Source organism: Arvicola amphibius, chromosome 7, assembly GCF_903992535.2.
Source record: "Arvicola amphibius chromosome 7, mArvAmp1.2, whole genome shotgun sequence".
NCBI classification, from domain to species: Eukaryota; Metazoa; Chordata; class Mammalia; order Rodentia; family Cricetidae; genus Arvicola; species Arvicola amphibius.
Genome location: NC_052053.1, coordinates 68,915,580 through 69,160,158, shown reverse-complemented (window position 1 = coordinate 69,160,158; position 244,579 = coordinate 68,915,580). Strand labels below are relative to the sequence as shown.

The 244,579-nt window shown below is 48.4% G+C and overlaps 4 protein-coding genes and 1 pseudogene across 7 annotated transcripts; 3 read left to right on the top strand and 2 right to left on the bottom strand.

Moving 5' to 3' along the window:
* Positions 1-1,781: 1,781 nt before the first annotated feature.
* Tdrd9 (tudor domain containing 9) lies at positions 1,782-121,467 on the top strand. Its single transcript, XM_038337787.1, has 36 exons — positions 1,782-2,008; positions 17,992-18,098; positions 37,866-37,963; positions 39,171-39,392; positions 39,865-39,987; positions 52,528-52,608; positions 53,154-53,318; positions 57,846-57,949; positions 65,949-66,013; positions 71,947-72,001; positions 72,133-72,217; positions 73,113-73,170; positions 76,527-76,631; positions 78,625-78,722; positions 80,029-80,160; positions 80,903-81,068; positions 81,147-81,210; positions 81,284-81,347; positions 81,637-81,681; positions 82,336-82,389; positions 91,924-92,040; positions 93,449-93,556; positions 95,682-95,782; positions 96,996-97,169; positions 99,481-99,592; positions 100,663-100,875; positions 101,477-101,566; positions 102,792-103,052; positions 105,648-105,803; positions 107,010-107,080; positions 108,299-108,408; positions 109,149-109,245; positions 112,268-112,406; positions 115,255-115,373; positions 119,844-119,916; positions 121,366-121,467. The coding sequence occupies exons 1-36, from the start codon at positions 1,782-1,784 to the stop codon at positions 121,465-121,467; spliced, it is 4,161 nt and encodes a 1,386-aa protein (XP_038193715.1).
* Positions 7,588-8,531, bottom strand: Rd3l (RD3 like). The gene is given in 3 exon segments (XM_038337788.1): positions 7,588-7,882; positions 8,232-8,368; positions 8,370-8,531. Coding segments are annotated over 3 exon segments (594 nt in total).
* Positions 121,468-140,594: 19,127 nt separating the features above from the next.
* On the bottom strand, positions 140,595-141,001 carry LOC119819652 (annotated as a pseudogene).
* Positions 141,002-158,454: 17,453 nt separating this feature from the next.
* On the top strand, positions 158,455-179,646 carry Aspg (asparaginase). Of its 3 annotated transcripts, none has more exons than XM_038335899.2 (15): positions 158,455-158,755; positions 163,989-164,097; positions 164,868-164,979; positions 166,218-166,343; positions 167,763-167,846; positions 168,586-168,712; positions 172,133-172,245; positions 173,026-173,208; positions 173,322-173,435; positions 173,982-174,104; positions 175,253-175,348; positions 175,591-175,754; positions 177,081-177,167; positions 178,605-178,704; positions 178,946-179,646. In XM_038335899.2, exons 1-15 carry the CDS (start codon positions 158,674-158,676, stop codon positions 179,027-179,029), a joined length of 1,704 nt encoding a protein of 567 aa, XP_038191827.1. In that variant the 5' UTR covers positions 158,455-158,673; the 3' UTR covers positions 179,030-179,646. The 3 variants fall into 3 exon arrangements, with proteins under 3 accessions (XP_038191827.1, XP_038191828.1, XP_038191829.1); XM_038335900.2 differs by lacking the exon at positions 158,455-158,755 and adding an exon at positions 159,099-159,285; XM_038335901.2 differs by lacking the exon at positions 158,455-158,755 and adding an exon at positions 162,121-162,581.
* A 17,943-nt stretch (positions 179,647-197,589) lies between these two features.
* Kif26a (kinesin family member 26A) lies at positions 197,590-232,946 on the top strand. 2 transcript variants are annotated; one of them, XM_038337256.1, is made up of 16 exons: positions 197,590-197,631; positions 197,948-198,190; positions 208,984-209,409; positions 214,909-215,099; positions 220,397-220,586; positions 224,561-224,773; positions 225,332-225,425; positions 225,740-226,002; positions 226,111-226,294; positions 226,418-226,580; positions 226,843-227,005; positions 227,540-230,447; positions 231,132-231,337; positions 231,457-231,477; positions 231,937-232,087; positions 232,298-232,946. In XM_038337256.1, the coding sequence occupies exons 1-16, from the start codon at positions 197,590-197,592 to the stop codon at positions 232,477-232,479; spliced, it is 5,640 nt and encodes a 1,879-aa protein (XP_038193184.1). In that variant the 3' UTR covers positions 232,480-232,946. The 2 variants fall into 2 exon arrangements, with proteins under 2 accessions (XP_038193184.1, XP_038193185.1); XM_038337257.1 differs by lacking the exon at positions 231,457-231,477.
* The last annotated feature ends 11,633 nt before the right edge of the window (positions 232,947-244,579 follow it).

The window sequence follows — 244,579 nt, the reverse complement described above, 5'->3', positions numbered from 1 at the left end:
CACACATATATGTAAATAAAAATAAAATAAAATTTAAAAATGTGTCAATCTTATATATGAGCTTTTGGGAAAATAGTGATTTTCATAAATAATATTGCTTGACATTAAATGAGTTTTAATTGTTCTTTTAAATTAATAATGTTTTGATTTCTGTTCCTGCAATAAAACATTCCAACTCAAGCAATTTGGGGAGGAAAGGGTTTATTTCAGATTGCACTTAAAAGTCACAGTCTAACCTTGAGGGAAGACAAAGGCGGGAATTTAAGCAAAGCAGAGGCAGGAACCATGGAGAAAGGCAGCTTACTGGCTTACGTTCAGTTCCACCTGCCTAGGAATGGTGTTATCTACAGCGGGCTGGGCCCTCACACATCATTCATCAATCAAGACAATCCCATCTGAGTAGTCCCTCAACTAAGATGCCTCAGTAGGCTGTGCCGAACTGAAGATCATTTGGACAAGGGCATATAACCTTCCTTGGTTGTAATCCTCCATAGACAGATAGATATAAACCATAAGCAAAAGCTCTTTAGGGTCTCAAGTCACTATTAGGAGTGCAAAGAGGGTCTTGGGACCTGAATCAGGTTTAAGATATAGTTCAAGAAAGAATATATATATATATATATTTTTATATATATATATATATATATATTTATATATATATATATATATATATATATATATATATTTTTTTTTTTTTTTTTTTTTTTTTTGAGATAAACTCTTACGCTGTTGCCCCGGCCGGCAAACGCCCAGCAATTCTGTCTCTGTCTCTGAAGTGCTAGGATTAAGGATTACCGTTATGAGCTAACAGGAAGAGCATCATAGCTCTTTGAAGACAAAGCTTCAAACCAGACAGCAGGCCTTTAATGTAATTTCAAGTCCAAAACACTGTATCACATTTTCAAACGTTTGAACATGTTTACGGGTGATTCCAGCAGTCATTCAAAACGCCTAATGCTGTGTGCGTTCTGAGGCTAAAAGGCGAATGAACTTAAACAGTTTACTTCTGTTTCATGGAGAGTGCTGCTAATAGAGCCTTCGTGGCTAAATGCTGTCACCTGTTTGCATCCCTGTTCTGCAGACCCTCAAGCTCTTCTGTGAATAAGCCAAATCTGCCTCAAAGGCCAAGGCCATAAGCTGCTCAGTCTTCACACGAGATCGGATGATCTAGAGCCTACAAGCCCTTTAAGAATCGCCTGATACCAAGTGGTCCTTGTTCGCTTTGATCTTTGAGTCATGTGAGAAGGGAACACCAAAAACTATCCCACCTAGTTAGGGCCAATGAGATCCTTGTTCAACCACCGTTCTGGTGCCCCTGGAGCAGAAAACTATAATTTCTTTTAATATCTGAGGTTTGTGGCCCCGCTCAGGCTGAGGTCAGTCCTTCCTTGGAGGGCTCCAGGCCGAGTTAGCGGCAGGAGTGCTGTAAATATTATCAGCATCCCCTGGAACTGTGCAGACGCCATAGTCAGAACCACTTAAAGGCGGTCTCAGTTAATTACTTGCCTGTCCAGGTCACCTGACTCCAACTATCCCAGAAGGCCTTGCGGGGAGGCACTGGCTGCTCACAGATCCCACGTGTGGTAGTGGCGTGGGCCTGCACGTGCAGGGCCTGCCCCACTCTCATGCGTAGCACAGCCTGATTGGATGGCCTCAGCGAGGGAGGGGGGAGGGGCGGCCTTCTAGAACGGTCGGTCGTTGTGGCGCTGGGCAGGGAGCTTCACTTGAGGCTTTTGCCATCTTTGGAGCTGGACAGTTGAGGCAGCTCCTGGGTGTCGAGGATGTTGCGCAAGCTCACAGTCGACCAAATCAACGACTGGTTCACCATAGGCAAGACTGTGACCAATGTGGAGCTGCTGGGCTTGCCGCCCGCCTTCCCTGCCGAGGCAGCCCGGGAGGAGGTGCAGCGCCCAGCTGCAGCCCCCAGCGAGGCCCCTGCCATCCAGGCCCAGGATCCAGGTCCAGCTGTGGCCACAGCACCGGCCCGGCCATCTTCCACCTTTGGGAGGTAGGGAGCCTGGGAGAGGTTGGGGTGGGCCCTCAAGCCTGTGACTGTAGCGCAGCCCTCAGCAAATAGGTGCCATCCCAGGTTTTCCTGCAAGAAGCTGAGCCTCCCAAGAATTTGGTGGCTTGTTTGTTTAATTCCCTGCCTATTGTTTTAAAATAGGGTCTTATTTAGACCATCCTGGCTTCAACTTACTATGCCTCCATGGACAACCTTGGATTTCTCAATTCTCTGCCCTCCACCTCCCCAAGTCTTGAGATTTACAAGTCTTGTATTTCTCCAGCCCCAAGTTCATAGACTGCTTTAAATTTTTCATTGCAAGGATTCACTGCGGGTGAGAACGTGTGTGTGTGTGTGTGTGTGTATGTATACTTGTGCCAGGATACCTTGTTAGAGTAGGTCCTCCTGTATTGGCTCCTGGGGATTGAATTCTGGTCGCTGGGATTGCTGGCAGGTGCCCTTATCCAGGTGAGGCGTCTCACTGCCCCAGATGCTGTCTACCTTCCTTCCTGAAGGGTTATCTTATATTTGTTTGTTTGGTTTTTCGAGACAGGGTTTCTCTATAGCTTTGGAGCCTGTCCTGGAGCTCATTCTTTAGGCAAGGCTGGTCTCGAACTCACAGAGATCCACCTGCCTCTGCCTCCTGGGATTAAAGGCGTGAGGCCATTGTGAGCCCCCTGACCTGCCTGGGTGCTGGGAATGAAACTCAGGTCTTCTGCAAAACCATTCTATACTTTTAATTTCTGGTTCCTCTCTCTAGAGTCTCCAGACACTGGTTTTGAAGTTGGTTGCCCGTTTCTAGAAACCTTGTGCAGAGTTACCCAAATGACCGCTTCCCTTCTGTGCTTCCCACTGTTGTTTGTTAATGCACACACACTGGTGTGGCGAAGGATAATTTTCCAGACTCCTCAAGTGACGCTTGAGTTTTTTTTTTTTTTTTTTTTTTTTTTTTTTTTGTGGTGTTGCAAACACAGCGTGGCTTTGGATTCATGATGTTGCACATCCCGATATCATTAGGAGTAAAAATCAACGTGGTCCACCCGGTTTTACTGCTCCTTAACCTTTGACAACTAAGGATTTTTTGTTTGTTTGTTTGTTTCCATGTTTTTCTTCTGCAGAATGCTGTGTCGTTGAAACACACAATCTCAGCCCTCTGAGACTGGCTGCTTTCACTTAGTAATTGCATTATTTATCTATGGACATATTTATCTATGGACACACGTCTTGGTTGTTTCCCAGTTCTGGAAGTTACGAATGAAGCTGTTTGTGCATTTGTGCCGGTTTCTATAGAGACATAAATTTTCAGTGCATTTGTACATTTCAGTAGGTAACTAGCAAAGAGTTTGATGCTAACTCCTTGTTCAATTTTACTTTATTATTTTAAATTTTGTGTCATAGTGGATGTATGGAATATGAGTCCAGGTGCCTGTAGAGGCCAGAAGAGGGTGTCAGATCCCTGGAATCGGGAGTGGCAGGCAGTTCTAAACTACTTAATGTGGGTGCTGGGAACTGAACTCTGGTTCTTTGGAAGAGCAGCAAGTGCTTTTACCCACAAGGCCATCTCTCCAGTTCTTGTTCGGTTTCACTAACCTTTCACCTCTCATCACTACCCTTGGTTTGGGTTAAGTGTCTGCCTCGAGTGACGGGTGGATGTGGTGGGAGTCAGGCAGAAGGACACCTCTGTTTAGGAGAGACTGGAGGTAGCAAGTAGAAGCCAGCATGGTAGTACCCTAGCATGGTACCTCTGTTACTCTCACCCGAAACCCAGCACTCTTGGCAGTTGTTGAGAACTGTTTGTTAATGAGAAGATATTTCAAGACAGTGTTTTACTATTTTGCCCAATTTAATCTTGAAACTGAGCATAAGTGGTCCTCCTGCCTTAATCTCCAAGGCATTGGGATTACAGGTATGCACCACCAACTCTAATGTCTCTTTAATTTTTAAAAATTAATTTGTTATTCTGTGCTTCTGGGCTGTATTGATATGTGTGCTTGCTTGGGCAGCATGTATACTAAAACTGGAAAAATACAGGGAAGATACAGGGTGTGTGTATAAGCATATACACAAGTTAGGGTCTGCTTGTGGAGGTCGGAGGGCAGCTTTCAGGAGCGCTTCTTGTCTGTTCCCTTGTTGGGTCGGGGTTTCTCTTGACTGTGTTTTCTCCCTGTCTGCTGCCCACCTCAACACAGGAGTGCTGGGTTCTAAGGACTGAACTCAAGTCATCAGGCTTGTGTGGCAGCGTCCTTACTTGCTGAGCCGTCTTGCTGGCAGTGTTTTAGTTTTTAAAAGTGATTCTTATTAGCACTGCTTCCGTCCATTGTAGAGTCAAGTACAACCTTTAGATCTTTGGTAAGTTTGTTTTTTAGAGGAACCCCGGGGACATAGAGTGGCTAATTTGTTTGATTTTTCAGACTTTATTTCCTGGAATTATTGTGGTCATGATTTTGTGTCAGAGCCCCACTTCAGGCTCTGCAACTGCCTTAGGCTTCCCTGGAGGAATATAATGTTTTCATTCATTTATTTTGATATTGGAACTAGAATTTATTGACCTTGTCAGAAACTAAAAGTATAGATTCATTTGTCATTTTAATTTCTAAGGAGCAATTTTTAAACTCTCCAAGTCTTTATGGACTGAGACTTGTTAATCAAAGGTGCATCTGCAGAGCAGCGAAATGACAGAAGGTGAGTGTGCCATTAAAAAACTAGGTTGGCGTGCATTTCATTTCTTTGTCCGCTTTCCAGACCACTTTAACTTGCCGGCTTGGTGAGTTACTGGTGATGCTTTTCTGAATAGTGCTAATGGAGATGGCATTTCTCTGCGGTGCCTTCCTGGACTCTGAACACATCTGTACATCCAGTGTAGCATCCTAGTGTGTAGTAAGCACTCAGACTGACTGCAGCTACGTTAGTTAATCCTTACACCAACACTTTGACATTATTGGATTGAGTAAGGAGAGATTTTTTTGTAGGGGGGGGGGCGGGGAAGGATCAAGGGAAGCCATGGAGTGAGAGATTGGGGTGGGAGTCAGAGGGGGTGGAAGGATCAAGGGAGGCCATGGAGTGGGGACGCCTGAACAGAAGGGGCTCACTCAACACCCTGCTTATGCATCTCTTTGCACATTTTTGGAGTTGTGTTGCTTCACACAGAATACCTTACTGATTGTGGAAATTGTCACAGAATTCCTGCTAGTTACTGCAGCCGCTGATATACAGTAGACACTCGGGTATTTGAATGCAATGTCTAGATCCAGTTGTCAAGTGGGTATTCTACGCCTGCTCTTTATTCTGGACAGGAGAGCTGCTCCTCTGTATAAAGAGGGGACATGGCCACTCCCAGGTATGTTTGAGGAAGAAGGTTTATATTGTAGAGATGAGGGAAAGTATAGCCAGAGGCATCTGGAAGAGCCCTGGAAGAGGCAGGAAGAGAAAGTAGTAGACTACACATGGCCAGCAGATTGGACCAGGCCATGAGAGAAAGGGGGGGGGGGGAGAGAGAGCGCCAAGAGAAGCATGTGGCTGAATCGGCAGGGTTACATAGGGAGAAGCTGGGACAGGGGAAGCCCAGGATCTGGAGAGGTTTAGGGTAGGGGTTGAGTGAGAAGAGCCACTGGCACTCAGTGAGCCTGGAGGCTAGCCTGCACTTCGATGTGCTAATAGAAATAGATAGCTATTTGTCCCTCTGACAGTGATGAGTGATGACTCTCTTGGTAGGGGGGAATGGGTGCCAGAATGGGGAGTAGAGTTTGCTTTGTACCTCACGGCTTTCTGACTCGCAAGATGTCTGATTTCCCTGAAGGATGGTTTTGAGGATATTTATTGATGGCAACTGCACCATATATATTTCCAGAGTAAGAGAGTGACTCACTGTTCACACATGACCAGCCTGGAAGAAAGCATGTCTCTTGCTGTGTCACTGTAAGCACCTCCCATCTTTGTGCTGGCTTTTCATGGTTTTCTGCTACAGCACCAAGAGAATGTCTGGCATGAGGCCAATGCTCAGTTACCATTTACAGAAGGAACAGGCTTGCACCAACACTTGCACCTAAGGCTGAGTATGGGAGTGACTTTTTGTGGGAATATTGCTTTTGGATACAATTTGAATTCTTTTGTTTTTTGTTTTGTTTTTGAGACAGGGTTTCTTTGTAGCTTTGGAGCCTGTCCTGGAACTTGCTCTGTAGTAGAGAGGCTGGCCTAAACTCACAGAGATCCACCTGCCTCTGCCTCAATTTGAATTCTTAATTGTGGCCTTCAGAGCATCACTCCATCCTTTAGGAAACAAACAAACCTGCTGAGACTTTGGTTTTGAGCATGTGGACTTGATGCTTCCTTTCTTGAGCATCCAAGAGGAGGTGTCCACAGGCGGCTGTTATTTGTGTCTGGACTGCAGAAAGCAGCTTGGGGCTGGGGTGGGACAGGCTGAGTGTGATTCCAGCTCTGCTAGTTACATTGAACTTGGCACTGAACTTGTCTGAGCTGTTCCTTTGTCAAGTGAGAATAACATCTCAGATGTGCAAGGTTTGGATTAAATGAGAAATTGTGCAGTGCCCAGAATGTAGAATTTCTTAGGCATTGCTAAACAGATTGATCAGGCTAGTATGACAACTTACTAGTCTGTTGTGTGAATACTGTACAACTGGTTTTCTGCAGATGAATTCATTTTATCTATTCCTTAGCTAAAAATTTTAGCTATTGTGCCCATATAATTTTCAATAAAATGTACATGAAGCACCCCAGGCATCCTAAATACTTAATACACAGATGCATACACACACATGTGCACAGATTTAACCTTAATTCCATCACCAGATTTAAGTAAATAGCTTGAAGTATAAAAACCTGGCTCTGTTAATCATGATTAAAAATCAGATAGCAGTCCCCATGAGCTGCTGTGAGGTTCTGCTGGATCTGAGTCAGAACTCAGAAAGGGAGTGATATTTTCTTTCTCCTTGCTTTTGGATGCTAGTCAGAATCTAAGTATACCTTTCTTGGTTCTCTGGGCCTCTTTGTCCCCTTTTGTCATGCAGCATCTTGCCTGTGTCATGGCTGACCTCCATGCCTAGCTCAAATGACGTGATTTTGCTGTCTCAAGCTCCTACCAGTGATTATAGTGAACTCCTCTCAGAAACAGGGAAAGCTGTGCTTTTAGATTGAATATTGTGCTTCCATGCTCATGGCCCCTTCCTCTTGTTCCCATGGAGGGTGACATCATGTAATGAATCTGACTTCATTTCAGTATTGCAGTGTAAGAAGTTCATATTAATCATTTATTCTACACATGGGCTCTCAGAATAAAAGTCAAGGTTAAGTTTCACAAAAAATATGTCAAACCATATTAAATTTGCTTAGTTCTATGACATTTGAGGTGTAAGAAAATACTTCAAACATTTAGACAACGTTTTAGTTAAAAGCATACTAATCAATGAAAATATTGAATATTTAGAGTGGTTAAAAACAATGCTGCTAAAACAGGTTGGTGACATGAATTTTAACTTCTGACCTTGTAACAAAGAAACTTGGGGCCACAACACTGTTTGTTCTGGCTAGTGCTCTGAGCTGCGATGTTAAGGTGCCCACGGCGCTCTTTAACTTGATGGGTAGTAGTGCGGCCGGTTCCACACTGTGTGTGAACATGATGGAAGCCTGCTGTTGGCGTTTCTGTCTACATAACTTGAAATCGTGGGTATTTCGTCTTTGTGGGACCTCTGGGAGCTTTCGCCTGAGAGCACAGGGGCTGGGGAACAGCTGGCGGCAGAGTCCCACAGGCCAGCGTGCCGACCACCTCTGTCAGGACTGCTGAGGAAGTCTTTCAGAACTTGCTTGAAGATGTAGACTATTTCCCAGGGAAGTACATCATTTTCTGCCAGAAGTTCTCGAAATCTAAGGGGGATGCAGGGATGACTGTTTAGAAATTTCTCTTGTACTCCATCCGCCTCCCAATGCAGCTTACATAATATATTGTGTACTAGGTACTTACCTTTTGAATAACCAGGAAAGCTTTGTAGTTAAAGCTTCCAGTGAAGAAATTTTGATTGTAATTGTAATAAATTTCTACCAGTAAGCTATCCAGAGGTCTATAGGGTTTTGCAGACAGGTATCTAGTGTGTGTGATTAAAGCACTGACGGAATGGGGCAGTTTCTAGTCTTAAGGTGGAACAGTTCACACACACACACACACACACACACACACACACACACACACACACACGACAAGAATGCAGCACATTACCTGCTGAGAATAGTTCCGGTTTGACAAGGGTGCACTTGGGAACAAAGAACTTCAAGCTGTCTTTGTTCGGTAGCTGGGATGGTTGCCTGAGGATTCTGGTAGTTTCTCAGCCAGTTGTAATCCACACCTGTTTTTTTTCACTTTTTGTTCATTTTCGATCTCTTGTATTAATCTCTCACGCTCTTTTAGATGCCATTTTAATTCCCGAAGCAGGGTCTTTGTCACCGTATCTGAACCAGCATAGTGTGTCTGCTTGTAGGAATTATTTCTCGGCCACTTCATCCAGCTGAAAAGTGGCATTTTTAGGCTGTGGAGATATTAAATGTTTACTTGCACAAAATTTTTATGATTTTTCCATGAGTGATTTTTAAAAAATTTAATATTGCCATAAAAATTCATGAGTCTTTCACTGGTTAGACATGTAGGTCAAAATAAGATTAGAACATGGATTAAAGTCTTTCAATTTCTAACTAGGTCAGTGCTAAACCCAAGCTTTGAAAATACTTAGATATAACTAAGCAGAAATTAAATAAAACCAAAGATAATAATACAAACAACAATTTTTGAAAATAACTCTTGTTATTAGAAGTTCTTGGGAGGCTTTAAAATATCAAAGTCTTGAAAATGTAGACTTTGACGTGCTCTCCATACACAAAGTGTAAAGGCTTACCTGCTGAGTGATCTGTTGTGGGAATGTTGCCAGAGACTTTGCTGGAGCTGGAGATGAAGCTGTGTTTCACTCAGGCGGGTACCATTCTCTTGGAGGAGTCCTCCGGTAAAGAACGTGTCTCCTCATTTACCCACTGGAGCTGTGTTTGAAACAAACAACTTTCTGTGTTAGGAATGAAGTTCTGTTTTCATTTCGAGAGAGTGCTCACGAATACACCTTGTCTCTAAGCTAAGAGAAATATATTTACACCTTTCATCTTCACAAATTATATAATTGTCTACCTTTTGAGCGTAGCTTATTTTGTTTGCAAAAGGTGCCGGCAGCTATGGATGCTGGTCCCAGATGCATGCTGCAGTGTCTCTAGAAATGGAGTGAAGAGCAGGCGTGTGAGGCACTACAGATGCTCTCCCAGAGAGGCGAAGATTGTCGCATGATGTGCTGCTTTGCTGTGCATAGCCGTGGGTCACAGCTCCATGCTGTATTTTTATGCCTGTAGAGCTCTAAAAATAACCACACTGCTTTTATTCTTCAGCTTAACTTTCAGGCCATTTGGAAGCCAGGTCACTGTCCCTTCTAATGAAAGCATGAAAAATAGATCAGACTTGACTATATATGCACGACAGTGCTCCGTGAAAGCTTATTGTGACTGAGTAAAGTGGGCAGAGCGTGAGGACATCAGTGTGTAAGGCACGAGCAAATGCGACATCATGTATCATGTGTAAAATAGCAAGTCTGTGTATTGAAGTTGAAATGCTAGAGGACACTAGAGCACATGGGTAGATATAATCCCTGTGTTCACGGTGGTGAGGCATGAACATCTACAAACTTCGGTAGAATTATACATGGTGTGGTGTGGCTTATTGGGGAAAGTGCTTCCCTGGCACATGTGACCCCTGAGGTCCGTCTCTAGCACCATGTAAAGTCAGGTGGTAGTATTACATGCCAGGAATCTTACGCTTGGGATATGGAGGAAGGAGTATCAGGAGTTGAAGGTCACACATGGCTGTATGTAGAGGTCAAGTTTCAGAGCTTTGATAACCAAAACATTGATAACCACTGCTTATGCGAACACTGGTGTGCTTTGGGCTTTGTTGTGCATTTTTGGTTTAGGTGCTTGCCCAGTGAAACAGTGACTAGAGTATAAAGGTCTAACCTTCTTTGCTTTCTGTCAAGTGATGACATTGTAGCTTTCTTCTTATAATTTTTATTTCTTCTGTTGCTTTTCTTCCCAGTGAACCAAGAATAATAGGCGTTGTTCAAATCAGATCTCTGTGACATGTGATCAAGGGTGACATGTGTGGTCATGCTACAGTTCCTGTTATGTCTGGAAAGGCCAGGTGTCAGGGTTCATTGTCCTCAATGAGAAGCTTTCACATCACATTGCCTGTGACAGCAGGAGAGGGAAAGGAGGGAAGTGGGCGGTGACAAAATGTCCTTCCAAATTAAAAGCCAAAACTGTACCAAATCATGCAACTTTGAAACTTCATTATTCTTTAAAAATTTCCTTCCTCTGGAAGGGAGGGGAATGAAGAAAAATGTATAGCCCAGTAAAATCAAAATTAAAAAATTTCCCTCCTCTGAAGTGCTAACAAAAATGTAACAGATACTGGTGAAGGAGAACAAACCTGATTTCTCCTCAGGTCCTTTTGAGTATTCCATCCCTGCCCCTACCCAGCTTCCCCACTGACCACTCCAGTGCTGACCACACCTGTCCTACACTGCCTGCTACCCAGCTTCCCCGCTGACCACTCCAGTGCTGACCACACCTGTGCATCACTGCCCCTACCCAGCTTCCCTGCTGACCACTCCAGTGCTGACCACACCTGTCCTACACTGCCTGCTACCCAGCTTCCCCGCTGACCACTCCAGTGCTGACCACACCTGTGCATCACTGCCCCTACCCAGCTTCCCCGCTGACCACTCCAGTGCTGACCACACCTGTCCTACACTGCCCGCTACCCAGCTTCCCCACTGACCACTCCAGTGCTGACCACACCTGTCCTACACTGCCCCTACCCAGCTTCCCCGCTGACCACTCCAGTGCTGACCACACCTGTGCATCGCTGCATTCTCCTTTCCTGCCTCTCATTTTTGTGTGTGTTTGCTGGTTTTGAGACAGTCTCACTATGTAGTCCTGACTGCCGTGAACTCACTATGTAGATTAGACTGATGTCAAATTCGTAGAGATCTACCTGCCTCTGCCTCCTGAGTGCTGGGATTAAAGACATGAATCACCACACTGCCCCCCAGATTTAGATACGTCAACTTCTCAAAGCTTTCTTTGTTATTTGTAGCTGCTATCCAATTCTGTTCAACTCACTTTTTTTTCTTTAACATTTTTTCCTTGGTTTTACCCTTCTTTGAACTTATTCTAATTTTCCCTTTTATTTCCAATTTTTAAATGCTTTCTTATGAAATTCTGTTCCCTGTATTTGCTGGGGTTCAGTTGTGCAACAGATATTGGTGCCTCTTATGGTCTGGAGGGTTAGGACCTAGTTCACTACATGGGTCTAGTTCCTGCTTTCATCAGGTGGCCCTTCTAAGGGAGAGACACGTGTGTGGGTAAGGTAGTATGGGTTGTCTGTGTTGTTTAACGTTTTTGCAGTGATCCCCTCAGTTAAATGATGGGGCCAAGGAAGGACTTTCTGCTTGGGATAGTTTTAAAAATTATTTATTTTTTAAGATTTATTTGCATTCGTGTCTATCCTGCCTATGTGAGGGTGTCAGATACCTTGGAACTAGAATTACAGACACTTGTGAGTGGCCATGTGGGTGCTGGAAATCGAACCTGGGTCCTCTGGAAGAGCAGCCAGTGCTCTTACCCACTGAGCCATCTCTCCATCCTGGGGGGATAATTCCTTTGAACAGGGATTTATTTATTGATTCCTGAACCAGGTTCTCTTTGAAGCTGACCTCAGATTCCACTGTACTGCTGCTTCAGCCTCTTAAACAGATTACTGGCATAAGCCGCAACACTTGCTCTTTGAACAGAGACTAAAATAACCTTGGAGAACTCTTTGTTAGCCATCTTTCTTCTCTGCCTGGCTTACTGGGCATCTATCCAGACATTACTCATGTCTGATCTTCACAGAACTTTAATTACCTCCTCAGGTCACACCAAGTACTTATTCCTTTGAACTTACTTGTTCAAAACATATTTTCTAGTATTTAGTTTGTGCCACTTATATTGTACTAAGTTTAATTTTCCTCCTTTCTGATGAAGTTGTTAAGATTGAAACAGAGACCAAGTACCATTCTCTATAATATCTCTCCTACTCCCATGCAGTTAGAGAACATATTTGTAGGCAAGATAAGGTAATTCCCTTTTAAAAATTATTTTTTCTGTTAATCAGGGTAAAAACAGATTAGCGTGAGAGTTTATCAACTATGTTGTAAGTTCATAAATGTTTCACTTATGCATGAGAACATTATTAAGCTATTTTATATGGAAGACATGCAACAGTTGAGTCATTTTCTGTTTGATGATTGTCTTATTTGCTTGTTTTTTTAATTTTTATTTTACGTGGATGGACATTTGCCTGCTTTTATGTTTGTGCAGATATGTGCAGTGCCTGCAAAGGCCAGAAGAGGGCATCAGATCTTCTGGAACTGGAGTCACAAATGGTTTTAGCCACCATGTGGGTGCTGGGAATCAAACCCTGATCCTCTGGAAGAACAGCCAGTGCTGTTAACTGCTGAGCCACCTCTCCAGCCCTACTTATCTTGGTTTTTCTAGGCTAGATCTGATTAAATAGTTCAAAGTCTTCAATGACTTGAAATGGTGCCGTGTTGTTCCCAGTATGTACATCTGTACAACTCTAGTTGCATGACAAAGTACACAAAAAGAGAAGTCTAGAAAGAGAATCAGGGGACCTCGAAAGGCTGGCTAAGGGACAGGATGCCTTTGTCACATTACTCTTGAGGCCGCTGGGTGTGGGTAACAGCATTAGGTTGCAATTACAAATTTTTTCCTTATGGGAAAGTTAATATTTTGTTTTAATTCTTTTGCTGTGAAGTTAAAAATCAGGGTTAATGGTTCATTTTATTAAAGTTAAAAATCGCAGTTCTATAAACATGTTTAAATATTAAAAATAATTGACAAATTACAAGCAGGGGTAAAGTGTTGCTCTGATAAATGCCTCTATAAAAGTCCTCTACTGACCTGGGCAAAGTAAGGACCCCATTTTCCCACTTGTATTCTATGGTATTAAAAGTCCTACCCAGAGCAATTAGGGAAGAAAAATCAGAAAAGTTGTCAGTACCAAGATGGAGTCACTGTTAAACTCAACAGAACAGAATCAGGCTGTTGTGCAGGGAGGATGAAGCGCCTCAACAGGGTAACTATTGAGAAGCATTGCAAGCATTGCCAGAGGGCATCACATGCACAAGCCTGCAACAACTCTCACTAGGTCTTTCCAAACCTCAGTTGTTCAGATTCTGCGAATCCAAGAGAGCGAGACACCTGCCTGGACAGTCTCTGTTGGTTCACTCAGTAGTTATGGTCAGGCTTGATGGGCAGTCCGTGCCGAGTACCTCGGGAGTCCACCACCCCACAGATGCCAACCTCTCCCAGCCACAGTGTCGCTTGTGTGTCAGGGTGTGAATGATGAAAGAGAAAGTGGTTGATTTGTGGCTCCCTGGCTGCTCTTAAGGCAGAGCTGGTTCCCATGCCTAGCCCTAGCACTGGGATGAGATGTGGTTGGAGATGGTAGAAGAAATAAAAGGAAAATCTTGGCTTGGTGTGCCTTGTGTCTTGGCATTCTCACCAGCCTGCCTCCTCCTGTGTGTCTCAGAGTCCTCAGATCCTTACCTGTGTGCTCTGGCTGCACCCCAGGGTGCTTCCCTCATCTGCCCACAGTGCATGCTGCTCAGTGTGTCCACAGTGCTCACTGCTGCTTACTGTGCTGCTCATGCCCGTGGCTCAGCCGCTCTGGGCTCATGCTGCTCATGCCCGTGGCTCAGCCGCTCTGGCCCTGTGCTGCTCATGCCCGTGGCTCAGCTGCTCCTGCCTTGGGGATGCTGATCTGGTAACGTGGTCTCCAGGCTCCTGCTGGGCTTACTCCCTTTCCCTTGTCACTGTTCAAACGGTGTCTGGTGTTAAACATTTTTCTTTTTCTGACCAAAACCCATCTTACTCAGGTCAGCAGTTTTTTCCTGTCTCACCTCAACCCCATCTCCTCCTGCCCGAAGCCCCAGGTACATTCTGGGACCTCAGAACCATTTTTGGACTGCCTTCCTCCTAAATGTCTAACATGGATATTCTATCTTCTTCAGACCTTTCCCCAAATGTCATCAATGACCTTGGCTAACAATGTAACTGTCATTGCCCCATATTCTTTGACATTGTTTCCCCATGCTCTTATCTAATGCACCTTATTTCACTCATTAAAAAAAAGGTTAAACAATTTTACATGTGTGCATTTGAGTGTCTGCATGGTATGTACACTATGCTTGGTGCCGTGAGGCTAGATCTCCTGAAACTGGAGTTAGTCAGTTGTGAACCATCATATGGGGGCTGGGAACTGAACCCAGGTCCTCTCTAGTGAGTGGCAAGTGCTCTTAATCATCCTCTCACCCATTTCACTCATTTAATTCTCTTTCCCTACCTTTGAGGACAGTCTGCAGTGGGGACTGCTCCCTCCTGGATGTCCAGAAGATGCCGCATGTGGAACTGGACCTCTGTTATTTGTGAGTGAGCATCAGGAACGGAAGAATGCGGATAGCTTTGTATCAAGCAGAAGTAGACCAGCACAGCTCACAGCTCACTAGAGTGTGCTAGTGTTTTCCAGAGAAGCGAGCAGGGGGAGGATGACTAGGAAGCTGAATTTCCCGTGGGCCACGGAGTCCCACGACATACGCGTCACATTAGGGAACCAGGTGTAATGTAATTCACAGTGCAAAGGCTTGAGAACCTAGGGTGGGAGCTGATGGGGTGACTACTGGGACCCAAATATAGAACCAAGTGCCTCAAATATCTGAGGTCAGGAAAATGATATTCCAGGTCAGCAAGTGAGAGAGACCCCTTGTCTCCCTAGTCACTCTTACTGGGTAGGCTTTCAGTGGGACGGTGCCATTCTGCCCACACTTGGAAGAGTGGGATGTCTTTACACTGTCTATTTGCTCCAAAACTGTCTTCTGAAAACAGCTGGAGATAAGTTCTCCCTTTTTGTCATCTTACATTATAATGGCTTGGAAAATTTTTATTGTGGCATAAGTATATACAACTCAAAAATTGCCATTTTAACCATACAGTTAATTGGTATGAGTTACATTTACAATATTTTGTCACCATGGACTCTGTTGCTTAAGCCTTTAAAAAAATCATCTTTAATAGAAATTCTTAACCATTAAACAATGACTCATTTTCTTCTTGCCCCATTCGTGAAGAAAATCTATCCTTTCCGTTTCAGTGAAATTGCCTGTCTAGATAATTCACAAAATTGGAATCGTCCAAGAATTATCCTGTGGTGCTTGGCTTATTTAAACTAGGATAATGTTTTCAAACTTCATCATGGTGTAGTATACATCAATACTTCATTCCGTTTTAGGGCTAAATAGACTATTTATAAGACACTGTTGACTCATCTTTTGATAGTCACTTAGGTTATTTTTACTTTGCTCAGGGTTTTGACATGAAAACAGCTGCTAGGGGTAATTTCAGATCCAGAGGATTGCTCGCTCAGAAGGGTGACCTACCATTTATGTTAAAGGATGTGCTCTAAGTTCTCATACCAGAGAAACTTAGATATTGGAGAGAAAGAGCTGGATAAGGCAGTGTATTCTGGGACTTTCAGTTCACCAGACATCTCTCCCACTATTAACTGCTAATCGGAAGGTTCTGAGAGAATCAAACTGCTGCCTCGGATCCTCAGTGTGGTGTTCCCCTGAAGAGAGGGTGCAGAGAGCCCTGACTGTAGAGATGATTGTCCCCCGACATAGCAGCTCTGTAAAGAGGGCCATGCTGTCTGAACAGCTGAGGCTTTCTGCTGCCTGTGAAGTCTCAGAGATAAACTGAAGAAGTTGACTTTGGGGTTCAGGTGTCGGGTGAGCATGAATATGGCTCCGTTTGCTAGAACCAGCACATGCTGGCCAATTCCCCTGTTCCAGGGAATCCCAGGCTCTCATAATAAGCTTCTTGGGTGATGTATGCATCTTGGTAGTCCTTCCCCAGGGTCCTGGACTAAATATCAGCATATTGTTGTACAGTGAGGGCCTCGGCACTGAAGCCCACGGCCTTGCCCACAAACTCCTCTGGAGAAGTTAAAAGGCTCAGTCAGCAGCAGAGATGCTTGCCATGGTCCATCCCACGGGCAGTGCTGAGGTGCAGTGGCCCTCACAGTGTCCATTGGCTTCCACAAGGTGAACGTTTTCACATGAGCCAACAGATGCTGGTCCTGGGAGCACCTGTGGACTGGGAATACTTGTCCAGCTTGCCCCTTCCTGTCGAAGTCCTTGCCTCCACTCAGCTGTTGAGCCTTCTCCAGGTGCTTTGTGAGAGAGGTCACCAGCTTTCCCTGACACACTTCCTCCTTTTTATTGAGATGGTCCCAGAAGTTGTTCACCACAAAAGTTCTGAAGCCCCCTATGAAACTTGTTCCTAGGCTGTGCTATCATTTGTGTTATCTGACCACCTCACTGCCAAGGACCTGAGCACTGGGGCATTGCCAGTCACAGACCTGGTCAGTGCTCTCATTGAAAATGTTTTTCAGGAATGGTCCTGGTCACAGCCACCTGGAGCCCCAGCTGTGCACAAGCTCCCGCTCTTTTCCTGGGCTCTCCAGAAAATGCATGCCAGTTCCTCTGCCAAAACCTCCCAGTGACTCCTCTTTCAGGGGAAATAATTCCTTGCCACTACTCCATACCCCTACTCTGATTTTTCTTTTCTGAGACAGGCTTCCACTATGTAGCCCTGGTTGGCCTGTGTAGACTAGGCCGACCTTGAATTTACCCAGCTAGAGATATTTTACGGGTATTAAGTATGAATTTTATGAAAAGTTACCCTTTTATCAAGGAATTATTTTACTTTTGGATTTAAAAAGTACTTTTATTATGCTTTTAATTATACACGTGTGTGGGTGTGTGCACCTGAGTGCCCGTGCCTGAGGAGGACGGAGGCTCAGATGCACCCGAGTTGGAGTCACAGGCGGTTGTGTGCTGCCCAGAGGGGATGCTGGCAGCTGCACCTGGTCCATTGCCTGTGAGAACCATCTCTTCAGCCCTGGGATTTTTATTTCTTTTGAGACAGTGTCTTATTGTGTTCATTGGAATGGAGCTCACTGTGTGGCCCAAGCTGGCTTGAACTTGTAGCAGTCATCCTCCCTTAGCTTCTTGAATTCTGAAACCACAGAATTCCCTGGAATTCTTTGCTCTGTGTCCCTCAGCGGGGCATATGTTTTGTTTACTGGAATGGCGTTTTCACAAGGGCAAGGACTTAGCTTGGCTTGTGCTGTCTCCACTGTCTAAGACAGTGTAGCAGTGCTCCATCAATGTTTATCCATGCATGCTTGCACATGTGACTTTGTTTACATGTGCAGAGTTGCATGGCCCTGGGGAAGATGGTGAGACTATAGGAGAAACGTGCTTTCGGTCTTGGTATGTCTGCAGATTGTCATTATGGACAGTCAGATCACACATCTCCTCCTCAGTATTCTGAGATGATTTATATTTTTGTCAGCTTAGTTGAAAATATTGAAAAATATCTATCTTATTACTTTTTAATTTTAATTTGTATGTATATGGACGTTTTGCTTATATGTATTTCTGTGCACCACTTTTCCTGCCTTGTGTCTGTGGAAGCCATAAGAGGCCATCAGATCCCATGGAACTGGAGTTACACAGATACTTGAGAGCTACCGTGTGGGGGCTGGGAACTGAACCCAGGTCCTCTGGGAGAACAGCCAGGTCTCTTAACTGCTGTGCCATCTCTCCAGCACCACATTTATGATTTTCATGCCTTTATTTGATAGCAGAATTTGAGCATTTAAAATTGTTTATTGACTATTTGCACTTTCTCATGATTTACATAAAACAATTCAATAACTCCCTCTGGCATACTCCAATGGTGACTTTTTTTAAAACTGTCCTTTGCAGGTCTCTCAACCAGAGGAGCTCAGAAATGGAATATATTAACAAATACAGACAACTTGAAGCACAAGAACTTGATATGTATGGCAAGGACCAACCACCCAGTGGGCCAGGTAAGCAAGTGCCCTTAAATATCTTATGTATGATGCGTGGATAATTAATGCATTAAAACATCATCTTCCCAGAAGTTTAAGGAATACAGTATTTTGGTCAAAGTAATAAAAAACTTAATATGACTTCTTAATTTAAGTTTTGGCAGGATGAATGTATTGTATATTATAAAGTATTATTTTTTTGATTAAATATAGAACCTAAATAACCCATTCTTTGGAAGGTTAAAGAATGGTCCTTTACCTATTTAATTAAGAATAAAATTAAAATATTTCTTTAGTGGCAGTGCTCACCTTTAATCTCAGCACTTGTGAGGCTGAGGCAAATGGATCTCTTTTGACTCTGAGGGCAGCCTGGTCTGCAGATGGAGTTCCTGGTCAGCCAGGGCTGCACAGTGAGATTCCCATCTCTAAAGTGAACCAACATATCTGAAGGGGAGCTAGGAGATGGTTCAGCTGGCAAAGTACCTGCTGCAAAGCATGAAGACCTGAGCTGGGATCTCAGGCGCCCATATCAAAGCTTGGATGGTGGTGTGCTCTTGTGGGAGTGCAGGGGTGGGCAGGTCCCTGCAGCCCACAGCCCAGCGAATAGATGAGCTCCAGCCTCTCTGAGAGGCTCTATCTCAAAAACAAAGGTGGGGAGTGATTGATGGAGGCACCTGTTCGTGATCTCTGGCCTCCACATGCATGTGAACACTTGAACATGAGCACTCATGATCATACGTGAACACACCCACAAGAACAGATGGATGTAAATATAGCACACACATATACAAAGACTGGCGTTTTTAATAGTAAACATTAAAACAGAATTTTAAAGAGTAGGAATATATGAAATAAAAAGCAAAATATCTTTTTTTTTACTTTTTTTTGAGATGGGGTCTCAAAATAGCTATGTTGCCCTGGCTGGCCTGAAACTCTCTGTGCAGTCAGACTGTCTTGGAGTCACAGGTCCACTCACTCCGGAGTGAGTGTAGACTGAAGATGTGCTGGCGCATGCCTGCTAGAAGTGTTCTTAACTTCCCTTGGCAGGTGCGCTGGTGAGAATATGGGCTCAGTTGCTCCAGCTGCTTTAGTTATTAGCGCTGTGCCCTGTTTGTGACAGTCTCCTCTGAGAGCTTTGCCTTGGATCCAGCTAGCCAAGAAGTTGTTTCCTGCTCCTGTTCTGATGACCTGTGCTCTCACGAAGGGTGTGACTGAGTTATGGGAACACTTCACCCTTCACTTTAGCCTCTGACATAGTCAGCATGTACAGTTCACACCCAATCTTAGCATTTATATGGGCTTCTGGATAATACAGATTGGTATGTTCTATTACCTTTTCTTTCACTTAGTTTTGTGTTTTTAACTATTTTTGGTCACTGTGACGTGCATACATACACGTGTGTGTGTGTGTGTGTGTGTGTGTGTGTGTGTGTATGTGTATTCTTATTTACCTCAAGGCAGAAACAGCCTTTAGTGCTTTGCTTTTTTCTCTGAGTTCTTGCTTCAGTAGCGTCGTCTGCCTGTGTTCTGCTCTTGAGAGCCTTTGAGATGCTGTCCAGCAGTTGGGTGCTGCTCTTGAGAGCCTTTGAGATGCTGTCTAGCAGTTGGGTGCTGCTCTTGAAAGCCTTTGAGATGCTGCCCAGCAGTTGGGTTCTGTAGATGGAGTGGCGGGTTGTGTCCCGCCACCCGGCTAGCTTTACCCAAAATAATTACATGGAAACTGTATTCATTTAAACACTGCCTGGCCCATTTGTTTCAGCCTCTTATTATCTAATTCTCACATCTTGCTTTAACCCATATTTAGTAATGTGTGTAGCACCACAAGGGGTGGCTTACCAGGAGAGATCTTAACCTGCGTCCATCTCGGAGAGGAGAGGCATGGCGACTGCCTATGGCAATTGCCTTCTCTCTCCCAGCATCCTGTTCTGTCTACTCCACCCACCTATGTTCTGACCTATTGGGCCAAGCAGTTTCTTTATTAATTAACCAATGAAAGTCCTCCATCATTTCCCCTTTTTCTGTTTAAACAAAAAAGAAAGGCTTTAACATAGCAAAATTACATATAAAAAACAGTTATCAAGCAAGAATTACAGTTACAATATTTAGATATATTTTATCTTTTATCATAACTAAGGAAAGTTATAACTATCTATTTATTCTTCAACTCCATCAAAGACTCCAGAAGGATATAATACTACCTAAGTAAACAAGGAATATGCAACTTTCAAACTCTAGAAATGACAGAGACAACTTGCTGCCTGGATAGTCACCCAAAGTTCCTCTGTACCGTTGGGCATCCATCTTTGGCCTTCAGGCCCATAGTATCCAGCAGACATTTCCATGAAGCAGGAAATTCCAAAGACAGTTCAGTCACTTTCTGCTGTGTCCTGCAGAATGTCTCGCAGACTCTTTCACGAATCAGGGACCCCGAAAGACCATCTCACCTTTAGGCAAGTTCAGCAGTCCTCTCTCTGTGGGTTCTTTGTGTCCAGTTTCTGCAACAGTCCAGGCAAGAGCAGTTTCTTGCCCAAATGGCTAACCAACTCCATAAGGAGCCTCTTCGATGCCCATCTTCCTCTTGAAGTAGCTTGGTGCTGCCAGGAGCAGACGTGTCTCATTGTCATGAAGAATCCTGTTATTAAATCATAAAATGCCATATTCTGCAGTCTTTGAAAGATATGAAGAATGCCTATCTGAAATATATCTATGCACATCTAGAAAATCTAACATGACTACAAGCTTGACTATTATCAATGATTAGTCATTAACAACCTATATTTCCTAATTATACATTATATTCTTAAATGAACTACACAATCACAATACCCTAATCAATATTAGAAATACATATATATATATATAACAAAATTGACCTTAAAATCCATACCAATGTAAATTATTCGTATTTATATCATATCCCCCTTTAAATGTAAAAGAACATTTATAAACAATATTTGGGAATATGGGCGCAGTTTCTTCTCTCCAAACTGCTTCCTGCTGAATGGGGGCACTGTTATTTAAGTCTTTCATGGTATAACCTGTCTGCTAGGTTCATCTCAGTCGGCAGTTGAGTGAAGTAATTTTTTTTTATCTTTTTTTTTTTTCTCATGGTTTATTTTTTTTTATATTTAAAAATTTCCATCTTCCCTCCTCCTCCCCCCTCCCTCCGCTCCTCCTCCCCCTTCCCTCCCCTCCTTCTCCCCCTTCCCTCCCCTTCCCTCCACCCATACCTCCCCTCCCTCCCTCTCAAGGCCAAGGAGCCATCAGGGCTCCCCACTCTATGCTAAGTCCAAGGTCCTCCCAACTCCCCCCAGGTCCAGGAAGGTGATCGACCAAGCTGAGAAGGCTCCCACAGAGCCCGTCCATGCAAAAGAATCAGAGCCCAGCGCCAATGTCCTTTGCTTCTCAGTCAGCCCCCACTGTTGGCCACATTCAGAGAGACGGGTTTGGTCACATGATCCATCAGTCCCATTCCAACTGGAGTTGGTGATCTCCCTTTAGTTCTGTCCCACCGTCTCCATGAGTGAACGCACCCCTCACGTTCCTGACTTTCTCCCTCATGTTCTCGCTCCTTCTGCTCCTCATCAGGACCTTGGGAGCTCAGTCCAGTGCTCCAATGTGGGGCTCAGTCACCTTCCCCATCTGTCACCAGCTGGAGGTTCCCTCACAGTCCTGACTTTCTTTCTCATGTTCTCTCTCCTTCTGCTCCTCATCAGGACCTTGGGAGCTCAGTCCGGTGCTCCAATGTGGGGCTCTGTCATTTTCTTCATCTATCGTCAGGTGGAGGTTCTATGGTGATATGAAAGAAATTCTTCAGTATGGCTATAGGAACTGGCCTTTTCAGGCTCCCTCTCCTCAGCTGCCCAAGGAACTAACTGGGGGCGTCTCCCTGGAAACCTGGGAACCCCTCTAGGGTCAAGTCTCTTGACAACCCTCAGGTAGCTCCTTAAATTAAGATATATGCTTCCCTGCTCCCATATCCACCCTTCCTATATCCCAAGCACCCCATTCCTCCGAGCTCCCCCCATTCTCCCCTTCACACTTTTCTCTCCCCATCTTCCCTTGGCCCAGTCTCGCCCAACCCTCAAGTTCCCAATTTTGCCTGGCGATCGTGTCTACTTCCAATATCCAGGAGGATTACTATATCTTTTTTTGGGAGTTCACCTTCTTATTATCTTCTCAAGGATCCCAAATTTATAGGCTCGATGTCCTTTAATTATGGCTAGAAACCGATTATGAGTGAGTACATCCCATGTTCATCTTTTTGGGTCTGGGTTACCTCACTCAGAATAGTGTTTTCTATTTCCATCCATTTGCCTGCAAAATTCAAGATGTCATTGTTTTTACCGCTGAGTAGTATTCTAGCATGTATATATTCCACAGTTTCTTCATCCATTCTTCCACTGAAGGGCATCTAGGTTGTTTCCAGGATCTGGCTATTACAAATAATGCTGCTATGAACATAGATGAGCATATGCTTTTGTTGTATGATTGGGCATCTCTTGGGTAGATTCCCAATAGTGGAATTGCTGGGTCCTGGGGTAGGTTGATCCCGAATTTCCTGAGAAACCGCCACACTGCTTTCCAAAGTGGTTGCACAAGTGTGCATTCCCACCAGCAATGGATGAGTGTACCCCTTACCCCACAACCTCTCCAGCAAAGGTTATTATTGGTGTTTTGGATTTTAGCCAATCTGACAGGTGTAAGATGATATCTCAAAGTTGTTTTGATTTGCATTTCCCTGATAGCTAGGGAGGTTGAGCATGACCTTAAGTGTCTTTTGGCCATTCGAACTTCTTCTGTTGAGAATTCTCTGTTCAGTTCAGCGCCCCATTTTTTAATTGGGTTAATTGGCACTTTACCGTCTAGTCTCTTGAGTTCCTTATATATTTTAGAGATCAGACCTTTGTCAGTTGCAGGGTTGGTGAAGATCTTTTCCCAGTCAGTAGGCTGCCTTTGTGTCTTAGTGACAATGTCCTTTGCTTTACAGAAGCTGCTCAACTTCAGGAGGTCCCATTTATTCAATGTTGCCCTTAATGTCTGTGCAGCTGGGGTTATGCGCAGGAAACGGTTCCCTGTGCCCATTTGTTGTAGAGTACTTCCCACTTTCTCCTCTATCAAGCTCAGTGTGTTCAGATTAATATTGAGGTCTTTAATCCATTTGGACTTGAGTTTTGTGCATGGTGATAGATATGGATCTACTTTCATTCTTCTACAGGTTGACATCCAGTTATGCCAGCACCATTTGTTGAAGATGCCCTCTTTCTTCCATTGTGTACTTTTGGCTCCTTTATCAAAAATCAGGTGTTCGTAGGTTTGTGGTTTAAGATCCGGGTCTTCTATACGATTCCATTGGTCAACTTCTCTGTTTTTATGCCAATACCAAGCTGTTTTGAATACTGTAGCTTTGTAATAGAGTTTGAAGTCAGGGATGGTAATGCCTCCAGAAGTACCTTTATTGTATAAGATTTTTTTGGCTATCCTGGGTTTCTTGTTTTTCCATATAAAGTTGATTATTGTCCTCTCAATCTCTGTGAAGAATTTTAATGGGACCTTGATTGGGATTGCATTGAATCTATAGATTGCTTTTGGTAGAATTGCCATTTTTACTATGTTGATCCTCCCAATCCACGAGCAGGGGAGATCCTTCCATTTTCTGGTATCCTCTTCAATTTCTTTCTTCAAAGACTTAAAGTTCTTGTCAAATAAATCCTTCACTTCCTTGGTTAGAGATACTCCCAGATATCTTATGCTATTTGTGGCTATTGTGAAAGGTGATACTTCTCTGATTTCCCTCTCTGCTTCCTTATCCTTTGTGTATAGGAGGGCGACTGATTTTTTGGAGTTGATCTTGTAACCTGCCACGTTACTGAAGGAGTTTATCAGCTGTAGGAGTTCTTTGGTGGAGTTTTTGGGGTCGCTTATGTATACTATCATATCATCTGCAAATAATGAAAGTTTAACTTCTTCCTTTCCAAATTGAATCCCCTTGATTCCCTTATGTTGTCTTATTGCTATTGCTAGAACTTAAAGCACTATATTGAAGAGATAAGGAGAGTGGACAGCCTTGTCGATTTCCTGAATTTAGTGGGATAGCCTTGAGTTTCTCTCCGTTTAATTTGATGTTAGCTGTCGGCTTGCTGTAAATAGCTTTTATTATATTTAGGAATGACCCTTGTATCCCTAATCTCTCCAAAACTTTTATCATAAAAGGGTGCTGAATTTTGTCAAATGCTTTTTCAGCATCTAATGAGACGACCATATGGTTTTTTTCCTTCAGTTTATTTATATGATGGATTACATTGATAGATTTTCGTATGTTGAACCAGCCCTGCATCTCTGGGATGAAGTCTACTTGATCGTAGTGGATAATTTTTCTAATGTGTTCTTGGATTCGGTTTGCCAGTATTTTATTGAGAATTTTTGCGTCAATGTTCATGAGTGAGATTGGCCTGTAATTCTCTTTCTTGGTTGAGTCTTTGTGTGGTTTAGGTATCAGGGTAACTGTAGCTTCATAGAAGGAATTTGGCAGTGACTCTTGTGTTTCTATATTATGAAATACCTTAAGGAGTATAGGTATTAGGTCTTCTTGGAAGTTCTGGTAGAATTCTGCATTGAAACCATCTGGTCCTGGGCTCTTTTTGGTAGGGAGGTTTCTGATAACAGTTTCTAATTCTTCGCGACTAACAGGACGATTTAGAGCATTTACCTGGTCCTGGTTTAACTTTAGTATATGGTATTTATCTAAAAAACTGTCCATTTCTTTTACATTTTCCAATTTTGTGGCATACAGGCTGTTGTAGTAAGATCTAATGATTCTCTGAATTTCCTCTGTGTCTGTGGTTATGTCCCCCTTTTCATTTCTGATCTTATTAATTTGCGTGTTCTCCCTCTGCCGTTTGATTAGTTTGGCTAAGGGTTTGTCAATCTTGTTGATTTTCTCCAAGAACCAGCTTCTTGTTTCATTGATTCTTTGGATTGTTTTCTGTGTTTCTATTTTGTTGATTTCTGCCCTCAGTTTGATTATTTCCAGTCTTCTACTTCTCCTAGGTGAGTCTGCTTCTTTTTTTTTCCAGAGCTTTCAGGTGTGCTGTTAAGTCACCAATGAGTGCTTTCTCCATTTTCTTTAAGTGGGCACTTAGTGCTATGAACTTTCCTCTTAGCACTGCTTTCATTGTGTCCCATAGCTTTGAGTATGTTGTGTCTTTGTTTTCATTAAATTCAAGAAAGACTTTAATTTCTTTATTTCTTCCTTGACCCAGGTATGGGTCAGTAGTTGACTGTTCAGTTTCCATGAGTTTGTGGGCTTTCTGGGGGTAGCATTGTTGTTGAATTCTAATTTTAATCCATGGTGATCCGATAAGACACAGGTGGTTACTAATATTTTTTTGTAACTGTGGAAGTTTGCTTTGTTACCAAGTATATGGTCAATTTTCGAAAAGGTTCCATGAGCCGCAGAGAAGAAGGTATATTCTTTCCTATTTGGGTGGAATGTTCTATAGATGTCTGTTAAGTCCATTTGGTTCATTACCTCCATTAAGTCTTTCAATTCTCTGTTAGGTTTCTGTCTGATTGACCTGTCCATTGGTGAGAGAGGAGTGTTGAAGTCTCCAACTATTAGTGTGTGTGGTTTGATGGCTGCCTTGAGTTCTAGAAGTGTTTCTTTTACATAAGTGGGAGCTTTTATATTAGGGGCATAGATATTCAGGATTGAGACTTCATTCTGATGGATTTTTCCTGTTATGAGTATAAAGTGTCCCTTTCCATCTCTTCTGATTGATTTTAGTTTGAAGTCAACTTTGTTGGAAATTAGTATGGCCACACCCGCTTGTTTCTTAGGGCCATTTGCTTGATAAACCTTTTCCCAACCCTTTACTCTGAGTAGGTGTCTGTCTTTGTGGTTGAGGTGTGTTTCTTGTAAACAGCAAAATGTTGGATTCTGTTTTCGTATCCAATCTCTTAGGCTGTGCCTTTTTTTTTCTCATGGTTTATTGTTTTTTATATTTAAAAATTTCCATCTCCTTCCCTCCTCCTCCCCCCTCCCTCTGCTCCTCCTCCCCCTTCCCTCCCCTCCTTCTCCCCCTTCCCTTCCCTTCCCTCCACCCATACCTCCCCTCCCTCCCTCTCAAGGCCAAGGAGCCATCAGGGTTCCCCACTCTATGCTAAGTCCAAGGTCCTGATGAGGAGCAGAAGGAGCGAGAACATGAGGGAGAAAGTCAGGAACGTGAGGGGTGCGTTCACTCATGGAGACGGTGGGACAGAACTAAAGGGAGATCACCCTTGGAATGGGACTGATGGGTCATGCGACCAAACCCGTCTCTCTGAATGTGGCCAACAGTGGGGGCTGACTGAGAAGCAAAGGACATTGGCGCTGGGCTCTGATTCTTCTGCATGGACAGGCTCTGTGGGAGCCTTCTTAGCCTGTGCCTTTTTATAGGTGAATTGAGTCCATTGATATTAAGTGATATTAATGACCAGTGGTTGTTAACTTCAGTCATTTTTAGTAGTAGAGTTTGTGTGTTTCCCTTCTTCTAGTTGTGCTGGTGAAGGGTCGCTAGATGCCTGAGTTATTGTAGGTGTTGTTGGACTCCTTGGTTTGTGATTTTCCTTCTATTACTTTCTGCAAGGCTGGATTTGTGGCTGCGTATTGTTTAAATCTGATTTTGTCCTGGAATATCTTGTTTTCTCCATCAATGGTGAATGCAAGCTTTGCTGGGTATAGTAGTCTAGGCTTGCATCCATGTTCCCTTAGTGTCTGTAGCACATCTATCCAAGCTCTTCTGGCTTTCATGGTTTCCATTGAGAAATCAGGTGTAATTCTGATAGGTTTCCCTTTATATGTTATTTGACCTTTTTCCTTTGCAGCTCTTAATATCTGTTCATTATTCTGTATGTTTTGTGTTTTGATTATTATATGGCGTGGGGATGCTTTCTTTTGATCCAGTCTATTTGGTGTTCTGTAGGCTTCTTGTACCTTCATAGGAACATCCTTCTTTAGGTTGGGGAAGTTTTCTTCTATAATTTTGTTAAATATGTTTTCTGGGCCTTTGAGTTGTAATTCTTCTCCTTCTTCTACCCCAATTATTCTTAGGTTTGGTCTTTTCATGGTGTCCCAGATTTCCTGAATGTTTTGTGTTAAGAATTTGTTAGATTTGTTTAGTTCTTTAATCTGTGAGTTTATTTCCTCTATAGTATCTTCAGAGTCCGAGATTCTTTCTTCCATCTCTTGTATTCGGTTGGAAATACTTGTCTCTGAAGTTTCTGTTCGTTTACTCAGAGTTTCCATTTCCAGTCGTCCCTCAGATTGTGTTTTCTTCAATACCTCCATTTCATTTATCAGGTCTTGTACTGTTTCCCTTACCTGTTTGATTGCTTTTTCTTGTTTTTCTTGGGTATCTTTGAGAGATTTATTTATTTCGTCTACCTTTTTGTTTGTCATCTCCATTTCTTTATGGCAGTTTTTTACTTCCTGTTTAAGGTCCTCTATTATTTTCATAAAGTACTGTTTAAGGTCGGTTTCTTCTATATCTTCTGGGGTAGGGTGTTCAATTCTTGTTGTTTCGGGATGTCTGGATTGTGGTGATGTCATGTTGCCTTTCATGTTGTTGGAGGAGCTCCTGCATTGGCGCCTGCCCATCTCTTCCTTCAGAAGGAGCCCGGAGGCATTTGGTGTCCTAGACCAATCTTTGCTGTGACTGAAACTGGTTGGATCTCCCCAGTGTCAGAGGAGGACCTATTCCTTGCGTCACAATCTGAAGAAGTCCGCACTCCCTTGCAGGAATCCCCAGACCTGCCTGGAGGCCAGAGTCTGATTCCTCTGGGTGGATGGCCTTAGAACAGGAGCAGGACACCAGTTCAGGTGGAACTGAACTGGTGGAATACCACACAGCGAACCTGGCAGCACAATCTGAAGGAGCCCGCACCCCTCCACAGGAATCCTCAGACCTGCCTGGAGGCCAGAGTCTTACCCCTTTGGGTGGATGGCCTTAGAACTGGAACAGGACACCTGAGAACACTAGGGAAAGCTTGGGAGACACAGGGACGGGAGAAACAGACACAAGCCTGCAGAGGGAAATGGGGGTAGGGGGTCTGTGCTCTCTTCCAGGGCAGGTTGCCCCAGGGTCCGCATTCACCCACCAGTTCAGATGGAATGTCAGTGCACAGGATCAGGGATTCCAGGCAGCCCAGGGTCGCAGCCCAGACAAAAGGGCCAAGGTGGGGGCAGGGCGGGATGGAATACCACACAGCGAACCTGGCAGCACAATCTGAAGGAGCCCGCACCCCTCCGCAGGAATCCTCAGACCTGCCTGGAGGCCAGAGTCTGACCCCTTTGGGTGGATGGCCTTAGAACTGGAGCAGGACACCTGAGAACAACTAAGAAAATATCACTGGTGCTACTGTGTTGAGAGGTCAGCGAGGTATGAAAGTGCATCTCCAGAAGTCGTCATCAGGACTGCAGTGTCCCAAAGAATGATGGATCCTCTGGCAGACTGTCAGGTCCCCTTGCAGGCCAAGCAGCTCTCAGACAAAGGCCTACCTTGCCCCGGGCAGTCAAATGAAGGAGGGGACCTCCCACCGGCCTGGGTGCACTCAATTCCAGGTCCCCAGAGACCAAACAGGGTGAGCTGTGGGATTTTGTGGCCCCAAAGACGGGAGGATGAGGCAGGGGGAGGGGGGGAGGATTCTGGGTGCAAGCTGGGAAGGGATCGAGTGAAGTAATTTTTTGAGGATGTTCATAGCAACCTTTCAGGAGGGCGTGGTCTATCATACCATATTGGGATAGAAGCAATCCACAGGATGCCATCCTCTGTGAAAACAAAAGAAGACCCTCTTTTCCAAAGCATCATGTTCTTAGATCCAAATTCTGAAGTCATACCGTTAAAATGTCTATTCTGGTCTAGCCTGGCAGCCCATATAATGAAATGTCTCTCTGTATTTAGCTCCTTTACAGTCAAAAATTTCAAAGAAAACACAATAAAATACATAATCCAGACTCTCTGTGAATTTTCCATTTTTACACGGCTTATTTTTACTCTATCACTTTACTTTATTCTGTCTCTTTAAAGACTTTACCCTTTTTTTAAAGGCATTAACTTTATATTCTCTATATTTTTTCTTCTTTCTCTCAAGCCTACGTACATTCATCCAACATTGTGACCCATTTAAAGGTCTTTTGTGTCTGAATCTGTCCTATGGTGAATCTGTAATTTTTTTACTGTCGAGAAACGTTTGATTTGCGCCTTTACATCTCTAAGCACTTAAGACTCTAAGCTGTGACATTCCTAGGTCAAAAACAGGTACTGTGTGCTTACCACGCCCAGTCCAACATGGCGGAGCCGCTTGTGACTGAATCAGTTGCTGCTTTGGGCAGCAGAGCTGGGAGCTGTTCTGGATATTGGCTCCACCTCTCTCTAATTTCAAAATGGAGGACTTACCATTTTGTGCTAGCTCTGAGGCCGCCAGATAGGAGATGCACTCAGCACTTTAACTCTTGAGAATGAGCTTTTTATCTCAATTACAGCCTAATCTGCCAGGCAGACCATTGCACAGCCTGGAAATATCTCTGTGTATAGCAGCAGGAGTCCGCCATGCTCTCCCGCTTGTGCACACCTAGTAAACCTGATCCGGCTGTCTGCCCAGGTGCAGGCAGGGAGCGCTGAGCCATTGGCATGGTCTCATAGCACTCTCCTTCCAATCCCAAGCGGGAACACAAACATCCAGTCCCATAAAAGCCATTGAAATACTTTAAAGCCAGAGTTTGCACTGGCAGCACAGCCCCGGAGGCTGCATTTTAAAACTGCATAGCTTTTTTCCTGCTGAGGCTGAGTCAGGAAAATTTCTCTGCAGCACACTCTAGCAAACAGCAAAAAGCTGTGTTAAACTCTCTCTCTCTTTCTCTTTTTTAAAGCTTTCTCAGGTTTTTAAGTGGATTTAGTCCATCACATTGGAGCGCCAATCTGTAGAAGGAACTGCGGGGCTGTGTCCCGCCACCCAGCTAGCTTTACATCCAAAATAATTACATGGAAACTGTATTTATTTAAACACTGCCTGGCCCGTTATCTGTAGCCTCTTATTGGCTAATTCTCATATCTTGCTTTAACCCATATTTAGTAATCTGTGTAGCACCACGAGGTGGTCGCTTATCAGGAGAGACCTTAACTTGCGTCTGTCTTGGAGAGGAGAAGCATGGCGACTGCCTATAGCAACTGCCTGAAGCGTCTGTCTTCTCTCTCCCAGAATTCTGTTCTGTCTATTCCACCTACCTAATTTTATGTCCCATTAAAGGGCCAAGGCAGTTTCTTTATTTTTTATTTTTTTTCCAGTTTATTTTTTATTAAAAATTGCCATCTCCTCCCCTCCTCCTCCCCTTCTCTCCCCTCCCCTCCCCTCCACCCACACCCCCACTCCCTCCCTCTTGAGGCCAAACAGCCATCAGGGTTCTCTACACTATGTTGAGTCCAAGGTCCTCCCAACTCCCCCCAGGTCCAGGAAGGTGAGCAACCGAACTGACAAGGCTCACACAGAGCCCGTTCATGTCGTAGAGACCAAGCCCATCGGCATTGTCCTTGGCTCCTCGGTCAGCCTCCACCATCAGCCACCCTCAGAGAGTCCGATTTGGTCGCATGTTCCATCAGTCCCATTCCAAGTGGACTTGGTGGTCTCCCATTAGTTCTGATCTGCCGTCTCAGTGGGTGAACGCGTCCCTCATGGTTCTGACTTTCTTTCTCATGATCTCTCTCCATCCGCTCCTCATCAGAACTTTGGGAGCTCAGTCCGGTGCTCCAATGTGGGGCTCTGTCTCTATCTCCATCCATCGCCAGGTGAAGGTTAAGGCTCACAGTGAGCCCGTCCATGCTGTAGAGTTCACATTCACTGCCGTTGTCCTTGGTTTCTCAGTCCTCCTCCACCGTCAGCCACATTCAGAGAGCCTGGTTTGGTCCCCTGTTCCATCAGTTCCATTGGCAGTTTCTTTATTAACCAATGAAAGTAACCTCCATCAGGGTGCTGCTCTTGAGAGCCTTTGAGATGCTGTCCAGCAGTTGGGTGCTGCTCTTGAGAGCCTTTGAGATGCTGTCCAGCAGTTGGGTGCTGTCCCAGTTGCACTTCTGTTGCTGTGACAAAACCTTTGCAAAAAAACTACAGGAATGGGAAGGGTTTTGGTCCTTTATTGAGGGTGTAATGGCGGATTGACTTTTCCAGGAAGAACTTGCTTCATGCACTCAGACGGAAAAGGAGGTACCTGCCGAGCACCCAACTGAAACCTCTAGGTCTTGCTCAGGGAGTTGATGGTACAACTAAGAATCCTGTGCAGCTTCTGTAGATTTCTATCCGCCACATTGCGGTTTTGCATGGCTTTCATTTCCAGGTGTCCTGGAGGCCCCCACAGCATGCTGCAGTGAGCAGCTAAGCAGGTGAGACAGAAACAAACTGTAGGCGTGGTTCTCTCTCAGGCACAGAGAACTTTGACATAGACCAGAGCTGCCCCTCTGAGAAGCTCACAGTTAAGGTGATAAGGGGAAGGAATGTCTTAAAAGCAGACATTCCTATGAACAAATTCCAGAAAATACATCTTCAGCAAATCTGCATTCTAATTAGGTTAGAGTTCAACTCCACTTTACAGAACTCATACAGTTCTAGGAAGTCTGGTTAGTATGCTACCTGTTTTAAAGTTCTGTTTGAGGCAGTGCCTTTCAGCTAAATTCTCTCTGTGTAACTTAGTTTTCTAAGCAAGCTTATTGGTAATCTTATCTATAAACTTACCTACAATAATTCTTACCTGTAATATTAGTGTTAAAGTTGATTATTTTACTCAAGGGGAAACAAGGCAGGAACTCAGGAACTAGTTATATCACATCCACTGTTGAGAGCAGTGAGCAGGAATGCACCAGCTGCCTGCTCAGCTAGCTGTCCTCAGAGTCCCAGGCTGCCCACATCAATGTGTGGGTCTTCCACCTCAGTCAACAATCCAGACAACCCCCCACAGACGTGCCCATAGTCAACCTGATCTAGATAGTCTCTTGGGAGACTCCCTCCTCAGGTATTCTAGGTTGTGGTAGGTTGACATTTAGAACTTCCTGTCAAAAATATGATCATTTCTGTGTTCACCAGAGGGGTTGTGCTGCCCTGGAAACCTCACAAGTCAGGTCTATTAGCATGTTCGCTTGCTCAAGAGGAGAGGATGGTGGGCTCACCCTACCCATCATGGAGTTCTCACAAAGCTGTAGGTTGGCTGTGCCCTTCCTGCCTTGGGAGAGAAGATGCTTCTTAGTGGGAAGTCACCTGGCACTTTGCTCCGGAACAAGGTGGAAAGAAGCAGAAACTGAGTGGTGTGGAGAATCCATGGTGCGTGTGGAGACCCTAAAGTGACTGTTTGCCTCCTGTGATTTGATGTGGGCCTTCTTGCTGTGCGGTGGTTGCATCTGAGGTTGAGCTGCAAAACGTCAGGGTAGAATGCCTGCAGGGTGTGGCTGGTGGCTTTCTTCTGAATAGTATGGGATGGCATGTTCCTAGCACTGTGTGGCCTGTTGTTGGGCTTTCCTATCCTGCCCAGTTCCCTGAGAATCCAGGCTCATGGTGGAGGTACTGCCAGAGCCATGTTTATTGCTACAACTCTATGGCATTTCAAGGTCCCTGCCAGTAAGCAAGCTCCAGCAGTGTGCTCACAAACCACATTCAAATGCTCTGTAGTCGGATTGGATCGCCTGCCTGAAAGAGTCAGAGTTTGCCCTTGCAGGATGGCCCAGAAAGCTGACATTTTAAAATAGCTTGGCTTTTTTCCTACTATGGCTGAAAACCAAAAAGCATGCAGTCAGCTTTTCATCAACATCATTTAAGTGTTTTGTGGCAGAACCTCTTAACAGAGCTGCAAGGTTTTACAGCTAAAGCTGAGTCAGGAAGCCTCTCTTAAATGAGAGCGCTTGCCTCTAGCAAGCAGAGCCCACCCAAGAGAATGAAGCTATCAATAAGCCATGCTTAACTCTATGATTTTATGTCTAGAATTAGTTTCCAAGCTCTGTCAGGCTTTATGTGATGCAGTCATCCACATATTGGTTACCAATTTTTGTTGGGGTTTCCTGTCCTGCCCAGTTCCCACAATCATTAAGTCCCAAAGAAATCACACAGAGGTCTACATTAGTTATAAACTGATTGGCCCATTAGCTCAGGCTTCTTATTAACTAATTCTTACATCTTAATTTAACCCATTTCTATTAATCTGTGTATCGCCACATGCCAGTGGCTTACCGGGAAAGAATCAGCATGTCTGACTCTGGCAGCTCCATGGCAGCTCTCTCTCTGCCCTTCTTCCCAGCATTCAGTCTGTCTTCTCCACCTACCTAAGTTCTGCCCTATCAGGCCCAAAGCAGTTTCTTTACTCATTAACAAATGAAAGCAACACATGAACAGAAGAACCTCCTATACTATGGCCCTTGCTGTGGAGGATAAGGCATGCAACTGAGGCTGAGGAACCCTATTTAGAGGAACTTGCTTTCTTAAGGGAGAAATTACAATGGAAACTAGACATTCAGGAAGTATCTTTCATGATGGCCTCTGATTTGGCAGGTAAATTGGATAAAATAGGAAGGAATCAACCCTAGGTATTCATTTAATGGAATGGCCATACTTATGGCTTCTGGGATGAAGGTGAAGGGAAATGGGAGTCTGCATTAGTGTTTAAAAAATAGTTCGGGGTAGTATTTCAAGAATGAAGGCAAGGGAGCAGTGTGGATCTGAGGAGAACATCTAAGTAGAGCTCCCCTGGCCCAGGTGAGACCCTGTGTGGATGCCTAAGTAGGAATGCCTGTGTGATAACACAGCTATTCCTAGTTCAGTGTCTGTTTACAGTGAAATCATGAAATCTCACTGGCACGTCTGTTTCTAGTTTAGGACCACAGATTTTAATATAAATACCATGTTATATCCAGTTATAACTTAATACTTTCTTAAAATACCATTGAGTTTGTTGTGGTATTAATCTTATTTCACTTGTAAGTATAATGAAAGACTCTAAATGCATTTGTAAGCCACCTCAACCCTAAGACATTTTTCTAAAACCTTACACTCACTCTCTCTTGGAAATGGGACAGTCACCCACACACGCACATGTAGGACTGCTCATCCTCCTGTGTCCTTGTGAATAACCACATGCTGGACTGCTCATCCTCCTGTGTCCTTGTGAATAATCTTCAAACAACCTTCAGGTTCCCCCCTTGTGTCTGTGGTTTTTTGCTTTAAAAGATGAACTCTAACAGCTATCTGATGTCCTTCATATTCCAAACCTGAAGGGCCCTGTCATGACAGAATAAAAATCTTCTTGCTTTTGCATCAATTGTGCCTGTGTGAGTGGTGTCTGGAGTGACTCCTCCCTGATGTTTGGACTTCTAGTCCAACATTCAAAAACTTGTTCCTATGTAGAAATTCAATACAGAGTTCCATATATTACATTAGAATAATTCTTCATATTTAAAAGTAAATTTCTAAAGATGGAAACTGAATAGGTAGGTGGGGTCTTTTCTGACAGGGTGGGCCTGACTTCAGGTTGTGGACTTTTCATGGTCTTTGCTTTTACACGGCCATATTCAGATGTCCTAGATGGTACCTTTGGGTAGTCGACAAAAGCCACAGTGATCTCTTGTTATTAATGTGGAAGTATTTAAAACATGTTTAATGTTATTTTACAGTGTGTGTATCTCTCTGTGTGTCTGTTGTGTGAGTATATACACATGAGTGCCAGTGTCCATGGAGACCAGAGGTGTCAGGTCCTCTGAAGCTGGAGTTATAGGTGGTTGTGAGCTACCCATTGTGGATACTGGGAACTGAATTGGGGTCCTCTGCAGGAGCAGTGTACACTCTTAACCACTGAGCTGCCTTTCTAGCTTGTAGTGTGAGGATTTTTTCATGGTTGTTTCATACACTATAAGCTTTTCTTCTGACCCTGTAAGAGAGTTAGTTTTGTGGAGTGCTGAGGAGGAGATGCATGAGAATGAGCCTCCTTTTGCTATCTTAGTTTGAATATAAAACATTACTCCATCCTTGGAGAAAGCAATGTATTATTAATTATTTTGAAGATTTAATTTTCTAGTTAAGTATAAGTCCAATTAAGCTTTTTTGTATGGATAGTATCAAGTGGTTTTTTTTTTTTTTGGTGGGGGGTTGTTTTAAGAGAACATCTCACCATGTAATCGGCTATCCTGAACTCACTATATAGATCAGGTTGCCTCAAACTCATAAAGACCCACTTGTCTTGTCTCCCAGTGTACCACCACACCTGGCTGGATAGTGTCTGAACTCTCATTGTCAGCCAGGTGACGCTGATGCTTGCTGTGGAAGTCCATTCGTTAGACCTTGTGAACCTCTGGGTTTCTGTTAGAGTTTAGATTTGTTTGATGATATAATTAGGCAGATAAATGAAAAGAACAGCAGTTTTAATGGTTTTTGTATTTACCACTTTCTATAAAAATATTTAAAATATTTTAATGACTTAGAATAAAGAAAAACGGAAAAATGAGAACAGCCTACTTTGAAGTTGTAGTATTTCCCGTCTACTTCCAGACTTCAGTTTGTCACATGTAATTTGTTGGCTTTCCTTAAATTATCATTGATGTATTTCTTTTTACTTTGTTTATACAAAGCCAACAGCCACATGGCTGTGAACATTTCTGCTCCCTGGTTTCCTGTCCACCCTGGGGGATGTCAGTGAAGGAAAGGCTTGATCTGTGTTGGGTCTGCTTCAGCCAGTGACCTAAAAATGTCAGGTGACATCTTGTGCTGCATGGATAAGGGTTGCAGTTAGTGTGGCAAGGGCTTTTGTTTTTTCTTATAAATGTCCTGTCTTTAAGTAACAACCTTCAGACAGATGCAGTCAAGTGAGCCATGTTGATATCACAAAGGCAGCAAGGTTCTTTTAGTAGCGACATGAACAGGCTCAAGGATTTTTAGCAAAAATATAAAATATAAACTGTGGCCTTTTTATCATCCTAAGAATCATCCTTGCTCTCTGTCCTTGACTAAGTTGTTCCTCAGCCTCATTCTCACCATTCCCAGTGCTTGCCTGTTGCTTTGTCCCTGCTGTGTCTGTCCTCACAGCTGTGGTGGCGTCTCCCTCTCCTTACCACAGGAAAGCAAGAACAACTCCGTCTTAAGCTTCAGGACACGTGGGTGTCCCCCAGAGTGAGGTCAGGGCACGTTGGTGTCCCCAGAGTGGGGTCAGGGCACGTTGGTGTTCCCCAGAGTGGGGTCAGAGCATGTGGGTGTCCCTGAGAGTGGGGTCAGGACATGTGGGTATCCCCCATAGCGGGGTCAGGGCATGTGGGTGTCCCCCAGAGTGGGGTCAGGACACGTGGGTTTCCCTGAGAGTGGGGTGGTGCTTTCCAGCTCAGGTTCCACCAGAACTGGAGGCTGCCTGGGCTGTGAGGATGTCAGGATTCAGTTATCCTTATTTCTCAAATAAAATGGTTTAACATAAAAAAAAGCTTCAGGGAAAAGCTGTGTGTGGAAGTTCATGACTGTAATTCCAGTATTCAGAGGATAGAGGCAGGAGAGTGGGGCTCAAGGTCATCACTGGCTCTATGTAGAGAGTTCAAGGCCAGTTTAGGCTACATGAGATCCAATCTCAAAAAAAAAAAAAAAAAAAATCAAACATACCATCACACAGGCAGGTAGACAGACAGACAGACACACACACACACACACACACACACACACACACACACACACACACACCAACCAAACCAGAAAAGTTGGGAGCCACAGTGAGAGAAAGCAAGACACAACAATGGAGAGCTTCCATTTCAGTGAGCTTGTCAGTGTGGAAGATTGTCAAAGCCTGCAAAGACCAGACTAGGGATTGCTTGGAGAGAGATTCTTTCCCAGGAAGGATTAGTTTTTCCTTGAGAGATTGTAACAGATCTCGATTTGCTGGCTATGAGCTGAAAAGCAACTACCACACAATTGGATCCAGAGCCAGGAAAAGATGGGGCCAGAAAAAAGTGTGGGAGGACCTGGGTTTGATCGTTAATGTCACCCAAAAAAATTTAAATATGTGTCTATATATAAAATAGGGGTTGGAATACAAGGTCTGGGGTTTGACCCTAGCACCACAAAATAAAAAACAATTTAATCACACATTATTAGACTGATTGTGAAAGAAAAGATTGGCCACATATTTTTAAGGTGAGGACAGAAAGGAGCTTGTATATACAGGAAGGGATGAGAGAGGGGGAGAGAAGGAGGACCGTAGAGGGAGAGGGGTTCTCAGGGTGATCTGGGAGAGGGGCAGAAAGGCTCATGAGCTTGTTTTGAAAGTAAAACATGGTTATCTGTGAAAGGTCTATGCATGAACTCCGATGGTTTGTTCTTTGCAGTGGTGACCAGAGGCAGTCCTAGGATTGTAGAACAGCCAGCACAGGTGCACACATTTACCAGACAGACACCAAAGCAAACACACCCATTTAATGGTTCCAATAGCTGTAAATTGTGTTTATCATTTTGTAACAAGGATTGTACACTTCCCATGTTAGTGAGGCACTATTGAATCAGGTGCAGAATGCTGTGTATGTCAGATTTGTTAACTTAGGGGCAGTGTAGGCCAAAGTGTTGGTGACTGGGATGGAAGGTCTCCATCATTACCAGAGGACTCACCAGGGGGAGGACTGTGGATGTGTGTGTCTGTGTTTGCCTGTGTGTGTCTGTGTGTGTGTCCACAAGCCATATACACAGATTAGATAGTTCATTGGCTTGTGTAATTTCTCTTTTCAGCTAAGAAATAACTGTTTTGTGTAAATACAGGTCTCCAGTCATCACTGACTAAGCTAAGCAATGTGACATGCATCATGGAGGCAACTTATAAATATCCTGATTTGCCTATAAATCGGTGCAAAGAAGAGGTAAATTTACTTTTTCCTAATGTGATTTTTGCTGCTTGAAAAAAAATGCCTGAAGCATTACACTCCTGGTACTGTGGGTGGGGGCTCAATGTGCATGGCCAGAAGAAAAGTCAGCAGCGTCCATCACACACCCAGGCCAAGCTTGTCTGTGCCTGCTCACCTGTGATCTGCCACACTGAGAGCCACCAGCACTATCCCCTCACTTCCCTGGTGGAGCTCTTTGATGAAGGCACACACAGCAAGTCTTGCTCTGGAGAAGGAGCATACCCTAGCATCTGCACGGGGGTTTCCTGTGGTCTGCTGCTCCCTTTCCTGTGTACTGGTTGATTTAATCAGACAGGCACATATCCTTCTGTTAGCAGTGCAAGCCACCTTTAGCAGTAGAATGCTTAGGTTTTTGAGTAGTTATATGTTATTAAGCATGGCTAAAATTAAATATATTTGAACCATCATTAGTTATTTTAGTGAAAAAAGAAATTTTAGATAAAATAGGAAATGTCCCAAATTTCATTTTTATTTTGATGAAGATTGAATAATGCTTTATTGAGTAGTTATACTTTATTAATTTTAGATTCTGAAATTCAAATTAATTTGTGCTTGCTTACCATCACTGAGTGTTAGAAAGGATGATTAAGATTTTATGATAATGCTCATACTCTTAAAGGGAAAATGTAGTTAATTGTTTAAAATTCATCTGAAGAAGCCAGGCCATAGTGATGCATGCCTTTAATCCCAGCACCTGGGAGGCAGGCAGATCTTTGAGTTTGAGGCCAGCCTGGTCTACAGAGTGAGTTCCAGGACAGCCAGGCCAGGGTTGCACAGAGAAATCTGTCTCAAAAACAAAACAAACCTCCAACACCTCTTTGAAAAAAAAAAAAAGGAAGAGGAAGAAGACTATACATTAAGAACTACTACTATACTTTGACCTGGGTTCCACAGCTCTCTACAGTATTCACTAGGTGTGGTGGTTCCACTTGTAAGTCTAGTCCTTGGGAGGCAGAGGACACTGGGCTGCATAGTGTGGCCTTGTGTCATAGCCAGCCAGCTAGTTATTGGTCGTAGAACTGATTTGAAAGGTAACCATTTTTAGTACTCTTGTTCTTTTGTGGTGTCGAGGTTGACTGTGCCTTCTTAAGACGGACAGTATTTCATGTTGCTGTCTAACCTGTGCTGATTATGGAAGGTTGTTTTTTTTTTCAAATTACAGGTTATTTCTTTGATAGAAAGCAATTCCGTGGTGATCATTCATGGAGCCACAGGGAGTGGTAAGAGCACTCAGCTCCCACAGTATATCCTGGACCACTATACTCAGCGCTCTGCCTTCTGCAACATAGTGGTCACGCAGCCTCGGAAAATAGGGGCCAGCAGCATTGCCAGGTGGATCAGCAAGGAGCGCTCCTGGACTCTGGGTGGATTGGTAGGCTACCAGGTGAGACAAAGGGAGCAAGGGGACTTTCACTTCTTGTTATTTATTTTACTCTATAAGTTGATGTCAGCGTGTAACTATTTTACTGGAAATTAAAGAGCAGAATTGTATAATTATGAACAGTGAAGGAAAATTCTTAAATTTGAATCTCTTTCCCAGTTGAATAGGAGAAAATGGAGAATTCTCAAAATTATGCTTTTTAATTTTTAATATTTTAATTAGACCTCTATAGTCTGTAAGGTATTGTCACGTGAAAGTATAGGCAGCATCACTGGATAAGCTAATCCCTGCCCAAAGTGGAAGAAAAAAAATCAGTTTGAGAGGATGACTTTCATTTGGACCCTAAATAGCTTCCAAAATACAGTAATTTTTACTCCTTCCTTAGGTACAACAGGTATAACTTGTTTGAGCAGGTAAACAGGAGCCATTGGAATCTGTGCTTCTCTTTCCCTCTCCTTTCCTTCCTTACCTTTAGGTAGGGCTGGAGAAAATAGCAACAGAAGACACTAGGTTAATTTACATGACCACGGGAGTCCTGCTTCAGAAAATCGTGAGTGCCAAGAGTCTGATGGAGTTCACGCATGTCTTCATTGACGAAGTGAGTGCTCCCCCGTTCTGGCGGTCCCTCTTCCCAGAGCAGCGTGGGCAGCCATCCTTCCCTTTATGTGTGTGAATGTGAACAATCTGCTTTATCTTTTCTCTTCGTCTTTGAGACTGTAGGTGGATGTGGAGGACCAGGACAAAGATGGCCTTTTAGAGCATACTGCAGGCAGTGTAGCCGCAGATGAGATCTCACACCTGCTTCTCGTGAATGCGGTTTACTGGAACATTTTCTGTCCCTTTTTCTCGTGGGGTCTGAGTTGCCTCGGCCTGCCTCTCAGGAGAGTGCAGCAGCTGCACTGCTGGCCACACTGGGGAGAGTGCTGGCTTCAGCCCACACATGGAGGTGGACTTTCTGACTAATCAAGGAGGACAGTAGTTTTAAAAAGTTGGGCTGATGGTGTAGTGCAGTGGTAGAGTGCTTACCTAGTGTAGGAGAGGCCCTGATTTAAACCCAGCACTGCAGGAAACCCTTCAATAAAGACATCACATATTAATCTACTCTGAAAAAATGCTTAGTTTTTTTATAGTTATAATAAGGTATTGTGAACTCTTATTTTTGTGCCTGCTTTAGTGTTCTTTTTTTAACTTTAAAATTTGTATTTGTGTGTGTGTGTTCTGCTGTGCCATGTACACAGTTCTAGAAGTTGTTCTCCTTCTATGGGTTCTGAGATGGATCTCGGGTTACCAGGTTGTCACTTCTACCCACACATCATCATCATCATCATTATTATTTAGTTTTTGAGACAGGGACTTTTTAAAATTTTTATTGAGCTATATATTTTTCTCTGTTCTTCTCCCTTCCTCTCCCCTCCCTTTCTGCCCCACTTCCATGATCCCCATGCTCCCAATTTACTCAGAAGATCTTGTCTTTTTCTAATTTCCATGTAGATTAGATCTATGTATGTCTCTCTTACTGTCCTCATTGTTGTCTAGGTTCTCTGGGATTGTGAATTGTAGGCTGGTTTTCTTTGCTTTATGTCTAAAAGCCACTTATGAGTGAGTACGTATTGTATTTGTCTTTCTGGGTCTGGGTTACCTCACTTGATATGATGTTTTCTAGATCCATCCATTTGCCCGCAAATTTCAAGATGTCATTTTTTTCTGCTGTATAGTACTCCATTGTGTAAAAGTACCACATTTTCCTTATCCATTCTCCAGCCGAGGGACATTTAGGTTGTTTCCAGGTTCTGGCTATGACAAATAATGCTGCTATGAATGTAGTTGAGCACATGTCTGTATGGTATGATTGAGCATCCTTTGGGTATATACCAAAAGTGGTATTGCTGGGTCTTGAGGAAGGTTGTTTCCTAATTTTATGAGAAATTCCACACTGATATCCAAAGGGGCTGTACCAGCTTACATTCCCACCAGCAATGCAGGAGTGTTCCATTTATCCCACAACCTCTCTAGCATAAGTTGTCATCAATGTTTTTGATCTTGGCCATTCTTACAGGTGTAAGATGGAATCTTAGAGATGTTTTGATTTGCATTTCTCTGATGACTAAGGATGTTGAACATTTCCTTAACTGTCTTTTAGCCATTTTAGGTTCTTTTGTTGAGAATTCTCTATTTAGGCCTATACTTCATTTTTTATTGGATTATTTGTTCTTTTGATGACCAATTTCTTGAGTTCTTTGTATATTTTGAAGATCAGCCCTTTGCCCGATGTGGGGTTGGTGAAGATCTTTTCCCATTCTGTAGGGTCCCATTTTGTCTTGTTGACCTTGTCCTTTGCTTTACAGAAGCTTCTCAGTTTCAGGAGGTCCCATTTATTAATTTATTATTTATTATTATTTATTAATTTTTATCTCAGTGTCTGTGCTACCGGGGTTATATTTAGGAAGTGGTCTCCTGTACCAATGCATTCAGGTGTACTTCCCACTTTCTCTTCTCTGGGTTGGTTTTGCATCGAGGTCTTTGATCCATTTGGACTTGAGTTTTATGCATGGCAATAGATATAGATCTATTTTCATTCTTCTACATGTTGATATCCAGTTATGCCAGCACCATTTTGATGTAGGTGTGTCTTCTATCTATCTGATGATTTCATTGGTTAATTAATAAAGAAACTAATTGGCCTAATAGGTCAGAACATAGGTGGGTGGAGTAGACAGAACAGGATGCTGGGAGTGAGGCAGACGCCTCGGGCAGTCGCCATGACTCTCCTCTCTGAGATGGATGCAGGCTAGAATCTTCCCGGTAAGCCACCACCTCATGCTGCTACACAGATTACTAAATATGGGTTAATCAAGATGTGAGAGTTAGCCAGTAAGAGGCTAGAGCTAATGGGCCAAGCAGTGTTTAAATGAATACAATTTGTGTGTTGTTATTTCCGGGGCTAAGCTAGCTATGCAGGAACTGGGCGGGATGAAAAGCAGGCCTGCCCACAGCTCCATCTACAGAATGGTGCCCAACGTAGATAACTGAATCCACAGAAAGCCTGAGAAAGCTTGGGAAAGAGTAGAGTAAATCATGTTTTCTTGGTAGCAGCAGTTTCTCGGGTCTGTTGTTTGTTAGAGGCAAGTAAGTGCTCTCATCCAAGAGAGGCTTCCTGACTCAGCTTTATCTGCAAAACCCCGCAGCTCTTTTAAGAGGTCCTGCCACGAAACATTTAAATGTTGTTGATGAAAAGCTGAACGCCTGCTTTTCGGTTTTCAGCCATAGCAGGAAAAACGCTGTGCCATTTTAAAATGCCGGCTTTCTGGGCTGTCCTGCCAGGGCAAACTCTGACTCTTTCAGGCAGGTGGTCCAACTGATTGTGGTCTGTGAGCAGAATGCTGCAGCTTGCTTGCTGGCAAGTACCTTGAAATGCCATAGAGTTGTGGCAATAAAAATTGCTACAGCCAGAACCTCTGCCATGAAGCTGGAAACCTAAGGAATAGACTGGATCCAGCCATCAAAGCCACAGCTTTAATCCTTTCCATAAAGACTCATGTGGTCACAAAAAGAGAGATATACAGTAAAAGAAAGATTCAAAGTCAAAGAAAACGTCTAAATGGTTTACAGTGTGTTAAAAAATATATGTAGGCTAAAGGTTAAAGTTCTTAAAGTTAAAAAAAGGAAAGAAAGAGAGTAGTTGGGTGTGGTGGTACACACCTTTAATCCCAATGCCTGGGAGGCAGAGACAGACGGATCTCTGTGAGTTCGAGGCCAGCCTGGTCTACAAGAGCTAGCTCCAGGACAGGCTCCAAAGCCACAGGGAAACTCTGTCTTGAAAAACCAAATAAAGAAAGAAAGAAAGAAAGAAAGAAAGAAAGAAAGAAAGAAAGAAAGAAAGAAAGAAAGAAAGAAAAAAAAGAAAGAAAGAAAGCCATACAAAGATGGAAAATACACAAAGAATCTTGATACTGTATGCTATTATCCTCTCTTTGAATTGTTTGAATGCTGAGGAAGAAGCAACAGCTGCTAAAAGATACTTGTTTATAAATGCTGCTGAACTAATCCAAGATATATATTTTGAAAATACCTTGACTTCAAAATTTGGATCTAAGGACATGATGCTTTGGAAAGAAGTTTCTTCTGTTTTTACAGAGGATGAGACCCTGTGGTTTGCTTTTATCCCAATATGGTATGATAGACCACGCCTTCCTGAAAGGTAGCTGTGAACACCGTCAAGAAATTACTTTGCTCAACTGCCAACTGAGATGAATCTAGCACACAGGTTACACCATGAAAGATCTGATTAACAGTGCCCCCATTCAGCATGAAGCAGTTTGGAGAGAAAAAACTGCTCCCATATTCCCAAATATTGCTTATGAATGTTCTTTTACATTTAAAGGGGGATATGATATAAATATGAATAATTTGCATTGGTATGGATTTTAAGGTCAATTTTGTTATATGTATATGTATTTCTTCTCTTGATTAAGGTATTGTGATTGTGTAGTTCATTTAAAAACGTAATGTATAATTAGGAAATATAGGTTGTTAATGAATAATCATCAATAATAGTCAAGCTTATAGTCATGTTAGCTAGATTTTCTAGATATATAGAGATATATTTCAGTTAGATAGGCATTCCTAATATCTTTCAAAGACTACAGAATATGGCATTTAAATGTTTTAATAACTTAGGGCTTTTCAGGACGAGACATGTCTGCTCCTGGCAGCACCAAGCTACTTCAAGAGGAAGACGGGCATCAAAGAGGCTCCTTATGGAGTTTGATAGCCATTTGGGCAAGAAACTGCTCTTGCCTGGACTGTTGCATAAACTGGACACAGAGAACCCACAGAGAGAGGACTGCTGAACTTGCCTAAAGGTGAGATGGTCTTTCGGGGTTCCTGATTCATGAAAGAGTCTGCGAGACATTCTGCAGGACACAGCAGATAGTGACTGAACTGACTTTGAAATTTCCTGCTTCATGGAAATGTCTGCTGGAAACTATGGGCCTGAAGGCTGAAGATGGATGCCCCAATGATACAGAGGAACTTTGGGTGACTGTCCAGGCAGCAAGTTGTCTTTGTCATTTCTAGAATTTGGAAGTTGCTTACTTTTTGTTTGCTTAGGTAATATTATATCCTTCTGGAGTCTTTGATGGAGTTGAAGAATGGTTAGTTATAGTTATAGTTTTACTTAGTTATGATAAAAGATAAAATAGATCTAAATATTGTAACTGTAATTCTTGCTTGATAACTGTTTTGTTATATGTAATTTTACTATGTTAAAGTTAAAGCCTTTCTTTTTTGTTTAAACAGAAAAGGGAAATGATTAAGTTTGTCTTCTATCTATCTGATGATTTCATTGGTTAATTAATAAAGAAACTGCTTGGCCTAATAGGTCAGAACATAGGTGGGTGGAGTAGACAGAACAGGATGCTAGGAGTAAGGCAGACGCCTTGGGTAGTTGCCATGACTCTCCTCTCCGAGATGGATGCAGGCTAGAATCTTCCCGGTAAGCCACCACCTTGTGCTGCTACACAGATTACTAAATATGGGTTAATCAAGATGTGAGAGTTAGCCAGTAAAAGGTTAGAGCTAATGGGCCAAGCAGTGTTTAAATGAATACAGTTTGTGTGTGTTGTTATTTCCGGGGCTAAGCTAGCTGTGCGGGAGCTGGACGGAATGCAGCCCACTGCTCCCATCACTACTACACCGCTTGTTGAATGTACTTTCTTTTTTCCGCTTTATATTCTTTTTGATTCTTTGTCAAAAATCAGTTCATAGGTGTGTGGATTGATATCTTGTATCCTGCTACATTACTGAAGGTGTTTATAAGTTGTAGAAGTTCCTTGGTAGAATTTTTGGAATCACTGATGTAAACTATCATATCATCAGCAAATAGTGAGAGTTTGACTTCTTTTTTTCTGACTTGTATCCCCTTGATCTCCTTTTGTTGTTTTATTGCTCTAGCTAGAACCTCAAATACTATATTGAATAGATATGAAGTGGACAACTTTGTCTTGTTCCTGATTTCAGTGGGATTGCTTTGAATTTCTCTCCATTTAGTTTGATGTTGACTGTTGGCTTGCTGTATTTTGCCTTTATTATGTTTAGGTATATTCCTTGTTTCCCTGCTCTCTCTAAGACCATTATCATGAAAAATGCAAATGATGATATATTTTTTTGAAAGCTTTTTCAGCATCTTATGAGATGATCATGTGGGTTTTTTCCCAATTTGTTTATGTGGTTGATTACATTGATAGATTTTTGTATGTTGAACCATTCCTGCATCTCTGGGATCAAGCCTACTTGATCATGGTGGATGGTTTTTCTGACGTGTTCTTGGATTCAGTTTGCCAGTATTTTATTGAGTATATTTGCATCAATGTTCATAGTGAAATTGGTCTTTAATTCTATTTCTTAGTAATGTCTTTGTGCAGTTTGGGTATCGGTAATCGTAGCCTCATAAAAAAAGAGTTTGACAATATACCTTCTGTTTCTATTGTGTGGAACAATTTGAGGAGTATTGGTATTAGTTCTTCTTTGAAAATCTTGTAGAATTCTGTGCTGTAACCATCTGGTCTTGGGCTTTTTTTGGTTGGGAGACTTTTGATGACTGTTTCTATTTCTTCAGCAGTTATAAGTCTGTTTAATTTGCTTATCTGGTCTTGAGTTAATTTTGGTAAGTGATATTTATCCAGAAAATTGTCCATTTCCTTTAAGTTTTCCAATTTTGTGGAGTAAAGGCTTTCAAAATATGACCTTATGATCCTCTGTATTTCCTCTGTGTCTGTTGTTATGTCCCCCTTTTCATTTCTGATTTTGTTAATTTGAATATTCTCTCTCTGCCTTTTGGTTAGTTTGGATAAAGGTTTGTCTATTTTGTTGATTTTCTCAAAGAACCAACTCTTTGTCTCATTGATTCTTTATATTGTTTTCTTTGTTTCTATTTTGTTGATTTCAGCTCTCAATTTGATTATTTCCTGCCATCTAGTCATCCTGGGTGATTTTGCTACTTTTTCTTCTAAAGTTTTCAAATGTTCTGTTAACTCACTAGTGTGTGATTTTTTTCCAACTTCTTTATATAGGCATTTAGTATTATGAACTTTCTCTTAACACTGCTTTCATTGTGTCCCATAAATTTGGGTATATTGTGTGGTCATTTTCATAGAATTTTAGGAAGCCCTTAATTTCTTCCTTGACCCATTGATGATTCAGGTGAACATTGTTTAATTTCAGTGTGTTTGTAGGCTTTCTGAAATTAGTGTTCATGTTGAATTCTAATTTTCAGTCATGGTGATCTGATAAGATACATGGGGTTATTCCAATTTTTTTTGTATCTGTTGAAGTTTGCTTTGTTACTTAGTATGTTATCAATTTTTGAGACAGTTCTATGAGGTGCTGAGAAGAAGGTATATTTTATGTTTGGATGGAATGTTCTATAGATGTCTGTTAAGTCCATTTGAGTCATAATATCTGTTAGTTCTCTTTTTTCTCTGTCAATTTTCTGTCTGGCAGACCTGTGATGAGGGGAGTGTTGAAGTCTCCCACTATTAGCGTGTGTGGTTTAATGTGTGATTTCAGCTTTAGTAGTGTTTCTTTTACATATGAGGGTGTCCTTTATTTGGGGCCTAAATGTTCAGTGTTGAGATTTCCTCTTTATGGATTTTTCCTGTGACTAATGTGAAATGTCCTTCTTTGTTTCTTTTGATTGATTTTAGTTTGAAGCCTATTTTGTTAGATATTAGAATAGCTACACCAGCTTGTTTCTTAGGTCCATTTGATTAGAAATTTTTTTCATAATCCTTTATTTACTCTGAGGCTATGTCTGTCTTTGAGGTTGAGGTGTGTTTCTTGTATGCAACAGAAGTATGGATTCTGTTTTTATATCCCATCTGTTAGCCTGTATCTTCTTATAGGTGAGTTGAGTTTATATTAAGGGATATTAATGACCAGTGATTGCTAGTTCCTGTTATTTTAGTTTTGGTTGTTGGTGATGTTATTGTGTGTGTTTTTCCCTTCTTTGGGATTTGCTGCTGTGAGATCATTTATTGTCTGTGTTTTTGTGGATGTAGCCAACTTCTTGGGTTGGAGTTTTCCTTCTAGTACTTTGTGTATGGCTAGGTATTGGTTAAATCTGGTTCTGTCATGGAATATCTTTTGTCCGTCTATGATGACTGAAAGTTTTGCTGGACATTGTAGTTTGGCCTGGCAACCATGGTCTCTTAATGTCTTCATGATGCTTGACCATGACTTTCTGGCTTTCATTGTCTCCCTTGAGAAGTCAGGTGTAATTCTGATAGGTCTGTGTTTGTATTTTACTTGGCCTTTTTCCTTTGCAGCTCTTAATATTTTTCTTTATTCTGTATGTTTAGTGTTTTGTTTATTATGTGGCAAGGGAACTTTGTTTGATGCAGTCTATTTGGTGTTCTGTAAGCTTCTTGTATTGTCATAGGCATATCTTTCTTTAGGTTGACAAAGTTGTCTTCTATGATTTTTTGTTGAATATATTTTCCGTGCTTTTGAGTTGAACTTCTCCTTTTTCTATACCTATTATTCTAAGATTTGGCCTTTTCATGGTGTCCCATATTTCCTTGATATTTTGTGTTAAGCTTTTGTTAGAGTTAATGTTTTCTTTGTCTGATGAGTCTGTTTCCTCTATTGTATCTTCAGTGCTTGAGAATCTCTCTTCCTTCTCTTGTATTCTACTATTTATGTTTATGCTTGTGGTTCTTGATCATTTTCTCATTTTTTCCATTTCCAGAATTCCCTCAGCTTTTGTTTTCTTTATTGTCTCTATTTTGGTTTTCACATCTTGAATCATTTCTTTCATCTGTTTGATTGCTTTTTCTTGGTTTTCTTCTTTAAGGGATTTGTTGATTTCTTCCAATTTTTTTCTCTTCTTCCATTTCTTTGAGGGAATTTTTCATTTCCTCTTTAAGGACTTCAAACATTTTCCTAAAATTTATTTTTTAGGTCATTTTCTTCTCTTCATCTATATTGGGGTGCTCAAGCCTTGCTGTTGTAGGGCCACTAGTTTTTGTTGGTGTTGTGTTGCACTTTGTGGTGTTAAGTGTGTTCTTACCTTGTCTACTCATCTTTTCCTCTGATTGGTATAGTTGGAGCTGTGTCTTTGGTGATCAATCTTCCAGGTGCCAGTGGATCCAAGGCTCATATGGTTGCTCCTCGTGGTACAGTCAGGGCCATGGTTCCAGTCTCCTGGAGGTGGCTTGGCGCTCCCGGGAATTGCTCTGTAATCCTGGAGGTTGTGCGGGCCTGTTCCCACAGAGGTTGCTTGCTTGGGGCTGCTCCTGCTGAGGTCACTGACTTAGGCCTGTTTTAATCACAGTCCCTGGCTCAGGTTGGTCCCTGGCTCGGGTCTGCTCCCTATGTGGTTGCTTCCTTGTACCTGTTCCTGTGGAGGTTGCTTGCAAGGACCTGTGAGACAGGGACTTGCCTTGTAGCCCAGGCTAGCCTGGAATTCATGATCCTTGTGCCTCAGCTTCCCAAGGTTTGGGATTGCTGGCATGTGTCATGACAAAGGCTTGTCTTAGCTTACCTAATTGTTCCTGATTATCTCCTTCTTTTGCATTTTTTGGATTTGCTTCATTAGGATATATGATTTAAATGATGTTCATCCTCTCTCTCTCTCTTTCTCTCTCTCTTTCTTTCTTGACATTGACATACTATGTATTCCTGGCTGGCCTGGAACTTGTTAGGTAACCAGTCTGGCCCTCAGATCTTGGAGATTAAGGCCATGAACCACTATGATGGGTACACATTTCATATTGTTCATATTTTCAGTGAGTGTTCCTAGATATAGGATGTTCTGTGTTACAGGTTTCTCAGAAGGTTTGGAAATGGCCCATACTGTCCTCCTGCCCCCTCCCCTCATGCTGTCTAAGAAATCTAACTCATTATAGAGGAGTTGGAAAGATGTGAGTGGGGGTGGGATGCTTAGCAGATTCTGAAACCTGTTTTTGAGGGAGAGGTCTTGGCTGGCTCCTGTGCTGTGTGTCCCGGTGGAGCTTTGTGGGTGCATTGTGGCCTCAAACACATTTCCCTGGTTGTGTGGCACTGCAGGGGCTTGAGGGGAGGATAGGAAATGTAATTTCTTCCAACATCATGGACAATGAGGTTCAGAATTTTCTTTATGACTCGACAGTTTAGCAAGTCTTTACGTAGAATTAAAAGTTGGACCTAGTAGGCTGTGTAGCAGAAGACGTTAGTGTTCACAGTGACTGTCACCTGTCGAGCCTGAGCCTGTCACTGTAGTCGGACTACTTTACGTGAAGGAAGCTGAAGCTTCATGCAACTCTGTGGTCAGGCCACCTACCGTGAATGGGATTGCTGCACATGCCAGGGACTGCTGAGCCTGTAGTGCTAATCCCCACTAATCTAATCTGTCTGTTTGGTGATTTGTCTGCTTTGCACATATGTAATTGACAGGCAAACCTACCCATGTCGTATTGTTAACAACTCTCACTCCTAGAAGGTAACAGAAGTGGGTTACTCTGCAAGAACAGACGCCAGGGAGCAATGGGGAACAATATAGTGCCTGCCCTCACTACAGTGCTGTCTGCTCCCCAACCTGGGAGTGAGTGATGGATATACTTGAAGCTTTAGTCTACACACAGTACTAAGTATGTTCTCTGTGATAATTTGAATTTCAGAAGAAACATAAATTTGGAATATTTGAAGTACCCAGACAGTTTGAAATGGGATGATATTATTTCTGGCATCTTGGCTCTTGAAAAAGAATAAGCTAGCTCCGAGCACATCATCCGGTGAACATTTGTTGTAGAAGGCAAGTCCTGGTTTCTCTTCTCAGCCCTCACAGGTCCCAGGAAGCTGGTGTCTGCTGAGCTGTGTGTTTGTGTTAAGGAAAGGCCAGAAGTGATGTGTAAGTGTGCTGGGGCAGTGGACCGAGTCCTACATGCAGAAGGCTAGAAAGAGCTGCCTTGGAGGACCAGAGAAGATGGGTCCAAGCACAGAGGAAAAGCTGCGGTGTTATTACCGTTGTTGTTTGAGACAAGGTCTCATATGGCCCCCACTGTCCTTGATTCCTGATCCTCTTGCCTCTGCCTCTCAAGTGTGTGCCACCATGGTTGGCTAAGTTGTTAACTCTTAAGTTTAGGGTTGGGACCTATTATTTGAGTGTTCAGCTTGGGGGCCCTTCATCAGCAATAGCTTTGATTTTTTTCTAACTAAAGGAGGTGGGGCTTGTGTTGGAGGTGTTCTGGAGTTGGTGATAGGGTGAAATATCTTATTCAAGAAATTTTGTGGTGTTCTGTGAAGATTTCCAGCCATTGTCCATGATGAGTAAATAGCTTCTGGCTTTTGCTTCTGGATTTCTGCTCAGTAGGAAGTGAGGCACAAGACAGCAGGGCCAAGAGGAAAACTGGCTGTAGAATGAAGTCTTGTTCATCCTTCGGATTTAGTGGCTATTTCTCTCTATTTGCAGGGAATTATCTGGAAATAATCTTACTGGTCTTATGTACTGCTCTTTGTAGTTGGTTATTTTTTATTCTTTGGCTCTTTTGGGGGCCCACAACTCAGCTCCTGAATAAATGCAGACAGAGGCTTATTCTTTCTTATGAATGCTTGCTCTTAGCTTGGCTGGTTTCTAGCCAGCCTTTCTAACTTAAATTATCCTGTCTACCTTTTGCCTGTGGGCTTTTATCTTTCTCTATTCTGTATACCTTCTCTCATACTCACTGCATAGTTGGCTGTGTGCCTAGGTGGCTGGCACCTTACCTCCTCCTCGCCTTCTCTTTCCTATTCTCTCTGCCTGCCAGCCCTGCCTATCCTTCCTTCTGCCTCGCTATTGGCTGTTCAGCTCTTTATTAGACCATCAGGTGTTTTGGACAGGCAAAGTAACACAACTTCTGAGTTAAACAAATGTAACATAAAAGAATGCAACACATCTTTGCATCATTAAACAAATGTTCTACAGCATAAATGAATGTAACACACCTTAAAATAAGATTCTACAACAGCTCTCACATAGCCTGACCTAATTGGGCTTCTTTTAGAAAAAGGTCCCTTGTCCCCGCAGCTTTTAGGTGGGGCAGGGTAGTATGGATGGAACAGTTGTGGGTCCCTGAGTAGGACTGGAGTAGTGCTCCCTTGTGATCATGATGAAGTTTTGCCTCCTTGCCCTAGACTCTGACCTTGCGTACCAGCTTCTGACTGGCCTCTCTTTTCCAGGGCCAACCTCCAATCTATCTGTGAACTTCGGTTCTTTTTATCATTGAACACGACTTGCTGCTCCCTGCTCAGCATTAAACTGGAGTATATTCAGCCCCACACTTGTTAGAATAACCAACCACGGCAGAGGGATCAGCAGGGACTGGTCAGGCCGTGTTGCTGGGAAGTGGGCAGGGCCGATGGGGGCTCAACATTGCTCTGCCTTAATCCAGGGGGGTGGAGGGTGACAGTGACCCATGTGCTAGCCTTTGATTGTGGGCAGGTGTTTGTTGCTTACTCTTAGGCAGAATAGGAGTGAGTAACCCGGAAAGCTGTAATGACCTGGTTTAGCTGAACATCTGCCAGGGCAGGAAAGCCCTCTTTACCCTCTCATCAAGTGACATGAGCATCCTTCTGTAAAATTCATTTTCATAGCCGGGCGGCGGTGGCGCACGCCTTTAATCCCAGCACTCGGGAGGCAGAGGCAGGCGGATCTCTGTGAGTTCGAGACCAGCCTGGTCTACAAGAGCTAGTTCCAGGACAGGCTCCAAAGCTACAGAGAAACCCTGTCTCGAAAAACCAAAAAAAAAAAAATTCATTTTCATGTGTGTTATTTGCATGTGTGTATGCATGTTTGCATGTGCTAGCACATGTATGTGTGGGTACATGTGCGTGCTCACTCATATTTGTAATCATTCTTGCCCACTCTCCACCTTGTTCATTGAGACAGGGTCTTTCAGTCAGACCCAGAGCCTGCCTGTATGACTAGCCAGCTTCCTCTGAGGATCTCCACCATCTGATGCTGGGATTATAGGCTTCATGTTTATCTAGTGTTTATCTGGATTCTGGGAATCAGAACTCTGGTTCTCATGCTTGTGCAATAAATTATTTAGCCACTGAGCAGTCTCCCCAGCACTGATGTGTGCATTCCTGATGCCATGGGAGGGTGCCCTCTTTATTTTTTTAGGTGCATGAGCGAACCGAGGAAATGGATTTCCTGCTATTGGTTGTCCGTAAGCTCTTGAGGACAAATTCACGGTTTGTGAAGGTAAATTTTTAGATTTCATTTTGTTTCTCCCATTTTAACAATTTGGTACTATGCTAATTGGTTCTATCAATATTATATAAACCTAGTTATATCTGGCAAAGTGATTCTTAACTGAGAAAATGCCTTTATAAGATTGGCCTGTAGAAAAATCTGTAGGACATTTTTTAAATGATATATGTGGACATATTCTGCCCACTGTGGGAGGTGGCATCCCTCATTTTAATATTTTTAAAAGTTTTGTTATTTATTCTTGTGTATTTTGTGTGACATGTGTGGGGCACGCATGTGGAGGTCAGAGGACAGCTTATAGGAGTTCTCTCTTTCCACTGTGGATTTCAGGGACTGAACAGTTCCTCATTTGAAAAACATAGCTTTAGAGTAACAGTAAAGTCTTGAGTACTCTTTGTACTGTTTTAATTTATATAATACACACAAATCAAGATATTCTGTTTAAAGCTTAGTGGTTTGTAACTGGTGAGAGGATGAGAAGGCGGTCTGGTCTGAGGGGCTTGCGTTACTCACTGACAGGGCTCTCTTCACTCCAGGTGATCCTCATGTCTGCCACCATCAACTGCAAGGAATTTGCAGACTACTTTGCTGTTCCTGTTCAGAACAAGATGAATCCTGCATATGTTTTTGAAGTGGAAGGAAAGCCCCACACTATTGAGGAATATTACCTTAATGATTTGGGGCACATCTATCATAGTGGGGTATGTCGGGTACATTTCTTCTTTTATAGTGAGTGGATTTTGGTTTCCGACTAAACCCTGAATTCCCCTGCTAATTCTAAAAGGGTCATGCGGCCTTCTAGAACCTGTCAGAGCTGACACATGGGAGGGAGGGTGGAGACAAATAAAGGGAGGAAGCTACTGGGCTTTTGTTAAAAGATGGAGCATAGTAAATATTCACATCACACATCCTCATGAAAGTTATTGAGACTTCATGCCTAACTGATATTGAAAAAAAACGTAAGATTTTAGTAATTATAAAATTGTAAATTTACTTGAGATAGAATTCTGGTTAAATGTACATTTCTGGTATAAGGTGAATTGAGTTGAACCTGGAATTGTACTGTGACAGCGAAGACTTGGGCACACATTCTTGTAAGAGGGAGGCTGAGGTAGAGTTCCCTTCACACGCGCGGTACATTTAGAGGTCTCAGAAGTCTAAAGTAGAAGCAGGCATGACACACTTCCTCTCTCATCCTTCTGAGTGTGCTCAGTGAGAAAGTGCTTGTGCAGCTGTGTGAGACTGGTGGCTTCGTTCCCACCTCATGAACAAAATGTCCGAAGGAGTTAAAGATTGCCTTACTCCTCCTGTGTTCTTGTCTGTTCCCCTCAGGATCCTCCTCACACACTTGGGTCTGCTCCTGCAGGGCCCTTAGGATCCTCCTCACACACTTGGGCCTGCTAAGCAAATACGGACCATTTCTTCTCTTTCAGAGATGGTATACTCTCTGCATACAATCTTTGCCTAGATCCCCTTTTTATATCAGCAAATATTTTTTCTGTTTTTCTTTTAGAGGTGTGCACCATTCCTCCATGTAGTCTCTAGTGCCTCTGCTCTTACTGCAGTGGTGCTGCAGTGACTAACGCTGCTGCGTGTTGTCGTGCGCACAGGATAGATAGCATGTTTTGTAGTATGTGGTTTCTCAGCCCCAGGATTACTGGTATTCTGGGCCAGAGAGTTCTGCGTGGCAGGGGACCCTCAGCACTGCAGGATGTTTCTTCTTGCCCTTGATCCAACAGATGCAAGTAGCACACCTCTCTATTATCACAACCGAAAATGTCCCCAAACCATGCCTTCCTGGAGCCCATGAGCCCGGAAGAGACTGTTGTGACAAAGAATATATATGCGTGCAGTTTAGTGGCTGCAGCAGGAGTTGAACTTGTTTCTGTTAAAGATGTCTGCAGTGTTGAACAGTGGGCTCTGCTAGAATGAGGTGCCGGTTAGGTTTCGTCTGACATCAACACAACGCAATTCTTTGTGGAAACATTGAAAAGGGGTAAAGTCAACTGTGGGCATCTTATTCTGTGGGGCCCTGTGGTTGGACCAGGCCAACTTCTAGAAGCTATGGCCCTTTGGCTGACTCTGGGTTGTGTTCAGCTGTTTGAAGGGCACCTAGTTTTAACATTGCTCACCACAGCCTATCCTTGGTGCCTGGAAGGCACATTGTAAATATTTCAGTCCATGGCCAAACAGGAGTAAGCATACAGACTTCACTGCGTACTGATTTGTGTTTGGGCGTTTGGGGAAGGGTGCCAAGGTTGGAATTCAGGCCCTGTCTAGCTAAGCTCTCACCCCCAGATCCTGTCCATACCTATAAGCTATGAAGGCAGTGTTTTGTGTTTATTCTGTTCTACAACTTTCAACACTAGAGGATGCATTTTCAAGTTCAATTTCATCATTATCCGTGTGTTCTCTTAGTGCCGTCTCATGCCGTCCAGTGGGGCCTTCTGTGGAGCTCGGCTCTCTGCCTGTGCTGTCTCTCTTCTTGAAGGCCTTGACCCCCTGTCTGCTGTCTTCACTCACTCTTGGGTCTCCCTCTGTTCATCTTTTCTTACCATGTTTAGCCATAATTGAATATTTCTTCTCTTCAGAAGCACCCCCCCCTCCTTAGTCCCAGGTTTCTCTGCAAACCTTCCCAGCTTCTGTCTGGGTTGGGGGTATGATCTGTGCTTCTCTAGTTCCAAGTTCTCTTGTCTCTTTCCATTGTGACTCTATTGACCCCACCTACCCAAACTGTATTTGCCAGGTTCCTTTTGGTCCAGTCACCATGTAGCAAGGTCAGCCTTAAGCTTACTGGGCTTTTTGAGAATAATGACCCTGTTGATCACGCTGGTCTTTTTTTAATTTTTATTTTTTTAAAAAAACTGGTTTTTCTGATGCCAACTTTAGGTATTGCTTTTCAACGCCCTTAGAAGAATCTTCTTTATCTCTTATTTTCAACTTGTTTTCTTTTACATGAATACCCTTAGGAAAGGTCTATACAGTGTAAATGTACACTCTGATGGAATTGTGTGGCACCCCGCCCTCTGTATGGTACCTTGCCCCAGTACAGACTATGCTGTTATGTTTTGTTTGAGGCAGAACCTCATGTGGCCAGGTTGGTCTCACTCCTGCTGTGTGGGCAGGGATGACCCTGAATGTCTGTTCCATCTGCCTCTCCTTTCTCAAGTGCCAGGATAGTGTGTGCCACTGTGCATGGCTAACAGCCCAATTTTTATACATACTCTTTAGAGTTTTCTTCTCATTTTTAAAAGCCAGGCATGGTAGTTTATTTTTGTAATTCTCAACACTGGGGAGGTGGAGAGAGGTGGGTCCCTAGGGATTCTTGGCCAGTCAGTCTAACCTTCTTAGTGAGCTCCAGGCCACTGGGAGAAAAACATCTCAAAAAAAAGATGGATGGTGTGGGCTGGAGAGAAGATGGCTCAGTGATTAAGAACACTGATTTATCTTCCAGAGGTCTTGAGTTCAATTTCCAGCAACCACATGGTGGCTCACAACCATCTGTCATGAGATCTGGTGCCTGCTTCTGGCATGCAGGCATGCATCCATACATAATAAATAAATCTTTAAAAGGTGGATGGTGACTGAGGAATGATATTTGCAGTTGTCCTCTGGCCTTCACATGACAGAGCACACATGTACATGTTTATGCATTTATGTTCTCAAGCTAGCTATATTTGATATTAGAGAGTACCTGGCACTTGAGCTGACCTTTGGTTAGGTTGCTGGGTTGCCTCTCCTAGCCTTGATGCGGGGAGAGGAACTTGGTTCTGCCTCAACCTGATGTGCCATGCTTTGTTGACACCTGTGGGAAGCCTACCCCTTTCTGTATGGGGAGGAGGAGTGGATGGGGGCTGTAGAGGGAAAGTGGGGTGGGATTTCGGGGGAGGGAACGAGAGGAAAGGAGGGAGGAGAAACTGCAGTTGAATGCAAAATAAATGAAAAAATTAATAACAAAATACCCAAAAGGTCAGGTATTGGTACACACCTGCAATTCCATTCCTCTGGAGGTAGTGGTAAGAAGTATCAAGAGTTCAGAGGCAGCCTAGAATACATAGCAAGTTGAAGGTCAGTCTAGGCTACATGAGACCCTGAATTAAAACACCAGCAACAAGAACAGCAATTTCGAGGGCTTGGGTTCTAGAACTCAGTGGAGTTACTTGTGATTCAATCTCATGCCTTTTCTACACGGTTTGCCAGTAGCAAGCTTCTAGGTGAGTTTGGTGTCACTCTTGGCTTTGTGGAACATGCACGTTTTCCTATTTCTGTTTTGAATAGTCACATTATGGAATATTGGTCACTGTTAGGATAGGGTAAGAAATTAAGTCAGTGATGAATGTATTAGTTGTTCTTCGTTATTAAATGAAAGTAAACTTGCCATAATCAAATTACTAGGATTATAGTAATTTTGGGAAATGGTTTAGACATTATCTGTAACACTTCTATGTGACTAACTTTTGATCACCTGAAGACTCATTTTGGTATGTCCATCACAATATTATTTGTGAGGTACTGTAGATAATAGTTGATCCAATTATTAAACTAACTGCCTCCTTACTCTTGGTGGAAAACAGATAGGATATAACCCAGACTGTGAGAACCATGTTGTGTGGGAAGCTGGAGAACACCAGCCTCGCCACCTGCGGAGCTCTGCCTGCGCACAGGCCCACAGGCCATCCTTCTAGCCTGGAGGACCCCGGGGCGGTTCTAAGTCATTAGGCTCCATTTGAGTTTGTTTTAATGTTCAGTTAAAAGTAGTCTGTCAATCTCTAAGTCTTAGCAGACAACAGCCATGTCACGTGGTATTCTTAGGGCACACTGGGAGATAGATGTGGTTCTACCCTTTGCAGATAGTTGCTGTGTGTAGATGTTGGGGTTCTTAGGAGGTGGGGATTTGATACCCTGGAAGGGCACTCATTTGGAGGTAGGAAACCTCCCAAGTTTCCTAGGCCTTTGATGCAATTTATCCTGTGCCTTAAAGGTAGTCTCCTCTTGGACTCTCTGACTCCATCTGTGTTGGCCCTGACTTTAACACCACGTATCTCCAGCATCCCAGACAGCACTTGCCATCCCAGATCTTCAAGAGTGGCTGTGATGGCGTCACTGTTGTTGTTGTTATTAATATACTTAGGGTGTTGTAGACTGGTGGCTGAAGGGGTGAGCGCATATCTAAACCAGCATTTTTTCCTTTAGCTCCATTTAGAGATTCTATTTTTTATTTTTTTCAGCTCCCTCCCTACCGTTTGGAGGAGCCAGTGATAACAAAGGATGTTTATGAAGTTGCTGTCTCTCTCATTCAGATGTTTGATGACCTGGACATGAACGAGAGTGGGTAAGAACCCCTCCAGCTGCACTTCCGTGTGTGTGTTATACACATGCTTATGTTTTTGCATAGTAAGGTAATAGCTGTAGACACTTGGGCTTGTTTTGAGACAGAGTCTAGGTATCTGATGACAAGGTTGTGGCCTTCTTGCTCTCACGTGCTGGGATTTTGGGTGTGTGCTTCCATACCCAGCTGTAGGGACCTTTTCAGCAGTCAGCAGCTGCTGGTCACTCTGCAGGCTTCTACTTACCAGAGTCAGAGTCGAGCTGAGTGCAGCTTTAGTACTTTTTTTTTTTTTTAAGCTAGCATTGAAGCCAGAAAGTGGGATGAGGATGGCTTTTCCAGACACAGGAATCACATGGCTTCCTCTGCCTGTGCTTTTGTTTCTGAGACATTTCCTGACACTCAGCATGTAATCCAGTTGTTCATTCTTTAAGCTTTTGTTTAAAAAACAATACAAAACTTGAGACTTTTTTCCTTTAAGGACAGTTTAGGTTCTAAGTGCTGGTTTGAGTCTAGAATTTAAAAATACTCAGTTACTGAAACTCTGTGGCTCTAGTTTTATTGTATAACATAAATAGCACTTATTATTTTAGAAACAAATAATGATAATGGATATTCTCCCTCCCTTAGTTAACAAAACTAGATTGCTGGGGTGACTTTTTTTCCTATAGACCTCTGAATTAACCCTTGTTTGTCAAATTTGGACTTCTTTTCTTGGCTTACTTATATTCTTCCCAGATTACAACCTTCAAAGACTTTGTTGGTAAATGTTCTTAACGTTTCTTTGGGTAAAACATTATTTTATTTCAGTTTCATCCTTTGTTTGAAAAAAATCTAAATCAACAGATAAAAAAACTCAAGCTGGGCTCAGTTGGTAAAGTGCGTGGTTTGCAAACATGATGTCCTGTGTTTAGTTAGATTCCTAGAACTACAGGGAAAACCCCAGGCATGGTAGTGTGCGCTTGTAATTCCACTTGGGAAGGTGGAGACAAGACTGGGTCTCAGTGGTCAGCGAGTTTAGCCTAGTGGTAAGATTGAGGCCAGTGAGAGTCCCTGTCTCGAAGAAGATGGGCAGAGTTCTTGAGGATGACACTCAAGGTGACACTGACATTCTTCTATCTCACTGCTCCAACTCCCCCCTCCCTTTCTCATTCCCTTCTTTGCTCCCCGCTTCCTCTCTTCCCTACTTCTGCATGCACAATGTATGCACATATACCCACACCCATGTACACACACACACACACACACACACAAATGAATGAATTAAAAACTCTCATGTCTTTACTGTGACTAGCATGACTTTGGAAGTGTGCAGACAGTGTGGACCGGTTCAGTTTAGTCTGAACTCGCCCTGGCTCACGCCTTTGATGTGTGTACAGTGCTTAAGCGCAGGTTCGACTTCTTGCACCAAAAATGCTTGGAGTCAGAATTGTTTGTTTGTTGGAGCGTTTTCACAGACGTCAGTGGCTGAACCTAAATACTCTAAACTCAAAATCATTTTGAGGCTCAAAGTCAAGTATCAGACTTTGGAGCATTTCAGAGTTTGGATTTTCAGAGTAGAAATTCTCAGCTTGTATGAAATTCTAAATTATTAAATGCTTCTTAAATTTTATTTTTCTAATTTTATATACATAATAACATTGAGATAAGCATTAACAAAATGCATTTTTTAGCACTCTTTCTAAGTTTTGGTTCTATTTTCGTATAATCACCTGGCTTGTGTTGCTAGAGTGATAAAGCTCCTCTTCGTCTCATTGCTCCATGTACATAAATGTATTGCTTCACGCTGGCTAACCTTGAGATATAGTCTTTGTCTCTGATGACCCAGGGCCTCAGAGCTAGGAGTATTTATTTGCTTGTGATTGAGTGGACTTAATTGAGTCTCCACACTAGTACCCGAATGCTGCCCAGCAGCCTTGAATCTATTAGCTTTAATATCCACTGGGCTTCTTGTCTGAGCCCTTAATTATCAATAATTAAGAATGGTTATTGCTCTTGTATATGACCCAGATTCAGTTCCCAGTACACACATGGCTTAAAATTATTTGTAACTATTGAACACAGATGGTGCAATACACATACTCAGGCATGCCCGGCGGTGGTGGCACACGCCTTTAATCCCAGCACTCGGGAGGCAGAGGCAGATGGATCTCTGTGAGTTCGAGGCCACCCTGGTCTACAAGAGCTAGTTCCAGGACAGGCTCCAAAGCCACAGAGAAACCCTGTCTCGAAAAACAAAAAACAACAACAACAACAAAAAAAAACGAACACATACTCAGGCATGTATACACACACATAGAAACATACATTGAATAAATATTTAAATAAAATCAGAAAAAATAATTTTAAAGGCATTTAAGATTTTTGCTTATCTTTTCATGGCTTGGTAGGCCAATTTTTATTGTTGTTTTGAGGCAGCATCTCTCTTGGTAGCCCTGACTTTCTTGGAGCTCACTTTGTTGACCAGGCTGGCCTTGAGCTCACAGAGATCCACCTTCCTTTGGCTCCTAAGTTTGGGATTAAAGGTGTGTGACTAGCAATAAACCAGTTTTTATTTTATGTAATTATAATTTTTTGTGTGTGTGTGTGTAGCAAATGCATGTACGTGTGGCAAATGCATGTGTATGTGGCGAATGCATGTGGTAATTTTTTTTTGTTGTTTTTTGTTTTTCGAGACAGGGTTTCTCTGCAGCTTTAGAGCCTGTCCTGGAACTAGCTCTTGTAGACCAGGCTGGCCTCGAACTCAGAGATCCGCCTGCCTCTGCCTCCCGAGTGCTGGGATTAAAGGCGTGCGCCACCACCGCCCGGCTGCATGTGGTAAATGTATGTGTGTGTGGCGAATGCACATGTGTGCTCACTGTGCGTACACAGTGGACTAGAGACTGATGTTGAATGTCTTTGTTGTTTCCACTGCACAGGGATTATAGGCAATATCTGCCAAGCCTGACTTCTACAGGGGATCTGGACTCAGGTCCTCCTCTTACTTGTTAAGTATTTCATCCACCAAGCTATCTCCTCTGCCCTAACTTTTTAATTACTCAATAGTATTCAATATTTATACTGACTACAGTTATTGACTAAATTATATCTTTATTGTCCTTTAAGTCTCAAACTATGAGTAGAGCTGCTGCAAAACCCTGCATGCAGGTGCATGCAGACACAGACATCCAGTTCATCTGCATGCAGGCATATGCATACACAGACATCCAGTTCACCTGCATGCAGGTGCATGCAGACACAGACATCCAGTTCATCTGCATGCAGGCGTATGCAGACACAGACATCCAGTTCATCTGCATGCAGGCATATGCAGGCACAGACATCCAGTTCATCTGCATGCAGGTGTATGCAGACACAGACATCCAGTTCATCTGCATGCAGGCGTATGCAGACACAGACATCCAGTTCTCCTGCATGCAGGCATAAGCAGACAGACATCCAGTTCATCTGCATGCAGGTGCATGCAGATACAACATCCAGTTCATCTGGATACTTACAAGTAGCACCATTGCTATCTTCTATGGCAAGAGCATGGTTTGTTTTGTAAGGTCCCATTCACTCATTTCCAGCGTAGCTGCACCGTGTTGCAGAGCCACCCACAAGTGGCTGAATTCTGTAGCTTGATGTGCTTTGCTAGCTTTCTGTGTGTCTGTGGTGTGGGTATTGGTTGTCAAAATGGGTATGAATGGTGTCTCACTGTTTCTTCTTTCATGAAGTGCTTGTTCATGTCTTTTGGCAATTTTTTCTTTTTTTCTAATGCTTTTGCATTCCAACTGCAGTTTCCCATCTATCCTCTCCTCCCAGTCCCTCCCCCATTCCTCCCCTGCCCCCGTCCACTCCTCCTCCATTTGTCTTGAGAAAGGGGCAGGCCCCCATGGATTTCAGCCAGCAATGCATGTCAAGTTGCAGTGAGACTAGGCACTTTCTTTCCTATTAAGGCTGGCTGAGGCAACCCCAGTAGGAGGAGAGGGTCTCCAAAGCAGGCAGTAGAGTCAGAGACAGCCCCTGCTTCCACTGTTAGGAGTCCCACATGAAGACCAAGCTACACAACCATAACATATATGCAGAAGGCCTAGGTCAGTCCTATGCAGGCTGTGAGTCCTGTGACCCCAGGTTAGTTGATTCTGTGTGATTCCTTCTGGTGTCCTTGGTCCCTCTGACTCCTATAATTCTTCATTCTTCTCTTCTGGAGGATTCCCTGGGCTCTGCCTAATGTTTGTCTTTTGTCCATTTTTCAGTCTTATTATTCTTCTGTTGTTTTATTTTGTTTGAGACAAGGTGTCACTATAGAACTCTGGTTGGCCTGGAACTTGATATGTAGACTAGGGTGGCCTAGAACTCACAGATCTGCCTGCCTTTGTCTCCTTAGTGCTGAGATTAAAGATGTATGCCACCATACCTGGCTTTTGCATGTATGTATGTGTGTATGTATGTATATGTATGTGTTTGTATGCATATGTGTATATGCTGAATTTAAGTGTTCTTTATGTATTTTGGATAATAGTTCTTTATATCAGAAAAATGCAAATATTTTCTCATTTTTGAAAAATTGATGGATTTTGTTGAAGTATACAGTTAATTTTAGTCAAATTTTTTTTTGCACCCCAGTTGTTCTAAACATAGAGAGCTGGAGCCGCTTTGGGATGACTATTACATCCTTGGGCCTGACTCACCCCTTCCTTGGGCACTTGTTTGATTTCTGGCTTGAGATGTTTTTGGCCATTCACCAGTTCTGACCCTCTCCATACCAGCGACCACCCCGTTCTTCCGGGGAATCGAGCTCTCACAGTGAGCGATACGAGTCTGGCTTGAAGGACACCCAGATCCAGCTCTGCGCTTCACTACTGGTTTGTCACTGTCTGTAGGTGTCTTCAGTGGTCAAAGCTGGAAATGAATGGATGAATGAGTCACATGTACCTTTGTGGCTGGAGGGACATGTATGTATGTGCATGTGATGGGCAACATCCTCAGGGTTGCCATCTGGGTCCGTTGGGGCAGGTTCTCATTGGCCTGGAGCTCACACAGTGGACTAGATTGATTACTTGGCGATGGAGCCTGAGCTGTGTTCCTGTCTCTGCCTCCGCAGAGCTGAATTACGATCATGGGCGTCCAGCATTTTTTACCTAGCTTCTGATGGCTGGACTCAGTTCTTCGTGCTTGTGAGGCACGTGAGCACTTTATCAACTGAACTATCTCCTTGGCCTTTACCTTTTAATTAATAAAAAGTTGTTATTATCGTGTTTGTGTGTGTTCACAGGGTATGTGTGTTCGTGTATCACAGAGCACATGTCACCGTCAGAGGACAGCTTTGAAGAGTTGTCCTACATCTCTCTCCTATGTTTGTGTGTTCCAGGGCTGCTGCCAGGCTTGCATGTCCAGCACCTTTACCCCTGAGCTATCTTGCTGGCCTAAGCCCTTAATTTTTTTTCTTTTCTTTTTGTTTCCTTGTTTTTACATCTGGACAAACTTTCCCTTCCCTCCTAGCCTTCCAGTCCCTCCCCACTCCCTCACACCTTTCACTCTTCCTTCTCCATTTCTCCTTAGAAAAGGGCCAGCCTGCTGTGTGAATCAGCTAGCCATGGCCTATCAGCTTGCCATGGCACTAGTACCTCCTCTTCTATTAAGGCTGGATGAGGCAGCCAAGTAGGGAGGAAGGGTCCCCAAAGCACAAGCCCTTAATTTTTGAAATGGGATTAGACTGATTTTGAACTTCTGGGCTCAATTGATTTTCCTGCCTCAGCTTCCCAGGTATTTGACACTGCAGGTGTATACCACCATATGAGGCTTGGAGATTTTTTATTTTATTTACTTATTTACTTTTAATTATTTTTTCTCTTTGTGTGCGTGTTGTGTGCATGTATCTATGTATGTAAAGGTCAGAGGACGACTTTGTATGCCATTGGGAACATCACTTCCTTTGAAGAAGGGGTCCACCCTGACCTATAGCTTGTCAAATATGCAAGGTCAGGAGTCCTGGGGACCCTTCTGTCTCTGCCTCCCCAGTGCTGTGATTGTACACAGATGACACCACACTTGTGTTTGTGCAAGTGCTGAGGATTGAACTTGGGTCTTCGTGATTGCAAGGCAGGTGCTTTATTGGCTGAACCATCTCCCTAGCTCCTTGGGAATGTAATTTTAGAGCCAGTCTGCCTATTTAGCAGTCTAGTCTTGAACTCCACAAATTTTCACTTGATCACTTTGTGATTGAATCTTCATAAACTTTATATATGCAGTGTTTTTATTACTATTTTTGATAACTCGATTTTTATTTAGCATTTTCTCTTTGATCTGTTAGTGAACCCAGGTCTTTGCACATGCTAAGCATAAGCCTTACCCCACTGTGCTGTACCTCCAGCCCATTTTACACATTGGTATTGATCTTGATCTTGAATCCTGCAACTTGATGAACCTGCTAGAATTCTATCTATCTTGAGGGTGTGAGTGTGTGCGTGCGTGTACGTGCACTTGCGTATATGTTCACGCCTGGGCTAATTGCACACCGTGGGTGTTGTTTCTTGGACACTGTTCACTATTATTTGGAGCAAGGTCTTTTGCTGGGCTAGAAAACTCACTAATTAGGCTAGGCTGGGTAGCCAGCAAGTCCCAGAGATCTGTGTGTCTCTTCCACTACTAGGATGATAAGGACGTGGCACTGTGCCCAGCCTTTCCACGTGGGTTAGCATGTTCCCTTATTCTCCATTGTGGTTGCTATTCTGTAGTGCTTAGCTGTGGGCTGGCTTCCCGCCGCCCTATGCCCCAAAATAATTACACAGAAACTGTATTCTTTTAAACACTGCCTGGCCCATTAATTTCAGCCTCTTACTCACATCTCTTGCTTTAACCCATATCTAATTATCTGTGTAACACCGCGAGTGGTGTCTTACCGGGAAATTTCTAGCGTGCGTCCATCTTGGGCTGGAGCTTCATCACATCTCTCTCTGAGCAGAGGCACGGCAGTCTGTCTAACTTAGGAGAGGTGTAGCATCTGACTGAGCCATCTACCTCACTTCCTTCTTCCTGTTCTGTCTACTCCGCCCACCTAAGGGCTGGCCAATCAAATGGGCCAGGCAGTTTCTTTATTAGCCAATGAGAGTCCTCCATCACTATTCTAGGTGACAGTGTATCTTGTCCTTCTGGGGCTTTTATATGGCTGCCTCCTTCTTGCCCCTTATTGTCTCTCTAAGCAGTCATTTTCTTATGCAGGTTTGCAACTCTTTATGTGTATGTGTGTTTTGCCTGCACATCTGTCTGTATACCATGTGTGTGCCTTGGTATCTTTGGAGGTCAGAATGGGACATCAGATCCCCTGGAACTGGAGTTACAGATTGTTATGAGTAACCATGTTGGTGCTGGAAATTGAACCTGGATCCTCTAGAAGAGCAACCGGCACTTTTAATAGTTGAGCCATCACTCCAGCCCCAGCTTATAACCCTTATCCTGTGTTCATTTGTTTCTTTCAGTCTTATTGCTAAGTTATTATTTCTTCTCTGTTTCTATACTGTGAGTAAGCTCCAGAGCAATGTAGGGCCTTTCTGTCTGTTACTGCTGCCCCTAAACTACATAGAGGAAGGCGTGAAATACAGTGAAGGGCCCACAGGTCTGTGGAAAAACTGGAAATTGTATTTCATAGAGCAAGAGCTGTGGTAGTGAGGGGTGGTTATCTGGGATCCGCATCTTTGTACACACTTTGTAATAATAATCTGGGCTTTAGTGAAGCTTACTTGTAGTTATTCTAAGGTTTATATCTTGGGGTTCTAGATTATAGTGTTTAAATTTCCAGGAAAACTTTTGCAGATAGTGTGTCTTACAAGCAGATGCAATGGAAGGCAAGAGCCCTAGCTTATTGCCTGGCAGGCCTCTCTCTGTATGCTTCTGTCTTGTTTGTCAGAACGGAAGAACATTACCTGACAAAATCTGCAAGAGCTTTCACAGACAAAGCCAGTAGCGTCAGGGTCTCACGCAGCAGGGACCTTGATTCAAACTTGTTCACTTCACATTTTGACAGGAACAAGACCTGGTCGGGTGCCCAGTTTGTGTCGGAGCGGAGCAGCGTGCTGGTGTTTCTGCCAGGTGTGAATGTCATCATTTTGTGACTGGGGTTTTAATGTTCCGGACAGCACATGTGTGACAGTGGGGTTCACGTGGACGACTGTGACTCAGCTTGGCCTGTTCCCATAGCCTTCGCGTTACCACAGAGAGTTCATGTTGATAATGAAGATCTTAACTTTTTAAAGGCTGTCTTGCCAGCTTCACAGTTTCTGGTAGGATGTTTTGCTTTGCTAAGAGCGTCCCTCTGTGTGGTCATGACTGTGAGGTGACTGCCGTCAGTTCACAGCACAGTAGTCCTAATGAGAGCAGAGCAGGAAGCACCGTGGAGTCGTCCTCAGTGCTTCAGAAAACAGGCTCCCACTGCACCTTCTGAAAAGATGCATCGTGTCCAACAGTACTTCGTCAAGATGACTTCTCAAGGAGCTTAGTTTGATCAAATTATAATAAGTCACATATTTGTTGTTGAAAGGTAATATGCAGAGCATATGCATATTTGTGCATGTAGTGATGGGAACAAAAGCACAAAAGAGAAACTTAATTTTGGAATGTAACATGTGAATTCCATATCTGTCACATTTTGTTTACTAAACGGACTCATTTTATGTACAGAAAGAACCATAGGTGTATATATATAGTTCGTATCTGTACGTATTTATCAAATGACTTGTGTGTACATACTATGTAAAGGAAAAGCAACAGCAGAGCTCTGTCACCACTCAATATCTAACATGTGGTAAACACTGTAGCACAATTAATAAAAACCCAGAGACTGATACTGGGGTTCAACCTGAAGACCAGAAAAGCAAAGTAATCAACCACTGGCTCTTACCTTGACCTCACAGAAATGGCAATCCTGCCTCCAGGAATCTCAGAATAAGATTGTCTGAGAGCTGTCTCCTCCCACGTTATATTCCTCTCTAGTGCTGGGATTAAAGACATGTACCGCCCAGTTTTTTATGGCAAACTAGTGTGGCTATTGGGATTAAAGGTGTGTGTTACCACCAGGATGGGTGTTTTACTCTATGACAATCAGGCAAGCTTTATTTATTAAAATACAAATGAAATATCGCTGCAAAACACTACCCCAGAAAGATGTTCACAGGTGATATTTTACCTTCAGGTGTGTGACTTTCTGTTATATGCTAATGTAAATCCAAGTCTGGCATAGTATATGTTTCCATGTCTCATTAATTGACTTATTTTCAAGCAGATCTGCACTAGCTTTTCAGGGCTGTGCTAGTAAGGTACTGTAAATTGGATGTTTTAAACCAAAAGGTGATCTATTTCCCCTCTGTTATGGGAGCTAGGCATTCTAAACAGGTTGTCAGTAGGCACACTCCTTGGCAGGCTCCAGGCTCTTCTAGCTCCATGTGGGTATCAGGCTTTGGGGTTCTTTGTCTTAAAAGTTGCACTCTCGTCTCTGCTGCTGCCATGTGGCCTTCTCTGTGCCTCTGGCTCTCCTCCTCCTCATGATGTTCACGGTGTGCTGGTAGATGACGGTCTCAGAATATTGCCCAGACCTCATCAGAGCTAATTATATGTACAGTAGTGTTTGAGAGACACTATTGAACCTATAAAAGACCCAATACTGATAATTGAGTTGAGGCAGAATGCATATTCACGTGCTGTAAGTCAGCAGACAAGTGTGAACTACTCCAAAGGACCAAGTCTTCTGAAGTGTTGTTACTAGTTTCATGTTGCTTGGGATCGAACCCACTGCCTCTCATGTTATACAGAGCTCTGCTGCTGAGTTACACTCCAGTCCAGTTTTTCTTTTGAGACAGGATGTTAGTGTAGCCCTGGCTGATGTGGAGCTTGCTGTGTAACCCAGTCTACCTTTGAACTGGAGATTACCTTTTACCTCTCAATTGCTGGGATTCCAGACAGGAGTTTCCATATCTGGCTTTACAAATTGTTTTTGATAGGAAACATTTTGTGTGCTCACCAGAGGAAATTTGGAAAACACGAGGGAAGAAAAGAAATTACTTATATAGCCAACACTCATCAGTAGTCACTGCTCTGGCAAGGAAGAGACTGATAGAATGTATATACTCTAAAATAAGTTGTTACTAGTTAGTGTCATGATACATTTGTTTGTAGTTCTGGTACAAAAGGCTAAGGAGTCAAATTGAACTGGCAATGTCATTGAAAAAGTTATCATTTTATCTTGATATAAATCTAATAAACAGACTTGCTTGATGAAAACTTTACAACTCTGAAGAAAGAATATAATAGAAGATGCAAAGGCCTCCCTTGCTCAAGGATTGGTAGGGTTAATATTGTGAGAATGGCCATCCAACCCAAAGCTAGAGTGCAATCCTCATCAAAACTGCAATGTTGTTCTTCACAGAAATTAAATAATTTCAAAGTTCACATGGAAGCACAAAGACCCAGGATAGCAAAAACAATAATAAAATAAATACATTGCTATAGAGCCAGGTGTGGTGGCACATGCCACTAATCCCAGCACTCAGAAGGCAGAGGCAAATGGATCTGAGTTCAAGGCCAGCCTTGTCTACAGAATGAGTTCCAGGACAGCCAGGGATACACAGAGAAACTGTATCTCAAAAAACCATAAAAACCACGTTACTTTAGGAAGCACTATTCCTGATGTTCAGTTATGTTATAGAATCATACTAATAAAAACAGCATATAAAAATGATACACAGAGGACTCACTTACGAACCCACACTCCTACTGCCACCTGGATTTTGACAAGAAGCTAGAAATGCACATTGGAGGGAAGACAGCATCTTCAGTGAGTGGTGCTGGTCAAATTAGATACTCATGTAAAGAGAGAAGTTAGATCTTACCTCCCATCCTGTACACAACTCAATTCCAATGGATCAAGGACCGCAGCATAATATCTGATACCCAGAATTTGATAGAGAAGGCAGGGAATACACTCAGCTTACAGGCATAGGAAGGATTTTCTGAACAGGACCCCAATAGTGCAGGCATTAAGGCCAACAATGACAAATGGGACGCCATTGTTCAAATGAATTACAGAATGGGAAAAAAAATAAATCTGACCAAGGGTTGTTACCTAGAATATATAAAGGATACACACACACACAAAAAGAAAACACCAGTTAAAAACTGGAGCAAGGAACTGCATTCTCAAAGTAAGACAATGGCTGGGAAACATTTTCAGAGTTACTTATTTTTATGTATATAAGTGTTTTGCCTGCATGAGTGTCTGTGCACTATGTGCATTTCCTGGTGCCAGGGGACTAGAGAGGGTGCTAAATGCCATGGAATTGGAGTCACACATGGTTCTAAGTCACTATATTGGTACTGGGTACTGAACTTCTATCATTTGGAAGAGCAGCAAGTGTCTTTAACTGCTGAGCCATCTCTCCAGCCCCAACTGAATAAATATTTTTAAAATTCTGAACATTTTTACTTCTCAGGGAAACTCACATTAAAACTATTTGAGATTTCCTATCACTACAGCCAGAGTGGCTACAATGAACCAACAGTGGCAAGTGCTGGATGGACTTGGGCCAGGGAAAACACTTATTTACTGTTAGTGGGAGTGCAGACTGGTGTGCCCACTGTAGAAATCAGTGTGGCTGTTTCTCAGAAAACTAGGCATGGATCTATCCCATGATGGAGCTATACTGTTCCTGAGAAGATAATCAAAGGACTCTTATCTTATTACAGAGATGCTTGCATCTTTGTTGTTTGACCCAGCAGCTGGTGGACAGTGAAAATGTGTCACAAGCACACCGTGTGATGTTATCCAACTGAAAAGGAAAATGAAATTAGTAAATTTTCTGGTTGAATGGATAGAGTTGGAGACAGCCACTCTTTGTGAGGTGACTGCAGCTAGAAAGACACCCTTCGTGTTCTCTTCCGTGGACGTGAGCCTTGACTCTTTACACGTGTGTGTAGAAAGACACACCCTTCGTGTTCTCTTACGTGGATGTGAGCCTTGACTCTTTACATATGTGTGTAGAAAGACACACCCTTCTTGTTCTCTTACGTGGATGTGAGCCTTGACTCTTTACATATGTGTGTTTGTTTTTGAGAGAAGGTCTCACTATGTAGACCAGGCTGACCTTGAACTCATAGAGCTTCTGCCTCTGCCTTCTGAGTGCTGGGGTTAAAGGCGTGTGTCACCGGTCTGTCTAGATAAATATGTTTAAATTGGAGTACTCACAAAAGTCAAGAACCTTGTAAGGAACCATGGTGGCAGTCAGATTTCAAGAGTAGACAAGTATAGACAAAGCTTGTAGGGGGCAAAGGGGAATAGTGGAGCAGGAAAGGCTAAATAGTGTAGAGGGCAGGGTAAAGAAGTGGGTGTGGCCTAGCTAACACTAAAGACCTTTGGAAATGCCATATAGAAACCTACTACCATAGAAGATTTTTATATATCTATTAAAAGTTTAAATGGAGTTACCCTATAACAGGAGGTTAATGCCTCTTCCTTCTACCATAGGTTGCTGAAAGCTCAGTGCTAGGCATAGGTTACGTCTTTTTGAGTTGTTGGTCAGCGGAAGTTCTAAAGACTCCCAAACATTGCGGGCTATTGCCAATGCTCTGGGTTACCCTCCAGAACTTGGTGGTGAGATCCTATTGCTGAAGATATCACATACTTGACTCATAGGACCGGAGAAATCCAACTGATACAAACCTGGAAGGTTTGTCTCTTACTGGTCAGTTTTAATAGTGTTGGAATGTTGTATACATGCTGCTTGGGAAGAAAAATGATAAACAGTTTATCCAGCTGTGAATTCTGTAAGCTACAGTAATGATCTAGCTGGAAGAATAAGCCTGTTGGTGCAGTAGTGGCACAAATGTTACGAGAGCAGTTGTTTTCCAGTGGGATTAAAAGTCCACTCCATAAAATGGCAGTATTTACCTGGCCAAAACTGGAGACTGATGAGATCGTGGGCCCTTGGAGAGAACCTAATAATAGTATTCTGCCAAATGGACATAAGAAGAAGCTGTTCCTCAAGGTCTTATCTTTACACCTATGGATTAGTGCATCTCTCACCACTCACGAGAGGGGTCTCTGCAGTAGGTGGAGATTTAATACAGATCATTGTGCAGAGCACAAAAGTAAAGAAGGCTCAGCTCTAAATGGGGCACCTGTATCCCACTCCCTACCCCTAGGGCTCAGTGATCATTATGGAAGAGGGGACAAAATTATTGTAAGAGCTGGAGGGATTAGATGTGTGCAGAGAAACAGTATTTGATGGAACATGACAGTACTGTTTCAGACTTGAACTCACAGTGGCTGTGACTGCATGTACTATGACCTGTACAAGAAAGAGTCAGACAAAATCCCAGAATGGACGGGGGAGACTCATGAAGTCCCCCTGGCCCTGTCTAAGAAGTAAGTTATTGACAATTGGTTGCTACTGGGAAGAGGGAAAATCAGTTTTCTCCAGGGATGTGGCTACTCACACTCCAGTAGACAGTCTTCCACCATGCACGAATAGGCAGCACTAAGTGATCTCTGTTTTGTTTTGTTTTGTTTTGAAAGGGTGCACATGAAGGTAGGGGAGAAAAGTGGCAATGGAGGGAGAAATTGGAATAGCAGGAATGTGGGGTAGTTTTTATCAAAACATGAATTCATGAAATTCCCAAATAATTAAAAAAAATCTTCTCACTGAGGACTGTATTGACCAGAGCACTGAAAATCACAGACCGCCTCTGGCTCTGTCCACCTGCTCTGCTCCCCTGTTCTTCACGCTGCCACAGCTAGTAGCCTCTGTAGCATTGGTAAATCTCTTGTTATCTGTACATTTGCTCTAGAACATAAGCTCTTGGGGATCAGGGAACTTGGTTCTGTTGACTGTACATCTGCAGGGCCTGGCATAGTTCATGCAAAAGGCCCTCAAGTACAAAAAGACGTACAGAGTCTCAACAGTAAGTTGTCATTTTAATATAAAGGTTATGTTTTAGCAATAAATTCACATTTGCCTTCTCTGCTTTCTCCCTAGGTCTGGGTGAGATCAATTATATGCATGAACTTCTCACAAACATGATTCACAAAAGGTGTGTTGACTTTTGTTTTGGCTTTTAGAGTGTTGTGTAGCTTATGCCTTACATAATTTTAATTACCTTGCCGAGTAGTTACTGTGTCTGCTGCGTATTGTGTGATATTTTATTTTAGTTCTGTTTCTTAGGTTACAAGTCTATCCACTTCATTCCAGTGTGACTTTAGAAGAACAGAATAACGTATTTTTAAGTCCAGTCCCTGGGTACAGAAAGGTAGGAGGCTGGGAAGATGAAGCGTGAGACATAATTGTTCTTAATGGAGAACTGCGGTGCCTTGGCCCCTTCCCAGTGTGTCCCAGACTGCTGTTAAGTCACTCAGACAAATCGTTTTGATGAGAATTTGTACCCTTTCTTGTTGTATGTTATTTTGTAAATCAGTTTTATGAAAAACTAAGATTCTTTTGTTTGTTTTGAGACAGGGGTATTGCTATGTAGTCAAGGTTGGCCTTGACTTTGAGATCACCTTGTGCCAACCTTTGAAGTTCTAAGGTTATAGGGTATATACTGGCAAACAGTATAACTGTCTATCTATCTATTTATTTATTTTTCTGAATGCAGGGCTGGGGATTTGCTGTCTTAGGAGTGGGGGCGTTGTCAGAAGCTGTGGTCTGAGTCCCCGGGAGGTTGTTGGCTGTTTTGTTTGCTTTTAACCACTACTCCTTACAGCTGCCTGGGATGACCAGGGTCTGAGATTTTAGCTTTTGGCTCAAATCTTAATATTCTTGAGGATGTTTGGATCTTAAAGCAAAGTAGACCCTGAATATAACTCTACAGTGCTCAGGGTGGCAATACTTGCTCTGGATTTAACCTGATTGTGCTTTTGGTTCCTGGCAATTCCACAGCCCTCTGCTGAAGCTCTTAGAATAGACAGCAGATCCTTGGCCATGTCGCGCCTGCCTTTGTAAAGCCCCTCTGTGTTGTGTGTATCTGATTTTCTGTACCTTGGGGCTTCTTGATAGTTGTGACCTGAAAAACTATGAAGATGGCTTATTTCTAATTTAGAACATAGTATTTACCCTAATATTCAAGATGAAGACTTTTTCCTAATTGTTGGACAGTGTCCTGAGCAGAGGGAAAACATCCATCTGTTGTGTTTAATGCTCCACAGATTATTCTGTCCACCAACATTGCAGAGAGTTCCGTCACAGTTCCAGACGTCAAATATGGTAAGGCCTTTCTCTGCTCACGTCCCCATGAGAAAGGTGGCATCCTTAGGCTCTCCTGTGCCACGGGAGTGGTTACTCTGTTTGGGAGACTCATAGAGAGGCTCACAAAGGTCCAGTCCCTTGTATTCTTGGCTCATCACTATTACCTCTGAGCAGACCCTTTCCTTTCCCTCAGGTAGGGCTGCCCTTGGGGATGCCAGGCCATTTTAAGGAATCTGTAGGAAGCAGAATTTGGGGGCTTCCCTGGTGTAGTCCTGTGATAGAAAGGTAGGCAAGTGTTAGGGAGGAGCTGGGAGCTGATTTCTGAAGGTAGCTTAGATGGAAGCCATGGTGGATAGCTCCATTGTACACACACACACACACACACACACACACTTGTACGCTTACTCACTCCTGAGTTTGTTGTGTTCATCAGTCATGTTTGAGGGACCAGTGCATGTAGTCAGGGTACAGTACCATGCCGAGGAGGACTGTGTTATCACAGACAGTTAACAGGTGAACTACAGTTTCATGTAGAGACAGATATGTAGGAAAAGAAACATGGGAAAGAGCTCCAGTTTTGGAGGAAAAGATATTTTAGATAGGGTGTGTCTTAGGCGACTATGGCTGCGATTACACACTGTGACCAAAACCAACTTAGGGAGGTGTGTGAGGTTTTACTATTTAGGCTTTTTGGGGGCCCAACACACAGCTCCCAAATAAATCACATGTGGAAGCTTATTTTTAGTTATGAAATGCCTGGCCTAAGCATGGCTTTTTGGTAGCCATCTTAGCTTATCTTAAATTATCCCCACTACCTTTTGCCTCTGGGCTTTTATCTTTCTTACTTCTGTATATCTTACCTTCATTCTTACTCCATGCCTGCCTGGGTGGCCCCTTGTGTCCTCCTCCCTTGTTCTCTTGTTGTTCCTCGTTCTCCAGCCTCCCAGAGTTCTATTTATACTCTGCCTGCCAGCCCTGCCTATCCTTGCTTCTGCCTCACTATTGGCTGTTCAGGCCTTTATTATACCATCAGGTGTTTTAGACAGGCAAAGAATCACAGCTTCAGTTAATCGAATGCAGCATAAACAAAAGTAATGCTCCTGAAAATAATATTCACCAATAGGGAGGAAAGGTTTTGTGGTGGTGGTGTTTTTTTTGTCTTACACTTACACACTGTAGTCCATCATTGTAGGAAGTCAGGACAGCAACAGGAACCTGGAGGCAGGAGCTGACACAGAGGCCATGGAGGGGTGCTGCTTACTGGCTTGCTCCCCATGGCTTGGTCAGCCTTCCATCTTTTAGAACCCAGGGACCGTCAGCCCTGGAATAGGTCTACCCACAATGAGATGGACCCTCCCCCATTAACCCCTAATTTAGAAAATACCCACTAACCTGATTTATGGAGGTATTTTCTTAATTGAGGGTCCTTCCTGTCATATGACTTTAGCTTGTGTCAAGTTGACATAAAGCTGTCCAGCACAGGGTGGTATTAGTTACTTTTATATTGCTGTGCTCAAACACCATGATGAAAGAAAGGGTGATAGTCCATCACGGTAGACCCGAGATAGCAGGCCGGAGGCAGCTGTAGCAGCAGCTAAGAGCTCACATCTTGAAACACTAGTAGGAAACAGTTTGAGAGAGCACACTGTGGAGAGTGGGAAGCTTTTGAAACCTCAAGCTAACTCCCAGTGACATACCACCTCCAACAAGTCCACACCTCCTCCTATCCTTCCCAAATAGCCTCCAACTGGGGGTCAAATATTCATGCATGCAAGACTTATGGGGGACGTCTCGTTTGGACCACCATAGGATGAAATGGAACTCCTATGAGGAAGTGGTGCTTGAACAAAGGCCTAAACTTAATGAGAAGTGAACTGTGCAAAAATGTAACTCAGACATAGGAATAGAGTTTAGGAGACCAAGAAGGAAAATTGTTTAAGTCAAGGGAAGGGAAGTGAATAGGTGTTTGTTTCTGTGCCAGTAGAAATTGTAGAAAGACAGATACAAGTCTCTGTTTTCATGATGCAGTCAGTTGACTCTTAGAGATAACACAGGAGTCAACAATTTGTAAGCATAAGAAGAAAAGGTCAGGAAAAGACAGGAGAGAAATTTGGGGAGGGGCCATGATGTTTTAGTAGTAGTGGCCAGAAAAGGACATAAAAATCAAATCTAATTCTGGTCATGAAACTGCAGAGGTCAGGGCTTCCAAACCAGTGTCAAATGGAGGAAAGCAGGGAAATCCTGGGCCACAGATGCAGGGCCTCATAGGACCACTTTCTGAGCGAGGTGGAGAAGAGGTATAGACCAAAAGGAGGCAAATGAGAGGATAGGGTGATGAGCTAAGGGGTGAGCGCTGATGGACAGAAGGGGACTGCACCTGAGGAGGTAGACACGTCCAGTTCTGATTTGATCCTGAAGACAGGCATGTTGGAGAGCAGAGATTTGCTGAGGGACCTTACAAGGGGTTGTGATGTGTGGTCTGAACAGAGGTAGCCAGAACAAGGGATGGTGTAGGTTGACCGGAGTAGGCTGGGTAGATGCTAAGACAACCGAAGGTGGTAGGAGTGCAGATCAGAGTTCAGTGAGGATAAAGGTGCTTAGGGTAGAAAGAAGATAGGTGTTTAGTGTCATTTGGATGGAGGAAGGGCTGTGGCCTGACAGGATAGAGGGTGTGGTAATAGGAAGATGTCAAGGTGAAAAGTAAGGTTGAGAGGGAGCGTCAAGACCCTTAGAGGCGAGAATGGTCAGCACTGCTTTTGCTAGACTTGAAGTCACCAAAAGTTGTGTTAGGACTGGTGGTATGAGATGGCTGGGGAGTCAGGTGTGGTGAGAGTTGTCTGTGGTACAGTCTGAGGAGGCACACTCTGCATGGGAGGCAGGGCAGGAGTCTGCCTTCTGTTTCTCCAAAGCACAGGACAGGAGGTGCTTAGTGTGTGGGGTGGGGGGACGGACTGCTGAAGGGTTCCTTTACGTGGGCTTTGATAGATGAACATCTTGAAGCACAGAGAATGTAGGTGGTTTGTTTTGCTAAGTGGTAGACAGACAGATAGGCACAGAGATGGGAACATAGGATCTGAATCTAGGCAACCCAGAACATTAGCCTGCCTCCCCTGTCCCTGGTGTAATGAGGTTTTGGAGTAATTCTAATCTTTTGGGTGCACCCAGGCAGGTCTTTATGATAATCTGTGCCTTACAAAGACCCAAAGACTTCCACTGTGATCTAGAGAGACCTTGGTTTCCCAGGGTAGGAACATGAGTAGTCAGCTCATTTCCAGAAGTTTCTGCAAGCATGCCAACCCCATTATACCCAGGCGCTGTGGGTTGTCATAACCCATGTTAGCATTGGTGCTTATGCTTTTTTTTCCCAATGGCAGTTATAGATTTTTGTCTGACCAGAACTCTGGTTTGTGATGAAGATACAAATTATCAGAGTCTGCGGCTGAGCTGGGCCTCGAAGACCAGCTGTGACCAGAGAAAAGGTAAGGCGTCTGTGGCAGAGTGCACTGAGGCCAGTGGTCACCGTGTTGTCCCAGAGCTTTGCTTTAGCGTTTTTGCTCATGGGGACCTCCTGTGTTGGGACTGGTCTCAGTCACCGTTCCTCCTTGTTTTCCTCCTCAGTGTTTTAGGGTCAGCTCCTAAGGAACAGGTGGCCTTTTATTATCTCAACACTTTGCATTTCCAGTGTGAAATTTTAAGAAAAATAGATTTAGTAGATATGGAAGCCAAGTGGATCATTTTGGTGATTTTTGACTGGCTTCCCTTGGGCCAACTCTACATCCTGCTGTTTCTAGGGTCTTTTTTCCTAGAGAGTTCCACACAGGGATCAAGGTTTGGTGTACCACCCACACACTTCCTGGACAGAGCTGCTGGGCAGGGCCTTTGGCCACAGAAGTGAGTCTGTAACATGCTTAGCCCAGATGTTGCCTTCTGTAGCAGGAGCTGGCTTTAGCGGGACAGCATCTGTGGTGTGTACTGAGAGATGACTCTGTTTTATAGGGACCACCCCCCCACCCCCAGGGAGGTAGGCAGGAGGCCAAAGAATTCCTTCTGGGAAATTACTGCTTCAGAATTGAACATGTTATATGCACAAACAAAGTACATATGCATTTTTACCTTTGTGTAGACCCTGGTTTTGTAATTCTCTTTCTTTCTTAGTCTTTGTAAGAAATGTGAGGTGAGCAGGTTGTGTCCTGAGACTCGGGGACATAGCAATTGCACAAGGTTTTCCTCAGGTAGGGCTTAGATTTGACCCAGAAATCTGACGTCTGGCCCCTTTCTTGACTGCTGTGCTCTTTCCACTTTCCTGAGGTGCCCTTTCTGGAGAGAGCTAGGAGATGTTGAAGGCGCCATTGCAGCCTGGCTGCCAAGAGCTTCATCAGTGTGAAAGGCTTCCCTGGTGGCCATTTTATGCACCTCCACAGTGTTTGAGCCCCTTGCCCCCAACATCCTTGCTAGCAAATGATGTCACCAGGTTTTCATTTCAGCCATCATTGGATGCCTATTCCATCTTGTTTGATTTTTGACTTGCGATTCCATAATCGTTCATGAGGTTAAGTAGCCTTTTTCTTGTTTGCTTGCTATTGCCTGCTCCTCAATGAATGCTTGTGTCCATCTCTTACCTTTTTAGGATTTATTTACATTTATTTGTTTGTTTAATCCATCTTTGAGTCAGGGTCTCTTACCATGTAGCACTGGCTGGCATGGAACTCAAAGTGTAGAACAGGCTGGCTTTGAACTCACAGAGATCTTCCTGGCTTCTGAGTGCTGGGATTAAAGGCATGCACCACCACACTTGGCTTACTTATTTTATTTAGGTTGTGTATCTATTAAGGACCGTCCTCACTCTTTTCTTCCTTGTAAGATTTGCTTTCGCTCCACAAGTAGTAATTGTCACACACAAACGTAGCAGTTTGTCGTCCTCTCGGGGTGACCATGGCTCTGAGCTCTGTGCATGCTCAGTTCTCGCTTATCTAATATGACAAAGCTGAAGAACGCTTGTAGGAATAGTAGGACAGATGGACACACAGAAGCAGGGACAACCTGAGCAGGTGGGACTGCTCCTCAACCCTCTGACAGATCCAGATATTTGCACTAGGTGAGTCACACTTCTGTCGCCAGCTACACGGCTTTTCTGTGATGAGCTCTGTTTTACTAGCACGAGCTAAATCTTCTAGGAAATGTGTCTTTCAAAGTGTTCTGGGTTCTGTTGCATTTCGGCCAACTTGTTTTCTTTCGAAACTTGTACTAGATTTTAAAACATTAAAGGAGCACTTAATCTTAATTTAACTTATTCTGACTTTTTAGGATAATTTTACTTGCAATAGCATTAGAATAAAGATAACTTGTTTTTACTGGCCTAGTGTGGTAGAAGATAAGATTTTTCCTGATCAGTGTTTAGTGGCTGTTTTACAGTCCTCTCCACATTGATGTTAACGTGATCAATGCCACATTGGGTTGAGCATCTTTTTGCAGGCCGGGCTGGACGGGTGTCCAAAGGATACTGTTACAGGCTGATCCACAGGGACTTCTGGGACAGCTCTATTCCGGATCATGTCGTTCCTGAGATGTTGGTAATGAATTTCATTCATTGTTAGTGTCAGCTTTGTGTGTATGTGTTGTTTTATCATCTACTCTGCATTCTGCACTCTGTTCTGGCCCTTATACTACTGATGCTCTTAGTAGGCTAGGGTGGCTGACTAGGAGCCCCAGGGATTTACTTATCTCTGCATGCATGCCAAGAACATGCTACAGTACGTAAGTAAAAATTAGAACAGCTCCGGGAGACTGGGTTTGCACTGTGTAGGTTGGGGTTGCAGTATGGTTATTCGATGGCAGGGCCATTCCCTGTTAAACCAGCTCATGGGACAGCCATGTTTGTGATTATTTTTAAATTAAAAATATTTTTTTATGTGTATGGATGCTTTCCCTGAGTGTATGTCTGTGCACTAGGGCGTGTAGTACCTGTAGAGGTCAGAGGAGGGTGCTGGGCCTCGTGGAGATGGTATTAATTCATTAAATCAGTGCTGGAAACCAAACCCCAATCCTGGGAGAGCAGCTAGTGCTCTTAACCACCAAGCTACCTCTGCAGCCACCCCGTTCTTAATTCACAGTGAGGCGCATGCTGCTTAGTATCTGTTGTCCCTATAATACCATCCCCTGCAGAATGCCAGTGTAGTCTCTTCCTTTTATGAGTAATTATGGATTGATCTCTCCTCTTTTCCGCTTTTCTCTCTCCTTTCTCTTTCTACTCTCTTAACATCCCTCTTTTCCTTTTATGTCTTTTTGCTTCCTTCTTTTTCTTCTACTTTTGGCCTTTCCCCTTTCCCTCTTTTTTTTTTTTTTGGTTTTTCAAGACAGGGTTTCCCTGTAGTTTCTAGAGCCTGTCCTGGAACTAGCTCTTGTAGACCAGGCTGGCCTCGAACTCAGAGATCCGCCTGCCTCTGCCTCCCGAGTGCTGGGATTAAAGGTGTGCGCCACCACCGCCCGGCTCCCTTTCCCTCTTTTTTGAAAAAGAGTTTTGCTGTATAGCCCAGATTGGTTTCAAACTCAGCATCCTTTTGCCTGTTTTTCTAAGTAATGGGATGACAGGCATGTGCCATTGTGCCATGCCCAGCTTCTCTCTCCTTCCCTGCTTTCTGCTCTGTTAGAGTCACTCTTGTACCACTGTTCTTAAACCTTGTTCCTCCTGGCTCTGTCTCCCAGGGGCTGGGATTATAGGTGTGCAGCCAAGCCCAGCTTCCTTCTGCCTTTTCTTCCCCTTCCCTCCTCTGTTGTTCTTCTCTATTCCCATCCTCTCCTTTGGAGCACAAGACATATGAATAGGTTAATTGGTTTAGTTACCTTATCATCTCTGAACTAAAATTCTGTTATTTTCAGCGTTGTCCATTGGGAAGCACAATATTGAAAGTGAAGTTACTTGACATGGGTGAACCAAGAGCTCTGCTGGCAACTGCCCTCTCTCCACCCAGTCTGAGTGACATTGAGCGAACCATTCTTCTGTTAAAGGAGGTGGGACTTGTGGAATTAATTAGTGATGGGAAAGCTAAGACTTTTTCTTTGTGGGGGAGCCCAAATTTCATAATTTTTAAAGTAGCTTAGTTGTTGAAAGTGCTCAGTGTGTGGTGTTTCTGAGGCCCACCACGCACGTCTCCACCCTGTGGCCCCACCCGAGAAGCGTCAGCATCACTGGCCGCTGCTGGTCCATCTGTACTCTCTCTGCGCTCCTTCACCCCAGCCCTCCTGCCCACCCACTGCTGGGCACTTTCTTCCCATTTTCTCTCCTTGGACCACTTTTGACTGAAGCTCTGCTCTTGTGACTTTGCCCCCACTGGCCCCAAAATGAGCTGAAACAGTCCACACACCGTTTCCTGGGGGCCAGGGATATTCTGCTTTTGACCCTTAAAACCTGTGATGCCAATGTCCCCTCAGTAGTGGACTGTTAGAACACCGAGGGCTGTGGTGAGTGGCAGTGCCACTGGACCCTGTTTTTCTCTGTGTGTGCCCTGTTTGTGAAACTTGGGACTAGGTAGACTTGGGGAAGTCTCTAGTGACATGGCGTGCTTTCTAGAAACACTAAAGGGGTGAGTTCAGTGAGCACGTCAGAGCCAGTAGCCCTTACAGTTAGCTGAACTGTCTTCAGAACCTAACTCCTTAGAAGTTGGTATGCATTGCCTGTCTTGCAGTTCTGTAGTAAGGATGTGGGGAGTGGGGCTGTGTCAGCGCTTGTTAATGCACTAACTTCCTTCATAAGGTTGGAGCTCTGGCAGTTAGTGGACAGAGGGAAGATGAGAACCCCCATGATGGCGAATTGACCTTCTTAGGAAGAGTGCTGGCACAGCTCCCTGTCAGTCAGCAGCTGGGTAAACTCATTGTGCTGGGACATGTATTTGGGTGCCTGGATGAGTGTCTTATCATAGGTAAGTGTGGGCTGGTGTGGGGCAAGTGTGTTGTCTTGTGTGGCCAGTCGGTCCTCATCCTCTGGTTTCTCTCTCTAGCGGCAGCTCTTTCTCTGAAGAACTTTTTCACGATGCCTTTTCGGCAGCATCTGGATGGGTATAGGTATTTAACATTCTTACTGTGTAGGGCCACCTTACTAATGGCACCAGATGACACTTCATTTACCTGTTTTCAGGAACAAGGTGCATTTCTCAGGTAGCAGTAAGAGTGACTGCCTGGCCCTCGTGGAGGCATTCAAGGTGAGTCTGTCTCATCCTCCGGAGGCAGAGGTGGCCACACAAGCCACCAATGTGTTTTCACATCCTGCCTATGAGAGTGGAGAGTGCTCTCTTCTGAACATGGTGTTGGTAAGGGCTTCTGATGGCCAGCACAAAGTAACAAGTGCTGGAAGGACCAGTGGACCAGCCAATTTCCCAGAGTTGATTAAAAAGTAATTTGTAGACGTTCTGTGTTCAACCATGTGTTGACATTGGAATTAAATCCAACTAACTAGTAAATTATTCCGAAGCTGTGGTTGTATCATTTTAGGCCTGGCAGGCTTGCAGACAGCGAGGAGAGCTGCGGCATCCCAAGGTTGGTCACATTTCCTTCTTGTCATCTTTCTGATGGCTGACGATGATCAGATTTCCTGCAAGCCTGTCTCAGTTTGGTCACTGCCTGTGCATTGTGGTGGCTGTAAGACCTGAGGTCATTGAAGGTAGTTAATACATGCTGTCCTCTGGGAGGGGCAGGTCAGGACATTAGTGACCAGGTCCTGTTGCAGGCTGCTCAACAGGTGGCTCAGAATTAATGACACTGGCAACACAGGAGCCTATATTTCATCTTTCTTTAGATAAGGCTTTTTATTCTAAAGTAATTAGGCTCCAGAGCCATCGGTAGACATGTCTGTGTGTAGTTTTGCTGTCTCTAATCTTCCCTGTTGCTACAGTGTGACAAGTCTTTTTCAGTTGAATCACTGTGCCTTTGATTTTGGGGACAGGTAAACAAACTCATAAGGAGAGTCATCCCTGTGTAGTGTTTGTGGTTTGGGTCTTGTGGTTTGGGCTTTGGTCTGATGTTGGAAGCTCTTGTAGAGGACGTCCTGTATGTGGTCATTCAAGTACATTGTTGACCATGGCCTAAGCTTAGCCCTTGTTGAGAATCTGGATGAGATGTGTGAATTGTAGGAGCAAGTTAACCTCTGCCTTACTAGCCTCACACTGGATACTGTGCTCTTCTGTGTTTAAGGATGAACTTGACTGGGGACGGCTAAATTATATTCAGATAAAGAGGATCAGAGAGGTAAGCTATAAATTCTTTGACTCAGTTAATGCAAATAAACTAACTTAAAATTTGGTCATGATGCACCAGCAGTGCACAGGGTGTGGGAGCAAATCCTGCCTGTTCCCATCATTAGCAGGAGGCCTTGAGGGTAAAGACACCTGCAGTGATAATTGCTTGGCTCCAGAAATCCTCACCAAGTGTCATATGTAAATGAACACGTGTAAACTTGGCAGCCATCTTTTTCGTATTTCCCAAGATAAGCATGTGATCTTTTCATTATTAACATAAGTAAACACATTATGGGTTTTGTGCTGTTGATCCCAATTTGTATTCTTGCAGTAAGCCTTCTTGATGACATTTTAACATGGCTGCGTTCTGACTGCCAGTGCTTTCTCCAGAAATGCTGCAGTAGCTTTATAGTGAGACTGCTCTGAGGCTTGTGGGTATTTGTGGGAGTGCATGTGCACACACGCTTGTATTAGCCTGTTCTCCAGAGGAACAGAACACAGAGTTAACATACATCTATAGATCTACCTCCATTCCTATCTATAACTGTCTATCTACCTACCTACTTACCTTTATCTATGTATCTACTTACCTACATATCTATGGGATTTATTAGTGTGTGGTCCAGATAATCCAACAATGGCTACCTACAAACAGAAGGTCCAGCAATCCAGTAGTTATTCAATCCACAAGGCTGGATGTCTCAGCTGGTCTTCAGTATACACTGGACTCCTGAAGAAGTGGATTTACTCTAATGCCAGTGAAGGAATAGACTTGCTAATAAGAGAAAGAATGAGCAGGCAAAGAGGGAAAAGCTTCTTTCTTCCATGTTCTTTGTGTGGGCCACCAGCAGATAGCGTGGCCCAGATTAAAGGTAGGTCTTCCCACCTCAAAAAAAAAAAAGTTTGATTAAAGTCTTTCTTCCTAACTCAAAGATCTTGATTAGAAGTGGGTCTTCCCACTTCAAATTATTTAATTAAGAAAAAGCAATCCCTGATAGACATACCCAATTATTTGGGTTTTAGTCAATTCCAGATGTAGTCAAGTTGACCACGAAGAGCAGCCATCACACACGCATGTCGGAGCTTGGCACTAAGTTAGACTGCAGTCGTAGGACGAGCATCCTTCCAGGTCCAGGAAGAGCTTTCGTTTGTTTTTTTGTTTTTTGTTTTTTGTTTTTTCGAGACAGGGTTTCCCTGTAGTTTCTAGAGCCTGTCCTGGAACTAGCTCTTGTAGACCAGGCTGGCCTCGAACTCAGAGATCCGCCTGCCTCTGCCTCCTGAGTGCTGGGATTAAAGGCGTGCGCCACCACCGCCAGGCCAGGAAGAGCTTTCGTAACAGTTTCTTCCTGAATAGAATCTTCTTTGTTTAGCTTTTCTCCTGACCATTGTCCATAACAACTTGTAACAACATTCTAAAGAAAGGCAAACATCCATAATCCATTTTTTGGGAATGTGGGCATAGTTTTTCTAGGCTACTTCCTGCTGATTGGGGGCACTGATAATCTTATGGGGACCTAAAGAAAATTTAGGATTATGGCCAAGTCCTGATTGAAAAATTCTGTGAGGCTTGATATCTCAGCCAGCAGTCTTGAGGAAGCTCCAGCAGAGGTCCTCTGAAGTGTTGGATCATCTGGACCACCTGCTCCTGCTGGGGGTGGGGGGGTTCATCAATCAAACCTGATTTTTCTCAGCCCAGAATAAATCCACAGCCTTTCATTTCCTGTGGAAACAAAAACAAAACCTCTTCTCCAAGGCATTTTCAAAATATATATGTTGGATTAATCCAGCAGCATTTATAATCAAATATGTTTTAGCAGCTTTTGCTCCTTGCTCAGTCATAAAACAATTTAAAGACAACACAATAGCATACAGTATCCAGACTCTGTGTATTTCATCTTTACATGGCTTTATTTTAAACTCTGTTTATTTTTATTTTTAATTTTTGACTTTTTGAGACAGAATTTCTCTGTGTATCTATGGCTGTCCTGGAACTCACTCTGTAGACCAAGTTGTCCTTGAACTCACAGAGATCTGCCTACCTACCTCTACCTCCCAAAGGCTGGGATTAAAGGTTTTTGACGACAGCTTCCATTTCCTTGCAGCTTATAAGTCTATTTAAATTGCTCACCTGGTCTTGATTTAATTTTGGTATATGGTATATATCTAATTTTTTTTAACATTTTCCAATTTTGTGTAGTGTAGGATTTTGTAGTATGACCCAATGATTCTATGGATGTCCTCAGTGTCTGTTGTTTTGTCCCCCTTTTCTGATTTTGTTAGTTTGGGTGTTCTCTCTCTGCCTTTTGGCTAGTGTGGATAAGGGTTTATCTATCTTGTTGATTTTCTCAAAGAATCTGCTCTTATTTTCACTGATTCTTTGTATGGTTTTCTTTGTTTCTATTTTGTTGATTTCAGCCCTCAATTCGATTATTTCCTGTCTTTTACTCAGCCTAGGTGAGTCTTTTTCTTTTTGTTCTAGAGCTTTCAGGTATGCTGTTAAATCACTGGTGTGAGCTTTCTTCATTTTCTTTAATGTGGGCCTTAGTGCTATGAACTTTCCTCTTAGCACTGCTTTTATAGTGTCCTGTAGGTTTGGATATGTTGTGCATTCATTTTCGTTGAATTCAAGGAAGTCTTTAATTTCTATATTTCTTCATTGACCCAGGGGTAGTTCAGTAGTTCACTGTTCAATTTCCATGAGTTTGTAGGTTTTCTGAGTGTAGTATTGTTGTCAAAGTCTAACTTTAATCCATGGTGATCCAATAAGACACGGGGTTACTCCATTTTTTTTTTTTATCTGTAGAGGTTTGCTTTGTTCCCAAGTATGTGATCAATTTTAGAGAAGGTTCCATGAGGTATTGAGAAGAAGGTATGTTCTTTTGTGTTTGGGTAGAATGTTCTATAGATGTCTGTTAAGTCTGTTTGATTCATTACATCTGTTAATTATCTTATTTCTCTGTTAAGTTTCTGTCTGGTTGACCTGTCCATTGATGAGAGTGGAGTGTATAAGTCTCCTACTATTAGTGTGTGGGGTTTGATGTGCGATTTGAGTTTTAGTAATGTTTCTTTTACATTTGTAGGTGCTCTTGTATTAGGGGCATAGATGTTCAGGATTGATACTGCATCTTGATGAATTGTTCTTGTTATGAGTATAAAGTGTCCTTCTCCATCTCTTATGATTGATTTTAGTTTGAAATCAATTTTGTTAGATATTAGGATAGCTACACCTGCTTGTTTCTTAGGTCCATTTGATTGGAAAATCTTTTCCAACCCTTTACTCTGAGGTAGTGTCTGTCTTTGAGGTTGAGTTGCGTTTCTTGTATGCAGTAGAAGGCTGGATTCTGTTTTTGTATGCATTCTCTTAGCCTGTATCTTTTTATAGGTGAATTGAGTCCATTGATATTAAGTGATATTAATGACCAGTGGTTGTTACCTCCAGTTATTATTCAGTAGTAGTGTTTCTGTGTTTCCCTTCTTTGGCTTATGTTGGTGAGAGGTTATCAGATGCCTGTATTTTTATGGGTGCAGTTTGCTTCCTTGGGTTGGGATTTTCCTTCTAGTACTTTCTGTAAGGCTGTGTTTATGGATTCGTAATGTTTAAATCTATTTTTGTCATGGAATATCTTGTTTTCTCCATCTATGGTCAATGAAAGCTTTGCTAAGTATAGTAGTCTGGGATTGCATCTATGATCTCTTAGTGTCTGAAGCACATCTACACATCTATCCAGGACTTTCTGGCTTTTATGGTTTCCATTGAGAAGTCAGTGTAATTCTGATAGGTTTACCTTTTTATGTTACTTGACCTTTTTCCTTTGCAGCTTTTAATGTTCTTTCTTTATTCTGTGTGTTTCGTGTGTTGATTATTATATGGCAAGGGGAATTTTTTTTTGATCCAATCTATTTGGTGTTCTGTAAGCTTCTTACACCTTCATAGGGATATCCTTTTATAGGCTGGGAAAATTTTCTTCTATGATTTTGTCGAATATATTTTCTGTGCCTTTGAGCTGGAATTTTTTTCTCCCTCTTCTACCCCTATTATTCTTAGGTTTGATCTTTTTCATGTTGATCCAGATTTCCTGGATGTTTTGTGTTAAGAATTTGTTGGATGTAATGTTTTCTTTGACCAATGAGTCTATTTCCTCTATAATATCTTCAGTGCCTAAGATTCTTCTATCTCTTGTATTTTGTTGGTTATACTTGTCTCTGTAGTTCCTGTTTATTTACCCAGATTTTCCACATCCAGAATTCCCTTGGTTTGTGTTTTCTTTATTACCTCTATTTCAGTCTTCAAGTCTTGAACTGTTTCCTTCACCTGTTTGATTATTTTTTCTTGGTTTTCTTGGGTTTCTTTCAGGGATTTATTAATTTCTTCCAATTTATTGTTTGTCTTCTCCATTTCTTTAAGGGAGTTTTTCATTTCCTCTCTAAAGATCTTTATTATTTTCATAAAGTTATGTTTAAAATCGTTTTCTACTTCTTCTGGGTTAGGATGATTAAGTCAAACTGTTATGTGACTGCTGGGTTCTGGTATTACCATGTTGCTTTTTAGGTTGTTGGAGGAATTCTTGAATTGGCACCTACCCATCTCTTCCTTCAAATGAGGCCGGCAGCATCTTTGCATCTTGGTCCAATCCTTGCTGTGGCTGTCTGAGTGGGAGTTTTTCTTGGTCTGTTCTGTACTGTAAATGTCTGTCTCAGAAAGCCTCTGAGGTCTCTATATGCCTGCCCTCTTGGTCTTCTCTCCTGGTTTGCTCTCTTGGTCTTCTCTCTTAATCCCCTCAATGTTGTAGCAAGCTCTTAGTCCCTCTTAACTCACCTCAGTATTGGAGCAAGCTGTGTTTCAGAGTTCCACCAAGGTTGCAGGAGGATAGGCAGGTTTGGGGGTAGGGTGTGGCTAGTAGTTTGGATGGTGGCTGGATGGGTTTGGGTTTGGGAGGATCCTAGCCACAGGAAACTCCCAGCTGGCTGGCTAGAAAAGCAGAGGGAGCTGAGGGAGGGATCCGTGGTTTCTAGGGAGGTCCTAGAAAGTGGGGCATCTGGCTGTGTGGCTGTTCACTCACCTCTTAAGCCCCCTCAGTATTGGAGCATGCTGTGTTCTCATAATAGTTTAATAATTGAAAATAGTGTTTATTTGATCTTGATATACTTCACGAATAAAGTCATTTATCATAGTCAGCGATGGTGGCGCACACCTTTAATCCCAGCACTCTAGAGGCAAAGGCAGGCAACATACAGAGGAAGGTCCAGGACAGCCAAGGCTACACAGAGAAACCCTGTCTCAAAAAAAAAAAAAAAAAACCCAAAAAACAAAAAAACAAAAGCAAAACAAAACACAGAAACAGATAATGAAAAACCACTTATCACCAGTGGCTTTGGGGGATTTTTCCTGCATTGCAAGCTCTCCCTATTAGCCTTGGCTAGCCTAGAACTTAGAGTCCCTGAACCTCAGACTCCTATGCCACCATAACCAGTTAAGGGGTGTCTGTGTGTAAATACAAATGTGTATAAATGTGTGTATGTTTGTGTGTGTGTGGTTGTATTGCTTGGTTGTGTGTATGCAGAGGTTGATAGGCAGTGTCTTTCCTCAATTACGTTCTACCTTTATTTTACTTACTTTTTGAGGCAGTGTCTCCTGGAGAATCTAAAGTTCAGTGATCTGGCTAGATTGTCTGATCATTGAACTTCAGAGATCTGCACCTCCTGCCCCTCACTAGGGTTACAAGTACCACTGATGCCAGCTAGGGGTATAGGACTGGGTTCATTTTCTGCACTAGTTAAAGAGTTAAAGAGCAGGAAAGAAATATTACTGGGTATCTTGGGGTGTTTCAGTGGGTCACCATATAATACTGGAAAAAGCAGGATTTTTTGACAAAATCAATAATGAACTTGAGGGGAATTAATTTATTGAGTTTTTAAAAAATTGCATACAATATATCCAAGATCCTCCCTATCTCCCTACCCATCCAACTTCTTGTTCTTTCTCTCTTAAAGGAAAAAAGAGAAAGAGAACAAATAGCAAGCAAACCCCCAAAGACAAAATCCACCAATCACAGTAATAACAACAAGCACACAGAAAAACATGGAGTCTGTTTTTTGTTTGTTTGTTTTTAGATAGGGTTTCTCTGTGTAGCCCTTGCCGGCCAAGAGCTTGCTATGTAGACCAGGCTGGCTTTGAACTCTCAGACCTGCCTGTCTCTGCCTCCCAAGAGCTGAGATTAAAGGGGTAAGCCATCGCACCTGGTTTGTAGTCTGTTTTGTGTTTGTCAACTACTCCTGAGCATGAGGCCTGTCATGTAGTGTGATTGATGTACCCAGTGTTACTCCATTGGAAAATACAGATGTTTTTCCTCTCTCAGCAGGTATCAGTTGCAAATAGTTTCTTGGTTAGGGGTGCAACTTTGAGCCTGCCACCCTTTCTCCATGCTGGGATTTGGTGTGCCTTGCATTTATTTGTGCACGGCATGTGACTGGATACAGCTTCAGCCCTGCTGAGTCTGAAAGACGCCGTTTCCTTAGTCATCCGCCACTTTGGCTCTTAAAAATCTTTCCATCTCCTCTTCCACAACATCCCCTGAAAGACAGCCCATGTAGGACTGAGTGTTCCAAGGTCTCTCACTTTCTGCACCCATCCAGCCGTGGGTCTCTGCTAATCACCATCTACTGCAAGAAGCAGCTTCTCTGATGGGGTTGAGCAAGGCAGTGATATATTGGTATAACCATATGTTATTAGGAGTCATTCTAGGTTCATTTAGCACATTGTTCTCAACCTTCCTAATGCTGCAACCCTTTAATACACTTCCTCGTGTTTTAATAACCCCAACCATAAAATTATTTCATTGCTACTTCATTACTGTAATTTTGCTATTAATGAATATGTGATATGCAGTATATTAGACCTGAGACCCACAGGTTGAGAACCACAGATTTAGGAGAATAATAGTAGTAGGTTTTCTCTTAGGCCCATGACCTGTGTTGTCTCAGGTTCTTGAGCACTAGTGAGTAAGGGTGAAACTTCAGTTAATCACTCTCTCTTATTTCTCCATGTGTCATATTGTGAAGGTAACCAGTAGCCTTAGAAATAGCCTGTGACGATGGGGCTGGAGAGGTGACTCAGTGCTTAGGAGCACCTGCTGCTCTTCAGAGGACCTGGGTTCAATTCTCAGCACCCCATGGCATCTCACAACTGTCTGTAACTCCAGTTCCGGGGGATCTGACATCTTCACAACAATGTATATACAAATAAAGTTAAATAAATCATTTTTCAAAAAAAGAAATAGCCTGTGATGATGGTTTTGGGGGAGGTCTGTGGGACCACTTTGGCCAACGACTAAACAAAATGTCCCGTTCCTTGTCCTGGGGATTTTACTTGATAGCTCATGATGTTTAGTTGCCACATTGTCTCATATGGTAACTCCATTTAAATTCCTTCTATATATTTTCGAGAGCTTCTAGAATAGGAGATTTAGTCACTCCTCCCTTCATTCCCTCTTACCCTGCCCCTCTCTCCATCCTTATTTAATCTCTTGTTCTAGTTTCCCCTTCATCCATTTATGACACTGTGTTCTATTCCATTTCCTTGGAAGGTCTCCTCCTTCCCCTGGTCCTAATGAGGTTCCCAGGGACTGGATGTTCTAGATGAAGCACACATATCTAAAGCTTAAAAGCTTTTAAGACAAAGCATGCAGTGTTGTCTTTCTGGGTCAAGGTTACCTTACTCTGGGTGATTGCTTTTAGCTCTGTCCATCTGCCTGAAAATTTCATTTTTTTAGTTGCTGAATTATATTTTGTTGAATAATAGTCTACTATGTAAATGTACCACATTTTCACTACCCATCAGTTGGCTCCTGGAACTGGAGTTGCAGTGGTTATAAGTTGCTGCGTGTCTGTTGGGAACCGGCATGTGCAAACACTCACACACACTGGCTAGAGATTTAGCTTAGGGGTTTGAACATAGTAAGCACTCACTTAATATGTTAATATGTCTTCCTGTCCCCTTTCAGTTTATCATGGTATTTTATCCTTTGTTATTGCATGATTTTTGCTTTTAAAACTTTATTGAGATAATTTTGTGGTGACTTAAAGTTGTTTGTTTTCATATATATGCATATATTTAAAACACTTTGTATGAAAAACTATTGAGAGAGAACTGTGGTTGGACTTTCTTTGGCTGCCAGCTCCTGAATAATGACATGGAGACTTTTTATTATAAAAGCTTGTCCTTAGCTTAGACTTGTTACTGATTAGCTCTGAAAACTTAGATTAACCCATTTATATTGATCACGTGACTCGTTACCTCTCCTCAGTACTTTACATCCAACTCCCTCTGCATCTGACTGGTGAGAATCCACTTCTCAGATTCTTCCCCCAAGTTCCTCTCTCTCCTTGGAAGTCTCACCTACCCTCTTCTGCTTAGCTACTGGCTGTTCAGCTTTTTATTAAGCCAATCAGAAGGTGCCTTAGGTAAATGAGGTAAAACACAGAGACACATCTTCAGTCTACAAAAAAAAATTATCCCACAACAGAGACCCTCATGTGACTCAGGCTGTGTAGATGAGGCTGGCCTTGAGCTCCTGATCATCCTGGCTCTACCTCCCAGATGCCTCAACTGAAAGGTTTTATTTTAACCTGATGTTTATTTAGGTTTTTTTGGGGGGGAGGGGGACTCTGAAACATACCTTGTTTCTCTTTCTTTGAAAAAAAAGTTTTTGAGACAAGGTCTTACAGTATGAACCACACTGGCCTTGAACGGTGAGTCAGGACTGGTCTTCAGCTTGAGATCTTCCTGTCTCATCTTAATTAATTGGGATTACGGATGTGTGTCATCATGTCTGCACATACTAGATTTCCAGTTACAAAAGCAGACCATGTTCAGGGAAGAAGGTAAAGAGTCTGACAGATATAAGATTGTTGTGATGGAATAGAATATTTGTTTAGCTATGTAAAGATGTGCTGCTGTTTTGCCTTGCCTGCCTAAGGCACCTGATTTATCTAACAAAAAGCTGAATGAACAATAGCAAGGCAGAAGAGGGATAAGTGGGGCTGGAGGGCAGAGAGAAAAGGCCAGACAGCTGGGACCCAGCAAGCCAGAGGCCACCCAGCCAGGCAGGCACGGAGGAAGAAGGACAGAACATAGATGAGGTCAACAAGCCTTGGGGCTGCACATGAATAGAAATTTAAGTTAATTTAAGGTTAAAAAAAGGTAGAAGCAAGTTCAAGCTAAGGCTGAGCATTCATAATTAACAGTAAATCTCTGTGTCATGGATTGGGGGCCGGTGGTCCAAGAATCCAGCTGCAGGTTGTGTTTGCGATTGTTGATTGAATCCCATACATAAGCTGGGGTTATGGGACAGTTGTGCCCTCTGGCCTCTCTGTTGGCACCCTTGTCATTTTCATTCCTCACTAGTGTTGATTGAGATGACTCCTGGTAGTTGTGATGTGTAACCCCGTGGATATGCTAATTTAACCTTCCCCATTGTGTGTGTTTGTTTTCACCGTTCTGAGTATGTCTGTGCTTTGAGACATCAGAGTTCATTGTACACTCTAGGTGGCTGAATTATATGAAGAATTGAAGAATAGAATCTCACAGTTCAACATGTTTGTGGATCCTCGCCATCCTGTCTTGGACCAAGAGTATCCATACAAGCAGCGCTTCATCCTACAGGTGTGTGGACTTCCTTTTAATGCCCCCCCCCACTCTCTTTCGTTCTGAGATAGGATCTTAATATGTAACCTTGGATGACCAGGAACTCACCAGATTGGCCTTGGCTTAACAGAGATCTTCCTGCCTCTGCCTCTGAGTACTGGGATAAAACGTGTGGCCACCATACTAGTGTTGATCTTATTCAGATTGTAGTTGAGATATGCTTGTTCTTTTCTTCTGTTGGTGCCAGCTGTGCCTCTGAGATTTTGATACCATAGTGGTCCTACGTGTTTAACCCAGAGCCATTCTTACCTTCCTTGTTTACACCCCTTCCTGGTGGTAGTATGACCTCAGCTTGCTTCTTTTCCCCAGTGAGCTCTTGCTGTCATGGACCATCAGTGACATGCCTCTTGCTATAAGATCCACACACTGCTGCTCTCTGACATTGAGACATTTGACATTTGAAGTCTGGATCATGAAGCAGTGCCTAGCTGTGGGGTAAAGCCTTCCACGAACCTTATAGAGCTGTGTATCTTGCTCATGAACAATGCTTCTGTCATAGGGTTGGCAATGCATTGCTTTAGTTACTGCCTTATTGCTGTGAAGAGACACCAAGACCAAGGCAACTTATAAAAGAAAGAGATTATTGAGGGCTTATAATTCAGAGGTGAGTCTAGTGACCATCATTCATGGTTGGGAACATGGAAGCAGGAAGAACTGCCAGCATGGTGTCTGAGCAGCAGCTGGGAGCGTACATCTGATCCACAAGTGTGAGACAGAAAGAGTGAATGGTATGGGCCTTTTGAAACCTCAAAGCCCACCCGCATTGACACACTTCCTCTCAGAGGCCACACCTCTTAATCCTTCCCAAAGAGTTCCACCAGCTGGGGCACAAGCATTCAAGTATATGAGCCTATGGAGGCCATTCTCATTCAAACCACCACATGCATTGGAGAAGGGTTTGAGATGGATACGGTGGGAATACTAGTTCTTTTGAGGATGCAAAATTGCCATATGGCCAGGAAGAACCTTCTATGCGTGTGCTTCACATCGGCAGATTCTTACTGGAGAAAGGATTCTGCTGCAGAGTGCCTTTTAGATGTGAACATTAGATGCTAGCTTGCTGCCTAGCTGAAGAGTTCCAGCTGCAGTTATGTCTGTACACCTGGGAGAACGCTTGGCTTTTGGAACTGTTGTTGAGTGAGGGTCGAGAAAGGGCCTAGTGTACTGTTGTTGAGTTCTCATTGCTTCATTCTCTGAAGCAGTCCAGCCATTCTGAGGAGAAGATCCAGGTAGAATGTCTGTCACGGGGAATAACAAGATGTGTGAGGGATACAGCTTTTATGTACTGTGTGTTCCAAGCTGTGCCAGTGCTCTGGTGCGAGATGAGGACACGGTGGGAAGAATTGAATACACGCTTCTTTTCCAGGTTGTACTGGCAGGTGCTTTTTATCCAAATTACTTTACTTTTGGACAACCAGATGAGGAGATGGCAGTGAGGGAATTGGCTGGCAAAGACCCAAAGACAACAGTTGTGGTAGGTAACGTGGGACGCTGTGCAAGAGTGTGAATGTGGGTTTCCAGGTGGACCGCCTATGGCGCGGCCATCCAAGGGCTGCTGTGTCCTAGTAAATGCTGTGTGAATGCTGGGATTGCTTAACCCTTCAGAGACCACTACTTCCTTATCATCAGCTCTTCTTCATTTTTATAGACTCCATTTTACAGAAAGGCCTTGATAAATTATATATTCAGGGTGAGTGCTGATTTGATCATGTGCCATTTCAGTGATTTGAGGCCCTTAAGAGCATTTCATTAATTAACAACAATGGTACACAAAGTAAATGTTACTGGTTGGGGGCTTATTGTTGTGTCTTAAATAGCAGCGGCCCCACCCTGATGCCCAACAGAACTACTTAGAGAATGTTAAGTTCAGATCTGAGGACCCTCGAAGTCTGCACTAGAGGGTATGACCCAGGGATAGCATGTAAGTAGCATGAACCGGGAGGCAGAGTGGGAGGATCTGATGATGAGCCATGGGCACCGATGGCTGGATTTGTAAAGGGGCATTTGTTTACACAGCAATAGCGTGTGACTGCTGGAACTACATACTCTTTAGAACTGGGCTTTCCTTAGACTCCTCGGTTGATTGGGGGGCTTTTTTTTTTTTTTTTTTTGATGAAAAGCACTTGGTAATGTTAGTTCCTAGCTTATAGTAAGTGCTCAACCATTGCTCGCTTTAGTTCTGGATTCTGCTATAACACTACTTTGCAACTGTAGAGAGCCGAAGATTGACAAGGACAGAGCCACAGATTCTAGAACATTTCAAGTGCAAGTCTTTGAAGAGCACAACAAGTGAGAAGGGCGCAGAAGCACAGCTCATGCCCCTCCAAGGCCGCCCTTAGCCACTGTAGCTCTCTGTGGAGAAAGCACTTTGATTAGCTTCTTTTGCAGTCATCCTTCTGGGTCTGTTCTTCAGGTGTGCAGTGGAAAGGCCCACAGGACCCTACTTCAGACACACTACCGGTGCCAACCAGTCTAGTCACCTGACACATGACCATGTGTCATATAAACCAAATCATAGCTAGTTTTGCTTTAGCACTTCTGTGAGAAGCCAGGTGCTTTTAAAATTTATTTTTCTCTGAGCTTCACATTGACCTTTAAAATTAAGCTTACCACCATCCCAGTGTTGTTATTTAGCAACTCCGTGGAACTTGGACTTGGGTGCAGGCTGTTCTCTTACTTCCTGCTCCACCTGCAGCTGGTAGAGACTTTCACTCCTCAGGGACTGGCAGTGTACACCTCAGTGGAACCAGAGCTTAGAACATGGGTGATCATGATGCCTGTGGAGGGAAAAGAGCACTGGCAGTGATGGGGGATTCTCCTCGGTATGCTGTGAATATATTTCATTACCATTGGTTAATAAAGAAGCTGCATCTCCCTATAGCAGGGCAGAACATATAGCCAGGCTGGAAGAGATAGAATAGGTGGAGTCAGAGAGATGAGAAGTAGCTGCCAAAGGAGACAGGTGTCAGAACCCTTACCAATAGGCCACAGCCTTGTGGTGATACACAGATAAATATAAATGGGTTAATTTAAGATGTAAGAGATGGCTAGGAATACGCCTAAGCTATCGACCAAGCAATGTCGATTAATTAATGTAGTTTCTGTGTCATTATTCAGGTCTGGGCAGCGAGGAACAAAAGAGCAGGCACTGCCTACAGGCACTGCTTTGAAGTAGATGGACTTGAGACTGCTGGGTAGGAGCCTGGCTCTTCTGCCATGAGGAGGGAACAGCCTTTGGTGATGAGCAACCATCTTTCATTACTTTCCTGTCACTCTTTATCAGAAGTGTGATGTGTCAGGAAGCTGTAGTTAGTGCGATTATTTTAAAGTAACTGAGCAACTTTTACTGCATTTGACTTTTGAACTATTTTAGCAAGGGAAAAAGCAACCTTTATTTTACATATTTTTTGCTTAAAACTGTGTTATGATTTAAAGACATGCAGTTGTTAGGTAACTGATGGGCTGAGTCTGTTCTGTATTTATATACGCTGAGCTTGCAAAGAAGAGCAGTGAGTAGCCCTTCTGCCGCTGGGTGCCAGCACTGTTCAGGAGTCCTTCCTTGCTAATGGCTCTGACATGTACTGTATCCTGTCTTACAGCTGAAGCACATTCCTCCCTATGGATTTCTTTACTACAAACAACTGCAGTCTCTCTTCAGACAGTGTGGGCAAGTCAAATCCATTGTATTTGATGGCACTAAGTGAGTAGTCAGTGGCAGTCACAGCTCTGTTTTACGTGTGAATGAGGTCTCTTCTTAGGGCTGGGTGTGTGCAGGGTGGCTCTTCCTAGGGGACCGCTGGCCTCTCTCATGGGAAACTTTAGTTTATCGTGTAGTCATTTAGCATTCTTTCCAGCTGGGTGTCCTAAAGGAACTCTGCTGGTGGCCTGTCTGTAACACTGTGACAGGTTCTGCTTCTCCACAGGGGTCTTCTCTTTAGTGCCTATCCCTAGACTTTTATGCCAAATCACTAATCTAGTTCTCTGTAGCCACGGGGGATGCCTCAAAGGACACCGCTTATCTGTGTGCTTTTTTAACACATATTTGTCATGAGTAACTTTAGGAGACACAGAGGGCAGAAATTAATTTGGCCCTGTTTTATTAGCAGGTCAGTAACAAATGGTTAGTTAAAAGAGTCACCAAAAGCTTTTGTTTCCAAAAGGACATGTTTATGTGCATAAGATTACAGTTTTTTAGATTGAATAGAAAAAAAAGTTGTTTTTTGTTTTGTTTCTGTTTTTTCTGAGAGCTGAGGACTGACCCCAGAGCCGTGTGCATTCCCTGTGTTTTTGGCTGTTTAGTCATGATAGAAACTTTACACCAGTATTTCAGGGAAAGCCATTGTGTTCTGTTTGGTTATGCTGGGACAAGTTAGAGACATAAAGCAGCAATCAGAGAATAATGACAGCGTTCCTCCCCCATATAGCAGCCTGCTCTGCAGAAGCTGTGCTGTGCAGGCACAGGCTGCCCCTGGGGAGTGTGGTAAGGGGTGGGATGTTTTGCTGACATTACTAACTAGTAGTTATTTAAAATGGTCTTTCCAAACTCACTGGGCTGTACATCATATGGTATTCTGCATCCATGTTTTAAGTCTTAAAACAGGAAATAGGTCTTGTCCTGGAGTTGTGAAAGCTAAGATTCCCTCACTGAAACTCCCATGTGACTGTGTCCTTTCTGCATTGTGCTATACTGAGGCCTGGCTTCAGTGACTTATTACTGTAAATTATTTCCCTCAGCAAATAATCTGTCTTTAATCCAACTAATATTCCTATTGATTAATTAAAATGAAGAGTTATTAGCGTTTTGAGGAATATTCACTGAGAAATTTCTGCCTAACCTTGAGAGAAATTAGTATGTGATTCTTATTTACTAGATATCTGATAAATTTATGTTTTAATTCATATTTATGGAGCAGAGCCTTTGTGGAGTTTTCACGGAATCCGACAGAGAGATTTAAGACCCTCCCTGCTGTGAACTTGGCAGTCAAGATGTCCCAGTTAAAACTGCCCCTTGAGCTCAGTGTCCATGCCGCGGAGGAGATCGAAGGGAAAGTGCAAGGCGGGTCGGTGTCAAAGCTCAGGAACACAAGGTATTTCACAACATTCTACTGGGACCCTGTATCCAAATAACATTCCCACATGACTGTTGGACTAGGTTTTACTATGTAGCCTTAGCTGGCCTGGAACTTCTTATGTAGTCCAGGCTGGGCTCAGACTCACAGAGATCCCATGCCTAGCTTTATTTATTGCTTTTTCGAAGTCTAATTTATCTCTTCGCCTGTGTAATCTTTGTAAATCTGGAAGGAAGGCACTTGAATGCATATGAGCAGCTGGTGAAGGAGAGGGTGCCTTCATCTAACTACTCTAGGTCCACCCAGTGTGAGGAGTTTTAGGTTTTTGCTTGTTTGGTGTGTGTGGTTATGTGTTGTTAGTGTATGGGTGTTGTTGTAGGGGTTTCTGTCCTGCCCGGTTCCTGCAGTCGTTAAGTCCCAAAGAAATCACACAGAGGTCTATATTAACTATAAACTGATTGGCTCCTTAGCTCAGCTTCCTACTAACTCTTATAACTTATATTAGCCCATTGTTCTTATCTGTGTTAGCCACGTGGCTCTGTACCTTATTCAGCGAGGCAGTCACATCTTGCTTTTTCTGTGATTGAGCAAGGACTGCAGAGGAATGGGCTTCCTCCTTCCCAGATGATTCTCCTGCTCTCATTGACCCGCCTCTACTTCCTGTCTGGTTGTCCCGCCTCTACTTCCTGCCTGGCTACTGGCCAATCAGTGTTTATTTAAAATATAATTGACAGAATATAGACATTTGTCTCACACCAGGGTGTGGAGGACAGAGGGCAGTGAACTGTCTTTTTTTGTTTGAGACAAGGTCACTCAGTGAGGTTGAGGCTCATCCATTTGGCTGGACTGTCTGACCAGTGGACTTCAGGGGCCTGCCTGTCTCTGTGCCTCAACTAATGCTGAGGTTATAGGCGGTACTTCTGGATTTTTACATGGGTTTGGGGATGCATGAGAACTCAGATCCTCATACTTTACCAGCAGAGCCATGCCTGAGCCCGGGTGTAGGTTTCAGATCATTTGGGAGAAGGGTAGGTTTAGTCTTCCAAGATACCTGTATGTCCTTGTCAAAGTCAGATGGCTGACATTTGTGCCTGATGCTAGGTGATGCCAGCCTACTTACCAGAGTAGGGATGCATTGGCTCAGTCTCTCCTGCCATTCTTTCCCTGTAGTTTAGGATAAAAGTGTCAAGAGGAAAATTTTATGTTTATTAAATTTGTTTGTCCTATCCTGTAACATTTGCTGTCTTACTACTCTAAGAGGTGAATGATATTTCTAGAGCTTGTTAGATAATCATGTATTTTATATTAGTATAATATTGAGCCAAGTGTGGGCTCTTTTTAAAGTCAAGCCTAGGCTGGTCTCAAAAACTTCTGTAGCTGAGGATGATCTTGAACTACTTCTGCTCTTTCTGCTTCCACCTTATAAAAACAAACAAACAGTTATGCCTTTTGTTTGTTTTCTGAGACAGAGTTTCTCTGTGTATCCCTGGCTATCCTGGAACTCACTCTGTAGATCAGGCTGGCTTTGAACTCAGGGATCCGCCTGCCTCTGCCTTCTGAGTGCTGGGGTTAAAGGCACGCACCGCCACTGCCTGGCTCACCTAGTGTTTTTAATAATGCGTATTTATGTGTCTGTCTGTGTGTGGGTGCCTGTGAAGACCGGAGCTGGAGTTGTGGCAGTGGTGAGTGCGTCCTCTGGGAGAGCAGCGCTGCTCTCACCCCTTCTTCCGGCTGTGTGTCCTGGGGTCACAGCATGCCCCCCAGTTTTATGCTGTACTGGGGGTACACCCAGGCAAGCAAGCCCTTTACCAACTGAGTTACAAACTTCATTTTCTAGTTAGTTTTCTGAAATGAAAAATGATTGCAGGCCCTAGATTTAGAATTTATGTTTTTGAAAATAAAGTCTATCTTTTAGAATGTATTCCTGAAGAGGAATGGCTACTATTAGGTATGCACGGCTTCCAGGACAACTCAGGAAGTCACCAAAAATTCCCTTTTGAAGTGAGATCAAACTTAATTTTTCTGGTTATGTCAGTTTTCTATTTCAGTGACAAATAGCTGAGATGATAAACTTGCAAGAGGAAAAGTTATTTTGGCTCATGGCTTTGGAACTTTTAGTTCATGGTTGGTTGTTCTTATTAACTGGGGCCTGGACCCTACCTCTCAAAGTTTCTACCACCTGCCAGTAGCCCCACAGGCAGGGCCTTGGGAGGATGAAGAACCAGACTGTAGCCCTGGAAGTGTTAGAGCAGGTCAGGCGGAAATTCACATGTGTAAGTGTTTCTTACAGACTTGATTTCTGTCTTCTTTTTCCCAACTCGTTACTCAGGGTGAATGTGGACTTCCAGAAGCAGACTGTAGATCCCATGCAAGTCTCGTTCAACACCTTGGACAGACCTCGGACAGTTGCCGATCTCCTCCTGACAGTTGATGTCACTGAGGTGGGAGTGCCACTGGGTCCCCAGAGCTCTTCCCGCCCCCACATCTGTAGAAACTGGTCATGAAGCAGGTTCATGTGTGCGCACCTGTGCGCTGACTGGTGGATGCGGCTGCATATGAATGACTGTGCTTGTGAAATTAGAATGTGGACAAAATGGAAGGCAAGAATTTATTCTTGAATCAAAGTTAATTTTTAGAATGTCGAGGTTTAAATAATGCTAAAATAGCCTACTGTGCTGGTACACACCTTTAATCCCAGTACTTAGATGGCAGAGGCAGGTTGCTGTGAAGGCTAGCTTGGTCTTTAGAGAGAGTTCTAAGCAAGCCAGAGCTACACACTGAGACCCTACCTCAATAACAACAACAAACAAAAACCCGAAACATTTGACAAGATAAAACTTAAAAAATTAGTTGACATGATACATGCTGCATAATTGTTTGCATCAACAAAACTAGCATTGAAAGTATTATTTGGGTATTTTTTTATTTCTTTAAAATAAAATGCCTTGTATTGAGCTGGGGATGAATCTCAGAAGTGAAACTCCTGTCTAGCATATATGAGGTCCTGGGTTTAAACTCAAGCACAAAAAATAAGCAAGTATGTACTCTTTCCAGTAAATCTACAGCTGTACTTCTTTGGGAAATCTCATGTAGAAATCTGGAATCCAAGCAGGTGGGAACTGGTAACTGTGGTCCTTATGGTCTGAGGCAGCCATGGGGAAGCTGTCCCAGGGGTGGGGGTCTTGGTGCAGTGTTGGGTTTCTCTCCAGACTCACATGCTATTCTTATTCATGGACTCAGCAGCTCAGAGGGCACCAGAGTCCCTGTGGTATTGACTTATCTGGGCTAAATCCAGACCTCTCAAAGCCTTCAGGACTTGGACCTGCTGAGTCCACCTCCGAGCACAGGGCATGGTGCATGCACTTGTTGCTCTTGATCGCAAGAAGCCCCTCCTTCCTTCATCAAGACTATTGGAAACCTGTGGAGCACAGGTGGATGCAGAGAAGACTCTGCTCAAAGGGCTGTGCAGACCCACTTGGAGCCTATTTCTGTGCATCCTCTTCCCTTCCAGGTGGTAGAAGTCGGGCACTTCTGGGGGTACAGGATCGATGAAAGGAATGCAGAGCTTCTGAAAAAACTGACTGCTGAGATAAACCGGCTAGAACTGGTCCCTCTGCCTGTCCACCCACATCCAGACTTGGTCTGCCTGGCACCTTTTACTGACCACAACAAGAAAAACTACTTTAGAGCTCAAATCCTATATGTTTCTGGACATTCTGCTGAGGTATGTTTTTCTATTAACAGATCACTGAGCAAGTAAGGAAATAAGCCTAGAAATTTATAGAAAATCTTGAGACTGGAGAGATGGCTTAGTGGTTAAGTACACTAGCTGATCTTCCAGAGGGCTCAGGTTCAATTTCCAGCACTCATATGGAGGTTAACAACCATTTATAGCTCCAGACATGGGGATCTAATACCCTCTTCTGGGCTTCATGGGCACTGCATACATGTAGTGCACACACATACTAAAAGTATAAAATCTTTCATTGTTAAAGGTAGGAATGAAATGAAATTATTAACAATTGGTGTGGTGGTTCACACCTTTAAATCCAGCACTTGGGAGGTAGAGGCAGGCCTCTGTGAATTCAAGGCCAGCCTGATCTACATAGTGTGTTCCAAAATAGGCAAGGCTATATACATAGAGATACCCTCTCTTTAAAAAACTAATGAAGAATGGGCTGAAAAGTTCTCCCTTAGTCTGTTGGGCTGAGCACCATCTGTGCGGCTGCAGGAGCAGCGAAGGCCACTGCATTCCCACTGTCCAAAGAGAGCCAGGTTGAGATCCTCTCTGCAGAGTCTGAGTATTCGTTTTCTTTGTCTTGTAGGTGTTCTTTGTAGACTATGGGAATAGGTCTCATGTCGACCTGGATCTGCTGAGGGAGATCCCCTGTCAGTTTCTGGAGCTTCCATTTCAGGTAAGGTAGAGAAGACTGTGGAGTGAGTGGTGAATACCAGAAGAAAACTTGCCAGAGGTCACCTTGGCCGCCACAGCTGCCATCCATAACAGAGAAGGACTGGTTACACTAGCCAAACTTGGCGTCTCCTCTTAAAAACTACAGTGCCAGAGTATTGCTGCCGGTATTAGTCCTGGAGGAAATCAGAATGTATTGAGGCTCTGACTTTGAACAAGAGAAATTTTATAATCAGTGGCGTCGTCTTAGTCACTGTTCCGCTGCTCTGAGACCGTGACCAAGGCCGCTCTTATAAAAGAAATCATGCAAGGGGGCTTGTTGACAGTTTCAGAGGCACGGTCCATTGTCGTCATGGTAGAGAGCGTGGTGGCAGGCAGACTGGAGTCGTAGCTGAGAGCTGTATCCTGATTTGCAAACAGAGCCTGAGACAAAAACCTGGCATGAGGTTTTTAAACCATACTTCCCCCAACAAGGCCGTACAAGATTAGAAATCTTTCTAATCCTCTCAAAAAGTTCCACTTCCTGATGACTAAGCATTCAAATGTATGAACCTATGGGGACCATTCGTACTTAAACCACTGCTGGTGTCTTCTGGTGCTGTTTGCTCAGGCTCTGTTGGCTCTGGTGTAGTAGTTTGGGGACTGGTCTCACATGCTCTTTTCCCAGCAAGAACACACTCAAATTTATTTAAACTAATGCTACGGATAAAAATGTAGCCAGGTGGGGTGTCAGTGGTGGTGTGCGACCTTTATCACAGCACTTGGGAGGCAGAGGCAGGTGGATCTCTGTGAGTTTGAGACCAGCCTGGTCCACAGCATGAGTTCTAGGACAGCCAGACAGAAAATCCCTGTCTCATAAAAAGAAAAAGAAGGAAAGGAAAAGAAAAGAAGAAAAAAGAAAAGAAAAGAAAAGAAAAGTGAAGCCAGCTTGGTGTGCTGACACATACCTTTAATCCTAGTACTAGAGCAACAGAGGTATACGGATCTCTGAGTTCATTATAGCCTGGTCTATATACTGTGTTCCCAGCTAGCCATAGTGAGACTCTCTCCACAATAAAAAATAAAAAAAAATGAAGCAGCCACGTTTACTTAGTGGGAACCCTCAGTCCTCATAGTTTTCAGGACTGTTCTTGGGATGTTGACTAACAGTCACATTTCAATAGACTCTAGTGCTTGCATTCTGTTCACATGTAAAACTGTTTGAGTGTGCTTTTCTCTCTGTTCTATAGGCTTTGGAATTCAAAATCTGCAAAATGCGGCCGTCAGCAAAGTCTCTGATCTGTGGAGAGCACTGGAGTGGCGGGGCCAATGGGCGCTTCACTTCCCTGGTCAGTGGCTGTCCACTCCTGGTGAAGGTGTTCTCCGTTGTGCACAGTGTCCTGCATGTGGACGTGTACCGGTACTCTGGCGCCCAGAATGCTGTCAACATCAGGGACGTTCTCATCAGGGAGGGCCACGCTGAGCTCGCAGAGGAGTCCTATGAGTCAAAAGTAGGCGTCTTTTTTGGTTTTCCGAGACAGGGTTTCTCTGTAGTTTGGGGAGCCTGTCCTGGAACTAGCTCTTGTAGACCAGGCTGGCCTTAAACTCATAGAGATCCACCTGCCTCTGCCTCCCAAGTGCTGGGATTAAAGGCGGGTGCCACTATGGTGGGGTTCTTCTTTGTGAGAGCACAAGTGCATGCTGGGATGCTGGGCAGGTTGGGCGGGAGGGAGTGGGGCACTTTCTTCTTGTCAGCTAGCACTGAGGAATAGAGTAGGTCACAATGGAGGTGCTGGCTGTTGAGTCTCTGGAGTCGTCTAAAGCAGGAGTTCTCAGCCTTCCTAACTTTGTGAACCTTTAATGTCGCTTGTCATGCGGTGACCCCATCCATAAAATTATTTTTATTGTTACTTCATAACTATAATTTTGCTATTTTTATGGATCACAATGTAAATATTTGATAAACAACCCCAAAGGGGTCAAGACCCACTGTTCTAAGTGTCTTCTTCATTTCCTAAGGATTGTGCTATGCTGGATGCATGCTATTCTGGGCAGCTTCCTAATCAATTATTTCTTTTAAAAGTGGAAACTATGCCGGGCGGTGGTGGCGCACGCCTTTAATCCCAGCACTCGGGAGGCAGAGGCAGGCGGATCTCTGAGTTCGAGGCCAGCCTGGTCTACAAGAGCTAGTTCCAGGACAGGCTCTAAAAAAGCTGCAGAGAAACCCTGTCTCGAAAAACCAAAAAAAAAAATAAATAAATAAATAAAAGTGGAAACTAATTTGAAACTATTCTATATTTGAGATTTATTTTTTAAATGGAATCTAAAAATTATTTTCATAATGCAAGTGGTCAATGAGCATCTCATGTATATTAACCATTTCAAATTTTTTTTAACTTTTTAAGATTTTTATTTATAAATCTTCAAAACTTGCAATATAATTACCTCATTTCTTTCCTTCTCCTTGCAGTTCCTCCCCTACTTCCCCCTCCCTCCCTTTCAAATTCACAGCCTCTATCTCTGTTATTGTTACACATGTAATAAATGTGTACACATGTAGATACAACCTGCTTAGTCCATTTAGTGTTGCTTGTGTGTGTGTGTATGTTTGCAGGGCTTGGCTGCTTAGCATTAGATGGTCAGTTAGGGGCTCATCCCCGTGAAGACTAATTTTCCCTCTGGAGTCATTGATTTCCTATCGCTCTTCCTCTAGAGGTGGGGCCTCCCCATTTCCGAGGCAGCATGTCTATTGGTGTGGTTATCGCTCAGGTCTTCAGGCTGCCCAGGCAGTTGTAGTGTTGAGGTTTCATGGTTGTAGCTTCCCTTTCATTTCTAGTAGTGGCTGCCTTGAAGCATATTACAGCTTTGGAGAGATCCACCTGCCTCTGTCTCCCAAGTGCTGGGGTTAAAGGCGTGTGCCACCACCACCAGGCTAGGAGTAGGTTCTTCTCTGATTTATGACCTCAGTAGCCACAGGTACTTACTTGGATAAGTTTCCAGTACCAGGTATAAGTTCCTTCCTGTTGAGTGGGCCTTATATCCAATGAGACAGCTGGTGGTTACCCCCAAGATGTTAGTGCCACTATTGCTCCCTTAGGGATGTCCTGCCATGCTGGTCATTGTGTCTCACGGGCGTCACAGCTGGGCAGGACTAGTGATTGCTCTTCTACCTTGGCAGCTTGTATGGCACCTTCTGGACTATGAAAGCTGCTCCTCGGGGAGGGGATGTTCAGGTCAGATCCAGTTCAGGTCACCTGAGTCCTGTGTCGGAAGTACATGGTGTCTTCAGCAGTGACACTTACCTTCAACTTCTGGGAGGCAACCAAAGGCAACAGCAATAGCTTATATTGTTTTGGGGAGTCCCTTGGACTCCTCTGATCAAAACCTCTGAGATTTCTTATACCTGGTACTGAGGTTTTCGTTAGTCAGTAGCTCTTGAAAGGAGCATTCCCACTCCAGCATAGGGAAGTAAATTTTCTGTAAATAAAGCACACAATAAAAAGTAAAAGAATCTATAAACTGGGCACATGAATCTATAAACAGGCCTCAAATCCCAGCTCTCAAGAGATAGAGACAGAAGGATTCAGAAGTTCAAGGCCATCCTCAACTATATAGTCGTTTGAGGCCACCTTGGGCTATAGGAGATCATCTCTTTAAAAAAAATTATTCTATGCATATGGATGTTTGACCTTCATGTGTGTCTGTATCTCATACATGCCTGGTGTCCACAGAGCCCCTGGGACTGGAGTGACAGATGGTTGTGAGCTGCTTTGAGGGTGCTGGGACTTGAACTCATGTCCTCTGGAATAACAGCTGGTATCTTAACCACTGAGTCATCTCTCCAGCCCATAAATAAATCACTCTTCTTAGGTAGCTGCTTTTAATGTGTGTTCTTTTCTGAAAACTGGTTGTTCCTCTAAAATTCTATCATGTTGGAAATGTAGTTAAAGTTTTTATTTTTGTTTGAATTTAAAAATGAACTTGATAAAAATTATTTCCCTGTATATTCATGGCATTCAAATTAGAATAAGATTATATCTATATGAAATTCATTCTTTTCCTTCAATTTTGCCTTTAATAAAATAAACATTTCTTGTTCCATTCAGCAAAGTTATGAAGTCCTCAAGGGTTTCTTTGCTAAGTCAGTGGAAACCATGCCAGATGCTTCTATGTCTTCTCCAATGAAGGACGACGAGAAGCATCTTATCCGGATTCTGTTGGAGAGCTTTTCTTCCAATCGGCTGGGTGCTCCAAACTGTAAGGTGATTTGTAGGACCTATTTTAAATGTGCTCTTAAAACTTATTCATTCATTTGCCAAGGGTTGGGCTTATACCTATGATGGGTTTTCTTTCTTCCTGTTGTATTTTATTTTATTTTATTTTTTGTTTTGTTTTTAAGACAAAGTTTCTCTGTTTAGCTTTGGAGCCTGTACTGAACTCACTCTGTATACCAGACTGGCCTTGAACTCACAGGGATCCGCCTGCCTCCTGAATGCTGGGATTCAGCATTTATGTGTGCACCACCACTGCCAGGCTCTTTTAATTTTTAATTACATTTTTGGGGGTCTCTTTGTATATATGTGTGGGGTCATACATGTGGCGCGATGTGCCTCTGGAAGTCAGAGGACAACTCGTGGGAATTGGTTCTTTCGTTCCACCATGTGGGGTGTGGGGATTGAACACAGGCTTGGAAGCAAATGTCTTTACCCACTGGACAACTCCCAGCCTTGCTTTTTACTCTTTGAGACAGGGTTTCACTATGTATCCCAGGCTACTTTGCAGTGGTGATCATCTGGCCTCAGTGTCTGAGTGCTGTATCTATCATAAGCTTGTGCCACTGCACCTCATCCTCCTTATTTGGTTTCTATCTTTGTTATCATTGTTGTTATTTGTGTGTGAGAGTCAGTTCTGTCCTCCATGTGGGTGCTGGGACTCAAACTCAGGTCCTTTAGCTTGGCAGCAGGTACCCTCACTAGCTGAGCAGTGCGAGTCTGCTGCTCTTTCTGTGGTCTGAATGCTGTGTTTCCCCAGTGGGACCTGTTTTCCTAGGAAGAAAGATCTCTCCAACCCCTCCTCCTCTTCTTCCTTTTGTCCTTTTCTTCCTGCTCCTCTTCTTCTTTCCCTTTTTCCTCTTTTCTTCCCTTCCTTTCTTCTTCCTCTCCTCCTCCTCCTCCCTTTTTCTTTTTGGTCTTTTGCAGTGCTAGAGAAGCATTCTGCCCCTGAGCCTGTCTCCCCAATGCAAATTACCTTTTCCCTTCTTTCTTCTTTTCTTCTGAGGGAGTTGTGTCAGCTAGCTCAAGTGGGCCTGAACTCATAATCCTCCTGCCTCAGTTTTCTTAGTGCTGAAAATCAGGATTGGTTTGTGCCACCAGACCCTAATTTTGTTAAGTATGAAACAACTTGGGGATTGCCACCAGTTATATTAAGTGGCTTACTGTTTGGTGGTAACATGTATTTTGTATGTGCAGGCTGTTCTCCATGGGCCCTTTAACCCTTATGAGCTGAAATGCCATAGTCTGACCAGAATATCCAAATTCAGGTATGACTTAAATTAATTTTCCTATGAAATATTTTTATTTCTTTATCTGTAGACCTCATCAGGAACGAATTTGACTTTGTATATAAGCTGCAAGAGTGTTTTAGCACATCCCTGATGTCCCTCCTCTGTCAGATCTGAGACATTCTTTCCCTTGGCAATGGAAACAGCTCGACAGTGGAGTTCTGAGTTTCTTCTATTCTGGTCATAGCTGTCACTCAGCAGGTGCCGGGACTGTTGAGTGACCTGTTTTCTGGGCGCATTTTTATCTGGGAAACAGTGGTGAATAAAATCCAGTTGTCATCTTCAATAATACTGTGGATTGAATGGTGACAGAAAACTGGTGACAGTGTATAGGGCCACAGGGGCCTGGCTACACTTTGAAGGCCATACTTGAGGTTTCCCAGAACTTCCTGAATCCCAAAGACTGCAAGGTATTGCTATGATGTAGTATAGGGGGAGAGGGTGAGGGTTGAGGGGTGGTCCTAGTGACAGTGTGTAGACCTAAATTTGAGCATTTGTATTTGTGAGAATTTTGAATGAGTTAAGTACAACCGGAGGGAGAATAGAGAAGGGAGTGCAGACTTGGTGACAGCAAGTTTCATAAGTCTCTTTTCAGATGTATCTGAACAGAGTTGAAGAGCTTAAATGTACATTTTCTGAGGACCGCTCTGGGCAACACTAGCTCCTCTGAGCTCCTCTGAGGACTGGCAGTAGGTTCAGGTGTGCAGGCCCTGTCTCCAGGAGGCCTGCATGCACAGTGAAGGCTGGGAAGAGTAAATTCTTGGCAAGAGCAGGCCTGTGAGCCTGGTCCCCAGTGTAACCTGAAGCAGAGAAGAGGTGTGAACACCAGCAGCTTCACAAGCACTTTCAGAAATGGGACAAAGTTAAAGGCAGTGATGACAGACAAGAAGCTTGATATCTCTTCTCAGAGGAAGTGGGGTGGTGGGGCAGATGGGTGGGCCACACCGTGCCAATTCTGCTGGAAGGCAGGCAGTAACTTCTGCGGCTGCTAATGGAGCAAGGGTACAAAAACAGGTTTGAGAACTCGGGTATGGACGGTACCTAGAGGAAGGGTGAGAACTGGCACAAGGGAGGGGCCCAGGACCTGTGCATGTGGCATTTGCCTGTGCAACCATCTTTTGAGATTCACTTATAGGCTGGCATGCTCCACCACCTGGCCAGTGGGGCAACAGCTTGTGCCCTGCTACTTCTTCTCAGATGTGTGTGGATCGAGAAGGAGAGCATCAACTCTGTCGTCATCAGCGACAGCCCTGCTGACCTGCACCAGAGGATGCTGGTTGCGGCCTCACTCTCAGTTAATGAGACTGGTAACAAGATGCTTTCTGCTGTCTGTGTACTCTCTCCTTTCCTTGGCTTCATTACTTGGAGCAGTTTTACTTGTAATTAGTGGGTGAATTATGCTTATATATTCGCTGTTCAGATATTTTCTAAGAAAAATATTTTGTTTTACTTGTGTGTGTCTATATATAAGTATGTGTATACATATACACAGGAGCCCACAGAAGTCAGAAGAGGCTTCAGATCCCCTGGAACTGGAGTTATAGATGATTGTGAGCCATCTTGTAGGTGCTGGGAATTGAATCTGGGTCCCCTGCCAGAGCTAAGCACTCTTAACCACTGAGCCATATCTTTAACCTCCATTAAACTATTTTCTGAGTGCAATGGCTAATGCAAATTTAATCAATGAAATATTACTTTTTATTTTATACAAGGATGTGGGAATTAAATGATTCTTGTTCCTCCATGTTTTTCTACAAAGTTCTTGGCTGTTGGAAATCCTGATAAGATAGCCTCGCAAGAGAATAAAGAAAGTAGTAACTAAATGAGTTACTCTTTTCAGGGATAAATACCTAAGCATGGCCACGAGTTTATCTGTAGGATGCGTGGGAGCCAAAGGCAGGGCGTATGTTCCTTGGAGGGGACCCAGGTGGCCAGACTCAACAGAAGATGAGCCGGCTGGATTAGGAGGGGTCAGCAGGGGCTCTCCCCATCACACCCTAAGCAGTGCGTGATGCAGGTCTGACACTGGCTGTCTGCTGTGTGTCAGGATCTACCATGCTCCTGAGAGAAACGTCCCTGATGCCTCACATCCCAGGCCTCCCAGCGCTCCTCAGCATGCTGTTCGCGCCCGTGATGGAGTTAAGGTAGGTGTGGACCTCAGCTGGGTCTGTGTGCAGCTTTCACAGCCAGAGTCTAGGTGGGGCAAAGAAAATGACAGCATCTGCGGAGGAATTGGTTTGCAGCCCATCTTGTATAGGTTCAGTTTTCTCTGCTTCCGCGTGATTCTGTCTTGCTATCATTCATGGCCCTTGACTTCAAAGAGTTTGACTTCTTAAGTTTTAGTTTTGTGGTGATACCAAAGTAACACTTGTTTAGGCTCTCTGGTTAGTGATGCCAGCAAGCTCCAGACTGCTGTTGTAGCATGATGGCCAACATGTCAGTGTGCTGTGATATTCAGAAGGCTGAGTGTAAACAATGCATTTTCCACTGGGGGTATTTTTGGCTTGCATGTTGTTCTGGCTTGAGTCTCGGTTGGCACTGTCCTGGGAGACTGTGGAGCCTTTGGGACTTGAGGCCTAGATCACTGGAGCCAGGCTTGGGAAGACATACCAGTTTCTGGTTCTTGCCTGCTTCCTCTGCTTCTAGTTCCTGCTTGCTACAGTGTGAACCAGCAGCTGTCACTCTACCCTGTCTTCCCACCACAGTTGACTGAATCCCCAGACTGAACAAGAGTAAACACCAGCACTTAGACTGCTTCTGTCAGGTGTTATCACGGTGACAAAACTGATTGTTGGGAGGTGGGTCCACTGGAAGGAGAAGGACATCTTGTGTTTTGACTTCTGCAAAGAGCAGCTCAGACGCTTGTCAGGGTGCAGGCAGCATTCCAGGGAACTTAAATTAGACAAAAGAAATTCGACATTGAGTTAGAAACATTGAATAGTAGATAAAAGTGGCATTCGTTTATGTGCTTTTTGGTGGCCGAGTGCCAGTGAGGAATCCTGTGAGCCTCTCTTCCCATGGGAACCAGGGAGAAAAGAAGTGAACTACTAATTAGATCATAGCTCTTGTGCAGATATCCAACATGGATTTCCCACAGAGACTTCAGTCCAGAGCCCTGTGAGATGAGAAAATCACTCTGTTGCTTCATCCATTCTCTGTGTTAACTTTGGCCGCTGTCTTAGTCGGGGTTGCGGTTGCTGTAACTTGGGAAGGAAACGGTTTATTCCGCTTACACTTCACAGTTCACAGGAAGTCAGGGCAGGACCCTGGAGGCAGGAGCTGATGCAAGGCCATGAAGGGTGCTGCTTACCTGCTTGCTTCCTGTGGCTTGCTCAGCCTGCTTTTTATGGAACCCATGACCACCCACCCAGGGATGGCCCCACCCACAATGGGCTGAGCTCTCCCCATTGATCTCTAATTGAGAAAATGCCCTATAGCTGGATCTTAGGGAGGCGTTTTTCTCAGCTGAGGTCCCTTCTTTTGGATGACACTAACACTACCCAGGACAGTCACTATGACAATATGCCTGAGAAAAGCAACTTAGGATAAAAGGTTTGTGTCCATCCACAGGGTCATAGGCTTCAGTACACACGCATGTGACTGTGGTCTGGGGCCTGTAGTAAGGCAGAAAATTAGGATGGGACATGTGGCAGAACAAAGCCACCCAAGGCAGTAAGTAGGGAGAGAGAGAGGAGGGGCCAGGGTCTCAGTACTCTCCAAGGACATCTTTCAGAGACCTAGATTTCTCCTAGACCCCACCTCCTCCCAAAGGACCACAGGCTACAGACTAAAATTTAACAGTGCTCTTTGGGGAGGACCTGAGACTCAGATCACACTGCACTGCTTGCTTGCATTCCTTTACCTATTAAGACATAAATGAAGCAGAACCCAGGTGTGGTGACACGTGCCTGCAAAGCATAGGGGTTGAGAGTGATTGGTGGGGAATGATGGGCTGTAGGTTGAGGGCTGGGTCTGGGCTGCTGGGCCAGACCCTGTCTCAAAAACAAAAAAGAAGATGAGCTGAAATGTATGTGTTCTACATGAGAACAACAGGTGAGGTACCTTGATGATCTAATAAAACTTGTTTCTTATCTCTGTTCTAAAAAGGTTTTAAATTGAAATAATAATAAATTACACTAATAACATAGAAGAATTTAAAGAAACATTTAAATTTTATTGCATTTAAGAAAATACTTTAGATTTATTTATTTTATATTATGTGCATAAGTGTTTTGCATACATGTTCATGTATGTACACCATGTGCATTCCTGGTGCCAGGCGAGGTCAGAATAAGGGGACATTTAAGATTCTCCAGGAACCGGAGTTACAGATTGTTTGAAGTCACCATGTGAGCAATAGGAACAGAACTCAGGTCTTTCGCAAGGGCAGTTGATGGTCTTAACTGCTGCGCCATCTCTCCAGCCCATCTTCTATTTATATATGTTTACATATATTTTGCATGTGTTTGCCACAGTGTGCATGTGGAGGTCAGTGGAGAATTTGCAGGAGTTTGGTTTTGCCCCTGGGATTGAACTTGGGTTGTTGGGTTTGGCAGCAGGTGCCTTATTCCGAGTTACCTGCTGGACCTAAGAAACACTTCTGACGGCTTTACAATGGGATTAACTCAAAACCCAGGCTCTAAGTCTGAACTCTTATTTTTAGTGTCTGTGGTTACTATATGCAGGATCTCCTCTTGCTTTTATTGGCTGATGACAGAGATGTCTTATTACCTCATCTGTTACAAAGAGAATTAAAAACCCAGCATTAAGTACTGGAGAGATCGCTTAGTGAGTAAGAGCACTGACTGCTCTTCCAGAGGTTCCCAGTGCTCACATGGCAGCTCACAACCATCTGTGACTCCAACACCTTCTTCTGACTTCTGAGGGCACTAAACATGAATGTGGTGTACATAATACATGCAGGCAAAACACCCATACACATAACATAAAATTTTGAAAATGTGTATAAGAAACCCAACATTGTGTTAATGCGCATATTTAACTTGTCATCCTCATAGTGATATTTAGTCTGTATTTCTGTGTAAAAACTGAGGAGTCACATGACTTAATTACAGTACTAGTGCTAGGAAACACCAGGCCACTTGAGCAGTCACATGTCCAACCTTGAAACAGTGGCTTAGCTGAACTCCTCTAAATGCCTTTCAGAGTTGACCGTGATGGCAAATGCTATACTGGGGTTCTTTGTGGTTTGGGATGGAATTCAACTACGGAGGCCCCTATACTGCCAGAACACGACATTGAACTGGCCTTTGATGTGTGCTTCAACGTGGAGGACATTGTTGAGGTACGTGTGGCATAGTCGTGGATAGCAATTTTCTGCTGCTTGTTTTTGCACGCATGTGACATAGCATCTGCCACACAACTTTACTTGGAGATGTGCTTGCCTGCTTCCCACGTGGGCTGTACCAGCATGTGCGGCTTCTTGATGTCCTCTGGGCTCTCATTTGCATAGACTCAGTGTGATCCCCTCCTGCTAGTACACACAGGGAGATAAAGAAACCAGCCCTATGGCACCTGGCCTTGGTGCTGCAGGCTGGGTGCCATTTTCCTGGAGAGCAGCTATCAGCGGCTCTGTGGCGCCACCAGACCAACTGGCTGTGCCTGTGCAGCCAGGTTCAGCTTTTAGAGTGTGCCCAGTAAGTGGGTAGATGCCAATGATAAAATGTTTTTCTTTTTTTTCATATTTCCTTATTCTAGTAATTCGTATCTTTTTTGCATTTTACAAAATACCTGAAAACTGACCCTTCTCTAAAATTCATTAAGAAATGCCACTCCAGAGTGCCTTTCCTTCTCAGAAGTGCCCGGTGTAGCTGAGGTCAGGGAAGGAAAGAGCTGCTGGTTCACGCCATCCTGAGTCCTGGAGAGATGGCTCAGGTGTGAGAGCCCTTGAGGCTCTTAAAATGGTTCTTTGATCACAGACTTAATTGGAAAATGAAAAACAAGTATTGTAGAAGCCACATGTGAGTCTGGGTCGGCACAGGTCTGTGGGAGTCCACCAGAGGTGCTGTCTATGAAGGAAAGATGGGTTTTGCAAAAGATCCTGCCAAGACCATGAAGAAAAGTTGCATACTAGGTGAAGATATTTATTACATGCTTGATTGCATCCGCAGCATATTAGCAACTCTTATATTCACTAGTAAAACATGCAACCAAGTAAGATGTGATGGAAATGAACACAGGAGAAGCTGTGCAACCTACGTCATAAGGAAAATGCAGATGGTGAGCCTCACAACCAGACTGCACTCCCCAGCCCTCAGTGCTGACAGTGACAGCGGGGGAGGCAAGGGCCAGCGAGAAGTCTTAGTTCTCTACGTGGACTGCAGAGGGGTTACCCTTTGGAGGTCAGGTCTCTTTACAGATTAAGCTTATGACTGTGCCATTCGACCCAGTAAGTCACTTGAATAAGGAAATATGAAAAGAAAAACAGAAACAAACATTGTTTAAATTTTTATCAGACTCAAAAGCTGAAAGATGTGAAAATGTGTGTCCTCAGAGAGCCTGTGTGAATGTCAGCAGCTTCATTCATAACTGCTGTTGTTAGTGATGTCTTTTGACAGGGGAGTGTATAAGCAAGCTGTGGTAATACAACAGAACAGTATTTGACAGTAGAAAGAAATGAGTGATTCATACAAGAGTATGAATAAAATCATACAAGAGTATGAATAAAATCCTACAAGCATTTACTACAGGAATTGGGGTGCATCTGTGTGGACCTGCTAGGAAGACATCTGTACAAGAAGATGCGTGGTTGCTAGGAGATAGGGAAGTGAATAAATGTACTGGGAGCATCTAGGATCTTGAAGACAAAAGAGATGAAGATAGAGGACACAGCTATGCACTTGCCCACCTCTAGGTGTCTCCAGATAGTGGGCTTTTATTGTATGACACACACCCCACCCAGGGTATCAGGGCTCCCAACATGGGATAGGTCTGTGGAAAGGAACAGCAGGCATAGCTGTGGCAAATGTCACACGTACTTATGTTGAAGGAGTAAAGAGAAAAGGAGCTTGGAAGAAAAAGAGAGAGGAAAAGGAGGCTCCATTTGAACACTGCCCTGTAGTTGGTAGTTTGGGGGATTAGGAAGGCACAAACCAGCGGGTCTAAAGGCGTTTTCCATATTATTGGGGTGACTATATAAGGGAATGGAGCCATGGTTGTTACTAAACAAGACTTAAAAGTGAGCAAGAAAGGCTAGTGTGACTTCTGGGTACTGGGTCAGAGCCAGAGACGCCAGGAACGGCCTCCTGCCCGTGTGTAATGTCCAGCTCCGGGGGGCTGCCTTTGAGGCAAAGAGCATAGCTGACACTCAGCATGTGGTTTCTAATGGGGTTACCCCGTTGGATTTCTCTTTGAAACTTCTTTCTCTAGGAAGGGGAGCAGGAAATGTCGGTGCCCAGAGTATCTTATAGCCCAAGAAGGAAGCATATGAGGCACACAGGGTAGGAACATCCAAGGATAGAGGAGCCAGCGAAAGGGCTGAAACAGTGTTGAGCAACAAAGTACATGTATTGAATTATAACCCGGAATATAAAATAGCCACATGTGTAGGTAGAGTAGACAACTGGGAGAAAAGTAGTTAGCTCTTATAAAGTTACTGGGAGTTGAGGTGGGTCATGTGGCTCTCTGAGGACAGGCAAGCCTGATGAGCCAGGAGTAGGGAAGGAGTATTGTTACAACCAGGAGCCCTGCAGTCTTCAGTGCTGCTGCCTCAGCCACTTCCCTCTGGACAATAACAACCTCAAATCAGGGAGCATGCTACAAAATTCCCAACCAGAATACCTCCAAATTGCTAAAGTCTTATAAAGCAAGAAAAGGTTGGAAAGCCATCCTACACCAGAGAAGACATGGGAAGTTGAGTGTGGTTCTTGGGCCTGGGTCCTGGAGAAGAAGTGGGATGCTAATAGAAAATGGGTCTAATCTACATCCATGGCTGGCATCTCAGCTGTAACAAATGTGGGAGAGACTGGATATGGGCTGATGGGTCCTGTCTGTTCTCTGCTGTTATTTCTGTTGTTTTACCAATCCTCTAAACTTGACTGATGCGAGAACACAGCTTTGAATGCTGTGACCTGTTTACTGTGGGATGAAATACAGCTGTATGTAGCCACATAGTCTGTCACTGTCCTTTACAGATTAACATTCTCAGGGCTGCTATCAACAAACTAGTATGTGATGGGCCAAATGGATCCAAGTACCTTGGGCCTGAAAGAATTGCACAGTTACAGGAGAATGCACGTCAGAAACTTCTAGGGTAAGTTATGTGGTACCATACTGTTAAGGTATACTAGGCAATATACAGCCTGTGTGTGTGTGTGTGTGTGTGTGTGTGTGTGTGTGTGTGTGTGTGTGTGTGTGTGTTGTTTTGTTATGTGGATATTTCGAGTTATTTAGGAGATATGACAGATAAATTACTTAAGTGGGATTCCAGTGCTGAGGCACCTCTGGAGGTACTGGATGTCATGTCTGTGTGTCTGGGACTCAGACAAGGCAGAATAATCATCATCCATGTGACCTTTAAGGAAATCATGGTGAAGAAATTATTTTATGTAGCAGAGCAGGACACAGAGACCACAGAGTGGTGTGATATCCCCATCACTAGTTAAAGATTGGGGCCCAGGGGAGAGAAGTGGAGTCTGTGCCTTGGAGACCAGGTGGTCCTTTGACCATCCCTCCCTTGTACCTTTCATCTCTCCCTGGCAGCTCCATTCACAACCAGAGTTCAGAGGTCAAGGAGTATGTATTAGCGCCCTCAGTGGGCTACCTCTGCCTCCCAAGTGCTGGGATTATAGGAATGTGCCACTGTACCATCTAGTTTTTGTAGTCTCTCTCTCCCCCTCCTCCCTTTCTCCCCCCTCCACTCCCCCCCCCCGTCTGTGTGTGTATGTCAAGCTTGAGTTGAGGTTTTATATACATAAACTACTTATAAATATATGCCCACAGGGACAGCATCCAGGTCATGAACAATGAGTATTGGTGATCTCCTGTGGCTTCCTTATGGCACTGTTACCCACACACAACATGCAGCCTCAGTCTCTGTGAGTTCGTATATGAGCTTTGTCATGTTGTTAAGAGGATGTCCTCCTCCTCCTCTGGCTCTTACACTCTTTCCACATCCTCTTCTGAGGGGATCACTGAGCTCTGAGGGGAGTGATTTGATGGAGACATCTCATTTAGGACTGAAGGTCTCTCACATTTTCTGTGTAGTGTCTGACTGTGGGTCTCTGTATTTGTTCATCTGCTGCAGGAGGAAGCTTCTCTGATGATGGCTGAACAAAGCACTGATCTATGAGTATAGCAGAATCATTTTACCACTACATCCCCCCATTTTTAGGCCAGTATTACTTGGTTTTCCCCTAGGTCCCTGGGTTATCTAGTCTCCAGTTCTTGGTCACCCAAGCAGTGTCAGATAGGGGTTACATCTTTTGGAGTGGGCCTAAGTCAGATAAGTTATTGGTTGGTTCCTCCCACAAGCTTTGTAACACCATTGTCCTAGCGCATCTTGCAGGCAGGACACCATGGTAGATTAAGGGTTTGTGACTGGTTTGTGTTTGTTACTTTTTTGATAGTGTGCGAAGTACCTTTCTGTACCAAAGATGCTGGAACACAGGGTGAAGGTTTTATGTAGGCACCAACTTAACAGCTCCATGTTCAGTATAGATGTTGTGTTCAGCAATGAAGTCTTTTTGTCAGATTGTGGAGAGCAACCTCTAGTCTTGGCAACAGTCTGGATTGTTTGGGGACTCCCATGGGGCCCCTTTGGCCAACAACTCAATTAGATGTAACCCCATTCTGGTATTGGAAACTTCATTGTGTGACAAGAGATGGCCAGTTGGGATGCTGTCTCCTCCATTATTTGGTGATTTTATTTAGATTGGCTTCATATATGTACATATTTTAAGAAGTTTCTACTAAATTAGGTTTCCATACTACCTGTCAAATGCTCCTTGATTTAGCTGTCTCTCATATTCCCTGGTCCTCCCTACTTGATCCTCCTATTCTGGCTCCCCCTTCCAACCATATCTATCTATCTATTTCCCTTTCCTAACAAGATGTGTCTGTCCCCTCCAGTCCCGTACTCTATGCCTTTCCTCTATATTTCTGTGGATTGTTACTTTGTTATCGTTGACTTAACAGCTAATGCCTACATGTAAGCAAGTGCATACCATATTTATCTTTCTGGGTCTGGGATACTCAGGCTGATTTTTTTCTACTTCCATCCACTTGCCTGCAAATTTCATGAGTCTCACTGTCTTGCTGTGGCTACCTAGTAAGTTTGAAACCAGCCATCATTTGTCTTCCCATTCGTGTCCTTTGGCTGTGTCTACTGGCCAGAGTCTTTGCCTCCTATGGCCACATCGGTATCAGTGGTTGGTCAGTCTGCACAGAAAGCCTTGCTAGAATGGGACAGTGTTCTAGTGAATTTGGGAAATTATCATTCGTGTGTGTGTGTGTGTGTGTGTGTTTTCAAGACAGGGTTTCTCTGTGTAGCCCTGCCTGTCCTGGAACTCACTCTGTAGACCAGGCTGGCCTTGAACTCACAGAGATCCTAGTGCTGGGATTAATGGTGTACCCCACCACCACCTGGCAGAAATTTGCCATGTTAATAGTAAAGCAGGACTATTAGATGGTCTTTTATTTCTTTCTTGTATGTGTGCGTGTTCATGTGCATGAGTGTGCCATGGTGTGAGTGGGGCATGGTGTATGTGTGCACTGTGGTGTGCTGTGGAGATCAGAGCATGGCCTCAAGTGTTGGTACTCATCTTCCATCTTGTTGGAGGCAGAATCTCTTGTTGACCCTGGATATGCCAGGCTTGCGTGCTCAGTGTAGGCATGCGAGATTACAGACATGGGCCCATTACATGCAGCGTTATGTATGTCCAGAGGATTTCAAATCCAGTTTGCATGCTTGCATGGCAAGTGCTTTATCAACTGAGGCATCTTCCCTGTCCCTCTTTCCTCTCCTAACTCTGCTTTAGATTTTAGTAACCAAACCCTGGGCTTCTGTATAATTATTTTTAAGTGTGTAAGTTCCTTGATGATACTGTGAATAAAAGTTTTAAGTATGATTTGTTCATTTCTTAAAAGTGATTATACGTGGATCTCTTACTTGCAATCTTCTTAACATGACTGGTTGGTTTTAGTAGGTCTGCAGGATTTTCTATGTGCAAGTTCATTATCATTATTGTGAAATACCTCTTTTTGTCTCCAGCGTTAGTAGTGTTTTAAGGTCTATTTTGTCTGATGCTAATACAGCTACTCTTGCTCCCCTGGGCTGATATTTTCATGGTGTAACTTTCTATTCTACTTGTAACCTAAAATTGCTTTTAAAAAACTTAATCTGTTTTTTAATCAATTAAGTTTCTTCATTGACAGTTTGATAAAATGTATAGTATGTTCTGTTTACCCTCACCCTCTCCTCACACTTATACACCACTGCAGCCATGTCTCCCCACCCCACCCTGGAGCCCATATTTATGCCTCTTTGTTTTGTGACCCAGTGATTTTAATCAGGGCTTTTTGTGTGACTACACATTTGGAACTGTCTGTTGGAGCCTGGTGGGCTCCCCATTGAGTACACAACTGAAAACAGCGGCTGCCCTGGAGATCATGTGAGATTGACTGTTGACAACTTCGTCTTGTGCAGGCCCAGTACAGTCAGCTGCCACTGCTGTGGGATCATGCTGGAGAGCTGTCATGCCCTGGAGATTTCACAGTTCCTCTCCCTGGTTTCCCGCTGATACACGCTTTCTGTTCCCTCTTCCAAGTATTTTCTGAGCCTCAGAAGGAGTGGTATAGATGTGGTGTTTTGGGAAGGCACTCATCTCTGCCTGTTTCTGCTCATGAGGACATTACAGTGCATACCTTTTGTACACAGGCACTGCACGCGGTCTTTGAGCAGTGGCCCATCGTACAGCTACTGCCTTGCTTGTGTGATCATTCTCTTCAGTCTTCTTCCTCACTCTCTCTCAGATTGTATCTTTTCACATCATATTTGATCTTTTAAAAGTAACATCTGGGGAATTTCCATTTCAATTATTTTGCTTATTGCTTATAGAATTTCTACGTTTATATAGTTTTCCATTTTAAGGTTGATGCATTGCTTTTTTCTGTACAGTCTCTATTGTATTGTCATTATGCTTTAAGCCTTTCAGTGTAGTGTGCTGTAATTCTAGGTGTGTATGTCATGCCTGCTTTGAAGTCTTTGTACTGATCCCTCATCTGCATCTGCTCACTGAGCCTCTGTCCCTGCTCCTTCTTCCTGCATAGAGTCACATGATCTTGTCTCCTGATTGGCATGTCTTATCATTTTTGTTTTTGACAATTTGGAAATTTTAGGTAATATATATAATAATCTCCCTAAAGTCTATTGTGTTCTATTTCTTCATTTTTAAATGAACTATACATTAAAATATCATAATTATATACATTTTGACACTTTGAAAGCCTATCACAGTTCTAATTCTGGGATATTTGTAGACTTTAAACACACATACACATTTTTTAAAAAAGATCATCCTGCTATTTTTTAGTGCTAATGAATAATTAAAATAATTTGCTGGATGTGGTGGCACCTACATAACCCAGCTCAGGAGGCTACTGAGGCAGGGGATCAGAAGTTTGAGACCAGCTTGGACTAGATAGTAAATCTGAAACCATCCTTTAGCTACAAAGCAAAATTAGCCAACAGTAAAACCTTTGATTTGCTTTTTAAAAATTGTAGCTTGTTCTGCCGGTTGAAGCCTCGAGAGAAGATTATTCCTAAATGGCATGAAAAACCCTATGAGTGGAACCAGGTATGTGGGCGCTGGGTGCCTGGAGGAACAGCTGCTGCTGGATGAGGGAAAGTGCCTGGGAGGGCGTGGGCTCAGACCCAGGACAAGAATCTCCAGGCAAAGGAGATGGCTGGACAGCTGTTTCTGAGTGCCGTGTCTGCTCAGCCGCTGGAGGAGGAAGCTTGGGAAGGGACCTGCAGTACTTGGTAGTGTTGAAAGTCGCTTTGTCATGCCTGCCATGCAGGGTGACATGGTGGCTGGGTGTTCTGTGTCTGCCAGATGGTTGGAGCAATGCATAGCGGGAGACTGGCTCAGAAACTGACATGCCTCCCGGTTCTGGGGACTGGACTTCTGAGCTGGTGTACCCCAGGGTCGAATCTGGTGCCTCTGTGGGGATAGCTGCCTTGCTGTGTGCCTCCACGGCACAAAGACCCCAGAGAGCTCCGTGGTGTCTTTTACAAGGGTGCTGACCCCAGTGTCCTCTTCCTCTAGCCCTAGCCACTCTAGAGACCCCACCTGTGTCCTGTCACTCTACAGACCAGCACCAGGGCACGAGTCTGCTATGCAGCAGGGTGTGGCCCCTCTTGTCCCTACCATCTCTGCTCTGCAAGCTTTAGAAGGTGGAGTGAGTTGTTTGAGGCTGGGGAGCAGAAGGGTGTTGTCAGCTTCAGCCCTAGGGCCAGGGATGCCTCTGAGAGCTGGGCATGGCTTTCCTTGTCCTTTGGTCACTCTGTGCCCCTCAGGAGATGTTTTGTTTCTACCCTGAGAGCAAGGTTTTCCCATTTCAATACCTTCTGCCTCTCCATGTTCCTCTGAGTGGCTTCTTTGTGACTTCTTCAGGGCTGACACTGCGCCAGCCGCCATTCCAGACTTCTGCGTGCCGCCGCAAGTTTGTCAAGCAGGATCCATCAAGTTGGCACAATAATGGGAAACAATTAAAAGTAGAGTTGTATTTGAAAGTAGTGTGCTTGAGAAAACGTTGTTTTTAGATAAGCGTACCAGTCCCTGCTCCCACAGACACAGAGTGTATGCGAAATTTCTCAGTAAAGGTTTCCTATTTTACCCTGTTATCAATTTAAAAATGTATGATCAGGGCCAAGGGCCAGCAAAATGGTTTAGCTTGATGACCCTTTGAGCCACATGGTGGAAGGAGAGAACCAGCTGTCACAGGTTGTCCGCAGACCTCACACATGCTGTGGCGCATGCATGCATACCTGTGCACTTGTGCATGTATGCACATACACACACACAAATAAATGAGATTTAAAACCCTTGTAGTGCCTATTCGAATGGATGATCAGTGTATGGTGTGAATTATGAAAATGAAGAAGCATCTGCAGATCGTTTTGTAAAGTGGAAAAAACAATTTTGTCTCACATGTCCACATCTGTGTGCACATAATTTTATGAATTTGGTATCTAGGCAGATCTCACCAAGAGCCTAACTTGGTTCTCTTCTCTGTCCTCCCAGGTGGATCCAAAGCTGGTCATGGAGCAGGCTGATAGGGAAGGCAGCCAAGGGAAGAACACTTTCCTGTACCAACTCCACAGGCCTGTCGTGCTCAGTCCCTGACTGGCTGGGGCCTGTGTGCCCTGTGGGCCGTGGCTGAGGTTGGCTAGAGGCTCCCCTGCAGACCCCTCCCCGTTCTGCAACACCCCAGAGGCTTCTCCATATCACCACTTTTGCTCAGAGTGGAGAGTGGGGTTTCTGTTTGGGTGGGGAAAATTGGAAAGTCTAGTCTTTTCTAGAATGGGGTCATGGTATTAAATACTCTGGAAATTCATGGTTCTGAAAGAAGATTTTGTTTTGTGAAAAAGCTGTATCTGCTTAAAATGTATGCGGGTACTTCTGAGTAGGTTCTAGAATGTGCTTGTATGCCTGTCCTGTCACAGGCTTAGCTTGGGGTGCTAGAGAGAGCTGGACTGATGGCCTAACTATGGGGCACCACATGGGTCTCCCCACCCCCAAATACATGTGGATGTGCGTGCGTGCGTGTGTGTGTGTGTGTGTGTGTGTGTGTCTAAAAACCATGTGGCATTTTCTGATTTTTTTTCCTCACGAAAATACGTGGTTTTGGTACAACTTCAGTTTTGTATATTTAGGACTTGTAGTGAAGTTAAGCCTCTGGAAATTAGAGACATGACCTGGCAACTGGCATAGCTGAGGAAACAATAAAAGCATTAGACACTGTTTCTGTTTCTGATAGTTTTTGTCAGAGGACATATTATTTTCTTAGTTGGCATTCTTTTGCTGTGAAGAGACACCGTGACCATGGCAACTCTTATAAGAAAGAAAGCATTTAATTGGGGACTTGCTTACCATTTCAGAGGTTTAGTCAATCATGGAGGGGAGCATGGTGACAGGCATGTTGCTGGAGATGCAGCTGAGAGAGAGCGAGCTACATCCTTATTTGCAGGCAGAGAGAGCAATCTGGGTCCGACTTGGACTTTTGAAACCTCCAAGCCCTCCCCCAGTGGCAGCTTCCTGCAAGGCCACGCCTCCTAACCCTCCAGTCCTTCTCAAGCGGCACCATCCCTGGTGACTCAGCACTCAGCATTCGAATGTGTGCACCTATGGGGGCATTCTTATTCAGACCACCACAATTATGTATTTCAGTCTGAAAAGACCTTAGTTTATAAAACTGGTAAAGAGATCACAGATATCTCTGGGGGGGGGGGGGTGGTGGTGCACGTGTACATTAGAGGCATCTGTTGCCATTTTCTGTAACACAGAAGGAAGTTGAGAGAAGCAGCTGTGATGGCTCATGCTGTAATTGCAGCACGCGGGCCGAGGCAGAAGCAGCTGTGGTGGCTCATGATGTAATGCAGCACACGGGCCGAGGCAGAAGGCAAGACAGACAGGCTTAGTAATGCTTGCCTGAAAACAAAGAGCCAAAATCAACCTACCAAACCGCCAAGAACTACCCAGGGAGGTGAGCCACTTGGGGAATGCTGGTGTTCAGCTGTGCAGGGAAACTTAGAGAACAGTCTGTGGATGGTGTATAAAGATGGTGAGATGGGGTAGCCCATGCCAGTTGCACTGCTTTCATTCCCAGCCACCCAGACCCGAATAATCACACATAAACTATATTAATTACAACACTGTTTACTTACATCTTAAATTAACCCATTTCTATTAATCTGTGTATCACCATGAGGCTGTGGCCTACTAGTAAGGTTCTGGCATCTTTCTCCTTTGGCAGCTACATGGTGTCTGCCTGACTCTGCCTTCTTTCTCCCTGCATTCAGTTTAGTTTTCCCTCCTGGCTCTATTCTGCCCTGCCGTAGGCCAAAGCAGCTTCTTTATTAACCGGTAGTAATAAAGCACATTCACAGCATACAGAGGGGAGTCTCACATCACTGCACAGAACTGCAGTGCAGGTAAAGGGAAGGGCTAGAGTCGAGCAGCACAGGGGTCAGAAGAACAGGATCTGAACAGGAGATCTGGAACCTGCATGGTGCTGCTCAGGGAACCATCCTGACTTCCCGGCACACACTCGCAGCGATGGGCCTGCTGCCTTTGAAGTCAAGGGTGTTTTCTTGTCTCCAGAGAACCTACAGCAAGCATCTGAGCCACCCAGTATCTGCCTTGAGAAACGGTTTGTCGTTCCAGGAGAGCCACTCTGAAGCCTGTGAGAACGTCACGTAGTAGGAGGCCAGCCTGGAACACAAAGTGACACGAAAGCTGCTTCCCTGTGACGGTCGTCAGCTTGGGGAGCTCAGTTGCAGACGGCTACAACTCGGCAGCATCGCACGACGGATGCGCCAGCGACTCCTGAGCCGCAGCACCTGGTGTCAGCCCTGATGCGGGGCACTGGAAAGTCGCCACTGTCTTTGGTTCAGGGTACTCTCGTTGGTTCCCAGCAGATGCCACAGAGCAAAGAGGGAAAAGAAGACAACCACAGCCTGCCTTCTCCCTGCTCGTGCGGAGCTCGGGTGGCTGCACAGTGCCCCGGTGACGTGCCAGCCTCCTTGGTAAGGAAATGTGTCCGCTTTGTTTGCATGTATATACAATTGTTTTCTTCCTTTTACGATCTTTTACATTGTTTTGGGCATGTATGCGCATGTGCCACAAGTGCACACGTGGAGGTCAGTTCCTTCCACCATGTGGCTGCTGGAACTGGAACTCAGCATGTCAGGCTTGACAGCAAGTGCCTGTCCCTGCTGAGCCTGCTGTCGCCTTCTTCCCCTTTTATCCTAGTACTTTTCCATTTCCCTTTTCCTTGTCTGTAACTGAATCTTCCTCATTCCCCCTTTACAATTTTCTATTTGTATTAACATTTCAGTTTATCTAGTTATTTTTGCCCTTTTGTTATATTGTAGTGATTGTATTTGGTGGCTTTTGTATTTATGCATCTTGGTTGGTTGGTTGGTTGGTTGGTTGGTTGGTTGGTTGGTTGGTAGGTATCATGGTTGTTGTTTCTTCGTGAACAGTGCTGGAAGTGAGCCTTGCGCCTCAGGTGTTTTAGACAGATGCTCGCCCACTGAGATGCACTTTCTGACAGGCTGAGAGAACTTGCACAGCCATAACTTGATCCACTCAAACACCGGTAGCTACTTCAACTTGAAGAACAATGAAGAGGAAAGCCGCCATCTCACAGCCTGGCCCCAACAAGGCAAGGCCAGGGGGCCTGAAGTCCTGCTTCTCGCCATCTACCCTCATACAACCATAGAGGAACACTCGTGGTCTCTGCACCTAGACGGACCTCAGCGTGCACAGGCTGCTTCTGGGTCCCTTCAGACCACACATTGCTGACAAGACTAGAAGAATAGCCATGGATGGCAGCCCCCAAATGATCTCACACTTCAAACCTACCTTCATGGATTTTAAAAGGTTCTCCACTTCTGTCGGACCTACGGAGAAAGTGTGTCATGGAGACTTTGTCATGGTATGCATTGTGCCACAACCTAACCACAGTCACGCCCTCGAGAAGACGGCTCCCCAAGAAAGCCCTTCCATAACATTGAGAGAGCTTGCCATCCTGACAAAGACAGATTTCAGGATAGAAACAGGTATGGAAAAGGGCAACATGAATCCTTTGAATATTCATAATTCTCTACCATATGATTGCAAAGATATTAAAATGAAATGCTGGGCAACTATTCAGAAGAAATATTTTATTAAAATTTATTTTTGAATATGATCAAAATAGCTAAATGAGTCAGGGTGGTGGTGGCACAAGCCTTTAATCCCAGCACTCAGGAGTCAGAGGAAGGCAAATCTCTATAAGTTTGGGGGCAGCCTGGTCTACAAAACTAGTTTGAGAACAGCAGAGCTGTTCGTGGCACAGACAACCCCTGTCTCAAAAAATCAAAAAGAAAAAGAAAGAGAAATAGGTAAATGAATTAGGAAGTACAGGATATGAGAGAGCAGTTAAAGAGTCTGGGAAAGACTGTTCATGTTGGCCATGAACAGCTCTGTCAGTGAGAAGACTGTGGAAAGCCAATAGGACAGAGCAGCCAGAAGAATGAGTACCAAGCCCAAAGGCAAGCTGGTGAAGCCTCAATGTTCAGATAGGAATGAACAGCATGCATGGCCCTTGAGACATCACTGAAAGGCTAAGTACACATAGAATAGGAGGGACAAGGAACTATAGGCATAAAGGCATTAGGAAACCCATTTGATAAAATAATAGAAAATTTCCTAAATGTTGGGGAAGATGTGGACACCTCAAATAGACATGTCAAAGACAGAAACAAAAAGCAAAACATTAAAAATTATAATCAACATACAGGCTACTGTATCCAGTAAGGCTATTCTTCAAAATCAAAGGATAAATAATGATCTTCCACGAAAAATATAAGCCAGTGGAATTCACACATTATAAAAGATATTAAAGACTTCTACACCTAGAAGAGAGAGAGCAAGATAAATATAATCATGAGAATATAAGAAAGGATATCACTTAGAAGAGTAGGCAAGCAAACATGGATTAGGAAACCATTAACTCAGTAAATCATCACTAAAGGAGAAAGAAGCATGGCAGGAAACAACCATAGGCAGCAACGTGACAGGAGGTACACTTTCACCCCACTGTGAATGTCTGAATTCTCCACTTAGAAGACCCAGAACCAGTAATGTGCCATTTGAAGGAACCTCACTGGCAAGTGGATGAGATGGCTCCGTGGTGTGTGTGTGTGTGTGTGTGTGTGTGTGTGTGTGTGTGTGTGTGTGTGTGTGTAAGAGTATCTGCCTTGTAAGCCTGATGACCTGAGTTTAATCCCTGGAACCCAGGGTAGAGGGAGAAAACTGACTCCCAAAAACCATCTGACCTCCCCACATGTGCCACGAGGTATGTGCAACTTTACCCACATGGCACACACACAGAATGAGGTTTGTAAAAGAAACCTCACTGCTGACAACATAGACTGAAAGTGAAAGGGTATAAAATGATCTTCCAATCTGAAAACACTCACATCCCATAGACATAGAGGAAATCAGAAGAGGCAAAAGTCACAGAATGATAAATATCAACCAAGAATGTATACCAGGTGTAAATATATATGTATCAAACCCCTGAGAACCAGATTTAATGAAGCAAACTACTGACCAAAAAGGAAGAGATGGGCCCCACAAACAGTAACAGCAGATGACTTCATTACCCCAAGCTCACTAATAGATCCATTATCCACACAATCCAGTTGTAGAGGTCAGGTTACACTGTAGACATCTACACACTGCTTCGTCTAGCAGTTACAGAATATGCATGCTTTTCATAAGATCATGGAGTTTTTCCCCAGTGAGCTAAAGCTAGCATTTAACAGCAACAAATGAGAACTTTCTTTCTGTCGTGGGGCTAGAAAGACGACTCAGTGGTTAAGAGCATACACTGCTGCTGCAGATGACTAGGGTTTAGTGTCTGCTCCCACACTGGATAGCTCACAACTGACTGTAGCTAGCTCCAGGGCACCTGACATTTCCCTGTGGACAGTCCCCCCACAGACACACACAAAAATAGAAGTTTCTCATATCTTACCAGATATAATTTGGTTAAATTAGAAATCAACAGAAAGAGAACCTACAAATTATACAAATACATGGAGATTGAATAGTAGACTTTTGAAAAACTGAGTCATTGAAGAAATTGGGTATGGAGTTGAAAAATTGCTAGAATCAATGAAAATGGAAACATGGTGTGCCGGAAACCTGTGGGATACAGCAAGAGAGGAAAGGGGAGCTGGAGAGAAAGCTCAGTGTGTGAAGGCTCTGGCTGCTAAGGCTGATGGTCTGAGTCCAGTTCCCAGGATCCACCTGTGTTCCATGGCTTGTTGTGTATACACACCGTAACAAAATCCTGGGGCTGGAGAGACTGTTCAAGTCAGCACTGGTTGCTCTCGCAAAAGCCCTTGGTTTGGTTCCCAGCACCCTCTTGGTAGCCAACAACCTCTTTAACTCCAGTTTCAAAGGATCTGACGCCCTCTTCTGACCTCTGTGAACACCAGGCATGAAAGCGGTGCACATACATACATGCAGGCAAAATATTCATACATCTTTTTAAAAAGATGACTCAGTAAGTAAAATTAGAACTGGGGGGTGGGGTGTCATCACAGCAGGTACCACTGAAATCCAGATGAACATTATGGAACATAATGAAAAATATAGAAGAAATACAAATTTCTAAACACATATGACCTACCAAAATTGAACCAAGAGGATATCAATAAAAACATAAGCAGATTGATAACAAGCCGTGAGTTTGAAGCAGTGTGGGAAGTGGATGAAGTTGTATGAACGCGTGTTGTTAACCTGGGCACAAGCATGTCAAGGACCCCAATGCCTCAGACCCATGGGAATAGTGAAATTCAGAAAAACGGCAAAGCCTTCCCTGGGTCCAACTATGAGAGAGAGACCTGTAGCCGTTACCATAGCTTTCCCGGGTTCCCCCACAGAGACTGCTGACACTAGCTGACTCTCCCTCTTGTGCAGCCCTCTACTGGAGCAGGCACAGCCCCTGAGCTGTTCTAGGTCTGTGGTCTCTTCATCCCCAAGTCGCCCCTGCAGGTTCTCAGGACCATGCCGTGCAGGGTGTGGCAAACCAGTACTCAAGTCTCCAGGAAAATCTGGGGTTCACTGGTGAATCTCACACCAGGTTTGAAGAACTAATACCAGTATGCCTTAGATTTTTTTTGTAAACTCAGAAGAACAGAATGAGGGAAGGAAGTCAAACTATTCCTGTGTTGGGATGATTCTGTTTGGAAGATTCCACCATAACACTTAGGACTAATGAGTTCAGCAAAATAGCAGCATACAATGTACAATAGCTTTTGGATCAGTTATCAGCCTGATGAGAAAGAAATGAAAAACCCTATTCACAATAGCCTGAATATAACAAAAGACAACCCCCCCCACAAAAAAAAAAAAACTAGGCCTCTAATCTCAGCATTTAGGAGGCTGAGGACAAGGGGAGTTCAAGGCTAACCTGGCCTCCGTAGTGAGACACTCAAATAAATATCCACCAAAAATAAAACCTTAAAGATAAATCTCATCTTTATCTTAATGAAAATTATAAAATATTGAATAAAACTGTAGGTACAAAAAGATGGAAAGATTTCTATTTCCCATGTTCATGGGTTAAGAAAATAAACATTGTTAACATATTACCAAAAAATATCAGATTGGTTGCAATCTCTATCAATATACCAAAAGCATATAGAGAACTAAGAAAAACATAAAATTTACTTGGAATCACAGAAGACCCCAAATAAGCAAGCACAACAGAAACAGTGCTGGAGGTACATCCTCATAGGGTTTTCAGATAAACTAGAGAGGCACTGTCAGCAAAACAGCATGGTGATGCCATGAGACAGTCCCACAGCAGCTCAGTATTATTGATTATAAAAAGGGTTATTTATTTAAGGGGAAAGACTTACAGATTACCGTCCTAAACAACAGTCCTCTGAGCACAAACAGGAAACAGTTTAGCCGCAGGAACAGGAGCCAGAAGAGAGAGGGCGCACATGCCCAAGTGGGCTGGTATCTTAAAGGCAATTGGCTGAAGGAGCAGAATGTGCTCCCACAGCAGCATGGTATTTTCCATAACAGCAGTCACATAGACCAAATGAAGAAAACAGGGCTCAAAAACCCACTCCTTTTTAGTCACTCAAGTTTTGACAAAGATACCAAAAAAACACACAATGGAGAAGAGATAACTTTTTCAGTAACTGTGGCTGGGAACACTGAATATCCACACAAAAGGATTGAAAATACATAAATCAAGTGGATTAAAGACATTAAAGGAAGACCTGGAAGAAATACCCCAAGATAGTGTAGACAGACTGACTAGGATTCCAGACTTGAGAACGTAAGGAGAATTGGCTGACGGAGCTGCGCAGACTTGAGAGAGAGTGCTGTATAGCAAAGGTATACAGGAGCACTGGCAACAGCTCTTTCTCCCACAGTTAATATGCAGAATATGCAAAGAACTCAGAAAAATTAACCTAATTTGTGGTCACTTCTCAAAAGAGGAAATCTGCTGTCTAAAAATGTCTGTCTTTGCCATCAGCCAAGACCACACTGAAGCAGCAATGCTATGTGTACAAACTGATGCCGTGGCCACAGAAAATTGCCTTGGTGTGGTTAAGGTTCTGTTATAGGTGTGAGAAAGAGAACAGCCATAGGCATCCGGGAAAGTCTGGAGCAGAGAAAGGAAGTAGTGTTCTGTACCTGGGCATGGGAGAAGCGGGGGGGGGGGGGGGGGGGGTGGGGGGGGGGTGGAGACACTGCTGAAACGGGGTTATACGGAGAATGAACAGCTGGGAGAGGAGCAGGAGGCTCCTGAGCTAGGGAAGCTCAGGTCAGGAGGAGGTGAGAAGAGCTAGGAAGATTCCAAGGGAGCTGGGAGGCCAGCGTGTGCTTTGGTATGTTAATAGGCACCACAGGTTGCCATGTGTCCCACCTGCCAGGGAAATGGCTCCTTTTGGTAGAGAGGAAATGGTCTCACCAATTCCCAAGGAATGCTGGCTTTTGTCTAACCTCCAGAATTTGGGGAAGGGAGTTTCAAACCTTAGGGCCCCCAGGCTGTGTGTTTCAGCAAGTGGAAGACTCGAGGAGGAGCTCAAGTCAAGGTCCTTACAGGCATGGTGGCTCACTCCTGGAAACCCAGCATGTGAAAGGCTGAGGCAGGAGGATTGCAACAAGTTCAAGGCTAGCCTAGGCTACGGAATGAAATCCCATCTCCAACAACGATCATACATTGAGATTCCATCTCTATCCAGATTAGCAAACTTTGTAATGATGGTGAGGGATGGAGGACAAGGAGCCCTTGTTAAAAGCAGTGAGACCGCTGTGAAAAACAGATGGATGCTCCTCCAAGGCTGGATGCTGAGCTGTTGGACCCAGCAACACCTCCTGGGTGTGACCCTGAGGAAACCTCACATCCACACCACAGAGAGAGCTGCTCTTGTTTATTGTGACACCGTGCATAATAGCCAAGACAAGGAATCGCGCATGCCTACCTGGCACCAGTGAATGAATGACAAGAAAACTTGGTAGGTATGCACAGTGGCGTTCTAGTCATAAGACTGAAGTCATGTCCTCTGTAGGAAATGAACAGAGCTGGAGAAATTATGTTAAGGCAAAACAAGCCAGACATAGAGACAAGCATTGCATGTTCCTGTATGTGGAGACACAGAAGACAAGCATTGCATGTTCCCGTATGTGGAGACGCAGAGACAAGCATTGCATGTTCCCGTATGTGGAGACATGGGGACAAGCATTGCATGTTCCTGTATGTGGAGACATGGGGACAAGCATTGCATGTTCCCGTATGTGGAGACAAGCATTGCATGTTCCCGTATGTGGAGACTTTGAGTTGAGGACAAAAGCCTGAAAGTAGAAGAGAAATTCAAAGCAGGTAGAAGTGGGGAGGGTGGGAGAGCAAGAAAGTTTTGGGGAAGCTGGATTTGATACAAGCAGGAGAAATGCTACAGTGGAGACCGTCAATATGATTAGAACAAAAAATAAACACTAAGACTGCTTTTTCCAAGCCAGGCAGTGGTGGCACACGGCTTTAATCCCAGTACTTGGGAGGCAGAGGCAGGTGGATCTCTGAGTTCCAGGACAGCCTGGGCTGCACAGAGACCAAATCATTGAGCATCAGGCCACAGGTTAGTGCTCCTGTGCTCCTGCTGGTGCTTATCTGAGGTGAACATCAGGCAGAGGGGCAGTAGGAGCTTGTGAGAAAAGGTGAGAAAGATGCCTGAGTGCTCAGGTATCTGCTGAGTCGGAAATGCTGCATCTGGGTAGCTTTGGCATGGGGCCCCCCTTGCTATCAGAGTCACCCAGGCGCACACCATCTCCCAGGGCTGATTACAGTGAACAGGGATCCTGGGATTTGCTTCCCAGCCATTGGCAGCAGGTGGCAGTCCTGAGCTGGCAACGCACAACCCTTTGCAGCCCTGACCAGTTTTGTTCAGCCTTGACATGAGGAGACCACAGAGACTTGGTTGTGAAGGGCCACCGCTGCTGCCTGAGGCGGATCGCTGAGTGGTGTACATGCTGGCCACCAGGTCAGCAGCACAGGACGCAGTAGACATGAATACCTGCGTGCTTCCTAGTCATGGGTAACTATTGAGTAGTGCCAACAGGCAGCAAACAGTACAGCAAGCGTCCTGCTTCCATCCTGACTGTGGTCGCCACCTGTTCATTCTGTGTCTCCGGGGTTTCCTCCGGGTCACGGCTGAGCAGTAGATATGGCTCCATTCCTCTGTACTCTGTGCCCTTCTTGCCCACCGGTGTCAGCACATCAATCTTTGAGACTAAAAGTGGCTTCTCCTACCCAACAGCATTGATTTTGTAAATACCAATTTCACTTTCTGTAAAAACCAAGTAACACAAAGTTTGATGGCACAGTACACTTGTGACCAATGCAGAAGGTAATTGTTTTTGCTTCACTTGTAAAATTCTGCATTCACATATTTTAAAATAATTGAGACCTTTAGTAGGTACATTTACATGATAGAAGGAACCTTGAAATTGGCCTGTGCTGAAAGCTTGGCTTTCCTTTGTCCTAATTCAATGCTCTTCAGAGGTGGTCCCTGCTCTGTCTGCACATGCCTCCAATGCCTCCAGCAGCACTGGCCGCTTGCTGTGCCCTGGGCAGTGTTGGGGACCCCATAGGTGAGTGCTGAGCAGAGTGCATCCTGTTTGTGCCCTGCGGGAGCTCGCTGTGCTGTGTGCGGGCCCCACAGCAGATGAATCCGGCATGTTGGGGTCAGCAAGCCAGATTGCAGAAGATGGGGGTGGGGGCTTTGGGTCGGGCACGGAGTCCACATTGAGCAGTGCTACACATGTGACTTCCAGGAGATAGCCAGAAGCATAGAGTGAGAAGGAAGCAGGCTGCAACCCCAGAACTAGAGCCTGGTCCTGCAAGGAGGGAGTCACAGGAAAGCCCTTCTGCAGGACAGAGCCCTCACCTGGATCATGTGTGGATGGCCTGGGGAACAGAGGGATGTGGCCAGGTCGGGATTCTGGATGTTCATGAGGGTCCTTTGGGTGGTAGAATGCAGTGGGAACTTGAAGAGCCCAGTGACCTATTGAGAATGCGCTGCTGTGCTGTATCTCTGTACCAACACCCCAGAGGAGGTAGATGCCGGTGCCCGGCAGGAGTGACCAGATAGGCCAGGACAGTCCTCGGTGACACTGCTACAGGGCGCTAAACAGTGTCCCGCACGCATTGCTGTGCCCCCAGTCCCTTTCTTCTCTGTAAATGTGGTGTTTTAGGAAGGGCTGTGCTGATGTGATTGAGGCTCTCTAGGTCATCCTGGGCTCATGGTCTAGCCAGTGACTACTTGTCCTTCTAAGAGACCCGTGAAGATGGAGGTGGGCATGAGCACTGTGAGTGGCCAGAGGCTGTTACAGGCCTTGCTCTATGACACCTTAGCGGGGGACTTTGTACCTCTGGAACCACAAGCTTTGGTTTCAGTGTGTGAGCCCCACAACTTGTAGTGATGTGTGAGGGTCCTAGTGTCCTCTTTTGTTGCTATGGTAAGATACTTTGACAAAGTTTATTTCAGCTCACAGTTCAAAGGACAGTCCATCCTGGCTGGAAAATCAAAGTGGTGGGAGCTTGAAGCAGCTGTCACAGTGTATCCACTACCAGGAAGCAAAAAGGGGATGGCTGCCTGTGGCCTAGCTACGCTTCTCCACTTACAGCCCTGGGTTCCCTGCCTGCCGACAATTAAGAGCAAAATCAAGCTAGTCCCTCACAGCATGTGCAGAGGCCCGTCCCCAGGTAATCCAGTCTCCCTGGCGTTGATAACACTCATTACATTGCCATTGCCCCCATCCCAAAGGGATCTATCAGGATCTTTTGTATCCCCATCGGCAGATGGACATAGGCTGAGCTTATTTTCAAGTGTGGCTGACTGTGTACCATGGTCTCTGCCTTAGTTCTTCCCCTTAACGTGTGCACGTCATCCTCTTGTCCTTCCTAAGTACATCGTTACTGGGAGGTGCCTCGCTGTCCTCTAGGGCCACAGTGGAAAACCTCGTAGGCCTGTGGCTTCGTTTGCATATCATTATCATAGAGGTGGAATCGCTGAACTCCAGTGTGAGTTGCTGGAAACAAGCCAACAGAAACATGTCAGAACTTCTGCCATTTTGTTTTCAGACTCCATTTTAAAGGTAGGGTGAAACAAAGTTCACATTCCCAGGCCCTGGGCGAGCTGAGGATTTTCCAGTAGCCTACCAACTTCCTCCTCAAACAATAATTTTGGTTCCCTAAAACATAATGACTGTTCCTAACCACAAAGAACAACTAGATCTGATTGGTTATATTGCAAAACTTACATTCTGCGTCGGTGATAAAGATGAACCACATCGGGGAAGCTCTTAATCTCTAAATCCTGATTGGTGAAAACTGTAAGTATAGCTGGCACAGATGTTTGTGGTTTTTCTGCTTAAATACTTGCTGAAATGAACGTTCAGGGACAGTCTGCTCCTGAGTCCATGCTGCCGTTCCTGACTGGTCTGTTTCTGCTGTCCATTTCAGTGGGACATTGCTTCGTGGGAACTCTTGTGCCTACTTGGGCTGTTTGCGAGTCTCAGACCCTACAACACTGTAATGAAGTAGCAGCCGGCGGGGGCTGCCAACCCCGTGGAGGTCGTGGTGGTTCACACAAGCTCCCTTTAGCCACTGCCCAACTGTCTAAGACCTGTCTGCATGCTTGAGAAAGGGGTTTCTTTTTTAAACTTCATTTTTTTCATGTAGTTAAGACTTACGCATTCTTTATTTCTTCTCAAAGAGTGTGCCCTAGTTTGAGTTTACTGGAAATCTCTGATGCTTGGTTCTTGTGCTCCCCTGTTCTCTAACTTATAGACTCAGACCCTTCTGCTTCTGCCTCCTGCATTCTGGGCTGTGGGGCACCAGCACACTTGCCCTCCCTGGTTCATTTGTACACTGACCTTTGAGCCTCCATATAAATGCTGGTTGAACTGTAGACTTCTGGGAGGGCAGCTGTTCTTTCTAACCACTGAGCCATCTCTTCAGCACCATGTAAATTGAGGTTATTTAGACAAAATTTACATGTGATAAATGAGACATGAGATACTTTCATTTGTTTGTTTTTGTTTTTGTGTTTTGAGACAGGGTTTCTCTGTAGCTTTGGAATCTGTCCTGGAACTAGCTCTATAGACCAGGCTGGCCTCAAACTCAGAGATCCACCTGCTTCTGCCTCCCGAGTGCTGCCACTACCACCTGGCTAAATGAGACCCTTTCTAAATATTACTTACAGCTTGAATTTTGACAAATGTAGACATTTTGAAACCACAACTGTGGCTAAGATAGCAAATATTCCCATCACGAAGGGAAGTTTCTTGTGTGACCTTGTAGTTACCACTACCTCGGCCTGGGGGACCTGCTGTTTAGAGCTGGGGCTGGGGAGGTGACTAGGATTAGATAAGGCCTTCATCCCATTATTGGATCCTTGTGGCTTTATAAGAAGAGGAAGAGACCAGGATGCTGTGTGTACACATACACAGGTGCCCATGCTTGGTCTCGCTATGTGATAACCTGAACCATCCAGGATGCCGTCACCACACGGGCCCCACCATTCTGACCTCAGACCAGGACAATAAGCCCAAACCTCTTTATCACATATGTAGTGAGAAGCTGCAGGCTGTGTTCCTGCCGCCCTGCTCCCGGCTGCCTGGCTAGCTTATGCCCCGAAATAACAACACACAAACTGTATTCATTTAAACACTACCTAGCCCATTAGCTTCAGCCTCTTACTGGCTAACTCTCACATTTTGATTAACCCATATTTAGTAATGTGTGTAGCACCACAAGGGGAGGCTTACCGGGAAGATTCTAGCCTGCGGCCATCTTGGGTCAGAGCTTCACTGCATCTGCCTCACTTCCCTTTTTCCCAGCATTCTGTTCTGTCTACTCCACCCACCTATGTTCTGACCTATCAGGCCAAGCAATTTCTTTATTAACCAATGAAATCTTCAGATAGAAGACACACCTACATCATTTCCCCTTTTTCTGTTTAAACAAAAAGAAAGGCTTTCACTTTAACATAGTAAAATTGCATATAACAAAACAGTTATCAAGCAAGAATTATAGTTACAATATTTATATCTACTCTATCTTTTATCATAACTAAGGAAAACTATAACTATTTTTCAACTCCATCAAAGAGTCCAGAAGGATATAATATTACGTAAGTAAATGAGAAGTAAGCAACTTACAAAACTCTAGAAATCACAGAGACATCTCGCTGCCTGGACAGTCACACAAAGTTCCTCTGTACTGTTGGGTCATCCATCTTCGACCTACAGGCCCATAGTTTCTAGCAGACATTTCCATGAAGCAGGAAATTTCAAAGGCAGTTCAGTCACTATCTGCTGTGTCCTGCAGAATGTCTCACAGACTCTTTCATGAATCAAGAATCCTGAAAGATCATCTCACCTTTAGGTAAGTTCAGCAGTCCTCTTTCTGCGGGTTCTTTGTGTCCAGTTTATGCCAACAGTCCAGGCACGAGCAGTTTCTTGCCCAAATGGCTATCAAACTCCATAAGAAGCCTCTTCGATGCCCATCTTCCTTTTGAGGTAGATTGGTGCTGCCAGGAGCAGATGTGTCTCATTGTCATGAAAAGCCCTAAGTTATTAAAACATTTAAATGCCATATTCTGTAGTTTTTGAAAGATATTAGGAATGACTATCTTAACTGAAATATATCTCTATATATCCAGAAAGTCTAACTAACATGACTACAAGCTTGACTATTATTGATGATTATTCATTAACAACCTATATTTCCTAATTATACATTACATTTTTAAAATGAACTACACAATCACAATACCTTAATCAAGATCAAAATACATATACATATAACAAAATAGACCTTAAATGTCTATCAATAAGGCAAAATTTATACCAATGTAAATTATTCATATCTATCATCTCCCCCTTTAAATGTAAAAGAAAAGAACGTTTATAAATAATATTTGGGAATACGGGCACAGTTATTTCTCTCCAAACTGCTTCCTGCTAAATAGGGTGCTGTTAATCAGATCTTTCATGATGTAACCTGTGTGCCGGGTTCATCTCAGTCATCAGTTGAGTGAAGTAATTTTCTGAAGGTGTTCACAGCAACCTTTCAGGAGGGCATGGTCTATCATACCATATTGGGATAGAAGCAATCCACAGGGTCTCATTTTCTGTAAAAACAAAAGAAGGACTTTTCCAAAGCATCATAACCTTAAATCCAAACTTTGAAGTCAAGGTATTTTCAAAATATCTATCTTGGATTAGTTCAGCAGCATTTGTAAACAAATATCTTTTAGCAGCTGTTGCTCCTTCCTTGGTATTCAAACAATTCAAAGAGAGCATAATAGCATACAGTATCAAGATTCTCTGTATATTTTCCATCTTTATGTGGCTTTATTTAAACCTTTATTTCTTTTACTTTTACTTTTTGAGACAGGTTCTCTGTATATCTTTGTCCTGGAATAACTCTGTAGACCAGGCTGTCCTTGAACCCTCAGAGATCCATCTGTCTCTGCCTCCAATCCAAGGCATTGGGGATTAAAGGTGTGTGCTGCCACACCTTGAAGTCACAGAGGTCAATCTACCTCTGCCTCCCAAGTGTTGGGATTAAAGGTGTGTACTACCACACCCAACTACTTCCTTTTTTCTTTTTTAGTTTTAAGAACTTTAACCTTTAGCCTGCATATATTTTTAACACATAGTAAACCATTTAGACATTTTCTTCGACTTTGAATCTTTCTTTTACTGTATATCTCTCTCTTTTTGTGACCACATGAGTCTTTAATTTACGAAACAATATTGGTAGGACTAAAGCCGTGACTTTGGCGGCTGGATCCAGCCCATTCCTTAGCTTTCCAGCCTCATGGCAGAGGTACTGGCTGTAGCCATGTTTATCACCACAACTCTGTGGTGGCGGTTCAAGGTCCCTGCCAGCAAGCAAGCTGCAACAGTGTTCAACAACAATCAAAAGCTCCATAGTCAGGACCGCCTGCTTGAAAGAGTCAGAGTTTGCCCTGGCAGGACGGCCCAGAAAGCTGGCATTTTAAAACGGCACAGCTTTTTTCCTGCTACAGCTGAAAACCGAAAAACACATGTTCAGCTTTTCATCAGCACCGTTTAAGTGTTTTGTGTCAGGACCTCTTAAAAGAGCTGCAGGGTTTTGCAGCTAAAGCTGAGTCAGGAAGCCTCTCTTAGATGAGAGCGCTCGCTTGCCTCTAGCAAGCAGAGCAGACCCGAGAAACTGCTGCTACCAAGAAAACATGCTTTATTCTTTCCCAAGCTTTCTCAAGCTTTCTGTGGATTCAGTTATCCATGTTGGGCGTCATTCTGTAGTGTGGAGCTGCGGGTGGCCTCTCGGGATGTTTATGAGACTAAACCTCTAGGACTTCCAGACGACTGTTGCGTTGAGATTTGGAGCAATGAAAACCCCACAAAGCAGAAACGCAAAGGCACTGCCACTCTGGAATCTATCTAAGGCATTTCAGTATGAGATAAAATGCCCACTTGCCTCGTGAGCCTGGCTCATAAACATCCCGAGAGGCCACCGGTGTGCTGCTGAGGCTTCAGTCAGCGTTTCCCTGGTGACACTGCTGTTGTACATCTTTCTATGTGCTTTTGCTGTTGTTTTGTTTTGTGTCAAGTATCTCTCGTCAAGTATCATTTTCAAGTCTTCCTCTATTTTTAGAACATGAATTGGCTTATACGAGTTTGATTTTGTTAGATATGGTAGGTGCAAGTTCCTTGCAAAGTGTGTGTGTGTGTGTGTATGTGTTGCATGTGTGGTTTGCCTTTGTATTTGGAAAAAAATATTTTTCCTACCCCTCACTAAAATTTTTTTTACAAAATTTTTACAAAATTAGTGGCTGAAGAGAAGAGTGGGATGGAGCGACAGTTTCCTCAGTGTGTGCCCACCGGTAAGGCTCTTCTAGATCTTTGATTCTCTATAAAGGCTTTGGAATTGGGCCGGAGTGATGGCTCAGCAGTTAAAAGCACTGTCTGCTCATGTAGAAGTTTTGAGCTAAATTCCCAGCATCCACATGGCAGCTCACAACCACCTGTAACTCCAGTTCCAGTATCTGATGCCTTCTTCTGGGCTCCACAGCACCTGTACACATAAACACATGCAAATACAAATAAATAGATACAAAAACAAGACAAAAAGCCGTGGAGCTGTTTCCGTAAGGCCCAAAACATTCTTGGAATGTAGGATTCTATAGGTCAATAAGCTTCCCACCCATGTGCACGGGTGTCTCATTACTCCTTTAGCTCCTTGGCTTTCTTTGGACATTCCGATTCTCCTTACAGAAATCATGGGCATGTTTGGTTACATTCATACTTCAATATTTATTTGGGGGGATGTACTCTTTTACTGTATTTTAAATTTTAAGTTCTGATTGTTCAGGCCAGGCAAAGCAGTGCACACCTTTAATCCCAGCACTCACAAGGCAGAGACAGGCAGCTCTCTGTGTGCTGGAGGGAAGTCTTGTCTCAAGCAAGTTCCAGGCCAGCCAGGACTACATAGTGAGACTTTGTCTGAGAGAGAGAGAGAAAGAGGGGGGTAGGGAGGGAGGGAGGGAGGGAGGGAGGGAGGGAAGAAAGGAAGGAAGAAAGGAAGGAAGGAAGGAAGGAAGGAAGGAAGGGAAAGGAAAGGAAATCCCATGGTTCCTTGTCAGAATGGAGGAAAGTACCTAGCTTGTTTTAAGCTTCTCTTCAGACTGGTATAATTGCTAGCTTGTGCTAGACCACCACTTCTTGAGGAAGAGCCTTTGGGATTTTCTTTTTTTTTTTAAAGATTTATTTATTTATTATGTATACAGTGTTCTGCCTGCATGTATGCCTGTATGCAAGAATAGGGCACCAGATCTCATTATAGGTACCTGGGAGGCACCATGTGGTTGCTGGGAATTGAACTCAGGACCTCTACAAGAATAGCTAGTGCTTTTAACCTCTGAGCCATCTCTCCAGCCTGAGTCTTTGGGATTTTCTATATAAAAGTCATGTGTGAACAGAGACAGCTGCTTCTCTTTGTCTAGCCTGTGTAGCTTCTTTCCTTTCCTTTAAAATTTTCCATCATCAGTTAAATGTACAAAAACAGTGAGCTTTATGTTTGACGGGCGTGTGTGTGTGTGTGTGTGTGTGTGTGTGTGTGTGTGTGTGTGTGCAGCGTGCACTCTCATAGTCACCCACTGCCTCCTGTCCTTCCCGCTGGCCTCGTCCTCTGATGAAATGGTCCCCTTTTACCTTCATATCTTGAGAAACCCAGGCTGTGTATGTGAGAGACAACGTGCCAGCTGCATTTTTAGGTACGACTTAGTGCATTTCACATGGTCACCTCCAGCTCTGTCTTTCTGCGAATGAGGAGTCCATTCATCTGTGCAATGCCCTGTGTGAGTTTCCAGTGTCAGCACAGCCACTCTGACTACTTTCAGACTCCATCCGCCTGGGATAGCATATGTTCTCCAGTCTGAGTGTGATTTGTTAGTGAGGTGGGTTTTCTACAGACAAGAAACAGCTCTCATTTTTAGTTCATTCAGTCAGCTTGTGCTTGTAAGTGGAGAATAAATACTATTTATGTTTAAAGTTATTATTCAAATGTGTACTAATTTATTTCCCCCGTCTTCATCTTGGGTTTACTGGTTTGGTGAGTTAATAATGTTTGTTTTTGCCCCTCTGATTCTCAATTGCGTGTATATACTCTCCTAGCGAGCTGTTTCTCCTGGTGCCGTGGTTGTATCCGTCCTTTTGTCCTGTGAGTGGCATTCCTTTAAATGTCTTCTGTGGTGCTGGCTGCAGAACTGGTCATGACTTCAGTTTGTGATAATCACGAGAAGTCTTTACTTTTCCTCTGGTATATCTAACGTACGACTTGCTGGACAGAGAAGCTGTAGCCCGCTCCACTTTCAGGCTGGCTCGGATAGTGTACTTAGAGGCGGCTTGGTAATTCTCTCTTGAAGCTTTCAGTGTTCCCTTTCTGATACGAAGTCTTTGCATTTTAGCTGTGACATGTCATGGGGGTCTTTTCTGGTCATGCCCATTTGGGGTTTTCCTGTACTTGGGTATCTATTTCTTTCCCCAGATTTGGACACTTTCTGCTATAATTTTCTTGACTAGCTCTCTCTGCCTTTAGCCTGCATCTCGGTCCCTTCATTTCTTTCTTTTTTGTTGTTGTTGTTGTTTTCAGGTTTATTGAAAATGACAGAACAGACTCAAACAGCTCCACGCGGTCTTTTGAAATTCATCCCCACTGTAGGCTGAGTGACCTGCAGGTTGGAGAGACTGCCGAAGTCCAGAAGCTTCAGCATCTCCTGGTGTCAGGATCTACCTCAGTGATCTCCTGATCCAGGGCTGAGACCTAAGGAACGTAATTATCCCTCCTTTCTCGCTCTTCCTCCTGCAGTTTGATAGAGATACCCCTGAAAGGGCCTCTCTGAATCCTCTTCATCAGATGCGTGACATAGCCGGCTATCTTGTTGCGGAGTTTCTTGCTGGTAATGATAGCGATCTCCTCGCACACATGCTTGTTGGTGTGGAAGTCATTGCCCAGGCGCGTGTAGCACTTCTCGATGATGACCCGGTCCGCCTTTTTCACGGTCTTGGTGCGGACGCGGCCCATGTTGATGGGTCCCGGTAAAAGGGCGGTCCCTTCATTTCTAACACAGATTTGTAGGTTCAGGCTCTTGTGTCCAGAGGTCTTGGATGTTTGTGGTCATGACTGTTTTCCCCTTGCTATCTGAGGAGAGTTCCCTCGCCTGTCTTTAGCACTGGGACTCTACTGCGGCAGCCTGCCGACCCTGTTGCCCATGAACTTTTCATGGGACTTAGTGCAGTTTCTGTTTCTAAGATTTTTAATTTTTCAGACTCTCAGTTTCCGGCTGCATTTCTCAGCCAACCTTGAACTGACTCCTTTTGCTGTGCTCATCTGTTTGTTTCAATCCTCCTTGATCGCAGATGAGTTTTAAATCCAGACTTGATTTCTTGTCTGGCTCCTTATCCGTTTTCATGCTCTGGCGCGGTTACTGAAGGCATCAGGACTCTGAGGCAAGTTGGTGTTGTCATATTTCTTGTTTCTTTCTTGGTTTGTGCGTCTGTTGGGATGGATCCCCCTGCTTTATATGAAAATCTCCTTTGCAGCCAGCCTCGTCTAGAGGCTCAGTCTACCACTCAGAGAGGAAGGCATGTGGCCACTATAGCAGCTCCACCCAAGAGACCGGAAGAAAATACAGTAAAAGACCATAAAAGCCGGGAGCTGGTGGTGACACCTTTATTTCCAGCACTAGGGAGGCAGAGGCAGGCGGATCTCTGAGTTGGAGGCCAGCTTCGTTCTAGGACATCCAGGGCTACCCTGTATCAAAACAAGCAAAAAAAAAAAACAAAGACAACTGCTTTATTACCAATGATTGTAGAAAATAAAATGGCAAAATCAATATAGAACAAGTGAAGAATTTAAGAAATAATAAAGATAAATGTAACAATAATAACAGAGGTTTTTGTTTGTTTGTTTTTGGTTTTTAAGACAGGGTTTCTCTGTAGCTTTGAATCTGTCCTGGATCTAGCTCTTGTAGGCTGGCCTTGAACTCACAGAGATCTGCCTGCCTCTGTCTCCCAAATGCTGGGATTAAAGGCGTGCGTCACCACCGCCTGGCAATAACAGAGATTTTTAAAAGGATCCAGAGGGAGGCAGGAGAGATGGATCAGCAGTTAGAAGTATTTACTGCTCTGCAGAGGACCCTGGTTCATTATCACCACCCATGTTGGGTAGCTCACAACCACCTGTAACTCCAGCTTGAGGGGATCTGACACCTTCTGGCATCTGTGGGCTCTTATGCATGCACGTGCGTGTGCGCTCGCACACACACTAAAAATTAAAGGTGTAGAAAAAGGATAAATTAAAAGCATGTGAGAAAGAGGAATAGAGAAGAACAATCTGAGAAGTTGGGGTAGAAGAAATGGCTCAGTCGCTGAGGGTCCACACCGCACACAAGTGGGTTCTCCGCACCCAAATCAGGTGGCTCACAACCTCCTGACACTTTTTCTGGCCTTTGTAGGTGTAAGCACTCATGCACACATACCCACACAGATATGCATAATTAAAAATAAAATAACCTTAAAATATGTAAAGTAAAAATGACAAAACAAAGTTAGACAAAAAGTAGGAAGAGCAATAAAAGAGCTTATATATGAGTTCCGGGGATCAAATCTGGGTCTTTACCCTGTGCTTGGCAAGCACTTGACGGTCCCACCCCACTTTTTAATTCTGATAGTTCTGTAATTAAAGCGTTTATACTGAGGTGTTGATCCACTTTGTACTAATACTTGTACAGGAGTAAGGCAGCTGCCCCGACCGACTGGTCGAAAGAGGGAGAAGACACGATTAAGTTTAGTTTAACACCAAACTTACAGACGTGTAGAAAGGACTCTGAGAGAATGCCAGGATCAGCCGCACACCAACAGATTGGAGAATCTAGACGGGAAGGGCAGGCCTTCACAACAGCAGAGTCTGTGTAGGGGGCTAGTAGCCTGACAGCACTGAGGAAGCGGAAAGGGGGGGAGAGGGCAGGGAGGAGGCTGGGGCCGAGGCAGAGTCCCGAGGACGTGCTTTAGTGATCTGCTTCTTCCAGCCAGGCCTCACCTCCAGAAGTGTCCATCACCTCCCAGTAACGTCAGATCTCCACCCATCGGCAGATTAATAACTGGTGGTGTCAGAGCTCTTGGGATCCACGAGCGGTCACCATGCCTTAGCATGACCCGTTGGGAGGCATCTCAACCATATCAGAATTACATGGCTCTGTTTCAGAAAGTACTTGTTCTGTAAAAACTCATCTCTTGATCCAATTCCAGTTGATACGCCCTGAATGACTAACACATGTCCCAATGGCAGGGTAGAAGTTTTGGAGTATCTTGAAGCTGATGCTTCCCAGGGCCAGGCTTGATCACCTGCCCTCTGGCCCCAGATGCGTCTGCAGTTGTCCTTCAGGTCAGCACAGGGTCACCTCTGCTGCAACAGGAGCGTGGTGAACTGTGACTGTCCTGATGCCCCCCTCACAGCCTGGTCCCCTCCCTGCTACTTCTGATGTCACACTCTCACCTCTGTGCTTAGACTTGTCCTCCTTTTGCTCCTTGGTGAGCCCTCCTCTTCCCCTTCTGGCTTTTAGCAGTGATGTCTGCCGAACTCTCCTTGGCCTCTGGATAGATGCAGGCACCCTCTCCTGCGCTCCAGGATGTGTGTGCTGCATTAAGCAACACATTGACTCAACCTTTGTTTTCATTGCCGGGGAGGAGATCTGTTGAACGTTGTTGTCCTTGGGTGGTGCTGGGCTGCCCGAGACAGGGATGTTCTGTAGGTCTGGGAAGAATGAATTCCCTGACACCTAATTCAGATACAGTTTGGAGAGAATGTGCGTAGCTGAGGAAGGAATCACTGGTTTGTGCAGGTGTCTGTCAGGACAGAGGAGGCAGCAGGCCTGTGTTGAGGAAGGCCTGAGGTGTGAAACTTCACGTGAGGAGTAGAAAATGGTACAGCTACCATGGAGACAAGGCAGGCCTCTTCCTCAGACCTGGACCCTGAAAGCCACCACCAGCAACAGCATCCTGGGGCTGGTTGCTATGGAGATGTCAGACATGAGGATGACCTGTTAATGTAAAAATGGATTGTGAAGTTGGAATAACAGCAGTTCACAATGACTAGCAAGTACAGAAATAAATTACTTCAAAGACTTTAGGGGAAAACAACGACAGCAACAACACCAGCTTTCTGTTTGGAGTGGAATACCCAGGGTACCAGGCTGCTGAAACAAGGGAGAGGCAGCCCGGGGAGGCTCGGAGTTCAGCTAGGGTGCTGCAAGCGCATCTGTGGCCTGGGTCTGTGCATTCGGGAGGCCAGCAGCACAACGGCGCTTCCCACCTACTCCCGACATCGTCTCTGACTGGGGTGTCAGGGCCTTGAAGGAAGGATGATGATCATGTGGGAAAGGTAAGTGGGGATGGGGCAGGCTGAAGGCCTTCTGGAAATGTGTGTGGAGATTCCCAGCCTGCCATGTTCTTGGCTGTGGGACAGGGGTGGGGGGAGTTGGGAGGTACAGAGCACATGGTAATTACCCCACCTTCCTTCTGGGAATGTCTGATCCTGGACATTCCAGCCCTGAAGACTGCTTTTCCTCCTGTGTGAGGAGCGCAGCTGTATAGGAGGAGGCCAGGCCCGGGGTGCAGGCCTCTGATCCCAGCTATCGGGGAGGCAGGGGCAGGAGGAGCACAGGTTCCAGGTCAGCTTGGCCTGCAGGACTCTTTCTTACGTTGTGAGAGATTGACGTAAAGTGATGATGCCTGACTACACAGAGACACATTGTTAATGGAGGAATCCAGAAGCCATATTTTCATCATAATCCATTAAAATTATACACCTACATAATAAAATGTAGCCTCCCTCTTTCAACTGTTTGGAAGTTAAATACAAAAGACCTTGCTTCTAGATCACTCGGATCAAAGGGGAGATTGCAGAGTATAAGTACAGCCAGCCAGAAGGCAATATGATCTAATCCTAACACCCGTGAAACACCCAGGCTAAAAGATATCCACAAAACTCTCTTTAAAACTCAGAAAAATAATCACCAGGGGAGATGTATTAAAGAATCAGGATACAGCAGTTATGGGGAGAAGTACATCAGAAGCCAGATCCACAGATAGAAACCTGATAAGCCCATCAACGGGTCTGACTAAAAACCAAGGTGCTCAGACTAACTAATGTGTCTCTCTCCCAAGGCCTGCAAATCACCCAGGGCTGCGGGGCGAGCCCCATCAGCAAGGAGTGCTGACGGCAAGGGTTGTCCACCAGGAAGCTCATCAGAGTGTTCGCTGGTGGTCACACGGCAGCACCTGCCTCACCAGAGCTCCACTTCGAGACTCTCAGTCCCACCCAGTCCACTGTGTTTGTCCCATAGCACAAGCCTCCATGTGGAGAGAGACGTTTTACTGAAACCAGGGAGTCAGATCTGAGCAGAACTGAACCAGCAGGTCCCCAGTTAGTGTGCAAAGGCAATGCAGTTCTAATTAAATTCCCAATGGGTTTCTATTTTACTTAAAATAGGATAAAAGTATCTTATAATCTGTATGGATGTGAGCTGCCTTCCAGATGCACCCTCAGGCCCTTCCTTCACAGTGACTTTCTAAGGCATGGCCCTACAGGCTTTTGTTGGTTTTGGTCTGTGTTACAAGCAGTCAGACACATCCCCTATTTGATGCAGTATGGACTAGAAACAAAGAAAAGGGTGCACATCATCCAGTGAGCAAGTGACGGGCTGCCAGGCATTGGTCGAGATCAGGGCCGGCAGAAATGGAGACCTAAACAAGTGCAGCCATGAGCACTTGTTTCCAGGCTGTTTATTCAGATATGCCAAAACCAGAGTCAGTCTTGACTCAGACAAACTCCGCTGTCCAGACAGAGAGAGCTGGGCCTGGAGGCACATGCCTGTGATCTCAGAACTCACGAAGCTACAGCAAGATTTGAGGCCAGCCTTTGGGATACAGCAAAGGCTACTAACTCAGAGACAGAAGCTATGGGTGCTTATGTTAAAAACCAGAACTTGGATGGTGTCACTCAGTTGGTAGAGTGCTTGCCTAACATGAAAGACAAAGCAAAGCCTGAGTCTGATCCCCAGCACCGCTGGAGGCGGTGGGTACACTTGTGCTCACAGCACTAGGAGGCAGAGGCCTGAGGATCAGAGAAGTTCAAGGTCATCCTCAGTTACTAGTAAATTTGGAAGCAGACAGGGCTGCATTTAGACCTTGTCTAAAAAGAAAAAAAATCAGATCTCAGGCACCTCAGGAGCTTAGGAGTCCATGAACGAGCCCGTCCCTGAGCCTGTGGGAGAATGAAGTACTGAAGACAGAGGCAGAATCTGGCCGAGAGCACTAGAATGCTGCGTAGGATCTAGGAAACAGAGCGGGCTCTTTGGAAATACAAGCAAGGTCGCCAGGCCATTACCTACACTAATAATCAAAAGGCAGAGAAGACCCAAAAAGATGAAAAGGAGGCATTAAAACATGTCCATGAAATTCGGAGGCTCTTTAAGGAACAGGCTTTAAATGTATGTATTTAAAGCCCGGGACAACTAAAATAAGTGAATAAAGCCTTATATTATCAAGAGAATATAAGAACTTCAGTAGATCTAAAATGAATGGTACTGATGCAGTAATTAGTAATTCTGTTAATTAGTAATTGGTAATTAGGAAATCAGGGGGGCACAAATAGGAGAGAGGTCAAATTGTGCCTCTGAGGATAGTATGATTCTGTACTTCAAAGAGCTTTACAGATGCCCCAAATGGCCACATTACCGAAGCTGCTGTGTATTCAGTGCAGCCCCGTGAAGGCTGCGTGCCTTTCTCCACAGGAATAAGCCAAGGTTAGACCCTGGATGGCCAAAGCAGTCCAGACAGAAGAGCAATGCTGGCAGCGGCACCCACCTCATCTCAGATTATATCTCAGAGCGGTGGTGTGGAAACCAGCAGAAAAACCAGACAGACCGAGATAGAAGAGGGGACACGAAACCATGCAGCTGAAGCCACCTGCGGTCAACAAAGGTGCCCCAACCTGCCTTTCAGCAAAAGCAGCCTCTTCATGAAAGGGTGCAGAGGAAATAGTATCCACATATAGAAGAATGAATTGGACCCCTCTCTCACTCCCTACAAAAATCAATTCAAAATGAACCAAAGGCCTTAGTATAAGACCCAAAAATCTAAAACTGACGGGAGAGAAGACGAAAAGACGAGGAACAAGCTGAGACTTCTGACAGGAACTCAGTGTCTCAGGAAATAACAGCAAGGATTAAAAACTGAGATTAGATAAAAACTAAAATGTTTTTACACAACAAAGGAAAAAAGAACAAGGAGACAGACGGGGAGAAAACCTTTGCCAGCTCAACAGCTAACAATGTCTGAGAACTGAAAGCACACACGCAAACATGCACGCATGCATGTATACCAAAGGCAGTCCATTGATGGGCAAATGGACTGACAGGCATCAAAGAAGTACAAATGAATAAATATATGACGTGTGCAACCTCCTGAGCCCTTGGGGCATGCGAATTAAAATAGCATTGCTGTGCTCACCCCTGTAAGCCTTTCTCCTGCTCTCAGCATTCCTGAGTTGCCTGTAGATCATCTAGGTCGAGGCCCCGTGAGCTTTTCCTCCTCCACGTTAGCATGTCTGTTTGTTTTGTCCTTACTTAGGGAAGAGCACAGTTGGTTGTCCAATACCTCATGGCCAGCCCTGAAAACAGTTGTGTTTGTATATTTAGGAATACATGCATGCATTCATACATGCATATTTGTAGCAACAACTAAAGATAAAAGAAGCCAAAGATTTGAAAGTGAGTGAAGAGGGTCCATGGGAAGGACTGGAGGGAGGAAAGGGGGAAACTAATTATTATTTATTTCTCTTTATATATTATACATATGTTATATAGACATATGTATATAATATATGTGTTAAATGCCATTAAGATTCTAGGCCAGGCACAGTGGCCACACCTGTAATCCATGCATTCAAGAGGCAAAGGCAGGTGGCACTCTGCATTCAAGACCAGCCTGGTCTACATAGACTCTGTTTCAAAATTAAAATTAAATTTAAGAACCTATCTTGAGTTTCCATTTTACCCAGGAATTTCAAGTTAGCATAATGTAGTAACTTGTACAATGTTCATCGTGATACTGCTCACAGTAATCACAATATGGAATCAGCCCAGATGCGGGTCCACATGAGCTGATAAGGGACATTTGGTGTGCACACACAATGGAGATTTTCTCAATTGTAAAGACTAAAATTGAGCTTTTGTTTTTTTCTCCTCCAGGAAAAATGGATGAACTGGGAGATCATCCTACTAAGGAAAACAAGCAGGCTCAGAAAGAAACGCCATCTGCTTTCTCAGTATGCAGAACCTGGGATTTTTAAAACATGGCTATATGTGGAAGACGTGAAAGTGGAGTGGCGGATGGATATGCATGGAAGACATGAAGGTGGAGTGGCGGCTGCTTATTTGCAGGGAGGAAGTGGTCTCTCAGAAGTTGGGGTTGGGGATACCAGAGAGCAGCTGGGAGGTAAATATGAGCAAAGAATAAAGTGCGCACACGTGAAGACGTTGTGGGAAGCCGCTGCTTTATGTGCTACATCCTCGCCTTTAAGGATCAGGGGCAGGCAAGAGAGTCCTTGCTAGCAAGCACGTATTAGACACCCTGTCTCCTAGCAGAGCAGGCAACCAAAGCCAGGCAGGACCTATGCCCATTGGGAGCCTTGCTGCAGAGGCCAGGCAGTCCCACTCCACACGGAGGAAGGGGCAGGAGAAAGTGCCTGCTTTTAGGTGTGTTATTTGTTATGTTATTGTTTGGATTCACAAAAGAAAATGCCACGTTAACCTAAATAGTGTAACATTAAAAGGCATCCGAGGAGTCTGAAATTACAGTGTGCTCTGAAGATCTGCAGTTAGGAAGTGGCGTGCCGTCATGCACACAATGTTCTCTCCTGAAATAACGTTTCCCAGCGAGCTGCTTCTGAGAACTGGAAGGACTCCCTGTCACTGGGCTTGGTTAGTTGGACCAGCACTGCCACCTTGTGCATGCCTCCCAGCACTGCAGGCAGCCCGCACCTCAGACTCCAATTATCAGGGACATCCCTGCAGCCCCATGGAAGCATGATTTTTGTTTGTTTCATGTGTATTTTTTGTGCATATTCTGCCTGCATGTATATCCGTGTGTCCCGTGTTTATTTGGTGCCCTCAAAGGTGGGGGGATGGCTTTGAATCCCCTGGGAATGTGCTTACAGACAGCTGTGAGCTGCCATGTGGCTGCTAGGAATTGAATCTGGGTCGTTTGGAAGAGCAGCCAGCGCTCTTAACTTCTGAGCATTGTCTCTAGCCCTGGAAGCATGGTTCTACAGAACTCAGGGGTGTGTGGACACTTTTATTTGGTATTGTTGCTTGTTCAGTGACTTCATTTCTGTTGCTAGGATAAATGCACTGACAGAAAGCAACTTGCGGGAGAAAAGGGTTTATTTCAGTTTGTAGTTCCAGATCATGGTCTGTGATTGTGGGAAAGTCAAGGCAGGGATTTCAGGTAGCTAGTCCATTGTGTCCACAGTGAAGAACAGAGAGAAGTGAATGCGATACGCCCACCTGCTTGCTTGCTGTGCTCAGCTGGGTGAGAATGGTGCCACTCGCAGTGAGCTGGGTCCTCCCACATCCGTTAAGACGATCCTCAGACATGCCCAGAAGCCAACCCGATGTGCCCAGTCTTCACTGAGTCTCTCCTCCCAGGTTGTGCCAAGTTGGCAGTCCAAGTTAACCACCAAGGCCGAGACAATATGAAATAGCCAGTGTGAGCAATCAATACAACGTCAGTTGTCAAATGACTTGAAATTAGTACAATTTCCGCGTTGCTACTGTGCTACTTTCTTACTGTTGTGACAAACACCCAGGGAAAGAGCTTGAGGTCACATGGTGCTCAGCTGCTGTCTCGGCTCTGTTCCGTCTAGGACCCACATGGTGCCAGGTCCGTCCACATTCAGGGTAGAGAGATTAACTCCTCTCTTGACTAACCCTAGCTGGAAGCTCCCTCACAGATGTGCCCAAAGGTTTGTCTCCTCAGTGAGTATAGATCCTGCCAAGTTGACAGCGTTCGTCGTCACAGTGGCCTGCATGCCTGCTTGCCTTCTTTCCCCTTCCTTCCTTCTTCCTCCCTCCCGCCCTCTCTTCTCTGCACAGTTACTACACCAGAGGTTCTTCCCCCCAATTGCGGCTATCCAAGGTGTACTTCACACTCAGCCAGCAGGCAAGTCCACACTGCGGATGGCACCTGCTGTACCTCTTCCTCAAGGGAGCAGGGTGCTCCTGTCCCCACAGTCGCTTGTAGACCTCAGAACCTGTGTGGCCCTGTGTGACCCCCATGGCCACTCTGTTGAGATGAGTTTGAGTAAAGCGTCCACATGCGGCAGATCCTGCCCACGTGCCTTGGGGCCAAGCTGCTTCCCCTCAACCATGTCTTTTAGGTCTATGGAGCTCTTGTGCAAGTCAGTGTTTGCTCTTCTACAGCGGTGCGTTGCGTAAGTGTGCCGACGTCTCCGTCCATTTCCTCCATGCCTGACCTCCTCCTACGGTTCCTCCATCGCCAGCACAAGGCTAAACAAGTCTCCGTGGACACAGCTTCACTCCTCCTGGATGCTCACCTAGAAGTAGTGGAGTAGCTGGGTCTCGGAGCAGAAGTCGTTTAAGGTCGTCAAAGCCAGCACGTAAATGTGGCAAAGCTTGTCAGCCCGCGGCCACTCTTCTGCTGCCCACAGTGTGCCAGTACTAGAATCCCCATTCTCTCCCAGCATGCCAGCAGGGGGCCCTCGAGGGGTCAGCAGGAGGTGGGCACAGCCGACTCTGTTCCTTTCTTCTTGCCTGCAGGAGGCTTCTCAGGTTCCCACCAGCCTATGCCTCCCTAGGGCCTCAGCTACAGCCTGTCCAAAGAGACCTGAGCCCAGTGTGGGGTGTCAGAGGCTCAGTGCCTCTGGGTTGCCGTGGGTGCTGTCCTCAGTCACCACCCACATCTCTTCCTGCTCTTTTGTTGTCTTCTCTTAAGACAGGGTCCCCAAGAGTGACTGAGGTTGGCCTGGAATTTGCTTTGTAGGCCAGGCTGCCCTTGAACTGTCTTCCTGCCTTGGCCTTCCAAATTTGGGGATAACAGGTGTGTGCCATCATCGTGCCCAGCCGTTTCCTGAATCCTTTGTTTCTGTTCCCTGTCCTTCCTTTCTGCGGTGTCTGCTAAGTCCTGTGCTGCATTTGGGGGTTTATTTGTGTAAGACAGAATCTCCCTACACAGTCCAGGCTATCAGAGAGCTTGTGATCCTTCTGCCTCAGCCTCCTGAGTGATGGGATTGTAGGCGTGGGCCACCACACCTGGCATTTATGTTTTTATTGAGTTGTGAAAGTTAGTTCTTCACAGCTCAGTCCCTATTAAATACCTGACTTGAGGGCATTTTGGCCTTTCCCGATCTCATCTACTCACTTTTTAAAAATTGTGTGAAAAACATAAAAGTTGCTATAGTAACTATTGTGGATGTGTGTGTGTGTGTTTGTGGGTTATACAGGTACATGTATGTGTGTGAAGGTGCACATGCCTGTGTGTGTGTAGGTACACGTATGTGTGTGAAGGTGCACATGCCTGTGTGTGTGTAGGTACATGTATGTGTGTGAAGGTGTACATGCCTATCTGTGTGTGTAGTACATGTATGTGTGTGAAGGTACACGTGCCTGTGTGTGTAGGTACATGTATGTGTGTGAAGGTGCACGTGCCTGCCTGTGTGTGTGTTTGCAGGTACATGTGTGTTTGTGTGATTGTGGAAGTCAGCGAACAATTGTCATTCCCCAGGTGCTACCCATCTGGTCTCTTGAGACAAGGCTTCTCACTTCTGAACTTGCCTAGTTGGCTAGGCTGATGAGCCAGCAAACTCCAGGGACATTTGGATTAGAAGCACACACTCACCACCCTCGCCTCTTATTTTTCATTGATTGGGGACTGAGCCGAGATTCTTGTGTTTACAAGTACTTTGTTGGCCAAGCTCTGCCCCCGGTATATTATTAAATATATACCTCAGTAGTGTTCAGCAAGTGTGCACATCCATGTGACTGCTGCGTGTGTTCTTTTTTTTTTTTTTTTTTTTTTGATTTTTCGAGACAGGGTTTCTCTGTGGCTTTGGAGCCTGTCCTGGAACTAGCTCTTGTAGACCAGGCTGGCCTCGAACTCACAGAGATCCACCTGCCTCTGCCTCCCGAATGCTGGGATTAAAGGCGTGCGCCACCCGCCCGGCTGCGCGTGTTCTTGAGTATGTGAGTTCGCCTGTCTGTACAGTGGAGGCCGGAGGTTGTCATCACCTGTCTCCCTCTGCCGCGTTCATATTAGTTTTTGAGACACCGAGCCTGAAGCTCACTGTTGGCTGGGCCTGCTAGCCAGTGCGGCTCTGGAATCCGTCTTTGTCCAGGTGACAGGCTCCTCTGATCCGTGGCTTTTCCTAGGTGCTGCCATCTGTCCTCACGCTGTGCGTCAGGTCAGGCATTTCCCTACTGAGCCATCTCTCCAGCCCCAGAACTTTCCCGTCCTTTGTATCTGAAATTCTGAGTCCATTTAACAACCTCTTTACCTTCCTCTTCCCAGGCTGGCAGTCTACATTCCACTTCCTGTCTCTATGGTTGTCAGCCTGTCTTGTGCTGTGTAGCAGGATACCTGAATAATTTATAAAGAAGAAAGCTTACTTCCCTGAGACTGGAAGGTTCAAGGCCTGGTATTTTGTGAGGACCAGGTCTCTCCATCCAAGATGGTGCCTTGAATACAGTGTCTTTCCGTGGCAAATGAGCAAAGGAACCAAGCTCCTCAGCAACGTTCTTGTGTGATGGCGTTAGTCTGTATGTGGGCGTGGAGCCCTCCTTACATCTCCCAAAGGCCACGTGTGCCTGCACTGTTCACAGCAGATTCATTCTCCAGCGTTTCTGGGTGTCTCAAGGAGTGGGCTCCTGTGTGTCTCTGTGACGGGCTTATTTCTCCCGACTCTGTCCTAGGAGTTCATTCACGTGCCACATGACAGGATCTCCTTCCTTTCCTGTGGCCAGGCCACGGGAGCATGTGTCTGTGGTTAGATATGTGGTACTCCTTGCTCCAGCCCTTGCAATGGTGCTCTATGGCCGTGTCCAACCATGCACACACCAGGCAGCCTCCCACAGAGCCCTCTGCTTTGCAGTTCCCAAATTCCCCACATCAGGCTTCCTTTCCTTTCCTTTTTGTTTGTTTGTTTGGTTTGGTTTGGTTTTTCAAGCCTGTCCTGGAATTAGCTCTTGTAGACCATGCTGGCCTCGAACTCACAGAGATCCGCCTGCCTGATTATATTTTAATGTGTTTGTGTATGTGTGTGTCTTTTCTTTTTCCCTTTTTAAAGTTTGAGGTAGTCCCCTCCCTGTAGCCTGAGCTGGCCTAGATCTCGCCATGTAGGCTGAGTGGTGTTTTAGCGAGTAGAAGCCTGGTGTTTTGATGGTTTGTTTTGTTGAGTTTGAATTTTTGTAGCTGGTGCCTAGAGTCCGACTCACTAAGACAACAGGCCACAAACAAGCCCTTCTTTGTTTCCTTCTGGAAACTGTGTAACTTCAGTGCTTTCTCTTGGGTTTGTAAGCCCTTGTGCTAGCATCTCTGTGGGAGCTGAGACTGGGGTTGTTTTTCCATGAGAATGTCTTTTATGGACTTCTGCTGGGAACTTTCTGCCTTGCCGAGTGGAGTGGGTACCGTGACACCCTTGGGCCCCCATAACTGTTGGGTTCTGCTGCTGCTAGGCTGTGTGGCCACAGTTGCTGTTTTCTCTGGACTGTTCATTGTTGAAGAGACAGTGACTCACAGAAGGCCACTCTGACCTTCAGATGAAGCTGGAACCCACTCCTGATCCACCTGGATCAGCGGTTGTATACTGCCATACTTGGTATCTCAGGGCAGGGTAGCCATATCACAAGGGGCAGGCTCCAGCGAGTCAGTGGCCTCCTCCTGGTGAGTGGGCCATCCCAGTGTGAGAGCACCTTCCTCTACAGAGCTGTGCCTTCCTCATACTTCCAGAGGACGGGCTGAGGTCTGTGCTGCAGAGCTGGAAACCAGCCTTGCTTCACCATGGCCCCTCCCCCACCCTCAGTGGATGCTCAGGTCTCTCTGGGCCCCAAGACCCTCCCCGCACTTAGCTCTCTCAGCACCCCCTTCCCCCATGCCTCAAGTGGCTCCCTCTTCTTTTGTACCTGTGGTCTTGCCCACTCCCCTGTCAGCTACTGGAAACTGGGCCATGTGTCCCTGCCTGTGTTCATGGCTCCACATGGTCCCTTGCCTGCCCAGTAGGCACCGAGCATCTTCTTCAGCACCATCTCAAGGTCCATAGACCAACATTCCTACAAGGCTCATGGAATACCTGACTCCTGGTAGTCAACACAGGGGCTGTCAGAATGGGAGGCAAGAGAGACAGCCACAGCTTGGAGGGCTGTACATGTGACAGTGAGGTCTGTTCTGAGGGCTTCTCTCCACCAACAGCTGTGGAAGAGCACTGGCATGCTATGTGGTTATGTACCTGTGGGGTCTTCCTTCATCTGTGTGGGACAGCTCACCACAGCTGTGAGGTCCCCTAGCCTTAAAGTGGAATGACACCTTGTGGACAGTGACCTGCCCCGTGAGGCCATGCAGTGGAGGACTCTGTGCTTCTCTCTGCCCCTCTGCTGTCACTGGGGCAGGCAGACTCCCATACAAGGCATTCTTGGCTCTGAACGTGGACGCTGATTACTGTTAGCGCAGAAGCATTCTCGGCACAAAGAGCTGGACCACAGAGTGGGGCAGGGGCAGGGGCAGGGGCAGGGGCAGGGGCCTGCAGCACCCTCTGGATGAGACATTTCACAAGTTAGACAACATCAGGGACCTGGCTGTGAACCTGTAGCAGCTTTGGGTGGGCTCTGCTGGTGTCCCCATATTTAGTCAGTCAGGACCCAACTCCATCCACCTGGTACCACGCAGCACCCTACAAGTTTCGGTGTGCAGGGGGCATTAGAATTCCACGGAGAAAGCAGCACCCGAAGTGCCTTCTGGACACACTGGAGAGAGGACCCTGGTGCTGAAGCCTGGAACTCGCTAACAGGCTTGACCAGTGCCTATATAGAGTGCGCTCATTCCTGCCGTGACCTCTGAGACACCATGCTTACCTGTGGACAGGAATTCATTCCTGTGGCAGCTTCCAGTCTCCAGACACAGAGACCACACATCACGTCAAAGGCCTGCTCCTGAAGTCTGGGAGAGCTGGAACGCTTCTCAGCCCTGCTGGCTTGCTCTAGGAGAGTTGGCCCTTCGTTGGTGCCAGAAGTCCTCTGAGAGCTTTGGCTAGCACTTCCCAGAGCTACAGATCTGTTCTGCAATGGACATCTCCTGCTTGGCATCCCAAGGCCTCGGAGAACTTTGAGCTGCCGTACTTCCAAGGGTTGAACCAGCTCTCAGCCAGCATCCTGCAGCTACCATGAGTTCAAACCTGTTTCATTTTAATCCAATGTAGCAATTTGTCCTACCCCATTTACAGTTTATTCCCACAGATTGTAAAGCATCTTCCATTTGTGGTTTTTTTGTTTGTTTGTTTTTTCCGAGACAAGTTACGCAGTAGCTGTGGAACCAGTCCTGGAACTCTGTAGATCAGGCTGGCCTTGAACTCACAGAGATCTGCCTGCCTCTGCCACCCAAGTGCTGGGATTAAAGGCGTGCACCACCACCACCTCCCATTTGTAATCTCTGTCTGCCCACTGCATTCTTGGAGAAGGGTGGGACAAAAGCCCAGTTGGCTTTCTGCATCTGTTTCACTGCTGGAAGGCCAGCTGCAATGTTCCGGGGACCTGGCTTGCCCCTCACATTGGGCCTGGGCATCCAGGGAAAGCAGGGTGACAGCTTTTCCCTGTGAGCCATTGTGTGCTAGCCCTTGGCTGACATAGTGGCTCTTCATCTTGGTTTGTGTCAACAGCCTCCGGAGGGTGTGCCACGGTGTAGGTTGCTGGGCTCCACCAAGAATTTCCACAAGCTCCTGGTATTTATGGCTGCTGGGTCAGGGCTGCAGTTTGAGGACTGTGCTCTGGAGAAGTGAGTGTAAAACCAAAGTGGGCAGGGACAGAGGGAGTGGGCAGGGCAGGGCTGAGGGTTTAGTCTCGCTGCAGTGCTAGTATTCATTTGAGAGCTGCCTGGGTACTAAGGGTACTAACCTTGGGAATAAATGGCTCTATTTGTGGGTCCACAGGGATGGGTTTGGAAGAAGGGGCTTTATTATAGACGTTCGTTCTCTGGGGTGGGATGTAGGGGTACGGCTCCATGACAGAGTGCTTATTCACTATGTACATAGTGTGCTGCATACCAGTGCCACAGAAAACAAAAAATCCACACATGCTCTCGCTCTACCCCAGCGCCCCTGTGTCTCTCCCCTTTTGGGCCATGAGGATTTGAGCAGCTTGTAGGCACAATGCCCCCTGTTGTGTTGTCTGGCCTATTACAGCCAGCTGACCATGGGCCGAAACCCTGGAAACCATGAGCCTAGACAAACATGTCCTCCTTTAAGGTGACTTCCTTGGGTGTTTTTACAGTGCCAGAGAATTAACTAACACAGGGTTATTAACTGCCTGAGTTTTCTCAACTTCGCAGCAAGCTTGTCTAGAGACTGCCCAGCTCAGAAGCTGGGAGCTACAGTGTTAGTTAGCATATGAATTAATGGTTGGGGAATAGTTCATTGCAAGAGTCAAGTGGGAGGGGTTTAATTGTTATGGGCATGTCCTTGAGGGGGACATTGTGTCCTCAACCCCTGGTGGTGCGTCTCTCATAGGCTGTCATGAGGTAAGCAAACTCCTCTGTCAGGCATCAAACCGTGATGTCTGCCTGACACAGGCTGAAAGAAGGGCTCCCTAGCCAACCACAGACCAAAACTTACGACACAGCCAATCAAAATAACTCTCTCTCTCTCTCTCTCTCTCTCTCTCTCTCTCTCTCTCTCTCTCTCTCTCTCTCTCTCTCTCTGAGTCAGGGTCTTTCTGTATAGCACTAGCTGTCCTAGAACTCACTCTGTAGATCAGGCTGGCCTCGAACTCACAGATCTGCCTGCCTCTGCCTCCACATGGTCCCCAGTGCTGAGATTAAAGGAATGCATATGCAACACCATGGCCAGTCTGGTTTTGTTGACAGGATTTCATTATGTAGCCTAGCTTGATCTTGAAGTTTGGTCTTCTTTCCTCAGTTTCCCAAGTGCTGGAGTTCCACCATACTGGCTGGTTTTCTTTCCTTCTAAGTTGATTTCCTTTATCTTTTGTTCCAGAATGGACAACTGGCTAACAAGAGAGCCAGGGCTGATTCCTTCCTCCCGGCGCACTTGTAAGTCCCTACTTGCAGTGACTTCATGAGAGCCCCCCACCCTCTCCTCACCCTTGCATCTGCCTCCCCAAACAGTGCTGGGATGAAAGGCGTGTACCATCACCACCCAGATTAGTTGGGGTTTATATTACTGTGATAAACACCGTGGCCAAAAGTAACTTGGGAGGAAAGAGTTTATTTGGCTCTACAACCCAGTCCAACATCAAAGGAAGTCAGTGCAGGAAGGCCAGGCAGGAACCAAGAGGCAGGAACTGAAGCAGGAGCCATGGAGGAAAGCATTACCATCTTCCTTGTGTCCTCTTGTTTACAGCTGCCACTGTCCCCACCACAGCATTTTATCTGTTGCTATCCTGTCACAGGAGGGCAAACTCAAGAAGGATAAAGCTATGTCCCCAGAACAGGAACTTAAAGACATCTGACCAAGTCAGAGAATGCCTCAACAGGAAACGGACAGAGGAGTAATGGCTGTAACAGTGAGTCACCCTGGCTCCTACGTGAGCTGGGATATCAGCAGAGATGGCCAGAGTCTTAACAGGGTAGGGCACATACTGGGTGACAAGTCAGTCTGTCTGGTCTCTAGGGGTACTATTATGGGTTAGATTTGGGTGCCCAAATTCATAAAAAAATACCGAGGGCACAGTAAGAGGTCATGTCCCCCAAAGAGATTCCACGAGGATTCAAACCTGCTGCCACTGGGATCTTGAACTCTTCTAGGCTGGAGAATATATCCCATTATTTCACCTTGAGATAGCCTCACCTCGGCCTAAGGCAGTCTAGAGGACGTTCTCAGTTTCCTCTGAAGGGCTGAGTATGCTCGGAGTCCAGCAGCATGCGGGTGGGTGGGCTGTCTCTGCATCACGGTTTCAATCAACTCTAGGGAGCCTGCAGCTGTAGTTCCGTCTCCTGGGACCTTTAGATCACAAGTGAGTGCCAGTCTCCGGTGAAATCGGCTAATTCAGCCTAGCCCTACTCAGAGGGTCTAGACCGCAATGCTGGGATCCCAGAGTTGTAGGGGCTGCCAGGGCAGGAGAATAGCCCTGATTGGGCATTCTGGAAGTCCTTGGCCTCTGCACTAGGTGAGGCGAACCCAGAAAGCCCGCCCCATTCATGACGCCCCACCCCCTATGGCTCCAGCCCCATCCCCAGCAGACATCCTTCCTGCAGCACACTCTACAAGTGTCCCGCTCTCTACTTTGAAGGCGACTCCTCCTCCGCCCCGAGGTCCAGCCCCTACCTCGGATCTTCAGCCCGCACCAACCAGAAGAGCCCCAGGGCTCCAGCAAGCCCCACCCTGAAGGCCCCACCGCTTCCCAGTATTGCTTTGCCTTTGGCTCAGTTCCCACTGAGGAGCCCGCTGTCCTAGCAATGGCTCGCGCTACCGGACCTGAGCGGCGGCTGCTGGCCATCTACACTGGCGGCACCATCGGCATGAAGAGCGAGGGTGGTGGTGAGTCAGCGTACCCACGCCCTAGGCAGAATGGCCTCAGGGCTTGGCCACTGGGAGCTCTAGGGCTCTCTCTTGCTGGGGTCGGGAACGCTTCCTCCGGTGGCTGGGAGTCTTGAAACCAGGTCCCTGGAAGGGGTGAGGGGCATGGTAACACTTCCCGATCTGAAGTGTCCCGAAGCCAGGGGACACAAGGACAGAGGAGGGAACTGGGAAAACTGCTCTTTTCTGTGCCCAGGGTGTTGGGAAAGATGCTGGAACATTCCACACCTTCGAACCCTTAAAAGAAAGTCCTTGGCGTGTGCTTGCTTTCTTTTTGGGGGGGGGGGTTGGGGGGAGAACACCAGCAGAGCTGCTTGCCTGCTCTCTCCCCTGAGACAATCCTTAGTTTTCCCAAGGTAAGGGCCAAGCTCGCCTGCCCTCTAGGAGCTTGGGCACTAGGGTCAAGGTCATCCAGACTATTGGAAGACCACCCTCTGACAACATCCTGCTGCCTCTGGTTGGGACACCCTGGTGAATGCCCCCACTAGCAGGTAGGACCATGGCCAGTTTGCTTGCCTTCACCTGAGTGATGGATAAAGTAATGACACCCATTAAGGTGCTTAAGCCTAGAGGGTCAGTTACTGCCCCTGGGTTCCAGGGTACAGTGGATGCTGTTGGGCTGTGTTGGGGCTGCTCTGAGCCAACTCCTTTGAGAACACAGAGGCTCCTGGAATGAGTGGCTGCTGGACCCAGGAGAAAGTATGGCCAGACCACAAGCAACAGTGTGAGGGGAATGAGGGAGGAGCCCAGGAGATGGCTCTGCGGCCAGGCCCGCTCCACCTCTTGTTGCTTCCCCTCTAGGCCTGACATATGGGCACTTTCGGTCTTGTGCTCAACTGGAATGTCCTACACTAAGGAACACGTGGACTCTGACCACAGTCCCACCTGTGGTGACACTGTGCCCCATGCCCCCCTGGGTATTCCCGTGTGCTCATCGTGTGCTAGGTTTCACTAAGAGGCAGCGAGGGCATGGTGGTCAGGAAACTAAAGATTCTGATGGCCCACACCCAGGTGCAGTGGGGTGTGGGTTTTCAGATGCTAAAGATCTTCTAGACCCTCAGAAGGCTGCTCCGTGCTCCGGGGTCTGCGAGGCCTGGGAAGAGGTGGTGACTGTCAGGCATCTACTCTATGCTAGAAGCCCCTTCTTCGGAGGGGCGGACACTCCACCCAAGGAGCTCAGAGTGACCAGCAGTCTTCCCTGCAGAGGTGCAGGCAGCTCCCAGGGCAGCATCTTCTGGCTCAAAGCTGAGGGCTCTGCTTCCAGACCAGCTGCCTCCAGGCCTCCATGGAACCCCACATCCTGCAGCCGCTCCCCTTTCCCTCTTCAGAACAACTTTAGGGGGCCCTGGGCTTAGTCCCCAAGGACATGGAGAACTAGAAATGAGGTCTGGCCTTTGATGACGGGGACACAGGATCTGCACACGTGAATGAGTAGCCAGTGCTGGGACTTGGAGCCTTGGGGTCTGCCTCAGGTGTGGCCGAAGTCACCTCTTCTCCAGATACAAAGGTGTGAAGTGGCACCTTGGTTTTCTCTGAAGGGAAGAGGTCTCCAGGAATGGGCGGAACCCAAGGCATGGCAGATTGAGGATAAAAACCTATGCCCAAAACTTGGGGCTCAGGCATGTCCCAGCCCTCTGCGTGCCCTGCTGTGGAGGTTGCTGAACTGTGGGCTGCAGGCCCTGGATGGCCTGCCCTGGATGGCCCCACTGGTATGAATGATTAACCAGCTTGGCCCTGCTTCTGTGGGCCCTGGCCCCTGGTGAGTGGGAGTGGTGGCTTTCGCTGCAGAGGAGCTGTGTAGATTGTCACTGTTGGGACAGCTCGTGTGTCTAATGGTAAACAGTGCCTAACACTGTGTGACAAGCCCTGCCAGGGCAGGAGAGGGCAGAGGTACAGCGTGGCTCACCTTTTCACCTCCGAGTCAAAAATCATGTGTCCAATGACCCAGGCATGTGTGGGTGACACCTGGGCACTGTGTTAGCTAGGGTCCCTCTTGCCTGCTGCTTTTGGGAGCCATTGCTTGCAAGCACCACGGAGAGGTGGCTAAGCTTCTGCACAGAGTAGCCAAGGTTGCCTCCTGCCTAGTGGTCACAGCTAGCCCCAACCATAGAGTCTTGTCAGTCGGGATGATGCCCAGTACGGCAGTTGTACAGCCACGACGTGGTTCCAGGTAGGGTGGGGTTAGCATCCCAGGTTGTATGCTTTGGGGGTGAAAAAACTCCATGGGAAAAGAATGCAGCTTGGGGTGAAAGCCAGTGTTAGAAGACTGAAAGAAATCACAGCAAATTCTAACTTAAAACACTGCTGTAGAATCCAGAAAAATGGTCTCATTGGCAGCTCCTGTCCTTCTTGGCTGTTCCATCACACTTTTTCCCTCCTAGGACCTTGCCACATGGTAACAAGTTTATGTTTTCTCTCCAGAAAGAAAAACATAGGAGAGTTTAGCTTTCTCTTGGCTGGTTTTGATGCTTCCCAGATGCCACCCTTCAAGGTGGGGCTCTCAGTCCGTAACCCCTGAATCCAGTCCGTTCTGACCTCACCAATGTGCCATGTGTCCCCAGGAGCCATTGCTCATGGTCAGAGGCAACGTGTCCATCATCCCCTAGCCTGAGCACCCATCTCACCTTCCTGTAGGTGACGTCCAGGTTTCTATGGCTACTCCAGTGCCATCTGCTGTCAGGGGAGCTCACGTGGAGAGTGGAGGTCCAGCTGTCCTGAGGCTGCCAACCAACCAGCATGGAAAGCCTCAGGGTCCGTCCCTCTTTCTGGAGACAAAGTTTAAAGTCTCAAGGCCTTGACAGAGAACTCTTCCTGCTCTCCCACCTTCTAGTGGCTGCCAGGGTCTGTGCTTTGTGACTACATTCCTCCTGTCTGTAATGCTACAGGACCTCTATTCTGTTTGCTGCATTGTCAGGGGACAGTCTATGTGTGCTCCCCCACCCGCCTACCTGTTCTTACATGAATACACGGGTGGCCCTTTCGAGCCACCCTCCCAGGGTGTTAGACACAGTCATGCCTCCAGAAACTTTGTCACAAAGGACAAATGTCACAGGTTTCTGGCCTAGGATGCTGAGTGGCGTGGGCAGCTCCTGCATGTGGAGGCAGGCTGATGTCCTGGTCACTCTGGGGGCTCTGGGGGCCCATGAGGCTGACTGGACATTCAGGGTTTATCTGTTTTCTGAGCTCTGCCCGTGAGATATTTCCGTAAGTGGCAGCTACAGCAGCAGACAACAGCAACGGCAAACCGCACCCATGAAGTTTTACGAACTCTATACCAGGCTGGAGGGGGGTGTTGGGAGACAAGGGGTGCCTATTGAACCTGGGGGAATGTAGTGGTGGGGAACAGCTGTGTCAGTTCCGAAGTCTGCAGGGCGCCTGACCTGCACCTGGGAGACATGGGAGCCCATCTGATTTGTGTTTAACTTGTGACCATGTTCTCAAGAACCAGGTCCAGCCGGCATCAGAGAAAGGCTGGCAGACAGCAGCTGGAGCTGCAGGCTAGCTGGGTACAGGAGACAGGGGTGAGCTGCTATGGAAGGAGGGGATGGCAGGGGCTTGGGGCTGCCTGGAGTACCCTTATACTTACCCCAAGAAATAGGATGTAGCCAAGAGTATACTTGGGGAAGTCCTGGTCAGGTGATTTGCTAGATGCCTACCATGCCTGCTGACAGGAGGCTGACACAGGCATCAAACCTGCTTGGAGTCTGGCACTCTTGAGGCCCGCAAGTCCGCAAGCAGGGCTGAGCCCTCACCTTGGTGTTCCTTGGCTCCAGCCACATGTTCTGGGGTGAGTTACTGGCAGTTTGATTCAGGCGTGGTATGGTGTGGGGAAGGAAAGCCTGCTAGGTCTACTCCCCGCTGACCCTGACCAGAGATAGGAGATCCTCCCCAGAGTCCTCAGAAGTGTATGTCCTCACGACAGCACATGTAAGTATGCGGCCTCGTGACAAAGGCATCTGCAGATGTGATCAGAGAAGAGGCGAAGGGAGTCTGGCTTTGAAGATGGGGAATAGGGTAATAGTTGGGATTGAGCCCAGTGGACAAGGGTCCCTATGCCTGCAGCATGTGAGATTGATTCCGTAGTCAGGGCTTGGCTGCAGAAGCTCTGGCGGCAGGTATAGCGTGCCCATCCAATGCTGGGAAATGACGGCCAGGCTGTCGAAGGAACAGGATCTCGGCAATAGTGATGTAGCCGTGGGAAAGGGTCTAGGCAGCAGAGACTGGGGCTGTGACCCAGTGATACCCAGGACAGCCACACCACTGCCTCCTCCTCCACTGCCTCCTCCTGAGGCCCCGTGTGCGTCTCTGGAGACTTTTTTGTCTTCACTGCTGTGCGCAAGGATCAGGCATGAAGGGCCTCTCACACGGGCCTTGAGAGAGGACTGCCTGAGGAGGTTACCCAATCTGCCCAAGGTCACAGAGCGAGCCAAGAGCAGCACAGAGCTCTTGTCTCCTGGGACTTGTTTTCTCCCAGGCAGTAGTGCCCTTTAGGGTGTCCTATGAGCAGGGTTCACAGTGTTCCCTTAGATCCAGGTTTCGGGGATTTCTAATGCTGCAGGTTGGGTTGGGGCACTGTGTGCTTGACTCTGTTTAGGGGACAGGGCCGGGGCCTGAGATGGACCTTGGAGGAACTGTACACAGTCCATATCCTCTGGGAAGCCTTGAGCTGGTCAGGGGGCTTATGGGAAGGGCATTATGGCCTAGGCGCCAGAGATGACTTCCCAGAGGGGTGGCCTCAAGCTGGCCCTTGAAGTGCCTACTTGATGAGAAATGGGGGCAGGCGGGGCAGTGTCAGCTGGTGGGGAGAGAACTGTGAGTGCCCATGGCAGTCACTGAGTCCAATCCCGGAGAGGGCCTGGCCCGATGGACTCCTCTTGGTGCGGTGTACAGACATATTTGGTACAAGCAGAGGCAGGGCAGGGCAGAATGGTGCTTAGCGCTGCTGGGACTGCCTGGGTTTGAGACCAGAACTCCAAATCAGGAGTCAACTCCAAAGGATACTGCCAAAGCTTCCAGATGAAACTGCTACCTAAGTTCCCAGGGGCCTTGGTGGCAGCTGTGGCCCAGCCCAGCCGAGGCCTGGCCCCTACCCCAGTCCAGGACTGACACCCAGGAGGAAGGGACGGGGTTCTGACTGTGGGAGTTGGTACGGCCCTGGCCTGGAGCCCACACTCTGCTTGGACTCTGCCTGCAGTGCTGGTTCCTGGGAAAGGCCTGGCTGCTGTCCTGAGGGCGCTTCACATGTTCCACGATGAGGAGTATGCCCAGGCCCACCACCTGCCCGAGGATACGCTGGTGCTGCCGTGAGTGCACGTCCTTTCGGGCCCGAGGCAGGGACAGTGTGCAGCTCTCCTGGGGTGGAGAGGGTAGGCAGGGCCTGAAGCCAGAGGGTACAGCCTCTGTTGTCCTGGGACTCCCATGTGAGCCATCTGCATGAGACATCCCGGACACTTCTCGAGTTCCTGGACCTTGTACTGGAGGTGGCATGCGTACTGCGGTGTGTCTGCGACTTAGCGCACTGCCTTCCACCTCTCCTCCCCACTAAGCTGAGCCCACAGGGCCAGGAATAGACAAAGCCCTAGCAAGCATGCTGAGGATACCCCCGTCTAGGTACCAAACCTATCAAGAGAGCCTGGGCTGACCCAGGGGCCTCTCCCTCTTCAGCCTGGCTGTCTTGTGTATCCTCACTGCCCTCAGCTACCTTATGCCCTTCACGGCTGAGTGAGGTAGACTCCTGCTCTACAGGAGCTGGTCTGAACTGGTGTAGGGGATGACCCTGCTCAAGGCCAGCCTGTCTGCCTCAGTCTTTGCCCCTGAGCACTCCAGATGGAAGGGAGGCTGGTCTTGAACACATGATGTGAGACTTGTCTATGAGGTGGAGCCCATCCACACTAATCACAAAACCCCTTCCACGGGGTGGGGGGTGGGGTTGCCAGGCACAGCCCCAACCATATCCCAACACCCCACAGCCCACTCCATAGCCCCATCCAGGATGCCACAACCCGGCCCATACCCTAGCTGGAGAGGGCAGTGAAGGTGGGGCAGCATGGGAGACAGGTTCTGCCTCCTGCAGCCCGGCCAGTCCTGACCAGAGGATCCTCTACACGGTGCTGGAGTGCCAGCCACTCTTCGACTCTAGTGACATGACCATCACCGAGTGGGTTCAGATTGCCCAGACCATAGAGGTAGAGGGTGGGAGTGTGGGCGGGGCTATGCGGTGTGGGCGGGGCCAGAAGGCTGGATTGGACTGGAAGGTGGTACTCTAGCATGTGGGCAGGGGGAGGTTACCGTGCAGGAGGGCTGGAATATGGGAGGAACGGGGATATGGGAAGGGTGGGATGTGGGAGGGGTTGAATGTGGGCGGGACTGGAGGGCAGGGCAGGCTCCCTACAGAAGCACTGGGCAAGTGAATAACTGGGCTTGTGGTCGAGTCTGTCTGTCCACCTGAGATCTGGCGGTGACCTACAGGGCAGCGCAGCCTCAGGAAAGTGCTCGGTCCTGGGCCACACACTGGGCACAGTCTGAGGCCCTTTCTGTCACACAAGTAGAGGCTGGTTGCTCATACTATTGACCTGTTCCAGTTAGTAGTGTGGTAGGCCGTGGGGGCTGGCTGGCTTTGTGGGCCTGACTCACCCCCACGATCTCAACCTTGGAGCTGCCTCTCTGCTTTACCCTGGAGCCGCCCCTGCCCTCCTTAGCTTGCCTTTTCTCCCAGGCTCCTGCCCCTACTGCCAGCTCCGAGTTGCCCATTTCAGGAGCCAGGCCATTAGTGGGCACTCCCAGACTAGGTTGTGGTGGCTCAGGGCCATCTTCCTCACTTGTGACTGACAGGGTCTCCAGACTAGGTCCAGGTGGTGTTTCTCTGTCATGAAGCTGGGCAGGCCTTCTTCTGGGCCCCCACCCAACAGCCTGGTGCTCTTCACAGCGGGTCGCTAAGCCGCTGTACCTCATATGGCCAGCAGAGGGCACTCCGCTCCATGAGACTTCCTAGCTCCTCTGTTTTTGTCTTTCAATGAGTCAGGAGGCTCTGGCAGGAGCCTCTTAGCCCTCAGAACCATTGTCTTGGCAGCCATATCTTTGGCTAGCATACCACCAGGAAGTGATAGTCAGAGGTGTCCAGCATGGCCAGTTTGCTCCTGGGAGGCACCAGCTGGAAGTCTGTGGAGCTGTCCCCAGCAGTGTCGAGTCCCTGAGACCCACATTCCCTCATTCTTTAGAGCGAGTTGCAGGGGACTCCAGGCAGAGACTGGCCTTCCAGACAGGGCCTGTAGTGGGAGATGAAGTGGTGCCACACCAAGCCCTCTGCCAGCATCCAGGCCTCTTTCTCATGGCCTGTGAGGAGGTAGCTGCCTGCAGCCATGTTCCCCGGAGAAGGCCTGTGGTCGAAAGACCTGGTCCGCCCTGAGTTCATCCCTTTCAACAGAGACACTACACACAGTACCAGGGCTTTGTGGTCATCCACGGCACGGACACCATGGCCTTTGCCGCCTCGGTGCTGTCCTTCATGCTGGAGAACCTGCAGAAACCTGTGATCCTCACCGGGGCCCAGGTAATATGTCCCACGGTGTCTTAGTTCTCGGCGGCACAGAGCAGGCCTTGACCAGCCCTGGGCTGCTGCCAGGACACCTGTTTCCAACACCGTGTCTGCTGTGTGATGCCAGTTAGGGTCTCTCTAGACACTTGAGGCATTGGCCCTGCCTGGCCACTTCACTCCTCCTGAGACCAGGGACCCACAGGCTCCTGGAGGTCTTGTCCATTGAGGCCTCAAGAGTACCCAGAGCTGAGCCCCTTACAGCTCTGCCACGTGGGGTTCCCTTTCTTTCCTCTTCTCCCTATTGGCTTCATGTCTGCTACCCACTGCTACCACCTGAGACTCAGCATGGTAGACGCACATAAAGCAGTACAGAGGGAGACTCCTTCATCCCCCACCCCGTTCCTCTTCTCTCTGATGTATCCCTAGCAATCATCACATATGACATCCCCTTCTCTTGTCCTAACCTGCTGTGCCCTTCCCCAAACCAAGGTCAATGGAATTTCATGGAAAACAACTCTATGAGTGAAGGCTGTCTTGGGACTTCTGATATTTATGGGTGACCATTAGAGCAATCCCACCCAAGTCCTTGATCCCTCATGGGGCAGGGCCAAGACCTCTGGACAGGATGCCAGCACCTGGGTCCCTTTGAACACAACCTGGGGGAAGTTCCACCAGGAAGGAGTGGGTCCAGCTGTCCCCCACGGGAGACCTCTTGCCAGAGTGCCAGGTGCTGTTGGGAGTGGTGGCTCTGTCTCTCCCTTTTCCCAGAGAAGCACATAGTACAATAGCCCTACTTGGAGAAGACCCATGACAGAGCATCCCTAACCTTTGTTATTCCCAGGGGAAGTGAGGTCCAGTGTGCTTAGACTCTCTCCTGCTTGTGCACCATAAGAGGGTGTACACTGCACCTCCAGGGGCTGCACTGACAACTGCCTGACCATTCTCCGGCCACAGTCTCTCTGCATGTCCCCACTTCAGTCCTGCCCACTGTGTCCTCTTGGGCACTGCTCAGCCACTCCCAGCATGGTCTGTGGCACACTTAGGCAGTGGAGGAACAAGCCAGACCACCCCGCATGCCTCAGGAAGGACATTGTCCTGCAGCCCACCCAGCTGCCGCCATGGGCCCCCTGCCTGGCTCCCAGCTCTTGGGGTAGTGAAGAAGCTGGGCTTTGCAGCCATGTGGACTGGGGGCCAGAACTGGACCTGGGTGCCTCCTGGTCACTTCCCCTCTGTGGCAGCCAAATGGAGCTGCTCAGAGAAGGTTGGCACTGTCAGAAGAAATGCCAGAGGTTCCCAGCCCTGGGAGTTGGCTAACTGCCCCAAACCCCTGTCTCAGCTTCTCTCCCTGCCTCAGCCTGAGAGGTTTCCTGGAGTGGGGGAGCCAGGTATGTCCTGGCTTCCCAGGCCTCAGCCACCTCCCTGACATCTCCCCAGGTACCCATCCATGCACTGTGGAACGATGGCCGTGAAAACCTGCTGGGAGCCCTGCTCATGGCTGGCCAGTACATCATTCCTGAGGTATCTGGCCTGGCTACAGGAGCGGCCTGGGTGGACGGTGGGACGGTGAATGCCAGAGAGCTTGTGGTTATGACCCACGTGGGGACCCATAGGCCGGAGGTTGGAACGGTCTTGAAAACGTGTCCCTCACCTGGAATTGACAAAACCAAGGAAGGAAAGCTGTCCCCCACCGATATTCTTGTCACCAGCCAGGTTTTATGTTGTAGATATTCTACACTTGTGTTATATACATATACATAAGTCCATGGGAATGGACTGGACCCACCGTAGGCTATGGAGTCTGCTGTGGTCCTCCTCATGGGCTCCCTGTCTCACCTGGCAGAAGAGGCAGAAAAACAGGTGGGCCTCTTACAGGCCGGGAGCTGCTTTGTCTTTAGCAGTCCCGGAGACTGGTGGTGTTAGGGTTCGGCATTAGGAAAGAGCAGCAGGCAGGTCAAAGGTCACCCCTTCACCTCCTTCACCCTAGAGGAGTCTCTGGCTCCCTGTACATGTGGTCTGAGCTTACCAGCACCAGCGGAGAAGTGCTGGCTGGAGAGCCAGGGCCTCCTGCAGCCGTCTGTGCACTCAGTGCCCAGGCTTCCAGGGTCCCAGAGGACTGGGGCTTTCACTAGGTAGGTACTGGCTAGCAGGACCCTACCTGCTGGTTACCTCCCAGGTTTGGTGTGTTGGCGGTGGTGGGGTTGGGGAGAGCTGGAGGATGTCGGGGGCCAGGTCTGAGTTGCTGTCTTTCCCTCCACAGGTCTGCCTATTCTTCCAGAATCAGCTCTATCGGGGCAACCGGACAACCAAGGTGGACGCGCGGAGGTTTGCAGCCTTCTGCTCCCCCAACCTGCCCCCTCTGGCCACTGTGGGTGCAGATGTCACAAGTAAGGGGATCTGAAAGCAGGGCCCGCTGGCTGGGAGTGAGAAGGAGGAGCCTGGGGTCTTGTGTAGAGGTGAGAAGCCTCTGTGACAACCATGGGCTGTGGGGGGCGGAGTCTGGCTCTTGTGGGTACTGCCACACCGCATAACTCCAGCCAGGAAGTCCCTCTCTGTGACAGCCTGTCACAGTGCTGCACACACGGGTCCTTCTGAAAACCTAGCTTTTTGTGTCCCAGAGGGTCCTGGTCCTGGGGCTTCCATAAGGGCATAGCAGCTCCTTACTCTAAGTGTGGACAGCCTCTGATGCCAGTCGGGCTTTGACTTGAGTAACCCCAGCTTTTCCACCTTAGATATAAATCTGAAGGGCCTCTGTATCTCTGAAATTGGGGAAGCTGCCTCCTGGTCCTTCAGGCCTGTCCTGTCCAGGTGTAGAGGAGTCTTGAACAGCCACTGATCCTGCGGCAGGTGCACCACTGCCCACAGGCGCCTGGTTCTTGAGCACCCAGACCTGCCTAGTAACAGGCTCTGGTCCCTGACCTACTGTCTGTGTAGTTCTAGCCTAAGACCCGTCTTGGGGAGGTGCTGGCAGGGCTATCTTCCACCTGGGAGTCCTGCACCTAGTAGGTGCTCCTAGTAGTAGGGCTCCCTGTGCATGGTCAGGTCGGGTTGCTAGTCTAGAGTCAAAGCAGCTCTTCTGACAGGACAATTGGCAGTGTCCCAGCTCTCTAGGAGGGCGGCGGCAGCTCTCACCCACACTGTGCTTCTGCTTGGGCATGGCAGGTCCTGTGGGTGGGACACAGTGTTGCTGGGACCTGCAGGTGTCTGTTCTTGGTATTCTTCCTGTGTATCAGAAACTGGGGTTCAGGAGTAGACCCTCCAGAAAGGGTAGGGCTACTTCCTCAAAGCCTCCTCTCTTCCCTCCCTGACAGAACTCCAGGGTCTCAGCTCACCCTGGCTTCCCATCGCATGCTCTTTCCTGCCACTAGCCTAGAATCTTCTAGGTAGTGAAAAACCCCAAGCCTGCACCCCAGCGACTCTGGGGTGCCAGAGGTCCACTTGCTATCTGGGGCTAGACCTGTTGAAGCTTCGTTGGAAGAGCCTGCATTAGATAATACCTGTGGTGGTCTGACTATTATCCCATGTTGGCACCAGTGGCCCAGGGAGGGGAGCAGTGACTGTGGGCACTACCCTGCAGCTCAGCTCTCCAAACCTGAGTCACTGCTTACCCGGGCTCAGGGTTGGAGCATCTCCTGTGGGCAGAGAGGCCTTCACCCTGAATCTAAAAGCCTCTGCCATGCCGGGACACCTGGTCTGCAAGCCCAGCCCACCGGTAGCTTCCCTAGCCCAGAGCTGAGGCTCACCCTCAGTACCAGCCCAACATCCTGATGTATCTACCATCCTGCGTGTGTGGGTGTGTGGGAACCTGCACCTCCCCTTCTTGCTATTGTCAGGCTGCCCAGCCGGTTCTGACACCTCATGTTGAGAAATCTGGGGTTCTGTTCGGGGTGTGGCTGTGGGGCCCTGGGGAGGGGTACTGGGGCTCCTGGCAGCCATCCCCAGGACAGAGTCCTGGGGATCTGTGCAATGCAGGCCTCCCACAGGCTGCCACCAATATTTCATATATCTTCGGGGACATGAGGGGAGCAGGGAGCCATCTCTGATGACAGACAAGACAGAGACTTCAGCTGCCCAGTTTGTTCTGCCCTGGCACAGGGACACGACACACTGGGGACAGCCAGGTCTTACTGGCCCTGCCTATTCCTGTGTGCCTGTGCCACTCCCGTTGTCCTTACTCCCAGTTACTTCTTCCAGATCTGCCTCTGCTAGGAAGCCTTCCCATCCCACCAGAGCAGTGGAGCTGAGGGAGGGTTCACTCCTGCTCAAAAGGTGCTCCTTGATCTTGTTGCCCAGTAGCTAGGAGTCTTTTGCCATGCCTTTGACACACAGACACGTGGAACTCAGTGCCATTCTCTGTGCATGGGAGCCACCTGCCTCCCAGAAGCCGCGGGGCCACCTCAGACACTAAGCTAAGGGCAGACTTGACTCCCAGGTTCGGTCTCTCAGCCTGGAACGCAGCAGGGGCTATTAAAGCACTGACGTGGCAGCCAGAGTGAGTCACTGCTGCCTTCGCCTTTGTGTTGCAGAGTCCCCGTGGAGATCCTAAGGAGGGTGGCTGTCCATGGGGGCAGTCCTCTGTCTCCGTGCAGCCCTTCTCTGTAGCCATAAGTCTTCTGGTGGCAACCAACCCCCACCCCCAAACCTTATCTGCCTGCCCAGCTGAGGTGCACAGCCCTAAATTAAAGGACATCTCATACTGCCATTGTGTGAGCTGATAGATGCCGTAGCTGGTGGGGTGGGCAGCTCGCTGCTTGAGGACCCCGCTCCCTCTCCTGCCCCTCCTTCCCTCATCCTTCACCTCTCAGCGTGTGTTCAGAATATTGTCCAGTTGATTATCACATGTAACCGCTCTGGCAGACACGGCAGCCAGGCCTCCTGAGTCGATGACCCCTGCACCCTGCATCGTGTCAGGAGGGCAGCGCAAGGGCAGTCGTGGAGGAGGAGCCTGACTTCTGCGTGTAGCTCCTCAAGGAAGACCATTCCCCTTTCTGGGACTCAGTTTTCCTGGGCTGAACTAGAGGGCCCCGGGTGCCATTTAGTACAGGGAAGTTACCAACATCCCATCTCTGTTGGGCTGGAGGCATCCGAGTGGCCAGATTCATGAGGTGCAAGGGATAGCTTGCCATGCCTATTCCCACCCACAGCTAGAGCCTGGGTGTTGACCTTACAGTGACCTTTGACCCTAAGGACAAGGTACTTGTCTGGAAGGTCACCAGTATGACTGTTCAAGGGATGTTGACCCCATGTTCCTGCTGCTCTCTTCCCTCCCCAGCCTGAGTGTGGGAGGGATGATGGGCACTGTTAGGCCCCCAGAATTTGGGGGTAAATTTGAAGGTGTTTGTCGAGAAGATCAATTAATTTACTTGGTAGACAGTGGGCATAGGAGGTCCCCAGTATCCAGCAAGAAGGCCACAGCTAGGCTGTTTGTCAGAGGATGCAGCCTGTCCTTCCTCTGGGACCAGCAGACTGCGGCTCCAGCCTTAGCACGTGCCAGTCCCTTTGCCTGGAGTTCTGTGTGCCACATACACACTCTCCTTCAGCATAGGCTGGCTCGTCTGCCCTTCTCCCTCGCCCGTCAGCCATGATTCCCAGTCCTCAGCCCTATCACCCTGGTCACCACCTATATTACCACTGCTTGGCTAGTGATCTTTCCCCTGACACCTCCTCCCAGCCCATGGGCTTGCTGTGGAGCCTGGCATCAGCCTGAGGGAGACCAGGGTGGGCAGAGGGTGGGCACGGAAGCCTGGAGGCAGGCTGGGCTGCAGCTGCCTGCGACCTGCAGCTTTGACTCTGTTCTCTGTCCTTAGTCAACCGCGAGCTGGTACGGAAGGCCGGCCAGAAGGACCGTCTCGTGGTGCACAGCAGTATGGAGCGTGACGTGGGCTTGCTGCGCCTTTACCCTGGGATCCCTGCCTCACTGGTAGGGAAGCCTGAGGCCTGCTGCCTGTAGTGCTCTCCATGGTTCCCAGGCTCCCATGCCTCCCAGGGCCCCCCAGGGCTATAGACTCCCTCCCTCTGTCTCAGGCCTTTCTCAGGCCATGGTCTACAAAACCTGTCAGCCTACCCATTTGTGCACCTTTCTCAGCTGGGCTCAGCTCTTCCTGGGCTGACATCTAGCCTGCTTGGGTGCAAGGCTGAGCACTTAAGCCGAATGTGGGCTTCTTTGTGTGGACACTTGATGCCTGTGGACACTTGATGTGGGAGTGGCCGCAGAACCCCACTTTCTACTGTTCCTGTTTTCTTTTCAGACAGGGTCTTAGCCTGTAGCCCAGGCTGGCCTGTGTGTACTCTTCCTGCCTCAGCCATGCTGAATCCCTGCCTCTTCTTGTCCTGTTTGTGACCCTCCCCCGCTTCCTGTCATCAGCCTCTCGGTACAGCTGTTCCTTTGGTGACTGGCGCCTCCCTTACCTGTTATACAGGATGCTGGGCGGACACAAAACTGTCCTCTGTCCTTTGAATGGAATTGTCCAGCCTGGGGAAGTCTGGGCAGGGCCTTGTCTAAGGGCCTCCAAGTGTCAGGAGCCCAGCTCCTCCTGGCTAGCACTAGAGGGGTAGGGGGAATACCAAGCTCAGCTCTCCCCACAGTCATACAGAGCCAGGCTACCCTGAGAGGGAAGTCAGACAGTTGGGAAGCCAGGACAAGCCCTGCTTGCTGTTCTTGCCAGCTAGAGCTCCCCCAACCTGTGTCCTGCCTACACAGGTCCGGACCTTCCTGCAGCCCCCACTGAAAGGGGTGGTCATGGAGACCTTCGGCTCTGGGAATGGGCCCACCAAGCCAGACCTGCTGCAGGAGCTGCGGGTGGCATCTGAGCAAGGCCTGATCATTGTCAACTGTACCCATTGCCTTCAGGGGGCTGTGACTTCGGACTATGCGTCTGGCATGGTAGGGGGAGACAAGGGGCTTGGGGAAAGGTAGTGAGACAGCTCGTGTGTCTGGATTCTGCTCCCCTTAGCCAGGGGAGGTCCCTGACCCAACCTCCCTCTGCCCTCTCACAGGCCATGGCAGGAGCTGGCATCGTTTCAGGTTTCGACATGACGTCAGAGGCTGCCCTGGCCAAACTGTCCTATGTGCTAGGCCAGCCGGAGCTGAGCCTGGATGACCGGAAGAAGGTGTGTACACCCGTGGACTATTCCAGGAACTAGAGCACCTCTGGGTGCACAGGCGTGCCTGCTGACTCCTGAGGGCGCTTGGGGTGGGACGGAGTACTTGTGTCTGTTTTGGAAGTGGAAGGGGAATTCCCTGTCGGATGATAGGGCCAATGCTGACCCAGGTCACCCAGCCCACACCCTTACCCTTCTCTGGGGAGCCTTGGGTTCTGAGTACCAGTTCAGCACCCCTACCCCACTGCTCCTCACACCCTGTCCTGCTCCCTCCTTCCCAGGTGGGACTCAGACTCACAGGGCTCCAGGCTCATAGGCTGCCATACCCTGATTGAGGCCTTAGCAAACCCTGAGCTTATAAAAAAGGGGGCAGTGTTAGCCTTTTTTGGGGGATTGGTGGGGTCACACTAAGCCCTTGTATGGGTAGAGCACTGAGGTGGCCTGCCAGCCCTGTGGCAGGCCCATCTCCCTGCCTGGGGATCCAGGTCCTCTCAGCTGGTCAGGACTCCCTGGTGCTGTGCCGGCTCAGCCTACCAGCCTTGTGTCCTGTTCTAGCTGCTGGTCAAGAACCTTCGTGGGGAGATGACACTGCCTGTGGCCGATGAGCACCAGTCCTTGCTGCAAGATGGCGCGCTGGGCCACCGGATAGCATGGCTTCTCAGTCTGAATGGCAGCCAGGTACTGGCTGCAGTGTTGGGGAGTGGCGGGGCCTGAACACCCTCACGGGATGGCAGGACCCACCATCTACTGCACCATCTACTGCACCATCTACTGCCACTGTCCTTCTGGCACAGGACGAGGACCAGGAAGGAGGTGCGGGGTGGATGGTGAGGATTTGGAGGGATCATAGGGCAGAGCTGGGGAAGGGGCCTGTCTGCTGTGTGGAGGAAAGAGATGAGAGCACCTGCCGCCGTAGCCACGGCCTGTCAGTCCTGGCTTGCAGCTCAGACTGGGGTGAGCCTAAGCAAGGTGAGGGTGCTGTCTGTCCTGGGTGTTGGATAGTCAGGGCTGACTGGGGTCTTGTCAAGACTTTGAGTGGAGGTTCTAGGCCCCACACCTGCACCTTGGAATGCGGTCTAATTTCCCAGCTTCCCTCTGTCCTCAATACTTGCGTGTCTAGACCCTGGAGGGCGTGGGGAAGCTAAAGACCCAAGAGCCCAGGAGGTGGCCCTCCTAAGCAGCCTTATGAGCCAGCTGGTTAATTGCTCCATGCTGGCTGTGGGCGGTGACCTATCATTAGGGTGGCTGTGTGAGGTTCCGAAACCCTGGAGGGCCCAGCTGGCCAGAAGCTATCACAAGGCTGTGATTAAGCCAGCCATGGACGCTGGACAAAGTGGCACTTTGAAGGCCTTCTGGGACCTTGGAGAGCCTCTGGGCAACTGGGTGCTCCAAGAATATGATACCTGTGTGCTCAGACCCTTTTGGTGGATGTGTGGGGGCGGGGCTGCACCATTTCCCATGCTCCCTTAAGGATGACTTGACTATCATCCTGTCAGCAGTGGAGGCAGAAAATGAAACAGATTTTGGGGGTCAATGGTAGTTCTGAGACAGCAGATGAAGGGAACCTGGTGGTAGCCTGGTGACCTGGTCTTTTTTTCCCAGGGCATGGGAACAGGTGGGTTTGTGGGTGGGCATGAGGCTCCTTGCCAGAACCCTCCAGTGGGGCAGTTCTGGCACTTTCCTCATGTAGTGAGACCACCTGCCCCAGGGTGTGGAAGTGGCATCCACACAGTCAGGGAACTGTGGGTGCTATCTGTTGTTACCCTGTAAATGCTCAGGGCCTCAAAGCATGGCGGTGGCCCATGTTGCCATTGCCTTCCCATTAGGAGGCCGATGCCGTGCAGGATGTCCTGACGTCCAGCCTGGCCCTGGCTGCAGCTCATGCTGGTGACCTAGACACTCTGCAGGCCTTGGTGGAGCTGGTGAGTCTCCTGCTGAGGGACAACACTAGCAGGTGGGACATGGTTCACATAGGTAGAACACTCTCCCCAGGGCCTCACCAACCCTCCGAAGCCACACTGGGCAGTGGGCTTACATACTAACCCAAGGGCCTTGCTGGAAGTGGGTGGAGCTATAAACCGTACTTTTATCCTTCCCAAGCCTCTGTGGCCCACCTGACCTTGCCTGACCCTTCTGTGAGGTTGTGTGTCTTGTGTCACCCTAGGGCAGAGACCTCAACCTGAAGGACTCTAGTGGTCAAACCCCACTGCATGTGGCTGCACGGAGGGGTCATACTGCCGTGGTCACCATGCTGCTGCAGGAAGGTGTGGATGTGAATGCCCACAATGAAGATGGCCATAGCCCACTTCTGCTGGCCGTGAGGGGCAGGTACTAAGGGCCTGGATGCTGCAGGTGGTATGTGGGCCGGGCAGTTGGGGAGAGGATACTTGCCTGGAGTGAGCAAAGATCAGATGGAACACGAACAGGGCCCATGAGGGAGGCCTGCTTCTGTGGGGCAATGGGGAAGGACTTCAGGGAAGAAATGGCCTCAGAAGATGCTAGCCGCGTCTCAGAAAGGAGAATATTACTGGTAATGTATGAGGAGCTCCTGGTGACCCACACTCAGCAGAGATCTGGCAGAGAAGGAGCTAGCAGAGCGGCTATGCCAGGCACAGACAGATGCTCTGTGGGATGGTCCCGACTGGCGCTCACCCCACGTGGAAGGGTGATCCTACATGTTTGGGAATTCTGCCAGCTCATCCATCCTCTTCAGTTAATTCTGCCTGATAGTCTCAGGTAGAACAAGCCCTGCCCTGGAAATACTAAGAGAGTGGGTGTTTGCAGATTACCCAACAACCTGTGAGGGAAAGTTCTAGCACTTTCCTCATGTAGTGACCCAATCGGGGTTCCTGTCCTAGAGCTGAGAGCAGTATCGGGTGCGGAGGGCATGTGTGCAGTGTCGGGGGCTTCACAGGGGCTTCCTCCCGTGATCGCTCCTGCGGTACACATGGAGGCAGCTTGTCGTGTGGTGTGGCAGTGGGATGGACCTACCTGCCTGGCAGCGTCATCTCTACCAGATCCGCTCCTGGGTTTCTCACAGCAGCACACAGCCTGCAGACCTTGGGATGCTCGGGGAGGGGGTTCTGTGAGTTGCTCAGGGGTGTCTGTACCCTAATGAATCCCCAGCCCCAGCAGGTAGCACCCCCTCCAGGTTTGACTCAGCTTGATTGACTCAGGAAATGGCTCAGGGCCCAACTAGACCCCACTATTCTTGTCTGTCTGCCATAACTCATTCGCCAAGGGCTCAGTTGGGGCACAACTGACTTGGTTTCCCCAGATCCTATCCTGAACCTAATCAGAGAGATCACTTCAGGTGTGTGACACCGTGGGGGCTGACTGGCTGAGGGTAGGAGATTGTCTTCTGGGGTGCTGTTCCCAGCTGCACAGGGAGACCACCTGTTCTGCCAGCTGATTAGTGCCTTGTGACTTGGGACAGCCTCTGGCCCCAGACATGCTGTGAAGGTGCCTTGGATGAATGGAGGCCATGGACCTTGAGATGGAACCCTATTGTGGGCAAAGAACCAAGGGACAGTGCTTGTCTGGAACTAGGCTGTGGGTGTCTGGGTGGGAATTTCCTGCCCCTGTCCCCCACCAGAGCTGAATGAGGCTGGCAGGGTCTAGGCCACACTGATAATCAGCACTTTTTCATGGCAGGCATCAGGGTGTCATTGAGCTGCTGCGGACCGCTGGGGCTTGCCTATCTCCCCAGGAGCTGGAGGATGTTGGGACAGAACTGTGCAGGTGATAGCCTAAGCATCTCTATTTATGGGTGATGGTCTCAGCGTCCAGGAAGGCAGTGGGGCTACTGGGAGGGTCAGATCAGCCAGGCGGGACTGAAGAGGGAGAACCTGTACCCAGGTGGCCTGGCTTACAGAAGTACCCCCCTCAAACCCAGTTACAGGAGTACCCAGCAGAACGATCAGCAAGGGTGTGCGTGTGTTGTGGGCTTGGTTGGCATTAAGGGAAAGAGAAGAGCAGGTCTGGCTATGGCAATGGGTGACAGCTGGGATTGGGTGCTATCTGTGGTGTGTCCATCCTGTCCAGGGTACGGGTGATTGTCGTGAGACTTCAGACTGTTTTGTTGGGACATCTTAGTCTCCCAGCCCAATCTCAGGTCCCTACGCTGGTCTGCAGTACCCCAGGAGAAAAGCACTGTTTACTGAACCCCTCCCCAAAAGATGAAGGAGTAAGGAATAAATCGCTCACAGAGGCAATGGGATGAGGGTGTGAGGGCCCAAGAGGATGGAAGCTGGCCTTGGTTGGCTTTGAAGGGTCTCCTGGGGCAGGGTGGTTTAAGACTGCACCCAGGCAGACCTATTGGCTCCAGTGAAAGATAGGGAAACTGAGGCAGCGCGTGGACAGCTGAGTCTGGAACCAGTCATTCCAAAAGACTTCTGCTTTACTGGGGCAGGGCTAACCTGAGCTGATGCCTGGGCTGAGGTGTGGGAAACCAGTATAGGTGAATGGGGAGGGCTGGAGGTGCTTCCAGCATGATCTACCCCAGAAATTATACAGTGCCACCTGGGGGCTGTGACTACCCGAACAGGAAGGAGTCATAGGGCCACTTGGATCTCTTCTTCCCCCAGCTTACCCTGGGTGGGGCCTGGCTCTAGAGTGGAAAGACAGAGCTTGGGAGAGTGAAGACACTGTCCAAGGACAAGGCTATTCGCCCAGCCTTCCTCTACAGGGGAAGCCATTCCTGTAGTTTTTTCCCAGCCAGGATGCTCGCTCCTGCAGCCTACCGGGGTCCAGGGCCACCTTGGACCCTAGACCTCACAGGTTCCCTTCTGTAGCTACTGGTTGTCGGTATTTCCTTCTGTCTTGAGACAGGCCAGACACGTCACAGGTCTGCTGTGTTGTGAAATATGAAACTGGCGGGGGGGGTGGGTATGTGCATGCTCACGGATATATGAGTGTGTGTGTGTGTGTGTGTGTGTGTGTGTGAGCTCGTGCCCTTGACCTGAGTCACAGTCACACCCCATATGTGAAACCAGACTCCAGGCCGCCTGCAGCTGGGACTCCTGCCTCAGGGCTGGGTGCTGCTGGATCAGCTGTTTAGGGCAGTCTTTGTAAGAATACCCAGGGCACTGGGAGGGGCACATAAGAAGGTAGGCAGCTGAGGGACCCAGCAAGTTCTGACAGTTTCTCTCTGCCTCCCTGTCCCCGCCCCCCCCCCAGGCTGGCATTCAGGGCAGACAGCGAAGGCCTGAGGGCATGGTGGCAGGCCGGGGCTGACCTCGGACAGCTGGACTATGATGGACGTTGTGCCCTGCAAGTAGTGAGAGCCTCCCTCTTGTACACTATGCTGGAGTTCTAAAGGTCCTCAGCTCCTGTCCCAGATCCTGGAGCAGGAGCTGCCTATCCCTTCTAGGGATATATCTTCCTCAGAATCAACCCAACCCATGGGGTGTGTCCTGTCAGTCCCCAGGGTGGGGGTGGGGCATCAGTCCTGGTGGGCGGGGCTTTGTGGCTTCTGGGCACTGCAGTCCAGACATCCCACAGATCTCTCTCCCCTACAGGCTGAAGCTGCTGGGAATGCAGACGTGGTGGCCCTACTACAGAGCTTTACGGACAGGATCAGTGCCCAGCCCCAGCCCCACTAAGTCCTGGACTGGGCTGATGTCCCCTCAGTGAGCTCCCATTGCTCTGCAGCTGGATCCTGGTACCTGCTATCCCAGAGCCTGTTCTGAGACAGCCTGAGGAGTGGACAGACACATTGTCCCGAGTCTTTCGTGGGCTCTGGGAGGAGCACAGTCTGATGGAGATACATGTAGGCAAGCTTCATGTAGGCAAGGCTCACCTCAGACCTTCACCCTACCCAGTCTTGGGCTGGGAGACTGGGAGGGCCTAGGCCCCCGAGCTCACATCCGTTCCCATTGCATTATTTGGTGCCTCTGGAGTTTTGAGACTGGCTGGGCTAACCCTATCTCCTGAGAATGGCTGGACTCCATACACAGAGCATCTGGGGTCGAGTAGGAGGAGCCCTGCCTCCAGACACATCCACCCTCAGCAGACCTTGCTTCCTAGAAGTCCTCCTTGGTTCTCAACCGGCCATCCTGCTGCAGCATGGGGTCTTCCTTACTGCCCAAGGGACCTTGGGCACATACCAGCTGCATCTGCTAAACTGCCTCCCAGCCTGTTGGCATGCCACAATCCGGAGGTCTCTGTTGAGCAGAGTGTCAATAAAGTTGTGGGGACAGCTGCTGCTGTCCTGAATGGGTCTGTGGGCTGTGGCTGTGTGGGCATGTGGGGCAGAGAGCTGTCTCCACAGCAGACAGTAATCCAGTTAAGCAACCGTCCTTAGGCTGGCCAGGCATGGTAGGATAGGGTGATATGGGGGAGGGCCTGAGTAAGTCCTGCCCCACTCCCATCCCCTCGGGCAGCTTTTGTCCCATCTGACTCTTCTCATCTGGAACTAAGTTACTTCTCCCAGGCAGTCAGGGGCTGAAGGGGAGAGACAGGAAACCTTGGCATTCTGGCAGATACCCCCAAGCATGGGGCATTTCCAGCTTCCAACTTGTTACTCTCTGTGTCCTGGGCTGCCTATGAGGGCAAGAAAGCATCTCGACACAGGTAGGAGCTGCAGGCTTTGGCTAAGGCACAATGGGACATACTTTAGCGAGCGGGTTCCTGCTCAGCCCTCAGTACACACTTTAAATATCTAGCAAGGACAGCCACTCCAGGCTAATTCCTCAGGTGTGAGACATTAGCCAGCTCTTCTGTCACACACAGTCCTCACACTCTTCCTTGCCGGAAGCAAGGAGCTTCCCTGAGCCTCAGGTCTCCTCTACCTTGTGCCTGCATGAGGCTGCACATTTGTCCTTTGGGTCCCTAGACAGGAAAAACCCAGGCCCCCATGAGATGTACAACCTGCAGATGGTGGGCAGACCCCAAGAGCTGACCCTTGGCATTGGGTGAGCCAGGCTGAGGCTCCCCTACCCACGCCTTAGGCTCTTCAGCCTGGTTCCCAGGCCCCAGCAGACACTGCCCTGGCAGCCTCCCAGCTCCTCACCCAGACAGGTGTGCTCAGACCTTGCACAACCTGGCAACACCACCTGAGCACAGCAGGGCCCCGAAGCCTTTGCCCCACACCTCAGTGAATCCCTGCTGAGTGGGTGGAGAGGGGCCAGAGGGCATGAGCGTCAAAAGTCCTGATATCACCTGTGGGCTGAGACTTCCAGGGTCCAGAGAGGGTAGTGAGGCTGTCAGACACGCCTGAGGAAGGTGTGGAAGGTGAGCTCAGCCTGCTGTCCACGAGCAGGCCCTCACTCTTCTCCCGAGGGACTGGCAGAGCCATTGCTTAGAGTACACCACACTCAGTAGATTGTGCAAGCCCAGGGGCCTCCCTTCCCCCATTCTGCTGGATCCCCAGGGCCTTCCCGCGGGTGTTGAGCTGCCAGCTGGGAGAAGCCTGTTGGTCACAGAGGTTCTGCAGAATTGGGGCAACAAGGGTTAGGATGCTTCAGCAGTTGGGCAGGAATAGAGACTTCTGCTAGGCCTGACAGCCAGTCCTGGTTCTCCGGGACCTCTCAACCTCACATCAGACAGACCCTGGGCTGGCTTCACAGGCTCTGACTGTCCAGAAACCATGGGAGGAAGGCAGGTATTCCATGACTACATTCTTCTGAGGGCCATGGATAAGGTGTTTAGAGGGCACGATCCATGCATGATACAACACTTTGGGGTCCTCACAAGTTCCTTCCAGCCCCAAGAAGAGCAGTGGGTCATTCTTCCATCTTCCAGATAAGTAAAGGACAGGAGGAACACTGGGGGCCCTTGTTGGCAGCTGCAGAGCTGAGGTGACTCTGATTGTCCTAAGACCAGACTCCTGATTGGATAAGGTCTGGAACTCTATGGCCCTCCTCCCAAGTGGGAGGAGGGCTCGCTGCTGTTTTTCACACTGGTAATTTCCCTCTAGGGAGACTCCTCCAGTGCCAGGGTTATCTCTCCAGCGCATCTCCCTTTCATCACACCCTCTCCTTTTTCCCAGCGTTTTCTCTTCTATAATCAGTCTCCCCCGGTTGAGAGCCCTCCAGGGCACCCCAACCCCTCTCACTTATACAGGCGATCTCTCGCAAGGTTCCCCCTCTAGTCCTAAGAGAGTCACAGGGGCCTGTCGTTGTCACCTGCCTCCACAAAGTCCCCTCTGAGGCACAGCGCCCAGGGAAGGGAGCCCACGCAGGCTAGGTTGCTGGTGAAGGTTTTGTTTGCATGTTTGTTTTTCCTATCCTGCTGTTCCAGAGTTTCTCACTGAGCACAGGCGATGACTTCCAGTCTGTGTGCCTGGTGAGGTTCGACTCTTGTATACCTGTTATTCCCCTTAGTTCTCTATGCCACTGCTCCTCTCTCGGGCTGTTTACCCAATTGCAAAATGAAGCACAAAAACCTTCACTATTCAGCCTACACCGCATCACTGAAAAGTCTAGGGACTCCCTCACAGCCCAGTGGCTGCCTCCTGACTGGGCCCAGTCTGTGGCATCTGGCTCGTCCCCTGGGCTGTCTGGGCTGGACTTGAATAAATTATGACAACCTCCTGCTGGTCCTCAGGGGCTTTTAAGTTTTGAGAGAAGGAATCGGACCATCACCTCCAATAGCTCTCCATTACCTGTAACACTGTCCTCACAGCGCTGCACTGGTATGAGACCCTTGTGGGCTCAGTGGCTAAGACAGCAGGGCGCCTGCAGGTGAGGAGCACACGGGGCCCTCTGGGCTGGGGACAAGGACCCTGCCGGCTGGCGGAAGGACCCAGACTAGGCTCGCGCCGCCCCAGGTCTGGGAAGCAGAAACTCACCGCAGCCCCCCCACCCAGTTTCACTTTCTCTTTGTTCCCTTCTTCCCCTCCCACGGAGTTCTCTTTGAAGCAAGTCCGCGGTGCGGGCGTGTCCGGTCCCGCCCCCGCGAGGTTCGGTGCGTGCCCTGCCGGCTTGGCCCCTTGATGAGCTTTGCAAACTCGGCGCTCGGAGTTCCAGCGGGTGCGGCCCTTGCACCGACCCCGGCCAGGTGCGCCAAGCTGGGCGCCGGGTGCGGCCGGTGAGTCAGGGCCACCCCCGCGCGGGCACGCGGAGCCGGTCCTGGGGCCTCGGGCCGACCCGCCGTGCGACCCGCGGGCCTGGAAAAACCGGTCTGGCCAGCGCGGCTGGCGCGTTCCGGCGCCACGCGGGGCGGCCGTGCGGCATAAAAGGCGCAGCCACGGCGGCCGCCGCCGCACGGAGTGCAGCCGGGCCACGCGGGCCAGGTCGTGGGAGGGCGCGGACCAGTGGCCCCGGAGCTCCCGGCCACGCGCAGCTTCTCTCTGCACGCGCGCCGGGTCCAGTGGTTCTTAACAGTTCAACAGTTCTGTAGCGCAATTGTGAAATGTTTAGGACCACTAGACCCGGCACGCAACGGCGGCGGCGACGACAGCGACGGGGCGGCCCACGACGGCCAAGGTCTGCTTGGGGGACGGAGGGGGCAGCGCCCGGCCGTTGAGACCGGTGCAGTCTCGCGGGCTGGCTGGGGTGCGGAGCGACGACCCCGGACCCGCGCCCATGGTAGCCTGGTCTTTCGCCCACGCTGCTGACACGTGCCGAGTCGAGAGGCGCCTGCGTCTCCTTCCTTCTCTGCAGACTCACGGGCGGGAGCCGGCATCAGGCCTCGGGGTCAAAGAGCGCTCCTTGGTCCAGGGCATCCTAGGAGCGGCGACTGGGCCAAGGCTGCCAAGTCCTCAGCAAGCTTGTAGTTGAGCTGCGATTCTACAGCGGGAACCTTGCCTTCTCCAGGGTGGGGCAGGGATCCCGTGGAGCGCGGCAGGAATGGACGACCTCTAGGGCCAGACGTGGGCTGGAGAGGAAACGGAAAGAGTGGTGGAGATAGGCTCTGATGTGGGGTCGGGCCCAATGACCTTTTGGGGTCTCAGGCTCCTCTGTTAGGTGGGAGTGAACCCATAGGCAAGGTCTGAGTGAAACCGTAAGTGGCCCTGAGCAGTGTGCTTGACATTTTCACCTCAGGTGGTCAGGCCTGTCAGATGGGCCTGTGTGGGAAGGAACGGGCTGCCTGGAGCCCCCTGAGCTGACAACCTGGCAGCACCCGGATGAAGGAAGGCCCCCTCCTGTAGTAGCAGGGGGGCTTGTTTGTCCTGGCCGCTCCGCTAGCTGCGATAAGGAAGCAGGCAGCCTAAGGTAGATTTGAGGCTGGTTAGAGCACTTCTTGCTGGATGAGTCCCTGTGCCGCAACTGCACATTGGAGGGGTACCCTTCCCTTGCAGGTAATTTGGGCACACACCAGGCAAGTAACTGGAGGGCTGTATAGGAGACAGACTGAGGAGTGAGTGAGTGGTGTCCTGTGCCACCCCCGCACTCCCCAGCATTCAACTTGGGTCAGCATCTTGTCTGTTGCCTAGAAAGTGGACACCTTGGGCTGCTTGAGAGCTGGTATTTGGAGCGACCCAGCGCGCCTCTAGGAACCAGAAGGCCTCCTGGCACTCTGCTGCCTTCCCTCTGTGAGGGTTTCTTTCTATGCCATGTTCTCCCTGTGGCAGCTGCACCACCCTTGGCCACTCAGGCAGGGGTTGACATGTTGCGTGTCCCTGGTGTGTAGTTCTGGATCATTTAACATGGTTTAAATATGTATATTGCAGGTTGTTTTTTTTTTTAAAAATAAACATATTCCAAAGTATCCCTGTGTCCGGAGGCTTTTCATCCAAGCCTGTTTCTGATGTCTCTTCTGGCATCCTGACCACTCTTTCCTTCTAACTGCAGAGGAAAAAAGAGTGGGACTACTTGTCAGGGAGGGACCCCTCCTGCCCCAGGCCCTGACTCTGCTTTCTGCCAGCTGGGTGTGGGTGGTGGGGGGCAGGCTACCTCTATGGCTGCTTCTGTCTGTCATGAGCTAAGCTGCTGGGCCAGACACCATCCTAGGAGCTGCACTGCTCAGAGCCCTAGGGGGAAGTGGGATTGGTTTCAGGGACCAGAACTATAGAGTCTGCTTTTCCTGCCCCTTTACTGAGATCTCCGTTGGCTTCTGTCCATTCCAGGCTCGAGACCTTAAGCTTATCTTGGAGACCTGGGTTTGGAGAAGGGTGAGCTGAGGGGCTGGAAAGAAAGGTGTCTCATATCCTATCTTACTGCCTGCCCTAGATGCAGAATTAGGTAGGGCCGGTTTGGGGTGTGGGTGTGTCCATTCAGCTCTGCCTCCTACAAGCAGTGCGTTCATGCCCTGGAATTCCCACGTCCTCTTCCAAAGAGGAGTGGAAAGGCTGGAGGGACCACTGAGGACAACGTAGCCCATCCTCCCCTGAGAACACACTCCGGTGGATCTACAGCTTTGTGGACAAGCTGTAGGATCACTGGAGAGATGCCTTGCAGCCAGGGCTTTAGAAGATCCCCAGAAGGCCCCAGGTGGCACTGTGCAGGGCTACTAGGAGGGCAAGTAGCTCCTACTCTGCGGAGCCCATATGTGTATTTCTGGCTCTCCTGTCCCTTATCGGCTTCCCAAGAGTTCCCAGGATTCATTGCCTTTGGTGATGGAGCTCCTAGTCTGGCCCCTCGCAAGTTGCCCCCCCCTCGCCCCAGTGTGGATGTGGCTGGAGGTGTGAACACAGGCTCCTTCCTGTACTGTGAACAGAAGTGTGAACACAAGTGGCTGCACTGTCCTTACCTACTGCCTTCTGTGCCCCTGAATGAACTAGGAGAACACTGGGCTACATCCTGGGACCCAGCACAGCCTCCCCTGCAGAGTGGCTAAGTCTTAAAGGTTTGCCTGGCACCGAAGGTCACATGATCTGGGAATTTTCTCTGTCCTGAGCACACTGGGAAGATTGTTGGTTCTACCCTGGACTAACTCATAGAACACACCACCTTAGCCCCTCAGACCACCTCCCCTACCACCTGGCTTTCCCACGGGAGACACACACATGGGTTTATAATAAAGTTGGTGCTATTGTGGTCTCCATTAAAGCTGCTAAGCCAGGTTGCTAGCTGGGTTCTCAGGCTTGGGTGACTGACTCACCTGAAGGGCTAATGAAGAGCAGAGGTCCAGGCTCCTGAACCAGGATGGCCGGTTCCCAGGTGATTGTAGTGAATGCCCCAGGCTGAGAACTAGTATCGAGCGACAGGCCTCAGCAGGGAGAGAAGATTGCAAGAGGGGGCAGGCCCCTGCACTGTTGGGCTTTGGAATATCCCGAGCCTTTTGTCCCCAGACACAGCTGCCCTTAGCATCCAAGTCAGAGCTTCCTAAGCAGGTAACCTGAAGGAGGCCTGGGCTGGATGAACCTGCACAGGGCTCCTTGGAAGTCTGATTTGTAGTTCACAGTGGAGAACGATCAGAAAGAAAAGGAAGGCTAAGCTGGGAATAGTTCTGTCCATTCAGGAGGGAAGGCTCTGGGCTGTGGAATTGGGGTTCTGCAAACTATAGGCAGAGGCAAGAACGAAGTGGGAGGCACTCTCAGAAACAGGCTCAGTGGAGTGGCAGAAAAGCACATCTCTATTTAGAAATCATCAGAATGACTTGGGAAATGCACCAACTAACCCAACCGACTGAGACACAGATGCTCAACGTATGATTGGGCTCTGCCCCAGTAAACCCATTGCAAACTAAAAATATTGTAAGTTGGAAAATGCATCTAAAACTCTAATTAATCCACCACAACATTGCAAAGTCTTAGGTTGGACCACTATAAGTTGGGGGCTATCTACAGCCATTGGTACCTAGTTCTGGGTTATAGAATATGTCTCACAAAGTAAAATATAGCTGGGCAGAGTGGCACATGGGTTTAACGCCTGCACTCAGGAGGCTGAAGCAGGCAGATCTCATCAAGTCTGAGGATAGTCTGGTATCTTTCAGGACAGTCAGAGCTATAATGAGACTCTCTCAAAAAATCCAAAAATAAGTAAATAAGTAAGCCTCAGGACTATAGAGAAGGCTCAGTGGTTAAGAGCACTTGGTGCTCTTCCAGCGGATCTGGATTCAGCTCCCAGCACCTATATGGTGGCTTGCAACTGTCTGTAACTCCAGCTCCGGGAAATCCAGTGCTGGGCTTTGGAGATGTCCAAGCCTGTTGTCTCCAGGGGAGCTCAGGAGACAGCTGGGCCCTCAGCACTCCAAGCCAGAGCTTCCTGAACAGGTGACCTGGAGGAGCCTGGGCTGGGTGAATGCCTGCCTTTTCAGGGCACTCCGAAGTCATTCACCCATACAGACACATAAATACCACATAAACAAAGAGTAATAAATAAAAATAGCCTCTAACCAGACTGATGAAGAAGGTGTGTATGTGTGTGTGTGTGTGTGTGTGAGAGAGAGAGAGAGAGACAGAGACAGAGAGACAGAGAGAGAGACAGAGAACACAGATGTGATCATTTTATAAGCTATTGAGCCAGGTATGGAGGTATGGTATACATAGCTCTAATCCTGGAGGGAACAGTCAGGGAGGGCCGGGCCAGTATGTATAGAAACATTTATGTGATGTATAATACCCACACACACTAGCAAGACAAAAAAGGGAAATGTGGATAGGTCCTCTATTTAATAAAAATCTAGAAATTTCAGTTAAATGTTTATATATGTGATGTATAATACCCATACACATTAGCAAGACAAAAAAGGGAAATGTGGATAGGTCCTCTATTTAATAAAAATTTAGAAATTTCAGTTAAACTTTTTTTTAATTCATTGATTTTTATGTGAATGATTTTTTGCCTGCATGTGCGGTCTGTGCACCACCTGCACGCCAGGGCCCACAGGGGCCAGTAGAGAGGGTCAGAGCCCCTTGGTCCCTTGAGGTCTCCTTGGAACTGGAGTTCCAGACAGTTGTTAGTGGCCATGTGGGTACTGGGAATTGAACCCAGGACCTCTGGAGAAGTCAATGCTCTCCATCTCTCCAGACTGAATTTGCTGTTTAAAGTTTCCCAACAACAATTGCAGAGGAGTTGGAGAGGACTGGAGGGAACAAAGAGGGGGGTGAATTTGCTTGTGATCTTGATTGTAATTAATGTTTAAAATTATTGCATTTTTATTTAGTTGTCTATATTTGTGTATATATACATATATATGTATACACACAAACATGTGGGAGTGGGTATGTGGAGGTCAGAGCGCAACCTGCAGGAGTTGTTTCTTCCTCCGTGAAGTTCCTGGGTATTGAACTCACGTTGTTAGTCTTGGCAGCAAGCACCTTTACCCACTGAGGCATCTCACCAGCCCCATTTTTTTGCTTTACTTTGTTTGTTTGCTGACATAGGGTTTCTCTGTGTAACTCTGACTGTCATGGAACTTGCTCTGTAGACCAGGCTGGCCTCAAACTCAAAGAGATCCACCTGCCTCTGCCTCCCGAGTCCTGGGAATACAGGTGTGTAGTGCCACATCCACCTTGCTAATCACGCTCCTTTATACGGGAGACTGATATCTCACTGTGTGGACGTGCCACTATTGTTTTATTCTTTTCTCTCCTTCCCCCTTCTTTCCTGTGGATCTGGGGATGGAACAGAAGGCTTGCTTATGCCATCCCTGAGCTGTACCTATACCTATACCATCTGCATTTGGGCCACTCTACAGTTCAGCTCTGCAAAGCACACGGATGTGAACGTGGGTGTGAGTGTGCTCCACGTGGACAGCTTTCCTGGAGTCTTCTCGAGACTCTGCACTGAGCCCTGGCCCCACACTCTGCAGGCCTGTACTCAGAGGTACGTGCGGCAGACTTGGTTCAATCGCCAGGAACCAGACTTTGGTGCTGTGCTCTGACACCGTGTAACCTCTATGCACAAACAATGTGATCCCCTCTAGGGTTTCCCTCTGGGAGCTGAGGCCTATAAGCTCTCTTCAGGCAAGAAGCTGGAGCAGGTGCCAGACCTCCCTCCTTAGCCCCCACCCTTCAGCATTGCTCTCCTGGTGTGCTCCTGAGCCAATGCCACACACTCTGTCAGTGTTTAAGTTGTTCTTCTTGGGAGGCTAAACCGTGTTCCTGCTGTTCTATTTTACCCAGAGTGAAAGCCCTCCTTGGCATCCCAAGAACACGAATGTCTACTATCTTTGGGCTGTTCTCTCCAAAGATATTTTGTTCTCCTTCAGGGCAGGCCAAGTGTACCCAGTGTGCTCTTACTTGGAGCTGCTCTCTAATGGGCTCTTTTGCCATGCTGGGTTCTCCTAAGGCTCTGATGTGCCAGCTGGCTCGGGGGCAAGCCATACTCCTCCCTAATCTTAGGAACCTGGATTCAGAAGTACATTCAACACAAACATAGTTTCCTTAGATGTTGGGGCAGTGATGGGGAACCTCCTTCAGCCAATGGCTTTTGAGAGGCTGGACCAGTTGGACGTGACTTTCGGGTACCAAAAAGCCAGCAGAGTGCCTGCTTGGCCTCCTCTTCCCGTGCCACACCTGGATGTTGGACTCCATTCCTGTTTCCTCGTTGTGATCCGTGAGTTTCCCTTTTAATAAAGAAAAACCTTAGTATACCCTATCAGAGCTAGTGTGGGATTATTTGATTTGCTTTCCCCCCATCTGACACATTCCGCTTCAGGGCAGCACTCTAGTGTAACACACAGGAAAGCAGCCTCTAGCAGTGGCTGCTCAGTGATGCTCAAGAGGCCGAGCTGGTGCAGGCAGAAGTGGTGGAGACAGAAGTGTAAGCAGAGCTGGTGCAGCCAGAGCCGGTGCAGGCAGAAGCCAGTGTAGGCAGAGGTGGTGCAGGCAGAAGCCAGTGTAGGCAGAGGCGGGTGCAGGCAGAGGCCGTGCAGGCAGAGTTGGTGCAGGCAGAGTCAGTGCAGGCCGAGCTGGTGCAGGCAGAGCTGATGCAGGCAGAGCTGGTGTCATCCTGAGAAAGCTCCCAGACAACTTTCACCCTTGCTGTTGCTAGTCTTCCCGTAGCTCTGGAAGATATTCACACACACACACACCCCACACCGAATGCTTGGTGTCTTGGGCAGATGCCTCAACACATATGCCAGTCTAAACCAGGCCTAAGTCACACTGGCAATGTAGTTGGCAAAGTCTGGTTTATTTAGTCTTTATTCTCTTTACCTCTACAATGCAATCATATAAGGACTTCCCACTGAGAACCACTTTGGTCTTAAACCCCATGTGGTGATGTCTTGTGTTCATTTTCTTTGTAATTGCACTGAGATGTCTTTATAAGGGACTCAGAAGTACACTTTCTCTTTGATCAAATCTGTGGGGCTGGGGAGGTGGCTCAGGTGGAGCAGTGCTTCCTGTGTTCAGGTTCTCAGCACCTTCAGAAATGAGGATGTGATGACTTGCGTGTATAATCCCAGTGCTGGCAAACAGACAGGAAGATCCTTGGAGCTCATTGGCCAGCCAGTTTAACCAATGGGCGAACTGTAGGCTCAGTGAACTCAGGTCCTCTGGGAGAGCAGCCAGTACCCTTGACCAACTGAGCCATTTCTCCAGCTCCTCTTCCTTCTTCTCTAATTATTCTTCATTTTCTTTTTGGGAAATCTCTTTGGTCTCCTATATATTTTTAATTAAATATTTTATACTTTATGTGTGTGAACGTTTTGGCTGCATGTCTGCATGTGTACTACATACATACCCACAAAGATCAGAAGACAGTTGTGAGCCATTATGTGGTGAAGGAATTCAACCCAGGTCCTCTGCAACTCTAAAACCACTGAGTGCTTTGAACCACTGAGCCACCTCTCCAGCCCTATCCTTGGTCTTGTCTTTTAGCCTCTCCCTCTCTTTTCTAACTTCTGCTATTGTATGTTTATCAGCCAGAGGCTTTTTGCTTGCTCTGTGAATACATCTGTGCTCAAATTCATGGAACTCAGTTCCATGGCTTTGCCCAGAACTATCTGGAGGAGCCATAGGGAATCACAACTCCCAGGGGATACAATTGTCCTTGTTGTGGTCCGTGGTGCTGTCTGGACCTGTCAGGACCACATCTTCACCCATCCAGCCATCAGCTCAGGCTGCAGTCACTCTCTGGAACGCTGATGCCACCGCACACTCAGACTCATAGCTGCAGTTACAAGGCTGCCTTCACTCCCAGCCTTAGAGAGCTCCCCGAGGGAGTGGCACCCAGGAGGGCTCTGGAAACAGGCGGCACAGTGGTAGGGCTTGGGTGACACATCTGTGCTGTGGTTTCCTAAAGGTCTGCAGATTGCACTGTCAGTCAAAGTGCCTGCAGAGCTGAGGGTCCTGGCTGCTACATGTCCCTATCCACTGCCCATTCAAGGATGAACACTGAGCCCAGATTTGGAGCAGAGAGAGGAAGGGAGAAGGTCAGTCTCGGGGGTCACCCAGGCTTGTTAGGTGTGTGCATGTCTTCATAGGAGAGAAAATGGATCAAATGGTCATGTTGGTTCACATAAGGACTGTGGCCAAGGGGCGCCGCCTGCTGGCCATAAACACAGGGGTGTAGTGCTGGGGGGAGGCTCAACATCTGCCTGAGAGACTGGAGAGTTGTCACCTCAAGAAGGGGATGAAGGGGGAGTTAAGCTGCAGGAGAGATGCAGGGTCTTGTGGACTGGCTGTGGGTTGCAATTTTGGATGGGGCTTCAGGGAAAAATCTCAGAGTCTACCAGTGTCAGCAGTCCCAGCAGGTATATCTGGGGGCGGGGGGCTAGGCTCTCCCTTACAGCAGTGCAGGGGACTGGCACCACACGCATTTCTTCCTTGGGTTTGGTGCTGCAGACATGCCTGGGGTATACTGGCACAAAGTTGGCACCAGATATCCCTTAATGTCATCAGCAGTGAAAGGGCTTCTTCTCTACACGAGGCCTTGGGAAACAGTACAAGACTTCCTGCTATTTTCAGATGACTTTATGATAGGTGACTGACATTCAAAAAGAGAAAATTTTAATTTGTGGTAAATGATAAGGAGGAAAGCAGAAGCATAGGGGGAGGCTGGGAGGAGCTGTCACGAATGGGAATTTTAGACAAGGCAGGTTTCACCGCCAAGGCAGCAGGCACTCCAGACAACCTGGAGACAAACAGCCCAGTGCTGTCTGAGGAAAGAGCTCCCAACTCCCCAGTTGCAACAGCAGGGCAGGGGCCTTCCTGTCTGGGAGCAATGAGGAGGTCCATGGGGCTGGGTCTGCGCTGGAGTCAGTGTCAGAGAGAGGTGGCCAGACCCAGCAGTTCCAGGCCTTGGTGGGGACCGTGGAGAGCAGAGAAAGGTGTGTGTGACCTGCCTGATTCCTCCATGCTCTCCAGCTGTGTTATTACAGACAGAAGAGGGTGCAATGGGTGCAGGATCCCCAGAAGGGTATTGGAGGCAGTGGTTGATGTCTAGCTAGGGCATGCAGTGAGAAGCACCAGTGTGTGGTTGTGTAGTCTCAGGAAATAGGGGGCACCAAAGACAGATGACCACATATAGATGGGATGTCCGGGAGTTAAGATGAGTTGGGGTGAGTTACTGGTGAGCAAATTCTAAAGTCAGAGGAAGCTTCATTCACCCCTTCCCCAACCTCAGAGGTGGGCGCTGGCCAGGGTGCTGAATCCGTGTGTCTGCCTCAGTCCCAATGAGCTGGGTCTGAGCCCCTGGCCAAAGCGTGGAATAATTGAGTGGGGACGGAGGGACTGGCCCAGTGACCAGAAGAGGAGTGCATATCTCAGCAGTGGTCTGACTATTGTGGTCTCTCTGACTTTAGTCCAGTGTCCTCCCAAAGACCCTGGCCACCGTAGAGCTGATCACCCTTTACCTCTGTTTCTGTACACTTTGCAGAACACTCTCAGGTTAGAGTCTGGCTCTTTCCCCTAATGCTGCTCTCCTGAGACCAGGCCATGGAGACAAAGGGGGTCATGAGACAGCGAGAGTCATTGCTGAGGGTCCAGACTCCAGCCATCCAGCAAAAGGTTTCATTGCTTAGTCTCAGCTTCCTTTGTGAAATAGATTCATTAGAGGCATCTTTTCTAGCATTATGGTCAGGATAAAGGCATGAAGGTGGTTATGTGGTGGCACATCCCCACAGGCATGTCACTCCCCTGTTGTAGAATGCTATTGTAAGGTGTTTTGCATTTGTTTATACTCTGGAACACTTGTTTAACTCTGTGAAGCTGTGATTCTTTGCCTGCCTAAAACACCTGATGGTCTAATAAAAGATAGGCAGGCAGGGCTGGCAGGCAGAGAGTATAAATAGAAGGAGAAATCTGGGAAGAAAAAGGGGGAATGAGAGAACAAGGAGAGGAGGATGTCAGGGGCCAGCCACCCAGCCACTCAGCCACTCAGCCAGTCACAGAGTAATAGTGAAAGATATGCAGAATTAAGAAAAGGAAAAATCCCAGTGGTAAAAGGTAGATGGGATAAGTTAAGAAAAACTGGTTAGCAACAAGTCAAGCTAAGGCTGGGCATTTATAAGTAATAATAGGACTCCATGTGTTTTATTTGGGAGCTGGGTGGCAGTTCCCACCCCCAAAAGTCCAAAAAGTATAGTAAAAAAACAATGAACAACGTCTTGGCATTCGAATGTGGGGATAGAGTAAAGGAAAAAACGAACCAATTCACTCTCCTAGCTTTCAGAGCACCTCCTGAAGGTGACCCCTTTTATCCCTGTGACTATGGCAGCCCTTAGGGCTGAGGAGGTCCACCACTGAGCTAAGGTCACATCCCTATGAACATGGTTGTCTTCACTGGCTGCCCTCCTGAAGTACCAACCCTTCCTCTGCCCAGTAAGACCAAACTCTCTATGGTCTTAGGATGGGAAATCAGGGAGCACAGTGAGCAACCAAGTATGCAGAAGTGAGGGAGGCTATCAAGCACCTCAGAAACAGGGAAAGACTCTCCCCATCCTACCATTCTTGGAAGGCTAAGAATCTGTTGGTGCTGAGGATCATGAACCTCAGATCCCTTAATTGCTACCAGTTTGGATCACCCAATCTTTTCCAGATCAAAACAACCCATAAAAGTTGTCTGGGCATGGAGGCACATGCTTTTAACCTCAGCACTTGGGAGGCAGAGACAGGCAGATCTCTACTGAGTTCAAGGCCAGCCTGGTTTACATAGTGAGCTTCACAGCAGCCAGGACTCCACAGTGAACCTGTCTTGAAAACAAACAAAACAAAACCCTAAACACTCACACATTGGCATCAAATGAAGCAAAAGCCCTTCCATGCCCTCCAAGAGGCAATATCTCCATTCTTCTGCCTCTGTGCGGAAGATTCAGGCCTTGATGAGCACGGACTGCCCCAGGTGTAGAACTGAGGCCACACTGTTCATTGCTGTGCCATCCCTGTACAACACCTAAGCCATCACACCAAGAGCCGCCTGTGCCTACCTGAGGTCCATCCACTGCCCTTGGGATGATCTGCTTGGGATTGGCCATGTTGCATGGCCTGCCTGGACTGTATTTTCTAGTACCCACTCTGAGAGCTGGTCTAGATGCCTGCCTAACTTGACCTATGCCAGCAGGTGCCTTTTCTCTTAAAGGTCTGATGGGTGGTAAGGGAGGTATTGGTCTGCGCAATGTCAGTGCCTTCCAGCAAAGGAGGCACCACCAGGAGGTGGGGGGGCCCATAGCCCCACATGCTCATTGCAGGAATCTGACCACTGCAGCCTTCCTGAAATATCTTGTGTGTGGCCTGATTGGAAGCTGGGCTCTGCCAATTAATCCTGTGGAGGCTTCACTCAATTGCAGGAGGGTTTTTTTTTTTTTTTTTCTGTTTAGTTCCCTTGGCCTAGATTTCCCTGGGGACAGCTCTGCCCAGGCCTCGACCTGGTAAATTAAATGTTAAAAAATCCTTACAATGACTTTAATCAATCCACAGAGATGGTTGATGGCCTCCTCCCCATGGTTCAGGGACTTGGAGGGGATGGGGTGGGGGAGTTGGGGGAAGCTGCATCCCTTGCACTACCCCCCCCCAAGGGGGGGACTGAAGCCTGATGTCCTGTTAGAGCTTGGGCCCCCAAATTGGAGCTGACAAGAGGGCCTCCATTCTCTTTCCGGCTTGCCCTGATATCTGCTCCAGACTAAGGGTGGCTATTGAAAGGGTGGCTGTTGGGGTAGAAAGGCCCAACGCTCTTGTTTCTTTCCTGTTTAGAAGGCACCGGGCGGCTGTCTTTACGGGCCTGCTCAAGTTGTTCAGCCGAGTGTGTTGGAAGAAGCCCAGGGTTCCTGGTTTGTCAAGCTGAGACACTGATCTCCTGCTGCCACAGGGGGGAGTCAAGCGAGGCACCTCAGAGCCTGAAGGTCTCCACCTGGAGAAGTGGGGATGGAGAGATTCCAAGGTTCTCCCTAGTGAAGTGTGGAGGGGGCAGGGGGCCTCAACCGCTTAGCAGTGCCTCTGAAGACATTTCCTTCCTGTACCTCGTGTCCTTCCAGGTCCTGTTTCAAGTTCCTGTGCCTCTTGTTTCTTATACCCTCTACCTCTAACGATCGTTCCCGGGGATCTATGGTATTTAGGTAACCCTTCCTCTCCCCATGACTGACCCCCTGCCCAGACGTCGTGTCGTGATCCCATCGCTGGCCAAGGCTTCGGAGGGGGTAGAGTTCCTAAGCAACGTCCGAGGCATGGGTGCCTTGGAACATGGGCAGGGTGGGGAGCACAAGGTCATCTGCCTGGATGTTTTCTGAGGCTCGGACCCCAAGACGCCTAGGACGCAAAAGAGTGAAGCTGGAAAGAAGCCCCTTATCTGCAGAGGTTTCCAAGAGCCCAACTTGGTGGCAGTAGGCCTGTCTGGGGCCAGGGCCCACCTGATAAGGTTCTGGAGTCTTGGGGCACGGAAGGCGGTTAGGTTCGGACCTGGCGGGGTCCTGGTCACCCGTTCTCCGATACACACCACTCCCCACACGGGTCCGCGTGTCCGGCTCGCCGCCCGGGCTGAGGGGGCGCTGTCGGCGCGGGCGGGCGGGCGGGCGGGGCTGGAGCGCGCGAGCGCGCGGCGCGGAGCAAGCGCAGGGCTGGGGGGCGCGGGCCGCCGAGGACTGGGGGCTTGGTGGGCTGCCTGCGCCGTGCGGGACTCGGCGACGGGCGGGCGCGCGGCCAGGGAGCGCGCGGGCGGGGTGGCTGCGGCGGCAGCGGGAGACGCGCGGGGCCGCTGCCTACGGTCCACTCCTCCATGGCGCTGCCGGGGTCCCCAGAGCCGCCCCGCGGCGCGCCCCGCAAGGTTCCAAGCCTGCTGGAGATGGGGGCGCTCTGCCTGGACTCGGACATCATCCTGGGTTTCACCAGTCACCTCCTGCGGAGGCGAGGCAAGGTGAGGACTGGCGGGGCCCGGGTGGAAGCGGTGACGCTGTCCCGCGACTTTGCTGCGCAGCACAGAGAAAACGCGGCAGGTCTCGGGCGGAGTCCGGCATGTCGCACGGAGACTGCACTTTCCTGGGTTGGTGCTGCTTGATTCTTCCTCTCTAGTCCGGGCTGCGTTGGGACCCGATCCTTGAGCAGCGGTCACCCAGGGAGGAGAGCTTAGCGCAGAGATCCCAGTTCTCACCTTGCAAGGATGGGCAGGAAAAGGCTAGGGCAGAGGTGATCTGAGTTTCTGTGATGATTTCAGTTGCTTGGTGCACCCCAGAGTCTTGCGGGGCTGTGTTTTGTGTCCCCTGGGAACTCGGGTGTAGAGTATGCTTCCCGGAGAGCCGCGCTGGTGTAGGGAAGTGAAGTTGCGGGTGTGGCCCATCACGAGCGCAGGGCCTGGGTTCTCGGTGATGCTTCTGCGTGTGCACGTGAAGGGGGAGGGAAGCGGGCGGAGAGGGGGGTCGATATAGATGTGCGAACCTCCTGGGTCGCGGTTGTTTGTCTCAGTGCCGTAGAGGGGCGGGGTGACGCTGTTTACAGGGTTTGTAAGGACGGGTTGGGGAGGGTGATGCTAGAAGCTACCCAGAACCCAGGGTGGGCGGACGCCTTTGCAAAGCTGAAAAGAGGAAGTAAAGGGCCTGGAGGCTTGGGGGTTGCAGAAAGTGGGGAGCCCGTTCCCAGTTTATTTATGGCTCCCCGTCGTGTTTATAGATTCTTTTAAGTCACAGATGACCTGGAAAACCGGATCATTCATCCCACTCTTGGCCAACAGTGCGTAGGAGTGGAGGGCTAAGTAAGCAGGCTGGGGGTGAGTGGGGAAGGGGAGTTAAACGGAAAGGAGGGTACTTGAAAGACCCTATACGGTGCGAGGGTCTAACTGCTCTGGGAGTGTCCGGCCAGGGTCTTTCTTCTCTTGAATCATCCTGGCTCGCTGTCCTAGGTCTCAGCTAAAGCGAAAAGCTCTACGTTCAGAACGCGTGGCATCCTGTGTCTCTGCGCCCTCAAATCCTGTGCACGCGATGGCCAGCAGGTGGCGCTTGTGTCATGGGGAGCCCCGCCGCAGCTCTCATCTAGCTCCTATCTGGGGGTTTCGGGCTGATCCGGAGCTGGGGACTGAGCCCCCTGTGACCTCAGATGGTGGTGACATTTGGGGTCTGACTTGAGCGAGAGCAACTGGTCGCTAGGGGAAGCGGGGGAGACCTCCGGGTCGGAGACAAACAGGCAATTAATCCCGGAGCTAACTTCCCATCTGCCAGGCCTGCTAACAACAGGTCCAGCACACCCCCAGGGCCAGCCGCACCGCTTCCTCCCTCTTCCCAGGCGGCGCAGCGAGCAATCCACTTTCAGGCGCTCACGCGGCAGCCAAGATACTTCCAGAAAGCTCCTAGCGGCACACTGCACTTCTTGAAACGTAGACCCTCACCCACTGAGACAGTTGGAGCCAAAGGGTGGCCAGCCACACTGGGTGTGCTGGGGAAGCTGGGATTCAGCTCCTTTCATTACTCCCCAACCTACCCCCCTTCCCTGCTATGCGACCCTGGGCAAAAGCTTCAGTTTTCCCGCTCGCAAAGAGATGAGAAGGTTAGATGCTTCCCAGGAGGCGCGCAGACCCCACCGTCGCTCAGGAGGGACAGAAGCGCATGCGTAACTAGTGTCTCGAGAGCCCCCACCGTCCCTCCCCCGTCCGTACTCACCTGACAGGTTGGGGTCCTAGCAGTGGGCGGGGCCGCAAGGAGGAGCAAGACCCCCGCCCACCTGGCTCTACGGGGGTGGGGGCGGTGCTCTGGTGTCCCGCCTCCTTCCCTCCCTCTACGGGCCTTGGCCCGCCCCCGCCCCCGCCCAGCCTGTCCCGGAGCAAGCCTGCTGCCGCCACAGCGCTCTCTCTTACCAGTCGCTTGCTCAACCAACTTCAGAGCAGGAGGCCGGGTCATGGGGGTGCCCCCGGGGCGGATCACGTAGCCACGGCGCCCCGAAAACCAACGCATCCTTTCCTGCGTCTGGGCCATGGTCGGCCGCGGAGCTTCCTTGTGTGCAGTGCAGCCCGCGGTATGCAAGACTGGGCAAGGAACGGGCGGCAGGGCCCGGCGGGCACCGGGTTCAGAGCCCGGGACAACAAGGATGCTCGAGGGATGCGCGGCGCCCTCTAGGGGTGGGGCCTGGAGCGAAGCCCGGCGGGGGACCCCTGAACGTCTTGCTGGGGCTTCTTCGCCAGGGATCTCTGGCATTGCACCCAGGGCTCTAACTTTTGTGAGAGCGTGGCTTTAGGGTCCTGAGAGGTCTGGAGTCGGCCGCGTGGAGTACTGCAGTAACGCCTCCCGAAGGCTTGGGTTTACTGTTTCTTCTCCTCCCGCACTCCCCGCAGGTAGCTGAGTGTGGCCCGGCTCGTGAGCCCCAGCCGCTTGAGGTATCACCGCGTAAGAGGTTGCCCGCCGGGCTCGACCAAGACCCATGCAGCAGCCGCCCTGCTCCAGAGGGCGCTGGGGCCAGCGCAGAGCAGGGCCACTCGGCTGGTGGAGGCGGTTGGTGCCGCCACTGCCACACGAAGCTCGTGGAGCTCAAACGACAGGCATGGAAGTTGGTCAGCGGCCCCGGGACTCCCCTCCGGGTAAGTAACTCTTCTTCACGCCATGTCTCAGACAAGGCAGAGCTGGAACGTGGTAGAGTTTGGGGCTGGAGCTTGGAGCGTGGCGGGTTCAACTTATAAGCCCACTTTTCTTACCCAGCTTCCCTGTCTGCAAGAGTGGGTGTAGGGTGCAACCCACCCTGCTGCATGTGAGAAGGGGTTGGGTAGATTTCTTTCCTAGCTACAGACGTCCTGTAGCTGGAGCCATACTGTTTGGGAGGAGTAGATAAGGGGGAGACGACCTTCACTCAGAGCGGGGCTTGGCATGGGGTGGCACTTTGGGCACCTGGGCATTGGCATGCCTGTTGACAGAAGGCATAAAAGGAGAGAGAATGGGCCTCTTTCTGCAACTGTGGGGCACCCACAGCTGCCTAGGGTCTGTCGTGGGCCTGTGTCCTGCCCTGGATATCTGCTTCTTGGCCTAGGCCTTTCATGTGGGTAGTGACTACTGAGCCTCTGGGTTTCCCAGACTTGGGCCTGACTGGCAAGTGCTGGTTGATGGGAGAGGAGTCTACTGGGCTTTCCGGCCTGGCCCCTCTTCTTGCCAGGCCTGTAAAGAGCAGGAGCATTGTTCCAGGGAACAATGGTCCCTGGAAGTGTGCAAGGCAAGGGTGTGGGGGTCTCCACAGGAAGCCACTCCTGACCTTCAGCCTTGGTGAAGGAGGCCCTGGGAAGTGCCTGAAATCCCCATCCAGTCCAAATACAGTCCTCCAAGCAGTGCTGTGCTTAGGGTGAGACCCAGAGTGCCCTTTGGGCCAGGGCAGATGTGGTGGATGCCGTCAGGTGTGTCTGTTCTGGGCACCTCCCCCGTCCCTCCTGGCATCTGTAAAGAGCAGGACTATATCCTAGGGTGGGGATATTACAGCCTCTCAGGCCAGGGTCTGGATCTGTGAGCCTGTATGGGGTGTGACTGACCACCGGTGTTGTTTGGCTTTTGTCAATGACGGCCAGCCTTTGCCATACTCTCTACCCAGACAGCCTGGTTCTTAGCTGTGATGCCACCCCTGTCCAGCTCACAGCCTTGGCTGTGTGCAGCCTAGGCCCCGGGCCAGCTGGCTGCTTACTGGTGGGTGGTCCAGTAAAGAAAGCTGCAGCCACATAGTGAACTGGTAGAGTTGAGAGCCATTGATGGAGGTCTGTGGCCTCTTTCTGTAGACCCTGCTGTCCCTCTCCAAGCTCCTGAGTGTGGCCTTTGATGCAGGCTGCTGCTCCACACTCTGACTTGGGCCTGGTGGGCTGGCCAGGGCTTTGTGTGGCTTTGAGCCCCTCATCTATTACTGTGTGTTTCCTCTTGTCGCACAGGGTGGCCTCTATCTATTGTGGGAATGCTATCTAACCTGTGGAGTGCTGTCCCAGCACAGGAAGGCTCTGCCATCCATTTCTCTCCAGAGAAAATTGAAAACCCTGGGGCACAGGTTGGACCTGCGGCCCAGTATTTCAATAGGTGCCATTGTTTTATTACCAGTGTGTGGCAAGCCCGTCTCAGCAGGGAGCTGCAACCATAGCCCTCTCTTAACCACTATGTGCACATACACACCACATACACAGACCACACACACACAGATGTGCACACACATATACACCACACACAAACACAGACATATACACCACACACACACACCACACACACAGACCACATATACACAGACATGCACACACATATACACCATACACGGATACATGCACACACATATACACCACACACAAACACAGACATATACACCACACACACCACATACACAGACCACACACACAGAGACATACACACACATATACACCACACACACACACATACAGACCACATACACAGACCACATATACACAGACATGCACACACATATACACCACACATGGATACACGCACACACATATATACCACACATACACCACATACACAGACCACACACACAGAGACATACACACACATATACACCACACACACACGGTCTGTTTTGAGGTGGGAGTTAGCCCACTGAAGGGTGGACGGGGGACCTTTGATCTTCACCTGTGAGCTCCAGTATCTCTATTCACCAAGGTCAAGATGATGTTAAGAATTTAGGGTGGAGAGTTAGCATCCTCTGCGGGGTCTACTTCTTAATTTTGGTCATGGGGAAAGGAGCTCTCCCATGAGGACAGTACTTTACAGCTTATGGAGGAGTCTGCCGGAATCTCACATCTATCTCTGTGGTTCTTAGAGCAGGCAGAAGGCCTGCTAGGCTTTCACTGCTGGCTGGACCCTCAGAGTCCTTGGCTTGGGTCCCTGTCTATTCTCAGTATTAGAGGGAACTGTGGGGCCATGGGGGCAGCCTGGTAGCATGTTGTTCCCTAGCCATGCTGTGGCTAAGAAAGGCTTGTCCCCTTTAACTTCCAGCCCGTAACTAGCAGACAGTTATGGTCCCGGCGGGTTTGGAGCTTCCGGTGGGTTTGGTGAGACCTCCTGGCTAGTCTCCTGTTTCACTGGTCCCCTTCGCCTTCTTCTCAGGTGCATATAACAGTACGGGGGTGAGTTCTGGCTCTGAGGTGGGCTCGGTGGTCATCTTCACTGTGGGTCTTTGGGTAATCATGGCTGTTGGACGCTGCAGTTGGAACCCAGGTCTTTGAAGCCCAGATGCCCTGCCATCACGCTGCTGTGGTTCCTTTTAGATATTCCCGTCTCTGCGGCCTGTCTGGGACTTAGAGCACAGTGCCTTCCCCCTGAGAGCCAAAGCTCAGGTCCCCCAGCCCCATCTTTCTGTGTCTACATCTGCTGCAGTGAAGTTCCACAAAGTTCCAGCAGATGATCCCTTTCCTTCATCTCTACCCCAGTTAGGGGTGCCACCCTTCATCTCTACCCCAGTCCAGGGTGCTACCCTAAATCTCTACCCCAGTCCAGGGTGCCATTCTTCATCTCTACCCCAGTCTGGGGTGCCACCCTCACACAGTAGCTCTGCTGTGTTATGAAGAGGTCTCAGTTGCATGGAAATGCTTGTTAAACAACTGAGTGACCAGACTTTTCCTCTCATACCTCATGGGTGGTGACCCTGAAGGCTGCTGGGCTGCATTCTGTCTGTATGTCCCTAGGTGATGCCTCCCCATGCCCCCGGAGGAGGATGGTCCTTGTCCCCGACAAAGGATGTCTTGCTGTTGATTAGAGAGGGTTATTCCGAGGTGGTGCCGCTTCCTGGACTAGTGACATTCTTTCAGACTGTCAATACAGGAGCTGAATTAATGATTCCCCAACGGGAAAATGATTGACTCTCATTTAGGTCCTGCAGGTCTCCCGCTCATCCAGCCAGAGTTCCATCCCGTTGCCTCCTGAGGCCCTTGTTCCTTTGCTGCGGCCTGTGGCTGCATGACCAGAGCAGTGAGCAAGGCTGCCAAAGGCTGGGTCTCTTGCCTGTTCCTCCTGTTCCCATCCAGCCCAGATCGCGTTGTCTTGGTTCTGGAGCCTCCACACCCATGGGAACCAGCCCTTGAGGGTCAGGCTCTGGAGCCTTCCTGCCCTCCCTGTGGCTTGGCCTCAGTGCCATGGTATGTGCTCATTCCATCACGACACTGTGGTCTGCCTTGGCCCTTTCTCACTGTATCACCTTCTACTTGGGGTGAGGGGAGGGGGGTCTGCAGGGGCACACATGCTCTGGCTGCACAGCTCCTAGCTCTGATTGCATTGAAACTTGGGGGGAGGTAAGACCGTGCTCCCCCACAACAGTTTGTGGCCCTGAGTGGGCTAGGACTGATGCTGGTTCCTCTGATTCGGAAGTTGCTCTCTGGGATAGCTAGAGTTCTTCCCCACTCCTATGGGCTGCCATCTTTGATGTTTGGAGCCAGGCCAGGTAGGTGCCTGGGGCCTTTCAGGGTGGGGCCCTGGCGTCAGCATTGGTTCCCAGCTGAGCCCAGGTGTCTGTTAGGGGAGGTGTGAGAGGGGCTGGTGCTCCCTGGGACTGGCTGGCAGGGGATAAGGTGACTCAGCAGGGAGGTGTCTACTCCAGGGCCTGACTGGAGGTGCTCAGAGATCCAGGCTACTCTAGGGTTCAGCTGGGACCAGGAGGATCCTGGTAACGCCAACATTTCCCTCCAGCCTCTGCAGTTCTCTGGACTGGCTTCCCTGTTCCTCTGTTGAATCCGTTCATTCAGTGTGGGACAATGCATAGGTCTATTACAGGGTCCACCCTACCTGTTTTGCTGGCCTGTGGTTCCATGCATGGAGTGGAGGTGGCACTTGGGGAAGAACTTAGGCGTAAGTGTGGGATTCTTTGCCCTCAGAACTTCTGTTGGGGCAGCATTGGAATGGCTGTTGTGCTCGTCTGGGATCCAGTACAAGCTTCATGTCTGAAGGTGTGTGTGTGTGTGTCTGTGTGTGTGTCTGTGTGTGTGTGGTGTGTGTGTCTTGCACCAGGAAGGCTGTCTTTCATACATAGAGCTAATAAACAAGAGCCGAGTAATCCATGTCCTACTCCCCTCTCCTGAGCTGTGGTAATGTGGGGTCAGGGAGGTTGTGTAGGATTCCCCTGCTCTTTGAATGGTGGCTCCGGCAAACTGAAGGGGACTTGCAATGGTTTGGAGTAGGTAGGGTTTTCCAAAACTTCCCTCTGGTGTCTTGGAACTACCTTGTAGGCGGAAGTCAGGGAAGCTGGTTCCTGTCTTACTTAGCAGGGAAGGCCTAGCGCTCCTTCACTTTGGCCTGCCAGGAAGCTCACCATAGAGCTGTCCCACTCCAGACAACCAACCTCATGGGACTGTTGTCTTAAGGGAAGCAATCGTTCCTGTGGATTCACTTCGGACTCTATCTTAGTCACATCGTTTTGTTTTTAGTTTACGTTGTGTAGCTCCTGGAAGCTACCACACAGTCTTTGTGCCAAGGCCTGGAGTAAGTGGGACCTCAACGCCGAGCATGCCTTGGCCTAACTTCACTGTTTATTTGGTTGATGGAATGGGAAACTTGAGCAGTGCAGGGCAAGTGGGCATGACTGGCCTGGCCCCGTGGGCTCCTGCTGGCAGCCAGGTGGGTGGTCTGGTCTCTCTGCCCTGCTTCTGAGTTTAGTCTCTCCCTTCCTGCTGGAGTAAGCAATGGGCAAGGGGAGCCTGCGGCAGTAACCAGAGGCCGTAGTTTTTCATCAGTTCCTACAAGGCCCAAATTGGAGTCACCATTGTTCCTTGTGGTTTGGGACCCTTGCAGGGTCTCATTGTAGTGTAGATGAATGCACCCTATTCTTCAGGACAGCCTCTTAGATGCAAACCTCTGTGGTCAGGAAGCCTAAGGCTGGTTGTTAGGCTTCTGGTGCCCGGTGAGAGGCCCCCAGCCTAGTCGTGTTCCTGCCCTGTGGTAGCATCCTGCTGGGAGAGGGCATGGGCGGGCTTCACAGGTCACTGTGTTAGCAAATTTATAGTCGTGTGTGGCCCAGGGCCAGGCCTGGTGCTGACTGGGTCTGGATTTAGATGGATGCGTCTACAGATTGCTTGCTTTGACCTCTGACTCCGGCCACAGGGTCAGCCCGAGCTGCTTCCTGTTTCCCGGGTGGAGCGTGCCACGCTAGATCTTATGTCAGGGGCTTGGAGTGCTGGGTAGGCTCCTCTCCATCCTGTTGCTCCAGCTTGTGGCCCCAGCCCAGCTCTGCCTCCCGGAGGCCATGAATTCCTTCCTGTTGGAACCCCAGAGACTCTCCTGAAGCCAACTCTGTTTTTGTTTTTAGTGTAACCCTAAGGCCTGTCTTTCTCTTGTCTGCCTCTCCATCCTTTGTCCCACGCCTGCCTCCACAGGAGGAAGCTTACAGAGAGGTCTGGCTCTTGCTTTTTGATTCCAGACCCAGAAATCTGATAGGCGTGAGGCAGAGGTGGGGGTCCCTTAAAAGGTGGCCAGCCGGAAGATGGGAAGGGGTGAGGCCTGGGAGTGGGGATCCTAGGGTTGGAGCTTCAGCTCTGATGCCCAGGCTGTGTGGCCTGAGGTAAGTGCCTCAGTTTCTTAAGAAGGGCGTTTTCTTGGTGGGTGGAAGGGCTTTGTCAGGTGGTGGCTGTTGGGTTCCGGATGACACCAGGTGCCTTGCCTGCCTATCATTTCACTTCTGTGGAGTGCTGGATGGGCAGAGAAGGTGCTGGGCCTGTCTGGCAGGAGGGTTGGCTGGGCTTGATGCTATGATAGGGCACTTCCTGTGGGGTCAGGACCCCTCCTTTTCTATAGGTACCCTAAGACCTGCTGGGGAGAAGAGCTGGGTGGGTGGGAAGGCCAGAGCACCGCAGCCAGTCTCCTGGTACTAGAGGCCAGGACCAGCATGCAGGCTAAAGACTTCTGAGCGTGCAGGCACCTAGGTCACTCTTCCTGTGTAGTTAGGGAGAAGATGGAGCAGGACACTGCTTGCTAAAGGCCACAAGGCTGGTTGAGCTCCTTCCCTGCGTTCTCCTCCTGTCTGTGTTCTTGAGCAAAGTGCCGAGGGCCTGGAAGGCAGCTCTGGGCACGTGAGGCCAGCTCTGGGCACGCGAGGCCTGCAGCATCTGCAGAAAAGAGTCAGACCTGTAGGGTGGTGCAAGGGCAGCCAGAGACCCGGCATCAGACTGTGGGAGGGGTTTGCCCAGGCTCATGAAGAGACTGCCAGCACTGGCAGATAGGGCTGGGAACCGTAAGGTGGCAGTTCCTCAGGGTAACATGGACAGAGCTGCTCAGGCCCTGGGACCATGGCTGGGATTTGGGTTGTCCCTAGAATTCTTTGCTGAGAGCTGGATATGCCCACAGAAATATGCCTGCGACCCATTCCAGGACTGTGAAGCAGCCCCTGTTGGAGGGAGGGTAATGGATGGGGGCTCGTCTGTGGCCTTCTGCAGGCTGAGATCTCTAGGAGTCTGCCCACGGATTGGAGAGAGGCAGGGGCCTGATTCTGCACACACTCCCTTCCAGCTGGTTACTGGTGAGTTTTGGCTTCTTTGTTGTTCACCTGTCTGCAGTGGCACCAGCTCGCCCAGCTTCAGGAGGGGATGTACCCTAACCTGGCAGTGTGAACCTGATACAGCCTCAGGGGATGCTTTGCTGCCTCATAGGTCCAATGGGGAAACTGAGGCATGGGGTTTTGTGCTTTGTCTGGTGAGTCAGAGCGTCTATTTTACGCCCTTTCAGGTGGGGTCCTGATTAGCTACTATCCCCACAGCTGAGGCGATTGGTGCTCCCCAGGTCTCTAGCATCCCGTGGGGGTTCTTTGTGGAGAACAGGGCAGCTATTGAGGGGGAGACTCTCAATGAGTGAGTCTGTCCTGAGTCGCCCGGCTGGACTGTTCCTGGCACGGGGCTATGGGTGGCGTGCTGGTCAGTGCTGGGTGGGCTGGGCTATAGGTTGATAAGTTGGAGAGCCCAGCCAGACCTCTAGTGAGGTCCCTGGGAGGGTGGGGGACCAGGGCAGCCTGGGTGTGCCTGCCAGTTTCCAGGCTGGAAAATTGAGCCCTGAACCACCCTGCCAGGCCGCACGAGACACAGGAATGTCCTCAACAGCAAGCCACTGGGAGTCCCTTCCTGGACCTGTTGTCATCTCCGGAAACAGTTGCTGTACAGGGTCATAGCCCAGAATGCTTTGTTTGGGAAGGGAGGGAGGTTGAGGTAGCAAGTACTGTAGTCATGGGGTCCTCATGCCTGCTCCCTCCAGGGTACTTGTGTGGCAGTGCAGTGCAGGGAGGGGAGAGCCAGGGTGTCAGGCATAAAGGGACTCTAAGCCTGTTTGGCTTCTCACTGGGCCTCCCATGGGTGCTGGGATTCCCTTTGTAGAGATGGATGGTCTCACATGGCCAGCTAAGGCCCCTGATTCTGTGGCAGGAACTGGGAGCAGGGTCCTCCAGTCTCCCAGTGGCTGGGGAAGGTTCAGTCTGTTTTCCCTGACCCCTGGGCAGAGCTTGGCAGGGCTGAAGCCTGGGCACCGCCTTCCATCCTCACAGGAGAAAATGGAAGGATTACTTAAGGCAACTTACAGACCCTAGAAACAAAATAAAAACCGAAAAGTCATCATTTTTAAACAGGGAGGTGCCCTAAAACCTGCCGTTGTGCACAGTGCTAAATTGAATCAAATTAAGAAAAATACTTTCCAAACACAAGTAAAATATCTGTTTAATTAGCCTATAAAGTGGAAATTAAAAGTAATATTTTGCAGTGGAGTAATTACTGTCTGTCTGAAAGCAATATGTTTCAGAGGTAACAGGACCAGGGGCTGGGACTTCTGAATTTAATCCTGAACCTGGGACCAGGGAGCCTGGGGGCTTGAGCTCCTGGACACAGTGCGTTGCTTGGGTGGGTGGGTGGGAAAGGAAGTCTGGCCATGGCAGTGAGGGTCCTGATATTTCCTCCTGGGCTCACCTTCTGTGCTGAGCTTCTTACAGCTAAAGGAAGTTCAAGCCAGCAGGGTTTGCTGGTGGCTGCTGAGGGGGCAGGGCAGGGGAATCTGGTGGCCTGCTGCAAGGCCTTTGTCTGGTCCGAGGGCCTTGCAGGGAACAGCAGGCTTGTATTGGGTGGGGCGGGAGTCCTCTCTCCAGAGCCCTGACTGTACTATAGAAAGCCGGTCTCTGCTCAGCCTCCTCCAGTCTCCCAGCTAGTCCCCCAAACAAGGAGGTCTTGGGTCTCTCCGGAGTGGGCTGTGTGGTTCCGAATGACCTAGCTGCACAACACAGTGGTTCTGCTTTTGTGGACCTCAGTGCTGTGTTGTGATTCCCACCGACCCCTGCAGGTTAGAGTGTTCAAGCAGCTTCCCCCAGCAGTCTGACACTCTCTTGTGGGATCAGGGCTGGAAAGGTGGCCTTGGCTTTTAGCTGGGCCCAACTCTCAGTTTCTCCCCCAAGGGCTGGGATGGTGAGGGGACCAAAATGCTGACTTGGCTGCTTGTCCCCTTCCTGGGTCTTGGCCACTAGGGGCTTGCGTAGCAAGGCTTGGGGGGCAGGGCAACTGTTAGGAACTAGGTACCTTGTCCTAGATACCTGGGGCTGACTGCATGGCTGAGCAATGGGGACTTGAGCAGGATGGCCCATCTCTGGTCACCCCCAGTGACTGGATGGAACTCCTCTGCCCCTGAGCAGCCAGACTCCCCTCCTGCTCTCTGCATAACTGTGTTGGGGGCTAGGGTACCCTCTTCTCTCGGTCCTGGCCTTCAGCTTTGGTTCTTGTCTCCTGCTGTGGGGGGGAAAGCGGATCATTTCAGAGGCTGTGGCCCCTGAGACAGGCAGAGGTCTCCAGGCCTGTTCAGAGGGCCCAGAACAAAGGGTAGCTGGGCCTGGATTCTAAGCTGGAGCTAGGGCTGGGCGGCCTCTTTCAAGCTGAGCTAATGGCTGCAACAGGCCACACACTTCCTTCCCTCTGCAGCCTCCTGCTGAGTGGAAACTTAGTGCTTGAGAGCCAGACTGGAAACAGGCCTGGCCACCCTCGGCCTGGGGCTGGGTCATTGGCTGGGATCACCCCACCCCTACCCCCTCCTTTGGTTCATCTCTGGAGGCCTCTCTTGCCCCTGCAGGGCTCCCTGGTGAATTCCGGGGCATCAGCTAATGGGGACTTGGTCTGCCAGGCACTTCTCGGCCTGGTAACCATCCAGAATTTATGGACTCGGCCATAAGTCAGGCAGCTGGCATGATACTGGGCCTGGCAGGGGTCACTCTTTGATCTGCCTTGGGCTCTGGGTGGAAATGGGGTCAAGGAAGAAAGATCTTAGTCATGATAGTCCCCTTGCTTCTCACTCATTGGCTGTCTTGGCCACAGCCTTCAGCACTTTGAACCTCCTAGGCATTGTGGGCACAGGTGACCAGCCCCTGGGCATACTCAAGGAACATGCATTTCTGGGATAAATGAGACACTTTGGTGGAGTGGCCGACCTCAGCCCTCTCGTCTGAGAAATGGGTATATCTGGGGAGGCTGTGGTGACAGCTGTATTGGAGTCAGGTTTTGCAAGGAAACCCTTGAGGCCTGGGGTCTATTGTGGCCAACTTAGTGTAAGGAACTGTCTGACAGTGGGCAGAAGGAGGCTAAGCTGGAGCTGATGGAGTGGACCACGGAGAAATGATCCCAGGCTCTGATCACAGTGACATCTGTAGGCAGGCTGATGTTTGTTGAAGGGGTTGTAATCCTTGGGGCTGGCCCAAGAGACCAAGGGAATTGGCTCAGGATAGTGTTTCGCCTCTAGTGAGGTCACTCTGAGACCAGTCTCTCCCCAGTCTCTCTGTGGGAGGAGCGCCCCCACAGAGGGTGGCGTGTCTCTTCTGGGAGGTATTGCCTCCTCTGGGTGGGGTTCTTATCCTCCTGACTTACAGCCTGCTTGAGATCCCTGGGCACCCCTAGCTGGGGACAATGAACGATGCTGTCCTCAGCTATCAGGGCAGAGAAGACCACCCTCACTCTGCAGCCTGCCAAGTGACCCATCCACAGTAGTACCGTATTTCCTTGTGCTCCTAGGTACTCCCAAGGCCGGCTAGAGATTGCAAAGACAGGGATAGGGTTTGAGCCCCTGCTCCAGAGAAATCTCGGGAAGGGAACCCTGGAAGCTACTTCTCACTAGTCTCCTGCCAGGCCTTGGACCAGTGCCTTTACCCACAAGCTGGTTGTCAGGGAGCTACAAACGCATCTTAGTCGTGAACCAGCATGGTTAATGATGGTGAGGCGGTGGGTTGGCTTTCGGGAGCACAGGGAACCTCCTATTAACTCTGATAATTACCTTCCTGCTGGGCTCATGCAGATGAAATAGTTTGGGCCATAATAATGTTACGGATGGTGTTGCACTGGCTCCAGCATGAGCTAGAGCGATGGGCTCCCTGTGTACCTGGATGTTAACTGTTGTTCCTTGCTGTCCCCAGGACCCTTGCCTCTCTACCCTGCTTCTTGACAAGCTCCCAGCATCTGGCATTCAGCCAGCGTGCCGCCCTGACACTGAGAGCCGCTGTGACGTTTGCACCACGCACCTACACCAGCTCACTCGGGAAGCTCTGCGCCTGTTACAGACCCCTGCCAGCCACGAGGACCCTGATGCTTCCCGAGGAGGCCTTGTGGCTCCCAGCCCTAGGGACCCACCTGGACCAGTGGGCCTTACAGGGAGGCAGCCCCCTGTGGGACCTGACAGGAGGAAGGCAACAGCTTGGCCACCCGGCCCCAGCGTCCAGGTGTCTGTGGCGCCAGCAGGCCTTGGTGGAGCACTGAGCACAGTCACCATCCAGGCCCAGCAGTGTCTTGAGGGTGTGTGGAGCCTCTCAAGGGTCAACAGCTTCTTGCCGCCGACCTGCCTGGTGAGTGCTCTGGGTATGTGAGCTACTGGATCCCAGCTGACTTCCTTTTGGGCTCCTGACCAAATCTTGGTGCTGTGTAGCATGGTGTTGGCAGTGCAAACCCAGGAAAATCGGGGATACCTTTGGCTAGCTTGCTTCTCAGATCATCTCCGATGCTGTAGGCTGATGGAGGAACCCAAGCCTCCCCTCCTACCTGGTTCCCCTTAATCCAGACCTAAAGACCATGCCCAGGAGTGGTTGTCTGGGGCATTGCCTGCACAGGTTCTTCTCATTGTCTTTCCTAGAGTCTTCCCAACATCCCATGTCCTCAGCTTTCTACCTGGTTCAAGAAATCCAAGGGTGGAAGTCAAGAGAGCGGTGCCGGTGGCCTTGAGGTGCCCTTGGGTGCTGGAAGATGGGGCTCAGATTTTGGGATTATAAGAGGTTATCTCTGGGCTTTGGGGAGGGAGGGCCTGGCACCACAGGGGCACAACCAGCGCTCTACATGAGCCCTGTTTGACTTAGCCCTTCTCCAGGAGCACCATGCCGAGAGCACAGCTACCTGCCCCTTGAGGACTTAGTCTGAGGGCCCTTGGTGCCTACCAGGGAGGGCAGTGTACTTTGTACTGTTTGTCTGAGTTCCCCTGGTGACCATAGTGGGAGGGATCCTCTGGGGAGAGAAGGTAGAAGTAGTTCTACCAGGAATGTGGTACTGGTAGCTTATGGGGAAGAGGCAGGAGAAGGAGAGGTAAAGGGGACAGGGGCAGGCTGTTGTGGATCGTGTGTAAATGGCTACATGGGAAAGCTCCCACCTCCCCCAGTTGCTCCCTGGAGCCCTGATTGCAGGGGATCTGTGGGTGTTTCCAAGGAGTCGTGCTTCCGTGGTAGAGTTTCAGGTATGCATTCCAGGCAAACAACAGCCAACTGTGTAGGCCTGGGAAGTTTGCAAAGTCCCTGGTGTGGGGTGGTAGGCGCTTACTCTTGGTCTGTGTGTCCAGTGGCATTTCAAAGAGATGTGCCGAGGTGCAGAGGGACCCCAGAGCCACTGGGCAAGGTTCATACAAGCTCCCATGTAGGGAAGATTCCTCCCGTTGTCTGACTGTAGGCGTCTCTGAGGTAGGTAAAACTTGTTAGCTAGTCTTGCTCTTGGGTGTGGCGTGTGCTGAGAATTGTGCCTCAGGCTGGAGCAGGTCCCTGGGGTTTGTTTAGGGGCTGATCTTTTGAGGCCGTCTATCCATCTTACCATAGTGAAGGGAGGTCAGCTGCTCTGTCTTCCTGAGGCTTGGACCCAACAGCTGGGCTGCCTGAGGAATGGAGACCAGAACCCAGGTGTAGGGTACAGATGCTACTGACTCTTCAGGTGAATTAATTAATTCCTAGAGGAGGTGGATTGAGTTGGACCTCAAAGGAAGCCTCAGGTGATATGCTCAGACCTAAGACACTGATCGGAAGGGTTTGGGTGGCCCCACAGATTGACTGGCCATAGCCCTTATGCTTTGGTGTGGTGATGAGGGCTGGGGAGGATGCTGGGAGGGTCACTGGCCTCTAGTTAAGTAAACCTGACTGTGGCCTGCTTGTCATAAAATGTGGGCATTTAAGGCTCTCACTATTTCATGCGCACATTGATTGTGTTTGGGAAGGTGGGAATGGATTTATAATTAGAGAACAGTCCCGGCAATCAATAGGGAGATTATTAGAACCATAAATAGGACTTTAGGCTGCAGATGAGGCAATGTCCCCTGAAGCAGGGCATCAATTGCTGATGATCAAGTACCGCCTGGGCACTCTGGTATTAAACACTTCTAGAGAGATGCATTGTGAATTTGTTACAGATCATCAGCGGTCTGATAGGCCTGCCTAGGTAGATTGGTTCCCACCCGTGGGAAAGGCAACCTAGCCCCTGTTCATACTGGGATGGGGAGTGGAGGGCCAGGTCTGGGTTCCATGGGCGCTTTCATCTTGGCTGAGGTCAGCAGTAGAGGCTGGGGAAAGTGGTTGGCTCTGGCTGGACAGTTGGCCCTTAGAGGGGATGGTATGACCTGTGTCTTCATGGACTCTTGAAACCACAGGCAGGGCCTGGAACATTTTAGATGCTGTGGCTGAGAGCTACCCTGGTCCCTCCACGTGGGTGTTACTGTGGTACAGCTACCCTAACAGCCCCGAGTTCCAGTGCAGCCAGAAGCTATTGGCCTGCATAGCTTTAACCCAAGTCATAGCCACATCTCATTTGGGTTTGGAGCAGCCATGACAGACTGTCCTCAGGGCACAGCTCAGGTGACATAAGCCTACCCCATGGATGGGTGACAGAGCCTGGCACTGACATTTATAGGCTGAAGGATGTCCTCCAAACCTCCCCTCCCACCAGGGAGCCCTGTGTGAGCCTGGCTCCCCTTACCCCTTGATCAAAGAGGGTCCCTTTCCTGACCATTTTCCCTGTGGAGCATCCAGCCATTGTTCTGCAGCTCCCGGGGGACTATTCCTACTAGTCTTTCTAGGCCAGGGGTTCTCAATCTGTGGGTCGTGACCCCTTTGGGGTCGAAGGACTGTTTCACAGGAGTCTCCTAAGACCATCCTGCATATCAGATATTTACATCATGATTCAAAACAGTAGCAAAATTACAGTTATGAAGTAGCAACTCAAATAATTTTATGGTTGGGGGTCACCACAATATGAGGAACTGTGAAGGGTCACCGTGTTAGGAAGGTTGAGAACCACCGCCCTAGACTGTCCGGTGGAGACACCAGTTTTATAACAGATGAGGGGCACCTGTGCATGTGGCTCTTCGGTGCCAGCCTTGTGGCATGTCCCACAGTCAGAAGCCCTCACGGGGGTCAAAAACCCTGTTGTCCTCTTGAAGCAAAAGCTGCAGGATAGGACTCACCTCCTGATCCCATAGTTAGATAGAGGTGGTACAGTTGCCATCAGAGGGAGGCCTCAAGGAGCCAGGGTTCCCCACTGCGGGGTGGTTGCATAGCACCGTTCTGGGGGTGCCTGCTGGGCTGTACAGGGCACCTGCTGCCTGCCATTCATAGAGACCTGGGGTAACTATTGGAGGGTGGAAGAGCTCCAGCTGGGCCTGAGCCTCCACGGACTCTTCCTAGTGTTGCTGACACCCTATATAGGCCTTATTTTACCTGCCCATGTAGTGGAGGTTGGCAGGGTGACCTCCTCTTCTATGTGAAGCCCAGTGAAGCTGCCTCTGTGGCAGGGGTGGGGACAATGGGCCTTGAAAGTGTAGGACTTTGTTGCCAGGCAGCGAGGCTTTGGATGGTGAGACCAGAGGAGGGAGCCGCAAAGAGGTCCCACTAAAGATCTAACATTCTCTGTGGGACACTACTCCCTCAAGTGTAGCCTGCACCTCCAGGTTGCTTCTCGGTTCCTTCACAGTACCTCAGCGCCTGGTGGGTATTATGGGGGAGGGATCCTAGAGGGCACTGCCCTTCACAGGCCAGAACCTTGTAGGTGCGGAGGTCAGCCCCAGAGGGCTGCTGATGTGGGCTAGTCTGTGTTTCTTAAACTAGCCCGGTGTTCTGTAGAGGTCGGTTGACACTGGGTGACCGCTTAGGTAGGTTCTGCAGTGTCTAACCCCTGTGTGGGTACAGGTGGAGTCAGGGCTCTGCTCGCTGTCCCTTGGCCAGTGCTGGCCTCATGCTCTCCTCTCTCCACGCTTTTCCTTTCGTTGCTGCTGTGTGCCTCCATCACACTTTCTGTTTGGTCGTCCGCCCACCTCCTCCCCATGTTGTGGTCCCCTCCTCCTGCCCACACCACTGCTGCTCTGCACTCGCTTTGGGACGGCTTCTTTTGGCATGTCCGGGCTCTGCTTCTGGCAGGAATTGGCAGTGGCTGTCCCGATGGACAGAGCCGTGTCATGGCAGCTGGTGGGACGGTGGAGCCAAGTCACGTGCGGGACTCCTGAGACAGGTCAGTGTGGGGAGGACCAACGGTGCAGGTGGGTCAGCCGGTCAAAGGCCCTGGTGCCTTGGGAGATGCCCCAGGGTGGCTGGGCTTATGGGAGTGAGTAGAAGGGCTGTGTGGGGGTGTGGGTCAGCCATTCTGGCCCCTGGGCCCCAGCGCTGCCATCACAGAGTGTCGAGCTAACTGTAGGTGCTGGGGGGCCGTGGGTTGGATACCCCTCCTCCCCCAAGCCTGTCCAAGGGTTCCTGGCCCTGGGCTTTGGCTGCTGTGCCCAGTGATGCTCAGCCAAATCCAGCTCTGCTCCGAAGGGCTCAGACCGCAGCTCTCAGCCTTGCAGCTTAAACATTTTTATGCTTCCCTGCGCCACTCTCCCAGCTAAGCAACTCAGTTGGTGTAGGAAAACACAGTAAGTGAGGGCGTGACCTAGAGAAGAAGGGGGCTGGCCAGGCTGGGTTCTGAGGCAGGTTTAGAGTGTAATCCTATAATACCTATACACCTATGGTCACGTGACTGATAAGGTGTCCAGCGCAGTGTCCGACAAGCTATTCCAGGGTTGTCCTTTCTGCTCTTGGCCTTTCCTTCTTGCAGGGGTAGTGGATACTGCTGGGGACTGAGAGGGTACTGGACTTGAGCTGGCTGAAGGCTTGGCTTGGTCTCTGGACTTTTACAGACAGAGAGAAAGAGTCTGTTCCTTCTCTTGTGGTGGGAGGGTGTTAGAAGCTAGGTTCTTCAGGAGCTGAGTAGCCTTTCCTGTGAGGAGGGTAACTGCCCCATGTTAGTACTGTCAGAGTGGCTTTTTCTACAGAGCTACCATACCTGGACTCAGGGACTGCATCCTTTGAGAGACCTTAGGAGTACTGAGTTCAGCCCAAGGTCCCTGGACCAGGCCTATGCCCGCTCAACCTGGGGATCCCAGGATCTGCCAGCTGGGGTACAGGCTGAATGGGAAAGGATATATTGGCGGGTGAGGGGCCTGGAGTTCTCAGGAAAAGACCAGCTGCCTGTCCTACTCAGCTAGGGCTTGGGTCGCCTCCACCCCCAGAGCCCGAGGGACAGGTAAACATCACATGGAAGCTGTCTTGGGAGCGTTTAATTACATCTATGCTCCATGATGAGGCCTCTCCCTTTCTAGAATTTATTTTAGCTAATTAGTTAGAAATGCCAGAGTTGTATTTCAGACAGTAGCGTGTCATACGTTATCACATGGGGGGCAATTAGCGCTCATGCCAAATATTTATTGTGGTGTCTTGTATAATTGTACCTCTGGGTGATCCCAGATGGCCCAGGGATGTAGGGCAAAGGTCTGTCTACCTGACCTCTGTGGTCATTACAGGCCTTGATGAGGGCTGCAGTGTCTGTCTCTGGTGGGGTCTGCCTTTTCCTCGGTGGCTGAGACAGACCTGTCACCTACCCTGAACTGGGGAGATGGGTCACTGTAGATTGTTTTGGGGACGAGGCCTCTCTTGCAGGGTCCCAGTCTCCTGGCTGTGATTTTTCCAGTCACACAGGCAGGCTCTTGCAAATGTGCGGGTGGGAGTTCTCAGCCTGGGGCAGTGCCCCTCTGTCACCGGCTTGTTCCTCACGTGGATTTCTCCTTCCTCCAGGCTGAGGCAGCTGTGGCTGCTGTTGCAGTGGCCGACACAGTCCGAGACTGCCCCCCAACAGCAGGCCCTGATGGTATGTCTAAGGCGTGGGGCCGAGGGGCAGCATGCACTTCAGCCTTGGTTACTCCAGCCCCAGGCCCCTCAGCAGGGGGTTCCACTGGCCCATCTGCTGCTGCCTCTTTCTTTATAAGGTATGTCCTCTGGGGTCACATGAGCCACAGCATGTTGGGGAATGGAGGTCCTGAGTTCTTGGTCCCTGGTGGCTTGTGGCGTATTCTTGGGAGAACTGTGGCTCAGTCAGTCAAAGAGAACCATCCTACTGAGCAGCTCAGCTGAGGGCCTGACTGGCCTCCCGGGGACCTTTCAGAGCTCGGGTGCATAGAAGTGACAGGGCTGTAACTTGAGTCCTTCCCTCCAGGATGCCTAGCTTGAGGATGTGAGGTAGCATGGCGGTCTGACTAGAGGGAACGGTGTACTTCAACATGGGAGGTGGGAACAGGGCCCCCTCCCCAGCTTGGGCAGTGGATCTGTAGGGGAAGAGTCCTCTGGCTCATGGCAGAGCCTTTGGCTCTGTAGACCGAAGGCTGGAGTCCTGCTCTTATCCAGCAGCCTGAGGAACAGGGATTACAGGATGTAATCGCCATAATGAGAGGTAATGGCAGCCAGCTGGGGGTCACTGTCCCATTAACAGCCCGCATGGGCACTGATAAGCTTGTCTGTATCATGCTGGGCAGTGTGCAGAGGGCGTCTTATCAGCCCTGGTCCGGGGGGACTGCAGGGCCTGATGGGGGGCGTGACGGGGCATGTGATTAGGGCCTTGTCGGTGCTGGCTGATGAGGGCTGTTGTGCCGTGCTGCGGTATCTCCTGTGACTGATGTGGCCTCAGTCGCCACCCCAATTAGGTGCAGAGAACCTGGCTAGGAGCTTCCAGATGGGGACATGCATGAGTCCTTTTCAGCCTGCTTGGCAGCCTCCATGTAACAGCAGCAGACAGGATGGTGTCTGGAAGGCTGTGCACAAGGGACGGATAGCTGTCTGTCCTTACCCTGCTTAGTTCTCACTTCAAGGATCTTTGCCTTGAGGATTTGGTGGTGTTTGGGGCAGCTACTCTCCTGGCATGGTACTTGGTAGGAGGTTTAGAAAGGCTCAGATCTTTTGAGAAGAGTTGATGTGGCCGCTGGTCTGGGCAGTAGCCAACACCCTGATTCTGAGGCCCCCTGGGGCCTGAGGAGGGTCTTGACACGGAGAGTATGGTGTGTGTGGCCCTCTCCCACGGACTCATTGGCTACCCTGCCCGGCAGCAGGCAGCAGGTGCTGGCTGCCTTTTGTCTCAACTCAGGCTGCAGAGGCTCCTCTGCCTGAGCAACACCCTGACCTTGGCAAGTTTCCATAGAAACAAAGAAGCAAGTGGACCTGGGTGGGGGCTGGTATCAGGTTTTCCAAGGCGGGATGAGGGTGGGGAACAGTACTGGCTTCCATTACTTCCAGTTTATAAGTCACCCTGAATCTTGGTGGCTTCCTGACCTGTTGAGGGCCAGGTTAAAGGTAGGTGTCCCAGGAGGGCTGAGATTGCTGGTGGGAGCTTTGAAACTGTGCAACCACTGCCTGGCGTTGCGGACAAAGGGGAGGCACTTGTGGTGTTGGGGAGGGGCTTGCCCAGAGTGCACCAGGAGGCAGTAGAACTTTGGCCTCACCCCATGGCCCTTGGCTCATCTTGAGTAGATGCTGTTCCTACCTTCATCCTCTGAACTGGATGGGTAGTGTGATCCATGCCCATCCCTGTCCTTGGGAGGTTTGCATGATGGGAGAGGGGCTAAGTCTTGAGTCTTTGAAGGTGTCCTTGGATGGAGGCCTGATCCGAGCGCTGCCCTTGAGGGCTGCGGGTGGGGGGCTTCAGGGCCTGAGGAGGAGTCCACCAGGTGCATCTCTGCTGTGCACTCAGTGGGTGGGCTCAACAGTTTAGTTCTCAAATCTTATAGTCCTGGGGTGAGTCTGGGCTGCCCAGGCTGAACAACCAGCTCAGACCTTTGTCAGTCATCTCTGTGTGTCATGTCTACAGTGAAGTACATTGGTCCCAAGGGGACCTGAGAACCCAGGCGGGTAGAGTGACATCCCCTCAGCTGAACTTGGGTGCTTAAGGCCTGAGTGGATGTATGTCCTTGGTTAAGAAATGTGAGGGCACACTCTGTGGGGGCTGCCATGACCTTGACACCCATGTTCTGAGCATCCTAATTGCTATGCATCCTGCCGCCTCCCCTCTCTGTGATGCTCTCATTAGCACCGATCCTTCTGCCCTTGGTAGAGATGGGTTACCTCTGGTACCCAGAATCTAGGTATCTCAGGAACCTCTGCTAGGGGAGGCATCTTTCAGGTGGTTGTGGGGCAGGGATTTCTTTCTGGTACTCAAGAGCTTCCTGGCCTCTGTGGAGCCCCAAGTGTCTTTCTGAACATATGTTTGGGCCTAACTGGCAGAGGTGTAGAGGCCTCAAGCTGGGTTACCAGGAGGAAGGATTTGACAGCATAGTAGTCTCTTGCTTGCTCCAGCCTCTCTTGTAAGGCCCTCAGGTGACAGTGGCACAGCAGGCCCAAAGCAGCCATAAGTGGCAGCTCCCTCCAGTCAGGTCTTAAGTCCCTTTAACTGTCTTGTAGGACCCACCAAGGAGCTCACAGTGAGACTTTAGTTCCCCGTGAGGCCAGTCATGCAGATGGCAGGTCAGCGTGGTGAAGGAACCTTGATTTGTGGCCTTGCCATACCCACCCCCCAGCCTCTCAGCTTAAGGGAAGCGTTGCGTTGGCAGATGCTGATCGCTCCAAGGGAACAGGCTGCCTTTAGGTGCTCAGTGTCGAGTCCTTCTGCCTCTGAAGTACCTTCCTCTTTGGAAGAGGTTATATTTTCTTTATGAAAAGGGGAAACTATTTTTATTTCTTCTCTCATGAATCAGGAACCAGAGAGTTAATGGAGTGGGGTTGCTGCTCAGGCTGCTATTCACAGCCTGGGTCATTGGTGCCCTCATTCGGGTGTGCACCAGGCTTCCTGTGAGCTTGGGCTTGGCTTGGCTGAAGACCCTGTGGATATCAGGAGTGGCTCTGTGGGGCTGGTGTCAGGACAGGCTTTCTGGAGGTGGTGTCCCTGAGGGTGAGAGGGCTCTTTGGAAGCTCCTGCCTTTTTTAGTTTTCCCAGTGAGGGCAGACTGCTCAGATTTGCCCCTCTTCACTGTATGCCCTGCTACCCCAGGACTGCACTTTCACACAGTGTGGGGGCCTTGATGGTCCTGGGTGTGGCACTCTATCTTTTCTTAGCCTTGCTGAGGCCCTTGTTTCCTGTGTTCTTGCTGCTTAGAACCAAACTGGGGTCCTCAGGGGCTGGGCTGGCCTCTGGGACTAAAGCCCCTGCAAGCCAAGGCCTTGCAGTCTTGGGAGGTTTATGGGAATTTGTCTCATCTTCGTCAGAGAGAAGCTTAGTGAATGCTGGAGGCTCCCAACCCCTCTGCAAATCAGGTCAGACCAGGGTGCTGGCCTCACACAGGAGGTAGCTGGATCGGCTGACACCAGTGCTGGGGCCCCTGGCTCCTGAGAGCGCTACCCAGGGCAGGCTTGGCTATGGTCCCAGGGGGCCACCCAGCAAAGCCAGACTTACTCTGCACCTCCATCTTGCTCCAGCCTTCTGTCCTCCACCCCGGGCCTCCTCTAACAGTCTTGGTCTTCCGCGGGCTTCCACACACCTTGAGGGGGTGCCCCTCCCCTTTAGGCATCTTTAAACGACGTCCTCTGCCCTGCCTGACCTATGGAGGGGCCAGGCACAGCTGTAAAGAGCTCGTTCAGAGTAGGTGTGCCCTGGCCTCTACTATCTGCTGAACACTGTGGTCACCTTGAGACCGAATACTTGGCAGCCCCCGTGTACTGTCTTCTCCCCAAATCCTAGGAACAGTGTTCTCTGCACCCTTTTACAGGCAAGAAAGCTACTCTAGGAAGCCTGCTTGTCCTGCCTGCCCAGCTATATGGCATAGCTCCTCCATTAGTTCCCAGCACTGGGCAGTACCAGGTAAGGGGCTTGTGACTGCCCTGCCTTGATTGTACCTGGAGATAACAGGGCTTTCTGAGGCAAGAAGGAGGCCGCTGGGGTGGAATCTGGAGTGGCAGGCCCCAGATGGGGGGGGAGGCCGAGAAAGCCCCTGAGGGATGCCGGGACAGTATGGCTCTGTCTGCTGTGGCCCTTCCCTGCCCATGTTCTTTGACCCACAAGGTAGCTCAGGGATCCTTCTTGCCTTGGCCGTTCATTTTTCAGTGTACACAGTCTGGTAGGTGACAGCGTTGACATCGCTTGCCCACATTTGGCTGCATGTTTCCTCTATGAAGGTGCTGAGAACCTTACAAGGCTCATTTGAGCTTTGCAAACACACAGGCTCAGGCAGGTACCAGGCAAATGCTTAAGGCGCTGGTTCGAGTTTGCACCTCAGAGTGCAGGTGCCACCACTGCCAGAGAACCCAGGTTCTGGGGCGCAGGACTCTTCCCGGGTAGGAGACCTCCACTCCCTACTGTGCCCTGGCTGCTGCACGGGGTACCGTACTACTGAGGCTCTGTTAAGGACTCCGCCATGCATCGTAGATTACTTTTATTTTCTGTGATGACACCGCACTAGGAAGAAGCTGTCCCTGGGGCCTCCTAAAAGACAATTCCTATTAAAGATGAGAGGAGTTACCAGCGCACCAGCAGCGTGGTGGGAGGTGCTGAGGAGGGCCCCAGGCTCTGGGCTCTTGCATGTTGGGTCCTTCTGAGGAGGACAGAATGGACCTGGGAGGCCTACAGGGATGGGGAGAAGGAGCTGGGGTATTTGGGGATGTGTGTGGGAGGGGTGGACTTGTCTGGATAACTTCTCATCCATGAATCTTTCACCTGGCCCCAACCCTGGTCTCCTCCTTTGGAAAATGGTGACAGGCAGAGAGAATGGCTCCACCAGGGTCACCATGGTGTGAATTTACAGTGGTGATGTTCTTGGGTCCCTATACCAGAGGTGTGGGGCAGAGCCCTGTAGCTCTCATGAGCTCAGATATGCTAGAAGCCCAAGACTTGGCTAGAGGACTTTGCAGGGGAGGGCGTTGGAAGGCAGTGGGGACAACTGTTCCAGGGTCTGGGGCTGCAGGGAAACCCACCCCAGGACAGAGACCTGACCTTTGGGATGTATCCCTGGAATATGGTTAGCTTGAAGAAAGCGGTGGAGGGTTAGGAATGGACATTATGACAACAGGGCTCACCCAGGGCAGAGTGCAGTCCTGTGTGGACATGGACCATCTGCTACCTGTCCTGCTGGGGTCCCAGGGTGGGACCCCACTCAGAAAAAAACGGAGTTCAGGTCTTGCAGCCGTAGGGATTTCTGGCTGTTTTCTCAGAGCGATTACCTGTATGGCTGATGCAGTCGGAGAGTGGGCGGCCTGGTGTAAACAGACACAGGGACTCAGTGACGGGATAACCCCTGCCTCTCCTCCCCAGGGCCGCCCAGAAACTCAGCCTGGCCTCCAAGCGCAAGAAGCATCACCCACCACCCACGCCCACCACTCGTGGCACGTCTACCTACCCCACGGACTTCAGTGGCACGCTGCAGCTGTGGCCTCCTCCAGTGCCCCCCTGTCTGCTCAGGGCTGCCTCCAAGGCCAAGGAAAACCCCAGCAGCTTCGGAAAGGTAGATCCTACCTGAGGTCGAGTGACCTGGGTGTGGGAGGCCAGGGCTATCTAATTAGGAGATAGAGGGCCCCACCCTCTTCTCCAGTGCCACACTTGGAGAGCTGATGGGGGAGCCTGAGCCCTGGGAAGCAATGCCCCAAAGGGCACAGGGAGTGTGGAGCTGGCGTGGGAGATAACGGGAAGGAGCTCGTCCCTCAGGTCCCAGGGACATATTCCAGGATAGCCATGTGGTGGGCATCTGGGCCTAGGATGGGAGCTGACCAGGAGAGCCTCATTCTTGCTTCCTCCCCCCCCCCCCCCGAGTGCTGCCTGAAGGTGGAAGGGGTGGGACCCCTCAGCTTTTCTGAGTCAGGGTATCCAGGCAGCTCAGCCAGATGGCTTCAGTTGGGGAAAGGGGTGTGGAGAGGGTGAGAGCCCTGTGTGGTGATGGGACAAGCTGGTTGGCTTCAGACCTTCTTCTAAGAGTTCTGATTGGATTCCTATGATTGGTACCCTGTTAAGGGAGAAGTCCTTGTACCCCAGGCCCAGTGGGATACCCTGTGGCAGGACTGTGCAGATGCTTGGGTGAAGTGGGGCCTCTACCCTTAGGGTGGAGAACCAGACTCTTACAACTCTTGTGGGGAGGGGGTCCTGCCCTCCGGCACATGTGTTTCGCTGAGCCTCTGCCACTCCAAGGGTCATGCCCCTACCATACATCCTGAGAGTTATGGGGTCCCTTCTTGATTATGCCCAGCAACCATCCCTTGACTTGGCACCAGCCCTGCCAGCTCATGCCCTGCACGTGTAGTCAGCATTGGCTAGCGGGAGTAGACTCCTAAATAGGGACCAGAGAGGAAGCTGTGTGTTTGCAAGTCTTTCTTCCAGAAGGGAGGCCTCCTTCTGTCGCAGAGCCCAGAGGAAGGAAGAGCTCTCTAGACAGGGCTGCCCAGACGGGCAGCTGCAGGCTAGTGGGAGGGTCTGGGGTTCCTTCAGGCCCAGCTGACTTCACTGTGCACCCTTTTAGCATTGCGGGCAGCTTTCCTTGCCTCTGCCTCCTCTCAGAATGCTAATTGGTGGCTGGAAGCCAGGCCTCCTGGCTCCTCCCTTCCCCTGGGATGGAGACACACCCCATGGTTTCCTCAAGGCAGTCTGCTGGAGGTGGCCTCTGTTGGGGTGGAGTTTGGAAAACAGACTAGCCTGGGGTTGAGTGCAGACAGCATGTGGCATGGGAGCCACATACGTATTCAGTGTGGCCAGCAGAGCTGTGCCAGCCCAGAGTGTCTTAGAGTAGGCTCAGAAAGTTTCTCAATTCTGGATCCACTTCCAGCCGTGGGGATCTGAACCCGTCACCTTCTGCTGGTTTCCTTGGACAGCTTTACTGTCTAGGACCTGATGGGACCATTCTGTGAAGGGCTGTGTGTATACAGTTGTCTCGCTCCAGATTATGTGAACTGCGAATTGGGCAAAGGCAGCCTGCCTCTTTAAGGACAGTTACAGTTCTTAGAGACAGGTCACACCAGCCTCTGTGCCCTATTCTTTTGGGAGAAGGGGTGTCCCTGACCCCCACAACCTGTGCCTGCCGGTCCTTGACTGCCCCCACCTTCTACACTGGCAGTATTTAGTAGATGAAGCTGGTGGTATCGGTACTGTTTGGTGGAAAAGGGAGGGAGATTGGACCCAGGCCTGACTGACTTGAGCACCGGGCTCCTCTCTACCTGCCACAGCTCCAGGACAGACAGGTGTTTCCCACTGACCAGGCCGTCACTGTTCTGGCTGTGTAGGTACTGAGCTAGGCTAGACCTGGAGAAGAATGGCTGGGCCTAGGGCCAGCCTGTTCATAGCCTGCCTGTCCACCTACTGTGGGGACAGTGTCTGCCGTGGGGACCGATGGGATAAGGAGTACAAACTCCCCGATGGGATAAGGAGTTACTAACTCCGTTCTGGACATTAAAGCTCAGAACGGCAGCTGTTCTTTACTGTCACTGAATATTTTGGGGGCCTGCTAGGTCTCTGAACCTGAGGGAAGCCCTTCTTTCTGCTGACCCTGGACCACTCAGGGCTTTCCCCAGAGATGTCCTGGTCACCAGCCTGTTAACCAGCCCCTGTCCCCCGCACCTCTGTCCCCCTCCCCGGCTCTAGGTGTTATTAGCACTAATGTCATATCATCAGAAGTGCCTCCTGAAAGGCGTTTAATATTGCCACAGAAAAGAAGTTAGATCACATTCAGTGTCTGACATTAATGTGCTACTTAAGATAATTCATCATACCGTGGTATTAAAAAAGACATCTCTGGTGTTGGGTGCTGAGCTGCGCCCTTCCCCCTCCTCGGATTGGTCCACCTCTGGGGAGCTGGAAGCCCTGCTTTTATGTAAAATATGCTTCCCCTCCCCCCAGCTCCAGCGGCTTTGTGATATCTGCACATTTGGGGGGTGAGGATGCTCTTGTCTCCTGAGAGACCCTGTCATTTCCCTGAGGTAATGACAGGTTCTTTACAGCAGACAATGGACGGAGGCAGTGGGGGGCAGGCTGGACGAGGTGCCCTGCTCAATCCCCTCCCTGCCTGCAGACTCGGGATTAGTATCTGCTGAAGAGGCCTCAGGAGACATCAGAGCCAAATCGCGGCTTCTCCAGGCCTCTCCTCCCCACTAGGCACTCTCTCATATCTCCAGAACCCATTTGGTTCCTGAAGTGGCGAGGAGTTCACACTGGAAAAAAAATTGCCAAAAATTACCTGGAAGTGCACATTTTTGTCTGCATTGCAGCAGCGTTTGGAAATGAAATCGTTTTGTTCCTGTCACTGGGGAATAAAAGAATCGATTCTTGCCTGATGGAGCCCAGGTTCTCAGTAGTACAATAGCCAAGTATTTCTCTGCTCCTCTCTCTCCCCAGAGGGTGGGACACTCCACTCCACGGGAGGCTCTGCATATCAATGTGCCCCTTGTCCACTGGGAGTGAGCCTGTGGGGCTCATGTAGACTGCCCCCCTAAACCAATTTTGCAGCATTATGTATCTGTCATTTACGATTAAATCCTTGAGAAATATTGGTTCTGAAATGAGTCTCTGGTAATTTGATTTACACCAATGTGGAGCCACAGATTTCATTGGAGAGGGAAGGGTGTGTCCTCCAGCAAAGGGGAGCCCTAACTTGGGGTGGCTTTTGAGGAAATAGTGCCTGCTTGCCTCCCACCTGCCCCAACCTCCCTCTCTCCTCTCCTTTGCTGCGCCTGTGGGAGTATCCATTCTCCACACAGGTTTTGGGGTGCTGCAGCGCAGCTTCCTTTGGCATCCTCCTATCTTCCATGTCGTTTTCATGGAGGGTCTTGGGGTCCGTTGTTCCAGACCCTCTGGACCCTGGCTGGCATGGTCACTAGGCACAATGGAATCTCCTGTTTCCGCCATGGCCCAGGCTGACTAGCCGATAGCAGAACCCCAGTAGCACAGGTCCACCCTTGCCCTCTCCTCTTCCGCACACCTCCCCGCCTCAGTTTACCCAGATTGGGGCTTGTTAGGCAGAATTTCAGAATTCCTACTTCTCAGACTGGATTCTCGTCCCATGTAATTTCCTCCACGTTTTGTCCATCCTAGTTTCTCCCCTCCGTGAGCTTCTCGGGCCTGGCTTCCTGAGCTGTTTCAGGGCAGCAGCAGCAAGGCTGGAGATTTCCCCCACAGCTTCTTGGCCCTCTGAGGGAGAAATGCCTAGAAGGCTTAGACATTCCTGTCCCTGCTAGCTGCCCTCTCCTTCCCAGCCTTGCCTTGCCTCTCGCTTTGCTGAGACCAGCTATGTACCCTACCAACTCCACCCACCCTGGGCTTCCTTTATTCTCTACCCTGCTGACCTCATACGGGATCTGCTCAGGCAGCATTCCTGTGGTGTGGGCACCCATGCTGAGACCTGGTCTGCTGTCCTGACTCTTGCTTGGCTCTCCTGCCCTGTAATTAGTAGCCAGCTGGGTGGAGGGTGGAACTCAGATGCCTGCTTCTGCCAACCCCCAGGTAAAGGTTATGCTGCGCATCTGGCCAGCACAAGGAGTCCAGCGCTCAGCTGAGTCTACATCCTACCTGAAGGTGGACCCTCGGAAGAAGCAGGTGACGCTCTATGACCCTGCTGCTGGGCCCCCAGGCTGTGCAGGCCTCCGCCACGCCCCCACAGCACCAGTCCCCAAGATGTTTGCTTTTGATGCCATCTTCCCCCAGGACTCAGAGCAGGTACAGTGGGGGGCTACTCCTGGGTGCCCGTGATAGGATGAAATCTGTTCCTCTGCAGAGTGGGAGCTTAGCTGCCTATTGGGCCTGCCAGGTCTGCCTCCCTAGCAGTCCTAGCCCAGGGCATTTCCCCAGCCTCTGCCTGGTTCTCCAGGCCAAGTGTTGGGGGAACACTGAGCTCTTTAGACCCCTTCTCCTATGAAACTCTTTGAGCAGCTCTGCCCTTCCCTGGAAACTAGGAACACTGAGCAATGACCATGACTTCCTTCTGCTTGCAACTTTCAATGCTGGGTCAGGTGTCTGGGCGCATGTGCCTAGCTAGGACATCCTACCTGTATTGTATGTGTCTGTTCTGCTGACTTATGTGTCCTGTACTTTCCATATGAGTGTGGGAGGTCCCTGTGTTCCTGGCCCTGTGTCTTTAGTTCATCTGCCCTGTGGGGCTGTTTGCCTTCATGTGACCAGGACTAATGGGCCTTAGGTTTACAGATGTAGCAGAAGACACTGGCCACAGCCCTTAGGCTCTGGAACCTGGCTAATCCCCACTGGGTTCCTCCCCAGGCTGAGGTTTGCTCAGGGACCGTGGCTGACGTGCTCCAGTCTGTGGTTGGTGGAGCTGATGGCTGCATATTTTCCTTCGGCCACATGAGCCTTGGTAAGTGCTCTGTCACTCCTGTGCACCCATGCTGCCTTCTAGCTGCCCCTCCAACCCCTACCCCCAGTAGGCTCATTGCTGCCATCGCTGAGCCTGGCCCTGGTTGAGGAAGAAGGTGGATGTGGGAGTGGGGGTCTCACAGCAATGCTGGGGCAGGCAGAGCCAGAAGGCAGAGGCCTCAAGAGTGGCTGGATGTGGTATCAAGGCCATCTGGGTTGGCCCTAGAACCATGGGCACATTTCTGAGCCCGGAAGTATTCGTGAGGGCAGATTGTGGAAAGTTAGCGGTGGTTCTCACATGCCGCTATCTCCCAGGGAAGTCATATACCATGATTGGAAAGGACAGCTCACCCCAGAGCCTGGGCATCGTGCCCTGTGCTATCTCCTGGCTCTTCAGGCTCATTGATGAGCGCAAGGAAAGGATGGGCACACGCTTCTCCATCCGTGTGTCTGCTGTGGAAGTGTGCGGCCATGACCAGAGTCTGCGGGATCTGCTTGCTGAGGTGGCTTCGGGTAGCCTTCAGGACACCCAGTCTCCAGGCGTGTATCTGCGGGAAGACCCCGTGTGTGGGACACAGGTACACCAGTGCTTTCAGCCTTTCTGGAACGACGGAGGAGGGAAGAGGGAGCACTTCGCTTGGTCTCAAGCCACTAAATACATGTGTCCTCCACCTTTTCTCTCACAGCTCCAGAACCAGAATGAGCTGCGGGCACCCACAGCAGAGAAAGCAGCCTTCTACCTGGATGCGGCCTTGGCAGCCCGCAGCACTAGTCATGCCGGCTGCGGGGAGGACACCCGGCGCAGCTCCCACATGCTCTTCACACTGCATGTGTACCAGTATTGTGTGGAGAAGTGTGGCCAAGGAGGAAGTAGGTGCATGGTGTTACGGGGCACTTCCAGGCAGTTGCCAGCCCACTGAGGGGGACCTTGTGGGCATCTCTGCCTGCATGGGTGGGTGCCCAGACCCCAGCACCTGCTTGTACTGATTTCAGTGTCTGGAGGTCGCAGCCGCCTGCACCTCATCGACCTGGGCAGCTGTGAGGCAGCACTCAGCAGAGGCGGGGAGGCTTCTGGAGGACCCCTGTGTCTGTCGCTGTCTGCTCTGGGCAGTGTCATCCTGGCCCTGGTCAATGGGGCCAAGCATGTGCCCTACAGGTAAGTATGGGAACAGGCACAGCAGGGTGACCTCTGGGGAGCTGGCTATTTTGATGTCTGGTATTTCTGGGGCCCTCAGTTCAGGGCCAGCAGTGTGTCCTGGGGCTTTGGGTGTAGGGACAGGTGCAGGAATATAGGTACAAGGGCACAGTGAGAGCTTCACGTGTAGCCCCTATCCTCCAGCCTAGTGGTCTATGCCTCACCTGGCCTTCCACCTAGATGGCCCCTTACCCCAGCCTCTGAGCACCTCTTTGGCTTATAGGGACCACAGACTCACCATGCTGCTGCGAGAGTCCCTGGCTACTACCAACTGCCGGACCACTATGATAGCACACATCTCTGATTCACCGGCCCACCACGCAGAGACCCTCAGCACTGTGCAGCTGGCTGCCCGCATCCACCGCCTGCGCAGAAAGAAGGGCAAGGTTAGCCCCAGCTCTTGCTCCTTCCTGAGGGCCTTCGGGCTCCCACATCCTCTATAGCCCCCACCTCTGGACGTCAGGGAGAGGAGGCAATAGATGTGTTCATCTGTGGGTGGGTCTCTTATACTTCCAGAGAAGAGCCCAGGCCCAAGTCCATGGCGCTCTGGGCAGGGATGGAACTGTTTACAATAGGGTTTATGTTGTGGGGGAAATGAACACCATCCCAGCAGGAGACTTCTCAGGAATGATGGGTGTCCTGAGGTTACTGCCCTAGGTCTGAATGCTGCACTTGGTGCAGCATGGCCTTTTCTGCCTGAGCTCCCTCTCCACCCTATGACATGGTCCATGATCACCTTACAAAGCTCCCCAGAAGGCCTCCTTTCTGTGTAGTGTAATTCCTTGCTCATCTGATCCTGCCTCACAGAGTTCACACTCTTACGTTAAGAGGGCAGAGTCCAAGGAAGAGGTGACATAGGGACCAGGGCTGTGTGCAGACAAGGTGGGTCCACTCACAAGGGTCTGTCCTTCTGCCCTCAGTATGCATCCAGCTCCTCAGGAGGGGAGAGCTCGTGCGAAGAGGGCCGGGCCCGCCGTCCCCCACACCTGCGACCCTTCCACCCACGCACCATGGTCCTGGACTCTGACCGCTCGGCTGCTGGCTTGTCTGGAGACCCCGACTACTCATCCAGCAGTGAGCAGTCCTGTGACACAGTCATCTATGTGGGTCCTGGCGGGGCAGCACTGTCAGACCGTGAGCTCACCGACAATGAGGGCCCACCTGACTTTGTGCCCATCATCCCTGCACTGAGCCGCCGTAGGCCCTCTGAGGGACCCCGGGATGCCGACCACTTCCGCTGCAGTACATTTGCGGAGCTGCAGGAGCGTCTAGAGTGCATAGATGGCAGCGAGGGATTCCCTGGTCTCCAGGGTGGCTCCGACGGAGCCCAAGCCAGCCCCGCCAGAGGAGGCAGGAAACCCTCGCTACCAGAGGCCATGTCCCCCAGGAAGGCTGTGGGCCCTCTTATGGTCACCAGTTCCCCTCGAAACAGCCCTGGGCAAGATACTCACCGGAGCGCCTCAGAGCCCTCTAAAACTGGTACCCAGAGTGATCAGAGAGTAGATGGTACCCGGCCTGAGCCACCCGCCCCGGACAAGACTGCAGGAGGTGGCTTTAGGAGGCCACTGCCCAGTCCAGCTCCTCCCCCGCCTCGGCAACCAGAAGCTCGCGGTGTCCCCACTGAACCTGGGGGAGAGGGCCCTGGCGGTGTGATGCGGACACCCCCCGTGGGCATGAGTGGGCAGAAGGCCTTGTCCCCACTGCTCTCAGACACGCCTTATCCTGGTCCATCTGCTCGTGGACGCCATCTGGAGCGGGGCTTGCTGACCACTACAGTTACCCTGCAGCAGCCAGTGGAGCTGAATGGCGAGGATGAGCTGGTGTTCACAGTGGTAGAGGAGCTGCCTCTGGGGGGACTTGCAGGGGCCACACGGCCTTCCAGTCTGGCCAGTTTGGGCAGCGACTGTTCCCTGCAGGCCTTGGCCTCAGGCTCAAGGCCAGTCAGCATCATCAGCAGTATCAATGATGAGTTCGATGCCTATACCTCACAGGTTACCGAGGGCCCGGGAGACCCTGGGGAGCTCATAGAGGGAACCGCGTGGCCTGGTGGCAGTCCAGCCTCATCCATTGGCTCCTGGCTCAGCGATGTTGGTGTCTGCTTGGCTGAAAGCCGTGGTTCCACACCACAGCCTCCCTTCAGCCCTGACTCTGCAGCAGGGCCTGGCCCACCAGAGTTTTCTACCTCAAGCAGCTCCCTAGAGGACAGCAAGTTGAGGTCTTCAGAGTGTGGAAGACCAGACAATCCTGGCTCAGCCCGGGGTCCCCACCCTGTGGAGGCAGTCACAGCAACTCAGACCCGACTCAGCAGAGAGCCTCGGGCTGGGTCTCCGCATGAGGCAGCCTCAACCCAAACCATCCACTCCAGTCTTCCCCGGAAACCCAGGACTACCTCAACCAACCGTGCTCGCCCCAGCCGGGGTCCATACAGCCCCGGAGGCCTGTTTGAGGACCCTTGGCTTCTCCGGGCAGAGGACTGTGACACACACCAGATGGCTTCCACAGGCAGCATCCCAAGCCCATCCCCAGGCTCCCCTCGACTGCCTGAGGCTCAGATAATGCTGGCTTGTTCCCAGAGAGTGGTAGACGGGTGTGAGGTGACAACCAGAATGTCCCGGAGGCCGGAAGCTGTGGCTCGGATCCCACCTCTGCGGAGAGGAGCCACCACGCTGGGAGTGACCACACCTGCTGCATCCTGTGGGGACACTCCAGTGGAGACAGTGGTCCACTCAGGAAGCCTGAAGACCAACTCCAGCAGTAAGAAGAGTGTGTCTCCCAAGGGGGCCTTCTTTCCAAGGCCCAGTGGAGCAGGCCCGCCAGCCCCACCTGTACGCAAGTCTAGCCTGGAACAGAGCACGGCCCTGACCCCTACCCAGGCCCTGGGGCTGACCCGGGCAGGGGCTGCTTCTGCCTTCCGAGGGGAGGACGAGGCCAGGCCCAGTGGCCGGTCTGATTACTCTGTTCCCAAGGCCACATCCAGCCTGAAAGCCCGAGCTGGCAAGATGGAGGTGGCACACCGTCCCACTGGCCACATGTCCTTGGAGCGGTACGAGGTCCTGGCTCATGGCAGCAGCAAGGTCAGAGAAGTCCCAGGACGGCCACCGAGGGCTGTGCCCAGGTTGGGTGTACCTCCCACCAGCCCCCCGCTTGGACCAGCTCCTGCCTGTAGGAGCAGCCCAGCTAAGGGTGTTGGGGCATCCAAGCCTCCGGCTGGTGGAGCCAAGGGTCGTAATCTAGGGACTAGTACATCTCGGGCACTGGGTGCTCCAGTGAAGCCACTGGCCCCTGTGGCAGGTAAGACGAGTGGCCCTGTGCCAGGGCCCCGGACGGCTCCACGGGCTGCACCTGGCATTGGGACCAAGGCCGGTAGAGGCACCATCATGGGCACTAAACAGGCCTTCCGGGCCGCCCATAGCCGTGTCCATGAGCTGGCAGCCAGCGGATCTCCTGGTCGGGGTGGCCTCTCCTGGGGCTCAACCGACTCAGACAGCGGCAATGACAGCGGCGTGAACCTGGCCGAGGAGCGGCAGCCCGTGAGCCCCGCCCTGCCCTCCCCCTATAGCAAGGTGACTGCACCTAGGAGGCCCCAGCGCTACAGTAGTGGCCACGGCAGTGACAACAGCAGCGTGCTCAGTGGGGAGCTCCCCCCTGCTATGGGCCGCACAGCGCTCTTCTACCACAGCGGCGGCAGCAGCGGCTACGAGAGCATGATCCGCGACAGCGAGGCCACCGGCAGCGCCTCCTCAGCCCCTGACTCTATGAGTGAGAGTGGGACCGCCTCCCCGGGTGCCCGCTCCCGCAGCCTCAAGTCCCCAAAGAAGAGGGCCACAGGTGGGCAGCCCTTTACAGTTTGTAGACCTGAGAGATCCTTGACGGTTATCCCAATGGCAGGGGTTTTACAGCCCTGTAGTTCCTTGCAGTTCCCTGGGGTGCTCTTCTCGGTTCTTGGCGGTGGGCCTGGGTTCTCCACCCTGATACCTCGCCCTGTGTGGGCTCTGGGATAGTTTACGAATGCCAGGTGTGCATAGTCCTTGGTAGTTTATAAGCCATGGGGCCCTACGACACCTCATAGTTTGTAAACTTAAGCCCAACGCTAGGAGAGATCTTCAGATTGTGGGTGCAGGTGATACCAACCGGCGCGTTATTAAGTACTCCTGGGGTTTTGTTGCATGTAGAGGTACATGACCCCGTAGTTTACACCCTCCTGATGTATTCCCTCCCCTGACCTCACTCCACCCCAGAGACTGCTTCTTAACTCTGGCAGAGTAGTGAGGCAAGGGTTTGGTTTAAGCTGGGCAGTAGGCTCTGGGCTCTGGGCTGTGCTCTCCCCGGCTGCCCGGGAGCTCCTACCAGCACTGTTCTGACTCCCTCCCGGTCGACCCGAGGGCAGGGAAGGTGTCAGTTAGAGCCACAAGTGCTGCTGCTGCTACGAGATCAGTTGGTGTGGTTGTGCAGGAGATGCTGCTAGAGCCTGGGGTGTCCTGGCTCTGCTCATAGCACCTGGCCCTGTTTCAGGTCTACAGCGACGGAGGCTGATCCCGGCCCCTCTACCTGATGCTGCTGCCTTAGGCCGCAAGCCCAGCCTTCCTGGGCAGTGGGTGGACCTGCCCCCACCCCTGGCTGGCTCTCTGAAGGAGCCTTTCGAGATCAAGGTCTATGAGATAGATGACGTGGAACGCCTGCAGCGGCACCGTCCGCCTCCGAGGGAGGACGAAGCCAAGGTAAGGGAGGCTACGGTCAGGCTGGGCACCCTGGGGTGTCAGGGAGGGCAGCACATGGGCTCTTTGGGCCCCTGGAGGTTTGGCCAGGCAGCTCCTGACATCTCCTTTTTTGTCCACAGCCCTCTCAGGATGTGGAGAAGGTAGGAACCAGCCTGGACTATCCCCGAGCTTGTAGTCCCTAGTGCTTTTGCCAGGGGTGGGTCACTGGAGGGACTCTCGAGGCCACTGCTGTGTTTCCAAGAGCTGGACCCACAGTCCAGGAAGTCCTGGTGTGGACTGCTTGCAGATCCTGTCCTCCTCACCTTGGAGGCCTGGCCATGTGTTTATATAGGGCCTGAAGTGGGACGGGAGACCATGGCCAAAGTCAGGGTACTAAGAAACCTTATGGAGAGTCCCTGCCGTCTATAGCGATATAGAGGTGTATATATAGATTCTATCTATCTGTCTATCTGTCTGTCTGTCTATCTATCTATCATCTATCAGTCTGTCTATCTATCATCTATCTGTCTATCTATCTATGTATCTATCTATCTATCTATCTATCTATCCATCCATCTATCTATCTAGTATAACCCATTCTTCCTGTCCCTTGCCAACAGGGCCCAGTGTGCATCAGCTCCAAACTGCGGCTTGCAGAGCGCAGGCAGCAGCGGCTGCAGGAAGTGCAGGCCAAACGTGACCACCTCTGTGAGGAGCTGGCCGAGACCCAGGGCCGGCTGATGGTGGAGCCTGGACGCTGGCTGGAGCAGTGTGAGTGCCCCAGTTGCTCTGTGGCTGAACAGTGGGGTACCCAGCAGGTGCAGGAGCCCAGACCCTACCCCCTAGCCTCTCTCTTCTCTGCTCTCATATAGTAGGTGGCTGGAGGGGAGAATCCACTGAGCTGACACTTTTCCCTGGGGAACTTGAGGAGTTTGGCTGCTGTCCTGGCCTCCGCCCTGACCCTGTCTCGTCTTTTCCCAGTCGAGGTGGACCCAGAGCTGGAGCCGGAATCAGCTGAGTATCTGGTGGCCCTGGAGCAAGCCACAGCTGCGCTGGAGCAGTGCGTTAACCTGTGCAAGGCCCACGTCATGATGGTCACCTGCTTTGACATCGGTGTTGCTGCCACCACCGCTGTCCCTGGGCCGCAAGAGGTGGATGTTTGAGGCTGAGCACAGGTCACAGGCGGGGACGTGCAAGGCAGGGTGTGCGAGCATAGGATGTGGGATGGAATGAGGATGTGGAGGGGGTTGGAGGGCTGAAGACACAGGGTCTGTGCAGGATGGGGGGATCTCAGAGAGGAGACAGAGATTGGGGAAGGGGAGGGCCAGCCAGTGGACAGAGAGAGCACGGGATGGAGAGACTGTCGTCACCCAGACAGCCACACAAGTGCCTTTAACCTTGAGTAGGCCTTTTCTTTTCTAATTTGGTGCTATGGACTCAAGACAGGACTCAAGACACCAGCAGACAGCCAGCCAGGGTGGCTGCGGCCACTCTGGCCAAGCTAAAGCCAGTTTGTTTCTGATTTTGCCTTCCTTACCACTAAGCAGTTTTGTGTAGCAGGGCGGTCCTGTTCGGACCAGCTCTCCTTTAGGATTGGTTCATTTTCTTCTCCAGCAGCCTTCCCTCAACAGCCCACACGAGTGGTCTCTGCCAGTCTGTAGCAGTGGTGTCTCAGCTAGCCTTGAGTCCCCTCCTGTCGTCGGGGCGGGGGGGGGGGGGGGGACTCACTTTCTTCTGAGGACGCCAAAGGCCACAAGTGGGGCTGGGCCATGAGCACACAATGCTTTCTTCCACGGCAGGAATTCTTACCAAAACCACAAGAAAAAAAAACAAAAACAAAAAACCACAAACAATGAAACAAGCCACCGCCAACAAAGACTGGGTGTGAGGTTTTGTAAACGTTCTGTTAGCTTCATATTTTTGTATCATTTTGCCTAAAAACAGAATTTGCAGTGGGAATTTGAAGACAAATTATCTAAGTTTTTATGGTTTTCTACAGGTATTCCTAGGTCGGGGGCTCTTGGCAGCTGTGGGGGCAGGCTTTTTCTGGGGGACACTGAGGGCATTGTTGGGGGGGAGTCTGTGGGAGGTGATTTTTGTCAAATGCAGATGAGGGGTGAGCCTGCCAGCCTGTGATGTGGCCCGCACGCAGGTTCGTGCTTTCTGACCGTTGTGTATTTTATAGGCGTCCAGACCTTTGTACAAATGTGTAGATAACATCTTGCGACAGTTTTTATTTGTGAATAAAAGATGTGTTGATTGTTCCTGTGGCTCTGCGTTCGCTGCGTGCCCCTGGTGTGCTCACATTTTGCAGTGAGGGGGCTGAGAAGACTGCTGGGCAGAGGGAAGCAACCATGGGACCTGAGGATCTTAGGGAGCCGTGGTGGGGACTTGTTCTTTGCCCTCTCTTTCTCTGTGAGCTGCCATGAAATTGAAAGGTGGCTAGCTGCAGCCTGTGTTCAAACCCACACTTCTTCTTTAACCCCTAAGACCTAAGGATAAGGCTGAGAGCCGGTCTTGGGGGCAAGGATGGAGGGAAACAGCCTTTTGTGGTGGCTGCCAGCTCCTCCTCACAGGATATCCTTATGTGGAGAGACGAGAGAGGCAAACCTGCAACGCCAGGACAACTCCAGAAAGGCTTTGCTTTTTTTCCTTTATTCTCGGCTTGTCTTCCAGGGGCCGAGCGCATGGGAGCCCTTGCCCAGCAGGGCTAGCTCCTATGACAGGGTGGCCTAGCCTGGGTACCCTCTGTGGTCTCATACTCCATGTCACCTACTGAATTAATTTGCCATCTCCTTTCGTTTGTCCCTGTGCCAGGTCCCCTTGCAGGCTCCCGCCACCCTGCAAGCCCTAGGAAGCTCTGCTTTTCATTATTCCTGCCCCTCCCAGCAGCCCCCGTACCCCCCTCTGGTCTCTGGCAGTGTTTGTGGGGGCCTCTCCATGGTGGCCCTGCTTCCCGGGGCCCATCCTTGGTGGCAAGTCACACCTTGTGTGGTCTCACTGGGGCCCCTGGGTGGGGTAGGGTCTGAGTCATCATCACACTTCTGCATGGCACAGGGCTGGGCCCCACTGAGCCCTGGGGGGTGGGCTTGCTGAAGAAAGTCAATGAATGAACAAAGGAATGAGTCTCATTATAGACAGCCCCGATTGGGGCAGGAGCTGGCTCAGGGCAGACAGCACTCCACAGTTTGCAGAATGCCTAAATTGTTCTAACAGAGTCTGTTCTCTGAGGCCACCATGGGCTCGGCCTCTGGGTCGTCCCCCTGGGATTGCCTGCTTCCTCTGTGGTAGCAGGTGTGTGGGGTTGGGGATTATAGGCCAATCGGGAGGGTGTTCTGCTTCCCCCAGTACCGTGTCCCTTCTGTCCTGAGGTCAGCAGCACCCAGACTCTGGGGAGGATGCTGCTTTAAACTAGGCCTGTGTTATCCAAGGCATTTGTCCTTGGATTTGGAGGGTTCCATTGCACGGGGTATGCTGAATTTGGGGGTAGTGGGAATTCTCAGGGGAGAGGCAAGAAGCTCACTTTATGTCTCGCAACCTGATGCTCCTGTGCACAGCACAGAGGCGCTGTCTGCTGGAGCAGGGCAACGTAGGATCCAGGCATGACCCACAGAGATCCTGGGGAAGACCTCCCACAGGCCTCCCATCATGGTTGTGCCGTCTGGGCTGTGAGGGTGGATAGCAGCCAGGACGTCTCAGCTACACTTCCATCTTGCCGTCACAGGAGTCGGTCAGAGCCTCCTCCACAGAGGGAAGCGTCCCTGGCCTTGACTCCCAAGCTCCTCGATGGCCTCCTAGGTACAGCCCACTGCCCACAGTCCAGGCTTGAGGAGCATGCAGCACTTGCTTTCCTGCATAAGGAACTCACTGTCCTGAGGCTAGCCTGGGAGCCTTGCATGGCCTTTCATCTGGGACATCAAAGCCCTCAGCCCTGTCATTAAGGGCTGGGAATCCCGTGGGGAGCAGTGCAAGTCCCGCTACGCCCATTTTATGGATGGGAACACAGCAGTCGCCCAGAACTCAGCTCTGTAGTGGAAAGTGAGCCCATGGCAGTCTGCCCTGTGCCTCCTGTAATGGGTCTGTGTGCATCCTCCTTAGGGATAGGAAACTGAGGCAAAGAGGAAGGGGCCTCTCAAGCCGTATTCCTGCCTCTCCTCAGAGGAGGGTGGATTGAGATCCTGAAAGGAGCATTTCTGAGAGCAAGCAGCCCGTGGAAGCCTGGAGTAGGGCTGCAATGCAGACCAGCTCTTAAGGAAAAGTAGTCAGCAGGGACCAGAAGCCCGAGGGGCTGGGGCAGCTGCCTCAGCCATGTGGGGGTACAGGCTTGTGGCAACTCAGGTGTCAGCTCTCACAGGCTCAGAAGCTGACCTGGCACTTGGCCACACACTTCCCCAAGGCAAGGTGCTTGCCTGACTCAGCCTACAAGTTGGAACCTGTTCGGCTTGCCCTAACTACTCCACCCTGGTACAGAAGGCCCAATGGGTAGGAGGGGCAAGGGGCTTCCAGGGCACAGTAGGGGACTCACAAGAGGCCAGAGACAGACTGTTGAAACAGGCAGGCAGCAGCAACAATGCAGTAGCTAAGATGCATGGCTGCAGCCCGGGGGAGATACCGTGAGTGTTAGCTAAGCGGGGCCAGGCCTGTTCCTGTGAGCCTCCCTCGGTCAAAACCACAGAGGTCGGAAGTGACCCCAGCACTGGTCAAGGGAAGGTGACACGGGGTCATCTAATGACACTGGTGGCCCTCAGGGAAGAGGGTGGAAGGTGTTGGTAACAGACAGCGTGGCGGCAGAGGTCTCTTGCCTGGCTGACAGAGATCTGGGTGGCAGGTGCTTTGGATCTTCCCTCCCTGCCTGTCTGGTCCTTCCTCACCTGTCTCAAAGGTCAGCCTAAGCAGGGACCAGTCTGATGGCCAGGGGCCTTTCCTTAACTTGTTTGTCCTCAGGAAGTGTGGTGAAGCCCCGTGGCCAGGCTCTGTGGGACAGTTGCTGAACCTGTCCCGGGTGACAGGGTTTCCCAGGTGCTCTAGTGTCCCTGATACTGTTTCTCTTCCTTTGCCAATGCCACAGTTACATGTGTATGTGTTCATGCTGTTAATCCCCTTTGGGCTCTCACCTAGTGCTTGCCCTGGCTGCTTTGGGCTCACAATGCTCCGAAAGTGCACTCTGGAAGTGGCCCCAGCTTTAGGGGGTCTACCTCATAGTCCCGGGGAACCACAAGGCCCTCCAGAAGAAACCTTACCACTCTGAACTGGGATAAGACACCCTCACCCACCCCATCCCACCCCACCTTCCCACCTCCCTGGCTCGGCAGCTCCTCTCCTGGGCCAGGAGCTCTGGGCCCAGGCCCTGGGATCTGCTACAGCAAACAGGAAGCTCACACGGGAGATCTCTCCCTCCTGATATTGTGTTTAACAAGGCAGGCTGTTTCCACACAGGAAGCCCTGGAGGCTGGGAGGGGCTGGGAAGGAATTCCCTGAGCTGCCAAGAGGCAGGCTTTCCTGTAGGGTGGAGGTGGGATGAGGTATGGTGGGGTCTTGGTCCGGGGCCAAGAGCTACCCAGTGGTGGGATTCACTCACAACCCCAGATTGATGGCCCTAGAAACTCTCAAGTTAGGAGGGACACCGAGTCTGTCAGTCCTTCAGATAGGGTAGGGCAAAGGCTTTCCCTTCTGCAGGGTCCAAGGGAGGCCATGCCCAGGAGCTGGGCTGAGACCTCCTGGAGTAGTAGGGAGGTCAGGTCTCCTTGACCCTTCTCTCCGGGGCATTGCTCTTCCCTGGGCAGCTGCTTCAGGTGCCTTTCTTACCTTTCAAGTGCCCCCCCCCCCATAACCTTTAGATGGGGTGAGGTGCAGGACTGCCATCCCAATTACTGGGGAGACAGAGGCATTCAAATCCTGCCTAGAGTAAGGCCCTGTCTCAAAATTTAAAAAGGAAAAGGACAGGGACTAGAGAGTTGACTAAGAGGTTAAAAGCCCTGACTGCTTTTCCAGAGGACCCAATGCTCTCTTAAGGCCTAGCAGCAGGTCCACACAGGTGCACAAACATAAACCCAGGAAAAATACCCAAATACACAGGATAAAATTAAAGTAAAAAGGGACCCCGGAGAGTTTGGTGGAGCTTCTGAGTGTATGTGAGGCCCAGATTCAATCCCCAACCTTAGAAACACAACTTCACCTTCACTGTATAATATTTGTTTCTGAATTGTCTTTTTAAATTTCTACTTAGTAATTTTGGTGTGTTTTAAAATTTTAAGTTCATTTTTTGTATGTCTGGGTGTTTTGCCTGCATGTATATGTCTGTACCACATGATTGCAGTGCCCACTAGAAAAGGGCATGAAATTCCTCTAGGAGTTCTGGATCCTCTGGAAGAGAAGCCAGTGTTTTCAACCACACAGCCATCTTTCCAACCCCTATTTTATTGATTATTTTAAAAAGACATAGTCTCAAGTAGCCCAGGCTAGCCTTGAATTCACTATATAGCAAAGAATGTCTTTGAATCCCTGATTCTCCTGCCTCTACCTCCTAAATACTGGGATTGCAGGTGTAATAAAAACCACCACATCTTAGTTTTCATTTTCATATTTTATTTACTTTTTAAGATAAACTCAGGCTGGCTTTGAATTCATGGACTTCCAGTTGTATGCCTCTGCACTCAGCTAGCTGGAACCACATTTAACATTATGTTTAAACACAATGCTGAGGTGACACAGCACCCCATGCCCCACGTTCTGTCTCCCACTATGGTAATGTTTGCTGTAACTGTTGAGCTATGACGGTGGCATGGCCTTTGTGTCATGCCTCATTTTCCTCTTGTGTCTTTCTTCTGGCCTAAAACTCCACCAGGGATGGAACACCAGGGCAGCAATTCTGCCCCTCTGGGAGGATGGAGCCTTCACATGAATAGTCATGGATTCTGTGACGGTGTGTGCCCTCTAGTCAACTCCTTGTTGACGTCAGTCTGGACTTGCAGCTGCTCATTTTCTGCTGTGGGTTCTGTCTAGCCTCCTAATCTGTAACTGAAACCCAGCTGGGCTGCCAAAAGCCCTTGCAACCAGTTGGTATTATTTCTTGGTCCCAGACTGGGGCCACTGCTGGCCTTTTAGAGGTCATCCCAGCTGCCTGGGCTCTGAGACCTTGCTGGTCATCCTTACTCCAACATGCTTATTTGGGGGGTGGACACTCAGCTCCACCTGTCCCACAGTTTCTAGCAGGCTTCCCTATGATGCCATGAACCCACCGGAATGACAGATCTGAGGGCACATGAGGACCTTAGGGAGCTAAGTTTTCGAGGACCCAGGTATAGGTGATACTGGGTGTAGGCCCTCCTTGTCTCTGTCTGGGCTCTGGAAAGGAGACTTTCTAGGGGTAGCAACCATGTGCAAAAAGCAGGACCCCTCCCCAGGCTTCAGACCAGCCTAGGATATTTGAGCACTGAGGAGTCCTAGGAACTGTTTAAGACTTGATTGGACCATTCTTGGCTGTAGCCCAGCACCAGGCTTAGGCTTCACAATGAACTCAGTGGCCCAGAGTTGGAGGAGGGATGAGGTGGGAGGTGACTGCTGGCCTCTGGGGAAGGGTGATGCCACTTTAATTACTAGTGTGGCCCGGACAGCCCAGCCTGTCCCTGAGGCTGAGAGAAAGAGGCAATGATGCCTCTGAGAACCCACAGGGCGGTTCCAGGTGAAGTCACTCGATAGCCACCTTCCCATTGCCGTCATTGTCACCTTGGGAGTGAGTTCACACTGGATGCGCTGCCCTGGGCAGCCGGGCCTCTTGCCAGTGGCTGGTTCGCTGATGCCACCTGTCATCGGTGGGTGTTGGCCAGGCCATTTCCTAGAACACTCTGTAGACTGGGCTGGCAGGAGACCTGAGGTGGGCAGGTGGCCAGGCTCTCCCTACTTCCCATCTAGGCTGCCACTTGCTCCTGCCTTCCAAAGCAGGAAAGTAGCTCCTCCCACTGAGGGTCCTGGTTTCACAGCTAAGGAGAAGAGGCAGGTTAGTGAAAGAAAGAAAAAAGCCCTAGCCCACAGAGGGAGCCTGCTCTCGAGGCCCTGGGGGACATGGGTTCTCCCACAGGGACCATTCATTGTGCTGGTGGGCACCAGAGAGGGAATTCTGAGAATTTTAGATGTGTGACCAAGGACAGCCACTGGTCTTTGCGTCCTTGGCAACTCTCCCCACCCGGTGCCTTAATTTCCCTTCTTGTAGGAGGAGCTGTTCCAGGCTGCATCCCAGCTGTCCTAGACATCACACAGGGCTCCGTGGGTGAAATAAATCTCTCCTTTGCTCTACACCAAGGATGACGAGCTGTATTTCTTGTGGCCTCATGGCTGTCTCAGAGCTGGTCTGCCTGACAGAGACGCTCAGCTGCTGCTTTCACTGATTTGTGGTCCTGACTATGCTGGTGCCGGCTCTGGACATCTTTATGAGGTGTAGGGGCCTCCGCTGAGAACTGTGACGAGCTGGCATGAACTACAGCTTGACTGCCTGGCCCGTCCCCTCCACCATTCACCCCAGTGTCTCCCAGAACCAGTCCTGGTCTGGCGTCCATCTCATCCTGAGGCAGGAGGATACTGGTCTTTTGCACTCTTCCTGGGAGCCTGGAATTTGGCTTCAGGGAGTTTTCACAGCCGTCTAGTCTGTTTGGGCCTGGCTCTGGGATGGGCTGAATAGGGTTGGGGGATTTGACGGAGTCTCAGGACCACGCAGGGAACCTAGGTTTCTTGGGGGCTCAGAGAGATGGCAGAACTGGCAGTGGCCTGCAGGGAGGCTGTTGTGTGCTTCTGAGATATCCAACATATCATGGAGGTCAGCCTTGTGATTCAGCACCAGCTCTGCCTCCTGCCCAGGCTTCTTCCCCTTCTAGCCTGCGGTTCTCAATCTTCCTGATGTTGCTATACTTTAGCACAGTTCCTCACGTTGTGGTGACCCCCAACCATATAATTATTTTTTTCTACTTCATAACTATAATTCTGCTACTGTAATGTTGTAATGTAAATATCTGGGTTTTCTGATGGTCTTTGGGGGTCATGACCCACAGGTTGAGAACTGATGTTCTAGCCCCACCCCTTGTCTGTCTATAAAAGCATGGACGTAGAGTAGCTATCCTAGGAACAATTTGTCTTGTGACATGCATACCTGCGTCCGGCCCATGCTGGCCTCTGCTCTCCACTCCCCTGTCCAGAGAACATGGCTCCCCAGGGAGTTTCCCCCGATTGCCTCCTTCCCTCTGTTTTCTTCCCAGAACAAGGTCTGTGGTTTGAGTTTCAGGTGGGTCACCTCTCAGGGATTTGGTCTCCTCAGAAATGGTTGCAAATGTAATGAAGGCTGAACTGAGGGCCTCCTGGAAGGAACTGGCTGGGATTTGGTTCCTGAACCTGAGCCTGGTGGAGGTGAAGGTGGGTGGGCTGTGAAATGGCAGCTTTGGACCCGGTGAGCTACCAGAGGCCACGCGCTGTGGGGACCCTAGAGGCAGACTGCAGCCAGGCGTGGGTGGAAGCTGGCCTTTGTGGTGCACCTGTCTCCACATTCTTCAGGGCTCTGGCATAGCATCACTGGGGCTCACACTTGGCTGGATGCAGCACACCAATGACTTCCCCAGCTGGAATATATCTGCAGCCACAGGAGCCTTTGTGGGCAGGTTCATGAACCCCTGCATGGGCTCAATGAAGATCTTAGTCCTGTTGGCTATCAGCTGTCCGCACAGCTTCAAAGAAGGTGAACAGGGGTCTGTGGTTCCCCCAGGCTTGTCAGGGTTTTTCCTTCCAAGTTACTTAGGTCTGTGGGGAGACCATGCTTCTGCCCGTGGTGAGGGGACAGAGGCACAGCTCCACACTGTCAGTCTCATCAACCTGAGGAGTTTCCTTTTAGAGATCTCAGTTCAGGTTAAACATGGACTTGCGGTTTTAACACAGAAAAGAATTCAGGACTAGCCAGTCTGAAACAGTCTTGGGGTCTTAGTAAAAACTAGAAAGGTGCTCAGTGGAAGAATGAAGTACCAGGAGCATGGATGTGGGCCTCTCTGAGAGGAGTCACAGCTATTAAAAGGCAGCCATAAACTAAAGATGTTAATCGCAGGGGCTAGAGGAAGGAGATGCTTGGGGAAGTAAGACCAAGTGTGGGTATGGCTCTCCAAGGGACTAACATAGCAGTAACTGTATCTACCGTTTTGGTGACTCTCCATTTACACCCCAGAGGACCCTAGGGGACATTGTTTTCTCCTTGCTTTTTTTCTGATAAGACTGTAGGGTGGCTTTGGGGGACTCTGGGTGTGATGGTGATCTGATAAGTTAAACCAGGAGCCACTAAGATTGCACAAGAGGGTTTGGACATGGCTTTTAAGGTAAGTGGGGTTTCTGGTGCGATTCCTAGAAAATTATAGGATTTCAGCTAGGAGCAGGGAGAGGCGCTAACAGTTATTAACAGTGGTGAAGTTCTTGTCTCTGCTAGTGAGAGACTTCAGGTGACACCTTTGGGGAAAGCATCCAAACACAGCTCCCGTTCCCATAACTTTCCTGACCTTCTACCCTGCCTCTGGCCAGCCTTTCCTTGGGCTGAATCTAGGATCAGCCAACACAGCTGCAGAGCCTAGTTCAAAAGCCTGGGTCTCAGGCACATCTTCAGCAGCCAAGAAAATACTGTTCCCCAAGCATGGGCCAGGAGAGGTGTGCGGTCTGTTTCTTCACACTCCTGTGTGACACAGGGGAGCAGTTGAACAGCCCCACGTCTCCAGGAGAGACATGATGCTCATGCCAGTCTCTCTGGTGTGTGTGGTGATGTGTGTTGTGCTGTTTGGAGAACAACAGTCAGCACATATGGTGCCTGTCTGGATCCAGACTCTGTTCTTCCAAAGCCAGATGTGCCAGGGCTTCAGACCGCTTCTGCCAGTTACCGTCTGGCATCATAGCCCAGTGGATCCAAGGGTTTTGGTGGTCAGGAGAGGACCCCTCTCTACGTCAGTTACCTCAGTGTTCTCATGGCTTTGAGCCATGGCCACAAACAGCCCACTGCTCTGGCTTAGTCTTTGCTCATGCTCTCCAAGAAGCAATGAGGAGGCCAGGGAGTTTCCCAGAACAGAAAGCTCCAGGCTCCGCCCTAGGCTTGGATACTGTTGGGGTGATAGCCCCGGCCTGAGGATGAACCCTGGAGCCTGGAAGCTTCTGTGGGAGAGAGAGGGGGAGGGAGGGAGGGAGGGAGGGAGGGAGGGAGGGAGGGAGGGAGGGAGGGAGGGGCAGGAAACGATTTTCCGCCCTACCCCTGATTTCTAACCTTTGCCCACTATGACCTCTTTAGCAGACACCCACTGTGTTCTGGCAGCTGGGAAGGCAGCCCATTGTCAACCCCAGACAGCAGAGCAGCGTATCTACACCAGATTCCTGCAAGGCCCTGGGACTTGCCCTTGGAAGGAGACTAGGTGGGTTCATTTCAGAAGAGCACATAGAGACATGACTTGTAGGAATTAGGCCCCAGATAGGCCAGAAAGGGTACCTGTGTGCACGTGTGTTTCTAAGGGGCACCTATGTGCACGTGTGTTTCCAAAGGGCACCTGTGTGCACGTGTGTTTCCAAAGGGCACCTGTGTGCATGTGTGTTTCCAAAGGGCACCTGTGTGCACGTGTGTTTCCAAAGGGCACCTGAGTGCACTATGTTTCTGCTCCTGTGCCTGCCTGGCAGTGCACCTGTGCATACCTATATGAACATGCTTGTGTTCTGTGCGCTCCTGTACATGCACCCATGTGCATTTATGCATGTGCACACAGCCTGATGAACTGGCCACCTTAGGGAGCCATTTTGAGGAGTCAGGATTGGGACAGCTGGATTCCTGGGAGGACGGGAACTCATCCAGTAGGCCCTGTCTGTTAACATCTGGGCCTCAGGAGGTCTCCACAGGGAGGAGACTCTACAGTGGATTGGCCTAGGGTCTGGGGAGGACAGTTTTGCAGAACTTGAAGCTACGAGATAGGAATCAAGAGGACAGTCTCAGGGGACAGTAGCCCCAGCCTCACTCCATTAGAGGGGTGTTACCAGGACTCTTTGCCACTGGCTGTGGGTGTCTGCTGGTAAAGCTCAGCCAGAATGAGAAGTGGCCAGAGGGCCTATCCAGTAGCTTGTGTGCCTGTGTTTGGTAATTTCCCAACATGATGATCTCGGGGCTCTAGTTGTCAGTCCGTGTGCTGGTTAAGAAGCTGCCAGGGAGAGCAATGGCTCCCTAATGTGGCTGGATTCATCAGTCTGTGTACATACACCAAAGTACACACAGGTGCTCACACAGGAGAGCACAGGAGAGAAACCCGTGTCCACACAGGAGCAGAAACACACGCCCATACAGGTGCTCACACAGGAGATCACAGGAGAGAAACCCGTGTCCACACAGGAGCAGGAACCCATGTCCACATAGGAGCAGGAACCCATGTCCACATAGGAGCAGAAACACATGCCCACACAGGAGCAGGAACACATGTCCACATAGGAACAGAAACACATGCCCACACAGGAACAGAAACACATGTCCACATAGGAACAGAAACACATGTCCACACAGGTGCACACACAGGAGAGCACAGGAGAAAAACCCGTGTCCACATAGTTGCCCTTGATTAGTGGGGAGACCATGAATGTGCTGGGCTTAGTAAGGGGCGCAGTGTTTTCTGGCACACAGTGAGTATTAGTGATCTGGGATAGATGGGGGGCACGGTGAGTACAGTACAGGAATGTCACAGCTCTCTGGGCTGGCTGTTTATCCATTGGTTAGTTTTAAATGTCAGCTTGCCATCTAGGAAGAGAGTCTCAACTGAGCAATTCGTCTGTCAGTTTGGTCTATGGGCATGCCTGTGGGGGTGTCTTAGTTAGGGTCTCTATTGGTACATGAAACACTATAACCAAAATGCAAGTTGCTGTGAGGGGGAGGGGCGGGTCATTTGGCTTATACTTCGGCATTGCTTTCATCACTGAACGAAGTCAGGACAGGAACTCAAGAAGAGCAGGATCCCAGAGGCAGGAGCTAATGTAGAGGCCATGGAGGTGTGCTGCTCCGCTCACCCTTTATAGAACCCAGGACAGACGGCCCATGGTTGGCACCATGGACTGGGCCCTCCCCCATTGATCACTAATTGAGAAAATGCCTTACAACTCGATCTCAAGGAGAGATTTCCTCGGCTGAGGCTCCTTCTAGCTGGTGTCAAGTTGATGTGCAAAACTGCCCAGTATAGGGGGATTGTCTTGATTATTAGCTGAAGCATATAGGACCAGCCCCGTGTGGGTAGT

What these genes read in the sequence shown, in the direction of transcription:
- Tdrd9 (XM_038337787.1), top strand. Translation starts at nt 1,782, where the DNA reads ATGTTGCGCAAGCTCACAGTCGACCAAATCAACGACTGGTTCACCATA. An exon ending in ACAAACATGATTCACAAAAG is followed by an intron (nt 72,002 to 72,132) that starts GTGTGTTGACTT and finishes TCTGTTTCTTAG; the next exon opens with GTTACAAGTCTATCCACTTC. An exon ending in AGATAAAGAGGATCAGAGAG is followed by an intron (nt 82,390 to 91,923) that starts GTAAGCTATAAA and finishes TGTACACTCTAG; the next exon opens with GTGGCTGAATTATATGAAGA.
- Aspg (XM_038335899.2), top strand. Translation starts at nt 158,674, where the DNA reads ATGGCTCGCGCTACCGGACCTGAGCGGCGGCTGCTGGCCATCTACACT. An exon ending in AGATTGCCCAGACCATAGAG is followed by an intron (nt 164,980 to 166,217) that starts GTAGAGGGTGGG and finishes CCCTTTCAACAG; the next exon opens with AGACACTACACACAGTACCA. An exon ending in TGATCCTCACCGGGGCCCAG is followed by an intron (nt 166,344 to 167,762) that starts GTAATATGTCCC and finishes ACATCTCCCCAG; the next exon opens with GTACCCATCCATGCACTGTG.
- Kif26a (XM_038337256.1), top strand. Translation starts at nt 197,590, where the DNA reads ATGGTCGGCCGCGGAGCTTCCTTGTGTGCAGTGCAGCCCGCG. An exon ending in GCTGCCTCTTTCTTTATAAG is followed by an intron (nt 215,100 to 220,396) that starts GTATGTCCTCTG and finishes TCTCCTCCCCAG; the next exon opens with GGCCGCCCAGAAACTCAGCC. An exon ending in CTTCGGCCACATGAGCCTTG is followed by an intron (nt 225,426 to 225,739) that starts GTAAGTGCTCTG and finishes GCTATCTCCCAG; the next exon opens with GGAAGTCATATACCATGATT.